Raw genomic sequence first — 253,940 nt, 5'->3', positions numbered from 1 at the left:
AGCCCAAGAATCTGGGAGGGTAAGAGGCGACGAACGGAGGGACTCGGGGCAGACTTGCGACGCCCTGGAGCGTGTGAGACACGGGGGTCCCACGCGCGGACAGGCGCACAGCGTCTAAAGCGTTAAGGCGCCGCGCCCCGCCCCAGCCCGGGGATTGGCGGCCCCGGGGGGCGTGGCCGGAGGGCGGGCCCGCGTTTGCCGCAGCTGCTGGTGGGCGGGGCCCGGGCGGGGAGCGGGAGGGGCGCGAAGCGGAGCCGGGCCCGCGCCGCGCGCCCCGCCGGGCGGGCTTCGGGCTGCGCCAGTGAGCCGGGCCGGTGGCGCCCGCATCGGAGACCCGGAGCTGGACCTTGAGGCAGCAAGTAAGTGAAGCAGGCCCACCGTGGCGCCCCTCCCAGCTCCGACCCGCCGCAGTGCACGCTGCACCGCGCGGCGCGTCAGACCGGACCAGAGCTGGGGAGGGGGCGCGTCCCGCTGCTGGGGTCCCAGGGGGGAGGGGAGCGGAGATGAGGCCGATGATGTCATGGATGCTTCGCCCGGCCTGGGGGGAGGTGGCGGCCAAAGGGGGTGCGGCCCGGATTATGTCACCTCTTCCCTCCGCGCCCCGCCCCCCGGGGCCACACGCGTTGGTGGGGAGCCAGGAAGGTGCGGACGGGATTTCTCCCCATAGGGACCCCTAGACACCTCCGTCGACGGCCTGTGGTAGGGATCTCTACCAGTTGGCCCTGCGGGCCGTGGGGTGCTGGTGAATGGCGACCCTCTCTCTTCCCCCCACCCAGCGGAGGCTCGTGTGTGCGCGCGTGTGTGCTCGGGGTGGGGGGGCGCTGTCGGCCCCCTCAGTCCTAAAGCACCGGCTTCATCAGAGCAAGGAGCTAGGCGATGGGCCCCTTCCTCCGCCAGTGCCCACAGTGCCAAGGGAAGATGGATCTCCCCTCACTCATTCCAACCAAGAAGTTCTGGAGATCTCTGCACCCCAAAAGCCCTTTAGTGCCCCCAGATCCCTTCCCTCCCTCAGTCCTTCCTGGAAGCTCTTCCTGATTTCCTGCCCCTATTCATTGCCTCTTTGCATTGCTCATAACTAGCATTCCCACATGCATTTGCCCTGCATTTATTTTCTTGGTGCCAGGGCCCAGAGACCCTCCAGGACTCTGCCATCTGTGCCCCTGGGAAACCTACAGGCCAGCCCTGGGGAGGCCTCAGAAGTCAAGTGCTTCAAAACCCCTCTCCCTCCAGGAGTGATCAGAGATGCCATTCTGGGAGGCAGCATTTGGATTGGTTCTAGAAGGCTGTGGGATGGGGAGAGAGCTGAGACCAGGTTATGTGTGGAGTGGAAAGCGGCTCAGGTCAGGGGAGATATAGGATGGGCATCAGGAGAGGACTCGGGGCCCCTGCTGCAAGCTCTGCTCTGGTTCTGGAGGCCAAGAGGAATACCAGGCATTTAATCCATAATACATTTACCTCTTAAAATGCCTGCAAGGTGGGTGTGAGAACCCCAGATGAAATAACCTGCATGAGGTTCTACTCCTAATCAGTGGAGCTGGGATTTACACTTGGAGATGATGCCACCAGAACTCTGTCTACTGCACTTGATCCTGCTCGTGGAAGGATTTGGGCAGAGCAGGGACAAGATCGGTTGCCCTTTAAAAAGAGAACCCTGGCAGCTGCTCAGGGGAGAGAGTCAGGAGAAGAAAGGCCAGTGAGGAGCCCTAGCAAGGGTGCAGGCAGGAGAGGCTGCTGAGATGTTTAGGAGGTAGAATAAGCTGGGCCTGGGGACTCTGAGACCCCAAGTGTTCCTAGCTTTGAGAGGGACATAGGTGGAAAGGGACTGGGTAGTCACTGTGGGTTGGAGAGACCTGCACGTGTAACCCCCAGGTAGAATCCATTTGGCCCTTTCATGACAGCTAATACTGTGTGTAATGTCCCAGGCACTGATAGCTGTGTTGGGCAGCAGGCTCTGATCCTAGGACATTGTGCTAATGCCAGAAGGCTGCCTTTGCAGACCATGCTCAGTTACCTGGGCCATTTCAGGACCCTGACCCACAGGCAAAGCTCAAACCCTTCCTCTTGGCTCAGTTCCTGCTTATTATGGAAACATATCCCCCTTCTCATCCTGCCAGCTCCCTGCTGGGATTTTTAGGAAAGAAGCTGCAGCAGCCCAAGCTTGGGAGAGGCAAGGGGCAGGGAATGCTATCAAGGGGTTAACTATGCAGGTTAGAATCATGGCAAGAAGCTCTTTGGGGAGTGAGACTCCAAGAAGAGTTTCTGTGGGTTGATAGTCAAGGATTCCCCCAGGTAGAACACAGGGAAAGGAGGAGCAGGACAATGGTCCTGGGACCTTATGTCCATCCAGGACTCTGGGCATCTGAGCTGAGCTGGGGACCACACACACTCTAGGGAAACAGTGGGGCAGAGTGGCATATGACCTGTGCCAACCTATGGTCAAATTCTCCTTTCCTGGATCTCAGAGAAGGTGGTACTGTATGTTTGTCCTGCACCTTACAGTTTACAAAGCACCTTCCCAAACATCCCCTGTCACTCACATGATCAACCTGATTACTGCTAAGGTTTGTTCCTGTCCACAGCCAGGCCTCTGGTGCAGCCCCTTGCAGCCCCCTTGCCTAGATCTTTCATCTCACTATTGGCACCTCCCTTTGGCATATCAACACACTCAGGTTTCTACCATGGTTAATTTTAAAATTAAAAAAGCCCTTGGATCTCACACCTCCTTAAATTACTGCCTTCTCTGGCCTCTTTTTAGCAGGAACTCTGCCTTTTCTTTTTCTGCACCCCTCTAGCCCTGTGGTCTGCCTTTGCTTTGCACCACTTTTCTGAAACCATTCTGACATAGACACCAGTGATGTCCCCACCTGCCAAATCCAGAGCACAATCTTCATTCCCAATTTTACCTGGCCTCTTTCTTTTCAACACTGGGAGCTGCCCCCACATTCTTTGGCCTTCAGGACCCGCCTTCTCCTGGCTTTCTTTCTGCTCCCAGACTGCCTCCCAGACATGTAGGACTCTGCTACCCTAGCTCAATGCTGGGTCCCGCCCACACCACCCTCAAATGCTGCTGATCCCGGTCTCTCTTCATCCAGTGCCTGAGAAGTATCTTCCTCAGGTGTACCCCAAAGCACCTATTTCCCCCAGGCAATCTTCCCTTGTCATGTTAAGGGTGTCAAACCCACCCTGGTGCCCCAGCCCAGACTCCTCCTTGTCCCCTGCTCCTGAACCCCATCTGTATGAGGTTTTGCTAGTTTTCCTCCCTAAACCCTGCCCAGGCCTTCCCACTGGTTCTGAGCCTCAGGCCATTCAGCCTTCATCCTCCCAGTCCCCAGCTCTCCCTACATTGCACCCCGGGGGTGGCAAGAGAAGGGGGTCGTGCTTAGGTGGGTGGGTGGGGTTGCAGGCTTGAGGCATAGCAGGCTGGAGTATGCTGGGGAGTGGTGGCAGAGCCAGAACTAGGGTGAGGCAAGAGAGGCACCTAAGGCACAAAATCTAAGGAGGCCCTTACTCTCAGGGTCTCACACCTGCTTATCCTACACTTCAGGTGTGCCCTGGGAGCCTCTCTTACTTCACCCTGGTCCCAGCCCTTGCATGTGGGGGACAGACTGGCCCAAGGGAGGAGGGTGGCAAAGTGCTGTTCTCCACACCTGTGGGGACAGACACTGAGAGAATGGAATTCTACAAAGATAGTGGCCTGGCTTGATGGTGAACTTTCCAGCAATCTAGGGCTGCAATTCCTGCTATGGTGGTCAGAAGACCGCAGAAGAACAGAAGTTTTGTTGGGCTTTCTGGGTCTGGGGCCTAGCATTAGAACTAGGCGTCTGGGTAGAAGATGGTCTGTGGAGCACTCAAGGGGCCACTGCGTGCCACGTGCACCCTTCACCTTGATAGGGAAAGAGGGCTCCCTGCCTGTCTGGGAAGGGAGTAGGGGTAAAGGCCTCTCCCATTTCTGGCCCACGTATTTGAGAGCCTTGCCTGAGGCAGGCACTGCCTGGGGCCCCTGCCCGGCTGGATTATGCACATCTCTGGGGCAGGTGTTCCCGGTGCGGACTTGAGACAAAGGAACGAGGAAGCAGGGCCTCCCTGAGCACAGGTAACCTGAGGTCTTGCTCCCCCTTCTCCTGTGGGCCAGCCTCGGGGGAGGGGGACACACACCCACCGAAGGGCTCAGGGGACTTCACGGTGAATTGAGCAGGGTCAAGGTCCACAGGGAGAGGGGAGGGGAGTAGTCCAGGAAGTCTTCCTGGTGGCAATGAATTCTTAGCGGGGTTCGCAGGCGCGGGATCCTCTGGTGAGCCAAATGGGTGCGGCGGCCCCGCCCCTCTCCCCGCCCACCTCCCCGCCCACCTGTGGGAAACGCAGGCCTCGAGGGAGGCTCTGCCAGCCCCTGCAGCTGGCGCCCCTGCGTCCTCTGCCCGGGCCTCAGCCAGCCCCGGGAACCCTGCGGAGTATTGGTCTCGGGGAAGGGCCCCTCTCCTGCCTGGGCCCCCAGTGCGTCTGAGTTGGGAGGGCTCCCTCGCCTCGCGCTGCAGCCGCGGCCCGGTCCGTCCGCTGGGGGCGGGACGTGCTGGAGGCTGTGCCCACCGGCGACCCAGATGCTGACCGCAGCGGCACCTCCCGCCCACCACCCCCCAAGACCCCTGTTTCCTCCAGTGCCCTCCGCCTCGGGGCGCCTGGCACGCGGCAGCCCCGCGAGGTAGGTCCTTCATTCCTCCCATTTCGCAGAGGAGAAAACTGCAGTCCGGGATGGCTCAGTCGGCCCGTCCAAAGTCGTGCAGCTGGTTCGGGCCGAGCCCCGACTGCGAGAGTGAGGCACATGGCCCCTGCAGACCAGGCCTCGGAGGGTCCAAGGCTTGAGGACCCGTCGGCCCCCCACCCCCTTGGAAAGGCAAGGAGAGAAGCCTGCGCTGGTAGTGAGCTTCCACTTCTGCCCTTGACTGCAACACCCTAGGTTAGGGGGCTGGGAAGGACCCCCACCCTAAATTTCTGGATAGGGATGTGTTTTTCTCCCCGCCCCACCCCCAACTCCTGAGGTTCCCTATTGGATTCAGGTCCTGCTCTCCCCTTTCAGACCCATCTCCCCAGCCCATGAGATTGAGATACAGGGCCCGGACCCAGGGTAAAGAACCCTTAAGTTCTGGCGGTTGCAGCAAAGAGTTAAGAGAGCCCTTAAGTCTGGGAGGCTCATGGACAAGGGGGGGTTGAGACAGAAGTTGAGTGGAATATTGAGCTGCGCAAAGCTGGGGCTGTGTGCATGGTGCCCCGGGGGCTGGGCTTTATCAAGTGGGCAACAGGCAGCCTCCCTTACCAGGCTCCCTCTTACCCTGGCCCTATTGCTCCACCTTAGATGCCTGGGAACTCTTTGTACCCACTGTAGGGAAGGGGACACTGGGGGGCAGGGTAGTGCTGGGGCTGACTTGGCTGGAGGGTGGGAGTAGGGGTGAGGTCTGACCTATCTCTGCCTTCCCATCTATGCCCACAGTGCCCCCCTGGCTTAGTCATGGCGAAGCTGGAGACACTACCTGTGCGTGCTGACCCAGGGCGGGATCCCCTCCTGGCCTTTGCCCCACGGCCTTCTGAGCTTGGACCCCCAGACCCCCGCCTGGCCATGGGCAGTGTGGGCAGTGGGGTGGCCCATGCCCAGGAGTTTGCCATGAAGAGCGTGGGCACCCGCACAGGGGGTGGGGGCAGCCAGGGCAGTTTCCCAGGCCCCCGAGGCAGTGGCAGTGGGGCCAGCAGGGAGAGGCCCAGCCGATACCCCTCAGAAGACAAGGCTCTCGCCAACTCCCTCTACCTCAATGGCGAGCTTCGAGCCAGTGACCACACGGATGTCTGCGGCAATGTGGTGGGCAGCAGTGGTGGCAGCAGCAGCAGTGGTGGCAGTGACAAGGCCCCTCCACAGTATCGAGAGCCCAGCCACCCACCTAAGCTCCTGGCCACCTCAGGCAAACTAGACCAGGTCAGTCCCCAGGGCCTGAGACCCTCATAGCCTTTTTCTGGGGGTGGGAAGCAGCCCAGAAAGGAGGGCAAAGTGGGCCTTCTTGGGGGCTGTGCTGGGGAGCCAAGGAGTGGGGCTCTGGAGCCAAGTCCAGTTGGCGGATCTAGGACAGAGACCTAGTTTGGGTGAGCCATGAAGTGGAGACCCAGATGAGGGACCTGAGGATGGAAATCCAATGGGTGGGTGGGAAGAGGCCGAGGCCAAGGTTCAGGCCTCCTCCTGATGCCCCCTCCCCCTCCTTGGCTTTCACGCAGTGCTCAGAGCCACTAGTTCGGCCGTCAGCCTTCAAGCCTGTTGTACCCAAGAATTTCCACTCCATGCAGAACTTGTGCCCCCCACAGACCAATGGGACCCCTGAGGGTCGACAGGGCCCTGGTGGCCTCAAGGGCGGACTGGACAAGTCTCGGACCATGACACCAGCAGGCGGGAGTGGGGGCGGCCTCTCAGACTCAGGCCGGAACTCACTCACAAGCCTGCCCACCTACAGCTCCAGCTACAGCCAGCACCTGGCGCCCCTCAGCGCCTCCACCAGCCACATCAACCGCATTGGCACTGCCAGCTATGGTAGTGGCAGTGGCGGCAGCAGCGGTGGGGGGTCGGGCTACCAGGACCTGGGGACCTCTGACAGTGGGCGGGCCTCCAGCAAGAGTGGGTCGTCGTCATCCATGGGGCGGCCAGGCCACCTGGGGTCTGGGGAGGGCGGAGGTGGAGGCCTGCCGTTTGCGGCTTGCTCACCGCCCTCGCCCAGTGCACTGATCCAGGAGCTGGAGGAACGGCTGTGGGAGAAGGAGCAGGAGGTGGCAGCTCTGCGGCGCAGCCTGGAGCAGAGTGAGGCGGCGGTGGCCCAGGTCCTGGAGGAGCGGCAGAAGGCCTGGGAGCGGGAGCTGGCTGAGCTGCGGCAGGGCTGCAGTGGGAAGCTGCAGCAGGTGGCCCGCCGCGCCCAGCGCGCCCAGCAAGGCCTGCAGCTGCAGGTGCTGCGGCTGCAGCAGGACAAGAAGCAGCTGCAGGAGGAGGCGGCCCGGCTGATGCGACAGCGGGAAGAGCTAGAGGACAAGGTGGCCGCCTGCCAGAAGGAGCAGGCTGACTTTCTGCCCCGGATGGAGGAAACCAAGTGGGAGGTGCGGGCTGGGGGCTGGGGCCTGGGGCCCTCTGTCTCCCTTCTGTCCCTCTGGAGAACCCCAGAGCAGTAGCCCCCACTAGCACAAGGGGGAATGAAAGGAGCAGGAGGGACAAGAATCAAGTAGGAGTGTCTGTGAGGACTGGAGGCTGTCCCTGGGCTATGTGTGGTTGGCCACGTCTGTCCTGAGTCCAGGCAGGGCACCCCTGTGTCACTGCTGCCCAGTCTGAGGGACTGAGCCCCAGCCCTGGTGCCAGACGTGGCGCGGGTTGGGGTGAGCAGGGCTCCGCCTTTACCCCCCGCTTCTCCTCTGCCTGCCCTGCCCAGGTGTGCCAGAAGGCCGGCGAGATTTCCCTCCTGAAGCAGCAGCTGAAGGACTCGCAGGCCGACGTGTCGCAGAAGCTGAGTGAGATCGTGGGGCTGCGCTCGCAGCTGCGGGAAGGCCGGGCCTCGCTGCGGGAGAAGGAGGAGCAGCTGCTCAGCCTGAGGGACTCCTTCGGCAGCAAGCAGGCCAGCCTGGAGCTGGGCGAGGGCGAGCTGCCCGCCACCTGCCTCAAGCCGGCGCTGACCCCGGTGGACCCCGCGGAGCCGCAGGACGCGTTGGCCACCTGCGAGAGCGACGAGGCCAAGATGCGCCGTCAGGCCGGGGTGGCCGCCGCCGCCTCCTTGGCTTCTGTGGACGGGGAGGCGGAGGCCGGCGGGGAGAGCGGGACGCGGGCCCTGCGGCGGGAGGTGGGGCGGCTGCAGGCCGAGCTGGCGGCCGAGCGGCGCGCCCGGGAGCGCCAGGGTGCCAGCTTCGCGGAGGAGCGCCGCGTGTGGCTGGAGGAGAAGGAGAAGGTCATCGAGTACCAGAAGCAGCTGCAGCTGAGTTATGTGGAGATGTACCAGCGCAACCAGCAGCTGGAGCGGAGGCTTCGGGAGCGCGGGGCGGCGGGGGGTGCGAGCACGCCGACCCCCCAACATGGCGAGGAGAAGAAAGCCTGGACCCCTTCGCGCCTCGAGCGCATTGAGTCCACAGAAATCTGATCCTCGACCTGGGCACGTGGCCTTCTGACAAATGCCCTGTCAAAAGGCCAGAGTCCCCAGTGTCCCCTCCCCTCCATCTCTCTCCCCCATATGCCCCATATCCCCAGACCAAAGAGGTTCTCAAAGCAGCTGTGACCAGGCTCCTCCCTGCGACTCCGTTTCCCCAGTGCTGTGCCCTCCCAGCTCCAAGGCTGCCCTTGTGGGCAGCCCACTGGGACCCTCCTAAAAGGAGGGAATGGGGGAGGGCAGAGTGAGTGGGGATGAGGGACCAGAGGAGTCACGCTCCCTTTCTTGGCACCCCCTTGGAGATGGAGACCGCAGGCCTTCAATGCCGTGAGGTGCCCCAGCCCCTCTGGGGGGGTCTGGGCTGCTACTGTCCGCCACCCTGTGTCCAGTGATGCTCTCTGTGCTCACCTCGTAGGCCGGGGAGCCTGAGGGGGCCTGCATGGTGTCTGCTGAAGCTGACCCTGGGCTCCTGGCTTCTCTCCTTTCTGCAGTGTTCTCTCTCCCTGGGCAGATTGGCAGGACAAGTGGGAGCAGATGGCCTGCCTGTGGTTGAGAGGGCTACCTGCCCAGCCCCTCCCCCCCAAGGTCTCTTGGGCTCAGGCCTCAGAGCCTGGCAAGGTCCTGCGTGTGTGTTGGGGGAGGGGAGGGCAGGGGCTAGAAGCTCAGCGCCCAGGGAAGATCTGTCCTCTTGTTCTTGGGTTACTTGGAGGCTTCTCGGCTCTACCCTCACCCTTCTGGCCAGAATCCTGCAGGGCAATAGCCCCATCTGCTTGGCTGACCCCACACCTAGGGCCTCTGTTCAGCTCTAACTACAGCTATTAAGTGCTACCTGCCTCTCAGGCACTCCCTTCACCCAATTTCTGAGGTCAGATGAGTGTCTGCGATGTCTTCCCCCACCTGATTCCCCCAGCTTCCTGCTTTCATGCTCAGCACATCATCTTCCTAGGCCGCCTCGTCCCCAAAGTCTCACCTTTTCTTCCAGTAGAAAATTCTGCTTGACCTTTGGTGCACTGCCCACTTCCCAGCTCCAGTGATTGGCCCAAGTCTGAGCCCGGGGCCCTTGTTTGGGGGGTGGGGAGGGTTGGATGTGATTGCCCTTGAAGAACATGGCTACCATGAGAGGAACACTGACCTCTTGGTTCCCAGGGCCCTGAGGTGGCCTAGCATTTGCCCAGGGTAGGCCTGGCACGGCCATCAGCAGGGGCTAGGTCAGCCAATGTCACTTCCTCTTGGGGCCCTCTCAGACTCCATCTCCCCAAGACAGGAAGGGAAAAGCAAATTTCTAATTCACCAGCAATAAAAATTGGAGGAGGCTTGGCCCTCAGCCCTGGTATTTCTCTCTTTTTCACTCTCTTCCTCCCATCCCCAACACTGAGTTTGGGGGACAGGGTGGAGAGAGCTGGCAACTACTGTGAGCAAGTCCCCCAGCCCCTGATTGGCCTCCTCCCATGACTGGTGACTGTTTAATGAGCTGTGCGTCCCCCACAAAAACAGGAGTGCCCCTCTTTGTGGCCTCTAACACTTTGCACAGCCCCTTCTGGGTGGTCCTCACCAGGTCTCTGAGCTGGGTGGGAAGCCATCCTGGCAACCACTGCCCACTCCACTCACCCCTCACTGCACCTGCCCCAGAACCTGGCCCTGGGCCACAGGGGCAGGGAGAAGAGAAGGCATTAGTAGGAAAAAAAAAAAAAAATAGAAAAAAATATGAACAGACTTAGCTTTGGGATGTCCAACCACAAAATAAATTATATATAAATATATATAAATATATATCTCTACCATATGTGATGGAAAGACTTTTCGTTTTCCTTTCCCAAAGAAATAAAATGGAGAAAGCCTCTTGAGTGGCATTCTTTGGCCTGCTTGTGTCTTTGCGGTGTGGGAGGCGAGGCCTGGGTGGAAGGATTGGTGGAGGGCAAAGCTGGAGTAAACATTTCCCAGAGGAGGCACGAGACTAGAGGTGCTCACTGGGCTGTGCTAGGAGGTTGGCTCAAAGCCCAGGCTCTTCCACATTACCCAGGAGGAGTCGTGGTTCCACATTTCTGCCCAATGGTGCTTTCTCTTTGGCTCAGTCTGTCATCAGAAGGGCTTCACACTGGTTCTAGCTCAGAATCTGGACACTAGGCCACTAGCCAGAAAACGGGTAATGCAGGAGAGCTAGATGCAGCCTGCGGTCACCTGAGCCACCTTACAGTAATTGGCAGATATTTGAGGGCAGAATGCACAGAAGTGAAGGCTGAGAATGGGTTTGTAATTAATGGTGAGGCCCCCATAGACAGAAGGGACCCAAGCGTGCTGCACAGCAGAGAGCTGCCCTTTATGACAATTCCTTCTGTCATCGTCACAAAGCCCCACAATTAAGAATGCATTCTGGGCCGGGCGCGGTGGCTCACGCCTGTAATCCTAGCACTCTGGGAGGCCGAGGCGGGTGGATTGCTCAAGGTCAGGAGTTCGAGACCAGCCTGAGCAAGAGCGAGACCCCGTCTCTAATAAAAATAGAAAGAAACTATATGGACAACTAAAATATATATAGAAAAAATTAGCCGGGCATGGTGGCACATGCCTGTAGTCCCAGCTACTCGGGAGGCTGAGGCAGTAGGATTGCTTAAGCCCAGGAGTTTGAGGTTGCTGTGAGCTAGGCTGACGCCACGGCACTCACTCTAGCCAGGGCAACAAAGCAAGACTCTGTCTCAAAAAAAAAAAAAAAAAAAAAAAAAGAATGCATTCTGCTATAAGTAACACAACAGGACCTCAAGGAGTTTATTTTTCCTCACCTGACAAGAAGTCTGCACTTCAGTGTCATAGGAATCAGTTCATCAAGGACCTAGATTTTTCATTGTCCCACTGTCCCATCCTTACCTTGTTCCCTCCTTACCACAAGGTGGCTGCCACAGCTCTGTACAGGGATTGAGGCTGCAACACTTTATCATGATAATGAAAGCTTTCCCAGAACCCTGCCAGCACACTTCCCTTTAAATTTCCTTGTCCTGAACTGAATCACATGCTCCTCCCACTTCAAGGGAGACTGGGAAATTGAGTATTTGGCAAAGAGGGACAGGATTGTTATGGCTGCCTAGGAGCAAAGATGGTTCATCCCTTGGGGATGGACTCTCTGCTCTCTCTGGGTTCTGCCAGCAAGGACAGAGTCATAATCAACAACTAGCAGTGTTTGCCCTGGTCTGGCCTGTGTGAGAGAATCCTCCCTAAGCAGTGGTCTGGGTCCCCAAATGTTCACACTCAGGCAAACAGTGCTCTCCACAGAGTTGGGATGCCAGGCTTGCCCCTCCTTGCAGGGACATGTTCTTCCCTACGCTGACTTTGTCTCCCCAACAAGATGGTGCTCTGGAGGGAGCATGATTTCTGAGGTCTCCTTTACAGCCCTTGGGAAGTATAGACCAGTAGCCAAGGCGCTGACAAGGTATGAAGACCCTGATCAGCAGTCTTCATATCACGGTATGAAGACCCTGATAGGTAGAGCTCGGAAGAGTCTCTTCGTTGCCTAGGTGCCCATACCGACCCAGGTGTGAGCTCCCCTACTTAGGGAGGTGGAGGATCACCCTGGCTCATCTGCCATAGCTCTGGCCTCCTCAAGCTCCAGATTCTCACATCCATTTCTCCTAACAGGCTCGTCTACCCATCACATCACTAACTCGTCTCCTGAGAGCACTTTACAGATGCATCTCTATTATAAGTGCATTATTACCATCACTGTACCGGCTTAGAGGGTTTATGTGACTTCCATAATGTCATAAAACCCTGAGTGGCGGTCCTGGATTCAAACTGGTTTCTAAGCTACTCAATTACTTCCAGAGCGATCCATCCAAGCAGGTGTTTTTCCCTCCGCAGGTCCTAGACTCCCCCTGTTTCCCCATCAACATCCTGCAGTAGAAAACGTCCTTGGAAAACGCTGACACAGTCTTTTGAACCTCTGCAGCACCCGTTACTCGCACAGCACTCGGAAGTAGTGGGCAGTTGGCCGGAAGTGGGGTTTTGAGGCCCCGGCGTACTTGAACGGGTGTTCGTGCTGCCTCAGCCCCCAGGATAACGGGTTTGGTGTTGCGGCGCTCGCCTTCGCCCGGCTCAGGTGAGTGAAGGAGGTCGCGGCGGACGCTCCCTGCGCTCATGGCGACCTGGGCCTTGGCCTGTGCCTCCCGCCCTCCTGGCCGGACCAGGGCCGGCGCACACCGAGGCCCTGTTCAGTGATTCCTGGCAGGGGTTGTGGGCGCCTCTCGCGGAACTGGCTCTAGGGAGAACCTCGGCAACTCTCGCCACTCCGGAGTTCCGTGATCTTGGGCAAGAGACTTATCTTAACCTTGATTTTTTTTTTCCTCTGTGAAATGGGGATCGTAACAGTATTTTCCCACAGGGCTGTTGTGAGAATGTAGTGAGAGATTCAGTCGCGCCTCTTATAACGTTTTTATGTGCAAGCAAATGGCTTGGAGATTCCGATTCTGTAGGTCTTGGGTGGGGCCTGAGATTCTGTGAGGCTGATACCGCTGGCCCACAGACCACATTTCGAGTAGCAGGGCCCCCCAGTATTTTGCTTAGTACTTGGGACGCGGTGAATCTTCAGGAACTATCAATAGGATGCAATGTATACTCCCCCCCCCCCCCCACTTTTAGCAGACGGTTTCTGGTTGCACAAGCCTGATTAAGGGTATTATTGATGCCCCTCTTCTTTTTTCCCTCACCAGGGACAAGAAATAATAGCTCTTTCTCTTTCTGTGCACATCATGACACAGCTTTTCTGTCCTGACTCAGGACAAGGGACTCAGGTACCCTGACACCATCTACTTTCATCGGTCACCTCAGGTGATGATGCTTCATTGCGCACTCACTGTAGACTCTTGAACAGTGCTCCATCCTGTGGAGCCCATAGCTAAGTGCATTACCAACTATGGCTTGTTTTGTGCTCTAGTCATTTGTTACTACCGGAATCTGCATTGATGTTTTCCACATTTTGGGCACACTTTTTGAGTAGTAAGAACAGCTGCCTTTCTATAGCTGGGTTCTGCAGCACATTGCTCTGAATGGCCTTGGGCAAGCCCTTGGATGATTTGCTGCTGCCTAGTAGACCAAAACAAAATCTGAAGACTCTGTGCTGCATAATACAGCCGAGAAAGTGAAGCCTTTGGCAGTTATGCAGGTCTAATATTTATTTGTCAGTATGATTTTGTTCCCCGTTCATTAGTTTATTTTTCTAGTCCCTAACTAGGCCTCATCATTCATTCATCATGTGAAAAACTCAACTTAGATATAAAATAATTCTGAAATTCCTTCATCACTTGTCTGAAATGGTATACTGTACAGACTTGCATATTGGAAAAACAGATAAAACCAATTGTTTGTTGAGCTAACGTTCACCAAACACGATAGGTACTCAGACCATTTATTTGGGAATTTTCTCTCATGACTATGTGGGTGCACCTACTTCTCTTTATCTGCCTGGATTTTGTCATTCCTCCAGAAGTCCCATTGAGATGGGCTGAGTGTCAGCTCCCTGTTATACGGAAAGATTTTCTAAAAACAGGGTCTTATGAAACTTTTTAAAAGCAGTGGCTCTAACAGAATTATCTGTGGGGCTTGGTCGGACTATATGTACCCATATCCTTCTTGCCATTCTGATAGAGGAATAGCAGAGTCTTAGAAGGAGAGGGGAGGGCTATGTAAGCTGAAACAGTTTGACAAATGATTATAATGTACTGTTTTCTCTCCTATAAGCATGGAAACTAGAACAAGGAGGCAGGGATGGGTTGCTAAACTTAATTTTGGTTTGGCTTAGATTTGTGGGTGATACGTATCTTGACCTAAACACCTTTGCACTAGTGCTTTACCTTCATATTACTGGTAGACTCTACTCTTGTAGGCTCTGCTTCTGTGTGGAAACAGCAGCACAGAAGAGAAGAGTGTAGCACAGTTAACATCCTCATTAATAGCTAAGGGTCCTTAAACAAAACAAAAAACCCCCCAGAAAACAGCTAAAGGTCCTTATTGTCAGTCTCTAAGCCCTTGCTAGGGGCTTTAAAGCTTTGTAGATTCTCAACAGGAGACCTCAGCATCTAGAGAAAGTTAGTTTTTTGCTTTTTTAATTTTCAAGGTTGTTCAACAAATTATTTGATGAGTTAAGAATGGGGTTTGGAGTATCCATTTATTTGTGGCAATTTTATTGGGACATAGGAAAAGGATTAGTACTGAGGGATGAGAACTGGTAAATTGTATATGCTGAGGGTGTCATATACTTAATCTACAGTTAGCGTAGCTGCCTTTCTCTGCCTGGCTCCCCTCCTCTAACTTCTGGACTGTAGTTTAAAATGAAGCTGTTCGGCCTTGCTCAGACCTGTACCTGAAAGGTAGAAAGGTAAGGTTCTTTGCTCCTGTGAAATCACATCATTCAGGGTGGTTTGGGCAGTGCCTTTCAGAACTGCTAGGATCCGGGGGTCTCTGAGGCTGCACTCTGATTCATTAGGACCCCTAAAGAGATGAGGAGGAGGGTATACTCCGGGCCTTAAACTAGGAAAGGAGCTTTCTGAAATGATATCAGATGTCTTTGAACCTTTAGTGAAGGAGTCAGGAGTTAACTGAGCATCTCATGGTGTGGTCTTCTAGCTTTCTTATGATTCTTTGGAAGTCCTTGAGTAAGGAGGATCTAACCCTCTCAGGTGTGTTTTCTCCTTCTGGTCAGTACATCCGTACCTTCTCTTCTTTGCAATGCCTTTTCTCCCTTTACTCCCTTTCTCCCACTTTACTGCTTCTGTATCTTCCTTGTTTTTCTTTCCTTCTCCATAATACTCAAGACCCAGCTGCTGAAGTGGTTCTATTTCAGACCTGCACATGTAGATGTAGTGTCTATAGAGTTACTCTAATAATTTGCATAGTAAAAAGTAAGTAGCCACTGTTTGCCATTTGCAGTTTGGCTTTTCATACCTCTAAGATTCATTATTTTGTCTATTACTGAGTATCCCAAATCTGAAAATCTATAAAGTCCAAAATGCTCCACAATCTGAAAATCTAAAGTCCAAAATGCTCCACAGTCTGAAACTTTTTGAGCACTGATACAATGCTTAAAGGAAATGCTCATTGGAGCATTTCAGATTTTAGATTTTTAGATTTGGGATATTCAACTTGTCAGTATAATGCAAGTATTCCAAAATCTGAAAAAATTCAGAATCTGAAACACTCTGGTCTCAAGCATTTTGGATAAGGGATATTCAACCATAGTGATAGCTAGAATCTAGACAGAGATGGGAGGGGCTTTTGAGCTTACTTAGTTCTAACCCTTCAGCTCCCTGGCACCTGGAAACGCTAGAAGACCATAGATTGTTTATACACTACCCTCCACCCCCAACTTGTGTTTCCTGACTCCTATTGTCTCTCTAGTATACCAATAATGTGAGCTTGGGAGTCAGATGGTCTTTTGATGTTGAGCCCCACCCAATCCCTGGGTACATAACCTTTTGCAGATTTTTTAATCTTGTGAAGTCTCTTTCTCATCAATAATAATAAACTTACCTTACAGAAAGGTTGTAAGTATTGAAACTAATGCAGCTAAAACAGCTCTTAAAAGGCTCTGAGCCTTGGCACGGAGGAGGCCCTAAGACAATTGTGGGTCTTGTTATTTCCATCTTGGAATTTAGCCTGTATTTTTAGAAATCAAAAAGAGTCATATCAGTTGAAAACACTGGATCTACACCAAACATTGATGTTCTAAGAAATGGTTCTTGTGTTCATTTCTGGACCATGTACAGTAATTTCATTAAGTACTCCTAGGTAGAAGTAATTGAAGTAATTTTAACTTTTTAGTGTGCTTTTAAAATTACATCATTTATAGAGAGATACATATTAAGTCAATTTGTATACTCTTCTGTATTAACAGTTTTAATTCAATAAAAAGGGGGAAAAAGTTAATTTATCAAAGACATAACAGAAAGTCTTCCCACAAAGAAGCTATGTAGTTAATTTCCCCTTTTTTTTTAAGACAGTCTTGCTCTGTTGCCCAGGGTAGAGTGCTGCGGCACCATTATAGCTCACTGCAACCTCAAACTCCTGGGCTTAAGTGATCCTCCTGCCTCAGCCTCCCAGAGTGCTAGGATTACAGGTGTGTGCTACTGCGCCTGGCATAATTTCCTTTTATTTAAGTGTATTTTAGGTGATGGAATTCGTTTATGTACTATTTTTTCTACTGAATATTTGAGTATACTTTTCTTTTTTTTTTTTTTTTTTTGAGACAGAGTCTCACTTTGTTGCCCAGGCTAGAGTGAGTGCCGTGGCGTCAGCCTAGCTCACAGCAACCTCAAACTCCTGGGCTCAAGCAATCCTCCTGCCTCAGCCTCCCGAGTAGCTGAGACTACAGGCATGTGCCACCATGCCCGGCTAATTTTTTCTATATATATATTTTTAGTTGTCCATATAATTTTTTTCTATTTTTAGTAGAGACAGGGTCTCGCTCTTGCTCAGGCTGGTCTCGAACTCCTGACCTTGAGCGATCCACCCGCCTCGGCCTCCCAGAGTGCTAGGATTACAGGCGTGAGCCACCGCGCCCGGCCTTGAGTGTACTTTTCTATGAGTTGGTGCTTGCCACACATTTATCCTATAAACCAGCCACCCCCTATTGAATGGACATTTGGGTGGTTTTCAGTTTTTTGCTTTAGTATAACACAGCTATTTTGTAAAAAATAGGGTTTTTAAAAAGCCGTTTCTTAGGATCTAGTTCCCAAGATGAAATAAAGACTACAGATTTGAACAGTTTATAGCTTTAGTTGCACATTATGTTGAACTAAATTTAGATTCCAAGTTCTAAAGCAGGTCTTCTTAAAAGCTCTGTTCTGTCAACTGGGGAGTTTTGTTACCTGCTTTCTCTTTTGTTCCCATCTTGCCTGTGCTGTGATGTTAATTGAGATTCCTAGTGTATTTTGATGCATATAGATCTTCAATGACTGTCATCTAAATATTAAAGAAAAAATATTTCACAGCTATTTTCATAATGTTTTTCTAATTTTTAAAAAGTTGACCAGCTGTGTTCATAGAAATAAACTAATAGTCTATAGCAGAGATCGGCAAACTTTTTATGTAATTGGCCAGATAGTAAATATTTTAGGCTTTGCAGACCACACAGACTGCCACAATTACTCAGTGCTGCTCTGGTTTTGGGAAAACGGACATAGATAATATGTAACAAATGGCCTAGCTGTCTTCTGGTAAAACTTTACTTACAGAAAGAGATGAAGGGCTATATTTGGGCCCCAGGACATAGTTTGCTGACCCTGGTCTATAACATCTGAATCCATAGTTTGAAACTTGGTGGGGAATATGGTCTACAGGCCACAGTTAAAAACCAAGTGTACAAAGATTTAGTGTGAAAGAATTCTGCTCTGGTTTACAAAGAAATTAGAACATATATTCCTGCCACCCAGAGAAGCCTGTGTAGCTGGGTTACTAGGAAAGAGCTACTGGCCTGCCCTGCGGTCCTCTTGTTCTTATGCTATGGGCTGTGGAAGGGGAGGTTGACAGTTGAATTGGGCAGGCATTTTACGAGAGTCATTTTGGCACCTTGGAACCCTTATGGAATTTTCTACAGCAACAGCCCTGTCTAGTCCATCGATTGGCAGCTCAAGTCCCCTTGGATCTTGCTTGTCAGGCTTTGACATGTAAGTAGAAAGAATAAGCATTAAAGAAAGCCAGAGTATAGCAATGTCAATTTCATAGCCTCTTATGATTTCTATCATGGAAGAAAAATGGGGATTGTACTGCTCACAGGCAGAATAAGGAAGTAATCAACACTCGACTCCCTGGAAGCATTGCTAACCCGCTGCCTCCAGATGAAAGCCGTGCTGCTCCTCTGGCATGTCAGCAGGGCAGTCATGTGAATTGGTGTTCCCTGAACGCTGAGCCCAACTTTGAGATGCTCTTTTCTTCCCACCCATGAATTGACAGTGAGCAGTCCCTTAGCCTTCTGCTCTCCTGCACCAAAAGGAGTTTTTGAGTATACTTCCCAGTTATACAACTTCTCTGCAACTGCTCTGCAATAGTGATTCAAATTCTGTTATAAGCCTCCTGGAGAGGAGAATAGGCATCTTCTAAAAGGTACAGGAACAGCATTAGAATGACAGAATTCCATAATTACAAGTTTTGTACTTTAAGAACAGGGACAGTTATTGTGGGTATCAGTGATTAAATCTTATACCAAATTGCACTTTTTTTTTTTGAGAGGGGGTCTCACTGTGTTGCCCAGGCTGGCCTCGAACTCCTGGCCTCAAGCTATCTTCCCCTCTCAGCCTCCTGAGTGGCTGGGACTATAGGTGCGTGCCACCACACTTGGCCTAAATCCCACTTTTTTTGTGTGCTGTTAGTATGGCAGCTTTTATGGACTTTCTTATTCTCCAAGTGGAACCTTTATGTGTTGATATCAAAGAGATGGAATGAGTTGCTAATTTTTGTTTCCAGCTTTCTTTCTGGAGATCTGCCTTCCTCCTTCCTATTGAATGTTAGCAGAGCAACCCTCTCTTAATGAAGGAAGTCTGGATTGAGCAGCAATCTGGGAACTGCTCGATGATACTCTGGGTTTGGGGTTTTCATGTGCCTTTGCAAGGCACAAGAAGTTTATCCTTGGTATATATGCTGTCTTGTGATTTGGGCATTCACTAGCATTGGACTTCAGTGGACAGTAGTGTAGTTTTAATCTGTTTCTTATAATGTGTAAATTTTGATATTATGATAGGTAGAAGCCACTCATTCTTCATCTACCCTTTTTTCAGTATCTGGCACCAATTCTGGCCCAGTCATTTGTGATCCATGGCTCTTGTGATATGCCGAAGATTTCCAGGCAGTTTCTGTGGAACGCCTCCCCGTCCAGCTCTAATCAAGCACCATATAAACAAGAAATTGCCTGGTCAAACCTGTGAGAACTGTGTTCTGACTGCCAAAAAGATCCGTACTGACACCAGAATGGCAGCCACTCTCAAGTTGTTAAAACCTTTAGGATATCGAACACTTTACAATCCTTTTGCCTTCAGTGCAGCCCAAAGTGTGGTGTATTGGAATGTGAGAAGCAGCACACAGCGTGGGGGACAGGACCCTCCAGAACTCAGTAGTACCTGCCATTCTGCCAAAAAAGTTAAGAACGTTTGTAGCACGTCCTTTTCTCGGAGGACCCTCACAACCAGCAGTGCCCTCCTGAGTTTGGAATTCAACAAGCCCTCTACTTCTAAAGCCAGCACCTTGCAGTGGGGCTCACCCAGAGCCATGAGAGTTGAAGAAGAGGACATAGAAGTTTTTGATACCCTTGAAGACCCCCGAGTTTTCCTACAGCTCAGACCAGAGTACCAGCTTCACAGTTATCACAGATCTGAGACTTGTCAGCCCCTTTCTATTTCAGAAGGTGAACTAATTTTGCACAAAGTCACAGTTTATGAAAATAATCTCCAGCCTCAAACCATTGCTGATTATTTCTGTAAGCTGAGCTCTCTGCCTGCAGAACAGCGTCCTGTTTTGCTCTCCCGTACCAGCTTTGCTCTGCTCTGCCAGCTGAGTGTGAAAAACATACAGTTCTTTGATACCCCAGATCTGATCAATATTTTGAAAGCCTTTGTCGGTTTAGGAATCCCTCACTCCCATTCAATGCTAGCTGTGTATGAAACCAAATTTTGCCATCAGGTATGGGAGATGAGTCTGGATCAGCTTCTACTGGTAGCTGATCTTTGGCGGTACTTAGGCCGTAGAGTACCTCGGTTTTTAAAAATATTTTTTAGTTATCTTAATTTGCACTGGAAAGATCTATCCTTGTCCCAACTGGTTCACTTAATTTATATTATAGGTGAAAATCGTCAGGTCCCCGAGGACCTAATGCAAAAACTGGAATCACTGATCCTTAAGTATATAGATTCGATCAATTTAGAGGAAGTTGGTACAATCTGTTTGGGGTTCTTTAAATCAAGTAGTAGTCTCTCTGAATTTGTCATGCGAAAAATTGGAGACTTAGCTTGTGCTGATATGCAGCATCTGAGTAGTCATGCCTTAGTGAATATTCTTAAAATGTTCCGTTTCACTCATGTGGATCACATAAATTTCATGAAGCAGTTTGGAGAGATTGCTCCGCAGCGCATTCCTTCCCTGGGAGTTCAGGGCATCATGCACCTGACTCTTGCCTGCTCATCCTTACGCATTCTGGATGAAGGAGTAATGAATGCTGTGGCTGCTTCGTTGCCTCCTAGAGTAGCACACTGTCGAAGTAAAGATGTTGCCAAGATTCTGTGGTCATTTGGAAGTCTGAATTATGTGCCACCTAATGCAGAAGAATTTTATTCCAGCCTGATAAATGAGATGCACAGAAAGATGCCTGAATTCAGCCGATACCCAGAACACCTCCTCACCTGCCTTCTGGGCCTGGCATTTTCTGAGTACTTTCCAATAGAGTTAATCGATTTTGCTCTGAGTCCAGGGTTTGTCAGGTTAGCTCAGGAAAGAAGCAAGTTTGAACTCACTAAGGAACTATATACTCTTGATGGTACAGTTGGCATTGAGTGTCCAGATTACAGAGGTAATCGTCTTTGTTCTCAACTGCAGCAAGAGGGGTCTGAAATGCTGTGGGATTTAGCAAGGAAGGATATGAACTCAAAGCCTGAATTCCTAGAAATTCTCTTTTTACTTGAAATGATGTTGGGTGGGCCCCAGTACATCAAGTACCATATGATTTTGCCTCATACCCGATCTTCTGACTTAGAGGTTCAGCTTGATGTTAACATGAAGCCATTACCATTTAACAGAGAAGCTATACCAGGTGAAAACATAGCCAAATTAAGACTTAAGCATGAGGGGGTCAGCCTTACAGATGATTTGATCAATCAGTTACTAAAAGGGAAAACAAGAGGACATTTCCAGGGGGAAATTGAGTCAGAGACTGGGCAACAACCCATGGAATTAGAGAATAAGGCAGGCAGACCCGTGGGGGACTCTCTTTGTAATGTGGCAGATTGGTCGGGGCCCATGGAGATGGCTGGCCTGTGCCCCCCAGGCAGCGTGCAGACCCCAGCAGTGAAGTTGGCCATTCAAATGACAAATAAGAACCAATATTGCTATGGTTCCAGGAATCTGCTTGGACTGCATAATATGAAGAGACGGCAGCTGGTTCGGCTTGGCTATCGTGTGGTAGAGTTAGCCCACTGGGAATGGCTCCCACTACTGAAACGAACTCGCTTAGAAAAACTGGCGTTCCTCCATGAGAAAGTATTCACCTCTGCTCTCTGAAGGGCCTTCAGGGGCATTTCTACTCAAAAGCTGTAGGAGTAGACTGTTACTAGGTGTTGCGAAACAATTATAAAAGCCAGAATGTAAGTTTGGTAATAAAATCATCTGTGTAAGAGACTTAGTTGTGCTCTTGGCTATGGCAGATTAGAGCTAGTGTATGTTACTGTGAATTAATTGTAATCTTGTTGGGTTGTACAAGTTGCCACTAATTTGTGTGCATATTACTTCTAGTAAATAATAAACATCTTAAAATGTCCTGTAGTCAAGTAAGTCCTATTGCATTTTTCTTTGTTTACCAGCCTTATGTCACAGTTATTTTGAGTTTTTAGAATAAAAGTGTAGTCAGACATTGTATAAAGCCAATTTTTTTAAAGTGGTTTTCATATACCTTGTTTTAAAATAAGAATCCCAGGCCGGGCGTGGTGGCTCACGCCTGTAATCCTAGCACTCTGGGAGGCCGAGGTGGGCGGATCGTTTGATCTCAGGAGTTCGAGACCAGCCTGAGCAAGAGCGAGACCCCATCTCTACTAAAAATAGAAAGAAATTATATGGACAGCTAAAAATATATATAGAAAAAATTAGCCGGGCATGGTGGTGCATGCCTGTAGTCCCAGCTACTTGGGAGGCTGAGACAGGAGGATCTCTTGAGCTCAGGAGTTTGAGGTTGCTGTGAGCTAGGCTGACGCCACGGCACTCACTCTAGCCTGGGCAACAGAGTGAGACTCTGTCTCAAAAAAAATAAAATAAAAAAAAAAATAAAATAAAATAAGAATCTCCTATGGCTTCACTTATATTTTAGGATTTTCCCTCTGTGTGTCTTCACGGAGGGAAGTCCTCCTCCTTGTTCAGATTTGGTTGATTGTCCTTAGTTGGTTTTCCTGATTTAAAGAACCATTTCAGAAGTAGTGAACTTACTATTTTTCTCTTAGTCTCCCCTCTTCCACATTTCTATTCCTCTCCCATAAACTCCCTCCAATCCCCCCTCCATATTTTTTTCTTAAAATTGGACATAGAAGAATCAAGTTATCTAAGAGCCTGCTGGGCCAGTGGTTTACAAGTTTGACAATTAGGCAGAATGCTTTTCATGGCAAGTAGCTCAGACAAGAAGGAAACATGTTACCTGTCATATTAGGAAGTCCAGGGGGCTTCAGGTTTGGTCAATTCAGGTTTGTATTATATTACAGCCATAAATATAAGGAAATTGTATATACGTAAGTAACATAATACAAGTAACTTGTAAACACTTGAGATCTGTGACAATATCTTTTAAAGGGGATTCCCTCCCACCATTATTCAGTTCTTTTCTCAAAGGTCACTTCTTCAGAGAGGACTTTCCCATCTGTGCTAACCCAAACATTGCCTGATGGCCTTTGGTCATGCTCTGTCACTTTCACCAGTTTCATTTCCCTTGCTGAACTCAACAGTATCAGGAATTATTCTTTGTTTTCTTATTGCTTTCCCCATTGGAAGGTAACCTTTTGAATTAACTTTGTCTAATTATTTATCTCTAGTGCCTAGAATGGGTCCTGGCCCGTAGATGGATGATAATGTTTAGTGAGTACAGCCTGGGAATGTTGAGCAGTTGGGCAGCACTGGAGAGTTGGAGGTGGAAGGAAGGTAGAGGGCAGGACTGGAGAGGTAGAGTGTATTTAGACCACCTTATGGCCTTGCTAAAGGAGCCTAAGTGTAATGGGGCTTGGTGTCTCCAAAGGTTCTAAGTCAGGGAATAATTATGTTTAGCAAGGTAGTGAAAGATCGAGATAGAACTAGATTGTGGGTGTGGTGCATGTAGTATGAGTCAGGGAAATATTTCACAGACGCTTGCAAGAGCTCAGGTGAGATATAATGAGGGCCCAAACTAAGGAAATGGAAGTTTTGAATTCCAGAGATGTTCAGAAGAGGAAATGACAAGTCTTGCAAGTTGATTGAATTGGGGAATGATGATTTTGATGCCTAGATTGATAAGAACTCAGCATTAAAATAGGGACCAAAGCAGGAAAGATGTTTGGGTGGAAGATGTGATGAGTCCGCCCTGGTCATGCTGAGATGTTGGGCGTTCAGGCAAAAGGTTCAGAGAGCTTTAGGCTGGGATCTCACATGGGGATGAGGACAGGTGTTAGAACCACAAGTGAGTGAAATTGCCTGGGACAGGTCAGAGGGGAGTTTGTGCAGGTAGGGAGAAGGGAGGATAACCAAGAATAGAATACCAGCATTTAAAAGCATAGGGACAAAAGTGGTAAAGACAGAAAAAGAACAGATAATCAGACATAGGAAAAAATGGTAGCATAGACGTGTCAGGGGTCCCCAAGACCAAACTTGCTGGAAGGATTCACAGAACTCAAAAAAGCTGTTATACTCACAGTTATAGTTTATTAACTATACAGATTAAAATTAGCAAAGGAAAACGGCACATAGGGTAGAGTGCAGGAGAGACCAGGCACAAACTTTCAGTTGTCCTCTTCTGGTGGAGTTGGGTGGACAGCTCTTAATTCTCCCAGCAACAATGTGTAACAACACATACAGATACTGCCAGTCAGGAAGGCTTACCAAAGCTTTGGTGCAGAATTTTTATTCGAGGTCAGTCATAGGCATGGAGTGCTGCATGGCTAATCTTAGTTATTCAGTCGCTAGCCACTCTAGAGGTCAAGCAGATACAGGATGGCTCAAGGCCCCCACCATGAATCACATTTATACTATCTGGCATGGCTCAAGGACCCAGGTGTATATGGACAATCTTATCAGGCAAGATGTTCCAAGGGCTTAGAGGTTATCTCCCAGCAGCTGGTGAAGGGCCAGTTTCTTTGGAATATGCAAACCTGTTGAAAGCTAACCCATTTCTGTATAGAAGCCAAGGGGAAAGGAAAGTATTTCAGAAAGAGGAGGGGTTGTACGTTAGTTGCTGGGAAGAGAGCAATTAAGGCAAGGACTGAAAGATCTCCAGTGAATTTGGCAACTTGAATATCATTCATGACCTTAGCAATAGCAGTTTGAATTGAATTAGTAGGGCACAAGCCAGATTGCAGACGTGCTGAATAAATGAGAGTTAAGGAATAGATTGCAAATGTTCAGACAATTCTTTGAGAACAGTGGAAGTGAAGAGAAGAGGAAACCTGAGCAGGAGTTAGAGTGGGACTATGGTTGCCGACTAAAATACAGGATGCCCAGTTAAATTTGAATTTCAAATAAGCAATGAATAATTTTTTATTGTTATAGTCATAAAATTCACCATTTTAAATAAAGTGTATAATTCAGTGATATTTAACACATTGACAGTGTGCAGCCATAACCACTATCCAGGTTCTAGAACATTTTCTTTACCTCAAAAGGAAACTCCATACCTGTTAAGCAGTCGCTCCCCATTTCCCTCTCCCTCAGCCCCTGGCAACTACTGATCTGCTTTCTGTCTCTGTGGATTTGTCTATACTGGATATTTCATGTAAGTGGAACTATATAATATGTGGTCTTTGTGTCTGGTTTCTTTTACCTAGCATATGTTTTTGAGGTTCATGTTACAGCATGTATCAGTACTTTATTCTATTTTATGGGTAAACAATATCCCATCATATGGATGTACCTCATCTTGTTTATCCATTCATCAGTTGATGGACATTGGGTTGTTTCTACCTTTTGGCTATTGTGAATAGTGCTGCTGTGAATATTCATGTATAAGTTTTTGTTTGAACACCTGTTTTCAGTACTTTTAATACATACCTGGGAGTGAAATTTTTGGGTAATGTGGTAATTCTGTGGTTTGTGTTTGTTTTGAAACAGAGTATTGCTCTGTTGCCCTGGGTAGAGTGCAGTGGCATTATCACAGCTCACTGCCACCTCACACTCCTGGGCTCAAGCTATCCTCCTGCCTCAGCGTCCCAAGTAACTGGGACTACAGGTGTGCACCACTACGCCTAGCTAATTTTTCTGTTTTTTGTAGAGATGGGGTCTTACTCTTGCTCAGGCTGGTCTCGAACTCCTAAGCTCAAGCAATTCTCCTGCCTCAGCCTCCCAGAATGCTAGGATTATAGGCATGAGCCACCACGCCCAGCCTCTATGTTTAACTTATTGAGGAACTGTCAAACTTATAGAGGAAATGTCAAATGGCTGCACCATTTTACATTCCTACCAGCAATATACTAGGGTTTCGGTTTTTCCATGTCTTTGCTAATACTCGTTATTTTTATTTTATTTTTTGGAGCATATTTTTCATTTATCAAAAATATTTAATGTATAAAAGTATAGAAAGCCAGTGAAAATAGCTTGACATGTCACCATGATACATATGAGAGATGAGGAGGGTATATTAGGGAGCTCTTTGAAATTTTTACTACAAAACAGTGGCACGTGGTTTCACCACTAGATGGGAATCTTAGGGGAACATTTCATTCCTGAACCTCTAAGAGTCCTGGTGTGGGTCCAGTGGAGGCAGGAGGTGGCAGTGGAGACATGCACTGGGGCTCCTGGAAGATGCCATTTTCTGTGGCACCATCTGAGGTTGATGTTCTCTGCAGTATCTCCCTCTTCTGTATTTGGCCAGAGAATTCCGATTCTCTCTCCTTCTCTGTCATTGGTTCCAAATGGGCACTGACCTCCTCATCTCCAAGACCATTATAGAACTCTTTGTATGCCAAGGAAGAGTCTGATTCTGAGCTACAGGAGAAGCTGTTACTGTCAGAGCCTATTATTTCACCCTCATGGGAACTGTCCACATCACTCAGGGAAACAGTTTTGTTGACCTGTTTCTTCATAGGTTTTTTCTTCTGTATCTTTCTGGCTTTTCCTTTCTTCTTTTTAAAGCTCTTCGATGTCCACTCATCATCCTGCTGGACATCTCAGAGTCAGAGGAGGACACAGGCTGACACACAGGCAAGTGGCTCCTTCTCCTCAGGGTCATTGCATTTACACTTTGCCAGGTACAAGGGCTTCTTGCATGGTTGTTGAGAAGATTCAAAGGAAGGTAAATACCAAGTGTCCAGAACAATTTCTGACACATAGTAGATGTTCAATAGGTATGAGTTCCACTGTTCCACGTCTCTTTATGATGTGATTTCCTGAGGGAGCCCCAGCAGCAGGGAGAACTGGTCTCTGCCCAGGGCTCTGCCCACTATCATCCCCAGGCTCCAGGGGCTGCTCTTCCCCCTTATTTTTTTTTATTATGGCCATCCTAGTAGGTGTGAAGTGGTATCTTATTGTGGTTTTGATTTGCACTTTGCTAGTAGTGACTAATGATTAACATTGTTTCATGTGCTTGTTAGCCATTTGTATATCTTCTTTGGAGAAATGTCTGTTCAAGTCCTTGGCCATTTTTTAAATTAGGTTATCTGTCTTTATGTTGCTGAGTTGTTTAAGAGTTCTTACATATTCTAGATGTTAATCTTTTATCAGATACAGTATATATAATTTACAGATAGTTTCTCCCATTCAGTGGGTTGTCTTTTCACTTTCTGTTTTTAATTTTGATAAAGTCCAGTTTACTTTTTTTCCTTTTGTTGCTTGTACTTTTGATGTCATATCTAAGAAACCATTGCCAAATCCAAGGTCATGAAGATTTACCCTTATGTTTTCTTCTATGAGTTTTATAGTTTTAGCCCTTATATTTAGGTCTCTGATCCACATTGAATTAATTTTTGTATATGGCATGAGGGAAGAGTCCAACTTCATTCTTTTATGTGTGGATATCTAGTTGTCCCAGCACCATTTGTTGAAGGGAATTTTCTTTCCCCATTAAATGGTCTTGGCACCCATGTCGAAAATCAATTGACCATAGATGTGTGGTTCTATTTCTGGATTCTCAGTTCTATTCCATTGATCTGTATGTTTGTTCTTATGCATATAACACATTCTTTTGATTGTCATAGCTATGTGGTCAGTTTTGAAATGGGGAAGTTTGAATCTTCCAACTTAACTATTTTTCAAGATTGCTTTGGCTATTCAGGGTCCTTGTGATTCTCTATGAATTTTAGGATCAGTATGTCCAGTTCTGCAAGAAAAGCCATTGGGATTTTGATAGGGACTGTATTGAATCTGTAGTTTGCTTTGGGGAATATTGCTATTTTTACAGTATTAGGTCTTCTAATCCATAAACATGGGACATGTTCCCACTCATTTACATCTTTAACTTTTTTCAGCAGTGTTTTGTAGTTTTCAGTGTATAAGTCTTATACCTTCTTAAAGTTATTCCTAAGTATTTTATTCTTTTTTATACTGTTATAAATGGAGTTTTTAAAATTTGTTTTATGAGTTGTCCATTGTGAATGTATAGAAACACAATTGATTTAATCTGTTATTTTGCTTAACTCATTTTTTAGCTCTAATAGTTTTTGTTATGTAGATTCTTTAGGATTTTCTATATATAGGCTCATGTCATCTGAGAACAGAGATAATTTTACATCTTCCTTTCCACTTTGGATTTCTTTTAATTTTTTTCCTTTCTTAGTTATAAAGTTGAATACTATGGCTAGAACTAGTTCCCATAGAATTTTGCTGACACTAGTTTTAAGGTGTTGAGTAAATGGTATTAGAAAGCTTTGTAGAGCTCCTTGTTTTGAGACTGTGTCTCTTAGAAGAAAACTGCCTATTGGTGCATTGTGATGAGGCTGTGCATTTCTTTTTTCTTTTTTGAGACAGAGTCTCACTCTGTTACCCTGGATAGAGTGCAGTGATATCATCACAGCTCACCACAACCTCAAACTCCTGGGCTCAAGCGATCCTCCTGCCTCAGCCTTCTGAGTAACTGAGACTCAGGCTTGCCACCATGTCCGGCTAATTTTTTTTTTTTTTTTTTTTGGTAGAGGCCAAGTTTTTCTATTTTTGGTAGAGATGGGGTCTTGTTCTTGCTCAGGCTGTGATCCTCCCACCTTGGCCTCCCAGAGTGCTAGGATTATGCAGGTATGAACCACCATGCCTGGCCTAGAGCCTGTGAATTTCTTAAGAGTAAAATCTATGTCTCCTTGTGCCTAGCACAGTGCCTTGCATATGTTTAGCCCTTGAAGGGTGACTTGGCTCCATGTGGTATAAAACTGCCAGCTTCTTTGGGCCCACACCTGCATTCTGGTCTTTCTGCATACCTCTCACGGGTGGGTAGCTGTGTGGGATAGGCTGGGACGGCTGTCTTTCATTTTAACCAGCTCTAAGAAAAATGAACATAAGTCAGACTTTTTTCATGGATGGACAGGTAACTCAATTTAGAAATTACAGGAAGTATTGTGCTGCTTTAAAAGCCGAAGTGCCCAATTTATAAAATTGCTCAGTGCATTGGTATTCCACCTACTCTTTGAGGTTAAATGCTTTTCTCTTATTTGACAGGTAATCTTTTCCTCTTTTTTTTTTTTTTTTCTTCTGTAACCTGTTTGAGCCTAGTCTTTAAAATATGTGTATCTGCCAGAATTACTTTCCATTACATTTTTGTGAGACTCAAAGTCAGGTTGCTTAACTCAGCTATGGTAACTTCTTTGTACGCTGAAGGAAGATGGATGCTCAAGTGTTCAGGAAGTGTTGTGGTCACCTTACACTCTTCTAAATTATCCCTCCACACTTCCCCACCCCCAGGTTCTGAACCTCAATAACAAAAACAAAAGGTTTGCTTAGTTGCTTCAAGCTCCAAGGATGCACAGACAGCAACCTTCTGGACAGGGCGACCAGCTCGTCCCAGTTTGCGCAGGACTCTCCTGGTTTTAGCATTGAAAGTGCCACAGTCCAGGAAACACCTCAGCCCTGGGTAGACCATGATAGATGGCCACTCTATTTCTACCTCCCTTCTTGGCCCTGCCTTTGTTCTTTCCCTTCTTGAGGCCAAGTACTGCCAGGCAGAGGAGAAAGATTTGTCTTTAGCTAGACATCTGGACTTTATAGGGACTGTCAGCTGCAAGAAGTACTCTGAGCATGTATCTAGATCCTCAGTCCTCTCTGATATCATCATGAGACCTCAGGAATCTATTCCAGGTGTTTAACTACTTACATCAGCTTTAAACACGTAAGAAGAAAAAAAAACAACTTATCCCACCAGTCTAGTACATTGCATATTTAAATTTCTGCGTGTCCACCATTACCTCCCAAACTATTTATGTATGCATATTCCTAGATGTAGATTTTAAACAAATGTGTGATCACAATACAAGTTTTGTGTTCTTTATGTACACTTTTGCATTTTTCTACATAGTTATATTTATCATTTAAGTGACATGAATGCCAAGAATAAACATGTGTCACTCAAGTTTGTTTCTTACAATGTGGGCATAACTGGAGTCTTCAGTCAAGAGGCTTAGATCTGGGTGAAGAACTTCAAGACCTTTATGGTAATAGAGTATTTGGATTTGTAAAATAAAAAACATTTTAAAGGGATTCTTATGTGAATAGACTTATATATCTTGATGATGGTAGTGATTACACATAGAATGAAATTGCATAGAACTAATTTTTTTTTTTTTTTTTTGAGACAGAGTGTTGCTTATGTTGCCCAGGCTAGAGTGAGTGCCGTGGCGTCAGCCTAGCTCACAGCAACCTCAAACGCCTGGGCTTAAGCAATCCTACTGCCTCAGTCTCTCGAGTAGCTGGGACTACAGGCATGCGCCACCATGCCCAGCTGATTTTTTTTTTTCTATATATATTTTAGTTGGCCAGATAATTTCTTTCTATTTTTAGTAGAGACGAGGTCTCGCTCATTGCTCAGGCTGGTCTCGAACTCCTGACCTTGAGCGATCCACCCGCCTCGGCCTCCCAGAGTGCTAGGATTACAGGCGTGAGCCACCGCGCCCAGCCTAGAACTAATTATTAATAGATAGGCGAGCACAACTGAGTGCATGTAAAACTGGTGAAATCTGAATAAGATCAGATTGTTACCATCGTCAATTTCCTGGTTATGAAGTTGCGTTAGAGCTATGCAAGATATTACCATTTTGAGAAACTGGGTAAAGGGTATGTGGGATCTCTCTGTATTGTTTCTTACAACTACGCATGAATCTGTAATTATCTTAAAATTAAAAAGTTTAAATCTTTTAAGAATAAACACCTTCTTAGAAAGTAGCTTTAAAGTCCTTGTGAGATGCTCAGTAACACATTATACATAGTTCATTTTCCTCTTTCCTCTTTATAAAGAATAGCCCCCCCCTTCAAATAAAACTTAAAAGAAGAAAATGTTAAGGAAAAAACGGACTACCAGTTTATTTCCAAGTAGTTTATACCTTGGTACTCATCTTTGATGTCTTAGGAAGCCATTTGCAAAGATAGTCCTTCATGTAGTACAGAAAAGATAGTGGGAACACATCAGCCAAAGGAAAGGAAAACCCCTTGAAGGGTGAATTGCCTCTAAGTGGTTCAGAATTGCTGTTGTCATCTAGGAAGTTAATGGCAGACTTTTCATTAGTGTCATTTCTCTCCCTGGCTATAAGCCTTCTATGGCTTTCTTCTGACCAGTAGCTTTCAAACTTTTTTTTTTTTTTTTTAACACTACAACCCTCAGTAAGAAATGCCTTTTATAGCAAAACCTTGAATAAATGAATGAATGAATGAATGCATATATACATATGTATGTAACTGAAACAAAAGTTTCACAAAACAGTGCTCACCTTATCTGTGGTGCATGCTGACATTTTCTTTCTATTCTACTTAATTTTTAAAAATAGTGGTTATGGCTCAGTAATTTGAGTTCTCAATTCTTTGTTTTTTTGTTTTTGGAGACAGAGTCTTGCTCTGTCACCCTGGGTAGAGTGCAGTGGTGTCATCGTAGCTCACTGCAACCTCAAACTCCTGCTCAAGTGATCCTCTTTTGCTGGGGCTACAGGTGTGTGCCACCATGCTCTGCTAATTTTTTCTATTTTTAGTATAGATGGAGTCTTACTCTTGCTCAGGTGGTCTCGAAATCCTGAGCTCAAGCTGTCCTCCCACCTCAGCCTCCCGGAGTGCTAGGATTACAGGCATGAGCTACCACACCCGGCCACAAATTGTTTTAAAGTTGAACACTATGAAAAGTTAAAATAAACTAGATATAAACATTTCAACATGGAAGACCTTAATATAATACTGCTTAATGGAAAAGCAAGTTGCAGGATGATATACACAGCAATTATTAAAGTACATTAAAATATATAAAACTACTATATCTTGTTTATGGGTACATACATACTTATACTGATTCCAATGGTAGGCAACTTTAGATAGAGCTCACCTCTTGTCAAAAAGGGAGAGGAAATAAAAGGGGTGATGTTTTTGTTTATATCTTTTAGATTTTACTTTTAACATTGAAATCAGAAGCAAACATGGGAAAATGTTAACATTTGCTAAACCTAGGTGGTGGGTAGAAGAGTGTCTACTGTTTTATATTCTTTTTTTATCTGTAATATTTTGTAATAAAAATAATTCTTTAATGAAAATGGACTTCTGTGCTATCTACTTATAAACCTGTATTGTTGTCTTACGATGCCATTATTATCTGGCTCCAAGCTACTTCTCTGACCCATAGGACACTTTAGCTGTGATCCGAGTTTCCCAGTTTATACTCAGACCTAAGTCTTTTTTGTACTTAGATGCCACATTTGGGGAAGGAGGCTATAGTTTGTAAATATTTCCTGGACAGTGTTTGCAATGAGTTCAGGTTACATAGCCATTTCTTCAGCAGGGGTAGGGAGACAGTCTTCCTGGGCTATGGGCTAGGCTGTTTGCGTTTTTATGTGGTGAGCCATTTTTTTTTTTCTGGATTAATCATTAAGGCAGGAGGCACTTGACCTTAAAATCAGGGTGTTGGAACTAAAGAGATCGTAAGATCATGCTAGTTATAGACCTTGATAGCACCCAGGATTTTATAGAATCCTATGTTGGGCATCATTATTTCCCAAAGAGACAGATACCATCATTTGTAAGATGTTTTAGAAAGGGTCTGCTGCTCTTGTCCTGTAATGGACACTTTACTTATTTCAATTTTGTCCGTGACCCTTTCTATTCTAAATCCTCTGCTCTTTCTCTGAGCTTAGCCACTTTTGACCCTTACATTCCCGTGGGGAGTTGATGGGCCTTGCTTCCACTGGGTCCCTAGAACAGCTCACCTGGCAGTCTTTGCCAACTTGTTGAGCCTGCAGTAGAAATCTTTGCAATTTTTCAGTGACTAATTTTTTTCCCAACATCATATGTAGGATATAAGGAAAGTGAGTACAGACTGTGAGAGTATGTGTGTATGTTTTAAAGTTTTTGTTATCCTGTTTCTCTTCTCCTAGGAATCAACTTCTGAAAGTTAAAATTGAATTTTAACTTTTCTAATACCATTTTTTTTTTTTAAATTTAAGGCTGTTTCTGATGCTTGGAAGCTATCTTTTCATCCACAAAGATGGTAATAAATCTTTGCCTCCCACGGTTCAGACCAAGAATTCACTGCAACAAGGTAAACAAGACAAATATATACACACATACTTAAAAATATACAATATGTATTCATGTATTTAGTCATTTTCTGCCTTGGGTATGTGGACTTGATGCAGGTTTACTGTACTTTTACCCTCATTATTTTAGATTTCACCAGATGGTATTTAGGTAAGCATGGGTCAGGCTCACCTCTGGAATCACACAGCACCATTATGAGGTGAGCTGTGAGTCATTTTGTGTAGAGTTTTCTTCATTGTGCTCTTCCTTCCTTGGTGATAAGTTTCAGGCTAGTCACAGTCATAGCAAAGATAGAAATTCTCTCCTCCTAGTTCTTGCTAGAAATAATGGCTTGCATTTTTTATATGGGTGCCTTGTTATTTGTTATTTGGATTAAGCTTCCTCCCCTTTTGTGCAAAGGAGGGTATCTATCCACAGCACAGAGGAGGGAACAAGGAAACACCATGGGAAAAACTGAACCCCTTCCCTAATTTGGAGTTTCCGCACCCAGCATTCTATTTCAAGTTTCCAGATTGTTAGGCTGACTTCTTTGGACAAAGATATCTTAACAATTTCCATTGGTTATAACAATTTCCACTGATTAGTGTTAGAAATATTAAGGGGGGAAGAAGTTACTTCTGTCCCCTAGCACTGCAGTCCCCAAGCCCCGGGCCATGGACCGGTAGTGGTTGGTGGCCTGTTAGCGACAGGCTACAGAGCTCCGACCCTCTCCTTCCTCCACCTCCATGGAAAAATTGTCTTCCATGAAACTGGTCCCTGGTGCCAAAAAGGTTGGGGACCACTGCCACATTTAGTGTTCTAAATTTCAGTTTTTTGTGCATACATTTTTTTTTGAACCAAGTTTCATCATTCATAAGTTTGCAAGAAGCTTGTTTATTATGCCTTCCCATGAAACTGTCATAATAGGTAGGGTCCAAAAACAAAATTGAGAACTTTAATGAACATTTTTATTTTCCCCTAAGTCTGCATGTTTTCTTCTGAAATAAAAAACCACTAGTATATACCCCTTTTCACAAAGATATTATTTTGAAGGGATTTTTGGTTTGATTGGGCAGGGTTTTGTTGCTCATATTTTTAATGTTGGGCAGTACTTAGGGACACAGTTACCCTCAGCCTTTGACTTGATCTTGGGTGCCTGCAAAAAAAAAAAAAAAAAACCTATGACAATTTAGTTTAATAGAGGAACTTTTAAATGAGGAACTTCAGATTTTCTTTAAAGAGTTTTCTTAAAAGCGACAAGTTCTTGAAAAGTAGTTATCTTCATTTGGATCAATGTGTCTCACATTTGTTATTAAATCTAGATATCAGCTGATGGTTATGAAGTAGAAAATCTCATCTCTGAAGACCTCACAAAGAGAAGTCATGGTTTTAGGACAGAGTATTTCATTAAGCCACCAGTCTATGTGACAGTTTCCTTTCCCTTTAATGTGGAAATCTGTAGGATTAACCTAGACCTCACAGCTGGGGGAGGCCAGAACATCACTGGCCTGGAAATGTACACATCTGCCTCATGCAGCAGAGCATCTTGGAGCACACCCGAGTGCCGGAACCCAGGCCCAGCCGAGCCATCTGTCCCGGACAAGGAGTCGTTCACCTTGGTAGGCAAAGTCTTACTGAAAAACCAGAGCCAAGTGGTGTTCAGCCACAGGGGCTTCAAGGCCAGGCCACCTTTTGGCCCAGTGGAAGTCACACTTCCCTCCCCTGCTGTTGTGACTCAAGAGCTTTGGAATAAAGGGGCTCTTTCCCTTAGCCATGTGGCCCACCTCAAGATTTGTATCACGCACGTGACAGGCAGCGGTATTCCTTGCATCAAGCGGTTGGAAGTGTGGGGTCAGCCGGCCAAGACCTGCTCTCAGGAGGTGATAGACAGCGTTCTCCTGGTTGCCTCAGAGAGCCTGCCCCAGGACTTGGCTCTGCAGGCCCCGGCCTTGCCCATGGAAAGTGACTGTGACCCTGGGGACCAGTCTGAAGGTCAGCAGGCCCCCACCAGCCTGCAGGAGCTGGCTGAGGTAATTCAGGATGTGCCTGAGGAGTTCCTGGATCCCATCACCCTGGAGATCATGCCCTGTCCCATGCTGCTGCCCTCAGGCAAGGTCATCGACCAGAGCACGCTGGAGAAGTGTAACCGCAGTGAAGCTGCGTGGGGCCGAGTGCCCAGCGACCCTTTCACGGGGGTTGCCTTTACTCCACAGTCCCAGCCCCTGCCTCACCCCTCCCTGAAAGCTCGGATCGACCACTTCCTGCTCCAGCACACCATCCCTGGCTGCCACTTGCTTGGGAGAGCACAGACTACACTGGCAGTGACTCCTTCTTCCATTGCACTGCCCTCTCGGAAAAGGAAGATGGACCAGGCTGAACAAGCCCCAGACAGGAGCCTGGGTATAAATGCTTCCTGTTTTTCTACCACAAGCCCTCTGGTCTTGCCCACTACCTCAGAGCACACTGCTAAGAAAATGAAAGCCACCAGTGAGCTTGGCCTGACACACATGGACTGCTCAACAGGTAATTCACCATCCTATGTCCCTGGACCATTGTCATCCCTACTCTTCCCGGCTGGCACTGGAACTATTGCCCTTTGCTTTATGCTTTGCCAGCTTAGATTCCTCAGGCTGTGCCCAGGCTTCTTCCTTCTCATTCCTCATCATGGGCCCCCTCAGCTTTGTCTTGGAGGCCTTGGAGGGGCTAGACGTGCTCACATCCATTCCAGGGCTTCAGTCTGCATGTTTGTTCCTCTCTCCAGGGTTAGTGCCACTGGCAGTTTGGCCTTCCTCGGGTTCCCTTTATATGCCCTGGCCGGGTCAACACTTCTTCCTGGGCTTGAAGCCTCTGGTCAGAGCTGCTGGGAGGAGAGACACCAGTCCCTCAAAGCAGACCAAGCCTTCTGGTACCTCACATAAGGTTACCGGTGTGTCAGTGGGCTTCTCTGGGGATTGTTTCTAACCTTCACAGAGGTGCATTGATGTAAGTACATTGAAGTCTTCACCTCACCATGAGCTGCCAGGAGCTCACAGAAAAGTACTGAAGTACTAGGTTGTAGGCCCTCGTTTCAGGAGAGAGTTGCTGAAAAGAAAATCCACACTGAAGGAAGTACAGTTAGTAAAAGTGTGGACAAATGATAACATTCTTTAGTAAGAGACCTGGGCTTCCTGCCTCTTCCCTGCATTGGCAGTGATTTCTGGGGCCAATGATGCTGCCCTCTCCCAACAAGAGCAGCCCTGGTTTACCTGGTGACCTTTGCAGCTGGATGTGTTCAGCATGAATGTTTCAACGTACATCTGATGTTGGCTCTTAGGCCGAGATAGATCTGTTTTATGGTGTTAAAGAAATACTAGTTACGGCTGGGTACAGTGGCTCACGCCTGTAATCCTAGCACTTTTAAGAGGCTGATGGGGGAGGATTGCTTGAGCCCAGGAGTTCGAGACCAGCCTGGTCAACATAGTGAGACCCTGTCTCTACGAGAAAAAGAAAAAATTAGAAAAATTAGCTGGGTGTGGTGGCATGCCCAGGAATTTGAGTTTGTAGTGAGCTGTGATAACACCACTTCACTCTAGCCCAGGCAACAGTGGGAGACTCTTGTCTCAAAAAAAAAAAAAAAATTATTAGTTATCTATTGTTATGTAACAAATTACCTCAAAACTTATTGGCTCAAAGCAACAAACATTCATTATCTCTTAACTTCTGTGGGTCAGGACTCCAGACCTGGCTTGGCTGGGTCCTCTGCTTCGGAGTCTCTCTAGGCTGCTGTCAAAGTGTTGGCTGGGGCTGTGGTCACCTCCAAGCTTGACTGGGAAAGAATCTACTTGCAGGCTCACTCACACAATTGTTCAGGATTCAGTTCCTGGCTGAATTGTTGGACGAGGTCCTCACTTCTTTGTTGGCTCTTGGTTGGAGGCTGCCCTCAATTCCTTGCCCTGTGGGCCTCTCCATGGGGCAGTGCACTCTGTGGTAGCTGTGCATTCCAGAGAAAGTAGGCAAACAAGATGGAAATCGTGGTCTTGTATAATCTGACCTTGAAAGTGACATCTCTCACTTTGCTGTATTCTATTTGTTAGGAGCAAGTCACTAAGTCCAGCCCAGGCTCAAGGGGAGAGATACCCAAGGGCTTGGATATCAGGAGGTGGGGTCCACTGGAGAAATTTCAGAAACTGTCCTACACCATTGATTCCTTTTTTATTGAGTGTTTTCATCCAGGATTGGTGATCAAATTTTTTATTTTTTATTTTTTTTAGAGAAAAGTTCTTTCTGTGTGGCCCAGGCTGGACTCAAACTCCAGAGGTCAAGTGATCCTCCTGCCTCAGCCTCCCCTGTAGCTGGGACTACAGGCATGCACCACCACACCCAGCTGCATCCTTAGATCTTTTAATGTGATAAAGTACATTAATAGGTTTTCCAATATTGAACCATTCTTATACTCCATTTGGTTGTGATTCTTTTAATGTCCTGCTTGGTTCTGTTTGCTAGTATTTTATTTAGGATTTTTATATTCATTAAGAAATTAGACTATAGCTATGTATGAATTTGTATATTATCTTTGGTCAGATTTTGGTATCAGTGATTTTTTTTTTTCCTCCATAAAAAGAATGTAGAAATTTTCCTTTTCTATACTCTGGAACAATTTTTTTTTTTTTTTTTTTTTTTTTTTTTTGAGACAGAGTCTCACTCTGTTGCCCAGGCTAGAGTGAGTGCCGTGGCATCAGCCTAGCTCACAGCAACCTCAAACTCCTGAGGTCAAGCGATCCTCCTGCCTCAGCCTCCCGAGTAGCTGGGACTACAGGCATGCACCACCATGCCCGGCTAATTTTTTCTATATATAGTTTTAGCTGTCCATATAATTTCTTTCTATTTTTAGTAGAGATGGGGTCTCGCTCTTGCTCAGGCTGGTCTTGAACTCCTGAGCTCAAACGATCCGCCCACCTCGGCCTCCCAGAGTGCTAGGATTACAGGCGTGAGCCACCGCGCCCGGCCTGGAACAATTTTTTAAAAAATATTTATTTATTTATATTTTTTGTAGAGACAGGTCTCATTATGTTGCCCAGGCTGGTTCTGAACTCCTGGCCTCAAGCGATCCTCCAACCTCAGCTTCCCAAAGTGCTGGGATTACAAATGCAAGCCACTGGCCTAACCTTGGAACAATTTAATAGTATTAGAATAATCTACTCGTATACGTATTTGGCAGAATTCCCCAGTGATTATCAGTGCCTGGTGCTTTTAGAGGGTAGCTCTTTGACAACTTTTTCTTTTTCCTTGTGGAAATTAGTATGTTTAGATTTGATTATTCTTTTGATTTCCTGTTTTTCTCTAAAAGGCTATGCAAATAGTGTGCTTAATGGTTAGAGTTCTGTGTATTTGATTTTGAGAGTAAATTCTAGTTAACATGACCCCCAGAAACTTTTGGAAGCATCTGAGGTGTCATGGGGTGAGACAAGGTAAAAGGTCTTTAGACCTCAGTGTCTGTTTGTAGAGGTCTCAGTGGTGTTGGCCTTGACAGACTTGGTGACACAGGACCACGCTGACTAGTGCTCCTTCAAGGCCCTAAGCTAATGTCCTGTGTCCCACAAACTGTAGATAAAATGTGGTACTCTCCTCTTTGGGGGCAGTCTTGCAAATTTTGCTACCAGGCAAGTCCCTGGGGCCTTTCTTGGGCAGCTGTCCCCCTACCTCTTTTGCCTTCACCCTCATTCCTTAGCTTGGCTCTCTGTTGACCAATGGTCTCCTGGGATCTTGGGGTGGTGAGCAGGAGGTCTCAGGCATTCCACGTGGTCACAGCTGCTGTACTCCCCTTCACAGGAGAGAGAAGACACCAACACCTAGAGAGTGCAGGCAAGCAGCCCTGCAGGGTGGGGGGCCCCCAGGAAGAAGGGGTTGGGGAAGGAGAAGACTAAGGCTGCCTGGGAGGGAAGGGGCGGGCAGGGAGCAGGAGTCCAGAGCTGGCATTTGTTCGCCCCAGACATTTCCTGGGCCAGCAAGGAGGCCTTTAGAAAGAAGCATGCAGTTCGGCAGTTGAGCCACAAGGTGGCCCGCGCCTGCCCAGCCATTTGTGTAGGAGAAAAGCCAGAGCCCAGGAAACCTGAGGCTCGTGGGATGGGTGGGAACAGGCAGGGTTCCCAGGGCTTTAACTCCTGGTGTTCTTTCACCATGGTCCACTAGTAGACATTAGGAAGGAGTTTCTTTACATTTATGTGTATCTAAAGTTGGAAGTGCTATTTTTGTAGTCCTCAAAGGACTTGCAGCTTGTTCTTGCCAAACCCGTCTCTGGATGTTGTGGTGTGCACATCTCTTGACAGATCCAGTGTCCCACGAGCAGAAGCTGTCACAAAGCTTGGAAATTGCCTTGACGTCCACCCTTGGCTCCATGCCCTCCTTTACAGCTCGGCTGACCAGGGGGCAGCTGCAGCACCTTGGCGCAAGAGGGAGCAGCACTTCCTGGAGGCCTGGCACTGGCTCGGGTAACATGGGCCCCGTCTGTCTCCTTGGAGCCTTTGAACGGGTGGTGTGTTCTCTGTGCAAGATGCTGGGCCGTGTCTTCCGGGGCTCTGTGGACCTGCGTGGCCAGGCTTCTCCCCCATTCCAACACCCAGTCTGGGGAGAGAACCTGTTCTCTTGCTTTTTCCACAGAGTTAAGGGGCTTATGGTGAACTTGAACTCTTCAAAAGAAAGGCTTTTCTATAGTCAATCCTTAGTAATTATGTGGACTAGGGTTTGGCTGTCCTCTGCTGTGTGTGTGTTTTTTTAAGATCTAATGTTAGTAATTCTCTCCTGAGGACTTTTGTTTCTCCTTTTTTCTTTGTTTTCCAAAGCTAGTCTTCCGTCTGACATTTGGGGCACTTTATGTAACTGTGAAGGGAGGTTTGGGGTTGAGCACATCGTCTTCCTCCTTTCCTGTAAACATTTAATCAGTGTCTTGGGAAAGAACAGCAGTAGCTTACTGGGCCAGTTTTTGCCTAAAGGGAACATGGGAGCACTTTGTGTGACGGACTCCGTCAGGATGCAAAGCGAGAGGAACTGACTGCAGTGCATTTCTGACAACCTGAGACCTGGTGGGGCTGATGCCAAGGCCTGCGCTTGATTCCTCAGGCCTACGCAGAGCCAGTGCCTTCCGTTGTCTGCATCCCAGGCCATCTTCCCCTTCTGCCTCTCCTTCCCCACTTCCCTGTCCCTCTCCTGCCCTCTCTCATTATCCTGACCTATCTTGTCAAAGAATCCACTTCTAACGTGGAAGTCACCCTTGGTTTCCCTTCAGCATCCTCACTCTGACGTTCTGTTCATTGTCAAGTCCTGTCCGTACTCCTCTGAAATAGATCTCAGGTTAGTCCTCTCTGCCTCCTTCCTGTGGCTACTGCCCTGGTCCCAGCTCCTGCCCTGTGTCCCCCGGACTCCTGTAGTAGCCCCTGCTGATCTTTGTATCGCCACCCTTGCCTTACTGTAGCCCGTCATTCTCACCGGATTCAGAGAGATCTTCTTATACTGTCTGTTGATCATGGTGCCTTATTTCTTAAAATGTTCCATAGCATCCCATTGAACTTAGAATAAAATCTAAATTCTGGCTGAGTATGGTGGCTCACACCTGTAATCCCAGCACTTTGGGAGGCCAGAGGGAAGGATTGCTCGAGGCCAGGAGTTTGACCCCAGCCTGGGCAACATAGTAAGGCCCCTTCTCTACAGATAATTTTAAAAAATTAGCCAGGTGTGGTGGTGTGTACCTCTCTTCTCAGCTACCAGCTACGCAGGAAGCTGAGGCAAGAGGATCGATTGAGCCCAGGAGTTCGAGGCTGCAGTGAGCTATGATTGCACCACTGCACTCCAGCCTGGGTGACAGAGGGGAGACCCTGTCCTTAAAAATATAAATAACTAAAATAAAATCTAAACTCCTGCTGCCTCTGAGGTCCTGCATGCTGTAGCCCCCCATCCACCCTACCCTGTGATCTCTTCTGAAGCCACATGCTTTCTTTAATGGACCAGCTCTTTGTCCTTGCTGTCCCTTTTCCTCTGCATGGTTTGCCCCTTTTCATTCTTACAGCTTTTCCCACAGGAGGCCATGCTTGCCCACCCTGTCCACAGTCAGGTCCTTTTTCATTCTCTCTCTTAATCACCTCAATTTGCAATTTTATATTTGGGTTTCCAGTCTGCCTAGGGCACAATAGTCTTTTCCTCCCTGGGGCTCTAGGTCTCTGGGACACTTTCATGGGACTTTTGGTCAGTGCTGGAGAGAATTGGGGCCCTTGCATGCTTCCTGGTGTGGTGCCAGGAGTGATTTTTAAGATTCTCATGGAAACTAAGATATTAAGACTCTCAGGGTGCACCCGTGGGTCGAGCAGATCTCTGAGACCCCTAGCATGAAGCCTGCGTAGAAGGGGCACTCAGTAAATAGCAGTCTCTGCTTCTGCTGCCTTCCCTCCTTCCTGTCCTCCCTTCCTCCTTCCCTTTCTTGTAGCCGTTCACCTATGAGGAAAGGGATCAACTCGTTGGGTAATTCCTGGCTTGTGTGCACACAAGAGACACCTCGGACTTTCAGGTTGCTTAATGTTTGGCTCAAAGCAATCACCCAAGGCCAGGCCACTCTCGTTCTGGGCTACAGCCCTCAGGGGCGTAGAGGCAGGGAGCACCGTCTAGACCACACTGCAGTTCCTGCTCCCTTGTGAGGACTTGGGGTGCTCAGCATAGGGCGCCCCTGCCAAGCAGCTGGCTCCGGAGCTGAGTTTCATTTCTTTGGTACCTGGGCCCTTTGTGTAGATGTCAGATCTTCATCACATGTTTTTTGTTTGTTTACTTTTTCCGTACTGGCAGGATCAACCAGGTATATTTATCCCATTATTGACTGAGCACCAGGCATGTGAGGTGCTGCGCTAGGCCCAGAGAATAAACACATGAGAAGCACAGACATAGACCTGACCCTCCAGGGGTTTCCAAAGCCTGGGGGTGGAAACAGGCGTGTGATCCCATGGTGTGAGAAGGGCTGACAGGCTCTGAAACACAGAAAAGGGGCAGGCGTGACAGCTTCCTGGAGGGGGCTGAGCCCGGTGTCTGGATGAAGGCATTCTAGGCAGAGGGAGCAGTGCCCAGAGGCAGGAGGCCAATGTCACAGAGCATGTGTAGAAAGGAGGTGATTGGGGTTGCAGGACCCTAAAGGCTGAGGCTACGTGTGAAGGGAGGGAGGCTGGCTGGGCCGTGCAGGGGGTCTTGACCATCCCAGAAGATGGAGAACCCTTAAGATGTGTAAAATAGAGGCATGAGGTGTCAGGCTACATAGATGGGTCATTGGAGAAAATTTAGGACAGCTTGAGGGGACAAGTCTGGAGGAAAGTGACCAGAGAGGACGAGATGCACTGAGTGGCCTGGATTGTGGCAATGGAAATGGACAAACAGGAGGGGCTTCAATAAGCATTTCTGAAACACATCGGTTTGAGGTGCCTTTTGGGGTCCCTGGAATAGTGGTGGCCAGGAACGAAGAAGTGGACCACATGAGGCGGGCCCAGCCCTGCCGCTCTACAGAGTGGTATGGATTTGGTGAGAAAGAGCCATGGATACGGCCTATGGGATGGGGGTGCAGGAGCTGCCCTGTGGCCCTCACCCAGGGAGACCCTGCGGGACTTGAGAAGGACAGAGACCTGCCTGGGGCCAGGGCAGCACAGGAAGGGGACTGGGGACAGGAGCATGAGGGGCTCAGGCTGCGGGGCTCAAGGGAAGCAGGTGCCAGGGGCAGGAGGCTGGTGCACTGCAGACAGACCTCAGCCCCGCCCACCTGCCCCAACCCAGGTCCAACGGACCATTTGCTGCTGTTTCCTTTCTTGTCACATCTCACCGTCCTGCAGTTTACCTTGTCAGAGCTGTGCTTGCTCTGGCCTTGGCAGCCTGTCTGAGGGGAAGGGAGCCTGGCTGGGAGACCAGGAGGAGGGCCCAGTCCTGCCTGCTGCCCTGAGAAGCCAGCTCTTCTGGTGCACTCATGGGAGTGCTGGGATTCGGTCAAAGACCACAGAGAGAAGCCTCCGAAGTTCCTAGGCCTCCTGCCACCCTCCCTCCCACATCAGCCAGAGGCGGGCTAGGGAGGGGTGAAGCTGCAGGGGCACACGAGGGACGGCCCTGCCTCTCCAGAGAGCCGGGACGAGGAGCAGCCTCCCTAACCCTGGCCTGTTTTCCTCCCTGATTTACCAGAGCAGCCTGGGAGCGCCCCGGTCCCCGAGTGTGCCTCCTGCAAAAGAGCGTTTTCCCCCTACTTGAAAAAGGAGCCCGTGTACCAGCTTCCCTGCGGCCACCTCCTGTGCCGACCCTGCCTGGGTGAGAAGCAGCGCTCCCTGCCCATGACGTGCACGGCCTGCCAGCAGCCGGTCGCCAGCCAGGACGTGCTGCGGGTCCACTTCTGAGTGAGCAGCCCCGACTGGACAAGACCCGTGGCTGGAAAGAGCAGCGGGGGAGCGGAGCGAGGTCACAGCTCCCCTGAGGTCTGGCCAGGTCGCAGGCACAGAGCTGCCTTTTCTTTCCCAGGGGGCTTCCCTTTGTCACCTCACAGTGCAGCACAGGCCCAGAGTGGGGATGGGGGAGGGGCCCTCCATTCCTGCTCAGGTGGCACTAGGATAACAAAGCCATAGGGTGGGGTGGGAGGCAAGGAGGAGATGTCCCTGCCCTCCTGTGCCTCCCTGCCACTGCCCCCACCAGAGCCCAGGATCTGCTGGAGCCAGCCCCGAGTGGGCAGGGGACCCTGCTGAGGCCCCCACAATGTCTGCACCCCCCCCTGCAGCAGGGGGTGTGCGTGGAGCACAGTACGGGGTGCCTGCGCCTCAGGCCCTCCAGACTGCGGAGCGGGGGCTCCGTGCGGTGCATGACGCAGCGCACACTGGCGGCCACTCCAAGCCTTAATAAAGTGATGGTTGACGTCTGCTGCGGGCTTCCTTCTTGTGGAGCGCCTGTCTGTGTCATCATGCTTCTGTCCCCTCCCACACCCACACAAGCAGAACTCACAGGGCAGCCGGGAGCAGTCACTGCGTCACTGCAGCCTGCCAGGCTGTAATTCCCGTCAGAGGCCTGAACAGACAAAAACTCGCATTTTCAGATCCATCCAGTGCTTGAGGCCCAGACTCCCTGAGGGATGAGCCCAGGTGGGTGTGTGGGGGGTGGGGACTGAGTGCCACCCTCTGGCCAGGCGCCAGCACCACTCAGCGCCTGACACTGCTCTCTGAGGGGGACAGTACCTTTTCTGCGTGTGGCCCATTTCAGGAAAAACACTTGTTTATGGGCTGTGGGGTTTTTATTAAATCCAAAATTTAGCTTCGTGGAGTCCCAATGGGAAAGTTGTGCCCCTACAACTGTTTACTACATCAGCTAGATTCCAATCACCAGAATGTCAGTGAGCAAACACACGGCGCTGTTCCCTGTTCCCTTCTCAGCACACCTGGGAAGGGGCAGTCTAGAGACTCTCTCTACTGTGCTTGCTCCTTAGCTTAATCAGTCGCAGGCACCTGTGACAGGCCGTGGTTACACATTCCTGGTCCCTTCAGGACACCCAGGGCTCCCGTCCAGACCCAAGAATTCAGAGGTCTGGGCTTGGGGTCAGGCTACAGTTCCCAGGGGATCCGGCCACAAAAATGGCTGCAGAGACGTGGTCACACCCTTCCCTCCACTTCCCAGGGGTGTTGACCTTGACACAGCCCTCCCGTGAGACTTCAGGGACTGCACGGATGGTCTTCCTGCCCTGCTGGTGACGCGCCTGTGTGCCCTTTCCTTTAGCCGTCTGTGCCAGCCCCGAGTCTTGCCTGACCCGCCCTGTGCGCCTGTGGTCTTAGAAAAGCCCCAGTATGTCGCTGAAGCTCTTCTTTGTGTGGGGGGATATGTTGTTCCCTGTCATGGCCTTAGGGTAACAGCCTCGTTCCCCGCCCCCCAACAGGCCTCTCTAACTGCCGGGGGAAGCTTTCTCTCTGGGGGACATCCTGTCACCCAAACCCAGCGAGCGCTCTGCCAGCGTGTGGCCTGCGTGGGCACAGGGTGCACACACGAGTGCAAAGCTGCCCGCCCCGGCGGCTGTGCAGGAGCTGCTGCCCACGCCTCCTGCGGGGCCGGGGGATCTGCATGTCTAGCCGCTCCTGCTGCCCAGGAAAACCAGGCCTGGGAGCCACCTGGGCAGCCAGGACCTGTCCTAGGTCTGGTGGAGCCTGGACACCCGCAGCCTGGGAGATGTGTCCACTTTTATCTCATTTTAAAGACTGTCCCAAAAGCACATGGTCTTTTCACCACCCTGGCCAGAAACGTGCTAAGCACCACTGGGCTCTGTTTCCGTCCCCGAAAAGTGGGAATAAAATGTCTCTTGCTGTCAGCTTCTCTGAGGGCAGTTTATTTCTCATGAGAGCCTGGGGCCGGGCACAAAGCAGCTTCCCAGTCACCAAGCAGAGTTGACCTGCGCGGACTGGGAAGACTCAGGGCCCCAAAGCCTTGCCGTGTCCCCGCTGCCCTCCAGAGACTCTGCACACCCTCGCCTGCACAGGTCTTTGGGACACATTTCTCTTCCCCTTCCTGTGTCATTTACTCGATGGAGGACGAGGGTCCTCTGGGCCATGCAGCACCGGGGCCCTCAGCGGGCAGGAGCCAGGGCCACAGCACCCGCAGCTTTGGGAGGCAAAGGGGCCCAGGGGGCTGCGGTCTCCAAACGTCCACTCCCGAGGTGCAAAGGTGAGACCTGCCGTCTGCTGTGTGGAGCCCAGGCTCTGGCCCTGGCCACTGTGTCCCACTGGCAGGGGCTGGGTGAGGCCAGCTGCTGTCGCCCTCCTAAGCAGGCGGAAGGGAAGTGCGGTCAGAATCAGTGGTGGAGGTAGAAGAAGTAGAAGAACCAGACTGCCAGGAAGAAGAGGAGCAGCTTCTCATTGCTCAGCCCGCACCGCAGCTCCCTGCAGCTGGGCGGCTGGGCCCTGCGGCACCTGGGTGCTGGGGCTGAGCAGGTCTTCCCAGCCCCACACCTGGCCTGCCTCCTCCTGTAGGTGTCCAGCGTGAGGCCACTCAGTGGCTGGGCGCTTTTCCATCCCCCAGGAGACGGGGTCCTCTGACGCTGCGGTTGCTGTAAGTAGGTCTGCAGACAAAGGGACCTGCCCCAGGAGGAAATTGGCTGCTGGGCTGCAAGGCTGTGCTTGGCCTCCCACCAGTGTTATTGTGACACTGGCCGGCTGCCATTGTGATAGCCACCGGGGAGGGGCTGCTGCTTCGGGCTGGCCCCTCCCACGGAGTCCCCGCAGGCCTTTTGTGAGCAGAGCCAGCTCCGCAGCTGACCCCGTACCTTGTCCTCTCCCCCCTTCCTGCGCCTCGCCTGGCCTCCCAGCCTGCGTGCGTGGCAGGACCTTTCCCTCCAGCGCGGGGTGGGAGGGGCAGTGTCCGGTTTGGGAATTAGCCGGAGCTGCACTGTCCAATGTGGGAGCCGCTAGCCTCATGTGGTCATTCAAATTAATTGACAGTTAAGAACATTTAAAACTCAGTTCCTTTGTCACACCAGCCACATTTCAAGTGCCTGATAGTCACATGTGGCTGGTGGCTACTGGGTTTGGAGCATAATCCCAAAAGACAATCCTGAACATCAAATTCCTGAACATTTGGGGTTATGGTCTTTATCATTGTGTCAGGGTCATGATCAGCGCTAGGGAAGAGACAGCTGCCCAGACATTGTGGTGTTTTCTCTTTCAATACTTTTCCATAAGGAAAAAAATGTATCTAGGTATATATAGTATGTGGTCTGTTGCCGGTTATTTCTCTTAAAATCACTTAATGGACATTTGTCCTTGCTATTAGGTACTATTCTTATTATAAACCTAATTTGGAAGGACAAGTCTGAATAACCAGGAAATCCCTGTGAAAGGACAAAACTCTCGGTTTGGGAGTGGGGAGAGCTAAGCCATGAATACACAGATCAACGGACCAGAATTAAAAACGCAGACATAGGCCCCTGTGGAAGCTTCGTGTACCCCGAAGGCAGCATCACAAACAAGTGGGGGCACACGGGCCTTTCAACAGGTGGTGTAGGGGTCCCGGGAGAATGAAACCGTGTGAAAACTAGAGGAAAATGGAAAACGACAGGATCTCTGTAAAGCCTGGGAGTGAGGAAAACTTTCCTGATTCAAAATCCAGATATGGGAACAGAAAAGATTGATAAATCTGAATACATTAAAAAAAAATCTTTCACATGATTAAAAAAATCCATTAGCAAAGTAAAAACAAATTACAAGCTGAGAAAATACATTTGCAACCTGTATTAAATGGTTAATATTCATAATATATAGTTTCTAAAAATAAGAGATTCACAAAGAAATGCTTCCAAACATGGAAAATATGTTCAACCTTGCTCATAATACGATGACATAAAAAAGGACCATGACATACTATTTCTTGCTTAGCGGACTGGCAAAAATCTCAATGTTTCACTACAGTCAGGTGGTGGGGCCGTGGATTAACGGGACTGTCACACCCTGCTGGTGGGAATACAAGGGGCACGAGCTCTGTGGAGGGGAATGTGGCAATATCTAGCCAAGTCACATATGCATGCCCGTGGTCCTCAAACTTTCTGCCACCAGGGACTGGTTTCAGGGGAGACAATGTTTCCACGGACTGGGGGTGAGGGGGTGGAGTGCCCTGAGGGGGGCTGTGGAGCTCAGGTGGTAACACACAGCCTGTTTCCTAATAGGCCACAGATCGGTACCGGGCTGAGGCTGGGAGTCTGGACAACACAGATGTACCCCATGTCTAGGAATCTAGTTGGGGGACCCCTGGGGACATGGGAAAGGATTTCCGGCCCCACCAGCACGCAGCTCAGGCACCCGGGGCTGATCCTTGTGGGCTGAGGAGCCACACTGCCCTCCATGGAGGGGCCGGCTACAGCCAGCCTGTGGGCCCACAAACAGGTGATTTACACACACGACTGTGCATGTGTGACCATGAGATTATGGAGACCCTGAAGGCCGTCCAGGCATGTTCAAAACCTTTGCAAAGTCTCCTTGCAGTTTCTATGTATTGAGCACAATGTCCCAGGCATGGTGCTAAGTGCTTTACATGTATTATCTCATTTAATCCCCCAACTCTTGTAGTTCGGAGGAAACCAAGGCTCAGTTCCACCAAGAGCCGCCCTGGCTGACTGCGTGGGGTAGTTGGGTGTCCGTGGTTGGGTGGTCTCCTGTTGCAGAGCCTGGGCACCGGCAGCACTGATCTGGCCGGAGACCACCCGGCCACACGGACCTCTCACTGGGGTCCGAACCCACCATGCAGTCCAGAAGCAGAGGCACAGCACAGTCTAATTATGGAATCACAACGTCATGACCAGGCTGTGGCAGAACTTCTGAAAATTCAGTATCACACCTCTGGGCTTAAAAATAGAAGATACTCCCCCAATAAAGGCTCAGCAGAGTTAGCCTCATGTAAATGGATAAATCTCCTGTGAATGGTGGGAACGTGAATGGAAAAGTACCCGTCCCCGTGCAGTTCCTGCAAGAGGCGGGTGTGGGTAGGAGCAGGTGCAGAGGGGCTCTAGAGTGGCCCTCGGCAGGCCAAGGGCAGTGGGTGCCAAGATCCTGCTTCGGAGACCCCAGCATGTGATGTGTGTGACCAAAAGAGATCCAGTTTGAAAGAGGAACTGGGTGATTGGGAAGCCGTGTGTGATTTTTAACCAAATGAATGAGTCCTGCGTGGTCCTGGCGGGGTGGGAAGGCTCGAGACACAGACAGGGACAGTCCCGGGAAGATGTCCGGAAGCAGAGGGGAGTGGGGAAGAAGGGTGAGCCAGGGCCGCTGGCGTCCCCTCTAACCTGGTAGAGAGAATGTGGCTTGAAAAGCGAGGGGGCCGAGAATGGAGGGTGGGGACAGAGGCACAGGCTGGCCTCCCCCTCGCAATCCCCCTCCCATGATTGATTCCCTTCCCTTGGGTCAAGGGCCCAGACATCAGCTGTGACTCAGCGGATGACATGCAACCCCACGGCTCAGTAATGAGGAAACTGTAATTAGCCTCAGAAACTAGGAGCCTCCAGAGAGAGCCCCTCACACCTGCCTGCCTCCCTCCCACCCACAGGATGAGATTGGGGGGGGGGGGTCTGGCCCCTGGGACTGAGGAGGGGACAGGGGAGGGTGAACAACAGGGGAAATGAGATGCGGCCCGCATTGCGCATGTGATGGCCTCAGTGAGTCGGCCTCTGTAATGAGACGGCCCAAAACCTAGAAGTTTCCTCTGCAGAGGAGCCCGGGGCAGGCGTGGGCATGGCCTGGCTGAACCTGCTGGAGCTTGGTCTGTGGAAAACCTGCAAAGCTGACCCTGTGGCCCAGCCAGAGAGTGAATCTCAGCTGCCACAACCAGAATGTCACTTCACACTGAGGTGTCCCTCAGCAATCCTTCCTGAAGGTCCAGTGGCTGCTCCCACATGGCTCTCCCAGCTGCTCTCCCACCTTTCAACCGTCCTTGGGAACATCCGTTCCAGCACTTGGTCTTCCCCTTCTCTCCTGGCTTCAGGGCACTGTGGGTGTGTCCAGCTACTGGTTGCCAGTTATTGGGGGCACCTCCCCAGCAACAGGTGACCTGTTTCTTGTCTTGGCCCTGGACAGGCCTGTGGCTGCTTTGACCACTATAGCCTGGCAGAACTGGGCCTGAGTGATTTCTGAGATGGTCATGAAATGTCGGTGTCCCATGGCAGCTGGGGGTGGAGCGACTGAGTTGCAGAAGCCACGTGCTTACTGAGCATGGGGTTCTGCCAGGCTCTCATCTGCTGCCACAGGATTTCAAGGCATGAGGTTTTTAAGTCCCAGACAAGAAAGGCCCTGGCCCTGGCCCCATGGCCTAGAGAGCATGCTCTGGCTCTCTGTAGGGTGGGACCAGAGGGTATCTACAGCCTAAGGGCTGTGGGCTAGAACACCTTGCCTAACTTTCCCACAACTGTTTCTGGGCTGGAGCAGTCCTCCTTCCTGGTGTGCAAAGCCTGGGCCTGAGCAGTGGGAAGGGAAGCAGACCTTGAACCTGCAGGCTGGGGTGCCCACACGTGTGCCTGTGAGGTCCCTCGGGACAGGGAGAGAATAAGGCTATAGGGAGAAACCATCTCTCCCAAGCTGCCAAGTTCTGCTACAGAACTCCAAAGGGTAAGAGAATTCCAAATCTAAACCTGGCCTTCAGGTCATTGTGAACATGTATTTGCCAAGGCAGGAAGGCAGAACATGTTTTATTTAACATTTTATTAGCCTGACTTACGACTTTTAAGTAATTGATCATATTTTACCCCAGAATCCACAAAAGGTTGGAGTGATACTTTTTATTATGGAAAATTTTGCACACATACAAAGTGCACATTAGTATAATGAATTCTCTTGTCACCCGGTTTCAACAATTCTGAAACTCATGGTCTTGTTTCTTCTGCATTACTCTTAACCAATTTGCCCCTCTCATATTATTTTGAAGCAAGTTAGAGCGTCACTAGCTAACAAATTTAGAGCACGGTGGTGGAACCTCTTCCTATTCTATCAGAATGGCACATCACAGCCTGAGAGAACCCATCAAAGAGTCACAGACGCAGGAGCAGTGATCCCTCTCAGGGGTGCTCTGGAATCAGAATGCTAGTTTGGGATCCTGATTCTGCTCCTTGCTGGCCGTGGCACTCTAGAGAAGTTGCTGAACCCCTGCTGGGCTCAAGTGATCCTTCTGCCTCAGACTCCTGAGTAGCTGGGACTGCAGGTGTGTATCACCATGACTGGCTCAACGATATTGTTATAATGTATGTGCTGAGAACTCGCTGTCAGCATGCAGTAAATGTTAGCTACTCTACTCCCCATTTATATGCTTTTCCTGTTCAGTGTAGGAACTGGATGGTATTAACAATAGCATAATAAATGATCAGAAAGCAATTCCTTATTAAAACATTTCAAGGAATTCAGCTTGCTTTGGAGGAATATAAAGATATGGATTAACCTCAGATATGGTTTAGTGAAGCTACTAAAAGAATAGAAATAAAATTTAAAGATGATCCATTAGAGGACAGGAAAGAAGGAAAGAGAAGTGAAAGGGTATCATAGTAAATAGAAAACAGAAGGTAAATGTTTGCAAATCAGCCCAAGTAGATCAGCAATCACTTTAAATGTTACCAGATTAAGCTCACCCTGTTAAAACAGGATCTCTTAGGTTGGATAAAAAGTAAAATCCTGCTACAGTCTGTTTTAACAGACTAAAGCAGACTGACACTGAAAGGTAGATATAAAAGGATGAAGAAAAAGAAAGCTAATGTAGGCAATTAATATCAGGCAAATAGAATTTTAGGCAAAATTACTAACAGTATAAAAATCAAGGATAAAGAAGTTTTGTTTAATGATAAAAGGAATAGTCTATCAAGACCATATAACAATCAGAAACCTACATGCACTTAACAACATATCTTCAAAGCAGGAGAAGTACACAAATCCACAACCATAGTGAGAGGCATTAGCAGACCTCTCCTAAGACTTACGGTTAAGTAAGTACACATTTTGGAAGGCAGAAAAGATAGGAACCCTTCAAATCAGTTTCACACACCTAATTCTTGAATAATATGATTATTTTTCAAGGATTCATGTAATATTACCAAATGTGACCACTTACTAGCCCACAGTACTATCCTCAAAAAATTCCAAAGAATCGGTAGAACAGAGGCCACATTATCCAGCTACAACAACATTAAAAATCAATAATAAAATAACTTCCGTATTAATGGAAAATGAAAGAAACAGCAAAAACAAAAATCCAGTGGCATTCTTCTAAATAATTAGAAGAGAAAGGATAAATTATCGTGGAAATTAGGAAATACTTGGAACCAAATGACAATGAGAAAACTACAAATTAAAATTCATAGAAAAGGTGCGGTGGGGTGTACCTATAGTCCCAGCTACTCAGCAGGCTCACGGGAGAGAATTACTTGAGCCCAGGAGTTGAAGACTGTTGTGTGTCATGATCGTGCCTGTGAATAGCCACTGTACTCCAGAGTCTCTAAATAAATAAATAAACAAAATTCATGGAACAAAGGAAGGCTTATAGCCTTAAAACACATATGTTATAAAAGGAGAGAGACTGAACACTAATGAACCAGCCATGCAACTCAAAAAGTCAGAAATGTGCAGGGTCAACTCAAAGAAAGCAGACAAAATGAATATCAAAGATAAGGTATAAGTTAATGAAACAAACAAACTGTGCAGATTCAACACAACCAGATGTCAGTTCTTCAAAAAATTGATTAAAAGGCACTAGGAGAGAGGGCCTTGTGGCACTGCCTGGGCTGGGCATATCCTTAGGGGATGGGGGCAACTGTGTGGCTTTCAGGACTAAGGAGAGGCAGTAGAGCCAGACCTGCAGGCCTCTTGGATGTATCTGGGCGTTGTCCAGTGGGGAGCCATGTACAGGTTTTGCACAGGGAAGTAGTGTGGTCAGTCTGGGGGGCAGAAAGGGAAGGGCTCTGGAGATGGCCTGGCCACAGCTGAGACAAGGTGTGTGAAGTAAGCCAAGGAGCCAGGAGACCAGGTACAGGTTGGTGGGTTGGTGGGTGAGGGGCAGGGAAGGTACAGGAATTGGGGACTGACAGGTTCCTTGCCCAGTAGCTCTGCTCCTGCTTAGCTGTGTGACCCTGGGCAAGCCACTGAGTCTCTCTGTGCTACAGGGTCCTCACATGGGAAGTGACCTGTACAAGTCTGCAACCCCTCCCAGCCTGGCCCCGGGACACATACCCCCCAGTTACTGACCTGCAGCCACTCCCTCCTCTTCTGTACTAACTGGACCCCATTGTGTCATGGGGCTGCGAGCACACCTGGGGACGGGCCTTGCTTGGCTGGCCTAACCCAAACAGGGCAAAGGACTGGGAGTGGGTGCCCACAGCCAGGTTCTTGCCCAGCCTCAAGGGACTTCGGGGTGGGTTTGCTGGGCAGGTTTCTCCTCCCTGAGAAAGGAGAGGCTCCTAGGAGGGAACCCATTTTGTGGCTGCACCCGTTGCCATGAGGAAAGACAGCCAGACTTTCCTCATGGAGGGTGCCAGAAGGGAGCAAGGAAGCCCTGGGTGACATCCCTGAAGTCTAAGCCAGGGCTCTAACCACCAATCTCCAAACCCGAGTCTGAGCAAGTTATTAATGTCCCGGTGGTTTAGTCACCGCTGGGGTCTTAAGGCAGCAGAGTGGTGAATAGTCCTGACGCTGGAGCCTGCGTTTAAGTCCCAGGTCTGCTGTTTATTACCCGGGTCCTTGGGCAAGTTACTCAGCCTTTCTGTCCCTCAGTTTCCTGTCTGCAAAGGGGGGGAGGGTATAAAAATACTTCTTCCTTCATAGGCTTTTATGCCATTCAAATAGAAAAATATATGTAAAGGCTTAGAATAGTGCTGGTACCTACTCGGTGCCGGGGCGTCTGTCTTACTGCCTTGGTCCAACTTGAGTCCTGTGTACACAACACACACACACACACACACACACACACACACCCTGGGATCCTGCTCTTTCACATCTTTGCACAGCTGTTTATCCCCCACCAGGTGTGCCCTTCCCCGTCCCCTCGTTCCCTCTTCCCGGGTACTTCGGTCTTCAGTCCCCAAACCACAAGCACCGAATACACGGGGGCGGGGGGACATTCCCTGCGGGGCGGCGCGCCCTTCCCTGTCGTCCCAAGGGCCTCTCCGCCGTGCGCCCGTCCGCCCGCGCGCCCCGGGTTGGCGGGGTGACGCTGGGGTCCCGGGGCGGAGGTGGGAACCCCAAGCGACGGCCAGGGGGAGGCTCCCCGCGCTCCCCGCGCTCCCGACCCCCGGCCGCCCCGCCTCTGCGCACTTTCCTCCGAAGGGCGCGCGGCTCGGCTCCGCTGGGGCCGGGTGTGTGCGGTTGAGGGTCTGGCGGGGCCGCCGCCTCCGCCCGCGGAGCCCGGCCGGGCAGGGCTGAGCGGGGCCGCCTCCCGCCGCAGCCTCCCTCCGCCGCCACCCCGCGAGCGCGGCGCCTCGCCTGCCCCGCCCGGCTAATGGCACTAAGTGATTCTGGGCGCGGCGCTCCGGGGTGACGCCGACCCGCGGGGCCCGGCGGCCGCCTGAGCCGCGCTCATGCCGCGCTTAGCAGTCTGAGCACAGCGCGCCCCATCAGGGGCCCGCAGGCGAGGGGGCCGTGCGCCCCGCGCTGCGCCGCCCTATCTGTGCTCCACCACCGCCACCTCCTCCCCGTCGGGTTCCTGAGGCCCACGAAATTTCCTGTTTTTCACTGCTGATTCTGCCACCCACGGATGTTTCTTGCATCTTGGTCTGTCTGCTTGGGGTGGTGGTGTGGACAAGCCTAACTCTTCCCTAACCCAGCAGAGGGAACATCTGTCGGCCCCCAGGGCAGGAGGCATTGTCCCCAGCCAGGCAGCAGGCCCTGTCACCTGGGACCTGCAGCTGGACCGGGAGATGGGTGAATCCACCCATTTTGCTGCTGTACAAGGTTTTTTTTGTTTGTTTGTTTTTGTTTTTTGAGCCAGAGTCTCGCTCTGTCGCCTGGGCTAGAGTGAGTGCCGTGGGGTCATGATAGCTCACTGCAACCCTGGCCTCAAGTGATCCTCCTGTCTGAGCCTCCTGAGTAGCTGGTACTACAGGCGGACTACAGGCCTCTGATTGTATTCTATTTAGTGCTTCGACCCAGCTGAGACGTGTTTTAGAGTTAGGTGTGGGTCTGAAAATAAGCAAAGGCCCCCCCGCCCCACCCCAACTGATTTTCACTTAGTCCTGCTGTGGATCCATTTCAGTTCCATACCTTTGGCCTCAAGCCCAGCACTTTTTTCATAGATTTGTTACCTCTGCTCAATCTACTCTCTTTGACTCAATTCAATAAGCCAGTCCTCGGGTTCCTACAACAACCTTTTTTTTTCTTCTTGAGACAGGGTCTTGCTATATTGCCAGGCTGGTATCCAACTCCAGCAATCTCTTCTCCTCAGCAGTAGCTAGGTGCAGGCGTGCACCACCACACCTGGCTAATTACAACAACTTGCTCGCTTTTGTTCACCCCTTCATGGTTTACAAAGTGTTTGTGTTGTCTACAAGATCGAGGGTCCTCAAAAAACCATTGGAAAACAGGGGAGAGGAGAGAAAGCCGGACTTGCAGCTGGCAGGAGAATCTGTTTGAAAATGAGGCCGACGTCTAACAGCAGCAGAGATGCTGTATGGTACATTTACCAGGAGAATAAGAACACGGGTGGGACGGGCAGAGGCAGATGCTCTGCTAAGATTACTTAACTGTTGCCTATTCTCGGAAAAGGCAGTCTAAGGGCAAGGAAGTACTTGAAAGAACATTCTGAGATTTGGGGTTGAATCTGGAGGCTTGCAACATTTTGTTATGTAAGGATTGTTAAGGCACTTAACCCTTGATAGCACCCTCACCTGATTCCCTTAAGACCTCAGTGAGGTAGGAAGTAGGGTTAGTACATCAAGTAACCGTGGGAACAGGTGTGACTTGCCCAAGGTCACGCAGCAACTCCCTGAAGAGCTGAGGCTAGTACCCAGGGAATCCCTCCCTCCCTTCTTTCCACAATTTATCGAAAACCCACTGTGTGGCAAAAACCCCACCAGGAGTGAGGCTACACTACTGAACAAGATGGAGTCCTTTCTGCCCTGGGGTTTCATTCTAGAGCATGCACAGCCATAAACACAAAAAGACAAAAAATGAACTGCAAATTGTAGCAGGTGCTATGAAACCCACGACACAGACCCAGTTAGGAGAAAACCGAGGTAAGAGTGAGGGACGCTCCAGGCAGAGCAGTCAGAGAAGGCTCCTCTCAAGAGACGCCATTTAAGCCAGTGGAGTGAATTCTGGGGAGGGGTGAAGGTAGCCACAGCTTCTAGGGCAGGAAACAGCAGGTTTTCTGATTCCGGAACAGGAGTGGAAAGAAGCAGGTAAGAGTTGACATAGATTTTAGAGGAAGGACAAACCAAGGGTGAGGGAAACAGAAGGACCAGGGTGAGTGTCAGGTTCTGGGAGGAGCAGCGGGTGCCACTGCAGAGTTGAGGAAGCCTGGGGGGAGCAGGGCCGCAGGTGGGACTCACAGTTGAGTTTTGACCACGTTAGGTTTGAGAGACCTATTTGGTGTCCAAGATGAGGTGCCATTGAGCAGGTGTAACTACAAGTGTGGCACTTGGGAGAGGCCTAGGATAGAGATATGAAGTTGAGAATTATCAGTTTTTAGAAAGTGTATAAAATCATGGGGTTAGATCACCAAGGAAGAGGACACAGGATTGAGTTCTGGGATGCCCTGACATTTAGAAGTCAATGTCAAGGAGGAGGATCCAGGAAAGGAGACTGAGAAAGAACAGCCAGTGAAATGGAGGAAAACCCAGGAGGGTGTTGTGTCAATAGAGCCAAACAAAGAATGTTTTAAAAAAGGACAAGTGTTCAAACATGTCAAATGCTGCTAGTGGATTAAGTAAAATGAGGACATAGACATGACCACCAAATTTGGCAATACAGAGGTAGTTTATGACCTTGATAATAGGAGTTTTGGGGACAGGTTTGGGCAGTGAAGAGCAATGTTGACTTTTGGATAAAAATGGCAGATGGGCCAGAAATGAGAAACCAAGATGACCACTGACTCCAGGGAACACAAAAAGTTGTGCAGAGATGATCATAATACATGACTTAGCACAGAAGGGCATAACTGCAGTCTAACTTGTAATGCCGATCTAACCATCATGACATCATCATCCCAAGGAAACAGTGGATGTGGGGGTACATGCGGGGGAGGGGGAGGGGCTGGCGAAAGCCCTAACTCCTCCCTCTTAAAGTGATGTAGGAATCAAGACCATGGGCAGAGGCGTAGGAGGTGTAAGGACGGAGAAGGTGGGAAACATAGCTTGGGAAAGGGAACCCACAGAGGGGTGTGGGGTGCCTGGGGGTCCATGAGACCTTGGGGTGACATATTTGAAATGCAGCCGGTCAGCGCAGTGAAGACACTGCCCCACGGCCACGTGAGCTTACCAGGGCGGTGCCTTTGGACCAGGTTTGTTTCCAGGCCATGAATAGGATGACAATGTTCCTCCTGGGCTAATCCAGGTAGCTGCTGTCTCTGAAAAATCTCTTCGGCGCTTCATAAGAATAGCGGCATTACTAGTAGATGCAACACTACTGTTAGTTAACTTTACAATGGGCAGGCGCCTCTGTATAGTGAACTATTGCAGTCCTCACAGCCCTGTGAGGTGGGTGCTCTTATCTTCCCGACTTTACACTGGGGGACAGTGGGGCACGGAGAAGTCCGCTGAGCTGTCCAAGCCACGAGCTTCCAAGCAACACAGGCCACTGGGCTCCGGCGTCACTGCCCTGACAGCTGCCCAGCACTGCCTCTCACAGCGTCCTCACAGCCCCTGAGGGCTCATTCCTGAAAAGCCTGGTTTTATGTGCTGAGTGTGGGAGCCCCCTCCAGGGCTGCTGGACCCTCACTGTACTGGGTAGGGAGGGGGCCACTGTGTCCCCTGGAGCTTCCATGCAGCACCCAGGTGTACCCTGGAGAAGAGACCAAAAGCTGCAGGGGCTGTGCACAGCCTGAGGGGCCTGGGGGTGTGGGGCGGGCAGCCTGAGTCCAAGACCAGAGGGGCACTCCAGTGGCCCAGGGGAGAGGGCATGTGGCCTCTTTAGACCTGCCAGCCTGGGATCAGGCACCAAAAGCTGTTTTCTCAGGCTGGGTCCATTTAGCCCGGCCTTTCCCCAGGCCCGGAGCCACGGGCCCCACTCCCACTCCCACTCCAGGCCTGAGCTGTGGTCCCCACAGACTAGGGTCCTGGAGGAGGTAGAAAGTGAGGCAGGCAGTTGTCCGGTCCCACAGGGCTCTCCCACCTGTGACCCATACTGGGCCTGGAGCTCTCAATCCTCCACAGCAGCTCCCCCAACCCCATGGTCCTGCCTGGGAGGGAGGTGATGGGGGCCATGCCAAGAAGCTGTCCCCAAGGCCCCCAGTCTCAGGGCCTGAGTCCCTGTGCCCTCCTGTACCCTGATTCATGGGTGTGGGGGGAGGCACGTCCTGAGAGTCCCCCAGAAGCCTGCACACCCACCCTGTGAGAACGGTCCCCTCTGATTCTGGGTCTGTCCCTTACTCCACGCCTGCAGCTGCCTTGCCCACAAGGCGGCAATTACCTTTCTTAGTGCAGCCAGTACAGAGTCCTCTGTCCTCCCCACCCTGGGGGTGTGCTGTTCTTGGTCACTTGTCTTGTCACAGGGCTGACACTCCTGGTCAGGTCCCCACATACACGGCTGTCTGCTGACACCCCTGGGCCAGGGCCTCACCTGCTCCTAACACACCAGTCCCTCAGGTTCCTGTCGCCCACCCACCGCCATCCCCAGGCCCTTCCAGGCAGCCAGAAAGCTCAGAGACGTTCTCCAGGCCACCCCCAGTCTGCCCCTCTCCCCGATTCCAGAGCGAGGCTGTCACAGTTGTGGCAGCTCCTGTCACATCCCAGCCAATGACATCCGGGAGGTCTGCACCCCTCCTCCACTGTCCCCTGCATAGACAGGCCCACGTGTGTCCCCAGACGCCTGAATCACTGCTGACGGCTTGGGACCTGGGGGCCATGGGCTCCTCAGGAGCGGCTGGGGAGGGGCCTGACGGCCACGTCTCGCCTCCAAGGGAACACCTGCGGACATAAATAGGCAGCCAGCGAAGGCAGCAGCACAGAGCCACCGAGCAGCGCTGTACGCAGTGCCCACCTGCGTGCACCAGGATGCCTGACACCACGCTGCCCGCCTGCTTCCTCGGCCTGCTGGCCTTCTCCTCCGCTTGCTACTTCCAGAATTGCCCGAGGGGCGGCAAGAGAGCCATGCCCGACATGGAGCTGAGACAGGTACTACCCACCATGGCCCATCTCAGGGCAGCCAGCATGGGCATTGCTCTAGGACTGGCATCCTGGGACAGGGGCTAGGAAAGAGGGAAGGCTCCCGAGAAAGCAGCCTTTAGTGGAAGTGCAGGGGAGGAAGGAGGCATGGCGTGGCTGGACAGAGGGGCCAACAGGGTGGGTCAGAGGGACCAGGTTGCTGGGCAGGCTCGGAGGGGCTGAAGGGGCTCCTGGACACTGTCCCCATCCAGACAGGGGATGCAGAAAGTGAGAGAGAGTTCTGTAACTTGGCTTGGGTCTAGATCAGGGAGAGGGGGTGCTGAGGCCTCCTCTGTGCCCATGGGGTCCTGTCATCTAGACGGGCTAGAATGTCAGAGGCTCTGTCCCACCAGCATTTGAGGCCTTCCCATCCAGCCCCAGCCTCTCCCAGCCACAGGCACCGGTCTCCCCTAACCGCCCCCCCCCCACAGAAGGCCATTGCTTTGAGCTCTTCTGAGTGGGGGGTGCTACCCAGGCATTCTGTCAGGAAGTTCTGCTGGGTACCTATCCCTATTCTTTTTTTTTTTTTTTTTGAGACAGAGTCTCATTCTGTCACCCCAGGTAATTGTCTCACTGCAACCTCAAACTCCTGGGGCTCATGTGATCCTCCTGCCTCAGCCTCCCTAGTGGCTGAGACTACAGGCTCAAGACATGATGCCCAGCTAATATTTTCTATATTTGGTAGAGACAGGGTCTCGGTCTTGCTTAGGCTGACATTGAACTCAACCTCAAGTGATCCTTTATGCCTCAGCCTCCCAGAGTGCTAGGATGACGGGTGTGAGCCGCAGCCCTGCCCGCCCCTATTCTCTTGTGCCGGGTGTTTATTCCATTTGGAGCAGAGCTGAAGGAAATCCAATCAGCATGTGTGATTCTGTCCAGGCTCAATTCTGAGCTGTTGAGCCAACGAGAGTGGCCAGGTGGGCAACCCCTGCAGCCTACCTTCCCTCTGCTTGGCTCCCTGGAGGCCTGAGGCACCTAGGTGTCCATGCCCCTCTCTTGGGCTCAGGCCCCTGCACCCACCTGGTAGGTCATAGGCAGGTGAGCAGGGGGTCTAGGCCCAAATTGAGGCCCACTCACTGGGGCTGGCGGAGGGCCAGGGACAAGGCAAGAGAGGGATCAGGAAATGGGAGGAAGGGCCTGGATGTACTGGGGTTGCCAGGGGCCCTCTGCTGGGGGGAGCAGGGTGGGGTGGATGAACTAGGTACCAAGCAGGAGTGACAGGGGCAGGAGGAAGGTCTGGACTAGGGGAGGGTGGTGGGCAGCCCAGAAGTGGATACCAGTGATGGTCCCAGAGCTGAGGAGGAGGGTCCCCAAGCTGAGCCCATGGGAGACCCTTCCGACAGCCCAGGGCGAGGATGCAGAGGGCTATTACTGACAGTTGGTCCTCAGTCCCCTGAAAACATAAGGACTTGAGTAGATTTTGACTTCCGGCCTTGACCGCAGTCGAGGCCCAGACAGCGCCCCTGCAGCGCCTGTGTCCCGCCGCACTCGCCAGCCCGGACCCCAGCATCCCTGCCCCGCACACCCCGCCCGGCCTCGCGGGGTCCCCCTAACCCCCTCCCCGGGCTGCCCCGTCCTCCCGCTCACCCCGCCCGTCCCCGCAGTGCCTCCCCTGCGGCCCCGGGGGCAAAGGGCGCTGCTTCGGGCCCAGCATCTGCTGCGCGGACGAGCTGGGCTGCTTCGTGGGCACGGCCGAGGCGCTGCGCTGCCAGGAGGAGAACTACCTGCCGTCGCCCTGCCAGTCCGGCCTGAAGCCCTGCGGGAGCGGGGGCCGCTGCGCCGCCGCCGGCTTCTGCTGCGACGACGGTGAGCGGCGGGGCTGGGACTGGCCTGGGTTGGGGTCCTGGGGTCGGGGAGGGGCCCGGGCGGGGCAGGAAGGCGGGGGCAGTGGGGAGCCCGGAGCTGCGCCCACCCCAGGCACCCGCGTTCACACCGTCCTCCCGGCAGAGAGCTGCGTGGCCGAGCCCGAGTGCCGCGAGGGCCCTCACCGCCGCGCCCGCGCCAGCGACGGGAGCAACGCCACGCAGCTGGACGTCCCCGCCGGGGCCTTGCTGATGCGACTGGTGCAACTGGCTCGGGCGCCCGAGCTCGCCGAGCCCGCGCAGCCGGGCGGCTACTGAGCCCCCCCCCCCTCAGCCCTCTCGACCCCCCCCCCCCCCCGCCCCTGCAGGACGGAAAATAAACCTCTGTAAATGCACTGCCTGGTGTCTGTCTGCGTCTCTGGAGGAGGGAGGGGAAAGGAAGAGTTGGGGCGCGGACCCCCATCCCCTATCCCACCCTGGCCAGCCTCTGCACCCGAAGTCGTGGGCAGGTCCGCCCCAGAGAAGGACAAATGCTGTAGGGGAATCGATCTTGGATCACCAGCGCTGTCGCTAGACCCAGAGAAAGGGCGACCCGGGGTGGAGGGTGGGGCGGGCGAGGGGAAAGACCAGAGGCCTAAAGTGGCCTTGGAGGGAGCTGGTTGGTCTTCTCTGGCAGAAGAGTAGAAGTAAAGGCCGAGAGAGGAAAGACAGTCTTGTTGATAGACCGACAGCAAGGGATTGAGACAGAGCAGAACGATGGCGAGACACACAGACGTTGAGAGTGACAGAGAGAAGAGTGAGAGACAAAGGCAGAGGAGACAAGGCAAAGGGTAACCATTCTGTCCCCATTTTTATCCCAGGAGACTGAGACACAAACAGTTCAGGGACCCACCCAGGTCCTGGGATTCCCACTCCAATATCTATTTCCTCCAAGACTGTGCTTGTGTGTGTTGTGGTGGTGGGGACGACATCACCCCAGACCCAGTAGAGACAGTGCCACCTGCTATCTGACCAGGTGCACCCACCACTAGGACCGCTCAGCCAGAGTAGCGGACAGACCCCTCTGGGAAACCAGCTATGTGCCCCTGACAGATACAGCCACACACAACCATACACACTTAGGAACACGGACAAGAAAATAATTGTTAGCAACATGTCCCTGACCTTGACCACAACCATAGATAGAGACCCTGAGACCCACATTCAGAACCACAGGCACACTCAGAGGAACATAGACACAACAGACACAGCAGGCACTTGTACACACAGGCACACATGCGTGTGTGCACCCACCAGCAATCGGCCTCTGCTCCTACATCTCTCTCTGTCCCCTTTGCCCCTTTCTCTCCTTTACCCCTCAACTCCTGTGTTCTCCCTCCCCTCCAGCTCCTTGGCTTCCACCACTGCGGGCTTCCTTGTCATGGAGCGCCTGTCTGTGTCATCATGCTTCTGTCCCCTCCCACACCCACACAAGCAGAACTCACAGGGCAGCCGGGAGCAGTCACTGCGTCACTGCAGCCTGCCAGGCTGTAATTCCCGTCAGAGGCCTGAACAGACAAAAACTCGCGTTTTCAGATCCATCCAGTGCTTGAGGCCCAGACTTCCTGAGGGATGAGCCCAGGTGGGTGTGTGGGGGGTGGGGGCTGAGTGCCACCCTCTGGCCAGGCGCCAGCACCACTCAGCGCCTGACACTGCTCTCTGAGGGGGACAGTACCTTTTCTGTGTGTGGCCCATTTCAGGAAAAACACTTGTTTATGGGCTGTGGGGTTTTTTTTTTTAAATCCAAAATTTAGCTTCATGGAGTCCCAATGGGAAAGTTGTGCCCCTACAACTGTTGACTACATCAGCTAGATTCCAATCACCAGAAGAATGTCAGTGAGCAAACACACGGCGCTGTTCCCTGTTCCCTTCTCAGCACACCTGGGAAGGGGCAGCCTAGAGACGCTCTCTACTGTGCTTGCTCCTTAGCTTAATCAGTCGCAGGCACCTGTGACAGGCCGTGGTTACACATTCCTGGTCCCTTCAGGACACCCAGGGCTCCCGTCCAGAACCAAGAATTCAGAGGTCTGGGCTTGGGATCAGGCTACAGTTCCCAGGGGATCCGGCCACAAAGGTGGCTGCAGAGACGTGGTCACACCCTTCCCTCCACTTCCCAGGGGTGTTGACCTTGACACAGCCCTCCCGTGAGGCTGCAGGGACTGCACGGATGGCCTGTCCTGCCCTGCTGGTGATGCGCCTGTGTGCCCTTTCCTTTAGCCGTCTGTGCCAGCCCCGAGTCTTGCCTGACCCTCCCTGTGCGCCTGTGGTCTTAGAAAAGCCCCAGCATGTCGCCAAAGCTCTTCTTTGTGTGGGGGGAAATGTCGTTCCCTGTCATGGCCTTAGGGTAACAGCCTCGTTCCCCGCCCCCCAACAGGCCTCTCTAACTGCCGGGGGAACCTTTCTCTCTGGGGGACATCCTGTCACCCAAACCCAGCGAGCGCTCTGCCAGCGTGTGGCCTGCGTGGGCACAGGGTGCACACACGAGTGCAAAGCTGCCCGCCCCGGCGGCTGTGCAGGAGCTGCTGCCCACGCCTCCTGCGGGGCCGGGGGATCTGCATGTCTAGCCGCTCCTGCTGCCCAGGAAAACCAGGCCTGGGAGCCACCCGGGCAGCCAGGACCTGTCCTAGGTCTGGTGGAGCCTGGACACCCGCAGCCTGGGAGATGTGTCCACTTTTATCTCATTTTAAAGACTGTCCCAAAAGCACATGGTCTTTTCACCACCCTGGCCAGAAACATGCTAAGCACCGCTGGGCTCTGTTTCCGTCCCCGAAAAGTGGGAATAAAATGTCTCTTGCTGTCAGCTTCTCTGAGGGCAGTTTATTTCTCATGAGAGCCTGGGGCCGGGCACAAAGCAGCTTCCCAGTCACCAAGCAGAGTTGACCTGCGCGGACTGGGAAGACTCAGGGCCCCAAAGCCTTGCCGTGTCCCCGCTGCCCTCCAGAGACTCTGCACACCCTCGCCTGCACAGGTCTTTGGGACACATTTCTCTTCCCCTTCCTGTGTCATTTACTCGATGGAGGACGAGGGTCCTCTGGGCCATGCAGCACCGGGGCCCTCAGCGGGCAGGAGCCGGGGCCACAGCACCCGCAGCTTTGGGAGGCGAAGGGGCCCAGGGGGCTGCGGTCTCCAAACGTCCACTCCCGAGGTGCAAAGGTGAGACCTGCCGTCTGCTGTGTGGAGCCCAGGCTCTGGCCCTGGCCACTGTGTCCCACTGGCAGGGGCTGGGTGAGGCCAGCTGCTGTCGCCCTCCTGAGCAGGCGGAAGGGAAGTGCGGTCAGAATCAGTGGTGGAGGTAGAAGAAGTAGAAGAACCAGACTGCCAGGAAGAAGAGAAGCAGCTTCTCATTGCTCAGCCCGCACCGCAGCTCCCTGGTGCTGGGCGGCTGGGCCCTGCGGCACCTGGGTGCTGGGGCTGAGCAGGTCTTCCCAGCCCCACACCTGGCCTGCCTCCTCCTGTAGGTGTCCAGCGTGAGGCCACTCAGTGGCTGGGCGCTTTTCCATCCCCCAGGAGACGGGGTCCTCTGACGCTGCGGTTGCTGTAAGTAGGTCTGCAGACAAAGGGACCTGCCCCAGGAGGAAATTGGCTGCTGGGCTGCAAGGCTGTGCTTGGCCTCCCACCTGTGTTATTGTGACACTGGCCGGCTGCCATTGTGATGGCCACCGGGGAGGGGCTGCTGCTTCGGGCTGGCCCCTCCCACGGAGTCCCCGAGGGCCTTCTGTGAGCAGAGCCAGCTCCGCAGCTGACCCCTTACCTTGTCCTCTCCCCCCTCCCTGCGCCTCGCCTGGCCTCCCAGCCCGTGTGCGTGACAGGACCTTTCCCTCCAGCGCGGGGTGGGAGGGGCAGTGTCCGGTTTGGGAATTAGCCGGAGCTGCACTGTCCAGTGTGGGAGCCACTAGCCTCATGTGGTCATTCAAATTAATTGACAGTTAAGAACATTTAAAACTCAGTTCCTGTGTCACACCAGCCACATTTCAAGTGCTTGATAGTCACATGTGGCTGGTGGCTACTGGGTTTGGGCCATAATCCCTAAAAACACAATCTTGCTTAGCAGATTGGCAAAAATTTCAATGTTTGACCACAGTCTGGTGGTGAGGCCATAGCTTAACTGGGCTGTCATATCCTGCGGTGGGAATACAAGGGGCACGAGCTCTGTGGAGGGGAATGTGGCAATATCTAGCCACGTCACATATGCTTGATTCCATGTCCAGGAATCTAGTTGGGGGACCCCTGGGGACATGGGAAAGGATTTCCGGCCCCACCAGCACGCAGCTCAGGCACCCGGGGCTGATCCTTGTGGGCTGAGGAGCCACACTGCCCTCCATGGAGGGGCCGGCTACAGCCAGCCTTGTGGGCCCACAAACAGGTGATTTACACACACGACTGTGCATGTGTGACCATGAGATTATGGAGACCCTGAAGGCCGTCCAGGCATGTTCAAAACCTTTGCAAAGTCTCTTTGCAGTTTCTGTGTGTTGAGCACAATGTCCCAGGCATGGTGCTAAGTGCTTTACATGTATTATCTCATTTAATCCGCCAACTCTTGTAGTTCGGAGGAAACCAAGGCTCAGTTCCACCAAGAGCCGCCCTGGCTGACTGCGTGGGGTAGTTGGGTGTCCGTGGTTGGGTGATCTCCTGTTGCAGAGCCTGGGCACCGGCGGCACTGATCTGGCCGGAGACCACCCGGCCACACGGACCTCTCACTGGGGTCCGAACTCACCATGCAGTCCAGAAGCAGAGGCACAGCACAGTCTAATTATGGAATCACAACGTCATGACCAGGCTGTGGCAGAACTTCTGAAAATTCAGCATCACACCTCTGGGCTTAAAAATAGAAGATACTCCCCCAATAAAGGCTCAGCAGAGTTAGCCTCATGTAAATGGATAAATCTCCTGTGAATGGTGGGAACGTGAATGGAAAAGTACCCGTCCCCGTGCAGTTCCTGCAAGAGGCGGGTGTGGGTAGGAGCAGGCGCAGAGGGGCTCTAGAGTGGCCCTCGGCAGGCCAAGGGCAGTGGGTGCCAAGATCCTGCTTCGGAGACCCCAGCGTGTGATGTGTGTGGCCAAAGGAGATCCAGTTTGAAAGAGGAACTGGGTGACTGGGAAGCTGTGTATGATTTTTAACCAAATGAATGAGTCCTGCGTGGTCCTGGCGGGGTGGGAAGGCTCGAGACACAGACAGGGACAGTCCCGGGAAGATGTCCGGAAGCAGAGGGGAGTGTGGAAGAAGGGTGGGCCAGGGCCGCTGGCGTCCCCTCTAACCTGGTAGAGAGAACGTGGCTTGAAAAGCGAGGGGGCCGAGAATGGAGGGTGGGGACAGAGGCACAGGCTGGCCTCCCCCTCGCAATTCCCCTCCCATTATTGATTCCCTTCCCTTGGGCCGAGGGCCCAGACATCAGCTCTGACTCAGCGGATGACATGCAACCCCACGGCTCAGTAATGAGGAAACTGTAATTAGCCTCAGAAACCAGGAGCCTCCAGAGAGAGCCCCTCACACCTGCCTGCCTCCCTCCCACCCACAGGATGAGATTGGGGGGGGGGGGTCTGGCCCCTGGGACTGAGGAGGGGACAGGGGAGGGTGAACAACAGGGGAAATGAGATGCGGCCCCGCATTGCGCATGTGATGGCCTCAGTGAGTCGGCCTCTGTAATGAGATGAGGAATAGCGGTAAACGGCCCAAAACCTAGAAGCTTCCTCTGCAGAGGAGCCCGGGGCAGGCGTGGGCATGGCCTGGCTGAACCTGCTGGAGCTTGGTCTGTGGAAAACCTGCAAAGCTGACCCTGTGGCCCAGCCAGAGAGTGAATCTCAGCTGCCACAACCAGAATGTCACTTCACACTGTGGTGTCCCTCAGCAACCCTTCCTGAAGGTCCAGTGGCTGCTCCCTCACCGCTCTCCCAGCTGCTTTCCCGCCTTTCAACCGTCCTTGGGAACATCCGTTCCAGCGCTTGGTCTTTCCCTTCCCTCCTGGCTTTAGGCCACCAGATGAGATGGGGAGGGGGTCTGGGGACAATTACTGGCTGCCAGTTGTTGGGGACGCCTCCCCAGCCACAGGGGGACTATTTCTTGTCTTGTCCCTGGATGGGCCTATGGCTGCTTTCACTACTAGAGCCTGGCAGAACTGGGCCTGAGTGACTTTTGAGACAGTCATGAAATGCCTCTCCTGTCACTTCTGCCTTGTTTTCTGGAACATTCACCCTTGAAGCCCTGAGGCACCGTGCAAAGCTTCAAGAGTGAATCCAACTATCCCTAAGCCACTGAGTGGTGAGAAGCCCAAGCTACAGAGAGAGGCCACTGGAAGGCAGGCTCTGCAGACACAGGGCCCAGCTGAGTCCAGCCTTTGGGCCACCCCAGCCCAGGTGCCCAGGCCCGTGAGTGAAGAAGTCTCCAGATTTCAGCCCCTCGACATTCACTCTTCCAGTGGAGGCCCCAGCTGTCGTGGTTGAGTAGATCAAAGATGTCTTTGCTGTGCCCTCTTTGCACTCCTGACCTTCGGAATCTATGTGCATGACAACACAGTGGTGGTTTTGTGCCGCTGCACTTTGGAATCGTTTGTCACACAGCAGCAGGAACTGGAACAACCACAGACAACAGGATAGTCAGATAAGGAGCAGGGACTAGGAAGGAATCCTACCTTACAGGTACAACTTAGTATAAAGAGACATTAGACGTGGTCTAGCTCAAACTTAAATATGTATAACAATTATCTGGCAATCTTTATTCTTATCCCTTTTACTCTTTGCTGCATAGATCAACAGAGAACAAATACATTGTGAGCTACAGGGGGAAACTAAATAGACCAGTGTCTTTAAGATGCAAAGACTAATTCAGTAGGTATAGAGCAGGACCTGAGATTCTGAATTTTTAACTGACTCTCGCGCAGTGCTGGTGTTACTGGGTCCTAAGAAAACTATAAAAACAAGTGGCAGGGGCTGAGGGAAGGAGGAAATGAGCCAGAATCCTCCCCAGCAGAGAGGGGAGGGGAAAGACTGACACTGTCCTTGTGCTGCTCATCGGTGGCCCTTCCCCACTGCCTGGCCGAGGCTGGCGGCACAGGCACAGGAACGCCAGGCTGCAGGGTGGCCCCACACTCACTCAGTCGGTCAATTACTAAAGTTAGTTGTGGGAGCAGGGGAGATGGGACTCTGGCTCTGATTTTAGAAGCATTCTCCATAGATTAGCCCTACAGCATCCGTTTCCTCCTCGTAAACATCACCCGGGTTTTCTAGAAGGCATTCCCCTTTCTCCACTGGCCCTGGGCTGAGGGAGCTTTATTCAGACACCTGAGGGATGGGTCCGTGCTCTGTGAAAGGGCCACATATGCAAAGTGACCTGAAAATGAAGAAGCAGCTGAGAAACCAAAGAATGAGGCAGACAAACCCAGTTTGTTGGTAAAGGGTGATTGCTTTGGAGAACTTACAGAAGGAAGTGTGGTCTTGGGTAGCAGCAAGACACATAGATCTCCGTGCCTGTGACCCCCAGAGGCAGGGCTTCCATACACAGGGAAAGGGTGTTCATGCTCTGTGTGTGACAACTAAAGGCAACGTCCAGAACAGACAAGAATGTGTGTGATAGCATCAAGGTTGCTTTGACGTAAAGGCAGGATTTATAGGGAGTACGTGTTCTTACACCAAAGACAGTAAATAAATGAGAATTCAGGAGGCGTTCACAGGACTGGGGTTAATCAGAAGTCAACATAGAAGGGTGGACACGGTGGCTCGGGCCTGTGATCCCACCACTTTGGCAGTCTAAGCCAGGAGGATCACTTCAGGCCAGGATCTCAAGACCAGTAAGTAAATATACTTAGACCTCATCTCCAGAAAAAAATTAATACTTTGGCCGGACGTGGTGGCTCACACCTATAATCCTACCACTCTGGTAGTCTGTGGCAGGAGGATCTCCGGAGCTCAGGAGTTCCAAGACCAGCCTGACCAAGAGTGAGACCCCCCCCCCTTGTCTACTTAAAATAGAAAATTATTAATAGCTGGTCCTGTTGGCATACACTTGTAGTTCCAGCTACTCGGGAGGCTGAGGCAGGAGGATTGCTTGAACCCAGGAGTGAAAGGTTGCAGTGAGCTGTGATGACACCATTGCACTCTTGCCTGGGTGACAGAGTGAGACCCTGTCTCAAAACAACAACATCAACAACAAAAAAGAAGTCAACACGGATTAGCGTCCAAATAGCCAGCCCCTCCCTGCAATACCAATCTGAGTGGCGGCATCAGGCTGAAGTTATTCTACAGTAGAGCCTGTGGATGCGGCTCCCAGATTCTCTTTCCTACCGAGTGCATCCGTCTCAGATGTGGTGAGTGTGGGTTGTTAATGGTTTACAGCTGGCCTTTCTCCAGACACTTGCCCTCAGCCAGCAGGAGCCAGCTCAGTAAGAGAGAGTCCTTCTCCCCCACACCCTTGCCCAATGACTAATACACAAATATAAAAAAATCCACCCTCCTACCCAAGGTAGGGCAGCTCTGCAGGGCCAGGACCACTCACACTCGGAGCTCCCTGTGGAGTCTGGCTGAAGTTCCACCCCAGCAGAGACCACATCTTTACCTACAGGCTTTTTTGTTTTTTCCCCTGCCCCCCACCCCAGTCTTGCTCTGTGGCATGGGCTAGAGTGCAGTGGTGTCATCACAGCTCACTGCAACCTCAAAGTCCTGGGCTTAAGCCATCCTCCTGCCTCAGCCTTCCCTAGCTGGGACTACAGGCGGACTACATATCTGCACCACCATACCCAGCTAATTTTTCTATTTTTAGTAGAGATGGGTCCTGAGCGAGCCCTCCCACCTGGGTGATCCTCCCACCTGGGCCCTCCCAGAGTGCTAGGATTACAGGCAAGAGCCACGGGCATAGAGCCTGCACAGGCTTTTAATGTAGAAAAACTCTGTTGAAAAAATATTTTTCCCTCGTTTATTTTGCCTTTTATTTAGGTCATTTTTGCAGGTAAGAATTTGTATGAGGTCTTTACACATTTCTGATTTCTTTTAAATTTAATGTAACCCCTCCTAGAGATTCAATAAATATTCAAGTCTAGCTGCCTCTCCAACTGATTGTATTCTATTTATTGCTTCGATCCAGCTGAGACGTGTTTTGGAATTAGGTGTGGGTCTGAAAATGAGTGAAGGCTTTTCTCTCCTTTTTCACTTAGTCCTGCTGTGGATCCATTTCAGTTCCATACCTGTTGGCCTCAAGCCCAGCACTTTTTTCATAGGTTTGTTATCTCTGCTCAACCTACTCTCTTTGGGTCAACTCAATAAGCAGTTCTTGGGCTCCTACAACAACTTTTTTTCTTTCCTGAGACAGGGTCTTGCTATATTGCCCAGGCTGGTATTCAACTCCAGCAATCTCCTCTCTTCAGCCTCCCCAGTAGCTAGGTGCAGGCACGCACCACCACACCTGGCTAATTACAACAGCTTGCTCGCTTTTGTTCACCCCTTCATGGTTTACAAAGTGTTTGTGTTGTCTACAAGATCGAGGGTCCTCAAAAAACCATTGGAAAACAGGGGAGAGGAGAGAAAGCCGGACTTGCAGCTGGCAGGAGAATCTGTTTGAAAATGAGGCCGACGTCTAACAGCAGCAGAGATGCTATATGGTACATTTACCAGGAGAATAAGAACACGGGTGGGACGGGCAGAGGCAGATGCTCTGCTAAGATTACTTAACTGTTGCCTATTCTCGGAAAAGGCAGTCTAAGGGCAAGGAAGTACTTGAAAGAACATTCTGAGATTCGGGGTTGAATCTGGAGGCTTGCAACATTTTGTTATGTAAGGATTGTTAAGATGCTTAACCCTTGATAGCACCCTCACCTGATTCCCTTAAGACCTCAGTGAGGTAGAAAGTAGGGTTAGTACATCAAGTAACCGTGGGAACAGGTGTGACTTGCCCAAGGTCACGCAGCAACTCCCTGAAGAGCTGAGGCTAGTACCCAGGGAATCCCTCCCTCCCTTCTTTCCACAATTTATCGAAAACCCACTGTGTGGCAAAAACCCCACCAGGAGTGGGGCTACACTACTGAACAAGATGGAGTCCTTCCTGCCCTGGGGTTTCATTCTAGAACATGCACGGCCATAAACACAAAAAGACAAAAAATGAACTGCAAATTGTAGCAGGTGCTATGAAACCCACGACACAGACCCAGTTAGGAGATAACCGAGGTAGGAGTGAGGGACGCTCCAGGCAGAGCAGTCAGAGAAGGCTCCTCTCAAGAGACGCCATTTAAGCCAGTGGAGTGAATTCTGGGGAGGGGTGAAGGTAGCCACGGCTTCTAGGGCAGGAAACAGCAGGTTTTCCGATCCCAGAGCAGGAGTGGAAAGAAGCAGGTACCAGTTGAGATACATTTTAGAGGAAGAAATAACCAAGGGTGAGGTAGTCTTCTGAAGAGCTTTAGAGATTTTTTCAGAGAGAGCAACTAAAAGACAGAAAGGAAGCTACACAAAGTGAAAATGCGTTCCAGAGAGAGTGGAAGACATCAGTCTCCTGGAGTGGAAAAGGACGCCAAAGCCCGAGCACAGCTGCCTTTTATAAGCTCACAAGTTTGTCCCGCCTTTCTCCTGGCAGGATTGGTTGTCGTTTCCGGCCTTTTGGGGTGATTGTCAGGTTGTGGTTATATAACAGGTTACATAACAGGTTGGTTATGTTGTAATTACCGTTTCCCTTTGTGCGCATGCGTGCCCCCCATTGGTCACAAGACTCCACCCATGTTATGCTAATTTGATGGTAATGAGCTCTAGGTTAGTTAAAGGTTTCTAGGAACTTTTTTCACTATTTGTGTTCTCACGAGGGAACAGTTCCTAGCCGCAGTTTGGTTCCTACTACAATTCGGTTCCAGCTGTCCACAGTTAGCCACTTCCTGGCCACCTGTTTATCCTCCACCAGACCTAACATTACCTCCCATCCCGCTCTCTCTTCGCCTCTCTGTTGTCTGCACCCTGTCCTTGGGCTTTCTTGCTCCAGGTCTTGGGGCTCCACGAGGCTGCATCGCCTTTGGGATCCCATGCAGACTTTGAGGCCAGGAGGGCACGCGGGCGGAGGGACGTCCCTCTCACCCTCACGCCAGCACCCAGACTGGAGGCCTCATGACTCAAGCAGCTCAGCCTCACCTAACCTTGGGCAGAGTCCGGGCACATGCCAAGGCCAGGCTCTCTTCCAGCTTCCTTAGAGCTCCCCTTGGCTTTCCTTGGCTCCCACCCTGACCTGGTTCCCGTGGCCTCTGCCAGTGGGAGTGCCCAGCACGACTCAGTCTAGCCAGGTGGGGGCAGGGCCATGCAGAATTCTATCCCTGCCATGGCTTCTGCCTCTGGCCTGTGTAGCCTATGCAGGGCCAGCCCCCATGGGAGCAGGGCTGGAGCAGGACCAGACCTAATGGGAACTTATTAACCCTTCCACACAGAGGGAGGTGGTAAGGGGCAGGTGGCTTGGCTGCATGGGATCTGGTGCTGGTGTCTGGACTTAGGGGCAGTTTCTGAATGAGGTCCACGCCTCTCCTCTTCCCAAGTACAGACTCAGAGACTCCTTTTCCCTCCCCTTGTCTTCAGAACACAGTCAGGGTGCCACCTCTGGGAAGGGTGAGTAACATCTGCTCACCCCCAGTTTGCCCAAATGTCCACCTCCCTGGACATTCTACTCTTTCTCCCTCTCCTTGCTCCCTTGACCCAGCTACACAGCCATGTAGAGGGGAAAGCCCACAAGTCACAGAAAGCTCTGTCCTTTCTGCCCAGTGTCTCCAGGGCACAGGGGCTGTGGCCAGCAGGTGGCCGTAGCCAGGGCAGAGCGTCCAGGGCTCCGGTCTGTTGTTTTACAAAAACGGAAAGGTCGACAGCATCTCTTTTTTAAAAAAATGCTTGATGAGTCTTGCCAAAGGCTTATTACTTTAATATTTTTAAAATAGCTTTTTGTTTTATCAGTCTACGTTACTGGGTTTTTGTCTTTTGTGTAATTGATTTCTGTTCTTTCTTATTTCTTTTTTTCCCTCCTGTATTTTTGAGTTTTTTCTATTGACCTTTTACCAGCTTCTTGAGTTAAATACTCTAAATAATAAAATAAAACAAAATAAAATAAAAAACAAAACTTTCTTGTTTTATGTTACTTATCTAAAGCTACAGATTTCCCTCCATCTCTTGCTTTTGTTCTTTGACACTCAGTGTTACCCTCTTCTGTTCTAAGGATTTGGTAATTCCTTGATGTTTATCTTGTAAACTCAATAATTATTTTGTGATAGGTGTTTATAGTGCAGACATGTGAGAATTTTCTTTTGCCATCCTTTTGTTATCATTAATTTTATGCATTGAGGTTAGAGAACATAATCTCTATAATGTTGATTTTTTGCAAACCGCCTTGTTTTGTGGCAAGTACATGGTTGGCTCTTATGCATGTTTCCTATGTGCTGTCCCCAAAATACATTCTCTACTTGTTGGGTGGAATATCTTCTATACATGTATTCCTTCATAGGTATTATGGTGTTACTAAACTTTTCTTTATCACTCCTCATTTTGTCTGTCTGATCTGTTTGAGGGGGTATATCAAAGCTCTCCAATTAAATTGTTGGTTTATCCTTTTTTTCCTCATTGTTCTACCATTTGTTGCTTTAATATTTTGAAGTAGATTGTTAGATATGTATAGGTTCATGACCATTATATGTTTTTGAGACATTGTTCTTTGTGACCTGTATATAATAATCATGTTGTCCCTAAATGAAATTTAATATAATCAAATCCCCTTGATTATATTTTGTCCATTATCAGAATTTGCCTCCTGTCTTTGATTTGCTTCATATTTTCCTGATATAGCTTGTTCCATTCTTTGTTTGGGTCTTCCTCTGTTTGCTTTACCATTTTAAGGTGTAATTTGCATACACTAAAATTCACTTCTTGTGGTGTACAGTTCTGTGAGTTTTCACAAACAAACTCAGTTCAGAGTTTGGTGACTCCGCCCTGCTCGCCATTCCTGTAATGGCTGCTCCCTGGATGGCTGTGTCACGTGGAACCACTTAGCCTAATATCCTGAGCTCCAGGAAGGGAAAACTTTCAAGTCAGATAGAATAAACCTTTACATTAACACTGAAATAGAGAAGAGATCTAATGTAAAAAAAAGTTTATATTAATTAACATCCCCATGGTGAGAAGTACTATATTAAATACAAACCCATTATGTTGTAAGTTAAAAGAAAACATATTCAGTTCAGTAACCAACACCAACCACAGTCAAGATGTAGACAGTGCCAGCTCCCCTCCCCCAAATTACTCTTTGCCCTTTTGTAATCTACCCTTCTCTGCCCTCCACCAGCCCATGGTAACCACTGATCTGCTGTCTCTATTGTTTTCATCTGTTGCCTAGGCTGGTGTGCCTTGAACTCCTGGGCACAAGTGATCCTCCTGGGCACACGTGATCCTCCTACCTCAGCCTCCTGAGTACCTGGAAGTACAGGAGTATAGCACCACTCCTTGCTAATTTTCTTTTATTGAAAAAAATTTTGTTTTTCATGGAGAGAAGGTCTTGCTAGGTTTTCCAGGCTAGTCTTGAACTCCTGGCCTCAAGTAATCCTTCCACCTCCGCCTCCCAAAATGCTGGGATTATAGGCATGATTCACTGGGCCTGGCTGCATTTTCTTTTCTCTCTCTCTCTCTCTCTCTCTCTTTCTTTTTTTTTTTTTAAAGACCATGTCTTGCTCTGTTCCCTAGGCTGGAGTGCAGTGGCACAATCATAGCTTACTGCAACCTCGAACTCCTGGGCTCCAGCCAGCCTCCCAAATAGCTGGGACTATAGGCACAAGCCACCACACCTGGCTCATTTTTTAAAAATTTTTTTGGAGAGATAAGGTCTTGCTACGTTGCCCAAGCTTGTCTCAAACTCCTGGCTGCAGATGATCCTCCCTCTTTGGCCTTCCAGAGTGCTGGGATTACAGCCAGGAACCACTGTGACCAGCTGGACTGGGTATTTTCTGATTTGTTGATGTGAAACACCTGTTTTCAGGAAAATCAGTGTGCTTGGAAAATTATCTGCTTCCTTAAAGCTTCAGTTTGACTATGTGGCACTTAGCATGAGTAACCCCATTTTGGTTTGGTCTGTTGGGCCCTAGCACAGGAGCTCAGTCAAAACAATCTGGCCTCCCGCAACTTTTTTTTTTTTTTTTTTTTTTGAGACAGGGTCTCGCTTTGTCACCCAGCTAGAGTGCAGTGGCACATTCATATCTCACTGCAACCTCAAACTCCTGGGCTCAAGTGACCCTCCTGGCTCAGCCTCCCAAGCAGCTGGGACTACAGGCACATATTATCATGCCAAGCTAATTTAAAAAAGTTTTTTTAGAGATGGGGTCTCACTGTGTTGTCCAGATTTGTCTCAGACTCCTGAGCTCAAGCGATCCTCCCACCTTGGACTCCCAAAGTGCCAGGATTACAGGTATGAGCCATGGCACCCTGCCCCATAAATTTTATTTAACACATTTCATCTGTAAACTTTCCCGTATGTGTCTCAAAATATATTGACTTTACTTAATATAACGACAGACTGTAATTACACACAGACACAAAGTGAAAACTCAATAATACGTGACTACCATCAAATATCAGTTATTCTTCAAGTTTCCCCAAGTCTTCCACAAATACATTCTTTACAATTCATGGAGATATAAGTTTGTGAGGGTTTTTTAAGGCACAGAAGAGAACATTGGTCCTGGTGGTACTTCTACTCTTTCATTTTCCTAAAGTTGTTATAGAGAATGGCTTCCAATCTCCGTTCATTTCATTCATTATAAGTAGGTATAATCATCAGGTGACTTCACTGTGTGTGTGTTACATAGTGTGTCCTTACCTGATTATTTCCATATTAACATAATGGTATTTTATAATAAATTATTAATACTTTCCTTTCCCAGGTGCAACACGGTAAGACCCCATCTCTACAAAAAAATGAAAAAAAATAGCCAGGTTTGGTGGCCTGTGCCTGTAGTGCCAGCTACTCAGGAGGCTGAGGCAGGAGGATCCTTTGAGCCCAGGAGTTTGAGGCTGTGGTGAGCTGTGACGGTGCCACTGGACTCCAGCCTGGACGATAGAGTGAGGGCCTGTCTCAGAAAAAAAAAAAAATGTAAAAAACCCCACTTTTCTGTGTGTTATATTCCTGCTCAGACTAATTTTATATGTTTTGAAACTGTGTGTGGAAGGCACGTTATCTAGGAATCTCACTTCAGGGTAGCAACGTGGCTCACAAAGTGCTGCACAAAAGGGGAGTTGGAACCGCCGTCCCGCACGGTGCCCCAGGCGATTTGGAGGTTCAAAGGCGTCATTTCTAGGACCAAAGGCCAGGGCCTGAGCTACAAAGAAGAATGACGACGGTCAGTAACTCTCCTGCTTCTCCTGCTCAGCTCATCCATAGTGCCCAACCTGACGTCACCTCTGGGACACACAGAGGAAAAGAGATGTCACTTGGCCCTCTGTTTTGAGGCTGCAAAGGAAACACTGTTGTCCCTCAGATCTTAGGGAAAGAATGGCGCAGTGAGTGGGGCCTGAGGGGTGAGGGGACCCGGAAGTCTGTCCCAAGGTTGGGAAGCCTGGGCTGACACCCCTCTGCCTTGTGGGAGCCACTGGGGTTGGGAGTGAGTGCAGGGCACACAGGGGAGGCCGAGGCCCCATTGGGAGGTGGAGACCCACTGCCAGCGTGGCAGGGGGAGCCCAGTGTGGACAAGCACCATTTGTAGCTGTGAGCAGATCTGAGTTGAAGGTGGGGGTCCCTGCAGTGGCCAGTGAGCAGATGTTTCCCCTTTCCCTCCATGTGGTTTCGAGGGGCCACGGAATTTTGACCATTTCCCCTAAATACCCATCTCTGGGTAGCACAGGCGTCATCAGAGTCCATTTGAACAGGACTCCATTCTCACCTCTCTGAGTCATCCTGTGTTCCTGTCTCTGACGAATCCCCCTCCTGTTCGTTCCCAGATGTGGGGTCAGAGGAGCAACATCGTGGCACAGCCCCAGCCAAAACGATTCTGGTGTGCTGTTGAAAGACCCATCTCTATTCTCTTTCATACCTCTCGGTAATACCAGTGCTTTTTCACTAATAAAAAACCCAACTTTTTATTCAAGTACAATCATCTGTCTTTCTGTGTCTGCAGGGTACTGGTTCCAGGACCCCCCAGGGATACCAAGATCTGAGGACCTTATATCACGTGGTTCATCATTTGCATATAACCTACGCATATCTCCCCCTGCCCCCCATACTTTAAATCACCTCTAGATTTTACCTGCGATACCTACTGCAAGATACACGCTGTGTGAATAGTTGTGGTACTGTATTGTTTAAGAGATAGCGACAGGAAACAAAGTCTGTACATGCTCAGGAGAGACACAATTTTTTGAAAATATTTTTTATCCCAGATTGATTGAATCCCCAGATGCGGAACCCACGGATAGGAAGGGCCGACTGCTTAACATGGAAACAAAAGTGAACAAACCACATATGCACAGTTAAATGAACGTTCACGAATTGAACACATCTGTCTCACCAGCCTCAGGCCAAGAAACAGAATGTGAGTGGCACCCTAACCCTAACCCTAACCGCTAGCCCCAGAGATCAGTTTTGCCTGTTTTTTTTTTTTTTAACTGGAGAGAAGAAAACCGTTTTTTCTTTTTCTTTTTTTAAATTTCAGAATATTACCTGGGCACACAGGTTTTGGTTACATAACGTGCTTTTGTACAGTTTGAGTCAAAGTTATAAGTGTGCCCTTCACCGAGTGAGCCTGCATTGTATCCGTTAGGTGTGAATTTTCCCCTCCTCCCTCCCCCTCCCACCTGCTTCATTTCCCTGGAGTTTTACTTCTATATGTGCACACGAATGTAGATCGGTTAGTTCCAGTTTAGTAGTGAGTACATGCGGTGTCTGTTTTTCCATTCTTGTGATACTTCACTTAGAAGAATGGGACAAGAAAAGCTTGAAGGCCACTTCCGTATATTTTTCTGTTGTCCCTGTCCATGAGCCCCACATGTTGCTGGGAGCATTCTCTCTGCCCCACCCTGCTGCTCCTATGTATGAGGAAGCCACAGGAAGGACAGGTTTGATTCCTGCCAGGGATTGGATGATGTGCTCCTGTTTTCTTGGGAGTAGCAGTGTGGGCGTGGCCTCCTGAAATGGATGGCCCAGTGACATGGGTAGCTGAAGGGGGCATGTTCTGGTTACCTGATACCCAAAGGGTCTGGATGCAGGGGTACATGACAGGCATAGGTTGAGGGCTTCTCTCTGTTTGTGTCCTTTGCACTCTGTGGTCATTTCTGTGGTCATGGGCTCTCAGGACTACTTGCTCTCCTATAGGGTCCCCAGCCCTGACGTCCTGCACAGATAGGAGTAAGGCTGCTGGGTCAGAGCCAGCCCTGGGGACAAAAGGCCAGGGTCATGCTGGCACTCAAGCCCAGCCTCCCCAGCTTGGGCACCTCCTCTGAGTGCCAGTGGCCTCCTGGGCCTGCCTGAGAGTCCAGGTCCTTGGAAACGTGCTGGCCCTTCAGCTGCCTCCCAACAGCCACTCCCCGCAGGCCAGCTCTGTTTCCATGAGTCAGGGAGACATGCAGTCTTCACGAACCACTTCTCCTTGGTCTGGCTCCTGCCAACCCTTGAGTCCGTCTGCTGCCCCCACCCTCGTGGTTTTGACTTTGGGAAGTGTTCCTCCTAAGTGCAGCCTGCAGTGGCCCCTACTGGGAGCAGGAAGCTGGGGCTGTTTCCACCTCCTTGGAGCGGTCCCTGTTGTGGCCCTCCTTCCTTCACCCCCAACAGGATGGTGGCAGCCAGACGACACCCCCTCTGCCCCCTCTGAGAGCCAGTCGGGTCACTTCTTTCCTTGGCTGGCTGTGAATTACAGCACTGAGTTGCCAAAAGCCAGAGACACAGGCTCAACTGGGCGCGATCTTCCACTCCCCCACCCGGTCCCCTCCCATTTCTGACACTTAGACGGCAGTCGAGGTAGAGGGAATAAATCTGCTTTATTTTCATTATTTCTGGGGTGGCAATGGGGGAGCGAGGGGTACACTCCGAGGGTGTCCGGAGCCATCCGGGTTCAAGGCTGGGAGAAGGCAGCGTCTGGGTTGCAGTCGAGGTCATACTTACAGCCGTCTAGAAGGAGAGGTGCAGTCAGGGGGCCACCCCGGCCGCGCCCCGGCCTGCCCCATCCGGGCCTGCCCCATCCCCACCCCTCGGCCGGCCTCGCCCGGCTCACCCGGGCTGCAGCAGAAGCCGGCGGCGGCGCAGCGGCCCCCGCTCCCGCAGGGCTTCAGGCCGGACTGGCAGGGCGACGGCAGGTAGTTCTCCTCCTGGCAGCGCAGCGCCTCGGCCGTGCCCACGAAGCAGCCCAGCTCGTCCGCGCAGCAGATGCTGGGCCCGAAGCAGCGCCCTTTGCCCCCGGGGCCGCAGGGGAGGCACTGCGGGGACGGGCGGGGTGAGCGGGAGGACGGGGCAGCCCGGGGAGGGGGTTAGGGGGACCCCGCGAGGCCGGGCGGGGTGTGCGGGGCAGGGATGCTGGGGTCCGGGCTGGCGAGTGCGGCGGGACACAGGCGCTGCAGGGGGCGCTGTCTGGGCCTGGACTGCGGTCAAGGCCGGGAGTCAAAAAATCTACTGAAGTCCTTGGGCCTCTAGGCCAAGGCTGGCAGCCGGGGAAGGGAACGCCTCTGTGGCTGTGGGTGCCTCCCGGGTCCCTCAGCCCGAGCGCAGCAGGACCAGGGCTGGGGCGCTCACCTTGCGCACTTCGAGGTCCAGCGCCGCCCTCTTGCCTCCCAGCGGGCAGTTCTGGATGTAGCAGGCGGAGGTCAGCGCCAGGAGGCCGAGAAGGCAGCAGGCGAGGCTGGGGCCGGCCATGGTGCGGGCGCGCTGGGTCTGAGCTTGGTGGCTGGTGGCCGTCTCTGCCGTGGCGGTCTCTACCGTCCGGCCTTTTTATGCCTGGGCACCACGCTGGCCGAGCTCTGTCTAAGAGGTTTGTCGCATGCCTGGTCACAGAGGGTTGCTGTGGGTCAGGCCATGTGCGCACAAGGCATGCCCCCTCATTTGCAGGGCTTGGCCTGGGGTCAAGGCCACCGCGTGGGCTAATGATCTGGGCACATGGTTGAGTGCCATGTGGAATGGAACAGGCTGTGGTGGCCTGGACCACAGGGTAGGACAGGGAGAATTTGGGAGGGGGTGGGTGCAGCCCAACTAAGACTTGAGGGAGGCTAGGAAAAGTGGGCACTCCAGGCAGGAAGATGCTCCGACTGGACTCTCTGCCCACCCTCCTGGGCCACCACACATATCCACTCTTGTCCCCTCTGTCAGGAAGGTTTCCTCTTCCTGAGCCCCAATTTCCAGAAAACCTCCCCAACCTCCAACTTACAGCAACGCTCACTTCCCTTTACCTGGGACTCAGATGGGACAAGATCCCATCTTTCTTTAACCTGTAACTGGATGGTCAACCTTTCCTTCAAGCAGGAGGCAGGCAACAAAGCGCAGTGGGATTGCCAATATCTGCGCTTCTGTCACGAATGTAAGTAACAGATAACTTCCTATCATGCGGCAGCTGTTGCAGATGTCTCTGAACGTTGCTTACACGCAGTATCACTGCGGAATTACTGCAGTTATTCGGCAGCCATTAGATCTTGCTACCTGTTAAGAAGCACATATTACAACAACATCAAAATGCGTCTTAACATTTTGATACCTGAATATAAATATAATTGGTTTCTTTTGTAATATGATGTCTTCTTTTCTGCATTTTGTGGCTTTTTATGCATTTTTAATATATCTCAAAATGAAAATCAGTTTTTATAGACAGACAGACAGACAGACTGCCCCAGGGGAAGAGGTGCTGGTCAATGTCGTGAACAAGGAAGGCCGTGCACTGTCTAGATCTCCCGTTACCAAAGCACTTGCCTCCCAGCTTCTGGGACTGTGGTCTGCAGGTGGCCCTCGGCTGGCAGCCCCTCCAGGGCCTGATGTAGCTGCAGAAAGCCTGTGGCCCACATCCCAGGTGGCCCACATCCAGTGACTGGGCCATTTGGCCCACACGCAGGACAGCTCTGCAGGAGCATTTCAGCCCCGGAGCTCCCCATGGGGTCCGCTGAGATCTGCGTGGCAGCTCTCCCTCTGCCTGCTTCTGTTTCTACCCCCTCCCTTCCAAAGGTGTGTGTGGTCCCCAGGGTCCTCTGTAACAAACATCCTGTTTGGTAAACTCTAAACAGCTCCCCAGGGAACTGCACCTGCGGTAGCATAGAAGAAACAGAACCAGTGTCAGACAGCCCAGCCGCAGCAGGGCCAGTCCCCTGGTGCCCCCTGCACCCCCGGAGAGGAGAATGGGACAGCTCCAGACCCTCCTGCGCTCTTGTTGACCCTCTGCAAGGGGCTGATGGAGCCCATCTGACTGGAAGTCACTGACCCTGAGTCACCAGCATGAGCTGTCCAGCACTGAGGAGCTGGGGCAGGCCGACCTGGCTTACAGATCAGCAGCAGCTCTTGTCTTCCCAATATTAGCTCATTGGCATTCCTGGCCTAGAAGGCCAAGGCCTTCACCCCAGCGGCAGCCCCAGAGAGGCCTCCCGCCTGTCTGTGGGCACAGTGACCTCACCCCAGCTAACACATGCACATAAATTACCATAGCACCGGGTGCCCCATCTGGCCCACGTTCCTTCATAGGTTGAACAGCTCCTCATCCGAAGATGCGAAGATGCCCTGGGTCCTGTTACAGGTGCTTGGAGACACCAGTGAATGAAACAGACAAAAATCCCTGCCCTCCTGGGGCTTATGTTAATGTGATCGCAGGAGGAGAGGTGCTGAACAATAAACGGATTTCAGTAGGTAAGCACACAAATATAAACAGTAAAGAGACTGCAGTACCGGTAAGTATATTGCAGCAGATTAGCGGGTGCTGTGGAGAAACAGGGCCAGGGTCAGCACAGACGTCTTTGTGAAGATGAGGAGAGAAGCCATGTGGTTGGTTATCTGAGGGGCATTCGTTTTCTACTGCCGTCTGACGAGTTGCCACAAATTTAGCAGCTTACAACAGCCCTTCGTTTCTTATTTTGTTTATTTTTTAAACAATGTAGCTAAATTTACTAATCTTATCCTCTACATTGTTGAGGGCCCTGTCACTAGCTTGATGAGTCTGCCCCCTGCTGGAGAAAAGGGGAAGTGCAGGGCAGATCTTGGCCTCCAGCAATTCATTGCCAATTTCCCTGTGGTGTTTGGCAGGTAATCCCTCTCAGTCCATGGTATCAATCTGAGGCCATTCTCTAGTTTCGCTGAAAATAATAATAATGTTATAACAATAGCATCTAACAGGTATTGAGCGCTTACTGGTGTTCCAGGCACTGAGTTTAATTTTACATGCGTTTCTCATTTGATTGCCACGATAATCTTTTAGGTAGATACCAGTATTATTTATCCCTATTTTACTTTTGAGAAAATTGAGGCACAGAGGGACGAAAAAATCCTCCCAAAGACATTCCGATAGTAAGAGAAGAGGCTGGGATTCAAATATGAGCAGGCTGCTCCAGGCTTGTAACTATTGACACAAAGCTATGTGGCCTCTCACAGAGCTTTCTCTATTTTTCGATTTGTTTATATGGATTTCTGGATAGAAGCAGTGAGTGAAGCAATCATGCAAACATGCTCCCATCTATCTCTCTCGGAGATTTCTGTACAAGGTCTTATTTTATTTATTTATTTGAGACAGGGTCTCGCTGTCACCCAGGCTGGAGTGTAGTGGCATCATCATAGCTCACTGCAGCCTTGAACTCTGGGCTCAAGTGATTCCCCGCCTTGGCCTCTCAAAGTGTTGGGATTACAGGCATGAACCACTGCCCCCCTGCTGCAATATTGCTTTTGACTTCCTATCTGGGAAGGAAAAAAGAGTTCCAAGCTTGACTCTTCCTGCTAGAATTGTCCTTATTTCAGCAGTCAGCTGGGCTTATTTCCTAGGTGTCATTTCAACTCTATACTTGTAAGAGTTGGGGATATAACCAAGGTGTAAGTTCAGGAGGGAACTTCCCCCTAAAATTTCAGGGATTATTGGATACCACTCACTGAGTTCCAAGCAGAAAATGTTGAATGTACTAGAAAAATACGGGGATTGACTTGAGGTCTAGGGTGGTTTCCTTGCTGAACAGATCAATGAGGCACTCAGCACCCTTTAATCTGGCATGTTCTTCTCTTTTCCTAGCCACTTGGACAGGCAGTTTGCCTTCATCACCTGGCCCAAGAGATGGGCAACTGTGCAGTTTTGCACAACCTAATCCTTAAGAACTTGACCAGCCATTGCCAGGACATTATCCTGCTTGTCTTGGAGAACTGCAAGGGGCAAGAATCCCAAGTGTCTTGTAAAACATCTAAGCTTGATTGGGGAGATTATCCTCAGAGAAAAACTGCCCACTCAGCAAAGTTCCCTTGAGTAAAACACAAAATTATTTTTGTGCCTTGGTCTCCCCGGCTCCACCCCGTCTACCCCACTGTGCACAAAGCATGGTGGGCCTCCTCAGATCTTGATGAAAGCATTTACATTTGGGTGTTCTGCTCCAAATGCATTTAGTGGGTAGCCCCCAAATCTACCACCCACAAGCAGGGTCTTGAGCAAGAGAAGATTCCCCGGGTGGTCCAGACTGCAGCATGGTTCTGGCAAGTCTGGCTGGCCCTTCCAACCCTGCAGAGCTCACAGTGGCTGTGGCAGATCCAAACTCTGTTTGAAACTAGAGGCAAGGATCTGAAAGAGACCCTGATTTTCTTGAGTGAGGCCATGCCTATGAGGTGACCTAACCAGGCTTCTGCAGAGATGGGACAGTCTACTGTGGGATCTCACATGCCCCTGCCACCTGGACTGGTGGAATCTGATAGCCCATCTGTGCCCCTAGCAGCACTCTTTGACCCAACAGCAGGTACAGATGGCACTGGGCTTGAGCTAACCCTGAAGGTGCCTATACACTACCTGTTCATTCCTATACCCATGGGATGGTTGTGGGCAGAGAATAAAAATGCTGAAACCTGGCTTACTGGTGGCTTTGGATGACATACTGGCACTAGCAGTGAGCACTCAGTTACTAGCCCCATGTGGGACACCTGAGGACAGCAGCGAAGGGAAATCAGCCCAAAGACAGAGCTTCAAGGTGTCACATTGTGTCCTCCATCTGAACAGATGGATAGGTTTTTTTTTTTTCTTTTTTGGAGACAGAGCCTCGCTCTGTTGCCCAGGCTACAGTGCCATGGTATCAGCCTAGCTCACAGCAACCTCAAACTCCTGGGCTCAAGCAATCCTCCTGCCTCAGCCTCCCGAGTAGCTGGGACTACAGGTATGCGCCACCATGCCTGGCTAATTTTTTCTATATATTTTTAGTTGTCCAGCTAATTTCTATTTTTAGTAGAGACAGAGTCTCGCTTTTGCTCAGGCTGGTCTCGAACTCCTGACCTCGAGCTATCTTCCCGCCTCGGCCTCCCAGAGTGCTAGGATTACAGGCATGAGCCACCGCGCCTGGCCATGGCTTGTGTTTTGATGGATCCTGGTGCAGAGGACTTGGAAAGAAAACTGGAAGCTGGAGACAAGGAGGTTCAGGAAGGAGTATGTTATATAAAGCTGGACTTCTAACACAGGCCCAGTGTCCCACACGAAAGCTCACCAAATGCTTCCACTGCAGGGGACCAGGTGGCCCACTCTTCACCACGATGAAGCCTAAGGCTGTGAAAGACATTGTCAAACCATGGCCCACTGGCCGGGCACGGTGGCTCATGCCTGTAATCCTAGCACTCTGGGAGGCCGAGGCGGGTGGATCGCTCAAGGTCAGGAGTTCGAGACTAGCCTGAGCAAGAGTGAGACCCCGTCTCTACTAAAAATAGAAAGAAATTATATGGACAACTAAAAAATATATATATATACAAAAAATTAGCCAGGCATGGTGGCGTATGCCTGTAGTCCCAGCTACTCGGGAGGCTGAGGCAGTAGGATCGCTTAAGCCCAGGAGTTTGAGGTTGCTGTGAGCTAGGCTGACGCCACGGCACTCACTCTAGCCTGGGCAACAAAGCGAGACTCTGTCTCAAAAAAAAAAAAAAAAAAAACCATGGCCCACAATGTGCCCCTCAGCTCTCACTCTAGATGCCACGCTGAGCATCTGAAAGCAGGGACTGCACTGTGCTCTGGCCAGAATCAGTGCCAGGGAAGGGAAGAGCCACTACCAGGCTGAGGCGGCCATGGCCCTCAGGAGTGCTGGGGACAAGGCACAAGGCACCCCGGCCTGCACCTCGACACCCGCTTTCTCACCTGGAGCAGGTGTTGCCCATATTCCCTAAAGGTTCTCAATTCTTGGGGGTTCCCCAGGCCCTGCCTACAAGGCAGGAGTCGTGGAAAGCTGGATTCTGTTTGTTTTCCTCTGGTGGTAGCTGGAGTCCATATGAATGGCAGCAAAGAGAGAGCAGCTCTGGCTCAGTGAAACATGTCTTCACCCTCATCTCACGTGCTGCTCCAGGGCCTGCATCTGAACTGGGGCTGTGGGTCTACACGATCACTTACTCAACCTTGTGAATGTCAATCACAAGTATTCCCAGCACCCACAGCGCTTGGTCCAGGTGCCTGCCAAGCCACACTGACCGTAAAGCCTTGGTCAGCCGGGCCTCCTCTGCCAACAGCAATCTGGAGGGTGGTCCAAGAACTCTGGCAGTGTCAGGGCAGATGTGGGTCACTAAGGCCATGGATGGAGAGCCACCAGAATAAATGGGCTCTCCTCTTTGTCTTCCGGGTCTTGGATACACCAGACCCCGGCCAGCAGAGCCCAGGATTGAGCAGAAGCAGGCCCCTGGCCAGTGGTTAGCCTGTGGCTCAGGTGTGGACTGGGTGATACCTGCTCCAAGTCAGGTCCCTAAAGCCCCAGATCAGGGATGGGCAAACTTCTTTGCAAGTCACATGGTCCCTGCTGCAACTACTCATCTTTGCCACTGTAGTGTAAAAGCAGTCAATGAACAGGTGTCATTGTGTTCTGACAAAACTTTATTTACAAAACAGGCAGCAGGCCACATCTGGCCCGTGGACTGTAATCTGCCAGTTATTGTCAGTGATGATACTTAGGAGATGACCTGGCTGCCCCACTGGGGCTGTGGCCCAGTCTGATCTGTGAGGTGGAAGCCACTCTAGGGCCTCGTGCTATGCTGAGGCTGTACACGGAGGTAGAACAGGGCACTGTGTTCCGGAGTTTCTGACCAAGTGGTGAGTGCAGCGGCCAGAATGTGAGGGCCATGCTGGAAACGGCTAAGCCAACTGCTTTATTCCAGATCAGGCCCGGTTCTCCTACTCCCCATACACACACGGTCACCGGAAGGGCACTGTCCTTACTGGGACCCTAGGAGCCCTTGTGCTGTGGTCTGACCACCAGCCCCTCTCTGGTGACGGCCCAGTTGTAGCTCTTTGGGGAGTCCAGCGCTTCTTCCACCCGCGCCTCCAGGTTCTCTCGGGTGATGAAGTTTTTCGCCTCTTCCTATTGGGAGAGAAAAGGCCAGCTGAGTGGGAGGTTCATGGCACGTGCCAGCCGGCCCAGGCAGCCTAGGTCCTCTCAGTGCTTCACGACCTTCCGGTGGAGTAACATCTGGCAGCCTTGTCATATTCCTCCTTCTTAGACAATCACCCATCGGACACCTCAGCCAGAACCTCAAGCACCAGCTATGTCCTGCTAGATGGAATCAGTCCCTCAGTGTTACCTGGTCCCCTCTGAATCTTTCTCAAACTCATCCCTCCTCCTCTATTATTAATACTTTAACTCAAGTCTCATCCATTCTCACTGGATTACTCCTAACTGGTTTCCCTGCACTAAGTCTTACACCTGCCAATCCCAGCCTAGAGTATTTACCCCTTCAATGACTTTATCACCTGTAAGGCAAAATACAACTGCTTTATGGGCAGAGGGGTCCCTCCCACGGACATGGCTTCCAACTGACAGGCACTTGAACACTTCCCAATTTCTATGCTCACCTCCGGGTCTCTCCCCCGACAGGCACTCTCCTTGTCTCCCAAATTCTCACCTGCTAACTCTAAGCGTCTGTACTTGGCCAGCGCCCCACTTTGCGGTGCCCAGAATCCCCGCAGCCGCACAGGCCGAGCTCCGGCTCAAGCCCCACCCTCGGGGGACGCTGCCCACCTGCAGCTGCAGCACTTCTTGTTCCTTGAGCTCCACCCAGGCCTGCGCCTCTCGGGCCTTGCGGGCTTGCTCCTCGGCCTGTTGCTGCTCCCGCTCGCGCGCCTCGCGCTGCAGCCTCTCTATCCTGCGAGGGGCAAGAGGCCGAGGCTGAGCGGGGCCCCGGCCTCTCCCAGGCAGGCCAGGCAGTGCCGTCCCGCCTCCCGCCCCACGCACCGCAGCTCGTGCAGCCGCCGATTCTCCGCCTCGTTCCAGGCCATCAGCTCCCGGTGCTCGGCGGCGTCCTCCAGGGCCTTGCGCTCCGCCAGGACCCCGGCTCGGGCCTCGTGCACCTTCTTCCGCACCTCGGACACGAACTCCAGCCTGGGCGGAGAGCGCTTCTAGTCGGCACCCTCTCCGCCCGTCCCCGCACTCCCCTGCCGGCGCGGACGGCCACCTCCCCCTCCGCCACACACCTGAGGGCGCGCACGGTTTGGCGGTACTGCTGGTAACGCTGCGTCACCACGAAGAACTCCGCAGGGTCCACCAAGGGCGGCGTCTTCACGCGCCCGACCTTAGACTTGGCCTGCGGGTCGTGGCGGGTCTTCCGGCCCCGCGCGGGCAGCAGCAGCAAGGCTGGGGGACGGCACCGGGGCCGCGCGCCCAAGCTGCTCAGCGCGCGCAGCATGGCCGACTCCGTTCGCTGCGGCCCGCGCCGCCAGGACTGCGTCGTGCTCCGGAAGTGGCCGCTAGGCACCATGGGACTTGTAGTTCTCGGACGCCGCCCCCGCCCCAGTCCCCATCCCGCGGTGTGGCCTCTGGAGCTGCTGACTGCGCGGGACCCGGCCGACATCTGTAATAGGCCCCCGACCCCGGGCCCTGGGCCCTCCTGCGTCCCTCCAACCCCCACGCGGGGAAGGGTCTCAGCATGGGTGATAGATGCAGGGATGAAGGCGAGAACTCGAGGCAACAGCTTCAGGGGCCTTACACTTTTATTGGAGGGCAGCGGAGTCTGCGGAGGGAGGGAGCAGTTCTGCCTGGCGACATTCTGATCCCCTGACCGCTGAGCCAAGACCTTCCCGGCCCCCTCCCCTCCAGTCCCCACCCAGCCCCCTGAAGCAGGGGCTCCCCCCGCCACCCCCACCCCGCGAGCCTGAGGACACAGACAGCGTGGGGGTCTCCAGCTCCCTCGGCATGCGGCTTTGTCCACCCTAAACAAGCCTGACCCATAAAGACCTGAGCTCACGCCCACTTAAATTGGGCAGTAAGGCTTTGCCTTATAGGAACTTACCTTTTCTCCTCTAGTTATATATGGTGCTTCCCTGATGCACTTTTAATGTTCCATTTGCAGAATAGTAACAAACCATTTCCCCCGCACCTGTCTTTTGCTATGGTCTTGGGGGAGCTCTGCAGTCACCGAGTCCTTCCTAGTGCACATCAGTAACCACCTGGTCCTCCGGGGCCTGCTGCCTATTTGTGAGGTTTCACCCCTCACCTCTTTCCACTGGCCAGGGGCTGGCCCACTTTGAGACACATTGGCTGTCAAGATGCCTATGGGACCCTATGGTTACCATTATCTTTTTAATGGAGATTTCTAGTACATTATCTCCTACCCCACTAGTGACTTCGATCTTTTACTTTAACCTAAGTATTTTATAAATTGTCTAGAATTCTGAGAAATAGGAAGGCTAGCAGATGGCACCCTGCTGTGTGTGTAGGGGCACAGAGACAGCTGGGGTGCTGTGGCATGGGTCATCCCAGTGGTGTCTCATTCTCCCCCTCACAGCCCCCAGCCCTTAGCCACCTTAGCCATTGGAACCAGTGACTAGTCTTGAATGGTGGGGGCCCCTCACCCCACTTACCCCAGTATCCGTACCAGGTGCTGCTTCCTGCGGTGGGAACCACTGGGCCATGGTCCTGCCCTCCCAGGGCACTCTGTCCTTGGGGGAAGTCAGGGCATCACTTGGGAGGCTACGGGCAGTCTGGGCTGGGCTGCCTGCTGCAGTGCCCAGAACCTGTCTTCAGAAGGGAACCAAGGCTACAGGCTGCCCTCCTTACCCCCACTTCAGGCTCAGGGTAAGTGGAAGAACCCAGCCAGCACCTTCTTCCTCCTACTCAGGCTGGGGAGACCCATCACCCACCTGGGGGCCTAAGGGCACTTTCAGGGTCTTGGGGTGAGCTGGAGAATTGCTTTCTTCCAGGGTACCAGCCATGGGACCAGTGCTGAGCCTTTGAGGGTTCAGGGCGGGTGGCAGCAGCAGCAGCACCGGGCCTAGCCTGGAGCTGGCCGTGGCAGGGCTGCTCTCCTGGATGGTGGACAGCACTCAAGGAGTCTGACACTCCCACATACACCCTTCCTGTTCCTCCAGGCCCACCTGGGGGGCCCATCTCAGGGACAGCTTTAATGTCTTCTAATGCCCTTCCCTCTTTGCCACTGCCCCTCATCCTAGGTATCTAGACCCTGAGGGATCCTGGCCCAGCCCAAGGAAAGACGCTCCATGGGACCAGCCTTCTCCCAGAGCCCTGGGACACAAAGGCTACCCCACCTTGCCAGCTCCGAGGCCCTCCCTGTTGGCCAGGTGCACCCTTCTTCCTTTGGGGAGTTTCAGAAGTGGAAGATTGCAGAGAGGAACAGAGACTTGAGGCCAATGGGTGGTGGGTGGATGGGTGGTCAGGGGAGTTCTGCATGAGACAGGCTGCAGTGTGGGGCATCTGGAGTACCAGGTGCTGGTGAACCAGAGTGGCCTGCCCTCTCTTCCACTGTGGCTGGGGATGTGGAACGGATGTGTGGTGGCGAGGGGAGCAGGTGCTTCTGCCTCTTGTCCCTCTCCTGCCAGAAGCAGCAAGCACAGTGATAGATGGTGGAGTTGTTGGGGAGAGGAGGGTAAGGGGGCTTTTCTGGGCATGGTTCAGCGGAGGAGGAACAGTGCAGCATGCACCCAGGAGGGAGCTCGATCCCAAGCCCTAGCCCTTAGGGGGGGCAGCCTCCCTACTCACAGAGCGAGAACTGTGGAGGAAGTGGCTTCTTCAGGCAGCTGCAGGACCCTGGCCCGACAGCTCCACCCACACCCCCACCCCACTCCTGGCCCACAGACTGCAGGAACCTCTGGGGAGAGGGGAGGTGGAGCAGCTTACTATCCAACCCCTTCCCACAGTATCCACTCCATCAATGTACACTAGGCAGCTGCTGGCCCTGAGGTCACCAGACTGTTGTTGTTCCTCCCACCAATCTTCCCAAGGGCCTCCAGTCACAGCATTCCTGCTCCACGCAGGCCCAGGTCCTGGCCTCATCTTCCCACTTCCCAGGCTGGATTCAGTTCCTGCTCTTGAAGCCTAAGCCCTCAGAGGCCCCCCTGACTTCCACACAGCTCAGGGCTTTCCTCAGTGGGAAAGTGGGGGCCTAAGAGTGGGGAGCCCAGCAGCTTTTCAGAGGTGTGGGGGACGCTGTGACCACCCTCCCCGAGGGCTTCCATTTGCTCACCTGTAAAACGGGTCGGGAGGAACGATTCGCATCCACACCCCTGGCACCAGGGCTGGGTCAGTCCGATGCAGGGGGGTTTGGGTGGGGCAGTACCTACCCAGGAGTGGTGTCTCCTCTCCAAGCAGCAGACCCCATGCTGAGGGGGCAGTGCAGCCACTCTAGGGCTATCAGCAGGGGGTAATTTTGTCCCCATCCTCTCCTGAGCCCAGGAGCATTCGTGGATTTGGACAGCTAGCCTGGGTTGCTTGAAATGTGCTCTTGTGTCCCGGTCTACGTCAGCAGCTCAGCTTTCACCACCAGCCACCAGCCTCCAGGGATCAGAGGCCTGAGCAGAGGGTTAATAGCCAATCTCTACATTTGGGCTGAACAGCAAACGAGGGCCAGGGTCAGGCTTGGCATGGTGGTGACCAGAGTCATTAGGAAAGCAAGTGCACCAAATCCTGTGTTGAAGATGGGGAGGGGGAGGCATAACGGGCCCCAGTCAGGCCTGGGCACCAGGGTTCAGCTGCCGAGGCAGGATGGGTGCACTATCAGCTTACATATTTATTACCGGAAATTATTATTAGCAGGAACCAGAAACAAATGTGTGAATTTAGGTTCACTTGCATTGTTTTGGGAAATATACACACTTTGTTAACTGGGTGATTTTTAGGAAAACGTTAGCTTCGTGGTTTAGTGAAGATGACTCTTAGTTCAATAAACTAGCTTAGTTCTGGTTTGGGTTTACAGGATGTTTTATTCGAAGTCCCTGGTGTTTACTTTAAAAGAGGAATGAGGTCTGTTTTTTTTTTTTTAATGCATTTTGGTTTTTCCTGAAAAATCCAAACCAGAACTAAGCTTCCCAGGGAAAACTCTTGTCCCCTTCTGGTAACACACTTGCCTTTTCAGAAATGTTACCTGTCCTTTCCAGACTGCCAACTCTGGAATTCATCCTGGTATCCCTGCCATTAGGACACAGAAAGCCTTTTTTCACCACCGAGCTCCACCCAGTGCTGGGTCCTGAGGATATGGAGTTGGTCCAGCTGGGAGTTGCTTGGGGTTCGTTGGGAAAGCAGAGGTTTAGAGTTGAACGGACACTCGAGTGCTGCAGGAGCACAGAGGGGCACAGGCCCTGAGCAGGTGGCCCGGGGTGAAGGATAAGGAACAGCTGGAGTTGTGGAAGCAGGGATGGTAGCAGTGGGGTGCCCCGGTAAGGAACAAAACGGAGAAGGGCCAAGAGGAGCTGCTGGGGGGTCTGTGGGGCTGGAGGAAAGGATGGTGGGCCCCGGGGCATGGGAGACAGGTGCCTCTGGGCCACCCCATGGGGTCACTCTGCAGGAAGCACGATACATGACCCCAGGACTGGGGGACTCGGGGCTGGAGAGCTAAGGGTCCACGGACAGGCCCCGAGTACCACCCTTTGAGGAAGGAGATAGTGGAGGAGCAGAATGAGGGTCAGCACAGAGTCCCTACACCACAGAGAGGAGACAGTAGATCCCTGGGGCTTAGCACCAGGCCACCTTGGCCAGCAGAAGTGAAAAAAAGGACTATGTGGGAATGAAGTGAGGAGGAGGGAATAGTGAGAAACTTTTTCAAGTCTGTCATAAAGGGGGAAGAACTTGGGCTGGGGGGAAATGCTCTTTATTTAATGAAAGAGACTTGAGTATTTGGGAAGGAGGGTGATGAAGGAAACTGAAATCCAGGAAGGAGTCGACTGGATGAAGTGAGGTCCCAAGTGTAGCAGGACCCAGAGCTTTGGGTGTGGCGGGCACGGCTGTCCCTCTTCCCCCTGGGAGAAACACTCGTCCCTACTCCAACCCCCCCAGGTCGCAGCTGGTCGGCTGCAGGTGGGCACTGGATGAGTGGCAGCCCTGCCCTTCCCACACCATTGTGGTGTGTGCCCCAGTACGCTCTCCTTCTGGCCTACGCTAGCTCCTGTCGGGTTTATGTCTCCCAACCGAGCAAACCCCGAGTAGAAAGTAAGAAAGGAGTGAAGAGGGAGGGTTGAAGGGACAAGGATACACCTGTAAGCTGAGGAGACAAGGGGAGCAAAGAGCTGAGCCAGCTCCTCTCCCCGCCATGCCCCTGCACTCAGGGAGACTCAGTGAGGACACAGGAGCAGGGCTGGCTGGGACCACACCACCAAAGATGTGCTGGGAATGAAAGGAAGGTCTCCGTGAGGCCTTCTACCAGACCTAAGAGCCGGTAGACAGCAGGCGCCTGGGGACTGTGGCCTCTCGAGGCCAGCTGAGCGAACAGCAACAGCAGGGCCAGGAGTAGCCCAGGAGCCCCAGCCCCGTATGGCTGCCCCAGCCCACACAAAGGGAGAGACATTTCCTTAGGGAGTCAAAGCTTTTATTACCTGATAGTCCCTAGTGTGGTGCCAGAGATATCGCTCTGGTCCCGTCGCTCCCCACGATGGTGGTGGTGGGGGCAGGGGTGGGGTGGAGGGAGGGGTATTTACAGCGCATGTGGTACAGGGACAACCACGTTCCTCAAGAGCTCTGAGAACTTTGTGCTTTGTTTCTTGGTTGGTGCTGAGCTACCTGGAATGGATTTTGTGTGTATCTTTTTTAGGAAAAGATGTATTAACCAAAGAACAATCTAGCCCAATTTCCAGGCGGATGATTTCACGATATCAATCCAAACATCACACTATTTAATTCCCCAATAAAACATTGGAAAAAGGACTATCAGTGCTAACACATTTACATATAAAATCTCCACCTAATAGGTAATAGAAGCCTATGTACCAATTTCTAAAACAGTTATAAGATATATACACAATTTGGGGTATATTAACAAAACAGAATATTACAAAATATTAAAGGCAATCCTCCTGGTCCACGGGCCCTCGTCTTACTTGAAGTTGGCATAATCTGAGAATGCGTCGATATATTCCTGCACCACCTTGTAGCAGAACTCATACTGTTCCTGGAGAGTGAAAGGGGGGAAAGCCAGGGTTACTGAAAAGAATGCTGTCCCATAGTTCCTAACAGACCCATGTTTTTTGAAAATGGAAAACTGAGAGGAACGTTTCTGGACTTCCACCCGAGCCCTGATCTGTCTGCCAGAGTTCTGACACCATTCCTCCTCTGCGCTGCGTGCAGAGGGCCTTCCACAGGCAGAGCTGACAAGGAGCGTCCTAGGCCTTGCAGAGGTGAGACGTGAGTTTGCTGGGCTGGGAGATGGTGTGGCCTACACTTATCATGGCTGCCAGGCTAGGATGTGCCCTGGCTCTCAAAGCCTCATATTCTCCCAAACCTCCTAACATCCACTTTTCTTTCCCTCTCAAACTTTTCTAGCACCATGGGATTCAGGGAAACCTCTGTGGATGTCCAGCTTAAGAGACTCTTAACAGGGAGCCCAAGCATAACAAAGGCAGGTACCCCTGGGTCATCCCCACCCAGCACCCATGGAGAAATGCAGACAAGCCCTGTGGGGTACTCAGGCACCCTCATTCCTGCTGCCATCCTGCCTCCCAAGGTGCTTCCTGTCTGGGGCACCTTGGGGAAGGGTGGGTCTGTGGTTAGGTGGTCTTTTGACTACTGGGCGGGCCCCTCTGAAGACCCTTCTCCCTGGGCTGGCCCTGACAGAGAAGGGCTGTAGATGGTGTGGGGACATGGACAAATACATGAGCAGCATACCAGTGTCTGGACCATGTGTGGCCTCTGCAGCCTCAGGCTCTTAACGGTCTGGAAGACATCCAAAATCCCCTCCGCTTTCACACGCTCCAGGACGGTGCTCAGGGCACAGAAGGTCCCCGTCCTTCCTGCCCCGGCGCTGCAACAGAGCAGATACGCTTACCACACCTGCGATGGCCCTCTGTGCCGAGGGGGTGAGTGACAGTGACAAAGAGCAGACAAAGGCTCAGGTTGGTGCTCCAGGGAGGGTCTGTAATCCAAAGGGACTCTTGGGGTGGGGATGGGGCAGGACGTCCATGCTCACCTCTGCCCCGTGGACCCACCCAGCCTGGAGGAGCCCGTGAGAGCACAGCTCTGGGGAGGCGTGCACCCCGTGCCCTTCCTGCACAGCCCCACGTGCCTGTGGAGGGACTTGCCCATGGGACCACGGGGATGACCCTCACACGCTACCAGCACTGAGTCTTTGCTGTCTGCCTACAAATGTGCCTGGGATGCCCTGACCTCTGCTTGCTGAGGTTGGAACTGGTTCTAGTCCTGTCTTTTCCTTCCTTTGACAAACCCTGCCCGCCCCTCTGCACCAGTGTGTCTGCTGATTCTCTGCCATGCCTCTCATTTTCTTCCTAAATCCAAGGAATCCAGACGCTGTTCTGTTCAACATCATCAGCTGATGCACTCGCTAGACACCTACTGAGTGCCCGCTCTGAGGCAGGGACTGTGGGCTTCTAGGCAAGGTGCTCAGGGAAGGCTGGGGGAAGCCCTAGGCTGTCTGGGAAAGCAGCAGCCCAGGCCCGCACAGGACTGCGCCTGGGGGGCGGAAGGACTCGCAGCTAGATCCTAGATCTGATGACGGAAGGAAGGAGAGTGGTGGGGGCGAGGTCAGAGCCCTCGGGAGGTCAGCCCCTGCTGCGCCCCCTGCCTGCGCTGGGCAGGGAGCCCTCACATCATGTTGGGCCTCATTAGCCATTGTTAGGGTTCTAAGTAAAGGAGTGTATTTCTCCTAATACGCGATCTTGAACGACATGCCCTAAACAAAATTTACCTTTTCCCCAAACAAGTCTCCTTACCATCTTTCTTCTGTGGTCACAGCAACCATTATCAGCAACCCAGGCTCAAACCTGGGAGGCCTCCTGACCCCTCTCCTCTTTCACCCTATGTTCTTAGTCTTGTTCATTTTTCCTTGAACCGTTTTTAAAATAATTGCCCTTTTCTCTTTTCCTGCTACTTAAGAAGGCCAGGCCCTCACCCCATACAGCCTGTCTGGTGGCTCCACTGTCGTCTCACCTGCTGCTTTCCTGCACCCTATGTCCACTCCAAATACTTCCTTGCCCAGTATCTGACATTATTAGTCCCCAGCACTTCTTGTGCCAAGTTCAAACTCCAAGGTCCTCTCCTGTCATCTGGCCCAGTCTTGATCAAGCTTGACTGCCATGTGCTCACCAACATCCTGCTCTTGTCTGCCTTTCCCCTTGGTCTAACACACACTCACTGCTGCCCTGTCTGCCTGTCCTTGCTTCCCTGTCCCCCGCCAGGCTGGGGCGAGCTGTACCTGCAGTGCACGGTGATGGGGTGGTTCCCTGACTGCTGCTGCTGCTTCTGCACGGCCGCGATGATGCTGATCATGCCCTTGCCGTCACTGGGGATGCCCACTTCAGGCCAGCCATGGAAGTGGAATTGCCGGATCTGTCGGCTCTTGTTCTCCTTTGGAGGAAGGGGGATCAGGAAGGCAGGGGCAGCCCTGCTCTCCCTGTGGGAGAGGTCTACCCACCACCCACCTTACCCTGGTGTTGGTGACCAGGAGGTCTCGGACGGTGTAACTCTCACATTCCTCCTCCTTCTTCAGCTCCACGGTGATGTCTCCATAGGACACCAGTCCATCAGACGGCCAGTACTGCGCACACTTCTCCTGGAGGATAAATGGGAGGGGTGAGGGGCTCGGATACCATGTGTGGCAGAAGCAGCACTGCCCCAGGAGCAGCCTGGCCCCTCTCTCAGCATAGCCACTCTTACTCTGACACACTCCATCCCCAAGGTATTGAAAACTCGGAGGGTAGTTACATTCCTTCACATTCCAATTAACCTTCGATCCTTACCAGAGAACATTTGCAACACTGACAGGGTCTGTAAAGAACTCTGACTATGGCTCACAAGGTATCCAACACTCAGTGGCTGGAGGAAGGAGGTGGGGGGAGGAGGAAGAAGGGGAGGAGGGAAAGTCTCTGTTCCATTCCACGGCCCTCTCGCCTTGGGGTGTTTCCACATTTTATAGCTGCTTCCATCTGTCAGACTGCTAATCCAGAAAAACCAAACCCACTCAAGTTCCCACCCAGCCATGGTGCTTCACCACAGCCTGGTCCACAGTACCCTTTGGTCCCTTTCCCTTCCTCTCTTTAATCTGTAATGGTACCTTAGAGTTGTTAGCACCTGTCTTTCTGTCCTTGCTAGTGAGCAGGAGATAGTTTACTGTCTGTCTTGCTTGCACCTGGCTCAACTCCCTCTATAGCTCCCGTGGGGAAGGGGTATATCCCTTTTCATCGTTGTATTCCCAGCACCTTGCAAAATGCCTGGCGTACAGTAAGCTCTCTGTAAGTATCTGGTAAAAGAATTTGTTCAATGTCTGCAGAACAAGCCAAGGCATAAATATGTAAATAAAACAAAATTGTTATATTGTCCATTTCTTTAGAGCATTTTGGGATAAGATCTCAGATTCTTTGCTTTTGGCAATTTATAAGTTCTCAACCATACATGTACTATATATGTTCATTATAAGAGATTTGGAAAAAATTAAGAAAAGTAGGAAAAAAATTGCTAATAGTCTCACAGTCCAAATAAAATCACTATTGAAAGTCTATTTTAGACCAGGCATGGTGGCTCACGCCTATAATCCCAGCACATTGGGAGCCTGAGGCAGGAGGATCGCTTGAGGGCAGCAGTTTGAGACCAGCCTGGGCAACATAGCAAGACCTTGACTCTACAAAAAATTAAAAAATTAGTCAGGCATGGTGGAGTGCGCCTATGGTCCCAGGTACTGGGGAGGCTGAGACGAGAGGATCTCTTGAGCCCAGGAGTTCAAGGCTGCAGTGAGCTATGGTCCTGTCACTGAACTCCAGCCTGAGTGACACAGTGAGACACTATCTCAAAAACAAAAACAATACACACACACACACACACACACACACAAAACAAAAGCAAGCTCAAGAACTGGGGTTTAATCTCAGATTTGCCTTCAGATTATGAACTCTGGATAATGGCATCCTAAAGAAGCTGAAACAGAGCAGCTTTTCTGAATTTTTCTTCTGCTGTCTTTGTTTACCCTCCTTCCCCCAGACAGCACTAAGTCTCTTGTGTGGTCTGACACTGACAATGGTGATGAGGATGCACAGCTTTGTGGGCAAGTGACTGATGCAATCATGTTCAACTGATGCTTCGGAGAAGCAGAACGCAGTGCGGCTTTGGGTTTGGCTGACCCAGTACAGGGGCTGCTGGCATGGCTCTGCCCAACAGCTACAGCTGTTGAGAGAACCCAGGCCTTATCAAGCTTAAGATGGAGCAGAAGGAGAAAATGGGGAGAAGAGAATTTCAAGTTTTAATTCCTTTGAGATATTAATTTATATAGGTACAGAGTTTATATTTTGGGATCAGATATTTTCTGTGGGAGTTTGATACTGCAGGTGAGGAGTGGTAGTGTCACTTTGTATAAATGTAGGCACCCTTCAATGTATCATTTAGGCTTACTGTGTTACCATCTCTGGGAGCTACACTTGACAACATGAATGGGAAATGGAGCAGAAAGTGAAATTTTGTCTTGGGGGCCAGTGAGGCCTCATAAAGAATATCACTAAGCCAGGTGTGGTGGTGTGCGCCTGTAGTCCCAGCTACTTGGGAGGCTGAGGCAGAAGTATCACTTGAGCCCAGGAGTTTGAGGCTGCAGTGAGCTATGATCACAGATATGAACAGCTACTATACTCCAGCCTAGGTAATATAATAAGACTCCATCTCTTAAAAAAAGAAAAAATAAAAAAGAATTTCACTAATATCTTTTTCTGATCCATTCAGAAGCTTCTGAGGACAAGAGCTTCTGCCCGTTTCACTGGCCCTGGGAAGACAGAGGCATAAGGCAGTAGGTAGAGGGGAATATGCCTCACCCAACTGATGGCAGGCTTGGCCAACGGGCTGGAGAATGTGTGTGCACATGACCCTTCTCCCCCTGCTACCCATATGCAATGCTCCTGCCCCTCCTGCCCTTTAGTCTTCAAGGATGGAAGAGCCTGAGTCTGACAGATGGAGTCAGAGGTGTTCACTGGGCCACGTTTAATCATAGGGCAATGGACCGAGAGATGATCCTTGTGCTCACTGTTCCAGTTCCTCTAATGCTCTTCAGTCCCGCCCATCACAGATCTGGGGATTTGGACTGGGGTGGGGGGGAAGGACCACATGCAGGGCCCTGGTCTAATCTGCATGTTCCATCGTGGCTGGTGAGAGAGGGCTAGCAGACATGCACCATGCTCCTGAGAACAGAGGCACATTTCCCAACTGGCCTTTGTTACTGGGTGTATGCTTCCCTGAGCATAAAGCTGAGCACCTTAACCAAACCTCCTACCTCATCAGTATTGTTGTTAATGATAAAGACCTACAAGTATGTCTGTCGATTAGGTACAAGACTCAAGTCTGGGAGAATAGCTAATGACTTAAATGGCTGAAACTGAAAAAAGTCTTGACAATAAAACATCAGGGTAACCAAGTATATGTCAAGCCTTGTATCAAAGTTAAAATAAACTGTACAAGTACAGAATGGAGAACTAATGACTTAGGATAACAAACGTAAAAGATATTCTGTATTTTAATTTTTAATTAACTACAAATTCAGTGAGTCATGAGTAGGTGCCATGCTTAATTAACACCCCCCTCACTCTCTTGGTGGCAGCCCGTCACCACCAGCCTTGCTGTCACAGCCTTCCTCTCTGCTTCTGGCTTGCTCATTTCTAATACGTCCTCCTCACTGCTGCCAGAGGGAGTTTTAAAAACACACAAATCAGATAAGGGCTTTTTAACTGCTCTATGAAGTCAAAAAAACTCTTCACTATGGCTTAGAAGGAACTTTCTCACTAGACCTTGCTAGATTCTCCTGGCTCATTCTCTTGATTATCTGATCCCTGTTAAGTAATGCTCCAGGCACAACAAACCACCTGTTTACTATAATGTGCAACCTCAACAGAAAGACTTTTAAAAGAATAAGCACTGGGCTGGGCGTGGTGGCTCATGCCTGTGAGGCAGGAGGACTGCTTAAGGCCAGGAACTCGAGACTACCATGGGCAACACAGCAAGACCCTGTCTCTACAAAAAAATTACAAAACTTAGCCAGGCATTGTGGCATGTGCCTGTAATCCCAGCTACTTGGGAGGATGAGGCAGGAGATCACTTGAGCCTAGGAGCTGGAGGTTGCAGTGAGCTATGATTGCACCACTGCACTCCAGCCTGGCCGATACAGTGAGACTCTGTCTCTAAAAAAAATAAAAAAATAAAAAAAAAGAATAAGCACTGTCAGAATGTCACAACACAGACTGGGCTACCCAGTAATAATGGGGGGTGAGGGGGATATCCCTGAGATTGAATGTCCTTGGTAGAGGCTACAAGATTCTGATTCACGAAGTGTTAAGAAGCTTCCTATACTGGGTGGGAGCTGACCTAGGGGGCCTCTAAAGTCCCTTTTTAGTCAGAGTTCCCAGATAATGCAACTTTTTAATTGGACTTGTGGGCTTTTTCCTAAAATATTTCTTGTTACTGAATATTAAATTGTAAATTTGTTTTTTTGATTTCTTAAATTCTATTGCTTTCTTTCGTGTAGTTAGCAAAGATGCGATTCTCCTCAGGGACACTCACACGGACTACACCTCAGAGCCTTGGTCTGGCTCTGCACCCCTCGTTTTGCTAGCACTGCCCTACCTGGGGAGGTAGAGAGGAGAGGGTGTGCACAAAGGCTAGGCTAGGGGGGAACTGTGCTCAGGAGAAAAGTGAAAGGGTGTGAACTGTCTGGGAATCAAATGGAGGCTCAGACCATATTGCTTTTCCAGTCCTGGGAGAAGCTAATGACTGCTCAGACACCAACTGGCTGGGCAACAGTGCCTGGAAATGGCCCTTTGGACAGTGTAAGTCAAAGAAAAGGTCCAAACATACCTTCTAGCCTCTACCACCTCCTCATTCACATACACACACCACCGCCCCCCCCCACACCCCTAGACACACCCCTTTTCATTCTGTCTGTCCCCCACAGCCCAGGACCTTTTTGAGCTCACCTGGCCTCTCTCCTCCAGTTCTGTTAGCATCACAATAGAGCAGGATTTCCACTCCCAGATCATTCGCCAGAAGTCCTCAATTGTGTGGAGAAGAGGGCCCTGGCTGGCGATGTAGGAGTCCTTCTGCCGGTAGCCCTATATAGGACATATCAATTGCAGGGATGAGATGGTTTAATCAGGAAGGGGTTGGTGGAGAAGATAGGCCTGTCTGGGAATCAGTGAGACAAGCCACTAGGAAGGAATGGGAGCCGCTTGAATGCGAACCCATCCCAGGCAGAGCTCCCCGTCTAACAAGCTGGTCCATTTCTGTCAGGGCTAGGGAAGGAGAATGGAGCAAGGATGGAGAGAGCAGGAATGGGAAAGATCAGAACTCAGTCAGTTTTTCAGCCTCTTGGCTGTGGTCTGTGCTGGGAATCTTTTCCCTCCAGGTATCACACTGGTGCATGCCCTTGGTTTCCCCCCATCTGCTCTTTGGGGCTGGACAGATCTAGTGTGCAGGGTGGGTGGGTGGATATTAGTTCAGTAACTGTTGACTGTCTCAAAGATGATCCTGTCAAGCAGGTATGTGAGGGAGGCAATGAAAGCCCCAGGGCTGAATCTCCACGGGGTGCTGGGAGCTCCAGGGAAAAACCCACCACTTACATCAATGAAGGATGCATTCACGTAGTCTGTGTTCTCCTCGCCCCGTTTAACTGGAATGATCACTCTGTTGAATTCATCTGCAAGGACAGTGGCTTGTGGCTCACCAACATAACTTGTCCTCTCCCTCTCCTTCCATTGCTCCTGCCCCAGGCCCTGGGCACATACAATCCCAGCTGGGCAAGGACATGCCTGTTTCTAGCCCAGGAGGGAGAAAGCCTTTGGCCTTTATAGTCTTTTATTTCCAGAAGCCACTTAAAAACTGGGAGCAATAAGAGGCCAATGCCATGATTCTTGTCTGCAAGCCAGTCATTAACTAGTACCTGAGAAGTACAAGGGGTGGAGGGAGTTGAAGGACGGGGTAATAAGGCTTTGGGGTGGGGAGAAGGCTCTTACATGGAATGATCTGTAAAACCCGGTTCTTCTTCATGTTGGCTGGAAGGTTTCCAGTCCTCATCTTGTCATTCTGGATTTTGATCGATGTTAATTTCTGAATTAGGAAAGGAAGGGGAAACGTCACTGATCCCAGTAACTGAACATGACAAGATTATGCCTGTCACTGGGCCTGCACCTTCAGGCCACTTTGGCTCCAACCTCCATTTCCACATGTTCTTGTTGGAATATTGTTTCTTCTACCTTTTTTTTTTTTTTTTTTTTGAGACAGAGTCTCACTCTGTTGCCCGGGCTAGAGTGAGTGCCGTGGCGTCAGCCTAGCTCACAGCAACCTCAAACTCCTGGGCTTAAGCGATCCTACTGCCTCAGCCTCCCGAGTAGCTGGGACTACAGGCATGCGCCACCATGCCCGGCTAATTTTTTGTATATATATATTTTAGTTGTCCATATAATTTCTTTCTATTTTTAGTAGAGACGGGGTCTCGCTCTTGCTCAGGCTGGTCTCGAACTCCTGACCTTGAGCGATCCACCCGCCTCGGCCTCCCAGAGTGCTAGGATTACAGGCGTGAGCCACCGCGCCCGGCCGTTTCTTCTACCTTTAAGCTCAGTGAACAAGCCAAGAAGAGAGGTATTTGGGAAATACTTCCTTCCAGGCTCCTATGGACCCTCCTGGGATTCCCCTGGCCTGGAACTTTGTGATCCTAGGGCAAGGGTCCCAGTACCACAGGAGGGAGTGTACCTGCACTGCTGTCTGACAGCCCCAGAGGCAGTCTTAGACTCTTCAAAAAAAAACTTACTCAGATGTACATCCTCCCTTCCCCTGATTCTGAGGTTCCTTCTTGATCCGTGCTACTCTAAGTGTAGCCCACACATCAGCACTGGCCTCATCTTCTTAGAAATGCAGGCCCTAACTCAGACCTGCTCAATCAGAACCTACATTTTGACAGGATCTCAAGGAAATCTGTGTATATGCTATAGTCTGACAAGGACTGCTCTAAGGAAAGTGGTCCTCCCCACCCCAACCCAGAATTTCTTGCTTCTGGGAGCACTTTTATTGATGAGAGCATGACTTAGGCCTTAGGTGTGTTGAGAGCCATTTCTAATGGCACATAGCAGCAGTCAGCAATCTAAGGTCCACAGGCCAAATCCAGCCTGCTGCCTATAAATAAAGTTTTACTGAAACAGCCATGCTCATTTGTCTATGGCTGCTTCTATGCTACAAAGGCAACATTAAGCAGTTGGGACAGGGATCATATAGTCTGCAAAGCCTAAAATATTTATTATCTGGCCCTTACACAAAACCGTTGCTCTTGCTGTACATTATAATCACCTGGGGGACTGCGGGGGTCACCTAAAAAAAAAATCATTGCCTATTTCTTTTTTCCCCCTAAACACAACTCAAGTGATTCTAACATGCAGGACAGGTTGAGAATGACGAGTATGAGGAGAGGGTCAGCTCCTTAACCAATGGCATGCCTCACAAGGGAATTTACCACCTGCTGGTAAATGCACAAGAAGTCAAACATCCCACATTGCCTGGGATCCTTCATTTGAAGGTTGCCCAGCTCCAACTCACCTTAAACTCCTCCTCTAATCCATTATTGCTGGTCCCTGGGATTTTGTTGTAAATTTTCTGCAGGTGGGTTTCTAGAGAGGTCACTTCCAGTTCTGTATCCCCATAGAGATAATGCTCCAGAAGGGCTTGGTAAATGAAGACATACTGCATCTGAAACACGGACGAGCCCAGCTCTCAGTCACACACAGCATGGTCCTTGTGCCAGGTCACCCCCTTTAGCCCCTACTTCTCTCCAGTCCACTTCTCCTTTGATCCTAGCTGGGATAAACTGATTCCCTCTTACTGCCCCAATTCAGTGAAGCAGGACTTGAAATGCATGAGTCCCTCTCCGGGGTGCTTAGCTTGACAGGGAGGGTCCCAGTATACCTTGGGGATGTTGGAAACCTGCAGAGGAGGACAAATCCAACTCCTGCTTATTTTGAGAGTGCAGACTCAACAGTCTGAAGGGGCTGTCAGAAACTGGAGACGCACAAAATCTGTGATAATCTGGTCCCAGCCTCCCACTGGCCTCCCTCCTGGTGCTGTGCCCTCACCACGGACCCCATCGCACTGTTGCTCCCAGTCGCGGCTGAGCTGTGTCATGACTCTGTGGGCACTGGCTCTCTCAGTTGCCTGTTCCCTTAAGGTCCAGTGAACATGGTATCTGCCTTCCTGACTCCTCCAGGCACAAAGCCACAATCTCCTCTGTGCTGTTTCTTTAAATATATGATTTATAAGGGCCCTTCATAACACCACATGATCATCCTTTACAGTAACCTGGGAGACTGAGTGAATCCTCTGTGTAGACAGATGTTTTGGTCCTGGAATTCCCCCGCCCTCGCTTGACCCACAGATCACTCACATCTGTTTGCACCATCTGACAGCGCTGTGCCCGGATCCGGCTTACAAAGCCATATACGTCCACCTTCCGCTCCATATGCATCATGTCCAGCATGGCATCAATGACGACAAAGGTGCCTGTACGTCCTACACCCGCACTGCAGCCAGAGAGCAGAGGTGTTACCAGGACGGCCAGCATGCCTTGCGGGGCAGATGGGGAGGGGCAGCACAGGGGGGATGCTCTTTCTCCAGGCTCTAAATTCTAATTCTGAGTGGGGCAGAGCTGGGGCTCTCCTGGAGTCAAGAACCTCACTGTGAACTCCTGACCTCCAGCTATGAGAACTGGGCACCTGGATACTCAGAAGGGTCTGAAGGCTTCAACTATACATGGCCAGCACTTGACCCACACTGTTGGCTTCACAGCAGGGTCTCTCCTCTCCCAGTCTTGGAGGACTGCCCTTCCCTCTTTTCTCAAGTCATATTCTCCACCCAGCACTAGAACTTGAGGAGTCTCTCTGACTGCTGCCCTGGGGCCCCAACAGCTCATCTGCTCTGTGCCAGACCCCTCAGCCAGGGCCCCTGTGCTATTCCTCTGTTCTGGCTATGGGGGCAGAATGTGGGGAGCCAAGGGGTCAGGCCACACTGACCTGCAGTGGACCACGATGGCCCCTGCATACTGAGGGTTACAGGCCTTCACCTTCTTGAGGAACTTGAGCATGCCGATGGGGGTGAAAGGCACCCCAAAGTCTGGCCAGCTGGTAAAGTGGAACTGAGTGATGAGGCGCTGTGGCTTTCTGTTCGTCACGTCGCCCACCTGTGGAGTGAGATCCTGTGTGTTGCCCTGATACTCAGGGGTAGGTAACACCAGGGCAGGGAGGTGACAGTGTGGCTGCTAGTGACAATGGGGAAGTGAGAGGGTACCCAGGGAAGTGTTAACCGTGGACAGAGAATCTTCCCAGTAACCCCATGCATTAGGCAGGGCTATTACTATTATTCTTGGCCTGCAAATGTGGAAAGTGAAACTCAGAGAACTTAAATGACCTGGTCAAGGTCTCAGAACTAGTAAATAGCAGGGTCACAGCTAAAATGCAGGGCTCCTGAGTCTTAGTAAATCCCTTTTCATAGCACCATGCTGCCCCTCGGCTGAAGGTGACCTTTGCTCAGGCTTCCAGGGCTGCTCTGGAGGGCCAGGAGCCGGCTCACCACATCCTTCATGTTGGGAGCCTTTGGAGTAGAAAAGGAGGGTAGGTGAGACAAGCACCTAGGAGACTATTCCACCTCCTTATGCTCCCTTTCCATAGCACTTGGTCATATCTAAGATGATCACACTCTATCTCAAATGGTATTTTTTCTGCTAGTCATGAAAATGCTGCTCCCTTAGCTTTGACAGAGAAGTTCCCTGGAGCGCAGATCTCTGGTTTCAGAATCCAAACGCACTGCACAATCAGTAATTCCTGACCACCCTGAGAGTAAGACGGGGGAAGACCCCAGCCTGTTCTCTCTCTCTTAGTGGTCAGCAAATCCTACACAAGAACTGAGAAAGGAGGTAGGAGACAGTACCTGCTGGATACAGAACTTCCGTACTGTGTAGTCCACCAGGACAGTCACATCCTCTACGGAAACACGGATATTGCCATAAGTCCAGCAGCCCTGGTCTGGCCAGTACTGGGCGCACTTACACTGGAAAGAAACAGACATGCATTCCCTGACCTCAGACCGCCCACCCCTGGTAGATGCAAAGGGCATAAAAGGAAGAGACTACAAAGCCCAGACTAAATGGCCTCTTCCTTCATCTCAGTCAGCTGTAGACTTATTTATTCAAATTGTCCTTTTCTCAAGTTCTCAGCTTCCATCCTATTTAGCACAATCTCCTAACTTACACGTGGCCCCAGCTCCACTTGCTCCTCTTTGGCTCAGGGTGAATCTGAAGCCATTTTACCTATAAAATCTGCACTTCCATGATATCTGAGGTCATGCTCTAGGGACAAGTCTGTCTGAACCCCTTAAACCAGCAGTCTGCTATGAGGGGGCCACCAGGATGGACTGATAGTCTGTAAACCTGCCATGAGAGGCCTGAGGCCTTCTCTGTTGCCTGGGCCTTGGACAGCTTCCAAGAGCCAGAGGTCTGGAAGGAGGAAACTTAACCTAAAGCCCAGCCCAAGCATTATTCTTCCTAGGCAATACGCCAGGATGGTGATCAAGGTGACTCAAGGGCCATCCTCAAGAAAGACTGTCATGAATGGGGATTCCTCTCTGGGACTACATCCAGGACCCAGGATTGGCACTGGCTGTGGCCCAGTGATGGGGCTGGCTGGGCCAGGCACAGACTTGGTAGTCTCAAAAGGAAAAGGACCAGCCAGAAGGCTGCCTGCAGGATCAGGCCAAGGCCTCCCATTCCCTTCCCATCCCCTATGTAGGGGTCTCACTTCATACAGCTTCCTCTGCTGACTCTAGGATATACCAAGCCTTAGGAGGTAGGACAAGAAGCCAGGGGAATGAAAACTAGAGAAGCCAGGGGAGAAAACCCTCTCTGTGGCTTTTCTTTAGCTAATGGCACAAGTCTTTCTTTCAGGTTATTTTGGAACCAGGGTGAGTTATTTGACTACCAAAAACAGGGAACGTGCTCTAGGCACACCCTAGGTTCATCTGAGGCTTCCAGGCCATAGGGAAGTCTGGTAGATAAATCAGCCTCTGTCTGTCTGGAAGAACTGCTGGCAGAGCAGCCACCAAAGGTAGACAGCCAGGCTCAAGCTCAGAGCTCCAGCCAAGCAGTCCCTTTGCTGGTCACACCTGTACCAGGGGCCCTCCTACTAATTTCTCCACTTACCTCCTTTCTCTCCTTCAGGTTGGTCACCATGACAATGGTGGCTGTGTTTTGTTCCCAGATCATCCTCCAGAAATCATTCACTGTTTCTTCTTTTGGTCCTAAAAGCCAATAGCAAAGATGAAGAGATTACACACCAAGGAGAAGAAAAATGCTGGGAAATTGGGAACATTCATTCCTGACTTTTGGCAGCCTATGCCCGTATGTCCTGAACTAAATATCCAACCCATCCATCCACCCACCTAACTGAACATTTCCCATATTTCCACCATGTACTTGCTAGGAACTTCACCAGGATAGGGTGAGGGTAGAGAAAGTTGTCAAAATATAAACAGAATATGAACAACATCTCCCAAGGATATAGCTGACGATAAAAATCATGACTGGTCACTGAATACCTACATATGGGCCTGACAATGAGCTAAGTGCTCCATATGGCATCTACTGCTTCGTATCATGCTCTGTGTGGGTTGTCATCAGCCCCAGAAAGGCTGGATGACTTGCTCAGGCTGGAAGTCAAAATTTACCTCCCACACAGCCTTTTTCAGAAAGCCACTAGAAAATTCTAAACAAAAATGAGAAAGTAAACAAAGCAAGGGAAAGAAATGAGATCTAAGAGCAGAGAGACTAATAGAATTCCCAGGGTATTGGTGAAGGAAAATCTTAGGATGATAACTTTGCCAGAGGCTAGAGGTCAATCAATCTATAACAGAACTGAAGAAAGAAGGTTCTAGAAGGATCCCAAGATAAAAAATGAAACTTGTAAGAATTAAACCTCAGGTATCTGAGGGTACTGAGAGAAGATATATACATCTAGCAAAGAGTTTAGGGGGAAAATTAGTAGTATGTATATAAAAAACTAAATAATTAGGAAAAAAGGGCAACCATTAACTCTTGGAAAAGAGGGGGAGGAAAACTACAAAAAAAGTCATAATACTATGTGTTTCAGCTGTGAATGATATTTGTATACTCACAATAATATAAATAACAAATACTACCTTAACCCAAAATTGTGATTTGACTCTACTGGGAGAATAGGGAAGAGGACATGTGTGTGCATGTCTGTCTGACTGAGGGGAGGTGCCTTGTAAGGGGATTAGATGGCTGTCAGTGGATAAAAATAGTTATCTCAGGGCAATTAGTCTAAAAAAGTGAAAATGAAAAGGAGAACTTTGTAGTATAAGTCTTGTAGTCCCTTCTGCTTTTCTTAAACTTTGTATTCCCTTTGGTAAAAATAAAAATATAATAATATTAAAAAGAAAAACAGGCCGGGCGTGGTGGCTCACGCCTGTAATCCTAGCACTCTGGGAGGCCGAGGTGGGCGGATCGTTTGAGCTCAGGAGTTCGAGACCAGCCTGAGCAAGAGCGAGACCCCATCTCTACTAAAAATAGAAAGAAATTATATGGACAGCTAAAACTATATATAGAAAAAATTAGCCGGGCATGGTGGTGCATGCCTGTAGTCCCAGCTACTCGGGAGGCTGAGACAGGAGGATCGCTTGAGCTCAGGAGTTTGAGGTTGCTGTGAGCTAGGCTGACGCCATGGCACTCACTCTAGCCTGGGCAACAGAGTGAGACTCTGTCTCAAAAAAAAAAAAAAAAAAAAAAAAGAAAAACAAACAACAGTAACAGTTGTATACATGCCAGAAAGATGTACAGAGGGGGAAGTGCTTCACTGCCACACAAGGTCAGGGCAATCTCCAAGGGGAGGTGACATTTGAACCCTATCTTACGGTAGATCAGGTGGCTGGGAGTTTAGAAAGGGGGCACAGGGAGAAGGGGCACTCCAGCAGACAGGAGGGGGGCTAGCAGCTTAGAAAGAGCACCAGAGATCCAGGGACTGCAAGGAGTTCAGCGAGGACTTTGTGCAGGGTACACAGAGTAGCAGTAGATGGGGCTGGAAAGATAGGTGAGATACCAGAACCTAAAGGGCCAGGCTAAGGCAGAGGGATCAGTCAGCAGGCGACTGCAACAGAGCTGGGAGGAAAGACGGGATAAGGCCGTATGTCAGAGAAGAAAGAACAAGAGGACTAGTCATATCTAGAGCAGGGGACAGGTAAGATATCTGGACAATCCGGAATCTGGCTCACTGATTTAGGTGCATTACATTTCAGTCATCATGACAGCCAGAGAATAAAGGAGGAAAAGCAATTTTGAAGTTGAGTAAGAGTAATATTTTAGTTTCTGATGTTGAATCTGAAGAGTCTTGGGATGTGCAGGTGGAGGGGTGCAAAACTCCTCTGAAAACGTGGCTCAGGAGCTCAAAGGACAGCAGCCAGCCAAACAGAGGTGGGTATAGATGTGGTCTTGCAAAGAGAATACAGAGGGGAAGGAGAAAAAGGGGCCAAAGAATGCTGGGGATCCTCAGCATTATTCCAGTTCAGACAGAATAAAAAGCCAGGGAAGGAGACGAAGGAGGACAGATGGAGAGACAGGAGAACCGAGAGAAAACGGAGCCATGAAAGATGGAGATAGCGTTCCAACGAAGTGGTCATCTACAAATTTGGGGAGAAATTAAACTATACTTAAAAGGCAGAAAGAGAACGAAAGCCAGAAGAGAAACATTTAGAAAGTGAGAAAAATCAAGAGAACTCAATGTCAGCAAATAACAAAGGAGAGGTTCAAGAGGATGGGAGTCAGAGAAAAGGGCCATCAGGAAGTCACAGGTGACTTTCATTCAATCAGTATTTAGCACCAACAACATAGCAAACAAAGACAGGAAGAAACTGCATGTGGTTGACCATGGCAAAATCATCACTGAGTAGGTAGCATCTGAGCTTGGCCTTGGAAGGTGGCCTCAATTGACAGGTGCCTGCAGAGGGAAGGGCGGGGCCCAACTAGGGTTAGGCAATGGCCAGGCCCCCGTGGGAGACTGCAAAGGCAAGGAGGATGTGAGGCTTTCTCCAACTACCTTAATTGACCTGTATCTCTAATTTAGCTTATTTCATTATTTTTTCTGTCACAGTACTTCCCAACAGAACTTTCTGTGATGATGGAAATGTTTTATATCTGTACTAATATGGTAGCCCCTAGAAAGATGTGGCTATTGAACATTAAAATACGACTACTACAATCAGGAAACTTAAATTTTATTTAACTTTAATTAGAAACTTAATTTTAAATAGCTACCCGTGGCTATTGTAATGAACAGCATAGTCACTTACCAAATAATGTACTTATTTGCTATAAACTTTGCTCTACCAACTAAAGGCTCCAAGAAGGCAGGGACCATATCTTTTTTTATTCCTCTCCATATTGCCATTACTTAGGCCAGTGCCTGGCGCATAACAGATGGTCAATAAATGTTTGCTGAGTGATTGAATAAATCAGCTTTGGAGGACAACAATAACATCAATTACTTTTTAATGCTGCAAACATCAAGGTATTTTTGCTAGGAACCCAAGAGTGAACACACTTTTTGTTAGAACAGCAGGCTATGGAAATGTATGTAGAACATGTAAAAGACCATGGCATTGTCCCCACTCTAGGGTTCCTATACCACCCACCTGCGAATAATGGTGGCACTCAAGCCCATGAGTTGGGGAAGAAGAATCAGCCTGGACCTTGTGAGGTCGCTAATCCTCTCTGGAGACTAATTCTAAATTCAAACTTTGAGCAGCCTGACTAGCACCTAAGGTTAATTGGCCCCAATCTGGCAGGGGTCGGGTGGTGGTGTGTGTGTGTAAGTTAACTGGCCCAAATAAGAACGGGGGTGTGGGGGTAAGGGTGTGTGTGTGTATGTCTTTTTAAATACACATATACAAAAGAATTTCTTTTAAAGGACCCCTGGATACTAAGTCACTAAGATGAAGCCTCTTAGTTATAAACCTATAAGGTGGATAATATTTTTTTCAGGTGGTAAAAATTACAGAAAAGCTAATGCATTCTGATTAATCCATTTAGCATTTGAAAGAAAAAACCCAAACCCACTATGGGCTCATGGTTAAGCCTAAAGTAAAAAGTTGTCATTACTTTACCTTGTGCAGCAATGAATTTGTTCTTTTCTTGGTAGCCCTGGAGTAGGGGGAGAAAAAGAAAGTGAAAATCAAAAATGGGTGTTAATGAAATTCTCCAGTCTGACTGCCAACCAGTTAACAAAGCCTCCCTTGTGAAAAAGTGCAGGCACTTAACAAAGATTTCTAGTCTAGAAATTCCCAAGGGATTAGCTTTGGAGCTAGGAATTGAAGACTACAAAACTCAAATGGCCTAGTCGTCTTCTCAAAGTGAATTATTAATAAATACTGACATAAGAATATCCAAATACCAACTCCTAGACTAGACCATGTTTCTGATGCTGTATCAGCCGCTAACAATGTAGGTTTCAGTAGGTAAGAACCCTCCAGGCAGAGGCATATGTGGTGATTCCAGGGATGAAGCCAGGTCCTCTCTGGGAAGGACGAAAGGTTATTTTCTCGAGGATGCTTCACCCAGGTGCAAACACTTTCTGGGAATAGCCTGTGGGTATGGTGGAACAGCTCCCAGCGTTTGACAAAAGGCTTCTCCAGAGGCAGTGGGAGACAAGAAGCAGAGGAGCCTGCGGGTGCCAGTCAACAGATAAGGAGCCTTTGAAAAACTAACATCTGGCAGTAACTTTCTTTCTCAGTCTTTACCGCTCTAGTTATCTGTCTTTCCAACCCGTTTAAATGTAATGTTCACTTGAGAAGTCCTAGGTAAGTGAAAATCATTTGATTTAAGGATTGTGAATCACCCTCTGCCCCACTCAGACAGCAATGAGATGTGCAACATGAGAGGCAGCTTCATCTATGGGATGTCACATCACACCAAGATGACAATGTGACATACAGAGCTGCAAGGCAGTGACCAAATAAAGGCAGGAGCCTAAATTTGAGAAGCAATTTCTTATTTTAGTTCAAACAAGGGCATGGAAGGGTGGCTTCCCAACATATAATAGAAAGAGAAAGCTTTAGGCCTCAGAGATGGACCTGTTCAGAGTCAGCAACAGAAAACTTAAAATTTTTATTGCGAAGAGGAATTTAAGTTTTAGCAAATGTTTTTAAGTCACTAGAAGATGGAAACTGAGACAGCCTTAATGCAGGATGCTGAATTCTGCTTATAGTACTAAACTTGTAATTAAAACTGAGAAGCTCTTAAGAGTACGTTAAGTACATCATATTCCTGCTCCATGAAAAGTCACTGCTAAATTCTCATCAAAGCATGTGGGCCCTGAACAGCCTGAAAGCTGTTGGAAGCTCTTGGAAGGCTCAGCCCCAAAGTGCTTCCTGCTCCATCTTTACCAGGAGTGGGCCACACGCCCTCATGAAAGCACGCCTATTTAGTGAGGTGGTGTCACTGCTTAACCAGTACAGTGTAACAAGATCTTCCTTGTGTTATAGTTCCAGGGAAAGATGAAATGTGGTTCCCTGGCTCCTAAGATGTCTCTGGATTCTGAAAGCTGAATCCCAGCTGGCTGTAGGTGGTAGCTACCTTCCTACCAGTAAAAAGAAACACTTCTAAAAACCCCAGGCCGGGCGCGGTGGCTCACATCTGTAATCTTAGCACTCTGGGAGGCTGAGGCCATAGGATAGCTTGAGCTCAGGAGTTTGAGACCAGCCTGAAAGAACGAGACCCCGTCTCTATTTAAAAAAAAAAAAAAAAGACCCTATATGCTCTTAGCTCTTAGACATCTAACAATAAGTTGAGGAAAGTGGTTCTTCCTAAGACTTTAGGCTGGAAGGCCACCTGCCATCTGTGTCACTGCCACTGTTCCGTCTCCTGTGACCATTAGGTTAGCTAACATTTGTGTTCTTCAAACTACAGACTCCATTTCCCTCTGCCTGTCACCACCGCTCCATGGTGCCTGTTACCACTTCCCTTCAAGATCTATGTGTGATCTTGGTTCTTTGTACAAAAAGGGCTTGGTAAGTGGTTGCTAGAGGTGGGAATGGGAAGAAACTGTATAGAGACATGAAGGTTCTTGTTGGGGTAAGCAACGTGTTCTAAAACTAAAGGAGCAATAGCTCAAGAGTACAAGGTTCCTTTTCTGAGGGAATGAAATGTTCTAAAATTGGTGATGGTTGCACATATCTATAAATATACTAAAAACCACCAAATTGTAAACTTTGGGTGAAATGTATGGTACGTGAATTTTATCTCAATAAGGTTGTTAGAAAATGTCCTAAAACAATTATGGTGATGGCTCCATAACTCAGTACATTTACTATAAATCGTTGAATCCTACATTTAAAATGGGTGAATTTTGGCCGGGCGCGGTGGCTCACGCCTGTAATCCTAGCACTCTGGGAGGCCGAGGTGGGCGGATCGTTTGAGCTCAGGAGTTCGAGACCAGCCTGAGCAAGAGCGAGACCCCATCTCTACTAAAAATAGAAAGAAATTATATGGACAGCTAAAAATATATATAGAAAAAATTAGCCGGGCATGGTGGCGCATGCCTGTAGTCCCAGCTACTCGGGAGGCTGAGACAGGAGGATCCCTTGAGCTCAGGAGTTTGAGGTTGCTGTGAGCTAGGCTGACGCCACGGCACTCACTCTAGCCTGGGCAACAAAGTGAGACTCTGTCTCAAAAAAAAAAAAAAAAAAAAAAAAAAATGGGTGAATTTTATGTTATATAAATTATACCTCAATAAAGTTAGGGGAAAAAAGCCTAAGTGTAACTAGCAGTTCGCAAGAGGCTCAACAAATGGCCTCTGAATTTGCTTCAGCAAAGGACACTGTTTGCCCTGCACACCAAGGTCCAAAGAATACCTGCTCCCTCCTTCCCACTGGATCTTCAACATGCACTTAACCCTGTTGGTCACCAAACCCTTCCTCCACACTGTACTCTCTGCTCTTTCAGATGTTTTCCTCTCTTGGTCTCCTTCTGTCTCACCCATGGGCACTTCCTGTTCAGTGTGTCTGGCAGTGGCTGTGGGGCTCTTGGCCTATTCTTCTCTAATGACTCCAAGTCCATGGCTTTGGCATATCTCCTCTGAGCTCCAGATCAATATGACCAGCTGTATGCTGGGTTCAACCACGTGGATCTCACCCTATACTCTCTCACATATACAATCAATCACGAATTCCTGCTTAATTCTACCTCCAAAGTGGTTTTTACTTTGTTGCATCCTCTTCAACAGGCCTTCATCGTCTATGACCTGCTATTGTAATAGCCCCCAACTGGCCCTCCTAAATATATGTTGCACACGATGACCTGAGTGATCAGTATGCAAATTTGGCCACGATACTCCTCGCCTTTAACACCTTTTGATGGTACCGCTAGAGAATTAATCAAAACCCCTTAGCTGAAATGAAAGCTGTCAGGCACTATAAGGTGGCTCACTCAGCACTCACTCCCACCCCCTTCTAAACTTGACTTTCTTACTACAGAGGCTGAGAAACTAAAAGCTAAATTTCCTAGACTCCTTTGCCGCTCAGTTCTTCACAAGATCTAGCTTCTTCCTAGTACATGCTTCCACATAAGACTTGGGGTAGAAGTGAGAAATGTGAGATGGCAACTGTGCTAGAAACCTAGTCTTTGGGCAGGCATGGTAGCAGAAGTATCCAGTTCTTTGGTAGCACCTGTTAGGTTTCACTGTGACAGTCATATAATGTAGTTGCATACATCTATAGCTGCTCTGTTCCCTGCTAAGCAGCACCTAGGCTTGGTCCACTGCCTCTTCCACAGGCTTTATAAGCTACCCAGCATCTTATAATAAACCCCTTTCTGCTTAAAAGAGTGGAAAAAAGTAGACTCCGGTCTGCAACCAAGAACTCCAATGGACACACATGACATTCAACGCCTTCCAAGATCAAGTCTCATCTCCCACCTTATAACCTAAGACTGATGTTTCTAGTCTGTGATTTTGCTCATGCTTCTCCTTTGCTTTGAAGTTTTTACCCATCTTTCTTGTCCTGAACTCTGACTCACCCTTCAATACTGAGCTCTACTGGATCACCAGGTTGGGATGAATGTTTTTTCTCTGAACTCCACAGAAGCTGGCTACCTCCTTTGCACATGCAGCACATTACAAGAAATGATCTACCTATCTCTGTGTTATACCAGGGACCACATCTTATCTTTGTAACCTTTAAGCCTACTCACAGTGTGGGGCACACAGCAGGTATTCAAAAAGTGTTGGCTGAGTTTAACAAACTGTGAAGTCTAAGTCCTCTTTAATCCCTGCCTCCTAACTCACAGTTAACCACAGTTTTTTTCCTGCTTTTCTATACTCACTGAGTTCATAAGGCTGTCAATTTAACTCTTTTCACCTAAACTCTCATTCCAGCTATTATATTAATAACTCTCTAATAACCATCAAGGCATTGTAAGATCCACTTCTGTGAGCTCCCATTAAGCATGGTCAAGGGAGAAGGCCTATTTCTTTCCACTGTGCTATTACCACAAATAGACCTCCTTCTTACCTGCTTACTAGCCTTAACATTCAACTAATTTTTGACTGTTTTCACCTTCAATGTGGGAAGGGGGCGGGGCGCAGTGGCTCGAGCCTGTAATCCTAGCACTTTGGGAGGCCGAGGCAGGAGGAGCACTTAAGGCCAAGAGTTCGAGACCAGCCTGAACAACATATCAAGACCATGATTCTACAAAAACTACAAAAATTTGCCAGGTGCGATAGCACACGCCTGTAGTCCCAGCTACTCGGGAAGCTGAGGGAGGAGGATCGCTTGAGCCCAGGAGTTTGAGGCTGTAGTAAGCTATGACGATGCCACTGCACTCCATCCCAGGCAACAAAGCAAGACCCTGTCTCAAAAAAACAAAACAAAATAAAACAAAACAAATAACATAGGAAGGGGCTAAATTGGTTACAGTGTCAGATGATGCTGGTTACTAACTCAAAAGCCATTCCTCCCCTTTCTTCCTTGCCCTCAGAACCATAATTTTGTGTGGACATTAATCTTTCATTAGCTTGGAAGGTGACCATTCCCCAGCCTCAGAGGGATAAATCATGATAGTAATTCTCAATGACCTTGCCAGTGGCTGGAGAGCGGATATGAGCATGTAATTCAGTCCTAGTCTGTTGGCCCTAAAGGACAGTGTGTTGGAGAGGCTCCTGTGAAAGGTCTTGCTTCCTAATAAAGACAAAAGCATAGACAGAAATGTGCTGTGTTTACAAGGAATGCTTCGGACTGCTGCAGCCATCCTGTGACCATGAGACATTGCTGACAGGCTGACGACATCTGAATAGAAAGACAGAAGCACCTGGGTTCTTAAGGATGTCACTGAGCCATGGAATTAGGCAACCTTAAAACTGGTCTGCAGCTGCATCCATATTATATGAGAAAAATAAATGTTATCATCTAGAAAACTTTTAGTTGAGTATTTTCTTACCTGCAGCTGGACACATTCTACCTGATATTACTACACTCTTGCATAATATTAAAGTTAACCTGTTCCACCCAATCTTTTCATCATGATCTTTGATGTAAGTCCTAGGAATTCCAGCTGACTATAAGCCTTTCTCCATTTTCCTCAGGTACTGCAGCAATTATTTGTCTAATCAGGGTCCTTTTCCTTCCAACTACAAACGTGACTGTCACTGTTCAACACATATACAGGAATTTCAACAAATCCACTCTAGTGAGAATGTCTGGACATGAGGCATTTCTGAAGTCCATCTTATAGCCTATTTTTTGGCCACAACCTCCTGTTCTTCCATCTTTCACCTTTTCGTACACTGCTCTTTCAACCTTCTAAGAGCTCCAATTCCTTGATCCCATCACCTTTTCCTAGTATACTGGTTCACTCTTAACACTTCTATTCTCCACTGACCCCGAAGCCCTTGGCTGACTACTTGAAGCAGCAACTGATCTTCCCTCGCTCTTTTGTCCAAGTCCCGCATGCTTTCTGCATTTATTACCAATTCCAGGGTACAGCTGGAGAAAATCACGCAACTGAGGCCTCACCAACCAGTGACTTCCCGTGGTAGGCAGACAGGCCCTCTGTGCAGCTAGACACGCCCTATTCTTTCCCTCTTCAGTACCCTTTGTCAGGGATCTCAGAAGCTGTTCCAAACTTTCACTACTCTCACGTCACAGTCTCACCTCCTCCTTTCAGCAGATAACCATGACTTTACTTCATGGAGAAAACAGATGAGTTCCTTCAATTTGCTTTACCAACACCTACAAATCATCTCTATCTCTTCTATCCCCTCCTTTACCATTAATCTCAGGAAAAAAATGCCCCTTCTTACATTCAGACTAACCTCTCCATCAGTGTTTCTTTTTTTGTTTTTGGTAAAATATAACATAAAATTTATAATTTTAGACTTTTTTTTTCTTTTTTTTTTGGAGACAGGGTCTCTGTCACCTGGGCTAGAGTGCAGTGGTGTCACCATAGCTCAATAAAACCTCAAACACCTGGTTCAAATGATCCTCCTGCAGCCTCCTGAGTAGCTAGGACTACAGGCATGCACCATGACACCCGACTAATTTTTCTATTTTTAGTAGAGACAGGGTCTCACTCTTGCTCAGGCTGGTCTTGAATTCCTGGCCTCAAGCGATCCTTTTGCCTCGCCTCACAGAGTGCTAGGATTACAGGCGTGAGCCACTGTGCCTGGCCAATTTTAAGTATACAGTTCTATAGCATTAGGTACATTCTCACTGTTGTGCAACCATTACCACCATCCATCTCCAGAACTTTTTCATCTTCCCCAACTGAAACTCTGCACCTAATAAACACTAACTCTTCATATTCCTCCTGGTTCCAGGCAACCACTATTCTACTGTCTGTCTCTATGAATTTGACTACTCTATATATGCATATATATTCTATATTCTATGTGTAGAATCATATAATATTTGTCTTTTTGTGAATGGTTTATTTCACTTAGCATAATGTCTTCAAGGTTCATCCATGTTGTGCAATGTGTCAGAACTTCCTTCCTTTTAAAGGCTGAATAATATTCCATTGTATGTATATGCCACATTTTATTTCTCCGTTCATCTGTCAATGGACACTTGGGTTGCTTCGACCTTTTGTGAGTAATGCTGCTAATAAAAATGTGTGTGCAAATTCTAACAGTATTCTTCTTATACATCCCCCATTAGGAGCCAGGCTTGCTTTTGCTAGCTTTCTCTGTTTTCTGTTCAAACTCACTCACTCTACAAGCTCCTTCCCCCATAACCTATAAAACATACTCAAGTCTTTCAGACCACCTCTATAAACATTCTCCAAATCACCGCCACCCCCAAAAAAATCCCCCTCCCAGTGTCAGCTCTTCCCTCAGCCCTTGGTTCACAGTAGACATGACCTGTTCATTTATGTGTGTGTGCGTGTATTTCCTGTCTCCCATCATCCTTCATGCTCAGACAGGATTTTTTTTTTTTTTTTTTGAGACAGCGTCTCACTCTGTTGCCTGGGCTAGAGTGCAGTGGTATCATCATAGCTCACTATAACCTCAAACTCCTAGGCTCAACAGATCCTCCTGCTTCGACCTCCCAAGTAGCTGGGACTGCAGGCACATTCCACCATGCCTGGCTAATTTTTGTATTTTTTTTTAATAGAGACAGGGTCTCACTATGTTGCAGGCTGGTCTTGAACTCTTGGCTTCAAGCTATCCTCCTGCCTTGGCATCCCAAAGTGCTAGAATTACAAGCATGAGCCACTATGCCCAGCCTTTTTTTTTCTTTGAGATGAGGTCTTGCTGTACCATCCAGGCTGGGCTTGAACTCTTAGCTCAAGTGATCTTTCTGCCATAGCCTCCCAAGGAGCTGGGATCACAGACATGAGCCATTGCACCTGGCTTATTTTTACTATTGAGTGCAAGGCTTGCTTTTGTTTATAGTTATTTGAATCAGCTCAGAAAAGGATTCACTGACTCTTATAGAAAAATACTTATTTAGATTCAGATTTCTACATGGGAAACCTTTGGGAATGATGACAGGGTAAAAATCAGACTCCTCAAGGAAAACATGAAATGACAAATATTCCCCCTAATGCACAGCTGGGAAGCAGCCAACAGATGGTAGTCAATGGTCATTCAGGGGGAATAATGAGAAAAGCAACAGTTTCTTACGTTGATGAATGAAGCATTGATGTAATCAGAATCTGGAACCCCTTCAACTGGTGTCAGGTGGACTCTAGAGTGATCATCTAGAGAAAAAACCTAAGAATTAATATTTCAATAAAATCCAATTTTATTTCTCACTCTTCCGGATGTAACCAGGATAGCTGAGACATCTGTGCCTATGTGTACAGAGACACACATGTATAAAGATTATCATACTCTAACACTATTTGTAACAGCAAAGATTTGGAATACCTCAGCTATCATTAGGAGACTAGTTAAATAGATATATTCACAATATGGAATACTAAGCAGCTGATAAAAAGGAAAGTGTTTCTTGACAGATGAACTGACAATACTCTTAAAAGAAAAAAGTCAGAACAACATATATATATTTAAAAAAATATGTAATATATTCACCCCCTACCCATACACGTGTACACAAATAAGATGACAAAAGTATCTGTACATGCCTAGTGTAGTGATCTCTACAATTTTTTTAGTACTATATCCCACCAATAAAAATTTGAGTGGCATCTCTGATATATGTTCATTTACTGGTAAATTATGTACATGTACTAATGTATTATGCACCCCAAAATATGAAATTTTTTAAAGGATGAAGAAAAAAAGCAAATATAAAAATAAAGGGAAGTACAAACATCTTCCTCTGACATCCCACTAAATTATGCATATCCCATTCTGGAGACTGCTGGCCTAGAAAAATGTCTGTAGGTTATAGATCAACTGATCAGCAATGGCTAACTCGGGAAAAAGGTTATAAGGAGAACTCTGTATTGGAATTTCTTTCAATGAGCTCTACAAAAAACTACCACTACCACCACAACCTGCTTCCTGACTCGTCCTAGTGAAGCTGTTCTCTCTGGTCTACTAGAAACCTTAGGCCTGGCACAAAAATCCTGGTCAACCACTTAATTGACTCTGTGAGCATGTGGAGTCACCCTGGGAACTATAAAGACCCTTTCAGCCCAAAGGTTTAACCCTACTGTTATTACCAACCACAAGATTCTTTCTATCCTCAGAAAATCTGGCTAGAGATGTAGTTTCGGGTTACGTCCCAAGAAACACTACAAACACTCACAAGGCAAGATGTTTACATATCGATTTTTTTCCTTGTTTTCCTCCTTGGAGGCAGCTTCACAGGTGGCCTGGATAGGACAAGCAGGGAGAGCCTGAAAGATTAAAAGAAATCAGAAGAGTTATTAGCAGGGATAGACACCAAACATGCAAACTGCTGCACCAAACCCTGACCTGGCAGCAAATTCTACCTTTTCTTGGGGGGATAAACATGGGCCCAGGTGAATACTTGCAGCCTAACATAGAGAATGGACTTCTCCCCTCAATAGCCACAAGCTCCTTAGAGTTCAACAACAAGAATCCCAGGAGGCAGAATGCCTTTCCTATGACTATAATTGCAGCCTGCTGTTTTTATGATTACTATGTGGTTAGGGACCTGTTACAATGCTGGGTCAAAATGGACCACCCATGTAAATCAGCATGGGGACATAAATGAAGGAATGGGCCATCTATCTTCATGCTAACCACCCCACAAAGATGACGTACATCTCAGAGTGAACCAGACAGGAGGGCTCTGCATGGTCAGTTGAATTTGGTTCTCTCTAGGGGGTCTGACAAGGGGACATGGCATCCCAGCCTCTAGCATCATATGGCAAAAAAGCAAGGACTGGTGGGTGAATAGGAGAGCATTCAAATGGATGCAACAGTTAGGAAGAAGATTTGGGTGAAGTGATATTAAATCTGCAGCACATTGGAACAAAAGTAAATTAGTGCAGGGAGGTATGTGGACAAGCATAAAATGGTTTGACATGAGATAGTCTGGGTTGTATGAACTGGGGCAAATCTGTTATCTCATGTGTGGCACAGAATAAACATTCAACAAATGCATTTTATGAGAGTAGGAAGCTAAGTTTTTTTATTTGAGCTGTTCTCCTTTTACATGTTCCATATATTCAAAACTAAGAAAGTCAAAAGGAAAACATTTTAAAATTCCAACACTTATTCCAAATAACTGATTTGGAAATATGTTTTATGAGCCTTAAAAATATTTATACTTTTTGACCTAGCAACTCCACTTCCGAGAATCTACCCTAAGGAAATAAAAATCTCTATGTTCAAATTAATTACTTCATCATTATGTAGAATGACCCAAAACTGAGAACAACCTTAGTATTCAGCAGTAGGGTAACAGTTAAGTAAATTATAGTTTATGTATTACTTTTCACTCATTCTCTCAACAAATACATACTGTGTACCTATTAGATACTGGGCTAGGTATAGTGCAAAGAGTGATGACTCAAACATATACATGGTTCCTGCCCTCACGGACAACACAAACTTGTGAGTGAAAAGCAGACATTAAACAAATAAAACAAATAAATACATAATTATGGATCACAATAAATGCAATGAAAGAACACATTGTTACTAGAGATGAAGTATCAGAAAGGGGCCAAATTTAGATGAAGGGTAGGTCTCTATGAGGAAAGATGAGTGTGGAAGACAGTATTCCAGGCACAGATAACAGCATCTGTGATAATCCAGAGGCAGGAGAAGGCTTGGCTGTGTACGAAACCACAAGGTTAGTGAGGGTGCCATGCAGAAGGTGAGGTTGGTGGGGATGGCAGAAGGAAGTGGGAGGAGATGAGCTTGACAAGGTCAGATCACCCATTTCCATGTAGGTCCTTGAAAAGAGAGATTGGATTTAGTTTTAAGTGCATGAGGAAACCACTGAAGTTTTTTTTTTGAGGCAGAGTCTCTCTCTGTTGCCCTGGTTGGAGTACAGTGGCATCATCGTAGCTCACTGCAACCTCCAACTCCTAGGCTCAAGTGATCCTCCTGCCTCAGCCTCCCAAGTAGCTGGGACTACAGGCACGCAACACCATGCCTGGCTGATTTTTTCCTGTTTTTCAGTAGAGATGGGGTCTTGCTCTTCCTTGGGCTGGTCTTGAACTCCTGAGCTCAAGCCATCCTCCTGCCTCAGCCTCCCGGAGTGCTATGGTTACAGGCATGAGGCACCACGCCTGGCTGGAAACCACTGAAGTTTTAAATGTGAGATCCGTTTTACATATTAAAGAATCACTCAGGTTACTACGTAGAAAATGGACTGGAGGGAGGCAAGAACAGAAGCATGAGTGGAAACATGAAAAGATGGTGGTACAAGGAAATGGATGTATTTGAGATATACTCTGGAATAAGAATCACTAAATTTGGAGACGAAATGAAGGGAAGGTGGATTGGGGAGAGAAAGAGACAGGAATGAAGAATGACTCTCGGGTTTCTGGCTTTGATAGTTGAAAAAAAAAAATCCCCAAAAGATTAAATAAAGGAAATGCCAGCCCAAAGCGAACTAATATTGCCAGATGGAAGCAAGAGCTTTAAGAAGAGAACAAATATATTTCCTGGGAACCAGCATAAAGTGCTAGGAGAAATTAAAGGGAAAGACTCAAAGACAAGGGGAATCAGGGTCTTACAGTCCATCTGTCCTCACCTACTCAAGAGATTTTCCTTTCAGAGTTAAAACTCTGGGGTTCTGCATGTGATTTCACTGAGAGAGGCAATTCCCTTTGACACTATGCTGTGAATACATAAAGGGGAGAAAGAGTTTCCTGGGCTGGGTTCTTGCACATGGAACAGAGATCATCCTTAAGAATGGAATTTCCCAATTCACCCACAGTTTGCCTTCTCTTCCCTCACATAGGATACATTTCCACAGGTTGCCCCCAACTCCAGTACAGGGCAGGATGAGACACCAGGTTTTTAAGTCCTCGTGACTAATCCAGAGGCACGACTTTTCCTGTACATCCTTTCTCTAAAATGATGTAGAATAGAGGTAATGAAAAGACAACTGAAAACAGTCTTCAACACAGCAAGGTTAGGAATGACAATGACTGCCACCTAACAGAACTATCAGCATGCCTAGCTCCCCCAGTCATAATAAAGAAAAACTAGGTTTCTGGGTGAGGCAAAGTTCTTAAAAGGAAAGTTAGAAACAGAGCCATTGTTTTACAAGAGAAAAGAAGGGGCTTGCCCTGAGGAACACAGGGCTAGATGCAGAAGTTCAGAATGAAGAGCCTAAGTCCAACATGAAAACAAGGGGAACCCTGGTGTTTAGTTTCTACTCTGAAAAACAGCTCACAGAGCTAGAAAGGAGCAGCTGGGCCAGAAGCCTAAAAGATGTTAAACTCTCTAGGAACACTAGGTGGCATCAAAGACCATTTCATCTCTTACTCAAGTCTTAACAAGAATTCCTTTTTTAAAACACATCAGTTTTTAGACAGTATCTTTCATATTTGTTCACACTTATTTAAAAAAAAGTATCCGTCATTCAATTTAACTTAGAAGTTCTCTTTGGGCCCCTCTCCTCATATCCTCTTCCTTCCCTTCTCACAGGTAAACTTGTATCCCATATATTTGTATTCTTAAAGAATATATTATTATTGCTAAGTCTATTTTTTGATAAAAATGGAATTGTGACCAAGTGGCAACTTGCTTTTTTTTGCTCAATATTATGTTCTTAAGATTAGGTTGTTCACTCACTTCATTTGAGATTGTATCAAAATTTACTTATCCATTCTACTACTGATGAATATTTGGGTTGTTTACAGCTAATGCTTCTGCTCCGAGCACAAATTTATGTGTGTTTCTCCTGCACACGTTCAAGAATTTCAAGTATGAGTATCTAACCTTCCCAGATAAGACCAAATTGTTTTTCAAAGCAGTTGTATCAATTCATACTTCCCCCAGCGATGTACAGTGTTCCGGTTGTTCTGTATCCTCATCGATATTTGATATTGTCAGGCTTTACATGTATTAAATGTAGTTTTAATTTACATTTCTCTGATTATCAATGAGGTTCATCATCTTCCCACAGTTGTCTGGTCAAAAGGCTGTCCTCTACTGTGAAGTACCTAAGTCGAGTGTTTTCCCCATTGTTCTACCGGATTGCTTGTTTATTTTTTTATTAATTTGCATTCACATATTCTGGATACTTGTCCTTTATCAGTTATCCATGCTACAAATATCTTTTACCAAGTATGTGGCCTACCCTTGCATTTTCTTTACAGTTATCTATTTATGAACAGAATCTTTGCATTTTTCTATAGTCAAATTCATCAATGTACGTCTTAAGAAATCCTTTCCTACTATGAAATCGTAAGTATATTTTACTACATTATTATCTCTACATTTTATCATTTTGTCCTTTAAATTTCAGTGTTTACAACAATTGGAATTGATTTGTGTTTGGTATGAGACAAACATTCAATCTGATTTATTCCCACAGGGTTACCCAATGGTCCCAAGCACTGTTTATCGTAAAGACCATCCTTTCCCCACCCAAACTGCAACAGCAATTCTGTCATAAATAGGTTTCCACTTACACATGGATCTGCTTCTGAGCTCTCTATTTTATCCCACTGGTCAATGTGTCTATCCCAGAGTCAATACAAAACTGTCTTAATTACTAAAATTTTATAATCTCTTTATATCTGGTAAGGCAGGTCTCCTCACCTTGTTCTTCTTCTTCAGGAATGTCTTGGCTATTCTTGATCTTTTCTCCTCCATATAAATTTTAGAATCAGCTTGTCAAGTTCCACAAAAAACCTGTTGGGATTTTTATTGGAATTGCATTGAATCTATATATCAGTTTGGGGAGAATTGACATCTTTACAATACTGACTGAGCCTCCTAATCCATTGATCCTCTCTCTTCACTAATTTAAACTGTTTTCCTTTAAAGTGTTCAAGCATTTGTATAATTTTCTCAAAATATTTTGTTACATTATCCTTAGGTACTTTATATTTTATATATATTTTATATAAATGGCATCTTTTAAAAGGTATTATTAGACTTTCCATTTGTGGCCTATCTATAGAAATGCGTTAATTTTTATGTTTTTGTAACTAGCAACCTTGCTAAAATAACTTTTTAATTCTAATAATTTATCTGATGAGTCCTTGGATTTTTCTAAAGACAATATTCTCCTCCATGAAAAATTCATTTTTTGTCTCTTCCTTTGCAATCCTGTCATTTTTTTCCTTGACTCACTGTGCTGCCTAGATCTCCAGTACAGGACTGAATCTCATTCACTTTTAATGCTTGAATCCCCTTTCAATACTCTCACCTAATAGTCACCAGTGCTTGAAACACTGCAGAGATGGGAAATTTACTACTTTCCAAGGTAATTCTCGGACGAGTTCTGTTTAAAAGGAACCAACATCCAGATACACAATTTCTTTTGCATTTCCCTTGTACTAAGTAGTGTGAAACACAGATGTCAGCTGGTACCTTCTCTGCTCCTTGCAAAGCCTGAACCCCCAACTTTCTGGACTGTGGAATTTCAAAGCCCTTGCCACAGTTCCTGCTAAATCCCATAAGACTTTGGCTCTGATTCATTTATTTTGAGACAATTCATCAATGCAGAGGTTCTTTCACCTCTGCCTCAATTCAGATGCCACACTCAGTCCCATCACCAGATTACACATACACACACACTTCTTCACTGGGCTTAACTGTGTTATTAAAGATGTGAGGTCCTGAGGAAGGAGGTCACACCTTACAATGCACAGATTCTGACTGTCTCACTGGCTCCACCTTTTCCTCTTTTTTCTCTCTCCTATTCCCTTCCTCTCAGGAGCTAACCAATTTTTTTATTTTTAAACCTTGATCATGCTTTAGGGACCTCAATGAGTGGCTTTTCCAAGTGTTTCATTTAAATAAAATTCAATGACTCCTCCAAAGACAAATGCTGGTAAGTAAAAAAGTTCCAGCTTGTAACTAGGATGAAAGCCATAGCCTGGAACTTCTGATCATGGTGGGCATTCATAGACATGCTACAGGGTCTCCTTTCAGCCAAAGTCAAACATCTGAGAACAGTTGTCATATCCTATGCCTACTGTTCCTTCAGCTGTCACCCCCATGGTCCAGTTTCTCTCCAGAACATTCCATTTGGTGATATCCCTTTTCACAGTGAACTGACCACAAGACTCCTGGCACAGTTCAAACTAGGGATAGTAGCTTCTTTATTCTAGATGCTACATATCCATTACAGCACATTAAGGTCCATTAGCTTGTTTTCCATATTAAAAAGAAAACTCTGCTTTAAAAAATATTATTTAAAAAAATGCTTGTTGTAAAACAAAGTCAAATAATTCAGCTTTAGAAAGCGGGAGTTTCCTATCTCTCCTATCTTCCACCCAACTCCCCTCCAGCCCTGCTTCACTGGAAGCCACTGTTGACAGTTCACAGTATTCTTCCAGACTTAAAAAAAAAGTATTAACACACCCAAACACACACAGATATACATAGATATTTTTAAAAATAAAAATGTGATTATACCATGTCCTCTGCTATGTGTTTTCTCACATAACAATATGACTGGGAGATCCATGTAAACACATTACTTTTAATGACAGTATAGGATTTCATAATGGATAGAAGAAATCATTTAGCTATTCTACTTGATAGATATTTGCTTTTCATTTCCTTTGCTATTATAAATAATGCTATAATGAAAACCCTTATACAAATACACACCTGTGCATGAGGGTTTTTCTGTTACATAGAGTCCCAGAAGCTAGGTCAGATAGCATAAGCATTTAAATTTTGATTAATATTGCCAAATCATCCTTCCAATGCTATACTAATTTAAACTCCCCCCACTTGTGTATAAGAGTATCCGTTTCCCATATTTTTGCCCACATTTAATATCAATCTTTTAAAATTTTCAAATCTGGTAGGTCCAAAATAATGGTTAGCTTTAATATATACTTCCCTGATTACTATATACATCGATCTTCTTTTCTATGTTTATAAACCATTTGTATTTCTTCTGTAAATTGCCAATTTTTCTACTGAATTGTTTACCCTTTCCTCATAGGTTTGTAGAAGCTCTTTAAATCGTATGGAAAACTCTTGTTTACCTGTGGCAAATAGGTTCTCCTCATTGGTCACTTTTTAATGGCGTTGTTTGTCATAGAGATGTTTAACATTTTAATATATTTATTATCTACCAATCTTTTCCATTCTGGTGTGTGACTCTTATAGTTAGTTTAGAAAGGCCTTCCCCATATGATGACTATAAAAATATTACTCTATGATAGCAGACACAAATTGTTGTGTTTTCCCTATGTGATATTTCTCCTCTTCCCTTCCAGGGCTGATTGATCCAAGCATAGTCATACCTGACTCACACTTGGGCCAATCAGATTCTCTTTCTCAGGATTTTGAAAACTAGGTGCTTCCCTGGGAGGGTCCAAGAGCCACCACGGTAGTACCTGCTCTGCCCAAGGCCTGGAACTCCAACTCATCTTTTGATTCTGCCAGCTCCTCCAGTGTCTTCCTAAATTGATAGTTCTCTTTGTTTTTTGCTTGAGTTGAGTTGACTTCTCTTGTTTTTAACTTTGGACCTTAAATGACTTAGCAGTTAGTATCTGAGTGGGTTGTAGCTGAGAAACTGTTGGGGGAAATGTGGGTGATGTGAGCTTGTTACTGGGTTCAGATGGAAGGAAAGAGACTGTCAACCAATTTCCAGGATGGGAAAAAGCAAGCCACTCACAGTTCACAGCTATACAACTCTACTTCATTTAATACTTACTATTACCTGGCATGTATTCTAGCTAGTGGTAAAGGTGTGGGAGCGTCCCAATTAAAAGGAGATGAGAAATGTTGAAACCAAGAAGTAAGATTACTTCTGACATTAAGTAACAAACAAGAAAAAGCCCAGCTCCAACATCAAATGTTCACCTCCAAATGACAGCATAAGACTCAGGGCTTTTCTATGACTATAAATGTATTTTGCTAAACCAACTGTTACAATTTCAGGATTTTGCTGGCTACTGAATTTTAATGCCAACAGAATTCACCATCTTTCCTGAGGTGTTCAGGCTTTAAGTGAGACAACTGAAATAATTATGAAGGAAACAGAGTACTTGGAGAAAGGTAACTTCCAAAAATCTCTATTATGCTCTCTACTGCATCTTGCTTTCATGATGAAAACTGCCCCACAGCCCAGGTCTCACTGCTTATGGATAATCAGGATATAAGCATAACATAATCTGGAGAGTAAAATACATAAATAAAGTAGAAAAGCAAAGAGCTAATAAATACTTAGAAGAAATTATGGGAATACACTCAGTTCTGTAATTAAAAATTATAAGAATAGTCATTGATATAGATTTGGGGGATGTCAAACCGAAGAGGAGAGAGGATAACTTTTGGATGAGGCCAAATTTCTAGTTGGTATGGTCAAATGAACTTGTGCAGGTAGCATAACAGCTCAGGCACTGGCCACAGTTCTAAGGCTGGGTTAGGGTGGCCAGTGGAAACCTGGACTGAATGCTGGATTCAGCGAGGTGATAATGAAAAGCCAGAAAATCTCAGCACAAGTAGAGGAGATCAGAGTGGTACATGGGCTCTAAAGGTTCAACCTTTCTACTGATACCTTCAGTATGTCCTTGAGGGAATCCACAACATGTGCTTTGCTGGAGGGTGTGCACCGTTGAGGAAAGTGCTGGAATCTTTCAGAAGTGCTTTCCTGGCAGTCCTCTCCACACTGATATGCTAGTAAAGGGCCTGGCTTCAAAATGGGTTCTTGATCTTAGAGGGTTGGAAGGTGTGTCAGAGGCCACTGGCATTAGGATTCAGAAGTTTCTGGTTGTGAGTAATTCACTGTAAAGCTCCCAATAACGAAAATGGAAGGTAGCTAGCCCAGGTCAGTTTAGGCAGCCTACTAAAGACCACATGCTAGAGAAATAGCCCCTCTCATCCAAGTCCTAGGCCTGGATCATTTCATAGACCCAGAACCCTTTAAAAAGGGAGAGGAAAGTCACCGCCAAGGAAAAACTCTGCCACGGCACATCAACACTCATATATAACCATGAACCTCCCTCTTCATCTTTCCCTAAGAATCTATAGTTATGTACCATGGTAACCGTGAACTAGGTAAAGGGAAATGCATCTTTTGGGGTCTACTGGGTTCCAGCCTTGAGCTAACTAATTCCCGGGATCCCAGAATGTGACCATGATATGCTAATTAGAATGGAGCCTTTGCAGGCCAGGTGATGGAAGGAGTTTTGGCCCCAACTGGCTTCACGTTAGAAGCTACCTATTAAGTGGCAGAATAGCCCACACTGATTCCCTAACCCATTAGATAGGGACCATTACAGAAGGAGCAAATGCAAGCTCCCAGAGCAGTGATCTCTCTTTACCGAAAGTCTAAGTCCCTCGGTGAACTGCATGATCTTAAGTGCTACAGAAAACTTTAAAAGCTGTAGGATCATGATGAGATAATCCATTTACATCTCTGAGTTTAGTGATAGCATAGAGTGAGTGTTCAGCAACTACTAGTATTAGCTATTCTGTTGTTTCATGTTACCTCTCCACACAAGCCACCAAACAGACGAGCATGAAAGACTGACCGTCTTTACGAATGTCAGTGGCCTATGGTAAACTGAATCAGTTGGAGCTGTAGATTTATAGTTGCTTCTCCCAGATGTACTCTCCTTCCTACAGATTAACACGTAACTCCTGGTTATGCTATTAATAGGAGCAAGTGTATGTTGTTTTTAAGTTGTGCAGACTACCTAAGGCAGTTACCCTTTCTCAAGACAGGAGCAGCCTCAGTGATAAATAATCTTGACCTTTCTGTGCTGTGATCTGGTTCATGAGGATTTTGTCTGTTTCACAGGACATCACCCTGACAACTATACCGATAACACCAAGCTGACAGAAATTAAAGAGCAGGAAGTTATGTTATCTTAGATATACATGCTAAGATGTACACAATACAGTGGCCTGCCACCTCAGCCAAGTTTTCTAAAGGTCAAAGACCTTCAGCATGACGGATCTCTCCTCCAACATAAAAGACAATTTGCTGGTCCTTGCCCCAACACCCCTCCCCTGCTTAGGATGAGGAGCGATGCTTCTAGGCCATTTTGGGTTTTGGGTATAGCATACCAGCAGTCAGCCCCCAATCCTTTTGGCACCAGGAGCCAGTTTCATGGAAGACAATTTTTCCATGGACTGAGGGGACGGCTGAGTGTGCTGAGGGTGAGGTGGGGGAGGTGATGTGGAGCTGGCCCACTTCCTAACAGGCCACTGACTGGTACTGGGCCGCGGCCCGGGGTTTGGGGACAATAGGCATATACCATATGCTTGTATCCTGCTCTGACCCATTTATTGAGTGATCTGAAAAGAGAAGGCTCTCCAGATGATCTAGGCCATGGAGATACTGGCTCTGGTAGATTCTATGGGGCTCAAAAGTGCTTGTGGTAAGGCTAAAAAAGGAGGATCATAAAGAAAAACCCTAGGACATGGGGACAAGACCATGCTCCCAGCTTAATATTGGGCTCTAGAGTAGAGACGGTAAGCCTAACCATAAGGCACTAGGTATGCAAATGACTTCAGATCCTCCTCATAAACCAGGTATTATGTGATCCAATTAAGCCAAAAATTTGGACATGCCAAGCAGAATTCCACCATCAACTGGAAGTGATGTGCACAGGATGCCTGCCATACAACCCACTCCCTCAATAGACACTCCTGACTGCCTGCTGACATCAACAGTTGACTGAAGGAAGAAAAAAGTCCACCCTGGCATACAAATGGCTCAATGAGACATGCTGGCCCATGCTGGAAGTAGACTGCTGCGGGGTAACCTACTTAACCAATGGCTCTGAATGAGTATAAACTGGAGCAAGATAGGAAATATTTATGTGTCATGTGAATCCTTACCGGACAGCACTCGTTGCTAAGAACACAGGAGATGATGGTCAGCTCTTTGCTACCCCACTGCTGGCCCAATGAGCTCATAAGCATCGATAGCAGAGCAAATGGCTCTCATCACAATATCTACCTGAATTTACCCACCGTGTCTCCAGGACACTACCACTATCCAGGGATTTACTGGAAGGCCTTTATCATGTGATTTCAGGGAATTTTATCTCCAAACAAAACTCATGGCAATGGGATCACACACTTCATCACCCAGAAGCAGTTGGTACTGCAGATTATGAAACAGTACAATGTCTATCACAGACCCAGGTATAGTGCTGAGGATGGGGTGCTGTCTTGTGGTGTATGATAAATGTTCTCTATCAATAATAAACATTAAATGGTGCTGTTTTTCCAAAAGTCAGAAAAAAGGGTCCAAACTATTCCATTAAACTTTTGCCTGGTAACTGGTCTCCTGCTTCAACTCTTTCTGTCCCCTTCCATTTATTCTCTATATAGTAGTGATTTTCTCACTCTCCACTTCCCTAAGCCCTTCACTAGTGGAGTAGGTATGAGTGGTGATCTACCCACCCCGTAACCATTCCTCCTTTCCCAGAGCTCTTATTCTGTAGGGCTGTCCACCCATGCCCTACATGATCCAGGGATAATAATCTGGATTGTTCTCAGCTAGCCATAGTAACCCTATTTCTCCTTTGCTTGTGACTGGCTTAAGAAAGAGCATGTGACAAGGGAAGTCTCCAGGGAAAATTTCCCAGTCTTCTGGGAAAATTTTCCTGATAAAAGGAAGAAGTGGTCATCCTTTGCCCACTGGACCTTGTTAGAGCTCATGTGATGCCTAGAACTGGGGAAGCCATTGTGGCACCATGAGAGGAACCAGACTACAAGACAAGCTGACACATGGCTTAGTGGAAAGGTATGAAGGAAAGTGATAGTTTAGCAATGATGAATGAACCAACTCTGGAACTGCTCCTCTGCATTCTTAATTCCATTCCCCTCTCCCTAATCATTACCACTTTAGGTCAATCTACCAGCACTTCTGATCTTAACAACTTCTGCAGACCCTAACTATTCCCTGCAACTATTCTGATCTCTCCATAGGCTACTCTCCACACAGAAGCCAGAGTCATCTTTCCAAAATACAGATCTGGTTGGTCCATAGCTTTCTACTTCTCTCATGGAAAGCTACAAGATTGATGGTCTGGCCAGCCTTCTTTGTTTCACCTCTTTCTATTCCCCCGAATCTCTGCCCTTTAGCCATACACATCCCTTCTTTAATTTTTTGAATGTGCCCTTCCCTTACCCACCCTCACTCCTGACAATTTGCTCCTGCTATTTCCAGTGTCTAGAATGTTCCTCACTCCCCTTTCCCAGCCACCCTTATCTATGATTAGGTATCAATTAAAACAACATTTATTCAAAGAATCTCTTCTGACCTGGGATTAGAACTGGTGGTTTACAAACATGTTCCACTTCCTTGTGGGAATTATTAAAAATACAAATCTAAATACTCAAGATGAGACCTGTGTTCTGCAGTCTGCCATGGTCCTCATTTCCAGACTGTGCTACTTTAGACACTCTGAAACCCCTGCTCTATACTCTAAATGGCCATTTCTTAATATGGGCTCCTACAACTATGCACTAGTCCTTTATATCCTGTATTGCTGCTTGGATTTATGTTGTTATTTTTGTTCTTGTTTGTAGGGTTTCCCTACTGGACAGTGAGTTCCTTGAGAGTAGGGATTGGATCTATTTTTGCTCCCTACCATAACCTTGGCAGCTAGACTACTACCTGGCACGTATTAGATGCTTAAACAAAAGAAGTAACAGATGTGATGATGAATAGACAGATGGATGGATGGGTAGATTAGGAAACTGAGGCAAATCTTTTTTCATTTTCTATCCATAATCATACAAGAAGAGAATCCAATAAATTTGGTAAAAACTTCTCACCTCTTAAGCATTAGAAACCTGTTTTCTACCCCATGACTCAAAAGGCCTGACCTTAGGTCTGCCTTCCTCTCAACTGATACGCCACTTTCAACAAAGAACTCACATTAAATTCCTCTCTGAAGAGCTTATTGTCATCAGCCATTCTCCGGTTAATCTCCTCTTCCAGCTTGTCCACAGGCAGGGGTGGGTACTTCCTGTTGGTGCTTGGGGATCTGGCCAGAAGTGGCACACTTTGGGGCTCTGCAGTGCAGAAGAGGGGAAGAGGTCAGTCAGGTGCCCTGGGCGCCCAGCCCCTTTTCTGGTGACAATTGGAGATTGTATCTCATGGATCAAGCCTCCAAGATCTAGGGCTGTTTTCTTCAAGATTTTCCCCCTGCCTTTTTTATAGTCTTGTTTTTTTTTTTAAAGGATGAAGAAACCCCTAATTTCTTGATTTCCCTCCTTGTGAGGGTTCCCCATGCCATTAAGAGGTGCCTTACCCACATCCTCAGCGCGGCCATTGGATAAGCGGAAAGAATTGGAATGGCTCCCAGCTTGCTTGTATTTCTTAAACCTAATGAGAAAATGTTCATAGTGAAAAACGAAGCATAGAGGAGCAAGAGGCAAGTCATTGGCTGTGTATTCCTACTTATCAACACAGCCTTTCTAAATCTCCTTCATCAAATAATCAGGCTCTTTCAGAGACAGGTCACACACATCCTGAGGCAGCTCTATGCCCTGGTGACTGAGTACCCTGGGCTGCTCTTGCTTACCCTCAGCACACTAGAATTCAACCCAGGTAACACCAATAGTATATTCTGGCTGGCACGGCTCCTCTACGCAGCCCTAGTTCCAAGACCCACTAGAGAGCACAGCTGTACCAGGTGGAGAAAGGATGAGTGAGTGGAATGCAGTAGGGGAGATAGGAAGATCTATATCAAACAAAAAATCCTGGTATTTCATCAGTGCAGCCTGGGAGCCCCCAGGGAGAAGTCCAGAGCTTCAGACTGGGTGGGCACAGGTCTGGCCACAAGTCTCCTGCAGAATAATGGGGAGACAAGCCAAATTGTAGGGGGCACACAAGGTTCCCTTCTCTATTCCTGCAGAACAAGAGGGAGCACAGAACAGGTTAAGCCAAAGATAAGTTGGGAGAGCTAAACCCAGTTAGTCAGGGCAGTAGCTTTAGCAGCAAGACAAAAAATGCACCACCCCCTTCTCTCCCTTGGGTTCCCCTTCCTTGCTTCTGCTCGCCATTTGAGTGGTAATGTCTAGAGGACCCTGAAAGAAGGTCAGAAAGAGGAATCCTGTAACTCACATGGTTCAGCACAGCACACCAGGGCCAGGGGTCCCAGAGGGGCTTGGGGACAAAGCCCCAACTAGAAATAAAGTAGGCTTTTGTTGAGCATGTAATCTCACTGAGGCCCTTTTAGGGGTTGCTCAAACAGGGCTAGATCTGAAGATCCTGAAACACCTGTCACTAATAAAACAAACTGTGGCTTCTTACCCCAACCTCCAAACCACCATTTGGGCTTTAGATTGAACTGCAGCTGGGGGACTAGGCTTGGACAGATGGAAAAGGGGAGGATCCAGGGCTTAAGAAAGACTATGTAGAGCTTTTAAACCATTTCTAAGTAGAATTTTAATCTTAGCACTATCATGAGTCATTCCCCCTCTATCCTATTCATTGTTCTTATCCTACTATCTACTGGACTGTGTGGGCTTACTGAGACACTAGGGTATTGAAACAGAGTCTAAGCAGAAGGATCAACATGCTCACCTTAACATGTACAGAACTATGATAATAAACACAATCACTAGCAGAGAAGACAGGGCCACCATCACTGCAATAATTGGCGTCTCATCTGAAATCAAGAGAACAGAATAAGTCATTAATTACCACATAGTGCAATGGAGGGCTCAAGTCAGCTGCTCAGGGAAGCACCCTGATGAGGAAGAAGGGCTCATTCAGTACTTCTGCAGATGGCAGGACATCGAAACACAGACAGAAGAGAGTGTGTGTACCTCCCACTGCCACCCCAGGGCTACCGGCGTGGGGGGCAGCACAGGGCCCAGGGTGACATGCCTATTCCATCTCTGACATACATTTATTTACTGTCTCCCTGCATTAGAATAAAAGCTCTTTGAAGGCAGAGACTTTGTTTCATTCATTGCTGTAATCTTTGAGCACAAAACAGTACTTAGCACATAAAAAGCACTCAAATATCTGGAGGCACAAACACATCCAATCCTAATGGTAGGTTGGGTGTGCAAGGCAAATACCGTACTCTCTCCTAGCCTCAATGGGCTCCATCTAAAGGAAGATGGGAAAGGAAGGGAAAAAGACAATTTTCCTGTCATAAACCCAAATGGCTTCCTGGCACAGAGAATATTGTTCCTGATTAAGACAAGCAAACATCAGACCCTTAGGCACCATGTATCAAAAACGGCTGGAAGCTTCTATACATACCCTGCTCTCCCAGCCACCTCTTGCCAGGATCTTAACTATACCAACATGCAGCTTGGAGATCTCCCTCCATTCCACAGGGCCTGGCTTCCTTTCACCCAGTGCTTGGCCGCATTTCTCATTCAGCCGACTGGGTGCCAACTCATCCTCGTCCACTCTCACTCCCCACCATGAACTACACAACCAGTGTGAGTTTGTACCTATCTTCACCATTTTCCTACCCACTAAAAGAGGGGACACATTCCTCCCACGTAAAGGCCAATCCCATCACGTGTGCTCTGGATTATATCCATTTCTGTCATCTCAAAGATTTCCTGACCTCATTCACCCTCCTCCAGCTACCACCAGTCCCGTGTTATTCTTCTCAGCTGACTTCTCACGACAGTTGTCTAATTTGTTTTCTCGAATTCCTCACCTCTGGGTTCTCCTTAATCTATCTGCTCTGACTCTCACCCTCAGTGCTCTGTTTAAACTGCTCAGCCAGGACACCAACAAATGGAATATTGTCAAACCCAATGTACACATTCCCACCTTCATCTGATTCAACCTCGTAGCAACATTCACTCAAAAAATATTTATGGATCAGCAATTGTATGCCAGACACTGGAAATGGAGAAGCGATCAAGCAGACAAGTGATAGAAAGCTTACGTTCTGTGAGGGAGAAGGAGGACACTGTTCACAAACAAGCCAATACTTAAATTCAGACAGGGACAAGTGCTATGAATGAAAAAAAGCAGGGTAAGGAGATAGAAAGTGACGGGGTTGGGGGGCAGTGATAAAGCGGTTTGGGAAAGTCTCTGAGGAGGCTGTATCTAAGCAGAGCTCTAAATAATGTGAAGAAGTGAACCAAGCAAAGACTTGGGAATTGCAAGCATAATAACCCATAGGAGCTTGATGGGTTTGAGGACTAGTACAAAGGCCAATGTGATAGGAGATGCCAGAGAGGTAGGTGGGCAGGAACTAGCAGATGTAGGGCTTTGTAGTTCATGGTACTGAGTGTGGCTTTAATTCTGAGTGTGATGAGAAACACCATGTGATTGGAGGGCTTCTGAACAGAGGAGAGACATAACCGGATTTACATTCTTTTAAAAGATCAGCTGAACTGACTCATAAGCAGTAGCCATGAAGTGGGAGGTAATCAGGCAGAATGTGGTGTCATAGAAGCCTGGAGCAGAGTTTTTCAAGGAGGGAGTAATCAACTCAAATACTGCCTACAGATTCAGTAGGAAGAGGCAGAAGTAAAACCAGATTTGACAAGATGGCAGCTATTGGTGACCTTTTCAAGGGTGGTTTGAGTAGTGGGTGAGAAAGCCTAAATGGAGTGAAATAAAGATAGAGGAGAAAGTGAGATACTGACTCCTTTTATGAGGACTGTTACCATAAAGAGATGCAGAGGAAAGGAGTGGCAGCTGGAGGGAGGTATGAGGTGGATGGTTGTTTTTTGTTTGTTTCAAAGAGATGGGAGATATTATACCATGCTTTTTTGTTGATGGCAAGTTTTGAACATACTGTGGTAAGCAGCTCTCGTCTTAAAATGAGCATTCAAACTGGTTAATCACTGCTTCCTTTTTTTTTTTTTTTTTTTTTTTTGCAGTGATGCAGTGAAGTAAGCTATCCTTCAAAAACTCCCTCCTCTTTGAAGCACTTTCCTTTCTTGCTTTCTACTACAGAGCAGCCTTCTGATTTTCTCTGAATCTTGGCTGCTCCATCTCAGTGTTCCTTGCTAGTTGTTCCTCTTCCAACACCAGATCTCTAAATATGGGCATTCCTCAGGGTTCTGTCCTTGGTACTCTTCTCTATGTTCTATCTAGTTGACCTGATCAGATAGATGGCCATAAGTACAAATGATATGCTAGCAATTCCCACATTTGCATTGCTTGGTCAGACCTCTCTTCTGAGCTCCAGACTCTCAACTGCCTGTGTGCCACCTCCACTTCAAATTTCACAGGCAACACAAATGTTCTGTGTCTAAAACCTTTTCCTTGGCATTCAGTAGCTAGCACTCTCATCCACCCTGTTGCTCAAGTAAGAAATGTGGAAATCCTTTGTTTCTTCCTCATGCTTATCTTTTACATCCAACCCAGTTGCAAGTAATATATTTTAAGGATATACCTAAAACCTGAAATCTGTCTGTCTTTTCCCATTCTCTACTGTCACCAGTGTAGTTCCAACCTCCATCCTATCTTACCTGGCCTCTGGCCCCTGCCAATCCATTTCCACAAAGCAGACAAGGTGATCTCTAGGAAAGCAAATCAGATCATGTCCTTCTCTTATGTAAAACCTTCCAGTGATTTCCCACACCTGCAGAATGAAATCGAATCTCCTTACCGTGTCCTCGCACAACCTCCCCAATTTAGCCCCTACCTACCTTCTATCTCCTGCGCTCTTTCCTTGCTCTCTAAACTTCAGCCACAGGCATCCTTCCATGCTGAGTTCCTTTATCCTTAGGCCTTTGAACATGTTATTACTTCTGCTTCATATAGCCTCCCTCCATTCTTTGCCTGGCTAACTCCCACTCACCCAGTTCTCATTTTTAAAAATGTGTTACTTTTCCAAGAGGTCTTCTTTGACTTTCTAATACTAAATTAAGATCATACGTCTCCATTTCCTCATCTCTAAAATAAGTTATTCTGAAGATTAAATGGGATCATCCATGTAGAGTTCTTGGCACAGTAACTAGCACACATTGTGTACTCCCCGTCAATGTTAGCTATTATTTTCTATATTATTCTCACAGAGCAAGCACCCTGTTATTTCCCTTGATAATACCTAGCACATGTTGCAACTATATATTTATTTGACTATAGTTGATTAATGAGTGTCCCTCCTTTATACAATAGACTCCACAAGGGTAAGGATTACATATCTGCTTTGTTTCTCACTATATACCTAAAACCTAGCACAGAGTTTAACACACAGTAAGCACTAAACAAATAATGGATTATGTTGAGTGAATGAACAAAAGAATTAGTGATTTATCACTAAATATGTTTTTGTTAAATTCTAATCACAGAGGGAAGTATATCAGGTATTATAAGAAGGTAATTAGAGACATCTGACTTAAGACAGTGGGCTGAATCCATAAATTTACTTCTTCCTTTTCCCCAAAGCACATGGAAATGATATAAGAAATATAAAAATACTAATGAATCAACAACATATCTGAAAGGCAGCAAAGGGTGGCATCTATAGACCAGAAATTTTGAGAGATTTCTGGAAGACAAAACAGAAGGGACTCAGCTTCTGGAGAGGTCAATCAGCCCAGGAAGCTCCAGTTGAAAACTAAGTACTAGTTTTACCAGTTTGGGCCTCAAGCTCAGAGTCAGCTGGGACTGAGGATGAAAGTGAACGTTGGGATATCAGGATGGTATTTAAACAAAGGCCTGCCAACCCAGGGCCAGTACACCCACAGGCTAAATGACAAGCTGGGGTTTTCCATCCAGAATCAGCTAGAAAAACAGAGTGGGGAGTTTGTCACACAGAGTGGTGAGGGTTGTGTTTTTTTTTTGGAAATGATAAGCTGCATATATATATTTTCTCAAATTCACACTAATGACATTTTGGGTTAGATAATTCTCTGTTGTGTGGGTCTGTCGTGTGCACTATAAGATGTTTAACAATATCCTTGGCCTCTAGCTACTAGATGTCAGTAGCAAACCCCCAATTGTGGTGATCAAAAGCATCTCCAAACATTGCTAAATGCCCTGTGGGGGGAAAATTACCCCTAGTTGAGAACCACTGGTCTATAACCCCCCAACTGGATTATTTTAAAGCAAATCTGAGACATATCATTTCAACTGTAACTACTTCAATATGTATCACTAAGAGATAAGGATTCTTTTTTTTTTTTTTTTTGTTGAGACAGAGTCTCACTTTGTTGCCCAGGCTAGAATGAGTGCCGTGGCGTCAGCTTAGCTCACAGCAACCTCAGACTCCTCGGCTTAAGCGATCCTACTGCCTCAGCCTCCCGAGTAGCTGGGACTACAGGCATGCGCCACTATGCCCGGCTAATTTTTTCTATATAAATTTTTAGTTGTCCATATAATGTCTTTCTATTTTTAGTAGAGACGGGGTCTCGCTCTTGCTCAGGCTGGTCTCGAACTCCTGACCTTGAGCGATCCACCCGCCTCGGCCTCCCAGAGTGCTAGGATTACAGGCATGAGCCACCGCGCCCGGCCTAAGGATTCTTAATATAACCATAATACCATTATCCCATTTTAAAAGAAACACCAATTCCTTAATATCATCTAATATTTTTTCAGTTACTATTTAAAGTCCCCTGATTGCCTTATAAATGCCTTTTCTGGTTCCGTTAGAATTGGCACTAGAGTGAGTTTACACATTATACATGATTGCTAGATGTATTAGGTCCACAGAAGGTTTCCTAGTGGGCCCTGAAACCAGAAAAAGAACATGGTAGTGTCTGAGATAACTCTAGGCAGCCACAAGAGAGAAAGAAGGGAAAAAGAAAAAGAAAGGAGGATAACTGTGTCCTGTCCCAAATTCCTGGACCATCACTGAACTGCTGGTTTAGGATATATGTCCCTGTTTTTCCTCCTGAGGGGACACCTACAGTGTACACATTCCAGGCCACTCAATGCTCCAGGGCAAAGGGCAACCAGAGCCCTACAGGTGACCTTAATAAATAGCAAGGAGAACAATAGTAGCCCTGGGAAACAGAAGCAACACAAAAATAGAATAAATCTTTAAAAATACATTGTTAATTTGTGCAAGAGGATACTACAGTGATCTTTTTTTGAAAAGGAGTTGTCTGAGTATTAAGAAAGAGTTCTTAGGAAGTAACAAGATTAGAGGGAAAAGTCTCATTAGAAAGACTGAACAGGAGAACAGACATAACTGAAAACCAAATTAGTAATATGAAAGAGCAAATCATGGGAGCTCCCAGAACATAGAATAAGAGATGAAATTATGAGAGAGAGAAAAGAAACAAGCTTGATAGATCTAGGAGATCTAATATCTATTCAGTAGTACATCCCAAATAAGAAACCAGTAAGGAAGGAGGGAAAGAAATAACACAAGAAAGTTCCCTGAGTTATCAGGCCAAAAGAAACCACCTAGTTTGAGGAGTGATATGGGAAAAAGATGTTTAATTAGATGCATCCTGAAAAAATTCTGAAATTTTGGGTTGAAATCAACCAACCAGCCACAGGCCACTTAAAAAAATGTTCAGTGGAACAGGCCGGGCGTGGTGGCACACGCCTGTAATCCTAGCACTCTGGGAGGCCGAGGCGGGTGGATCGCTCAAGGTCAGGAGTTCGAGACCAGCCTGAGCCAGAGCGAGACCCCGTCTCTACTAAAAATAGAAAGAAATCATCTGGCCAACTAAAATATATATAGAAAAAAATTAGCCGGGCATGGTGGCACATGCCTGTAGTCCCAGCTACTCGGGAGGCTGAGGCAGTAGGATCGCTTAAGCCCAGGAGTTTGAGGTTGCTGTGAGCTAGGCTGACGCCACGGCACTCACTCTAGCCTGGGCAACAAAGCAAGACTCTGTCTCAAAAAAAAAAAAAAAAAAAAAAAATGTTCAGTGGAAGAAAGAAAGACTCCCTACAGAGAAACAATCAGATTCACTTACGATTGCTCATCTAAAACATCATTGCCAGAAATCAATGGTGCACTGTCTACAAAGTTCTTAGGATTTTGAACTTAGAGTTATCTAGCCAAATTTTCATATCATCATGAGGTCAAAAGAAAGCCATTTCCAGAGTATGGGGCTTTAGGGTCTGACAGACCTGGGAGTTCAAATTTCTACTATCCTACTCACTAATAGCGTGACAATCTCTTAGAATCATTCAAGAAATGGAAAGGTAATAGCACTTTCCACCTCTCAGAGTTAATGGGACGTTTAAAAGTCACACTTGCAAAGTGCCTGATATGAATGGAAAAGGATTGGCCTTGGCATCCAGAAGCTCACACACCAGCAGAGAACCTCAGACCAGCTTCCTAGGCTCAGGCAGGTCTTTGTCTAGAATAGGGGCTGGCAAACTACAGTCCAAATCTGGCTCACTGCCTGTTTTTGTACATAAAATTCTACTGGAACACAGCCATGTTCATTAATTTACATATTGTCTATGGCTGCTTTTGCATTATAAAGGCAGAGTGGAGTAGATGCCAGAGAGAGCTCGTAGTCATACAAACTGAAAGTATTTATTATCTGGCCCTTGATAGAAAAACTTTGCCAACCCCTAATCTAGAATGTAATTACCACCTCTCCTCTTACACGATTCTAGCTCAAATATCACCTTTTTTTGGGTAAATCCTTCTCTGATTACTCCCTTTAATGAAACCAATTGCTACTTCCATAACACTATGTACCTACTCTGGTACAACCCTTACCACATTGGATTAAGGTCATTGTTATATATCCACTAAATGATAAATTTTGAAGCCATGATTCAAGGCCACCACACCCCATATTCCTAAGCTCAATATTTATTCTTTCATTCCATAAATAGTATATACTGAGTGACTACTTGTACCAGGCAGGTCCTGAGGATGCAGCATCTTTGCTCATATGAAGCTTATGCTCTAGCGGAGACAGGACAATAAATAAGAAATGTATAACACAGGTAGTGGTAAGTGCCATGAAGAAAAATAAGACTGAAAAAGAGAATGGGGGCCGGGCACGGTGGCTCACGCCTGTAATCCTAGCACTCTGGGAGGCCGAGGCAGGTGAATCGTTTGAGCTCAGGAGTTCGAGACCACCCTGAGCAAGAGCAAGACCCCCGTCTCCACTAAAAACAGAAAGAAATTATATAGACAATTAAAATATATACAGAAAAAATTAGCCAGGCATGGTGGTGCATGCCTGTAGTCCCAGCTACTCGGGAGGCTGAGGCAGAAGGATCGCTTGAGCCCAGGAGTTTGAGGTTGCTGTGAGCTAGGCTGACGCCACAGCACTCTAGCCTGGGCAACAGAGTGAGACTCTGTCTCAAAAAAAAAAAATAAAATAAAATAAAAAAATAAATTAAAAAAAAAAAAGAGAATGGGGGGTTCTATTTAAGATGAGGTGGCCAGGAAAGATCCTGCATGAATGAATTAACGGAGTATCAGAAAGGGCAAGGAAGAGTGCAGTATTGTTTATGACCACTAGGAGAGGTGACAACTACAAGCAATAGGGAAAGGAGGGAGATAGCTACCCAGATAACTTATAAATTAATAAAAATTATCAGTTAATATTTAAACATGTATTTAAATAGTAATGTAAGGCAGGAACAGAGCAAAGCACAAAATCCCATATCATGTAATTATCCTAACAACCCTAAGGTAGATACACCATTATTAAATCTATTTTACAGATAAGGAAACTAACCAAAGATTAAATAACTTGCCTATGATTACACAGCTGCAAATTTAAAGCAAGAAAACAAAGTAAGACTATTGTCCAGACTATCCATAAATTATAGGACCAACAACACTTTTACTCTTACAAGCTTTCAGGCCAGAACAGTCCACCACCATGAAAGCCAGATTTTACCTCTTGACATCAAAATTACACCCATGTTTTTTACATGGTCAGAAGGCAATACAGATAGCAAAGATGTCCCCAGGTCTCTGTGAGGGAAGGAGACTCAGATTTATTAAGGAAATGAGAGAGAACTTACAGTTCCCCATATCAAATCTTAGACTTGGAGATAAGCTCAGGATCAAGTCACCCTCCTAGGGTTCCTCCCAAACTGTATAGATTCATTGCGTTCTCATGCTCAGGACTATCTTAGTCTGGGTCCTCTGAAGAGCTGGGCTCACACAGCGCAGGCTGGTACAAGCAAGGCAGGCACACTGGTCCATTCCACACTGCCTACCCATTCCGCACCAACTTCCATACTAGCAAAGTTTTGCCTCCTAGACTCAGCCTGTGGGCAGGCATTTCAAGACACTAAAATGGGGTTCTAGGACAACAGATGTCCAAGAAAACAAAGGGTCATATCAACCTAAGGGCTCATATGTAAATACGCAAGTAATCTAAGGACTCGAGACACACTCCTGTCAACTACAAAAATAATGAAGTAAATGCCATACACCCATAACCTCAGTTCCTCACACTCACGTATTTATCTCTTCTCCACATTTTAGGCAGTAGTGTCTATCAGCTCTCAAAGGCAGAGTTGTAATGTTGTTTTAAGTGCTTCCAACTGGCTCTAAAAACAGCAAAAGTCATCAAGTTGCCTCTAGGGCACAAACCACTGGGCTGAGCCCAACCACTGTTGTCTTGGGCCAAATTACCATTCAGAAACTTTACTGTCTTTTTTTTTTTTTTTAAGAGACAGGGTCTCACTCTGTCCCCAGGCTGGAGTGGAGTGATCATAGCTCACTGCAGCTCCAAACTCTTGGTCTCAAGTGATCCTTCCACCTCAGCATCCCAAATCATTGGGATTATAGGCGCAGGTTACCAGGCCAGGCTTAGAAACCTTAATTTCTATTACCCACCTATCTTCTCTAAGGCTTCCGGAATTATCTTTCTAAAACCCACTCCCCACCTCACATACATCAACTGTGCACAGTTCTTGAAACATACAACTTGCTCTTTCATACCTCTTTGCTCTTGCCCTATCTGGTGTGTCCTCCTTCCCCAATTTACTATTTTAATTTAAACTGCCCAAAGTTCATCTCTGTGCCTCCCTCCCATTCCCCCAGGTGCAATAAGTCTTCTGAGCTCTTTTGGCACTTTGTGTGGTATACCCAGCAGCATGTACTGAGTGGACTTTGATACCTGGCGTTCACATGTTTCCTGAGATAGGAAGCATTTTTTTTTTCCTGGAATATTTGGCATCTGACAGGCACTGAACGAATGCTGAATGTATTATTAAAGGTGTTAAGGAAAGCCACCAAAAATGGAGTTCACAATAATGCCGCTTACTAAGATAATCCAAAAATACCTCTCTAAACAAGAATGTCAGCCTTTTCTAGACTCGACTCTAGCAAAGTATTGAAGGAGAAAGCCATAGGGAGCAGATCTAGATGATCTGAAATGAGAGCTGAGAAACATTAAGGAGTCTCTGGGGTTCAGCCGAATACTTATCCTGACTGGTTCTAGAACTCTAGTCTCAAGGACTCCTTCTTTACAAATATACTATTTTCTGATTTTTAAAAAGGCGGTTATATAAATGATTACATCTAAAATATTTTTAAAGTATGATTAGAATCAGCTTTATCCTGTGTTCTTGCTCTTTAATAAATAAATACCAGTTATAAGGTCTTCACATGAAAATCCCATTATCAAAAAAAAAAGGTGGCCGGGCGCGGTGGTTCACGCCTGTAATCCTAACACTCTGGGAGGCCGAGACGGGTAGATCGTTCGAGGTCAGGGGTTCGAGACCAGCCTGAGCAAGAGTGAGACCCCGTCTCTACTAAAAAATAGAAAGAAATTATCTGGCCAACTAAAATATATATATATATAAAAAAAAAAATTAGCCGGGCATGGTGGCACATGCCTGTAGTCCCAGCTACTTGGGAGGCTGAGGCAGTAGGATCGCTTAAGCCCAGGAGTTTGAGGTTGCTGTGAGCTAGGCTGATGCCACGGCACTCACTCTAGCCCAGGCAACAAAGCAAGACTCTGTCTCAAAAAAAAAAAAAAAAAAGGGAACCAAATTGTACTATTACAATAAAAAAGTAGGAAAGTAGGATGAGATGGGTTTATGCAGAATTTTGCTTAAAAGGTACAGAGGCCGGACACAGTAGCTTACACTTGTAATCTTAGCACTCTGTGAGTCTGAGGCAGGAGGACTGCTTGAGGTCAGGAGTTCAAGACCAGCCTGACCAAGAGTGAGACCCCCATTCCTACGAAAAATAGAAAAAATTAGCCGAGGCATGGTGGGGCATGCCTGTAGTCTCAGCTATTCGGGAAACTGAGGGAGGAGGATTGCTTGAGACCAGGAGTTTGAGGTTGCAGTGAGCTATGACGACACCACTGCACTGTAGCCCAGGCAACAAAGGGAGACCCTGTCTCCAAAAAAAGAAAAAACAAACAACACAAGAAAATAACCAGTTTCTTGGACTTCAAAAGAGGAAGAAGAGTTGCCTGCGTCTCCCTCCCTCTCTTGTTTTATTCCTTCCTGCTTTGACAATTGAAACACCAACCACAGGTGCTCAAAAGCACCCCAAAGGCTAGTGCATAAAAACTTGTAACCCTTAATTCATCTGCATAAGACATAATTTGCTTATCAAACACATTATAATACACATATTTCCAAACAGTTGACTCATGTCTCAAAAAGCATTTGGTTTTAAAATTAGAATGTGATATCCAAATTTATAATACTTCTAAAGATCTGCTCTGGTAAAATTGTTATTACATTATGTGGCTTTAGAATATGTATGCCTCTTGAGTTCCCTGTTTGGCCAAGGGAATTATACAAAATTATCTTCTGACTTAAAAATGAGATTTATTATATTAATAAACTTTTCATATGTCACTATTAGCAATAATCTAGATAATTAAGGTAATTTTATTTTTTAATTATAACATGGAAACTACTTAACTATCAGCTAGGTAAAAGAGGTATAATATCTGGGATAAGAAAAGGGCTGAATATTATTAAAACATACACTAACTAGTGGAAAGAATCAACAGATCTTAAAGCCTACCACTTTGACTTTTGATTTTATTGTAGGACTGGTTAAAAGAGCAGTTTAGGGAGCAAATATAAGTATCTATTGCAATATAAACCTATTAAGTTCTACACATTTGATAGTGATAGTAAGTGAATCTGTATAGCAAGGACACTGCATTAATCCTATGTTTGGTTGCTGAGTTTAGGAAAGTAAGAGAAATCTGTACACAGCATGGTAACACCTCACTATTGCTCACCAAATATAGTGGCAGATGGACATTACAGAGTACTTTTCTGACTCAAATGCTCCCTAATTGGTGGGACTTCATAAACTTCTAAATGTTCCATTACTTAATTACACAGGGAAATTTGTACATAAATAATGGAGTCAGAAAAAGAATCTCAAAAAGTCTGATTTGATAAAATAGAAAACCATGATTAAAAAAACTGCTTCGTACAGTAACATTTTCCAAACTGAAATGTAACGATCATTTCTTAGAATACTGGATGATCTCTTTCTCTCATGCTCTTTGATGGCAGCCTTACTGTTGTCTTAGGCGAAACGTGCCATATTTCTACACATGAGTATCCATGTCTTCCTGCTCTCTGATGACCAGGAATTCAGCAGTCTAGCTGAAACCACAGACACAGCGTCTGAGGCCATAATGACTTTACACTAGAGGGCTGAAAATCCATGAAAGCCAATATAAAGCCACAAAGGGTCAACATTTTACAGACTAGGAGAAAGACAACACAAAGCCAGAATGTTTAAATGTTAACTATGGCCTAGAAAGCAGAAATAACTTATGGTATAAAAATTATAGCCTGGTATCACCAAAGGCAGTATTAACAAGGTGACATGACAAAGTAAGATACAATTATTTTATTGCTTGTTAAAATATATCATAGCTGTTAGAATCGATAATCTATATTTAAAAACATATTAAATACAGTACTTATTTCTATTGCTTTTCTGTATGAGGTTAATATGGAATCAAGGGAAAGTAAACAAACAACACAGCCACAGATGCACAAGGTTACCACAGACTGTGAGCAGAGGAAACACAGATGAATACCATACACTGTGTAAAAGAGACAACAGATATAAGGTGAGCGGCTCACCTCTTCTGTCCTTCGAGTCAGAATTACCTGTGTAATAAGTGAAAAATAGAAACATTCACTCAGGTTAAAGAAAAACATTACTATTCAATTTAGGGTAAAACTGAGCAAGCTCCCGTTTTGTAAAGGGATACTTTCCTCTATGTATATACAATGCTGGACCTAGAATGTATCCTCTAACAGCTGGGAAACAAGATTGTCCAGATCCACTAAACTTTAGTCAGTGGTCTGGCTTTCCTCCTGAGTACACAAACAATGCAGCATCAATATTCATTAAAAAGTACAAGAATGCAAAGAGAAATAACACATGATATTAGAAGACTTTATGGCTTTTGGTCCATTAAAATGCAGGAGGACAAGGCTAAGTAAGGATTTAAAAGACCTAAACGATAAGAGGTAATAAAATCTAACTGGTACATACCAAACTCTATACACTAACAGAGAAAAACCTTCTTTTCAAAGGCCCATGGGATATTTACAAGCCCTTATAAATTTCCATTAGTAGAAACAGTACAATATTCTTTTATCACATTGCAATAAAATTAGAAATTAACAAAGTAAGAAAACTCTTGAAAACATTGAAACCAAAACTGCAAAGTACCTAAAATAATAACAATGACGAAAACACCTTTGTGTAGAACCTGCCATCTCCCCCGACCCCACCCCGTATCAGTCTCTCTTCCTCTTCTTGCCTTTGGTACAGAACCCCTGTTTTTTAGTTGAGCATAAAACCGTATAGCTAGAGGCTACATTTCTGAGGCTCCTTTGTGCTAGGTGTAGTCATGAGATGAATTCCAGCCAATGGGATGCGAACAAAAGCAATGTGGGTAATTTCCAGGTCACATCCTTTGGAAAAGAAGTTGTCCCCATTCCTTTTGTTCTTCCTTCTCAGGGGCTGGAAGTAGAGAGTTTAAGATGGTCATTATAAAATATTCCTACAAAAGTCAATAGCCTTCATATTCCCAACAGCAACCAATAAGACATAAAAAAAAAAATTCCATTTATACTAACAAAAACAAAAGATTTAAAAAAAAAAGCAGGGCCTTTGCAAATGGAATGAATGTACTGCATTCTTGAATAGGAAGACAACATCTTAAAGATGTCATTCTCTCTGTTACTTAATATGTTTAACATAAGCAATAAAAAATTGTTTTCCAGCTAGAGAAGCTGATTCTAATGTTTATAAGGAAAAATGATCAAGAATTGCTAGCAAAATTCTGAAAAATAATATTAACAAAGAACGACTTGCTTTACCAGACATAAATATTTTACAAAGTTATAGTTATTAGAACAGTATGGTTTTGTACATGGACAGAGAAAAAGATCAACAGAAACTACAATGAGTCCAGGGGTGGTGGCTTACATCTGCAATCCTTAGCACTTTGGGAGTCCAAGGTGGGAGGATCCCTTGAGCCCAAGAATTCAAGAACAGCCTGGGCAATATAGCGAGACCCTGTCTCAACAGAACAATAAAAAAATTAGCCAAGCATGGTGGCAAGTGCCTATAGTCCTACCTACTTGGGAGGAGGCTGAAGCAGGAGGATCGCTTGAGCCCAGGAGCTCAAGGTTACAGTGAGCTATGATCACATCACTGCACTTCAGCATGGGCAACAGAGTGAGACTCTATCTCTTAAAAATAAAAAAATAAATAAATAAATAAAATAGAATGAATGCCCCCAAATGCTCAAATAAGTACCTAAATAAATATCTGAATTCAGTATATAATAAAGGTGGCATTTCAGATCAGTGAGGAAAAAACAGATTACTCATTAAAGGGTACTGGGACAACTAGTTAGCTATTTGGGGAACAACAGATCCATCGCTTACACTTTGCATAAGAATAAATTCCAGATGGATCAAAAATTTAAGTATGCATACATATACACACACACAAGAAGGAAACTATAATATAAATGTCCTGAAGAAAACTATTTTATAATTTTGGAGTAAGGAAAGCCTTCCTAAATATGACCCAATACCTAGAAAACATTTAGTTAAAACAAACTGATAAATATTTAAATTTTTAGTATTAAAAATTGCTAATGGTGGCCGGGCGCGGTGGCTCACGCCTGTAATCCTAGCACTCTGGGAGGCCGAGGTGGGCGGATCGTTTGAGCTCAGGAGTTCGAGACCAGCCTGAGCAAGAGCGAGACCCCATCTCTACTAAAAATAGAAAGAAATTATATGGACAGCTAAAAATATATATAGAAAAAATTAGCCGGGCATAGTGGTGCATGCCTGTAATCCCAGCTACTCGGGAGGCTGAGACAGGAGGATCGCTTGAGCTCAGGAGTTTGAGGTTGCTGTGAGCTAGGCTAACGCCACGGCACTCACTCTAGCCTGGGCAACAGAGAGAGACTCTGTCTCAAAAAAAAAAAAAAAAAAAATTGCTAATGGTATCTTCTGCAATGCACAAAAGCTAGATATACCATCCAGGGAAAAATATTTGCAATTTTACCATAGGCAAAAGGCTCATTTCCTGAACGTACATAAAAAGCTTCTACAAATGAGTCAGGAAAACCTGACAGTCTATTAAGAAAAATGGGTAAAAGATATCAACAGAGAGTGCTCAGAAAAAGAAATTTAAATGATCTTTTAAATTATGTAAAGTTGCTCAACCTCACTCAGAGAAACGCAAATTAAGGTTACACTAATATGCCATTTTTCACCACTTTGGCAGAGATGCAGAAGTTTAATAATTCACTGCACTGAAGAGAGTTTAGAAAAACAGGCACTTTGACATATTGCTAATAGGAATATATTTCCCAATAGAGGGAAATGTGGCAATATCCATCAGTTTTTAAATGCACACTTAAAATAGTTTATCCTACTAATATTCTCATACATCTGAAATGACAAACTGTATTGTTCCTAAGAGTACTCTGAAAACAACCTTAACGTCCATTCATAGGGGAGACTGGCTAAATATATTCAGGTATATCCATACAATGAAGCAGCTCTTAACTAAAATACACAAGTATGATGATAAGGTCAACTGGAAAAAGCAATGTGCAGAAATTAACTCAATATATTTATTATTTGTATTATAAATGGAATAAGAAATATATACGCATTTGCTTATTTTTAAGAGGAAAAAGAGACTCAAAGCAAAAATTAGCAAGAAAGAAAAATTAAGAAGATTAAAGAATTAATTCAGGATATGTTTATATCCAAATAATGGGGTTTTAGAAGAAGAGAACAAAGGAAGTGGAAGAGGGAGGAAAGTTTCAAAGAAATGCAAGAAAATTTTCAGAGTTTAAGTTCCAAGGCTCCAAAGGGCCCATCAAGTATCCTACCCATAATAATGAATGAAAAAGACCCACATCAAGACACATGTCTGTGAAATTTCAGGATCCTAATGATAAAGAGAAGATCCTAAAAAATACACAAAGAATTATGAATTAAGATAGCAGTAGAATCCAAGCCTGGTAAGTAGAAGTCAGTCAGGGCAATACTTTAAAAATTCTGGGGAAAAATATTTCCTCAAATTCTATATATATCCCTAAAGACATCTTCAGACATGTAGGTCTAATGCAATTTACCTCCCACAGACCCCTTTTCTCGGGAAGCTTTTGGAGCATGTTTTCTACCAAATGATGAAAGAAGACAAAAAAGAAGAAAACGTGAAAGCCAGGAAGCAGCAGCAAAGGGAATTCCCAGAATGACAGAGAAGGGAAATCCCAGGCTTTTACCAGTACTAGCCCTGGAGATTAATAAGCCTAGATTGGAATAAGACAAAGGAGGGCTCAGGATGAATTTCTCTAGGTAAAAAAGAAATAACAGATTATCTAATAGGTCTGACTTTGTAGAAAACTATGTTGACAGGCTCTGGAGAGTGTGGGAGGAACTGACTAGCAATAACTAGAAAACTAAACAAAAAACAAGGCGATTATTAAATTCAGGAAAAAACTGCACAAGAAAGAAAAAATAATCAAATTATATCTATAATTCAGCAATGAATATTTCATAGCCATAATATAAAACATCAAATACTGATGTAAGCAAAAATTATAACTATTACAAGAGAATTGATGAGATTGTGGTGATTGTGCTGTATGGTTTAAGACTGTGACATCCTCATGGGCCATAATGGTTTGTGTTTTACTAATATTGAATAAAAACTACCAGAGAAATATAGTCTCAGTCTCCTCTGACATGAAATGTGTTAAGTGTACAATAACTGGATTCTTAGCTGTTGCATAATTTGGACCTAACGTAGTTTATGGAAAACTAAATTCTCTACCAGCAGTGTGGAAAGACTACAAAAGTAAGAAATAGGCCTAATTTGCTAGCCTTAAGATCTAAAGAAAATCATTTAATCTCCATATATAGTGTTAAATTATGCCACTGTTTAGAGGAGATAATTATCCATGGTCACATCACAGAATTGTTTTTTTTTTTTTTTATCATTCATTTATATAAAAGAGTATTTTAATTCTTATCTTTAGAAACTAAAAAGACTATACATGATTTGGAATTGAGACTGTACCAAACAACGGCCAAAGAAGAATCGTCCATTCTACACCTTCTCTTTTGTCTGGTCACTCAGAAATATAATGTTATCAGCTATGATCGTTGTTGCTTGTCGCCTCACATTATTTTTATCCATGTATTCACCATAGTCTACTTTCCCTTCCAAATAAATTCGAGCCCCCTTTTTCACATACTGATATGCCACATCTCTGAGGCCTGGCCGGAACACTGATATTCTGTGCCATGTTGTCTTTTGACTGACATCACCCATTTGGTATTCTTCACCATCCCCTGATCGCCACATCTCATTTGTTGCTAGAGAAAATATCGTGACTGGATTTTTTCCTTCCACCTGTTTCATCACAGGGTCCTGACCCACTCGCCCAAGTAACTGCACACGATTCAGGGATCTTTCAAGAACCAAACTGCTAGCTATTTCAGACTCATGTCTTACAAACTGATGAAGTACCTGCAATACAGGTCTTCGAAACATGGCTTCTCTTTTCTTTTCTTACTCTAGCCTTTACACTCTTCTCAAAGGTGGCGCTCCCACCCAAGCTCGTAGTGGAACTGGAAGGAAACCGTGCAGTCCTTCGCACGAGTGAGAAGGGAAGGCCACAGAATTGTGAAATGAAAGACAGTACAGAATGGAACATGGGCTGTGAAATTAGTCAGGCCTGGGTTACAGTCTCACCTTTTCCATCTGCTCATTCAGTTTGTAAAAGTTAATCTGCCTTTCCTCCCTGAGCAGTGGCCATAACCCACAGCAAGAAATATACTTTATGTCATTACTCAATATCTGTATCTGCATTTGTGTATAAAAAAATAAAAGTTTTACAAAATTATGTATGTAACATGAAAAAACTAGAATAGAAATGGAATTGGACCATCCATTAAAACAAAAAAACACTAGGGGTGGCCCACTAAACTGATTTCATGAATTGGGTCATAACCTGCATTTTGAAAAACACTCTAGAAATTACAGTCTCATCATTGTAAAACTCCTTCAACTGTAAAACATAAAATAGAACTTATCTCATAGGATTATTGTATAAAACCCTTAGTACAATGTCTAGCATATAGTAATAATTATGACAAAACTATATTAACTTTAGGTTGGGTGTGGAGGCTCACCCCTATAATCCTAGCACCCTGGGAGGCCAAGGCGGGAGGATCGCTTCAGCTCAGGAGTTGGAAACTAGACCGAGCAACAGCAAGACCCCATCTCTACTAAAAATTGAAAAATTAGCCAGGTATTGTGGTGGGCACCTGCAGTCCCAGCTACTCGGGAGGCTGAGACATAAGGATCACTTGAGCCCGGGAATTTGAGGTTGCAGTGAGCTAGGATCATGCCACTGCACTCTACCCAGCGGGGACAGAGTGAGACTGTCTCAAAAACAAAAACAAACAAACAAAAAAACCCAAACAACTGTATTAACTTTAAAGTACAAAGCAAGTATCAGACCCCTACCTCATCAAGAATAGTGAGATGCCATACATATTAAATGTACCTCCATTCTTTTCCCATGGATTGTTCAGGAAAAAAATAAATACGTTTACCTCTATATATTTTATTCATAATTATCAGAGCTATAATTGCAACAATAATGACAGGTAACACTTAAAAATAGTGCTTACCATGTACAGGCACCATTGCAAGTATTTCACCCATATTGACTCATTTAATCCTAATAGCTCTTCTATGAGGTAAGAACTATTACTGTCATTCATTTCTGTTTTACAAACAAACTGAGGTACAAACAGATTAAACTTGTCTTATGGTCATACAGCTAGCTTATGGCAGAGTTGAAATTCAAACTCAGGTAGTGTGGGTCTGCAGACTATGCTCTTAAATGCAAATGCTATATTGCCTGTATAGTAGAAAATATGGTATTAAAGCAGGCAGGTGAAGGGTCTGGGAATGCAAGGTCTAGCTAAAAGATGTCATCTATGGTAACCAAATGAGATTCAATTCAGCCCTCCATGAGCTAGATGTGATTCCACCTAGGGGTGCTCACCATCTAACAGGAAAGAAATTTGAGCCAAAGGGATGGGATCAAAGAAGAGGGAACTGTGATTTTTGTTAGAAAAGGAATGACAGTTACACAGCAATCAGGGAACAATTATTTACTTTACTCCTCACTGATGCCCTTTAAGGGACCCTTCTAATCCTCTTTTACAGACCAGTGGCCTGAGGTTCAAAGAGGTCAGAAATTTGCCTTTCCCCACCTGGTCTCAGAGCTAGGTCTCTGACTTTATCCTTGGGACTACTTCTGCTTCAACCCAGTGACTCTGATCCAAGGAGACGAGAGGGCTGGGCTGAGGCCCTGAACAACTGGTACCGCAACATAACCATTTCCTTAGCCCTTCTTTCTAACTCCATCCTGGCCTCTGGCCTCCCACTCCATATCTAATTGTCACAGACATCCATATCTATTCTTCTCTCTCCCATGGGCTCCATGGATCCCTTCCTTTCAAGGCTAATCCTATTACTCAGTTTTGTATCCTTTCATTTTCAGTCTCTTCCGTCATCCATTAGCTCCCCTCTTTCTCTTGTCTTTTCAACCTTCTTCTCTACCTTTAAACACACTTAAACCTTCCCAATCTAACCAGAGTCCCACCCAGCAGAATGATATCCTCTAGAATCCTTCTGCTTTCTTCTGAACTCTATGCTAACCAGATATTCCTAAGAATTCTATATCAATCACTTTGCTTGAGCAATTTTACTTATTTCAAGAAGTTTTATGGCTAGAAAACACAAAGATAATAAAAGGGTGAATGAACTCAAAGAGCAAAAGAACAAATAGAAACTATCTCTAGTACCTGAAGGCGGGAAGGTTTCTGGAGTGGTTGCTGCAGTGCTGGAATTCCCCTCCCAGGGTTCTGTTCTGGCATCTGTGAACTGGTTATCTGGAAGCCACGTTCCATTTGGTGAAATTGTAGTGCCTATAGAATTGGTGCTTGCTGTTCTCGTGGTACCATTGTCAGAGTCTGAAGAATTGACAGTGGTTACATAGGTGGGTCCCAGAGTTAGATCTGGGCTGAATGTTGGTGCCACAGAAAGAGAAGTTACTGAAGAAGTTGGATTTGAAGTTTTGGTCTCTTCTTTAACTGATTCTGCTGTTGATGCTTTAGTTGATCTTGTTATTCCTACAGAAGGTGCAACTACAAACACCAAAAAAAACAGAGGGGAAACATATGAAGAACGTGAAGCTGAAAAGTTGTAAGACACAAAGCAGCATGCCTTAATAAACTCTCAAACACCTGGAGACCAAGCAAAGACCAGACATACGCACATGTGCAAGCAAGCACGCACACACACAGCAATTCATTTTTATCTAATGCTGGACTGTTCTACCTCCTTCAAAGGACTACCAACTAAGGGAAGAAGAGACAGAATTTTTTTACTAAGCTCCTCAGAATAAATATATAGAGTCTTAATTCTCAACAATTTCTTTTACTTTTTAGGAAAGAACACATAATCTCTGATTTATTTGAATAAATAATCTCCAAGTAGTAAGTATATGGTATATAAAACAATGCTGAGCATTCAATACAATTCAGAGAATTCCAAAGACACCTATTGCCATCCTTTTGAGTAAAATTTTAATATTCTTTCAATACTACCTAGATCTTCAAATTAGGGTCATTAAATGTGAAAGCAAAATTCAATTCTAAATACCAGTCTTATCAAATGACAATTTACCTGTGGTAGTATTGTTGGCACTGACATGTATCAGACCACTGCCAAGCAGAACAAGAATGAACCAGGAATCCATGCTTACCTGGAAAATAGGAAGCCATGTTAGATGAGGTCCTATATTATCATAACTACTCACCTTTGGGTTTCCAAGCTATTAAAATGTGCACACAGACCAATGATTTTTTGGGAGCCTTATATGTATGTTTCCCCAGGAGTCCAACTATTAATTGAATCTTTATACAGATTGAGTACCCTTATCTGAAATGCCTGGAACCAGAAATGTTTCAAATTTCACATTTTATTTGAATTTTGGAATATTTGCATTGTACTTACCAGTTGAGCACCCCTAATCTGAAAATCTGAAATCTCCTTTGAGTGTCATGTCAGTGTTCAAAAAGTTTCGAATTTTGGAGCATTTCAGATTTTGGATTTTCAGATTAGGGATGTTCAAACCTGCACATATATGTCATATTAAGACATATTGTTTATGCATTTAAAAATGCTTTTATAGCAGTGATTCTCAACCTTGGCTGTACTTTAGAATCACCTGAAAAACTTTAAAAAAAATTCCCAGATGCCAGACTGCATCTCTATGGGTGAGAGCTAGGTAGCAGCTCCTTTTAAAGCTCCCACATTGACTGCTAAGTACAGCTTTGCAGTCTTCAAAGTGAGAAGTATGGAAAAGGTAGGCTGACTGCACTCACGTACTGCCCTTTGAGGTAGACATTACATAGCTGTTCTCAACCTTTATTCTACCTCAAACCACATAAGAGGACAGTGGCACATTCCCACAGTAATAGTGGGTCATTCATCTATTTAGATTTTTGTGCCCTACACCGAGCTAGGTATTAGAGAAACAACTGGGATGAAATATACTCACAAGCCCCATCTTCATGGGATTCACAGTCTAGAAGTGATTCAATATGGTAGTGACTCTCCAAGGGAAGCATGCCTCCTGAAGGAGTATATGAAAATCTCTGGAGGAGGGGTAGGAAGGGAGGGAGATGTAGGTGGTTCATATATACCCCAGCAGTTTGCCCCTGGTATCAGCAGCCATGCCTAGCAGGGAAATGGGTTCAGCGGGTGGCCTTCTCTAGGGGCAGCCACATGAGATTTTGACCACTTCTCCATTCTTCCTAGGCTGTGATCATTAAACCAGTAATATATTATTAGAATTTTTAAATGCTTAAAAACACATTTTAAAAGAGAATAAATGAGTATTTCTGTGAGCTTGGGATAAGGAAGAAGGACTTTCTAAGCATAATGGGCAACATAAATCACAAAGGTAAAAATGGAATATCTGATAGTAGAAAAAATAAAAGCTACTAAATATAAAAGAAACCCATCATAAACAATGGTCATGGGTAGGAAGGCTAAATATTGTCAGTTCTTCCCAAATTGGTCTACATAGTCAATACAATCACAATCAAAATCCCAGGTAAGTTATTTTGTGGATATCAAAAAACTGATTCTAAAATTTACGTGAAGAAGCAAAAGACTCAGAAGAGTCAACTCAATACTGAAGGAGAACAAGAGTCAGAGACTGACACCACCTGACTTCAAGACTTATAGTACAGTAATTAAGACAATGTGGTATTGGCAAAAGAACAAATAGATCAATGGAACAGAATAGAAACCAGAAATAGACTCACATTAATATTAGTCAATTGATCTTTTGCAAAAGAGCAAAGGCAATTCAATGGAGCAAAGATAGTCTTTTCAACAAATGGTACTGGAACAACTGGACATCTACATGCAAAAAAATTAATCTAGATCAGACCTTGTGCCTTTCACAAAAATTAACTATAAATGGATCATAGACTTAAATGTCAAACACAAAACTATGAAACTACTAGAAGATAACATAGGAGAAAATCTAGATGGCCTTGCATATGGTAGTAACTTCTTAGACACAATGCCAAAAGCACAATCCATGAAAAACATAATTGATAGGCTAGACTTCATTAAAATCAAAAACTGCTCTGCAAAAGACAATGGCAAGAGAATAAGGCTCTGAAATCTCCAGTGGGGACACGGTTGGTGGGCAATGTGCACTGGTTGTTAAATCACTCACACTTGCCTGCCCATCTCAAAGCCCACTTTGTATGCCTCCTCTCATTTAATTCTCACCAACCCTGCTATGCTGACTTTGTGCACCTCCCGGGAAGGGCAGAATCTCTCTTGAATTGCGGAAACCTTGAATATCAAATCCATTAACAATTGATTACATATGCTGACATGCGTTTCAGGGGTAAATTATTTGAAATATATATCCTGTATCCAAGATGAAGGAACCATTCATAGGCATAATTAATACCTGCTAGAGAGGGACTCTTTTGGCTTCTGGACAAAGAGCAGCACTCCTTGCTCAGATCCACAGTGCCTGTCAAGGAACCCTGAGGCTCTGAGAGCCATGCTACTCTCACCTGAGGACAAGGAGAGTAGGAAGAAAATTGGGCTCCAGTATGAAAAAAAACATGCCCATTCCTCAGTTAGGTATGGACAAGTAAGTACATTCTAGCCAAGGAAATATAAACCATATAGCAATATGAGATGTTTAGGAAGGTAGTTTAAAAGGGAGAAGACTGGTCTTTTTCCTTGTCTTCCCTCCTATAATCTGGAATTCAGATGTGATAATTAGAGCCCCAGCAGCCATTTTGGACTCCGAGGTAACTTTGAGGATAGAACAGAGCTAGAAGGAGATTGGGTTCTCTGATGACACCATCAAACTGCCACACAAGCCCTGCTTACACCCTCATATTTTGTATACATGAGAAAGAAACCTATTTCATTTTCTGATATATGCAACAAACCTCAATCCTGATATAGTTATTCATAAGGAATAAGACCAACTCCTCACATTATGATGTGTGATGATCCAGGAATGGGAATGATGAGGGTGCTGTGCATACATTTACTAAAGAAAATATGGTACAAGGAATCAACATTATGAAGTCCTCACTTCATAATGAGAGCTCAGATAATCTGCACATTGCCAGAATTTAGACTTTGGTGATGATAGTTTCCATTAAGAGTCTTTCTATTCAAAGTTAAGAATTCCACATTTAATATATTATTATTGATAAGATATGATCAAATGTCAGGTAAGTATTATCTCAACACTCGCACATTTTATCTAAGTTAAATCTCACAGCAACTCTTCAAGTTAGATACTCTTTTTACTCCCATTTTGCAGATAAAGAAATTGAGAGATGGCTACAAAGCTGGTAAATTGCGGAGATACAATTCAAATGAAGGACTACCTAGCTTTTCTCCACATATCTCATCACTATTTGATCCTTCAAAGCTTACTAATGAAGAAATAGGTTAAATCTTCCCAATTCCAACAAAAACTAACTGATAATTATTTCCATTTTACAGATTTCTAAACAAAGGGGCAGCAGTTTCTTTTTAATGTGCTCAGGTTAATCAATCACTGATTTTTCAGATATCCAATACCTATGTTCAAGTATTAGTCTTGATTTTAAGTAAATTCAATTCTTTGGCAGAAATAAAGCTCTTTGTGGGAAAGATAACGTGTTTAACTCTCAGCCTTAGTAAGGGTGTCTTCCAGGTGTGGGAGGAACAATGAGAATGTTAAACTCTGTCCTGGGGCCTTCTCCTCCAGCTATTCAAGTTATCTGACTTCAGAAAAAGGTACCTAGAAAGAGAGTTTTAGTCACTTTAGCTAATTGTTCACTCAATCAACATTATATTATTTATTATTAAGAATAAAAACTAATTTTACAACTACAATCCTTGGCTGCCTGCTATGTACTAGGCACTTGTAATGGGCATTTTATAATACTTTAACCATTTAATCCTCACAGCCACCTCATGAGTTAGGTACTGTTTTTCCATTTTACAGATAAAGAAACCAAAGATCACAGAGGTTAAGGAATTTGCTCAAGGCCATATATCTAATAAATGGTTACTGGTATTCAAACTCAGGGCTTTTAAAACTCCAAAGCTCAGGTTCTTCCTTTCATGCTTCACCAGATACTGGTGGTACATAGGCGGATTACACATGGACGTTGTTATCAAGGAATTCACTAACCAGTAATGAGGCACAAATAAACTATTTATTCAAATTCTGAATTATCTACCACCTGTCATTAAAAAAAAAAAAAAAAAGGTTAGCCAATTAACACTAAGGTGAGGTGGGGAAACTGCATACCAGAGAAGGAATTTTCAAAGGAGGTAATGCTTAAACTGAACTTTTGTAAGAATAAAGTAGTTAGCCAAGAGAAGGGTCAGAGTCTTTCAAGCAGAGAGTACCTGGAAACTTAAAAGGCCCATCTGGTCCCAGGAATGACAAAGAGTTGGCTAAGAGCATCAAGCAGGACCTCAATAAATATCTGTTAAATGAGTGTGAAAATGGCAGACATAAAAGACTTAGGAGGTTGAGGAGGGGTGGGGGGGAATACATGCAATGAAGCTGAGGATGGCCACAATAAAATTTTGACTCAACCACTGAACACACTGGGAAACCACCAACGGTTTTAGCACAGGGAAGTAGAACGGAACAATCTGGATTTTAGAAAGAGTTGACAGAGGGTGGAGGATCAATTGGTGGGACTGTAAGGAGGGTCACTGACAGAAGCCCTTAGAAGTAATCTAGCCAACAAACCAGACAGACCTCAAAGCAGGGCAAGACTATCTAAAGAAGGATGAGAAGAGAATTTATAGGGGTAGAATTGAAGACTTAATGAGATGCTGGAGGTAAGGAAGGCCCAAGTGTCTGACTTTAATAAATCATAATTCTATAGACAGGAGGATGGCCCATTCTGGGGCATACAATGGGGCAGGTGATGAGTTTAGTTGTGAACATGGAGAATGTGCAGGACTACAGTGCACATTGTGCCTGCAATGGGTGGTGTGAGAAGGGGCAGAATGGCAGGCAACAACAGAGCAGCTGCCATGGAAGTCAGGCAGAAAGCCAAAGAAGAGAAGAAGACAGCTGTAAGAATGGCAAAAGCAGCAATGAGTGAGCCAGGCAGGAGACATCCGACAAGCACAGGAGGCAGGAGTAGGTGGGTGTTGATGAGTAGAAAACTGATACATACCACCAACGGAGGGTGGAGTGGGAACAGCACTCTGAAGAGCTGCCAGTGAGAGAAATCAGCTTGAAAAAACTACTGATGAGCTTCTAAAGAAGTCCTAGAACACCAGAAATCAACTTACATTATAGGTCTTCTCTTGAGAAAGGCAATGTGATAGAGAAGTCCAAAACAAAGAAAAGAGACCTTCCCCAACATCAGTGGGACTGAGGCACTGGAGAGTAGCTCACTTCCACAGTTTAATATAGAGAATGAAGCTGGACCACTAGGGCTGTGAAATACACAGATTCTTAAGTCCTACTGCCTTTAAGTTACACCTAAGGCAAGATTCACCTGGGGCCCTTGAGAGAGGCCCTGGAGGCAGGAAAGTCAGATTACTACAATAAACAAACACACAAAATAGAGTTTGGTATAAATTTATATTGCAGATTAAGGAAGAGAACAATATGGAAAAGTATTTGTTCTGCTTAATTCATACCTTGGAACAAACTACTAGATACATGAAACCAGAGTATAATACAAATTATCTGCATAAAGTAAAAAATAAAAACCAGCTGCCGGGCACGGTGGCTCATGCCTGTAATCCTAGCACTCTGGGAGGCCGAGACGGGCGGATCGCTGGAGCTCAGGAGTTCGAGACCAGCCTGAGCAAGAAGGAGACCCCGTCTCTACTAAAAATAGACAGAAATTATCTGGCCAACTAAAAGTATATATAGAAAAAATTAGCCGGGCGTGGTGGCACATGCCTGTAGTCCCAGCTACTCGGAAGGCTGAGGCAGTAGGATCACTTGAGCCCAGGAGTTTGAGGTTGCTGTGAGCTAGGCTGATGCCACGGCACTCACTCTAGCCCGGGCAACAGAGCAAGACTCTGTCTCAAAAAAAATAAATAAGTAAATTAATTAATTAAATAAAATAAAAACCAGGGACAATTTTGAAAAAAAATATAATGGAACAATCTATCTACCCAATGTTAAGGCTTACTATATAGCTACCATAATTAAGACAGTGTGGTATTAGCAGAGGTATAGGCACAAAGATCAAGGGAATAAAATACAGAATCAGAAACAGACTTACACAAATATGCCAAAAAAATTTTTGACAAAGGTGCAAAAACAATTCAGTCGATAGCCTTTTCATCAAATGATGCTTGGAAAAATGGATATCCACGTGCAAAAGACTAAAATTGGACCCTTGCCTTACACCATATACAAAAATTAACTTAAAATGAGTAAAGACCTAAAACTATAAAACTCACAGAAGAAAACATGGGGCAAGAGCTGGGTGCAGTGACATATGCCTGTAGTCTCAGCTACTCAGGAGGCTGAGGTGGGAGGATTGCATTAGTCCAGGAGTTCAAGTCCAGCCTTGGCAATACAGCAAGATCCTGTCTCTTAAAAAAAGAAACAAAACAGCATACAGCAAAAACCCTCATGCCATTGGATTTAGCAATGATTTCGTAGATATAACACCAAACGCACAGGCAACAAAACATAGTAAGTTGGACTTCAGCAAAACTAAAAACTTCTGTGAATCAAGGACACTATCAACACAATGAAAAGGCAACCCAAGGATGGGAGAAAAAGTGTGCAAATCACATATCTGACAAAGGACTGAAATCCAGAATATATAAAGAGTTCCTACAACCCAACAACAAAAACAACCTGAATAAAAGATGGGCAAAGGGTACTCCAACCTGCAGTCCAGTGGCTAGGATTCTGTGCTTTCACCACTATGGCCCAGGTTTGATTCCTGGTCAGGGAACCAGTCCCTCATCAATCCTGTAGAGATTTAAATCCTTTAACTTGGTGGGGGAAGGGAGTTAAAAGGGACGACAAAGGACATGCATAAACAGACATTTCTCCAAATAAGATATACAAATGGCCATGAAAAGGGCACATGAGAAGACGCTCAACACCATTAATCATTAGGGAAATGCAAATCAAAACCATAATAAGATACCACTTCACACCCACCAGGATGGCTATCATTAAATATCAAAAAACCAAAATAAAACAAAATCCAGAAAATAACAAGTGTTGGTTAAGATGTGAAAAAACTGGAACCCTGTGCACTGCTGGTGGGAATGTAAAATGGTACAACAGCTATAGAAATCAGTATGGCAATTCCTCAAAAACTAAATATAGTGTTACCATATGATCCAGAAATTCTACTTCTGGAAATAGATCCAAACGAACTGAAAGCTGGGACTCAAACAAATATTTGTACACCAATGTTCGCGGCAACATTATTCACGATGGCTAAGGGTTGACGGCAACCAAGTGTCCACTGACAGATGGATAAATAAAAGGTAGTACATACATACAATGGAATGTTACTCAGCCTTAAAAGGGAAGGAAATTCTGCCACATGCTGCCACATGGATGTACCTTGAAGATATCATACTAAGGGAAATAAGAGTCATAAAATGAAATTATTATATGATTCCATCTATATGAAGGATGTAGTCAAATTCATAGAGATGGAAAGTATTATAGAATGATGGCTGCCACAGGCTGGGGGGAAGGAGGAATGGGGAGTTAGTGCTTAATGAGTATGGAGTTTTAGCTGGGGAAGATGAAAAAGCTCAGGAGATGGATGGCGGTAATGGTTGTACAACATTGTAAATATACTTAATGCCACAGAACTGTATACTTAAAAATAGTTACACATACATAATATAAAATTTACTATTTTAACTGTAATTTTTAAAAAGATAAGCCACAGCCTGGGAGAAAATCTTGCAAAAAAATATATCTTAGAAAGCATTGATATCCAGATATATACAACTCTCAAAGCTCAACAATAAGAAAATAAGCATCCCAATAAAATAAAGGGCGAAAGATCTACACCGACATTTTCATCAAAGATGATGTATGGAAGGCAAATAAGCACCTGAAGGAAGCTGCAAATCATTAATCATCAGGAAGATGCAAAGTAAAACAAAATACCATCATTACACCCACTAAAATGGCTAAAATTAAAAGATCGATCATACCAAATGATGTCAAGGATATAGAGAAAGCAGAACCCCTATACATTGCTGGTGTAAATATAAAAATATAACATGGTACAACTACTTTGGAAAATGACTTGGCAGTTTCTTCAACAGTTGAACATACCTCCGCTACAACAGGATCCAGGCATTCCATTCCTGGATATTTACTCACAAGAACAGGAAATGTATATCCACACCAAAGCCTGTACTTTAATGTTCACAGAATCTTTACTTGTAGTAGCCAAAAACTAGAAACAACCCAAACATCCATCAATAGATGAGTGGATAAACAAATTTTGGCATATGCACATAATGGAATACAACTCAGCAATTTTAAAAATGAATGACCGAAGTATACAACAACATGGATGAATCTCAAAATAATTATGCTAAGTAAAGGAAGTAAAAGAGTATATACTTGTTTTCAAACAGATTTTATTATTCAGGTATGGTAAGGCCAACAGATCAGGAGATGGCTGGCACTGAAAAAATAGTTACTCACAGTTCCCAAGATGAGGAAGCACCAGGGTCACTGATGATGCAGAGGGAACAGGGAGAAAACATGGGCAAGACCTTTTACTGTGGTTTCAGTGGAAAGGAATAGGCAGGGCAGGGTGAGCAGGCTCAGGATTGGCTACTTTGATTAACTTCAGTGGGTTCTGTGGCATAGGGGTTGTCCCTAGTTGCTCTAAGTGGTCTCTAAGGTGAACAGTGGCCCAGAACATGAGAGCCCTGTGAGAGTCCTAGATAAAAGAGGTGGTTGGGGTATAGGTGAGTTATTTACTATCTCCAGGAATTGGCTAACTCTGTCAAAGCATCAGAAACACATGGTTAATACAATACTACATGATTTCACTTGTATAAAACTCTAACAAAAATACAAACCAATTTATAGTGACAGAAAATAGATCAATGGTTGCCTAGAAATGAAGGAGTAGACAAGGGCAAAACGGAGAGGTTCCAAAAGGGCATAAGAAAACTTTGGGGGGGAGGGGATGGGAGTATGCATACACAATGAGTGCATTGCACACTGTTTGGGGAATGGTAACACTTGAAGGTGCTGACTCGGGAAGGGGGGGTGGGAGGGGAGGGAAAAAAAATAAAATAAAATAAATAAATAAAAAAAGAAGAAATGGTGAAAATAATTCTCCAGTCCTCACAAAGGAAAAAAAAAAAAGAAAAAGAAAAAGAAAACTTTGGGAAGTGATATGTTCATACTCTGTTGATTGTGGTGATAGTGTCACTGCTGTATACACAGGTCAAAACTTAATAAATTTTAGACTTTAAAATGTGTACAGCTTATATTGTATGTCAATTACAAAGCTGTTAAGAATTATAGGAAAAATCAACAGAGAAATACAAAAAATATAATAATAAAAGTTAAACAAAGCCAAAGGATAGTTCTTTGAGAATTAACAAAACAGGTAAAAAGAGAAGGCAAAATTAATATTAGAATTTGAAAAGTGGAAATAACTACAGACATAGCAGATGAAAAACTGAGACTATTATCAAAACTTATAGGCAAATGATTTTGAAAATTTCAAGGAAACACACAAATCCCTCCCAAAAAAGAGAACTTAAAACTAACCCAGGAAGAATAAAAAACCTGAATATTCTTATAATTAAAGAGGTTGAACCAGAAGTTAAAAATTTTCCCACATAAAAAACACTGGGCTCAGATGGTATTAAGGGTGAGAAAAAAGAAGGAACAATTCCCAGCTCATTCTACGAGGAGAGAAAAACTTGGCCCTAAAATTGGACAAAAATATTTTAAGAAAGAAAATTATAGGCCCAGTTTCACACAATAACATAGATTTAAAAATTCTAAGCAAAATATTAACAAATTGAATCTAGTACATAAAAAAGATAAATCATGATCAATTTGAATTTATACGATATAAAAGTATGTTTTAATATAAAAATCTATAAATATAATTCACCCTTATTAGAGAAAGATCATACAATCATTAAAATAGATGTAGAAAATGAACTGGATAAAAATACATGAATTCAAGATTTTTTTAAAAATCCTATTAATTAGGAATAGAAGAAAACTTCCTTACCCTGATAAAAAGTTACTATTCTAAAACAACACCACCACTATGCAATTATCTTCAACAGAGAAAAACTGAAAGCATTCCTTTGAAAATCAGGAATAAGACAAGATGACCTACTATCACTTGTATCTAATATTGTATGAGATCCTTGCCTTTGCAATAAGAAAAGAAATTAGAATCATAAAAATTAAAAGGGATACTATTATTTGCAAAAAATATGATTGTTTACATAGAAAACCCCACAAGAATCTACAGGTAAATTATTAGAAATAATAGGGTGGGTCTGTTAAGGTGACTAGATATAGGATTTTTATACCCTAGCAAAAATAGCCACTGATGTGCACTCAGAAAGGATTTGTTAGGTTAAGAGAGAACTAATTATGTGTAAATGCTGATCAGAAGAAATCAGATGGGAAGGAAGGGGAGGTACATAAGAAAGGTAGGAACAGGCAGAAAAACACTAGAAAATAGAGCAGCAATCTGACATCTTCAAGAAATCTCCATGAAGTATGCAACAAGGTCAAAGGCTAAGACAGAGGAGGATATAATGGGAAACTGTTTTTGAAGTGATAAGACTAATACTGCTGCTGCACAAAATGACAGGAAGTGTTGACACTGGGCAGCCCTAACGACCCAGGTGAGATGAGACCCATTTTTCCAGGATTCTATTTTATTTTATTTTATTCTATTTTATTTTTGAGACAAAGTCTTGCTGTGTTGCCGGGGCAAGAGTGCCAGAGCATCAGTCTAGCTCAAACTCCTGGGCTCAAGCGATCCTCTTGCCTCAGCCTCCCAAGTAGCTGGGACTACAGACATGTGCCACCATGCCTGGCTAATTTTCTTTTTCTATATATTTTTAGTTGTCCAGCTAATTTTTCTATTTTTAAGTAGAGACAGGGTCTCGCTCTTGCTCAGGCTGGTCTCCAACTCCTGAGCTCAAACAATCCTCCTGCCTCGGCCTCCCAGAGTGCCAGGAATATAGGCATGAGCTACCGCGCCCAGCCTTTTCCAGGATTCTTTTATGAAAAAATGCTCTAAGCAGTAATGGTTTGGAGAACATACAGAATTAAGGTTTTGCTGGGTGAATGTAACAAAACTATCAACAATAGGGCTAAGTACTGGCAAGAGAATGGCTGAACTGCTGAACCACAGAGTTTAGCATTGACAGGGATGCAAGGTAGATACTAGAGACGATTAGAAAAAACAAGAGATTTAAGTGGCTAAAAACACAGAAATTGTTGGAAAATATTTTATAGTAGGAACAATACAGTATGTAAACTGGAAGGCCCCAAGAGACTAATTTCACCAGAATTGTTTGGAACCTATTGTGATGGACTATAGTTCTTGAAAAATCAACAAATATGGCTACCTCTATGTACAGCTTCCTTGAGATGTATGGATCTAAGTAAAAGGCAAACGCCAGTAAAATGCAAATCCTTTACTACCTACCCTCCACCCCCAGATTTTGCCACAAGCAGCTTCCTAAATATCCCTGCAAATTTCCATGCTTCCTTTCCTTCTCTACTGTAGGTAAAACTTGGAAAAACTATTTCAGTACTGACTAGCTTCTTTTAAAAAGTTAATTAGGAGTATCTGGGTTATTTGAAGCATTCATCAACCTCCTATCCAAATGAATTGTCAGAAAGTATCTATAGGCAAATTTTAAATATAAATAACTCTAATAAGAATACTTCTTAAACTTTGGCCTAATAATGTGGCAAAAATTAGGCAGCAAGTCATCGTATCTATCAAATACTAGCAGACACTAACTTCTGTAGCTATGACACTAATCAATACTGAAATCTCTTATCTTCCAGGAGGACGGTTCATGTATTTAGCGTTTGCAAAGAGTTCCTGCTGAGCTAAACATAGTCCAGTGTGCACTCTACTAAAGAGTCCATGAGACAAGCATGGGGGAGGGTGGCTAGTTTAATTCTTTCACAATGCCTGTGGAGAGTCTGGCAGTGATGAAAGCCTAGAAAACTCATGAAAGGCCCTTTTATAACCAGGGTGAATGTGGAGCACAAAAGCAAAGTCAGATGACCTACTTAAAGCTTTGCTTTTACTGTTGGAATTCATTCTCATTCCAGATTAGTCTCTTTCTAGAAAAAAGAAAACCTTACATAATAGTCGGAAAATTAAGATACAGGAAGTATAACTCTGCTAAGCTCCAACCTTACCCTCTGAAATAGCTGAAGTCCTCAGGTCTGTGGGCAAAGACAGAAAATATTCAATAAGGCTCCAAGAGGTATGCTTGCGTACCTCATTGTAACAAGGTGTTCTCTGACTCTTGGGCTTTTAGGAAATTTAAGATCTATAACCCATAGATCACAGACCAGAAGTTTGGGCTAGTAATATATTATGAGAAGAAATAGTTTCTTAAATTCTTCCTAGAACTCACATAAAGCAAATGGAAGTAAAACTTGGACTGTAAGGTAATGACAGTCCAAGTTCCTTCAAAGTAGAGAACCACTCATTTGTTTGTTCATTCAACTAAGCTCCTTGTTTTGTGCCAGGCTGGGGAGGCAAGAGAAAGCAGCTCCTGTCCTCAAGGAGCTCACATCTCCAGTGTTTTCTCAAATCCCTTTTGCATGTTAACCAAAATGTTTCATGTTAATCAATAAAACTCTTTTATCCAGGAAGCAGATGAACGTGGCTTTTCTTCATTTTGATTCATTTACTCTTTCCTTTAAATAGAGAAATAAGATGGAAAATTCTTATTTCACCATCTCTTCTATAATTAAAAAATTATCTAATCTGTTCTCATTCTGCTAAATCAACAATTACAGAATACCTACTATAGGTGTCAAACTGTGCAGATGACACTTGTGAGAATCACAAAGAAATTCAACAGTCTCCTAATGTGCTCCCTTTCTTCTTTTCCGTCTTACTTCCATGTTTGCCCTCTCTTTCCTTCCTTCCTCCCCAAAGTTTTGCTTTGAAGGAAGAATTAGGTAACTAGTCCAAGACCACAGAGCTAAATCCAGAACCTAGATTCACTGGCACCCAATTCACTGATTTTTCTGAAGGGAAATGGAAAAAAAAAATCGGGAAGGGAAAGAAAATGTCTCAGAGCTCATTATTATAGTTCTAAATCAATCTCAACTCTTCTCTCCCCCCACATACTTTTTTGATAGTCATCTAGTCTCACACTGGCAATTGTTGCTGCCTGGCAGTTTCTGCTCCAAGTTCTCTCTTATCATACAGTTTTCATCTTAAACAAAATCTGCCCCAGTTAGTTATGGTAAAACCATTCTCATCCCCTCCCTACTCCAAATGTTTATTATGATAGCAGCCTATTCATTGCTTCCACAGAACTTAATAAAAATTGTACATATATTTACCAATCAATTATAATTAAGACTCTGTGCTCCATATAGACCAAAGACCAGGTCTGCTCAGCTCACAGGACCTACCCAACATCTAGCTAAGTGCTCCACACATACAGGTATGTTAGGTAATGAACTGAAGTTAATCAGCCTCTGTAGGGACTACAGTGCTGCTTTAAAACATCTCAATCCCTGAAATTGGATTAAAATGATTCAAGACCTTTAGGCAAGGCTCAAAACAAATGCAAACCCTCTGTAGAAAAAGACAGCATCCTAGGTCTTAAATTATTTCTACAAACAATTTTAAAACTATAGTGTCTAGTCTATAAAAAGACAACACGAGGATTAGTAAAAAAGAAAGAACAGTCCCACAGCATTAAGAATTTCAGCCAACACATCTATTATGTACCTGTAATAATTAAAAATAAAAAAAATTTTTTTAAAAAAGTAATGGCATAGAATCTAAAAAAAAAAAAAGATCAAATATGAATTCTAAGCCAAGTGTGGTGGCACGTGCTTATAGTCCCAGCTACTTAAGAGGCTGAGACAGGAGGATGACGTGAGCCCAGGAGTTTGAGGCTGCAGTGTACTATGATTGCACCACTGCATTTCAGCCTGGGTGACAGAGTGAGAAGAGACGGAAAGGGAAAGGGAAGAAGAAATCATAATTCTAGAACTGAGAAAATACAGAAACTGAAATAAAGATCTCAGTGGATGGATTTAAGAACAAATAAAATACAGCTGAAGAGAGAATTAGTGAACTGGAAGATAGGTCAAAAGGAAGTATCTAGAATAAAACTAAGAGGCAAAAAGATAAAAAAATACAGAAGAGAAGGTAAGAGGCATAAAGGACTCAGTGAGATGATCTAATCTATGTGTAATTTCAGTTGTAGATAAGAGGGTGGAGAGAATGGGACAGAAGAAATATTTGAAGAAACAATGGCTGAAAATTCTCCAAAACTGACAAAAGATATCAAACAACAGATTCAAGAAGTCCTAAGAACTCTTAAGCAGATAAATAAAAAGGAAACCTGGGTCTAGATACAACATAGTAAGACTTCTGAAAACCAAAGAATTATGGAAAAAAAATTTTTTTTTGTTTAAGCAGCCAGAATAAAAGGGGCGGGGGGGGAGACACTTGGTAGACTGTTTGCAAAGATGGCTACAAAAACTCCTACCCCATACACATGCCTTTTATAGTGAGACACTGCCACTCCTCCTATCAGGAGGTAAAGTTTATTTCCCTATCCCTTTAAATTGGTCTTGTGACTTGCTTAAACCAATAAAGTGCAGAAGTAATGGTGTGACTTCCAAGTTGATACCTTAAGTGGCCTTGCTGCTGTCATTTGGCTCTCTGGGAATACTGCTGTCATAATGTTAGAAACCTTGGCTCACCTCCTTATATGAAGAGAAAGGATCAACCAATAACTGACACCAACAGCCTGACTTGCACTTGAGACAATCTGAGCCCCAGATAAACCACTAGCTGACTAAAAAACTGCATGGATGACTACAGTCAAGACCAGCAGAGGAACCAAACAGCTAACTCAGCACAGATTCATGTTCACAGAATTGTGAACCAATTAAGTGGTTGTTCCTTCAAAATAACTAAATTTGGGGATGTTTTCCTATGCAGCTATATAAAGTGGATACAGAAATATTTCTTCAAGGAAAAACAATTGGACTAACAGCTGATCATAAGACTTAAGGATTGTTAACTTTACATCATAGTATTTAAGTTGCAGGTATCAAGAAGAAAAGTAAATAAACATCATCCAAGTACTTACAGCCTCTTCTAGAGAAAAGGATAGTATGTTTTCAGTGGTATGCAGCATTGTTCTATCATGTTAGGCAGAAGAATGGCCTCATCTTTACTTGGAAATTAAGTATGGTTTAACCTCAAGCAGAATAAAAATTAATTACAGGAGACTGAACTTATAGAGGACTGAAAAAAAATTTAATGACTTTTTTTGCTTGAAACATTGCTGATTTTTTTTTGTGCTTTTCTTTTCCAGAAGTAAAGAAAACTTTTTTTCTTCTTTTGAGCTATTTATAGCTTACAACAAATTGGTAAAGGACATTTTTGTGAGCAAAATTTGAAGCAATTATTTTTCTACTTGTTTTCTCCAGAGATTGGAAACTATTTGTGAGCATTCTTATTTTATAGCAATATAGTTATTTACATAAGTCCAATGAGAATCTTTCTTTTATAACAGGCCACAAGTGGAGACACTAGTTGTTTTACCAAGGCTTTGACTGGAATGGCATATTTTCAGATTATGCCCAGACTGCTTTGAGGAATTAAGGTTAACTTCATAGAGCTGATAAAAACCTCTTTGGAAAAACAGGCCCGGTACCTTGTCTATGACATTTCCTGATCTGTGGTAAGTAAAGAATGTCACTTTCTGACACGTCCCTCAAGTTACTTTGGGACCTCAAGAAAAGAGGAATTTACCGAATTTATACAGGTTTATCTGCAGACACAGATAAATCCTTGGCTTGACTCAAGAAGCTTAAAAGTCTAACCTGAGATTCCTTATGAAAAAGTTCCAGCAAGGCCAATTCTTGTTACAGTTTATGCAAACAATCAGGCTAAATATAATGAGACTAAAATTTATTCTGCAAATAAATTAGTCCTACCATGATTTGTCTTTGGTAGAAATGGGAAACTGGAGAGAGAAAATTATGTTTCAGAAAAAAACTATAGGCTACTTGTTATTAGATTCCAGTTTTGTCCATTGTTTTTGAGTTTTTGTTACTTGCCTACAATTTGGACTAAATCCTGAATTCTTTCCTGGCTACAAGTCTCCAAAATAACATTTTTAAATTTTTCTTCCATTTTTCTGATTTGGACTTAATGAAATTGCCACTACCTTTCATTTCCTGAGGCTCTGCAAGCATATTTCTATTCTGGCTACAAGTCTCCAAAATAACATTTTTAAATTTTTCTTTCATTTTTCTAATTTGGACTTAATGAAATTGCCACTACCTTTCATTTCCTGAAGCCCTGCAAGCATACTTTGTGACATACAAACCTCAGGTGAGAAAAACCTGTCAGATTACCACTGCTTACCTTCTACTTTAACTAAAGATGCTTAGAGTTTAACATCTAGACACCCCAACTTGACGCCCTCCAGACAGCAAGAAAACTGGTTCATAAACTGTTCCAAATATTAACCTTTGTCTTTCTTCTGTTTGAAATCTTGTCTGCAATGCCATATCCTGAAATGAGACATCGCTGTTTAATGGGACTGGCCTATTTCCAGAAATGGAAGACTGGTTCAAGAGGATCCTTTGCCACTGTTTTTTTTTCTGTTTTTTTTGTTTTTTTGAGACACAGTCTCGCTCTGTCGCCCAGGCTAGACTGCCATGGCATCAGCCTAGCTCTTACCAACCTCAAACGATCCTCCTGCCTCAGCCTCCTGAGTAGCTGGGACTACAGACATGCGCCACCACACCCCACTAATTTTTTTATTTTTAGTAGAGACGAGGTCTCGTTCTAGCTCAGGGTGGTCTCCAACTCCTGAGCTCAAGCAATCCACCCGCCTTGGCCTCTCAGAGTGCTAGGATTATAGGCATGAGCCACTGTGCCCGGCCTACACAATTATATTCATTAAAACTCTCTGATAATGGTGCAGGTACAGATTTATAAAGTCTGTACATGTAAGTATTGAGTACATGATAAAGAACTCTTTAAAGTCAATAGAAAATTAATGGATTATTTAATAAATAGTACTAGGAAAACTGCTGAACTATTCAGCACAAAGTAAATTAGCTCCTCATTTCATGCAATATCTCAAAAATAAATTCCAAATGGTTTAAAGTTCTAAGTATATAAATAACAAGAAATAACATAATACCATGTAAATAAATATAAATAAACTATAAAAAAATTTGAAGAAAACATTTGGAAATATTTGTTCTTGCGGTGAGATAGCCCTTTCTAAATATTAAAACTAAATATTTAATAGCTTCAGGTATATAAAATGCTTAAACTCCTATATGTCAACAAAACATCAAAAACTAAAATTAAATAAGAAACCAGAAAAAAAAATCAGAAACTAGAAAAAACATCTGCAAAATGTTACAGGCAAAAGGTTAAATAACATTATTAAATAAAGTGTTTCCAAATCAGTTAAGTACCAACACACTCGTGGAAGGATGGATAAAAGTCATGAACAGGCAATTCATAAAAGTAAAATAATTATGATAAATAAATGGAAAAAATTCATCTTTACTAACAATAAGGAAAGCAAATTAAAGCAACCTGGTAATTACCTCTCAAATTCACACATATTTATAAAAGTGGTAATATTTAAATGTTCATAAACTATGGGGAAATGAACCTCAAAGTATACTGCTATAATTGTAATCTCTGTGACATTTGTCTAAACTACTCATTTGAGATATGGTCTATAATGCTACGTGCCAATACTAATTTTGCTTTTTACATATATGATCTCCCCAACAAAACCAGAAACCTCAGGGCAGTGACTTTCTTAACTTTCTTGTTTTTTCAACATAAAAATCAAAACCTACACATAAGAGGCATCCAATGCTGTTGTAACGATAGGGAAAATTATAAAACCTCTGAACCAGAGAAGAGTAAATAAAAAGTACACCTCATGATATGCTGAAATAAAAACTTAAAAAAAAAAGTACACCTTTACCCCACAACTCCCTAATCTAATTTCTAGATTATCCTCGCCATCTAGTTCCACCATTCCTATCTCAGGCTGCCAACCATCACTCAGGAGTACCACACTCCTCAGTGCTGTGCAGAAAACATCCTTCCTTTGTCAGTTTCCTGTGTCAGTTTCTAGCACAGTCAGTTTCTACCCAAGTCTGGGTAGATGGTTATAGTGACAAGAAGGTACCACCTCTCTCTCCTTTACAGAGCCTCTCTTCTCATGTTTTAAACTAGAAGAGATCCCCTCATCCTTTCTAAGGTTACTGCCTATGTCCTTGATCCTATCTGGGATCTTTCCCTCAAAATTATGCATTTCCCTCTGGTACTTTCAATTTCTCCCGCTCTAACCCTCGTTTCCCTGTTTACAAATAGGCACAGATGTTCCAAACAGATATTTAAAAATACAGACAAAAATAAACTCACCATTTAACCCCACAGGCCCCTCTTTTCCCTTCTTTCCTCATACCACTAAACTTGTGTAAGATATACTCTGCTTTCATTAACTCACTGTCCACCTCTCCTTAATGACCTCATTATGCTCTTAATTCCTTCACTCTCAATAACTCTACAATAACTTTCTGATCAAATACAACTTTTTCCCTCAGTTTTTGTCTCGTCTTGCATTTGACATGTTATAGCTATCTTTTTCTCTCAAAAGTTTCTCAGTTCCTGGTTCTCTTGACACAATGACTACTCAATTTTAGTTCCAAAAGCTTTTCTTCCTCTACCATTCACACATCAAAATCTCAACTATACCTTATTTGGGGCCAGGCATTGGGTTAAATGTTAGGGATGCAAGGAATAAAAAGACAAAGCTCTTATTCTCAAGTTCACGTGCTCCTTTTCCAGTTCAGTCTTTCATTCAACAAACTGTCATCAAAAAGTTAGGCACTGTGCTAGGTGCTAGGCTTAGAATGCAAGTTAAGACCAGTCCCTGTCTTCAAGTTCACAGCAAAGGCAATAAGTAAACAAGGCCCACATGTGTTCCAGGTGCCATGACAGAATAGTCAATTCCATTTGTTTCGGGGGGCTAAGGAAGGAGTGTCTACAATGTTGTCTTCCTGATGCATATCCATTCTGCCCTAGAAAGACAGAAACCCACCTCCACCGTCTCACTTCTGAACATACACCACCATTCTCCAAGTGCTATGGAATGTCTCACTATCACCTTAAACTCTAAACCATATTGATCACCTTCTCTTTAAATCCAATTTATTCTCTATACTTCCTTATTTCTGTTAGGGATTCTACCACTGTCTCAGTCTCTTAGATACCAAATTATGTACTACTCTTTCAAGATGTCTCTCTTCCTAGGTTGCCTCTGCTCTTTCTATAATAGTACTGGTACAACCACCAATCCATTTCATGCCTCTATCACTTCCTACTCAGTGTTATACAAACAAGGCTAATCATCAGAACCATAGGATGGGAGAGGGAGAGCTTTTAAAAAACAGCGTCCTAGGTCTCTTATTTGAAGATTTTGGTTTGGGATGTCTTGTTCAGAATCTGTATTTCCCTACACTAATCTGTGTCCAGACCTTCTACTGAGTTCTAGTGCAGCTAACAGCCCTCCAACTACACCCCCAGGAGTCTTCCTACAAGTGTTATATTCATCCTGCTCAAAGTTTTCAATGGTTTCCCACTGAATAAATAATACATTTGAAAATATTTGGGCTGTATAAGAAGCCCTGGAGAATTTGTTTGCTGTTATGGGTTGAACTGTGTCTCCCCAAAAAGATATCGTGAAGTCCTAACCCCTATTACCTCAGAATGTGACCTTATTTGGAAATAGGGTCATAAGGAAGACATAATTAAGATGATGTCATACCAGAGTACTGTGGGCCCCTAATACCAATATGACTGGTGTCCTTAGAGAAGATGGTCATGTGAAAACAGACATAGGGAGAGAGCCATTTGAAGACAGAAGACTTGTGTGATCATTTACAAGCCAAGGAACACAGGGGCTACCAGAAGCTAGGAAGAGATGCATGGAACGGATTCTCCCTCAGAAGGAATCAACCTTGCCAACACCTTGATTTTGGACTTAGGGCCTCCAGAACTGTGAGACAATACACTTCTGTTGTCTTTAGCCATCTAGTTTATTGTACTTTGTTATGGCAGCCCTAGGAAACCAATACAGATCCCCAAACTACACTTACAATCTCATCTTTCACTGTTAAACTCTCTGTTAAAGTTAAACTAATATAAAATTCTTACACTATTGAGATTTTTTTCATTCATAAGCATTTCTACTTCCAGAATCCTCCTTTTTTCACCTACTACAAGATCATACCATACTTGTATTTTACTTTGTCTTGATGCTTCCCATCCATCCTGTCTCTTCTCAACAATAGCCCTACCAACGACTACTTGCACTATAATTTACCATGTGCTACAATGCATGAAGCCTCTTGCAAGTGTCTATATTCATTTTGCTAGGGCTGCCATAACAAAGTGTCACAGACTGGGTGGGTTAAAGAACAGAAATGTATTTTCTCACAGTTCTGGAGGCTGGATGTCTCAGATCAAAGTGTCAGCAGGTATGGTTTCTTCTGAGGCCTCTCATCCCTGCAAGATGGCACCTTCTCACTGCGTCCTCTCCTCACGCAGTTGTATCTCTGTATGTGTGTGTTTCTGGTCCGTGTACAAATTTCCGTTTCTTATAAGGACACCAGTCATATTGGATTACAGCCACCCTAAAGACCTCATCTTAACTTTATCAACTCTTTAAAGATCTTATCTCCAAAAATACTTTATGGTCATTCTTTATGTCAGTACATAAAATCCTATCTCACTCTCATTAATGACTATACAGTGTTCAAAAGAAGGGATGTACATCAAGCAAATAAAAGTGAATGTGTGTGAATACACAGCAGGGGCTAAACAAAGCTGAAGAAATAACAAGAACAAAGAATAAAGAGGGCTAATGTGATGGTCAACTATTAACCCTCATACAGGAAAAGAAAGAGTTGGGGTAAGAATTTTATGTAAACAGTTAACACACTGACTGGAGAGACCTAAAGCAGCTGATCTGGGAGCAGGTACTCCCTCTGCCTTCTTCAACGTTTAGCAGCCAGCTCTTGACCACTTAACTCTGCAAGCTGACAAGCTCTGCTCTTGTGCTCAAATCTCTTATACAACCTTTCTACTCTTTCATTCTTAAACATGAAAGAACAAGCAAGGATCACTAGGCCAAGGTAAACAAGCAAGAAAAGAAAATGGCTGGCGAAAATAGGGATAATTCCAGGAAAAAAGGTCACAAAAACAACGCAATTTTTTTTAAAGAGATGGAGTCTCACTCTGTTGTCCAGGCTAGAGTACAGTGGCGTGATCATAACTCACTGTAGCCTCACACTTCTGGGCTCAACTGATCCTCCTGCTTCAGCCTCCCAAATAGCTAGGACTACAGGCATGCACCACAATGCCTAGCTTTTTTATTTTTATTTTTTGTAGATACAGGTCCCATTATGTTGCCCAGGCTGGTGTCAAACTTCTGGCCTCAAGCAATCCTCCCACCTGGACCCCTAAAGTGCTGGAATTACAGGAGTGAGCCACCACACTCAGACTGATTCTGATTCACGATCAGGTTGAGAACCATCATGTAAAAGGATGATAATTATAATGTTTTTAGTCATAAAAAATAAACTACTGTTATAGCTTGGAAACAAAATGAAATGGGAAAGAATCTGACCTTAGCTTTATTCTGTGAGGACACTAACTTGGCTGACAAAAAGCCCCCTCACAGTTCTGGTTTTATTTCTCTTACCTTAGTTATTTGAACTGCATCATCCATCACCACTCATTGGAATTCCATAAATATCTCTTTTTAAGTTGTGTCACCTACAACCAAAGGAAAAATACCTTTAGAAATATAAAACAGCCCTATTTTAAAACCATGGATTGTTCTGGGGAGAGGAGTATACCCTAATGAGATGTTTCATGGAAGTGTACTTAAAACTCTAGAAGCGTTAGAAGAAATGTGCGCACAATCTTAAATAGTTCAGATCACTGAAGAGTTCATGAGAAATGAATTCAGCAAGAGATTAGATCTTTCCAGTAGGAACAAGATGGAACACTCTTCCATGTCCCACAACTTGCACTATGCCACTTACTGCAGAAGTGTTTATGTACCATTTGGCCCCTTCATAGGGGACATTTGGCAATGTCTTAGATAGTTTTGATCACCACAGCTAAGAACAGGGGGCTGCTGCTGGCCTGGGATACTGCCAAACATTTTACAAATCACAGGACAGGCCTCTATAACAAGCAATTATCAGGCCCCAAATGTCAACAGGGCCAAGGCTGAAAAACTCTGCACTGGTCAAAGACCCACCCTCAGCCACTGACTGAGCAACGTGGTAGTACAAGGGCCAAGCCATTCCCACCCACTTTATTCTGAGACATTGATTTTTTTTTTTTTTTTAAGTTTAGCTTACTCCTGAACTATCAGAGTAAGGCTTAAAGGAAGAAGAAAACCAGCAAATTTTAAAATGCATTAAATAAAGGCCCAGGCAGACATGGCCCAAATTCCTTATTAGGCACAAGTAATAATGATCATTATTCAAATCTTTAATAACTGCCTAATTTCCATTTTCTGGGTGCTTTTTCTGCTTGGATATTTCAAACAATCAACTTGGTCACATCTTGGAAGATGACAATACAGTGGCTGATTACCCATCACAGATAAACAGAGCACATCAAAAAGCAGCAGCTCAACAAGGATCAGGATAAAAAGAATAACAGCTACTCTTTATTAAGTACTTATTGTGTGTCAGGCACTGTGTCAAACTGTATAATGTATATTACTTAACATTACCTTCAAAATAATCACAGGAATAGACACTTCACTTTGAAGATTTTACAGATGAGAAAACTATGGCACAGAGCAGTTAAATAATTTGTCCACAAACAACTGGTAGGTGGCAAGACTGAAACTTAAACCCGGGCATATATGACTCCAAAATCTCTGCTCTCACTTGTTGGCTGAATAAAGCCTATAACCCATGCGTGTCAACAGTCACCTGAGGAAAAGGGCCTTCTCCAAAAGGAGCTGAATGGAAAGTTTCAAAGCCCCCTGTTTGAAATGTATCATAATTGTCATATATTTCTAAGTATGATGTGTAATGTACACAGCCAGTGAGTCTTTCCAATTACTGTTTGACTAAATGAAAGAATAAAACAAATGGGAAAAGCCAATTTGATGATATGGCAAACCCTCCCACCCCAAAGATGGGAAACACAACCTTGTGGCAAATTAGAGACACTGCTATGGTTCCATTTCCTACTCTTAACAGAGCCACTGACAGGAAGCCCCATGCTTACTATAGTAACAACTAGTCTTGCTACTCACCAAGTTTCTGTCTTTTGCTTCCTCAGGAAGCAGATAGGAAAATCAGGCTCCTGATCTACTTTTTACAGACGAGCTGCCACTTAAAAATAGAATTTAAGAAATGAATATATAGCCAGCCACAGTAGCCCATGCCTGTACTTGGGTGGCTGAGGTAGGAAGATTACTTGAGCCCAGGAGATGGAGGCCAGTAATTTTATACTTTGGGTGACACTGTGTATTAAACGTAACCTTCAAAGGACACAGTCTTATCTTTCTTTAATCTAGTAATATAGTGGTCTAGAAAATCTATTAAAACTCTCCAGCTATTAAAATCTAGAAATGCTGAATAAACACTAATATCCTTTGAAAAGCTTAGCTAAGTTCTCAAGAAAGCAGGTAACCAGCCTGGGCAATGTGGCAAGACCTCGTCTCTAACTAGCTTACTAAATAAATGAAAGTAAGTAAGTAGGGAAAACCACCAGTGGCATGAAACAAAAAGTGAACCAAAAGTCAGAGCCAGAATTACGAGCTGACCTCTATATTGGCTCCAGGAATATTTGTTAAAACATTTGAATAACATTTGTGTTTAACAATTATTATGAGATAAAAAGCATCAAAACCATAAGAACTAAAACACTCTAGAAAATTAGAGAGCAGAACCAAATGGAACTTCTAGAAATAAAAAGTAGTTGCTGAAATCTAGAGAGAATTAGTAAGCTGGAAAATATATTTGAAGAATTTATCCAGAATGCTACAGAGAGAAATAAAGAAACATTTGCTGATTTTGAAAATTAACTCAGAGCCAAAACTTATAAATGGCTGAATTCAAAAAACAAGACTTCTTTGCATTCTCTATTCCTGTAATCAAAATAAGCTCCTTTTGACAAACTAGGAATTATAAGACAGCTTTGTCAACCTGAAAAGAACCACCTATAAAAAACTTAAAGCTAATGTCATACTTAATGGTGAAATACTGAATTCTCCCCTCTAAAACTGGGAACAACATGAGGACACCGACTTCTCATCACTTTTGTTTAACACTGTATTGAAGGTCCTGCTCAGTGCAAAAAGGCACAAAAAAGAAATAAAGAGGCATTCAGATTGGAAAAGAAGTATTAAAACTGTACTTATAGAGAATAGGATCTTGTAGATAGAAAATGTTAAGATATCTAACAAAAAAGTCAGAACTAATAAGTTTATCAAAGTAGCAGAATATAAGAATATAAACACAGAAATATCAATTATATCGATATATATCAACAATGTACAGTTGGCAATTGAAATTTTTAAAAATATCATTTATAATAGGATCCAAAAAAAAAACCCCCAAATTACATAGGGATAAATTTAACAACAGATATACAAACTTGTATGCTGAAAATTACAAAACACTGTAGAACTTAAAGATTTAAATAAATGAAGAGATATAATTTGTTAATGGATCAAAAGACTCAATATTGTTAAGATGTCAATTTGTCCCAAACTGATCTACAAATTCAACACAAGCCCAATAAAATTCTCGGCAGATGTTTTTCAGTAGAAATTGACAGGCTACTTCTAAAATTTACACGGAAATGCAAAGAACTTAGAATAGCCAAAACTATTTTGATAAAGAAAGTTGGAAGGCCATCTGACAGTGAATAAGACAGTATGTTACAGGTATAAAGGCAGACATATAAATCAAAAGAATAGACTAGAGAGTCCAGAAATAGAACCACACATATATGAGCAATTGGTTTTCTATAATACAAAGATGCCAAGGCAATTCAATGGGAACAGTCTTTTCCACAAATAGTACTAAACTGTAATACTCAAATGGAAAAAAATAAACTTTGATCCTTAACCTCATGCAATACACAAAAATTAACTTAAAAGGCTATTGGAGATAAACGCAAAAGCTAAAAGTATAAGAACACATAAGAGAAACTCTTTGCAATCTTGAAATAGTGTATTAGTTTGATATTACTGAAGAACAAATTATTACAAAGTTAGAAGTCAGATGCCCGGGCACAACATGGCTTCTCTCACAAGGATAAACTCAAGATGTATGCTAGACTGTGCTCTCATCTCAATTTTGAGATTCTCTTCCAAGTTCACACCATTGTGGCAGAATTCGGTTCCTTGCAGTTTTGGGTCCCTATTTTTTTTTTTTTTTGCTACTTCTCAGCCATGGGCCATTCCCCTAGAGCCCACCTGCAATACTCGACATGTGGCCCCCTCTATCTTCAAAACCAGCAATAGAAAATCTCACTTTTGTCAAATCCTTCTCATATTTCAAATCTTCTGACTTCTCCTAACTCTGACTCCTCAATCTGTAATTATAGGCTTCCTATGATTAGATCAGGCTTGTCCTCACAATCTCCCTTTTAATTAACTTGAAGTCAACACACTGGCGACTTAATTACATCTGTAAAGCCCCCTTTGCCAGGTAATGTAACATGATCATTGCAGTAAAATCCCATCATATTCACAAGACCTGGCAACACTTATGGGAAGGAAATTATACAAAGATGTAGGTCACTGGGGGTCATTTTAGAATTCTGCCCACCACAGACAGACAAAGATCTCTTAGACTGGATACAAAAAACTTGAACCATTAGTAATAATTTAGACTTTGTCAAAATTACTTTTTGCTCTTTGAGAGATACCACTGGGGAAAAGAGAAAAGGCAAGCCACAGGCTGAAGGAGAATATCTGTAATACATATAAATGATTAATGAATTGTATCCAGAATATATAAAGAACCTTTACAACTCAAACATATGATAATATTAACAAGTAAAAATAATCCAACAAAAAATAGGCAAAAGATTCAAGGAGACACTTTACAAAAGCAAACATACAAATGGCCAATGGGTACATAAACATCATTAGTGATTGGGAAAATGTAAATTAAAACCACAGTGAGACACCACTATACACCCTTTACAATGGTTAAAAATTAAAAGGCTGGCAATACCAAGTATTGGTGAGTACCTGGAAGAACTGTCACTCCTGCACATTGCTGATGAGAATGCAGAGTATAAAACTCTGGAAAACAGTTTGGCCAGGTTCTTATATGTTAGCAGCTTTATTCATAAGGGAACCAAACTATAAATAACTTAAATGCTTATCAACATAAGGAAGATAAATCATAGGATAGTCATAGAATGGAATACTACTCAGAAAAAAGAAAAAAAGGGAATTAGCTACTAATACGCCTAACAACATGGATGACTATTAAAAATCTGCTGAGAGAAAGAATCCAGACAAGAGTACATACTATACGATTTTAGTCATATAACACTCTAGAAAAGACAAATGTAATCTAGTCACTGAATGCAGATAAATAGTTATGTAAAGCTCAAGAAGGGAGTAGAAGGGAATGACTGGGAAGGATACAGGGAACTTTTGAGGGTTAAGGAAATACTATATATCTTGATTGTGGGGGGATGGTTACTCAGGCATATAAATTTGACAAAACTTACCCAATTGTATGTGGAAAATGAGCACATTTTATTGTAAGAAGATCATGCCTTGATAAAGCTCATTTTATATTTGATATCCTGAAGATATATGTGCAATCCAATTTTATTGTGCTGAACACAATCATTCATAATAAACCTTATACACAATGCAAAAGATGGAATGAAACAGAAGCTAATAGCTAATGAACTGCTGTTAAAAAGCCCATGTATCAATGTAATGTACCACATTAATAGAATAAAAGGGAAAAAAACACATGATCGCCTCAGTGCAAAAAAAGCATTTGACAAAATCAAATACCCTTTCATAAAAAAAAAAAAACAAAAAAAAAACACTCAACAAATTAGGAAGAGAAGGGAATTTCCTCAACATGATAAAGGACATTATGAAAAAACCACAGCTTTACTCAATAGGGGATTGAATACAGCTCCTCCCACTGCCCCAAGATCAGGAACAAGATAAGGTTCCTGCTTTTGCCACTTATATTCAACACTGTACTAGCAGTTCTAGCCACAGCAACTAGGCAAGAAAATAAAAGGCATCCAAAGCGGAAAGAAAAAAAAAAAACTATTTCTGTTCACAGATAACATGATCTGATACATAGAAAATCCTAAAGAATCCACAAAAAACTATTAGAGCTAATAAACAAATTCAGTAAAATTGCAAGATACAACATCAACCCACAAAAATAAGTTTTGTTTCTATGCACTATTATTTACCAATTCCAAAACTGAAGTTAAGAAAACAATCTTGCTTAAAAGAGCACCACAGAATAAAATACTGAGGAGTAAATTTAACCAAGGAAGTGTAAGACCTGTGTACTGAAAACTACAAAACACTGCTGAAAGAAATTAAACACATAAATAAACGGAAAAATATCCTACGTTCATGGATTGAAACACTTAATATTGTTAAGATGACAATACTCTCCAAAACAATCTACAGATTTAATGTAATTCCTATCAAAATCCTAACAACCTTCTTTTTAATGCAGAAATAGAAAAGCTGATCCTAAAATTTACATTGAATTGCAAGGGACCCTGAATAGCCAAAACAATCTTGAAAAAGAATAAGTTGGAGAACCCACACTTCCCGATCTCAAAACTTACTACGACATAACAGTAATCAAAACAGTATGGTAATGACATAAGAAGAGATATATATAGATCAATGGAATAGTAGTGAGAGTCCAGAAATAAACCCATGCATCTATGGTCAACTAATTTTGGACAAGAGTGCTAAGACCATTCAACAGGGAAAGGATAAATTCTTCAATAAATAGTGCTGGGACAGTTGGACATCCACATGCCAAAGAATGAATCCTTGCCTCATACCAAATATAAAAATTAACTCAAAGTGGATTAAAAATTTAAATATAAAAGCTAAAACTATAAGATTTTTAGAAGAAAACATGGGGCTAAATCTTTTTGACCCTGAATTTAGAAATGGATTCTTAGATATGACACTAAAAAGCGTAAGCAACAAAAGGAAAAATGAATAAATTGGACTTCATCAAAATTTTAAAAATTTTTGTATCAAAGGACACTGAAAAAGTGAAAAGACAACCTATGGAATGTAAGAAATATTTGCAAATCATGTATCTTATAAGGGTTTAGTAATCAGAATATATAATATCAACTCTTACAATTCAACAACAAACAAGACACCACCACCACCACTCCCCCCAATTAAAAAATAGGCAAAGGACTTTTCTCCAAAGAAGATATACAAAAAACACAGGAAAAGATATTCAACATCTTTAGGTCTCATGCCAATTCACTCCCACTAAGATGGCAATAAATAAATAAACAAATAAATAAACAACGTGTTGTCAAGGATGTGGAGATAACTTGTACACTGCTAGTGGGAATGTAAAATGGTGTAGCTGCTGTGGAAAACAGTTTGATGGTTCCTCAAAAAGTTAAAAATAGAATTACTATATGATCCACCAATTCCACTCCTAAGTTTATACCCAGAAATATTGAAAACAGGTATTCAAACAAAAACTTGTACATGAATGTTCATAGCAGCATTATTCACCTATAGCCAATAGGTGGAAACAACCTAAATGCCCATCATTGGATGAAAGGATAAACAAAATGTGGTATTATATACAATAGAATATTATTCGGCCTTAAAAAGGAATGAAGTACTGATATTTACCATAAACATGGATGAACCTTGAAAACATATGCTAAGAAGCCAATATGCAAAAAACATGGCACTAAATAGAATGCAAAAAAGGACACTTGTTTACTGTATGAGTGCTCAAACAAGAAGGCTGCAGTTTTGCTTGACCTCTGCTGGCAATATACATGTTGGGCAATTCAAATTTTTCACCCTCTGCACATGTCCATGAATGACCATGAAAGCACTATTACTAATTTTGGAGTTACAAACAAATGTTAACAAGTAGGTGAATTTGCAAATATAAAATCTGTGAACAATGAGGATCGACTGTACTTCTTTCATCCCTGAATAATTCAATATCAGGGACGCTGCACAAGCTTGGCATCCATATGGTTTGGTTAGGAAAGAAAAGACTGAGTACGTTTGAGGGGACTGATCAATTAATATATTAAGAACAATGGAGCCCAGTTTGTCAGAGAAGGGAGTTACAAATATAAAAAGGGAGAAAAATAAAATGATCTCTGAGGTGCTGAGGTACCAGTGGGTACTCCCAGAATTACATATACACACACAGAGAAAAATAAAGATACAGGTGTATGTTTAAGTGTGTATATGTGCTTACACATGTATATACATGCATATATGCCCTAGCTCTGTCCACTGAGAGGGCCTAAGAACAGTGATGTCCCAGGAGAACACATCTAGTGTCCAGACCTGGTTTCCACATACATTCTCCAATAAAAGGAACCAGGGCTCCTAGATGAAATGACTAATTTCAGAGCTGGGACAGGAAAAGTTTAAGAAAAGCTTGGATCATCTTGTTGTGACAGAAAGTAAGGAGGGAAGTGATCAAAGAATGATAGGACATGCCAAAAGAATACAGAAGCCAGCTTGACAACATTTCCACTGGCCAAATCTGGGAAAAATCCAGCACCTAAGTAACAAAGTATATTAATATGTAATAACTTACTGAATAAAATAGGAATCTATAAGTCTGCATTGATGTAAGTTAAATAAATGGGGCCAAAAAGTTTTTCCTTACAAAGGAATGTCAATGAATGAATATGGAAGGGATGATGCTCATTTGGCAACCATCATAGTAATAATCCAGCAAAAAAGTATCAATGGATGCTAAACCCAGTAGGTGAGAGTTTGATAAGGAATGAGATATTTATATGGTCTCAAAGTACTCCTCTTCATAAAATACTGATTACAAAAGGAAAAAAAGAAAAATTTATGGTAGAAAAACTGGCAGACTCAACCTTAATCAAGTATTCAAGATTAACATCACAAGAAATGGAACACATGGATATTGTGTAGCACCTCACAATAGAATACAAAATATTCCTGACAAAATGCATAATTTGAATCTAAACATGAGGAAATATCAGGCCCACACTGAGGGACATTCGTCAAAATAATTAGCCTACGATCTTTGAAAGCATAAAGGTGATCAAGTCAAACACAGACATGACAACTAAATGCAATGTGTGATTCTAAACTGGATCCTTCTGCTATACAGGACATTTTGGGGGCAACTAGTAAAACATAAATGGGGCCTGAGGATTAGCCAGTACTACTGTACTGGTGTTAAACTCCTGATTTTAATAGGCATATTGTGGTTATATAGGACAATGTCCAAACAAAGATACACACTGAAGTTCAACCTGAGAAAGCAAAAAAAAAAAGAAGATAGACACTAAAGTATTCAGGGCCAATGGATGGGGCATCAGGTGAGAACTTACTCTCAAATGGTTCAGGGTGTAAAAAGGCTCTTTGTACTATTTTTGCAGTTTTTCTGTAAATTTAAAATTATTTCAAAAATAAAGAGAACAAAATGCAGATACAACAAAAAAGCACGTACCAATGTCCCAGTATTAATTTTACTAGCTTTTCTAATAGTTTATCTCATTTCACAGATCTCCTCAATAGAACTTTATGATATTGGAAATGTTCTACGTATGCACTGCTCAATACAGTAGCACACATGGCTAATGACTATCATATTGGACAGTGTCAGTTAAGAGTATAGCAGTTTGGCCATAAAAGATTAAAGAGCTTTTTCATTAAAAATTAGTTTTAATACTAATTAGATTTTAACACGAATTAAGTTACTTTAGTTTTTCTATATTTGCTAATGGACCATTGGCTCTGTATATTTTTCAAAACTCCTATCTTCTAATTTCTTAATGAAATCCGAATACCTATTAGAAGCACTATCAATCTTTAGTTTGAGAGCAGTTATTTTCTTTAAACTGACTTCCCTTCTAGTGTACCATTCCTACTGATTCACACCCATGTCTTCTCTACTTTTTGAAATATGCCTTCCTAAAATCTGGGGGACATGTACATATCTATCCAATATTCTCACCCCTGCTCTTATGAAGTTAGATCCCATAGTCACTTTCTCCCATGTTTCTCATAATTCACACTGTACTTTTTTACTCCCTCTCATACTCATCTTCCCCCAGTCAGAGCTGCTACAGTGTATAAACTGGTGCTACAAGTTTATTTCTGGCCATGCTCAGCATGATATCCTCCTGATCAGATCAGCTTATTTCAGGGCAAACATATTATTCCTTTTCCACATGAACTATACTTAGCTATTGCTTAGAAAATCATTTCAATATTTCAAGCCAAGAACTAAAAGTCAAAAGGCTAGTTTAATGACATCATCTATATAGACCACAGGAAAAGAATAACAGCATGCTTCATGTATACCATCAGAACAGGCATTTCAAATTCTACAACTTCTGATACGAATAGAAATGCAAAGTAGAATTCTCATCCTTCGTGATTCACCTTGGTAATCTGCCTTGAGAGAATGCAGAGTGACTCACCTACTAGGTTCTCTATTGTTCATTCAGAATAAGAAAAAAGAAACTGGTTTGTATACAAAAGGCCATGATGTTAACACCTATGTCAAACATTTTTAGAAACACTTAACAAAGCTAGGAAAATCTGGAATCCTATCAAAAGTAAAACTATTTTAAGGAAGAGTTTGATTTATAAGATTCCTCCACCCCTTGCTTCTATTAATAAATATTTAAAACCACAAAAATGAAATTAAAAAGCAACTCAAAATCTCTAACATCAAAATTATTTATGAGATCTTAATGGAACCAACAAAGTTCCATCTTCATTTGAAAAATCAAGCTCTAGACTTCAAAGTAAACATGGCATCAATGCAAGCAGTGGCCACTATATTACATTACATTATATTATATATTACAAAAGCTGGCTGAGTGTGGTGGCTTATGCCTGTAATCCCAGCACTTTGGGAGACCAAAGCAAGAGGATCACTTGAGGCAAGGAGTTTGAGACCACCCTAGGCAACATACAAGAGCCCGTCTCTACAAAAAATAAGAAAAATTAGCCAGGTGTAGCGGTGCACCCCTGTAGTCCCAGCTACTCGAGAGGCTGAGGCAGGAGGATCACTTGAGCCCAGGAGTTCAAGGTTGCAGTGAGCTATGATCACACCACTGCACTCCAGCCTGGGCAACAAAGTGAGAGTCTCAAAAAAAAAAAAAAAATAATAATAATAATAAAATAGGCCGGGCGCGGTGGCTCACGCCTGTAATCCTAGCACTCTGGGAGGCCGAGGCGGGTGGATTGCTCAAGGTCAGGAGTTCGAGACCAGCCTGAGCGAGACCCCGTCTCTACTAAAAATAGAAAGACATTATATGGACACCTAAAAATCTATACAGAAAAAATTAGCCGGGCATAGTGGCGCATGCCTGTAGTCCCAGCTACTCGGGAGGCTGAGGCAGTAGGATCGCTTGAGCCCAGGAGTTTGAGGTTGCTGTGAGCTAGGCTGACGCCACGGCACTCACTCTAGCCTGGGCAACAAAGTGAGACTCTGTCTCAACAAAAAAAAAAAAAAAAAAAAAAAAAAAAAAATAATAATAATAAAATAAAAAAGAATATACAAAAACCAGGACTCGGGGAATCTGATGGGGCTATACAATCCTAAACTACATGTGTTCTGTCTTCTGAAAAAGAGCAACACATATAGTGTATCAGTGGCAGGAAAGGGACATGACTTATACCCTCTTTTCTCTATCTCAGCTTAGGGATACAGAAAATTTAGGAACCAGAAAACCAAGCAATTCAAAAATTCAAGAAAACATTTTTTTCTTTTTAAAAAATGATAAATGTAATACCTGCTTTCAGTAAAAATCCCAAACAATACTAACGTGTATTTATTTATTTATTTTTTGAGACAGAGTCTCACTGTGTTGCCCGGGCTAGAGTGCCGTGGCATCAGCCTAGCTCACAGCAACCTCAAACTCCTGAGCTCAAGCGATCCTCCTGTCTCAGCCTCCCGAGTAGCTGGCACTACAGGCATGCGCCACCATGCCCGGCTAATTTTTTCTATATATATTTTTAGCTGTCCATATAATTTCTATTTTTAGTAGAGACGGGGTCTCACTCTTGCTCAGGCTGTCTCGAACTCCTGAGCTCAAACAATCCACCCACCTTGGCCTCCCAGAGTGCTAGGATTACAGGCGTGAGCCATCACGCGCCGCATAAGGTGTTATTTATTATAGTATGAAGTGAAAGTTTCCCATGTTTTCATTTGCCTTCCCTGCTTCAGTATTAGATCAGTAGGTTACAGTTAATGACATCTGTATTTATTTGGTAAGTTGTCTTTTTCTGTCGTTTGCCCATTTACCTAATAGGGTATTAGCCTGTTTCTTTTTAGCTGTAGGTAAAAAGGATCCTTACTTTATACTAGGATGACAGTAACCTTTCCTTGACAACTAGTTACAAATTTTTCCCCCCAATTTGCAGTTTATCTTTTAGTTTTGCTTATCGTATCTAAAAAGATATGCAGTCAAATTTTAAGTAACTTTTTCCTTCTTGGTTTCTGGCTTTAGTGTAATGCTTTACACTGAACAGGAGTGAGCAAACCATCTGTTTTTATCAGGCCTGCAAGCAAAGAATGATTTTCACATTTTTAAATGGTTGGGGGAAAAAAAGAATTTAGTGATGTGAAAATTATATGAAATTCAAATTTCAATGTCCATAAATAATAAAGAACGCAGCTGAACTTACTCATTCACATACTGTCTGCGGCTAGCTTCAATGCTACAACGGCAGGGTAGGGTGACTACTTGTGTATGTGACCACTCCACTGCTACTCAGTACACCATAAATCACTATGATAAAGTTATAACTCAACAGTGTTTTTAGGGCCAAACGTGCATATTGCCATATTGTGACATTTTATTTTCTATTACCAGTGCATAACTATCATGTCAAAACAAAAAAAAAGTATGCTGCAAATGTCACGCTTTTAAGAGCACAGTGGAGGGTGTGGATTATTTTGTTATCAAGTCAGATGGGAAAGCATTTTATACGAAATGATTCTACAGTCATCCTTCAGTATCTGCGCGAGGTTTGGTTCTAGGACCAATGTTGGATACCAAAATACGTGCATATTCAAGTCCCACAGTTGGCCTGCACAGGTTTTGAATTCAGTGAAAGCTGCATTTTTTATTCAAGTTTGATTGTGGATGCAGAACCCGCTGATACAGAGGGCCAATTGTATTTATTGAAAAAAATTTGCACTTAAGTAGACCAGCACAGTTCAAATCCATGTTATTCAAGGGTCAACTGTATATCTGCGCTAAAATAATTCAATATACATCAATACTACCAAACTATACACTGATCACAATATTCCCAAGTCAAAGGAAAGCAATAGCCAGAAAAATTAGAAAATTTAAAGTGGGGTATCTCATTACAGCAGAGAGAGAGAGCGAGAGCGAGAGCGAGACAGGAGGGAAGGAAGAAGGCAGGGAAAGGAAGAAAAAGAGAGGGAGGCAGGGAAGTTTCTAAGTGGCTCATTTATTAGCAAAGCAAGAAAAGTAATTTTCTAATGGTGAGTTAATTAAGTCATGTTTGCAGCAGCTGAAGAAATGTATCCAGAGAAAACAAACTTGTTTAAGACTATCAGCCTTTCAGCAAGACCAGCTGCTCTAAAAGTTGAGAATATTGGGAATAAGATCAAGAATCTATTTTTTTAAAAGGCAACTGATTTCAAATAGATTTCCATCTCTTTTGATGAGCTGACAGATGTTACCAATACTGTTCAGCTGTTCTTTATTCAAGGTGTCAACACCAAATTAAAATGAATGAAGAATCAGCTTCTATGAATGGTCTGTGTAGGACAAATGCAGGTGAGAAGCTGAGAAAATAATAATTCAGTACAACCTGAAGTGGAATCTGTTAAGGTAAAAATCTGGTAAAAATATGTGTGGAGTAGAAAAAGGCTTAGTTGAATAATTTACAAAGCTTGTGAAGATGTAAAGGTAGTGGCTGGGCATGGTAGCTCATGCCTGTAATCCTAGCATTCTGGGAGGCCAAGGTGGGAGGATCGCTTATGCTCAGCAGTTCAAGACCAGCCTGAGCAAGAGTGAGACCCTGTCACTACCAAAAAAAAAAAAAAAAAAAATTAGCCAAGCACGGTGGCACACACCTGTAGTCTCAGCTACTTGGGAGGCTGAGGCAGGAGGATCGCTTGAGCCCAGGAGTTTGAGGTTGCAGTGAGCTATGATGATGCCACTGCATTCTACCCGGGGTGACAGAGCAAGACTCTGTCTAAAAAAAAAAAAAAAAAATTCATCAACAGGTATTCTGTGGAAAATATATGAATTTATCATGTATTATTCAACCAAGCATGTCAATGGCGAACTCCATCCACTGTCATGGGCTTAACCATTGTCAGAAATAGAAATTGAATAACTTGACTTGCCTGATCACACAGAAGTTTGATGACGTAGCATCAATAAAGTTTTGTCATGATTTTTTTTCCTTTTTAGCTTGGAGCTGAGATTGAAAATTTTCAGAACAGTAAGACTGCTTTCAGCCACTATTATAAAACAATGAATGGTTTTGAAAATTAGCTTTTGCTGTAGATTTTATAATATTTAATAAATTCAACCTAGAATTACAAGACTTACATGTGAAACAAACTGTGGTTAAGTCATTTCGGCAACCAACTATTGAATCACAAGCAATGTCAAGCTGCTTTATACATTTCCCATGCTGTCAAAAGTTAAAACAAGCACTGAGAACTCTATTTCCCAACAAATTTTCAGTGGATATATTTTCTTAGTTCAAAGTACAGCTCCAGAAGAATTTTTAGGGCCTCAATACAAAAACAAAGGAAATTTCCATATTTCAAAATCTATTTTATTTATTTATTTTTTCACCTTAAGTCTGCTGGGGTCAAAATCTATTTAACAGGACAATTGTGGAGCTTCCACCTAACCTTCAATTGGAAGTAATTAACCTACAATGTAATGATATACTAAAGGATAAATATTATAAGAAAAATCTAATATAATTCTATTAATGCTTCCCAAGCAATTAATATGCTCAATTAAAATCAAATGCTTGTTGGCTGATATCAACATTTGGCAGTGCCTCTGTGTGAAGACATTTCAAAGATGAAATCTGTAAAATCTCATTATAGATTAACATGAATAGATGAATACTTGCAATCGCTTTTTATTACATTTTTTTCTTTTTTGAGACAGGGTCTATGTTGACCAAACTGGTCTTGAACTCCTGGGCTCAAGCAATCTTTCTGCCTCAGCCTCCCAAGTGTTTTGGATTATAGGTGTGTGCCACCACTCCTGGCTCCCTTGCAATCAATTTTGAGGATTTATTCATTGAATAGGAAACACTAGCTCTGAACCCCAATTAAGCAAAATGCTATTACTCCAAAAAAGATCTATATTCTTCTCATTTGTATACCTATATTATGAAAAGTTGTATTCAATTATTATTTTGAATTCCATCAGTAAGAAATTTGTGGAAATATGTTTTCTCTCTTGTTATATCAGTACTTACACATTATATCCTTGATTTTACTTCTTGGCCTGCAAAGTCTAAAATATTTACTATCTAGCCCTTTACAGAAAGGCCAGATGACTCCTGTTTTGGAGAAAGGTTTTTTTCAGCCTAAGCATATAAAAGTATCTCCTCTATTTCCTTCTGGCATTGGTACAAACTTACCCAACACAAATGGCTGGGTGGTTACATGAAAAAGTACACTAAATCAGGTAACTAAAAAAATACATATGTAACTTAAATATCTGATTTTTACTTAAAAAAATATGTGTACTCATCTGCCCATATTTTGGTAGAAAGTCAAGGCCTCTTCTTTGAGTACAGAGCTGCTGATTAATGTCACATGTTCTTTCTTACATAGATCATATTCATAATACACATTTGTGATTTCAAATTTCAATTTCTTTAAAGTGGAACAAGAACCCAGACAACTGTGAGACAACTGAGTGTATAACCTTTAATAAGAATTTTATGATTCCCCCTGACAATCTTTTAAAATGTTCATGCCTGTAACTAAGACACTAATTTGGGGGAAGAAGGGATTTGTATTTATCTAATCTGTTCAAGATCTTCAACTTAATTTTTCTAAAAACAACTATTTTTGCACTTTTATTTCACTAGTGTCTTAGTCTGTTTTATGTTGCTCTAAGGGGAGTTGGTAATTTATAAAGAAAAGAGGTTTATTTGCTCACAGATCTGCAGGCTGTACAAGAAGGCTGGTGCCAATATCTGTTTCTTGTGAGGGCCTCAGGAAGCTTTTACTCATGGCAGAAGGCAAAGGGGGAGCAGGTTTCACATGGGGAGAGGAAGGAACAAGGTGGGGGGGGGGGTGCCAGACTCTTTCAAAAAACTAGCTTTCCAGTGAACTCTTCACCAAGGGGACAGCACCAAGTCATTCATGAGGGATCTGCCTTCATGACCCAAACACCTTCCACCAGGCCCCACTTCCAACACTGGTAATCAAATTTCAGTATGAGATACGAGGAGGACAAATATCCAAACTATATCAGTTTATATAATAATTAGATTTAAAAGTTACAGTAATAAATGTAAGTGGCATAATCAGATTTGGAACAAACATACTGACCCCTGTAAGTGTAAGATTCAACTAGTAAGAGCTGAAAGCAATGTATACTAGAGACTAGCCTACAAGCCATGAGTGTTCAGCTTTCCTTAGGAATCATTCAGTACATTCTAGAGGAAGAATAGAGTGTGGTTATTTCAATAATTTGGTCTGTATACTCTATATACTCTGATGATTAAGTATAGTCTAAATCAGGAATCTTTATGTATTTTTTTTCCTCAGACAGCCCACTGTTGCAGGACCATTTATTAATAATCAATCCTTTTCTCCCTGATATTTAAATGCCATTTTCATCATATTCTAAATTCCCATACATATACAGGTCTGTTGCTGGACTTTCTATCCCTCTCTAGTTAACTTATTTGTCTATTCGAACACAGATGCTAAACTGTTCTAAATACCTTTAAACTTCTGATATATTTTACTATCTGGAGGGTCAAGTGTCACATATCCTTCCCCTTTCTACTACCTATCAATCATTATTTTTCAAAATTTTCTCAAATTGAACATATTCTTCTAAATAAACTGTGCAATTTACCAAGTTCTCAAAAAGGTTTACCCCATTTGATTTGCATAAATATTAGAATAATTTGGGAAACACTGACATCTGTACAGTATCTTTACATTTTATGTTTTTAAGAAAATCCTTCAGTAAAGCTTTATAGTTTTTTTCATATTTCTTATTAATTTGTGCTCTCCCTTCTCTATCTCTGTATCATTTAAAAAATTTTTAAATTCTGCTAGTGTAGGACTTGTAAAGAATTAAGTTTTGTAAGAATAGGTCATCCTGGCTGGGCTCGGTGGCTCATGCCTGTAATCCTAGCACTCTGGGAGGCCGAGGCAGGAGAATCGCTTGAGCTCAGGATGGATTTCAAGACCAGCCTGAGCAAAAACGAGACCCTGTCTCTACTAAAAATAGAAAAAATTAGCCAGGAATGGTGGCACACACCTGTAGTCCCAGCTACTCGGGAGGCTAAGGCAGGAGGATTGCTTGATCCCAGGGGTTGGAGGTTGCTATGAGCTAGGCTGACTCCATGGCACTGTAGCCCACTCTAGCCCAGGTGACATAGCCAGACTCCGTCTCAACCAAAAAAAAAAAAAAGAATAGGTCATCCTTACCTCTTAACCTTTCTCCACCCACACCCTGCCAAAACAGAAAGCTACTGAGGAAAAAGTGTTTTATTCATCTTTGTAACACCTAGCATGTAGTGATCAATGTTCACCAAATTGATAGATACCTTGCTAAGTCATGGAAACCCAATATTAAATCTTTAAAAGGGGCCGGGCGCGGTGGCTCACTCCTGTAATCCTAGCACTCTGGGAGGCTGAGGCGGGTGGATCGCTCAAGGTCAGGAGTTCGAGACCAGCCTGAGCAAGAGCGAGACCCCCGTCTCTACTAAAAATAGACAGAAATTATCTGGCCAACTAAAATATATTTAGAAAAAAAATTAGCCGGGCATGGTGGCGCATGCCTGTAGTCCCAGCTACTCGGGAGGCTGAGGCAGTAAGATCGCTTATGCCCAGGAGTTTGAGGTTGCTGTGAGCTAGGCTGACGCCACGGCACTCACTCTAGCCCGGGCAACAAAGCAAGACTGTCCAAAAAAAAAAAAAAAAAATCTTTAAAAGGGATAGGAAAATAGATGGTTTATTCATCTGAGGTAAGGAGGAGCTTCCTAACTCCTCTACCACCTTTGTTAACCTAAAAAAGGGTACATATGTCACACATACCTTCCTTCCTTTAAAGGTCTTTCACAAATGACTTCAGTACAAACCTTCTCTGAATTTATTTTTCAGCCTTTACAACCTCATCAATAATTCTATTTCTTCCATATAAATGGAATAGCCAACATTTGCTAAGTATTCCCTGTAAGTTAGGCATGTTACACAACTTAGCTCATTTACTCCACACCACAACCCCATGAAATAGATGCTGTTACAGGTTGAGTATCCCTTATCTAAAAGCTTGGGACCAAAAGTGGTTTCAATTTCAGATTTTTTTTTGGATTTTGGAATATTTGCATTATACTTACTTACCAATTGAGCATCCCTAACCCAAAAATCCAAAATATGAACGGCTCCAATGAGCATTTCCTTTTAGCATCATATTGACATTCAAAAAGTTTCAGACTTTGGATTTTCAGATTAGGGATGCTTAAACTGTATTATCCCTCATTTTGCACATGAAGAAACTGAGACACAGAAAGGTTAAGCAATTTGCCCAAGGTTACATACCTAACAAGTAGCACAGATGGGATTTGAACCCAGGCAGTCTAGTTTCAGAATCCACAAAATATTTTAAAGAACACATTATTTCATATTTTCATTTCATTAGTAGATTGGCTTTCATTAGTCAGCTGAAACCCTTCATTGAAACCTTTAATTGTGCTCACTGTGCTAAATAAAGCTCAGCACATCTATAACTCTTAACACTTTGAACTCTTAAAGTTAAAAACAAAACAAAAAATCCTCAAATTGTAATTAGAAATGTTTTAAATATTCTAAAAAAGGACTAAAGATGAATTATTCTATATTTTGTTGGTCCTTCTGTTTAAATTAAACATAAACCCCTTTAAATCACTGCAGTTTTGTTTAGCAACCTGTTAATACTTAACTGAATCACTTAAATCTATTGAACAACGTTCCTAACCTCCCTCTAGGATGACTTGGAATCATTTGGCATCAATCTTCCCAAAATGTATTATTAAAGAATCTCATGCTTTTAAAGGAAAGAATCAGACCAGTGCTGGCAACTGCCAAGAATGAGTTTACTGCCTGGTTTCCATGACTGCATCAATCTGAGACCAGCATAAGAAAGAAGACGTATCCTTGGAAACCAACTCTTTGCTTCCTTCAATTAAAAAAGGGAGAAAAAAAGAGAGAGAAAGCTTCAGAATAATTTAACTTGTGTTGAATGTGCCCATTGCACATGATAATCATAGGCAAAAGTCCTGTCCCAATCAATGTTGTCAGAAAAGGTATGTGATACTTAGTAGAAAATCTCAAATTGGTTTCACTGAGAGTATCTTATGATCTGTATATAATATTTTGGTTTCAATCTTTAAAAGAATCACAATAGAAGCTGTACCAATAATAACTTTATGAATAATATCTAACTGGGAACAATATTTATTGCCATTTAGTATCTTTACTGTTCAACTGAGTGCTAACACCTGAATTCTCCACATGTGTCCTGTATGTTCTAGAAGTATCCTTTGTTTCAAGTGTTGCATATTGTAAAATTTCAAAATGGAAGATTTTTCCAAATTAGGGAGAAGATTCAATACATTTATGAAAATACACTTCATAAGTTATAGGTCCATTCATCTCAACTACATTTCTAAGGCAATGAAGTTGCAAGTGAGTTTAAATAAAACGTATTAAGTACAGCCTCCCAGGTTTTCTTAAACAAGGACTCATACCACCCCTTCTTCCCTGGAGCTATAAATATACACTTCCTGTCATCAATAGCAACGGCTGAAGCAACCTCTCTGTTCAAAAGAACTAAAAATACATTATTGTACATATCCTCCCTTCTGCTACCCACCCACCATTACAAGAGGAACTGACAGAGGGAAATGCAAAGCTGTGTAAAGTTCAGCTGAGAGCAGTGCAGAGACTGTAATTTTCCTTAAAAAAAATAAAATAAAATAGGCTAGCTCCAAATGAATGATGTCTAGAAGGTATTAATCAGGGTAAGAGTGAATTTTTCAAATTTTGGAGAAGCTGTTCTTGATCTCAAGTTATATTTTGTATATCATTAACTGTTATTTGGGGACTGGTATTATTTAATTAAGACATGGTAATGGAAATTTGTGCATAAGGCTGCAAAGTGAGGACTGTCTGTATATAAAAATGGCTCATGGTTTTTGAGGGGGTACTCAAGCCAGCTCATTCAGTGGGGCTGGGGCCAAGAAGATAGCCCTCGTGGTCAGGAGACTGTTACCTACAGGGGAGTAGAGTAATAGGATAATAACAGCCAGATCTATCTATCTTTCCTTTCTATTTTCCCTTCCTTCCTTCCTTCCTTTATTTAAAGACAGGGTCTCACTCTGTCACCTAGGCTGGAGTGTAGAGGCATCATTGCAGCTCAGTGCAAATTTAAACTCCCGAGCTCAAGTGATCCTCCCACCTTAGCCTTCTGAGTAGCATGGATTACAAGCAAGCACCACAAGGTCCAGCTAATTTTTTTTTTTTTTTTGCCTTTTGCAAATGGCCTTAAGCAATCCTCTCACCTCAGCCTCCCAAACTACTGGGATTTTAGGTTTAAGCCACCACACCTGGCTGAAAGCCAGATTTTTTTCGAAGTCAAAGAAGAGAGATACAAATACAGAAAAGGAAAAGACTAGAAAAAACCCTATGGTGTTTAGAATTAGGAGTATCAGAAGGAAATCATGGCTTTCAATATTTATAGGCCAACATAGACGTTTGTGTATATTTATATACATATGTATATATAGACATGCACACATATCTGTATAATCTTTCCTGATATTTTATACATATGTATATATAGACATGCACACATATCTGCATAATCTTTCCTGATATTTTGTAATTGACGATTTGGCATCCTGAAAGCATCAACCAAACCAATGGCCAACATTGTTTTCACACTCACACCATCCCTGTGTTTCTGAGGGTATGCAAAAGTCATGTTACAAACCCTCCAACCACAGACATCAACATCTGTGTTTTGCTTTCTGCCCAACAGGGGACGTCCCCACCTAACAATTTCCTACCATTACAGTAAAAAAGATCTCACCCATACCTTCCTCTGGCTCCTTCTGCCTCCTGACCCCCCCCCCCCCCCCGGAGCTTCCCCATGTGGTCCTGCAAAGTATGTTGTGCCTCCTGCTTCTGCAGAACTGTGAACAATAAACTTTCAACGGTATTGATCTCTCCGTGTCATCATTCGTACCTATAAATTAAATCCTAGTAAAATTTAAAACAATATCCTAGTTCTACCCTCGGATAGAGTCTAAGAGCAATGACACCTCAGCAGCAAGGAACACATCTAGTACCCAGATCTTATTTTTTAAACGTATTCACTAATAAAAGGAACCAGAGTTCCTTGATAAAATGGTTGATTCCAGGATTGAGGCTCCAAAAGTATAAGATGAGCATGGAAAATCTTGTTGTGCCAAAAAAGTAAAAAAAAAAAAAAATAATAGTAATTTTAAAAAAGTGATCAAAGAATGATGGGAACATGAAGAAAAGCACAGGGGAGCCAGCTTGAAAGAGTTCCCACTGGCCAAATGTAGGACACTTCTAACATCAAAATAAATGAAAAATGAATAAAATAGGAATCAATGAGTCCATGCCGATATGCTTAAAAGATTTTTAAAAAACAGGGAGAGAAAGCTTTTCCTTACAGTGAAATGCTACATGATGAATTCAGAACAAATGGTGAAATTTTTTAAATTTACCATCTGGCAACCACTATATTAACATTTAATAACTGATTTGGGTATAAATCATCCATGGATGCTAAAACTAGTAGATAAACATTTGAAGAGAAATGGGCTATTTATATAGTTTCAAAGTATCATCTTACAAAATGCATATTATTAACTAATTAAATACAAAATACTTTTGAACTGACTTTACAGGAACTTGTCAGACAACATCGCAACCAAATTATAAAATTGAACATAACCAGTAATGGGACAAATTGACTTGTGCCTCCTGATATGATGCAGTGAGAAGAACACAATACCATGTCTGTGGTATACCTAAATCTACTCATGAGGAAACATCAGACTAACCCAAACCAAGAAACATTCTACAAAGTAACTGACCTACTCTTCAAAAATGTCAAGATCACTGGAAACAAGCAAAAGACTGAGGAACTCTTTTAGGTCGAAAGAGACTGAAGAGACGTGACAACCAAATGTAAGGCATAATCTTGAACGGTCCCTGAATGAGAAACAAAAGAAGAAAGGGAAGAGGTTTTTCTGTTTTTGTTCTCTTGAGGGGGTTTTGCGGGTTTTTGTAGTGATTGTTTTGTTTTTGCTACAAAGGATATAATTGTGAAATCAGTGAAATTTGAGTGGGGTCTGTGAATTAGATGGTAGTATTATATCAATATTTATTTCCTGATTTTTAATGGGTGTGCTATACCAGGAGAGTGCACTTGTGTTTAGGAAATACACACTGACTTAGGGATAATGGAGCATTATGTCTGCAACTTATTTCTCAAATGATTCAGAAAAATTGTATAGATGCATGAATAAAGTGAGAAAGAGAAGGCAATTTGGTAAAATATTAAGAACTGCGGAATGTGGGTGAAAGGTATACTAGGCCAAACAGCCAGTAAACACTAACAATTTCCAAAGCACTGAAAGCATATAAATTTTAACCACAATTCAAAGTTAATCTATAAACCCATTACAAAAAGACAACTAGAAAAATCCCATATTTGAAAATTAAAAGACATAATTATAAATACCCATGGATCAAAGAAGAAAACCACAATGGATATCAGAAAATAGTCTGATCTATTATTGAAAAAATCTAACCAAAGTATCAGTAATCTGACTCCAACATGTAAGATAAAAAAGATACCATACAGCATGACCAAGTTGTGCTCAATGTTAAAAACTAAAAGGTTAATGAAAGGTGGTTGCCAGGGGCTTAGGGGGAGGGAGAAAAGGGAGGTTACTGTTTAATGGGTACAAGGTTTCAGTCTGGGATGATGAAAAAGTTCTGAAGACGGATGATGGTGATGGGAGCACAACTATATGAACATACATTGACCTGTACACTTAAAAATAATTAAAATGCTAAATTTTATGTTATGTATATTTCATCACAATAAAAAATAGGTAAAATGATAAGTTTAAAAGAAAATAGCATTTTCTCAAAAATTACTGCTTACTATAACACATATTGACAATTTTTTAAAAAATCATATAAATATGCAGAAAAAGCATGAGGTATAATTCAACATCCATTCATTAAAAGAAAATCTTAATAGACAGGAATGGAGAGGGGGAACTTTCTTAATCTGATAAATGTTGTCTACAGCCAAATTGCCCTAAAAAATCATAGAGATGGATTTAACAGACTTCTGTCATATCGATAGCATTGCATGGAATATAAAACCTTGCACATTTCTTTTAAAATTCTGTCAGAATTATTTAAAATATAAAAGAGAGAAAAATAAGTTATCTCCTCTATGTTCATAAATATTGTTTTGATGTCAAGAACAGGAAAATGTTTCTTCTAAGTTACCGTTTGAAAAAATGTCTTAAGATCAACAATTTTAAAATCAAAATCATCATTGTGGGCAGGAAGTTAATATTTAACAGTTTTCTTTAAATAGCACAATTCTGTTTGCTAGAGTTGTCTTTTCCAAGAGTTGTCCTGTTGGACTTGCCCGGAAATTATGCTGTTTGAAAGTAGGCATTTCATAGGCACATTACTGACATCTTTCTTTAGCTATGATGAATAAGTAGGTATACTTGAACTCTGTCCTTTTTTCAGACTGAACTCATTCAAATCATGTTCTATTGAATTGTAGAGAAGCATGGAACCTGGTCTATTCATTCATTTGTGCACTGAAGCAACTGAACCTCTTTTCTGCAGTCCCGGCTGTAGCTGCTCCATGAAGAGCTTGAGTGGCCACCCAATCAAGGGAGTATTGTTTGTATGTGTGTATGTATGTATGTATTTATTTATTTTTAAATTTCTTCTACTTTTTACAGAGACACGGTCTCAGTATGTTGCCCAGGCTGGTCTCGAACTCCTGGCCTCAAGCAATCCTCCCATTTCAGCCTCCCAAAGCACTGGGATTACAGGCGTGAGCCACTGCACCAGCCAAGGGAGCGTTGTCTTTAGATTCTATTTCCAAAGTAAGTTGGATTTGTCATTAATCAGCAACTGTACTCATAATTTCTAAGTTTCTTTTTCTCTTAACAAATTCAATTATGAGAAATGATATGTAGAAAATTATCTTTCATTTGGGTACTGTAACAGACTCTGCTTAGAATGAGCAATGCTGTGACAAGATCTACAAGAAAATCACTAGTTTCTCAAATTTGAGAGATATAGATCCCTTTTAAAGGATAAGAAAATTCTTACATACTTCCAATACTAAGTTAAATTTTTTATAATGAATACATATAAACATAAAACTATGCTGTCATAACTGTGACAGAACCAAAACAAATTTACAAATTAGATATAAAAGATAAAAAACTAATAAAATTCAAATTAACAATATTGATAATAGACTTAATGCTGAAGTTAAATCACCCCTCACAACATGAGTACAGTACTAACTACAACAACAGTTTTGTTTTTTTTAAGTTTAACATGCCTAAACACATATGCCACCACTTTCCCATTTCAAACAACTGCAAAGCCTTTATTCCTAGAGTATGCCCAATGCTACTTGGCCTTCCACTAGTCCTAAAAACCATTTATTTATTACTTACAAATTAAGTATATGGCTAACGATCCAAAATATACACACAAACATAAGCACTAAAATCATGTCACAATACTCAATTATAAGGTGAGTAGCCACCTATATGCTTATATGTCAGATTATCAAAAATTAAAAAACCAGGCTGGGCATAGTGGCTCATGCCTGTAATACCAGCACTTTGGGAGGCCAAGGCAGGAGGATCTCTTAAGGCCAGAAGTTTGAAAATAGCCTGGGCAACACAGCAAGACCCTGTCTCTATAAAAAATAAAAAGAAATTAGCCAGGTGTGATGGTATGTGTCTGTAGTCCCAGCTACTGGGAAGGCTGAGACAGGAGGATCACTTGAGCCCAGGAGTTTGAGGTTACAATGAACTACAGTGGGGCCACCGCACCCCAACCTGGGCAACAGAGCGAGACCCTGTCTCTATTAAAAAAAGGGGAAAAAAATATCACACAATACCTCTTTTGAGAGGAAAATGCCTCAAACCATAGCACCCAGGAAAGACTATGTTTTTCACAATTTTATAACGGTTATTGCTTGCAAGGCAAGTGAAATCTCTTGGCACTTCCTTGCTTTGGCTAGTGTAACTTGAGAGCTCAGTATATAGTCTTCTTCAAGTAAAAGCATAGGATCTAATGGGCTACACTCATTGTACTAACAGTCTCACACTATGTATTCCTATTAGACCCTTACTTTCCCTTTACTCTGACTTCTTTACAAATATATTTATATATTTACATTTTATTTGTTCTTACTGAGTAGGCAATCAAGTACATGTTATAAAATTCAAAGAATACAAAAGAGAATACACTGAATAGAAGACCTTCTTTCCACCAGCCATCCAGTTACCCTCCCCCAGAGGTAATTATTATTATCACCAGTTTCTTCTGTATCTTTCTTTTTTATTATTAATTATTATTACTTTTTTTTTTTTAAGAGACAGGGTCTCACTCTTGCTCAGGCTGGTCTCAAACTCCTGACCTCAAGCGATCCTCCCGCCTTAGCCTAGGGTTATACGGCTGAGCCACTGTGCCCGCCCTTTTCTGCATCTTTCTAGAGAGCTCCTAAACACACACACACACATTATAGTCTTATATGAATTTCAGTAAATTACTTCAAGTTTTCCTTAGAAGGAGCTAGACCGTAAGTACTTCCTTCACTGGTTCTAATATTTTATGTAGAAACTGCAGTGTTTTAGAATTAGATAATTTTAGGGACAGAAGGATCTTAAACAATCAAGTCCTTTATCACTTTACAGATGAAGAAACTAATCAAAGAGACCTGCCTAAAGTCACATGGCTAATTAGCAGTATTGCTAGAAACAGCTGAGTTCTGCTAACTCCAAACCCCTTGGTCATCCAAGGTATACTTAAAATTTCGTTACATTTTCCACAATCATCAGTTCTTTAATTTCTCTCTCTCTTTTTTTCCTTTTTCCAAGACAGGACTCACTCTGTTGCCCAGGCTAGAGTGCAGTGGAGTCATCATAGCTCACTGCAACCTCAAATAGCAATCCTCCTGCTTCAGTCTCCCAAAGTGCTAAGATTACAGGCGCGAGCCACTGCGCCCAGTCCTAATTTACTTTAAATGTATAAAGCTGGAAGCAGGAAGTCTCCTTTTGTAACGGACCTTTTCTCATGGGGATGAACCCATGGTTATTTGTGATTAAGTTGCTTAGTCACCATCAAACCAAGCACAGATACATTATCACTAACATTCTTGGTAATTTCCAAGAAATATAGCTGAAATTTAGTGTAGACATAGCCCTTCAGTCATCAAAAGAAAAAGAAATGTTGTTATATTATAGACCCTTACATTTTGGTTTTAATCAATATATGTTCATCAGTAAACACGTTTCCCTATTTACTGTGTGCCTGGCACTACATTCAATGTTCAACACAAATGCAAGGAGTTCCTACTAGGATTAATAAGACATGCTCCTTACCTCAATAAACTACCAGGAAATTAGACATGAAAATGAGTAATTAAAATACATAGTGCTCAATACTATAGCTGTTATGCTAATCTGAAAAGGAGAAAACAATCTTCTTTTAAGATTAGTTAAGGAGCCTTCACTAAGTAGGTGATATTTCAGCTGGGTCTAAAAGAATAAGTAGTAGTATAGTTAAAACTTAAACGTTTTTGTTTAATGAATTCAGTTTCAAAAAGAAAGATAAACTGAATCTTATACCTAAAATCTTTAATAGTCCTTTCACAGTTGAAGTGAAAACCACAAACTGGTGGCATGGTGTGTTTAAAAAAAAATTGAATTCAAAGCTTTAGACAGGCCATGGAACCTCTAGAGGGCACAGGACCCAATACATCTATTTCTCTCATTCACATTGCCTGCCTGGCCTCCAAAGACATATTTCAGTTCACAACCTCTGGCTCCGTTAATGCCAAAAATAAGGGGAATAGGAGGAAAGGAGAGAAGAAAAAGGCATCTTAAAAGCCTTCCGAGTTTTGAGGGCATTACAGAGGCTGAAAGTTTCTTTAAGTGTATTTTCCAATTTTGAAATCAGAAAATAAAACCTACAAAACTAAAACATGAACACAGAACCGAGGCCGGGCGCGGTGGCTCACGCCTGTAATCCTAGCACTCTGGGAGGCCGAGGTGGGCGGATCGTTTGAGCTCAGGAGTTCGAGACCAGCCTGAGCAAGAGCGAGACCCCATCTCTACTAAAAATAGAAAGAAATTATATGGACAGCTAAAAATATATATAGAAAAAAATTAGCCGGGCATGGTGGTGCATGCCTGTAGTCTCAGCTACTCGGGAGGCTGAGACAGGAGGATCACTTGAGCCCAGGAGTTTGAGGTTGCTGTGAGCTAGGCTGACGCCACGGCACTCACTCTAGCCTGGGCAACAGAGTGAGACTCTGTCTCAAAAAAAAAAAAAAAAAAAAAAACACAGAACCAAACATTTCTGTATAAATAAACTTCATATAAGATTATTCTGCTTTTTGATTATATAACTATTATGACCTATGGCAATCTACTGATTAGATTTGGGAATACCAAAAATAATTAACTTCTTCCTTTGGCCATGCCATTATCTCTACTATATTATGAGAAAGCTTTCTTGAAAGAGGTGTTATTGTTATTTTAGTTACTTAAATGAGACTATTTCGAATCCTTGTTAATTTTAGTTCTAGTAGAATACTATACATTTAATGTTATATATATTAGTTACATAGTAGATACAGTCTACTATATTCCTATATATCTTATATATCAAAATAATCTTTTATAGTCAACATGTCCACAATAAGTAAGATAGAAATCTAGAATAGAGATAAATAACCCTGGGAAGCAGTGTACCATGGTTTCATATCCTCTTTAGTCATTGGGTTAGAAGGTCAAGATCCTACGTTGTCCTTCAAAAGGGAGGGTGAAAGATATCACAAGCAACATGGAGATTTTCATGACCCATGCATAAGCAACAATAAATGGTCATCTAACAAGAAAAACAGGTCCACATATCATTTTGGGGATGAAAATATAGCTAAGGATTAAATGATAATTAAATGTGATATGCATTAATATGATATATCATATAAATATACATGTTTATATAGTATGATATATAATACATTAGATACAGCTAAGACGAAATATTCCTAATCTAAACTGTCACCAAAATGTAACAAATCCCCAGCTCTCCAAAATATTCAATTGGTGTGCATAACTCCATCTCCCAGCCACACTATTGGACTCCCCAAAGGGACACATGGTGCTCTTGTTGGAGTCATGTAGCTGATTATGCTTTCTGCTTAGGTCGGTCATGTTGCTTCATTTAAAAGGAATACTAGTTTATCTCACAAAGCTATCAATTGTAATCCAGAAGTGTAAGGTCTTAAATATAGCTCTATTGGAGTAAATCCCTCGTTCCTACTATAAACCAGGCTCTGCACTAGAGCTGGAGATACAAAGGAAAACTATAAAATAAACAAGCTCCATAGTCCCCAGGAGAGTATGCAACAAAACTCAGCAGAAGATAGTTCAGGGAGCAAAAGCTACATAGTTTATCACATTTACTTAATTTTTCTCTCTCTCTGCCTTCTCTCATCCCTTCCACATTTTTCCCTGTTAAAACCAGGAAGGTAAAAAGTTATCCCATGATAATTCAAACAGAACTACACTGTATCCCAAATCAACTACTGGGGGGAAAGATAGAGATAATCAAGACATTATAATATTTTCTAACATTTATCGAAAACTTACTATGTGCTAAAAACAGTGCTAGGTGCTTGACATGCACTATCTAGTCCTTAAAACAAACATTTGCATAAGAGTACTACTGTGGAACCCATTTACCAACTGAAAAAACTGAGTCTAAGAAGGGTTAAGTATTAATATCTTGCCCAAGTTCACAAAGAATGGCAGGCATGGGATATGAACCCTAGTCCATCCCCCAAAATTAAAATAACTGTAGGGCCTGACAAGGCATATATGAATGAAACACAAAATTCAATTTGGTCTAGGGGGAAAAAAAACTAATTAAAGGGTTAACTTAGGAAAAAAAAGTATATAGAGCTGGAAAACAAACCCCAGACATGGATTTCCCCTCTGATGTCACATTCAGGACTTTTAACATAAGGAAGGGCACCTCTTGCGTAGAATTAGCCTGGAAACACAGAGCCCTTAGTTCCCTTTTCCCAGTCTTGAACCTCTGACCAATAAATAACTGTATTATGGTCCTGTATTTTTAATTGGATAAACCATGGTTCTCTGAGATGGTAAAACCATCCTCCTTAACTGAGTAAATGACATTACAACCCTGGAAAGAAAAAACGTGAGCAATAAAACACGGTATATCAAACCCATGGTACTATTAATACTTTTCAGTTAAGTTTAGGATACATACTTTTTAAATGGTAATTCTGATCCAGCTAATGAAAAGCACTGAAGTCTTAAGAGAACCTGCTTTACTACATTTACAACTTTAATTTCGTACTATCACAAACCGCCCAAGTGCTTAAGGAGATTCTGTTTGTTAAGGTGGTAACTCTTACCTGTCAAGGACTGACTGTGCTTGACAGATTGATTATATAAATGTATTTTAAACATCTAAGGAAATTTAATTCACTAAGTAAGGGGTGTGAAGGAATTGAATCTGTTAAACTTATATTAACATTAATTACAGAACGAGTGAAAGTTATTGTTCTTATTTCTACACAAAATTACTATACTTATAAGTAAAATAACAAATACAGCAACAAAAGGAAAACTAGGTTTTTAATTTGCCACTTTAATAACTTAAGTATTAATTTGAAACCCAAGTAATTTTAAGTAGTCCTTTCTGTGCACAAAAGTCCCCCTCCCACATTAAACTGAGCTGTTCTATTAACTACTACCGGCTCTACAAAAGCCCTCTTTGAAGTAGTACCTTTGAAAACTTACTAAGTGCAACTGAGTGAGTATGAATGGTTTAAGTAATCTCTCTCAGTAACACTGCAGAAACTGAACTTAACTCCACCGAACCCCCCCACCCAGAGGTAAAAACAGCACATCTCAATCTGCTGTAACACTCACCCTTTTAAAAAACAAAACTTTAATGCCCTCCTTTATTTTTTTTTATTTTTTTTTAGACAGAGTCTTGCTCTGTTGCACTCGGTAGATTGCAGTGGCGTCATGCTAGTTCACTGCAACCTCAAACTCCTGGGCTCAACTGATCCTCTCACCTCAGCCTTCCAAGCAACTGGGACTACAGGTGTGCGCCACAATGCCCTGATAATTTTTCTGTTTTTAGTAGAGATGGGGGTATCACTCATGCTCAGGCTGGTCTCGAACTCCTAAACTCAAGCAATCCTCCTGCCTCCACCTAACAGAATGCTAGGATTATAGGCGTGAGCCACCGCACCCGACCACATGCCCTCCTTTATTGTTACTTGAAATATCAAACTTAAGTAACTCTTACGTTGTATAGACATGTAATATTTCTGGAAGGTTTCACAAGTATTGTTCTTATAATAATACCTGTAGATGCCTCTGGAAAGGGAACTTGGAGGGGGGGGATACGACAATTACCTTTTGCTATATATACATTTTAGCATTATTTATATATTTTAACATGTACATGTATTAATAATACAAATACATAATTTTAAATGAAGCAAAATTTTAAAAGATAAATAACTAAAAAACATACCAAAACTATGCCTTTTCTTTTTTTGAAAATATTTTTTCAAACTCCTCCCCACCACAGCCACTCATATTGAGAATTAGTGCCTTAGAGGTTCACAACTGCTGCCAACAGCACTACTGCTCACTGGGGATGAAGTACAGGAAGGAAAAGGATCTTCTATGACTTCCACTGACTAGGAGCAAGATCCTAGGTGAGACGTAGTCACCTTGGGCTTCTTCCATTTCTCATTTGTGCTTGAGGGTTTTAGACTTGAGGACCATTCTAGCTAACGCTCCAGACTGGGGAAAGAGAGAAACACCAGCTGGAAATCACTGTGAACTCAGCCCCTGTTAACAAAGTGGGCAGGCCTAGTAGGTAGTAAGAGGCATTAGGGGGCAGAGGTCACACGGACGGCAGAGGCACTGACTCAGGGACATTCATATCACTGGAGGCATGGAAAGGGTGACCAGGAGAGCAGAAGCAACCCTATTAAAGCTCAGCTCCCCCCCGCCCCAGTTTCTTTAAGAACAGTGGAAGTCCTAGAATTATCCCACACTACTCTGGCAACAGTGCTGCTGATACATCAATGGAAGATATTCTTTTTATTAATGAGTAGTATCAATGCATTTACAATATTGTATTAAGCCACCTGTCAACCAATGTTTGAAAACTAATTGCTGGTTAAGCTATTTGTCAATCAATATTTGAGAACTACTTGCACAATTCACAGCAGCTGGGTTTCAACTTCTTCCCACACACAAAAGCTCAGTTCACCAACTAACAATCATCTCTTCCTAAAAGCCAGAAATCTGGAACCCTACTAACACTTCTGTTGTTTAAATCATACTTGTCCACATTTCTCCATCACCACTCTCCCTATCCTAAACCAGTCCAGAACACCATCATCACTGGCCAGATTTGCTCTAACAATCACCAAATAAATCTCTGTTCTCTGCCCAGTCCATTCTCCACAGTAGTGACAATCAAACCTTTTGACTGCACCTCCACCAATAAATAGAGTACACAACCCAACATATGTTCACTTATAAATATGACACAAGTAGTAATACATATTGATACTATAAAATACTTATTTTCAAATGAAATAATGATCACAATGGTATTTCTATCATTAAAGTATTAATATAAAACTCATTTTAAAATATTTTAGTGTGATCCATGATCAAACATTTCTCAATAGGTTTGAAAAATCTCATTTTAATATTTTATCATACAGCAGTTAGAGAGTCTGATTTCAAGTCAATATTTGGTTTTAATGGATATCAAAGCCAAAAAGAAACAAGAATCCAAAAGGAACAAGCACTACGGCTGTGCTTACTAAATTGTGAGATTCATTTTTCCAATCCCCATTATACATTTTCCTTTAAATATGTCTAGCAAATGTCCATCTTCCCTGATGCAATTACTCTTGAAAACCAATCAGAATATGGTACTTTCTTATATTTCTAACAAATTGGTTTGAAATCCACTAAAATTCTTAGAGTGTTTTCTTAACTTTTTACTATTGAATTTTTTTTTTTTTTTTTTTTTTGAGACAGAGTCTCGCCCTGTTGCCTGGGCTAGAGTGAGTGCCCTGGTGTCAGTCTTACTCACAGCAACCTCAAACTCCTGGGCTCAAGCAATCCCACTGCCTCAGCCTCCCGAGTAGCTGGGACTACAGGCATGTGCCACCATGCCCAGCTAATTTTTTCTATATATATTTCTAGTTGGCCAGATAATTTCTTTCTATTTTTTAGTAGAGATGGGGTCTCACTCTTGCTCAGGCTGGTCTTGAACTCTTGAGCTCAAACAATCCGCCCGCCTCAGCCTCCCAGAGTGCTAGGATTACAGGCATGAGCCACCACGCCCGGCCTACTATCGAATTTTGAAACATAAACAACAGTAGAGAGAACACTATGATAAACCTTTACGCACTTATGATCAGGCTTCAGTAATTATCAACATATGGCAATTCTTATCTGTAATCCTCCAAACACACTATTTTAAAGCAAATTCCAGACATCATATCATTTCATCCATAAATACTTCAGTACTTACCTCTAAGAGAAAGGAGTATTTCTTTAATATAACCATAATACTATAATCATACCTAACAAAAATTTAAGTTGTTTAAAAATCATCTCATATGCAAGTGGTATTCAAATTACTCCCAATGGGTTCATAAATAACTTTTTACAATTGGTTTGCATAAAACAGGAACTAAACAAGGTCTACACATTACATTTAGTTAATATGTCGCATGTCTTTTTTGAATCTGTAATTGTTCCTCCACTCTTTTCTTGCCATTTATTTGAAGCAAATGTCCTATAATATTTCCCACATTCTGAATTTGCCAATTATGAATATATCCTATAAACTGGTAGTCTGATCTAGAAATTTAATCAGAGTCATATTTGATTCAATTTGTTTTAAGGGAGTAGCAAGAATATTTCATGAATGATGTTATGTTCTTATTGTATCACATAGAAGGAACATATGGTTTGTTTGTCCCAATATTAGAGATGTTATGATTGATAAGAAGACTGTCAGCCTGATCCCTGTATTATAAGTTTCCTAATGGTTTTAACAGTTACTGGTAGTCAATGCTGACTACTACTATAATTTCATTATATCAACTGGAAATTCTTTTTAGAAATACATTTCGAGATTTTTATCAGTTCAAAAAATATTTCCAGGTTTTTCATGTCTAAAACTATGAGGATGTTTACAGATGCAAGAAAATTACAATGAGACCACAAGTCATTAGGGAAATGCAAATCAAACCACAATGCATTATCAATTCACACCCGCTAGGCCTGCTAAAGTTAAAAAACAAACAAAAACAAGTGTTGACAAGGATGTAGAGAAATTGGTATTCTCATACACTACTGCTGGGATTATAAAATGGTGCAGACCCTCTGGAAAGCAGGTTAGCAGTTCCTCAAAAAGTTAAACACAGAGTTACCAAATGACTCAGCAATTCCACTCCTAGGTATATACCCAAGAAAAATGAAAACAGATGTCCACAAAAAACTTAGACATGAAAATGCATAGCAGCATTATTCACAAAGGCCAAAAAGTAGAAACAGCCCAAATGTCCATCCACTGATGAATGGATTAAAAAAAAGTGGTATATCCATATAATGGAATATTTTATTATTCAGCCATAAAAAGAAATGCTGTACTAATTGATAGTACAACATGGATGAACTCCAAAAACATTATGCTAAGAAGCCAGTTACTTTCTCATTCACTATTAAAATAATACCTTTATTTAAAGAGACAGATTAAGGATATTAATTTTTCAAATGGGCTGGGTGAGGTGGCTCATGTTTGTAATCATCCTAGCACTTTGGGAGGCTGAGGCAGGAGGATCACTGGAGACCAGGAGTTTGAGGTTTCGGCGAGCTATGATAACGCCACCACACTCTAGCCTGGGCAATAGAAAAAAAAAATTTTTTTTTTCAAATGATATCTGCTAGATACAGGTTGAATATCCCTTATCTGAAATGCTTGGGACTACAAGTGTTTTGGATTTCAGAATTTTTCAGATTTTGGAATATTTGCATTATACTTACTTACTGGTTGAGCATCTCTGATTGGAAAATCCAAAATCTGATATGCTCTAATGAGCATTTCCTTTATGCATCATGTCAACAGTCAGGTTTCAGATCTTAGAGCATTTCACATTTCGGATTAGGGATACTCAAACTATAGATACTTATTGTAACAAAAAAAGTTGGCATTTTGTAAAAAGAAAAATAAAGAAGTTATTAACAACTCTATTACAAGATAAGCAATGAATAATAACCTGACTCAATAGCTTGCCCATAACCAGGCACAGTGCCACAATGCACCTGTAGTCCTAGCTACTACCCAGGAGGCCAAGGTGGAAGGACAGCTTGAGTCCAGGAGTTCTAGGCCACAGTGCACTATGGTCAAGGCTGTGACTATCCACTGTACTCCAGCCTGGGCAACATAGCAAGACCCTGTACCTAACTTTTTTTTTAAAAAAGCTTATTCATGGCCGGGCGCGGTGGCTCACGCCTGTAATCCTAGCACTCTGGGAGGCCGAGGTGGGCGGATCGTTTGAGCTCAGGAGTTCGAGACCAGCCTGAGCAAGAGCGAGACCCCACCTCTACTAAAAATAGAAAGAAATTATATGGACAGCTAAAAATATATATAGAAAAAATTAGCCGGGCATGGTGGCGCATGCCTGTAGTCCCAGCTACTCGGGAGGCTGAGACAGAAGGATCACTTGAGCTCAGGAGTTTGAGGTTGCTGTGAGCTAGGCTGATGCCACGGCACTCACTCTAGCCTGGGCAACAGAGTGAGACTCTGTCTCAAAAAAAAAAAAAAAGCTTATTCATGAAGAGGCAATGAAAGAATTTCATTCTTTTAAAGTAGCTGTTCCATGAGTAGTTTACATTTAGTCAATCATTCCGTATAGCAATGTTCTTAAAGCAATCATTTTTAATACCATTAAGAATGTCTCCTCCAGTACAACTTTCCTCCAGTAGCTCAAAAACGTGATTTTTCTTAGAAATGATTATTAAGAGAATCTAGTAATATGAGACACGCTAGAAGCTTCTCTACTTTTGTAACTGTATAGCAAACCTCCCACACAAAATTTGTTCTAATATTGTTTGTTCACATATTCAGCAACATTTTCTATGCATCTTCCAACAGTATCTGATAAAGGAATGAATTTTGGTTTCTTGACATATTATTTTCCATTATATCAGTCTATTTTTTCTTTAGGCAGGCCTTTTGGGGGTGGGGCAGGAAGAACCTGCCAAGAGTATGTGCCTTTTGTCTAAGAACGATAAACCTCAAAATATAAACTTTAATCATTAAGGTTAGTAAAATTTTGTAAAGCATTTGACTGAATGGCCTACAACTTTAAACATCAGTGAAAAAAAAAATGTAGAGGTTCTCTTTATGTTCCAGATGCTTAGTTTTCAAATGTCCTGGGACTAGTGACAACCTCATATTTTAGTATTTAATATTTCTAGGTTCTACATACGCTTAAAGCAAGATTCCTATTAATGACAGAGGATGTATATCTGTGTTTCATGTAAGTTGATACTATCCAATTTAGTAAGAGCTGATTTACTTAATCTGATATTTAATCTATTACTTAATAGCTCACCAAGAGTTCATAATAGGAGTTGGGCAAGTGTCAGCTCTATGATGTTGTTTGTTTGCTTGTGCTTGTTTTATTAGTATGCTCTTCAATCATTGGTTTCTTTGCAGGTCCGTTTTATAAAGGTTAGTTTAATGAAAACTGGATAATATAAACTGTTAACAATATGTTGCAATACACTGAACGCAAATATATGATTATAGCTTTGTTCACTGCAGAACTCCCGCTCTTCATTCAGGACACCCAAAGTTCTGTAGTTAACACACTTGACCTATAGACCCAAGAAGATGCCAGTGACAATCCCTAAATTAAATATCTTAATTTTTTTGTTTTAGATAAAAACAATAAGAAGTTCTAAATTTTCTTCTAGCATCCCAGGGAATTGTCTTATCTACCTCACTTTGAAAATTACTGACAAGGTGGCTCGGCCTGTAATCCCAGCTCTTTGGGAAGTCAAGATGGGAGGATTGCTTGAGACCAAGAGTTTGAGAACAGCCTGGGCACCATAGCGAGACCTCATCTCTACAAAAATTTAAAAATTAGCCAGTGATGGGGGCATGTGTCTGTAGTCCTAGCTACTTGGGAAGCTGAGGCAGGAGGAAAACTTGAGCCCAGGAGTTCCAAGTTACAAGGAGCTATGATCATGCTGCTGCGCTCTAGCCTGGACAACAGAGCAAGACCCGGTCTCTGGGGCGGTGGGGGAGGGGAACAAACAAACATCTACTGCTCTAGATTGTAGCCACAGTGAGCTTTTTACAACTGCAAATCAGATCAGTTCACGCTCCTGCTTAAAATCCTTCAAAGACTTAGCTCTGCCTTCAGTATAAAATCCAAAACCTTCGCATGGCATATAGGGCCCTCAACTCTGGCCCCTGCCTCTCTCTAATCCAGTGGTTCTCAGCCCTGGCTACATGTTAGAATCACCTGGAGAGTTATATATACATTCATAAGTCACTTAAGGGATACGTTCTGAGAAATGCATCTTTAGGTGATTTCATTACTGTGCAAATATCATAGAGTATACTTACACAAACCTAAATGGTACTATACACCTAGGCTATATGGTCTAAGCCTGTGATTCCCAAGCCCTGGGCCACTAGTCTGCGGCCTGTTAGGAAACCACCTGAGCTCTGCCCCACCCATGGAAAAATTGTCTTCCATGAAACTAGTCCCTGGTGCCAAAAAGGTTGGGAACCGCTGGTCTAGGCTATCTGGTATAACCTGTTGGTCCTACTCTACAAACCTGTACAGCATGTTACTGTACTGAATACTGTAGGACTGTAGGCCCCAATCCCCAGGCTACAGACTAGTACCGGTTGGTGGCCTGCTAGGAACTGGGCCACACAGCAGGGGGTGAGTGTCTAGTAAGCAAAGCTTCACCTGTATTAATAGCCGCATCGCTGCATGAGCTCCATCTCCTGTCAGATCAGCGGAGGCATTAGATTCTCATAGGAGTGGGAACCCTACTGTAAACTTTGTGTGCGAGGGATCTAAGTTGTGTGCTCCTTTTCAGAATCTAATGCCTGATATAAGATGATATAAGGTGGACCTGAAGCGGTGACGCTAGTGCTGGAGAGCAGCTGCAAATACAGATTATCATTAGCAGAGAGGTTTGACTGCACAATAAATGTAATATGCTTGGATCATCCCAAAACCATCCCAACCCCCCATCCCCACCCCTACTCCTGGTCTGTGGAAAAACTGTCTTCCATAAAACCAGTTTGGGGACCGCTGCTGTAGAAAACTGTAATACAATGAGAAGTATTTGTATATCTAAACCTATCTAACTATAGAATGAAAATATGGTATTATAATCTTAAGGGACCAAGTATCATAACCTTCTGGAACCGCTGTTGTATATGCGGTCCATCTTTGACTGAAACATCATTATGCTGTGCATGGACTGCATACTCATTCTCAGGCCCCACCCAAAGCCCATTAAATCAAAATGCCTGGTTGAGGGGCATTTGCATCTCTGATTTTTTAAGCTCCCCAAGTGAATCTAAAGTGCAGCCAAGGGAGAGAATGATTACTCTAATGTCACTGCAAGTCACCTGTCCCTTCCTGCTCACCATGGTCAGCCAGTTTCAGGTGCTCACCAACCTCTCAATTAGGCCTTGTTATGCCAAGTGTGATCCACCCACCAACAGCATCTGCCTCATCAGGGAGCTGGTTAGTAATACAGAATCCCAAGTCCCACCCCAGACCTACTGATTCAGGACTTGGCATTTTAACAAGATTCCCAGATGGTTCATGTGCACATTCAAGTTAGAGAAGCACTGCCCTGAGCTACCAAATCCCTTCCCAGCTCAGGGCCTTTACAAATGTTGTTTAACTGCTGAACTTCTCTGGCACTCCCAAGACACCCTATTCTTCCCCTTTGATCACATCCATCACAGCTGTAATTACCATAAGGTGATTAATGTCTGTCTACTGCATCAACCCATAAGTGCCATGAGGACAGACATCACATCCATGTTACTCTGAGGTGTCCCCAGCTCTTGTCACAATGCCTAGTGTTTTCAAATGAACAGCCATCAAGTTTTTTATTTCATACCATTATGATCCCCTTCTGAATTCCCACACTATTTCTGTCTCATCAACCAAAACTTTATTCAACCACAAGTTGACTTTAGCTACATAACTCTTGGATATGGTATATATTACAGCACTGTACTATTTAGAAAATCTAAAAGAGCTATTGGTCTCTTTTTCTAAACAAATGTAAATTAAAACTAATTCAAGGTACCATTACATTTCTTTGTAAAGTACTGGATAGTTTGTCAGGAAACAGGGCCACATAAATTGCTGATGGTATTGTAAACTAGTTAAACCTTTCTAGATTGCAATTCGGCACTGAAACCGTATCTTCCACCTCTGTGAGACCACTTTGGGAGTAAGAGTCCAAGGAAATAATTCCAAAGAAAGAAGTATTTGAATAAGGGTGCTCAGGTTTATAAAAGTAGCTTTTATAATAAGTTAAAAAAAAAAGGAATGAATAAAAAGATTACACAAACTATGGCTGCTGATGCACGAAATACTACACTGTGATTTAAAAATAACAAATAAATGAGTAGATATAAAATATTTTATGCTATTCAAGAATATAAAAAGCATATTTCTGCATGTACTGATTGCAACTATAAAAACTACATCTGTACACTAACACAAATGGATGTGAAGTTAGAGTAAAATAAATAGAATTTTACATTTAATGGATTGTCTTTTTCACAGAGAGTATATTAAAATAAATTTTAATGTTGGGTTATTTGTGGGTTTGCTGCTCAGTTTTATTAAATTAGTGTTATATTATTGCTATGTTTGTTGCACTCAGACTCACTAAAAAATTGCTCTTTAACATTGGCATTTGGAAATATTTATTAGCTATTGCACTGGAAATAAAAAGACAAGATTCTATATTTGGCCAGCTTCCCACTCATAACTCAAACTTCACCTGTACCTCATTTTTTCCAAGTGAAGATGGAGAAACATAATGCAATAAGGTTTATAAATTCACACCAAGTGCCTCCCAGAAAGGTGCTGGGCAAATACAAATATCAGAGCTGCAAAAAACAAACAAACAAACAAAGAAATAAAAAACCCACCACCATCACCCACACTGATCATCTTGCACAAGTTCCTAAGTTACTTTTTTTTTTTTCTTTTTTTTGAGACAGAGTCTCACTCTGTTGCCCAGGCTACATACGTCAGCCTAGCTCACAGCAACCTCAAACTCCTGGGCTCAAACAATCCTTCTGCCTCAGCCTCCCAAGTAGCTGGGACTACAGGCATGTGCCACCATGCCCGGCTAACTTTTTTTTCTATATATTTTTAGTTGTCCAGCTAATTTCTTTCTATTTTTAGCAGAGATGGGGTCTTGCTCTTGCTCAGGCTGGTCTTGAACTCCTGAACTCAAACGATTCTCCTGCCTTGGCCTCCCAGAGTGCTAGGATTACAGGCATGAGCCACCACGCTCAGCCACACAAAGTTACTTTAACCCTTCTGAGTTTCAATGTTTCCCTCCATAAATTGAAAGAAATAGGGTAGAATCACATGAGGTGGGGGGAGGGTAGGTGGAGCAAAAGTAGGCATATGGTAGCTGAGAAAGCAGCCCAGGTGATCCTGTTGGATACTCTGATGAAGATTCCTTGAGTCACACATTTTGGGGAAAGAGGATAAATTGGTACAGCCTCCTCGAAGGGGTGGTAATTTGGCTACATGTCTAAAAATCAAAAATGCACACACATCCTTTGACCCAGTAATTCCACTTCTTAAAGTATATTGTTCAGATAATTTCACAAATGACCACATAACAAAGTATGTACAAGGACATTCATTGTATTGCTGTAATAGAAAAACCTGGAAATAAATGTTATTTAACCCAAAGACTAGTTACAAATTACAGTACAGCCATACAATGAAATAAGTAAAAGAATGTCAATACAAAGAATCAAATAACTCAATATGTACTGAAATAAAGTGATTTCCTAAATATGTTAAGTAAAAAAGAGTAAGGTGTAACTGGTATGTACCATGGTGGGAGGAGTATGGTTGGGCAGGCATATGCTTACAGAGGAACAGTGTCCATGTAAGGCCACATGAACTACAAATGTCAGCCATCTCTGGGGAGGAGGTTAGGGAGACAGGAGACTTAGGGTCAACATAGGAGGAAGACTTATTTTTCTCTATATACTCTTTTGTATTGCTGGAATTCTTCTCTCATATACATTAATTATCTTTTCCCAAAACTGAGCAGGATTCTTTCTGCACCTTCTTCTGGGTCTAAGAAGCTGTGATTCTACCTCTGTGGGGCATGGTCACCGCCTTCTAAATTGCAGGGGCATTTACATTTGGCCTCACGCCCCCAAAAGACCTTTCCAAAGCCCAGTCAGTCCAACTCCCTGACCTGCTTTAAATCCTCCAGTAGCTCTCCACTGTCCTAAGTCATGTAGCCCTCCAAGCTGACGTGGATCTCATCTCCCACCCCTACCCAATCCAGCTGTGTTTAACTGCTTCCCTGCTCCCCAAGGACAATGGGTTCCTTCCACCTCCAAGTCTGCTTGTGCTGCTCCCTCTTTCCTATGTGTGCAGTCCACCACACACAAACTCCTATGCATCCTTCATGACCCAAAAAGCCCCTCCCAGGAAAGCTTTCCCAGACCACCCAGGAAGGGAGTGCTCCTCGCACAGCCTGGCAGAGGCTCTGGAAATAGACTGCCAGGATTCAAATCCTGACTATTCCTTCATCTGCCCACTGTATGGCCATAGTTTCTGACCCTGTAGAGTAGGAATAAGTCCCCACATGACTGTTAAAAAGATTAAATGAAGCGAATTCATGGAAAGCATTTATTACATAGCTTGTCACAAGGCAAATAAAAGATAATGGGTATTATTACTATCTCATAGCACCTGTGATGTATTTATATTCACCTGTCCTGTATTAAGACTGTGAGCTCCTCAAAGGTAACGATGTGACTTCCTCACTTTTATTTTGTACCCCAAGCAATTTGCCTGGCAAATTGAAGGCATGTGAATGTACTTAAGTCAGAGTGTTGGCTTTTCTGTATTTCACCCAGATAATAAGTGGCTGAAAGGTACCCAGAGAACAACCCCCTGAATCCCCCCATGCCTTACAATGCACATATCAGCCAGGCCACTTTAGGGCAGGCAAAAGTAAAAAGAGATTGAGGGACTTTTAGTCTTTCAAGCGACAGTAGCAGATTGGAGGCCAGTGGGACACAGGACCTCCCAGTTCCTGCCTGCTGACTACTTATGGGGGCCAGGTGGGATGGAGATAGGGAGAGAGGGAATCAGAGGTACTAAAAGTTCTGGGCCTGAACTCCAAGCAAGCCTTCAGGAAACAAAAAATTATCTTGGGAAGTGGATACATGGAAGTAAACAGAGTCAAGGCATAAGGCAGAAGAGATGGGAAAGGACCTACAAGACAACTAACTGGGAGGAAGAATTTTCCCAGCATGGGAGATGGAAAGGTGAACAAGATACAGCTCCTGCCCTCAAGAAGCTTCTCAAATGAGACGAGCTTTAAAGGAAGAGGTGGAGCGTGGCAAGTAAAGATGGGGAGAAAAGAGGACCACAAAAGCAAAAAAAAAAAAATCCCAACATATGAGGGGGCAGTCAAGCAGCTCTGAATAACTAGGAAGGGGGATGAAGGGAAGGCGAGTTGAAGGATTAGGCTAAAAGAAAAACAGTAAGTTGAGGCAAGACTGTCAAGGGCCTTGCATGACCTGATAAGGCAATTTGGGCTTCATTCATCCCATGAGAAAAGGAAATCAAGGGAGTTTTAAGTAAACAAGTGACAGCATCGGATCTGTGTTTTTTAAAGGAGTGGCCAAGCAGGAAGATGTTCGCCCTTTCCTAGTCAGTCCTTTCGCCCACCATCTTCTGGTTTCTCCAGCTGCCTCAACAGCTTGCAGGTGGCAAGTGAAGCCATCTCCGGGGAGATGTGACTGAGGGTTCTAGAGCCAGAATCCCTATCCTGGGCAAAGCTGCCTGAAGGCATTCACCCTGCCTAAGAAGGTTTTGAACATTCCTCTTTTCCTGTCTTACAAATTTCATCACTAATCTCAAAACAAACAAACAAAACACCCAAATCCTCAACATTGGACTCAGCTCTACTTTTACTATTTATACCTTCATAAAATACAATTAGGAACTCATTTTTCAAAAAAATATATATTATCTTTATTTACCGAAAGTAAAAAGGGAGGAGATCTACCACATTCCCAATTGACTCATGTTGCATTCTGGGCAGCTCTGAGCCCTTATTTCCCTTCTCAGCCTCAACTTGAGTTGGGAGTGGGCGGCAAAGAAAAGGGCCCAGGAGATGGGCCGGGGTGGGGGGGAAAGGGGGAGAAAAGTTGGTCATTGCAAGAGCAAATTTTCTCATGCCAATTTTCCTCTTTCCTCCCATTAAATGGACATGAGCGAATTCTGTTCTCGCTGTTCTAAGTTTCTTCTTTCAGAATGAACTATGGCAGCGCCCTGGCCTGGTCTCAGGAGGACGCACGCAAAGTTCCCGGGCAGTCGAGAGGGGTCAGCGCCGGGTCCGGCACGTTTCCGGGGACCCCCTCCCCCCTGCGGACCGCGCAAGGATGCAGGATCCCACTGCAGAAGCCTGATGGGTTCTACCCGGAAAGGGGGGTTCTGGGCCCCGACCGAGGGCCCCTCCCACCCGCGCCTGGGAGCCGCCCCACCTCCGGAGCCCACCCGGGCGGTGGCGGCCGCGAACACTCACCGAGTCCGGCGCTGGGCGGGACCGCTGGGGACGAGGACAGCAGCTCCGCCTCGGTTCCGCGGCGGCGTCTCGGCCCGCCACTCTCCCTCAGGGCCGCCGCCCGGCCCGCGGCCCAGAGCCCCGCGGCGGCGGCGGCGGCCTCGCCTCCATGGCGAGGGGAAGCGGCTGAGGGGCGACTGGGCGGGCAGCGGTGATGGCGGCAGTGGCCCGGGGTCCGAGCTCGATCGCGCGCGCGCGTCTCTGTCAGCGCCGCACTCGCCGCAGCCTCGCTCCCGACCCGGCCTTGGCTGTAAGGCGCGTGCTCATTGGCCATTCAGAGGCAGGCGCTGGTTGGCCGACACCGAACGGGCGTCTCCGGCGCTGGCGGGCCCCGCCCTTGCGCGCCTCCGAGCGCTCACTCTGGCCTGGGGTGCAGAGCGGGGTCTCACGGTCTCCGGGATAGCCTGGGGAGGGTTGGCCCCCGCCTCCGGCTTCTCCGGGAAGCTGCACCCCGACAGCACCAGCGGCCGGTGCGCCAGTGCTTTCTGCCTCTCTACAGTCCCAGGCCCCCTGGACTTGGGCCTTCTACCCAGTTTATAGATGCGGAAACTGAGGCCAGGCACAAGCCACACCAATGTCTGGCCACCAGGGCTCCCTGAAACTCGAAAGCCATCTTTCCACCCAACTCCAAACGTGATCCAGTGGGCCTTTTTTTCCTCCCCCCTCCTCGCCCCCAATGGCTGCAAGGTATTTAAAAGACGATGGATCTCACTGGGGAGAGAGGAACCTGCCAAGTCCCTAGAACGGGCCTGGCTTCGTGGGCGCTGCCTCACGTCGTTAGCCCACACCATCCCCACCCGAGCTCCAGCGAAATCTCCCCCGCTTTCCAGATGCACATACTGGGGCCTGGCTCGCCACGGAACTGGGTAGAAGCACGACACGTGGTGTTCCGCGGTGGGGGTACCTTTTGCGATAGGCCTGTTGGGGGTTGGGGGAGGAGAGGCTCAAAGCGCAGAGAGGACCTGGAGTGCGTCCCCGAGGTCCCCCACGCACCGCGTTCAGTGCGTGGCGCCCCGAAGCCATCTGTCTGTGCATCGGGCGGCAGCGGGTTCCCGGGCGGAGCACCCCGGGTGCTGCAGGACCTGGGCGTCTGTGGCTGAAAGCAGATTGCACAGTCGTGATGAGTGGCGAGTGAGTCACTTCTCCGGGTTATGGCCCCCAGAGAGGTCCCTCGGACGCTCCGGGACCCGCGCAGCGCAAGCGGCTGGGCGACTGCAGGCTGAAGACAGATTGCACAGCCCTGCGCGAACAGAGCTGGAGGAGGGTGGCAAGGGGGGACACGGTTCATCTCAGCTCCGGAGTCTGTGGTACCTGGGATAGGTGGCGAGACTCTCCTCCAGGCCGGACAGCCCCTGAGTCCTCGTCACCCACCCCGGGCCGCGCAGAGTCCCACATTCAGTGCGCACGGGGGGAAGGGCCTGTGGCTGGCAGCAACGCTTCATGGCTGGGAACATTTCCGCGCGGGAGAAGGAACCCACGTCAGCTGCGGTTTCCACAGGGTTGGTGCCCCTACCCTCTCCAGTCCCCACCACTGCCTGCTATCGGGTCGCCAATTTAGGACTCTATGCACTCCCCCTGACCCCTGCCCCCCGGATTTGTGGACATGCAGACCAGAGCCACAGCCTGGGAATAGCGGGTGCGGCGGGCCTCCTTCAGGCTGTCCCCCTCCCCAGTAGGGAAGTCTCTCCTAGAGTGGGAGTTGTGACTCTCTGTCTCTCTCCCTCTCCTCAGCAGGGCCAGCCCAGAGGTGTTGTGAAATGGCCCAAGTCAAGGCGCTTCTGACCAATAGCCACTCCAGCCCAAAGATCCAGAAGCCACATGTCCAATCTCTTAACTGTCAGATCCCGGGGAAGCCAGTGAGGGCGGGTCCTTCCACACGCCAACATTCACGTTTCTGGGGGAAGTCCAATCTCAATCTATGGAACGAATGGAAAAGTGAAAAGCTAGAACTCATCGTGTGAAAAACCCCTGAAAAATAATGACTGTGAGTGCAGGAGATACTCAAGTAGCTGGGACGGCAGCCTTGTGCCCCAGGACCAAATTCCACCAGCTTACTTTTGCCTTATCTATATCTAACCTACACTGTTAATTTTTAATGTAGCCTTTGGTTGATTTGTGGTTTGTTTATATTACCATAAAAGGGTTTGACATACTATTTACATTTTCTAATATAATTAAAATAAATAGCTATTAAAATAAGTGTTCATCTTGGACACCATCCGAAGGACCCCTACCAGATCTGACCACACTTGGAAAGACACTGCTTTGGGGTGTAGTAGTCAGAGAGCCCCAGGTTTCCAGTCCCGCCATGTGCTGGGTGACCTGAGTCTCCCTCTGCTTCTCTTCCTGGAACCTCCCAGGGCTGTGCTTAGAATTAGATACTTACAGCTTGGCAAGTAACCCATTCTCAAGAAATCTCAGTACCTTATCTCGCCATGAGGCAGCTGTACTGTGGTCAGAGCATTTGTGGTGTGTGTGCAGGGGTGACAGAACTTCAGACTGAGAGGCAGGGTCTTAGGTGACCCACCCTGGAGACCCTGGGAAGGAGGCTTCAGCTGGGCAACCATACAGACCCTGTTTCCACTGGGAGAGGACAGTCTCTTCCTCAGGTGCCTGCCTGTGGAGACCTGCCCAGACCCCCATCCTATTTGAGCCTGGGGATGTCCAGAGCACCCCCGCCCCACCATCATTATCACAAAATAAAGGAGAGAAGAACTGAGAGGAGGGGGCAGGCTTCCTGTGCCCAGGCCTGCCCTAATAGGGGGCTGCAGCTCTCCTGCTCCCAGTCCTGCTTGAGTCCCAGCCCATAGGAATGTACACCTACAGGTAGGGACTTGTCAGCCACCCCACAGGTGCCCCAACAGTCATAGGATTCATGAACAAAGGACTGGACCAGGAGAGCTGGAGGATGGGGATAAAGGATTCCTGTTTCTTAAGGCAAATCACCTCCCCTCTTGGGGCCTCCTTTCCCCATCTAGTAAATGGAACAATGAGTCATGCTCTCAACAAATACTTATTGAGTGCAGACCATGAGCTGGACACAGCATGGAGTAAGACAGAAGAGGCCTCTGCTCTCAGGAGCTTACATTCTGGATGGAGAGACAGACAATAAACAAACAAACGAACAAGAAAATTTCCTAAATGCCATACTGAAAGGAAAGCAAGGCAGTAAGATAGAAAGTTGAAGTAAATGAGAGCCAAGTGCCTTTCCAGGCCACTGTTCAATCCCAAGGGTCATTTGCTGGAGCTTTGTACCTAAAAGAGACTGGACATGCAGCCCCCTTACCCTGAGGTGTCTTAAAAGAGCCTCTGCCCTGACTCTCACTCATGGCCTACCACTGATACCCTAAACCAGTAGAAGAAATATTTCCAGATCTTCTGCCCCCAGCCCCACAATCCTGGTCCTAGCCCCAATCCTAGCCCCGTGCATTGGACAAGACTCGGCTTCACCCAGCATTGTAGGCGCATGCCTGCTATACAAATTGCTCAGGGTAGAAAGCATTTTACACTAATTTCAACTGAACACTCAAGGATTTGAAAAAAGAAAGTCCTATTTCTGATTTTCAAATATCACTATGGTCTATACATTTGTCAAAACCCAGAAAATGTACAATTAAGATCTGTGCATTTCATTGTATGTAGATTTTGCCTGAAAAGAAAAAAAATGCAAACCAATAATAAATTCTAATTAATGAAATGCATTCTGAAGTATTTAGTATTTGTAAGTCTGCAACTTTGAAATGCATGAAAGATAAACTAACGGATAGAAGAATGGATAGATGAACAGATATGTGATAAAGCAAGTATAGTAAAATGTTAATCGTAGAATCCAGGTGGTCGTTATGGTAGTTATACAGGTGTTCACTGTAAAACTCTTTGAACTTGGCTGTATGTTTGAAAGTTTTCATAATAAAATGTTGGAGGAAAAATCAGTGATTAACTTTATTAAAAAGCACACAAACTGCTTCTCTACATGCACATAAATTTTATAAAGTTGTACTCACTGTGTAAGTCTGTCATCATTGTTAAAGTTGTTTCTAACATATTTCTAAAACTTCATGTGTACAGTGTTTCATGTCTGCACAGCAAATATGCTGTATGTTACTTTGGAGATGTGGGTTTTTTATTGTACACATTCTGAAAGCACTGGCCAAGGCTCCCCTTCCAGACAGGGGAGACTAGGTTGTTTGGTAGCAACTCTTTTTCACTAAGAACTAAAAAAGCTAGAGAAAACAATTTTGAGAAGCATCAAAGAGCTAATAGGGCAGTGAGGAATTGTGGGGCCAAGACTGGGGAGGAAAAAAGCCCAGAATGATGAGCCCACTACTGGGGATTGTTTCCTTTCCTTAGAGGTGTCTGGTGGTTCCAAAAGGGAAAGCTGACAGGCTGTACCAGATTGTGATTCCAAAAACTAGCCATAACATTTCCAGAACCTTTCTACTCCCCTATCAAGAGGAGAGTCTATCGCCCCTTAAAATTGGTGGCATGGGGCTATGTGACTGCTGTGACAAACAGAATGTGGCAGGTGTGACACCATGTAACTGCCACAGCTAGCTTAGGAAAGCAGTACAGATTCTGCCTGGCTCCCTCTTGGGATGGTTGTCCTTGGGACCATGTTGTAGATGTTCTAGCTGACAGCCCCAGCGGAGGTCCTGGTCAAACACTAGCTTTGGCTGCCAGACCCGTGAGTAAGCAGGCCTGTGGACTTCAGCCCCCAGCTGTCGGGTCACCTCCAACCTCTGAGTCTTCCAGCTGACGCCCCAGACACTGTGGAGCAGACACAAACCATCCCTGTTGTGTCCTGTCCAAATTCTTGACCCACATAACAAATAGTGAGCATCATAAATGGTTGTTTTACAATTTGATTTCTATCCCCTTGGAGAACTTTCCACACTTACATTTACAAATCAGGTGGGGGCAAAAAAAAAAAAAAAAAAGACAAAATACTTTCTTTTACCCGAGTTTCTTGCTCTTTTTTAAAGCATGGTCAGCCCTTGGGAGTGTTACAGACGAAAGACCTGAAGCTCTAGTGAGGTCTGCCCTTCCTCTGGGCTTTGGATTCCTCTCTATCCTCCAGACAAAGGGGGTCAACTGAAGGAAAAGGCAATGCCCTCGGTACTGGGTGGGGTGCTGGGGCATGAAGCCAAGGTGCACTGGAGCGCAGACTGAAGGCTAGAGATGGGAGAGCGGAGGGCCCAGGAGGCGCTCCTATGGACTGGGGGTGAAGCCCCCACTGGGGGTAGGGTCAGGCCAGGGGTCTCCAGTTTGTAGTTCTTCTTTAGCAGAATGGAGATCTTCCATCCGCCTTTTCTCTTCAGTCCAGGGACCACTTGGGAATTGCTTACCGCAGTTCAGAGGGGCAGGGGTTCCAGAGGCCTCTCCTTCTATCCCTATGACTCCTGGCCACATGCCTCTCATTGGTCCTCTGGTCCTCACCGTAGGGGCCTTGTCTCAGGCTCCTTGGCTCACAGAGGGCCCGATGCCAGTGCCAGCTCACAGTTGGCCTGGGTTTTAAATCCCTGTTTGGTCACATATTTGCTATTACCAACCTCCCTGGTCCTCAATTTCCTCTTCTGTAAAGTGGGGTGATGTTACCTATCTCACAGGGCTGTCAAGAGGAACAAAAGAAATAACAATGGTAAAGTGATTAGCATGGCTTTTGTGTACGTGTGCACACATGTATGTAATGCTTTACACTATGGTGCTTGATGAGTTGGTGCTTAAGTTTTGTGCCATCGTTACCTATAATCTTTCTAGGGGCTGACAGCTGGAGAGAGCTTTCCTTGGTACTTTGAGGAGAGGGACAGGTCTCTTGCAAGTATGGCTGGAGAAACCCCTACCTCCAGTCCCAACACAGTCAAACACGTGGAGCTTGCTGTGGTGTTTGGATGGTTCTGTCATGAGCTTGTCTTTGCTTAGGCTGGACGGCAGAAGACAAGCGTTCTAAAGTGTTTCAACTTTATTTACAGCCAGACCCCCTGCTTCCCGCCCAGCTTCTCAGCTTTGCTCCGCGGGAGGAACTAGATCAACAGTGACCTTTCTGCCACGCCCAGGAACTGGGGGAAGAGCCCCTGCTGGAGAGATGTGCAGGGTGGACTCCTCACTTCTTCTGGGCTTGTGCCCTGGCCCGTTGAATCTTGTCAGCCGTGGCTCCATCTGTGGCTCCAGTACAGTGGGACAATACGAGGCTCAGCTCAGCCTCGTTCCGGTGCTCGATGGCGACGTCTGCAGCCTGAGCCACATCCCTGTGGTGTGAGCAGGAGGGGAGACGGTGTCGCTCGGGGGTACCCGGGGGCCCAAAGCCAGCCTCTCGTCAGCCCACCAGCTCAGCCACGCAGCACCCACCGGGCCCTCATCAACGCACCCAACGAGAAGCAAAGCCTTGACCTTCTGCTCGGGACCCACTCGGGAAGCATACTTCTTGGCCTCATATTTGTTGTGTTGTTTCATGCAGATCTCCACAAAAGGCTTAGCAAGAGAGGGAGAAAGTGGAGGGAGGAGATAATGCAGAGCCCTCCTGTCCTCTCTCTTATGAGCAAAAGCCCAGTGGATACATCATCTGTGTATATTTTATACACCCATCGGTATGCATAATCCTCCCGCCCCATGCACAGACAGTTGTGATCTCAACATTCTTAGGGCAGAAACAACCTAAACCAAAGCTCTGTTAGAGCCTTGAGACCAAATACTTCCTTGCTTCTGCTCCCCCTCCCACTGTCACCCCTCGCAACAGGCGTTTCCTGCCCCCGTCCTCTCAGGGCCTGTGTTTTCTCTTGTGGCTGCCATCCTCAAATCTGCCCTCCACATCTGTGAACCAACTGCCTGCCACAGAAAACAAAGCCCCTCAATATCTCTACTGCCTCACAGATGCGCCCTCCCTGTCCCCCTCCAACCCTGGCTCAAACATGACTTTCCCTCAGGCACATGGTGTCCCCTGTGGCCCTCTTTGGGGAAAGCAGCTCATTCGCCTTCCCCCTGTATCTGTAGGTAGACTTGGGCCCATCCTCCAGTGTTCCCAACACAGTGGATGGTGTCTGCCCGTGAATGTGTGTACACAGGAGGCACTTGCTAACTACGTGGGACAGCTGAACAGGTGCCTGAATGGGCCATCCGTCTGTCTCCCTACCTGGTCCTTGCCCCAGGACTACCCTCACTGAAGTGGGCTGGAGAGTAGACCCCTGCCTCACCAAGTAGCCGATGGGTGACTTCTTGCTCTTGGAAAACTTCTCTAGCTCCTCCCAGTCTTCCAAATCTGCCAGGGCAGTCAGCTTCAGCCACCAGAGCCTGTGGGAAAGCCGGGCTTGGAGGTGTTGCAGGAGAGGCAGGAAGTCCCGGGACCCACATGCAGCCTGGGCCCTCACCTACCTCTTGTCAGGGATGCGGAAGTCACGCGCCAGCTGCTCTGCACGCTTGTTGTGACCGCCGAGGATGAGGGTGGTGACTGTGTCATGTAGAGACAGGTCTAGGAACTGGCCCCCTAGCTCATCTTCTAGGCGCCGCTGCAGCCGCAGGAGCCGCATTTGGTCCTCTGTGGCCTGGGGACCGAGATAAGGCAAATCGGGGATGAGGGACAAGGAGAGAAGACTAGAAGTGGGGAAGAGGAGGCTCTTAGAAAAGGGTGGGCCAAACCTTGGCTGCAAACTCATTCTTGGCCTTGTAAAAGGCATCAGCGGCTGTCTGTAGAGCTGCTACTCGCCCCTCGATACGCTACAAGGATAAGAAGGGAGGCCTGTACTTACAGTGCAGGACCCTGGCCCTCCCAACCCAGGCTACGGCCTTCTCCTTGTCACTGTGCCCAGGGTTGCCAGGGTCAGCCTTCTCCACTAGGCGCACTGCTCTGGTGTCCTAGTGGATGGCTGGTTCCTCTGAGACCAACAGCCTCAGCCCATGGGCCCTGCCCGCCCCATGGACCTCAGACCTCTTCCGCAGCATAGCTGGCTCGGATGTGGAAGCTGCCCAACTCCTGGTGATTGTCATCCTGATTGTAAAGGTCCTTCAGTGTCTCCAGCTCCTGATGCTTACAGAACTGGGGCCACGGGCAGGCGATCGGTCAGCGAGGCCCACTCAAAGGCTTAGGAGGCTCCATCCCTAACCCTGCCCACCTCACACACCTGTCGGTACAAGCTCAGAGCCATGGGCTGGTTCCGAAGCGTCATGAAAAAATCTCCTCGGTTCAGCTCGTTCTTCAGGTGCAGCAACACCGTGAACACTGTGCAATGGAAAGGTCGGGAGGGGACTCCAGCCCAGCCCCCTGCTTGTCCTAGGGGGCCCAGCCTTGCCCTCACCTAAACCCTGCTCACCCAGGTCAGTGTCCCCACTCTCGATGGCCTTGCTCAGTGCCAGCTTGCTCCTCTTCATCTTTAGGAGAAGGGGTACCTGCTCCCCTGAGCGTGGCTCATACTCCAGCAGCTGCAGGGTGGGAGGGAAAGCACAGAGGGAAGGAACTGGCGTGGGGGCCTCGAACACCCACATCACAGTATCTGGGGAGGGCTGGGCGCCCACACCTTGATGGCCAGCTCCGTGCGGCCACAGCCATAGGCCCGTGCAGCAATGTCGGAGTAAGAGACGCCAGGCGTGTCTCCCAGCTTCTGGTTAATGGCTCGAGCAACATCCTCATCTGATACATCCTTCTGTTGCACCTGCAAGGAGGAAGGGTGTCACATACATCTGGATGTCATTCCTCACCTCTCACCCCCATAGGCGCTTGGTCAGGACCCACCTCTTCAGTCCTACACTTCCTATTTCCTCCACCTCACCAGGGCCTGGAATCCCATAAATGCCCTTCGACCCCATCCCAGATCCTTGCCTTGTAGCAGGCCCAATGGGCCAGGATCCTGCTGACACCCTGTACCTCAGGAAGGCGCAGGTACTCGCATATCTGGATGGCCAGAGGGTAAAGCCTCCGTAACACAAGCCTGGAAGGTGAGGGGGACAAAGGGTACAAGGAGTGAGAAGGAGTAGAAAGAGGGGGCAGAGTGGCCCCAGCCTGTGCCCTAGGCCTCCCAGATTACAAAGAGAAGGGTCAGGAGCAGTGGCTGTAAGACCCCACCAAAGACCCCGCCCACCCAAAGCCTCTTTACAGCACCCTGGGCTTGCCGTACCTGTCCAGCAGCACCTGGATGGTGAGCTGCTTATATCTGTATTTTCCTTGGTTAAGGATCCAGCTGGGGAATAAGCCCTGTTTGCCAAGGACCTGCAGACCACATCTGCAGCCCTGTCCCCCATCACCCCTGGCTGTAAGCACCCTTCCAACACGCATGGGGATACTGGCTATAGGTGAGGGGGATCCCAATGTGATAGTCCCGAACGGCATTGAGCACACGCAGGTCCTGACACATGCGCACGAAGCTGTCGGGTGGAAATCTGTCGAGGAAACACTTTCCAAAGGAGGCCGCCTGAGAAGAGCCAGAGGGCAACAGAGAGAGCTTCCCCAGCTGTCCATCCCACCCCCTTCCCAGCGCTGCCCAGCCCTGCCCTCCAGGCCGACCCTGAGCAGACTCTTCTGCATGTCTGGCTGGTGCTCGTGTCCCGCTGCCTCGATGCACTGCTGCACGGCCTGGGTCAGCTGCCCCAGCTCCTGGATCTCCCGCAGGTACTCATCCGCCTTCTGGCTCTCTTTCTGGGGGGAGAGGGGTCCAGGGACACTCTGTCATGACAGAGGATACCCCTACATCTGGCCCTTAGCTGCTCTGGGCTGTGGGTCAAATGGGCTGGTTTGGAGGGGCTGCACAGGCCAGATCCCAAACTCCTGCAGCCCACTCAATCCACCTGAGATGCCCAAGGACATCATCCCATATCAGCCCGTGATTACCCATGGGTGGCCTTTAGACCTCGTACTAGTAACTGACTTGTGCCTGGCTGGACAATGGGGACACCCTGCCCTTAACACCACATGGAAGACACTGTTTCCCTTCAGTCCACCTGAGCTGGCCCTCCCCAGCCCAGAGCAGTGTCCTGCCTGGACACCTTTCTTGACAGGTGGCACCCGGCTATGCCCACACACGCTCAGGAGGGGGTAGGAGAGGAGGGGAGCATCCTGAGGCCCAGGGAGAAGCCCAGAGCTCTACCTCATACTCCTTCTGGGCCTCCAACAGCAGTGCTCCGGGGGCCATTGAGGCAATTTTGAAGATCTCCTCACTGGCCACTGGGGGAAGGAATTAGTGAGTGGGGGAGGAGCAGGGATACCCTCAGCCCTGCCTCAACACCCTGATCCTGCTCTGGGGTGCTGGCCCAGGGCAGCTGGGTGCTCACATGGTGCCCTTGTGAGGGCCTCACCTGGAACCTCGTGTAAGAACTCATGGATGCTGCGGGAGAAGATGCGGACCCCGTCGAGCTCGGGCACCAGGAAGGAGTCCTCGTCCAGCACAAACCTGAGCTTGGTTAAGGCTTCCGAGAGCACTCAGAGATGGGCCGAGGCAGGTGGTCCCCCCTGCCCCACTTCTCACCCCACACAGGCAGCCCTCCAAGGATACTGGATGCTCTCAGGCGCGTCACCCACCACCATTAGCCGCCTCTCCCAGGCCACCACAACAGCCCTTTCCTTGCTGCGAGGACGGCTGCACCTGTGGGCAGCACCATACACACGTTTGGGACACACACAGGACACCAGGCCCATAGCCATGTCTCCCACATCACTGCTTACATGCCTTTGTCATGGGACAGCCCTGACCACATGTTGACAGGTCCACTTCCCTCTTACCCCTATGCTGTCATCTCCCGAGGGCAGCTGTGGCCCACAGAGGACAATGGTTTCCTTCAAGTATGCACTGACAGTCAGGGGTGCTCACCAGCAGGCTAGCCAGAGGTATGTCAAGGTCCTCCTGGCTTTGCCAGTAGACAGGATGAATCAAGGTGTCAGGGGAAAAAGCTATGGCCCATCCCCACTCCAGCATCATAACCCCATCCTCACCAGACCATCTGCTTTGGAGGTGCCCGGATGTTGCAATTGAATTCACACAGCTTCTCCTGAAAGGGTGCGGGGAATGTCATGGCCCTGTCCCAGCAGTCATCGGTCTGGTTGAAAAGCCCCTCCCCTCCCCTCAACAGACCTTCCCTGGACAAGGCATAGTACCCCAGTGTTGTCCCAGGATCACACCTTGAGTGATGCTGTCCCCATCCAGATGTAGCCTGTGTCTGTGAAGAGCGCCAGGTGTCGGTAGGTGAAGGAGACAGCCATCTGTAGGAAGCTGCTCACTCCTGGGGCCAGGCCAGGGGGTGTCTGGGGCAGAGCCGGGAGGACACCAGCTATGCTGGCTTCCCAGAGTCTTCCCACTGCCTTCCCCAACTCTTCCATGTCATTCCCACCCAGGGCCCTCACCACTGTGGAGCAGGCTGCATGGTCCAGGAGGTAAAGATCGGGCCCCACGGCCAGAAGAATCTGTGCCACTCGGTCCTGGCACAGTGTGGTCCAGCATGAAGGTGCACTTTGCAGACCTGTGATGAGAGAAGGGGACAACATCAAGATGACCAGAGCCCACAGCTTGTGCCTCTATTGGTCCCAGTCTGGAGGCACATCTATGGGTGCTGAATGGCTGTCTCAAGGCAGTCAGTGCTTACCTGGCACCTCTGGCATCCGGCGAAGTTTGAGGTCACCCACGTTGGCACTGAGGGTAAAGCGGTGAGCCCCTGTGAGGATGGCCACCCCAGAGCCGAACTCGGTGTGGAAGATCCGGGCGTCCAAAACCCGGTTCTGGAGTACCTCCTAGGGAGAAGGGCCATGGGCTGAGGTTGCCACAGGGTCACAAACTCTATCCCCCTTCCCTGGTCCCCTGAGGCCCCTACATTGCCCATGCTGAAGTGTCTCCGGAAGTCACCATGAAGCCCATAAACCAGTACTGCACCGTCTTCCTGCACACAGAGCAGCTCCTCCTCAGCTGACCAGCCCAGGGACACCACAGGCCCACTTTTCCACTACAGAGGAGAGAGAGGTTCCTGAGGCTATCGTCAGGATGAGGAAGCCGTGCCCACCTCCTAACCCCAGGGACACTCGGGGGTACTCACCAGCAGGCTGGCCAGAGGCATGCCAGAAGCAGAGTATATATCGAGCACTGGCCGCACACTGGCAGCTTTCTCCTTCCGCCAGGGGTTCCTCAGCAGCGCTGCATTGGGAAGACACCTTCTGTCCCAGCTCCCCAGGCCAATGCCATGTGAAGCAGGCCTCACAAAAGCCAGAATTAAAAGCCTCTCAGCAGGGTGAGTAGGGGTGGGGGAATGGCAGCAAAAACAACCTGACAGCAAGGGCCCCGAGAATCGACCTTGAGTTCATCCCAGGGTTCCAGAGCATATGGTGTTGAAGGGGTGACATACCAATGGGACCCCCATAGGGTGCAGCAGCCACCAGGCAGTCCCTGAGTTCCTCCTTCAGGTCCCAGTCCATGCTGTACAGTTCATATTTCCTGCCCACATAGAGATGGGCAAAGATCAGCCTCCACGTGACCCTCCACCCGGATGTAGTGATCCCCAGAGAAATCTCTAAAGCCTCCATGTGCCCCTCACAGGGCAGTAGAGGACCCCCTCCCCCCAGAGACAGGAAGGGGAGTGACGACTAGAAACAGGTAGGTGAACTGATCACATGCCTAGGGACAGCAGGTGAGGGAGCGGAGGGTGTTGGCAAAGAAGGATGCGGTTCCTGGGGCAAGTGTCCAAGAATGGCAAGAGCTCCTTAGACAGGCAGGCTGTGTGGCCGATATCCAAGGCACAAGCTGAGATAGCGGGTGGCTGACTTGGGCCAGCATTAACAGGAAAGAAGACCCTCAGAGAACGTCTCTTAGGGAAGGGAGCAGAGCCTTTCTCCTTTTTCTGGTTCTTAACAATGAATTAGGTTGTGGGCTTTACCCAGGGGTCCAGCTCAATGCTTATGGATGACGAGCTCAGTTTTAGAGGTACTGAATTAGCAGTGCCTGAGAAGAAATACAAGAGGAGCTTTTCAGTGAGATGGTGCGGGCAAGAGTCCTGGAGATGTCAACCTGTGAATGCCTGGATTACAGGGGGTAACCAAATCATAAGCAGGCACGAATGACTGCAAGCTGAGATGTGCGTGGATCACCAAGTGTGCACTGCATGTGAAGCTGGAGTAGGGAGCCTGGGGCGTGTCATCATTTGGCACCCGGAGGTGGGGAAAAGGGGACAGCAAAAGGGACAGAGAAAGAGTGGGCGCTATTTCAGGATGCCAAGAGAAGACAATGTTTAAGGAGGACTTTTCAGCTAGTATCATTTCAGGGGCCTCCTATCAATGATCAGGAAGATGCCCACCATTATCTACCATTTGACATCCTTCCTGGGATTCTAGCCAAAATAACTTTAAAAAAAAAATCAAGAGAGGTTTATATTTTGGAGAAGGAGCAAGATTACTATTTGTAAATAATGCAATTGTCTACTTAGAAAATCCAAAGCAGTCTAAGGAACAATGAATAAGAGATCTCAGTAGGGTGCTCAACAAAAATCAATCTATTTTCTATGCCAAGAAATACCATAGCAAGAATCAATCAGAAATATAACTTTTAAAAGATCCTAATCATGATAGCAATAAAGCTATAAAATATGCAAGAATAAATCTAATGAAAAATTTTACACAATCAAATCAGAGTTTCCTTAAGGATTCAGAAGACAAGGAGAAATATCCAAAATGATCTATAAATACACAGGAATTCCAGTAAAAATCCCCTCCAATTTTGGGGGGAGGAGGATGCAAAAACTGATTCTAAAGTTATCTAGAGGAAAAAAGATCATCTGAAAGAGAAAATACTGGAAAATATTTAAGAACATTTTAAAAATATGAGAACAGAAACACACCAGATATCAAAAACACTATATAGACTCAGGTTAATTAAAGCTATTGTTTTGGCACAGGAATAAGCAAATAGATCAATAGAAGAGAATAGAGTTCAGAAAAAGACCTGGGAATTGAACATACAACAAAGATAGCGTTTCAAACTGGTGCAAATTGACACCTGAAATGAGACAGTGGGCCATATGGGACGAAACACAATAAATGCTATTTCATTAATCTCTACAATAAAATATTTTCCAGATGGAATTCAAGTATTAAAAAAGTAAAGCCTTATCAGAAAAAAATCTTTGATATTTTTACAATCTCAAAGTAGAAATAATTTTTAAGCATGATCATGATAAAAAGTCCAAAAGTCACAAAGAAAAAGAGCAACAAGCCAGGCAGGGTAGCTTAGCCTGTAATCCCAGTGACTTGGGAGGCCACGGTGGGAGGATTATTTCAGACCAGGAGTTCAAGACTAGACTGGGCAATGTAGTGAGACCCCATCTCTAAAAACAAACAAACATAAAACTAGCCAGGCGAGTTGCTTCGGCCTGTGGTCCCAGCTACATGGGAGGATTGCTTGAGCCCAGGAGTTGGAGAGTTGGAGGCTGAAGTGCATTATTATGGCGCCACTGCACTACAGTCTGATCAACAAAGCCAGACACCAAAAGACTTATGATTATGAGAGGGGAAAAAAAGTAAAAACACTAACAAGTGGGTCTAAATAAAAATTAAAGGACTTCTGTATTTTTCTATTTAAAAAAGGGTAAAAATAATACACATTCATATTTACTTCTATTTGGAAAAAGAAACTCTGGAAAGATTAACAAGAATGCCACTAACAGTGGTTATTTGCAGGTGAGGGGTATGATCAGTTGAATGGTGGCAGGGATGGGAATGAGGCTTTGATTTTTTTAAACCACATTAATGGCTATTTATTAAGCAATTAACATAAAAAAACAAGGTAGGAAGACAAACTATCAAAAGGACAAAAATGTTTGTGAGACATGTGAAAAAGGAATACTTTTCTTAAATTAATTACAATAGTAACATTTTATTTAAGTAAATGTTAAGTAAGTTTTAGGTAAAATTTAATTTTTAAATTTTAATTTTCTGTTTCATCTTTAAACTATACTTTAATTAATTTTTTAAAATGAAAATAAAACTAAAAGAAAAGAAGTCGGGGGCTATATCATGCTATTTTATGTGAAAATATTTAAAAACTAAACATAAAAAACTTGAAAAAATATAGGCTAATATTTATATAATGTTGGAAAAGTCTTTCAGAGTATGACATAAAATCCATAAATTATCAAGAAGACTGATAGATTGTATAAAATTTAAAAATCTGTACAGTGAAAATTAATACATAAAATAAAAGCCAAGTGACCGCCATGAGAAAATACTTAGGAGATTTGTAACAAAGGGTTAATACAAAGAACATGTAAAGGGCTCCTTTGCAAATCAATACGAACAACACAATTGAGAAAGTCAAACGATATGAATAGACATACCTAACTACGAGGTAAATAGGAATTTAAAAATTATTTTCATGTTTCGGCCATCTGAATGGAAAAAATTAAAAGCAGCTAATAATATCTAGTATTGTTGAAGATGTGGAAAAATGAACACTTTCATACATTTTGGTGGAAGTATAAATTGGTTCAGCCCCATGGAAGAAAATGAAGCACTATCTATCCAAGTTGCAAATGTGTACATCCTTTGACTTAGCTCAAACCTGGGAAAACCTCTTCAAATGTCCATCAAAATGGGACTAGTTAAATAAACTATAGTATGCCCATTCTAGGGAATATTTTTGGCCACTGATAAGGTAACTCTGTGTATTAACACAAAATGACCTCTAAGGTATATTGTGAAGTTACATAAGTAAGCTGCAGTTCAATATAAATGATATGAACTCATTTATATATTTAAAATCAGAGCATATGTTTTTGATAAGAATATTTATATGTAACCACATTTGTGTGTAAATACATAGAAAAATGCTCAGAGACTTTCACACTAAGCCAGAGGCAGTGGTTACCTTTGGGGATGGTGGTGGACGAGGGAGCCACCCACTAGTAGGGGTACTATGCATTTTTATACTATTGGCATACTTTGTTTTACTGCACTTTGCTTTATTGAACTTCACAGATACTGCATTTTGTTACAAATTGAAGATTTGTGGCAACCGTGTGACAAGCAAGTCTATCAGTGCCATTCTTCTGACAGCAAGTGCTCACTTTGTATCTCTGTGTCACATCTTGGTAATTCATACAATATTTCAAACTATATCTGTTATGGTAATCTGTGATCAGCAATGCTACTATTGTAATTGTTTTGGGGCATCACAAACCGTGCCCATACAAGATGGTGGATACAATCAATAAATGTTGTGTGTGTTCTGACTGCTCCATCAATCAGCTGTTCTCCCCTTCTCTCTCCCTCTCCTCAGACCTCCCCATTCCCTGAGAGACACAGTATTGAAATTAGGCCAATTAATAATGCTATAATAGCTTCTAAGTGTTCAAGTAAAGGAAGAGTTGCAAGGCTCTCACTTTAAATCAAAAGCCAGAAATGATTAAGCTTAGTGAGGAAGGCATGTCGAAAGCCAAGATAGGCCATAAGCTAGGCCTCTTATGCCAAACAGTTAGCCACATTGTGAATGCAAAGGAAAAGTTCTTGAAGAAAATTAAAAGTGCTACTCCAGTGAACACACAAATGATACAAAAGCAAAACAGCCTTATTGCCAATATGGACAAAGTTTGAGTGGTCTGAATAGAAGATCAAACTGGCCAGAAAATTCCCTTAAGCCAAAGCCTAAGCCAGAGCAAGGCCCTCTCTTCAATTTCATGAAGCCTGAGAGAGGTGAGGAAGCTGCAAAGAAAAGCGGGAAGCTAGGAGAGGCTGGTTCATGAGATTTAAGGAAAGAAGCCATCTCTATAACATAAAAGTGCAAGGTCAAACAGCAAGTGCTGATGTAGAAGATCTAGCTAAGATCACTGATGAAGGTGGGCTACACTAAACAATAGGTTTTTGATGTAGATAAACCTCTTATTGGAAGGAGATGCCATCTAGGACTTTGATAGCTAGAGAGAAGTCAATGCCTGGCTTCAAAGCTACGAAGGACAGGCTATCTCTCTTGTTACGGGCTAGTGCAGCTGGCAACTTCAAGTTGAAGCTAATACTCCTTTACCATTCCAAAAATCCTAGGGCCCTTAAAAATTATGTTAAATCTACTCTTCTTGTGCTCTATGAATGGAACAACAAAGCTTGGAAGACAGCACATTTGTTTACAGTATAGTTTACCGAATATTTTAAGCCCACTGTTGAGATCTACCGCTCAGAAAAAAAACATTCCTTTCAAAATATTACTACTCATTGACAATGTACTTAGTCACCCAAGAGCTGTGATGGATATATACAAGGACATTAATGTTGTTTTTATGCCTGCTAACACAACGTCCATTCTGCATGCCCATGGATCAAGCAGTAATTTCAACTTTTAAGTATTATTATTTAAGGAATACATTTCATAAGGCTAATACTGCCATAGATAGTGATTTCTCTGATGGATTTGTGCAAAGTGAATTCAAAACTTTCTGGAAAGGATTCACCATTCTGGATGCCATGAAGAATACTGGAGGAGGTCAAGATAGCAACACTAACAGGTATTTGGAAGGAGCTGATTCTAATCCTCACGGATGACTCTGAGGGGTTCAAGACTTCAGTGGAGGAAGTTACTGCAGGTGTGGTGGAAATAGCAAGAGAACCAGAATTAGAAGTAAAGCCTGAAGATGTGACTAAATTGCTGCAATCTCATGATAAAACCTGAATGGATGAGGATTTGCTTCTTCTGGATGAGCAAAGAAAGTAGTTTCTTGAGATAGAATCTACTCCTGGTGAAGATGCTGTGAACCTTTCAACTATGTTGTTGAAATGACAACCAACGGTTCAGAATGTTACATAAACTTAGTTGATAAAGCAGCAGCCTGGTTTGAGAGGACTGACTCCAATTTTCAAAGAAGTTCTACTGTGGGTAAAATGCTATCAAATAGCATTGCATGCTACAGAGAAATCTTTCATGAAAGGAAGAGTCAATTGCTCTGGCAAACTTCATTGTTGTCTTTATTTTAGCAAGAAAATATTTTTAATTAAGGTATGTACATTTTTTAGACACAATGCAATTGCACACTTAATAGCATACAGTACAATGTAAACATAACTTTTACATGCACTAGGAAACAAAAAATGTGTGTGGCTCACTTTATTGCTGTATTATCTTTATTGCAGCGGTCTGAAACCAAACCTGCAATATCTTCAAAGAATGTGTATGCTTCGGCATTATTTGAATTCTTTACAACCCATATGCATTTCTTTTGACATATGGTAACTAAAATCATTGGGTGAAAAATAATATGATGGGAAAATCGATATTCATATTTTCAGAGCTAGCAGGCCAGTTATCAATTTATTGCCTTTCAGCTCCAAATTCACCCTTCAACACATGTTCTGTGTAATGGTCAGTATTTCTTTAAGCATTTCTCTTTGATAGCGAGCATGTTAAATTTTCTCAGTAGAGGGCGGCAGAGGTACACTGCACCAGGAAGGGGCTCCCTGCTACGTCCAGTGGTGGCTGCCAGCCAGCAGTGAGGGTGTGAGAACATCTGGTGGTGCTCTGTTCCAGTCATGCAACCAGGAGGCGTGGTTCCTCAGCAACCTCACAGTCCTGCCCTGATCACCTTCTCAGGCTCTCTGGACAGACACTGCATTCCAGGTCTTCTGCCCACACCAGGTCCCCACTTCCTCTGTACGCCAAGATGCCTGGTCACTGGCGGTACCCTGCCTGTGCCCTAGTGTTTCCACTGACTCCCTCTGCACACCTGCACACTCAGCCACTGGTGGTGGCTCACCATATGGATAGACCCTGTGTATTACAGGCCTCCTACCTGCCCCAGCACCCCCACTCACATTACATGCCCGACACCCTGGGCCAACAGTTGCAGCTTGCCTATGTCCCCCTACCCCCTGCACTCCAGGGGATGCTTCTCGCTTGCCTGATACTGTGGACCAGCTCTGGCCCCGGCAAACCAGCCAACTTCTCTGCCATCTAGTGGGCTGTAACTATTTTTTCCATGGAGGTCTGAACCCAAGGCCCCCCACTTCCAAGTTTGTCATTCCTTGGGTACTCTCCCATAGCCCCGGGCTATCATATAAAATTTTCCTCTATCGTATACTTTTATCATACTTTGATAATTCTTTAAACTTTCCCAGTTTAACCTCCTGACTGGAACTAGGCTGATACAGACTAGGTACAGGGAATGGTCCCAGGAGATGTACCCCTAAAGAGGGGATTTGGGAACTGGTGTTGAGCTCTGTGCCAATGGGAAAGGGATGCTAGTAACCCACTGTATGCAGTGGCATCACAAGTAATCAAGCCTGCAGTTCACTGTGATGAAGTGCCAATTGAAGAACATGCTTTGGGAGTGACTTCTATATTCCACTGTATGGCAGTACTGATGAATATAAGGACTGGACTGTGGGATGGATTATTTTGAGTGCACTTGAACATTTACAAAGAGAAAATGACAAGTTCAGGTCCATTAACTTTCAGTTCAAGTCATGGTCTGAGAAGCAGAAAGCTTCTATAACGGCTCTAAAAGTATCTTATTTCTTGTAGCCACATAGCTGCCATTGCTGAAAATCAAACCCAAAACTGTGTGGGTTGTTGAATTACAACAGCTGAATTTCACCAACATGGTATTTCTCATGTGAAAATTAGGTACCAATTAAGGTACTAATGGGGTCCCGAAACTTGGAAGGGGGATAGCTGGTTAGACCCAGATGAAACTTACAATTTTGGACTTCCAAGTCATTCTGAGCCTCCCTTACCAGTGGAAGTAGCTTGCCTTCCTGTCCCTGAGGAGACTAGCCTTCCTCTCCTTGAAAACCCTGTGATAACCTCACTGGATATAGATGTCTTGGCAGCCTCCCAATCCAAGGCTGCTCTAACACTGCTGAGTGCCTTATCTGCCAACAGCAGAGACAATATCTGGCCCCAATATGGCACCATTCCTGGGGGAACCATCCTGCAAGTTGACTACAATGGGCCTCTTCTATTATGGAAGGGGAAAGATTCATCCTCACTACAACAGACACATATTCCAAATGTGGATTTGCCTTTCTTGCCTGAAATGTGTTTTCCAGCACCCACCATCTGCGGATTTACAGAATGCTTTAACCACCATCGTGGCATTCTGCAAAGCACTTGAGGACCTCATTTCCTAGCAAAGGAAGTGCAGCAGTGGACTCAGGGCCATGGAATCAACTGGCCCTACCATGTACCCCATCACCCACAAGTGGCTGGCCCAAATTTACTGATGACTCAGTTACAGCACCAATTGGGAGACAACACCCTTAAAAGGGGAGGGTTCTATTTTATGGGATGCAGACTATGCTTTGATCAAAGACCATTATATGGTGTTATCTCCTCCATAGTCAGAATATATGGGACCTGGATTCAAGGAGCAGAAAAGGCTCCTCTCACTATTACACCTAGTAACCATCTTACAAAAGTGTTGCTTCCAGCCCTAGTAACTTTGACATCTCTTGGCTAGAAGAGCTTAGTCTCCAAGGGGAGAAGGTTTCCACCACGAGACACAACAATGGATCCACTGAATTGGAAGATAAGAGTGCCACCTTGCAATTTAGGGCTCCCTGTGCCACTGAATCAACAGTCATAAAAAAAATGGAGTTAATTTACTGGCTAAAGTGATTATTCTAATTACAAAGGGGAAATTGAGTTGCTGCTACATAATGGAGGCAAGGAGGACTATGTCTGAAATCCAGGGAATCCTCTGGGGGCACCCCAGTATTTCCATGCCCAACAGTGAAGCTTAGTAACAACTTCAGCAACCGAAGAAAGCAGAATGACTGAAGAATGAAGGCTTGGGTCACTTCCCTAGGTAAAGAACCCAGAACAGTAGCAGTTCTGGCAGAGGGCAAGGGAAATGTGGGATGAGCAGTTGAAAAAGGAAGCCATAGATATCAACTATGATCTTGTGACCAGTTATAGAAACGAAGACTGTAGTCACTGCATATTTTCTCTATGCTTGTTATACATATGTGTTATATGTATAGCCTAGCCATTACCTTCTCTCCTACTCATTTTTACTTTACATACAAATTATTGGAGGTTAACTTTACAGTTTAGTTTTTAGGAAACAGAATATTCAGTGGGAGAGTGACTCAGTTTGAGGAGTAATTAATACAGTGATGGCTATAATAACTGTTAAGCTTGTGTACCTCCTCATTTGGAGAAAGAATAGTTCTTTTCCTGTAAGGATAGCAATATCTTTGTTAAGCAGAAATACAGAGTGGTTTTGTTGTAAAGGAGTTCGAAAGTGTGCAAAAGGGTGCATGTGGAAGCTGAGTAGCCAAGGGATGGACATGCCAGTTAGCAATTTATTTCCTCTCAGCTCCAAATTCACCCTTCAATACATGCTCTGCAGTGGGCTGGACGTGAAGCTCACTGGTACCAGAGGGACAATGTAGGCGGAAGGGGCTCTCCTGCTGTTTCCAGGAGGTGCATGGTCAGTTAGCAGTGTGGGTTTGAGGCCACCACATGGTGCTCTGCCCCAACCATGTGCCCAGAACACACAATCCCTTGATGACCTCACAGCCTTGGCCCAAGTCAGTGTCCACCTTCCCCTGGCTCTCTCCATAGACATTGCATGCTCCAGGTCTGCTCACACTGCTATTCCCAATTGCTGGCAAACCCATGTACCTGGCCCACCAGCTGTGGCTCACCTGTGCCCCATGTGTGCCCAGGAGGGTTGCTTCCTGCTTGCCCAGTGACTGTGGGTCAGCTCTGGCCAATGCTCCAGGAAGTCAAGTTCTTATGAGGCCTGAGGTATGTCCCCTGCAGTGACAGGATGTCACTGAGAACAGTGTGGTCAGACCTGAGTTAAGTGGTCAGTGGGAAGATAGAAAATGGAAGCAAGTATAGATGGGGGTCTTCAGACCTTTGGCTGGTGGGTGGGTGGGGAGAGAAAGATGGGGTGAAGAGGAGGGAATTGTGAGATGAGGAAGTTCATCCTTTTGTTAGGATAGGAGATTTAAGTATACTTGAAATCTGATAGGATCCATTTGGGGGCAGGGATAGTAGAAAATAATGTACAACAGTGGTCTAAATTTTCCTTCAGCAAAGAAACACTTGGATGCTTGTTAAAATATAAACAAAATTTCCAAGATTCACGCCATAGATAAGAAAGTAGATCTGGCCTAGGAATCTGTAGGTAGCCAGCATCTCAGGTGACCTTTTTAAATTTCTTTTTTTTTTTTTTAACAGGCAGGATATCACTATCTTGCCCAGGCTGTCCTCGAACTCCTGGGCTCAAGCCATCCTCCCACCTCAGCCTCTGGAGCAGCTGGAACTACAGGCACCTGCCATCTTGCCCGGTTCCCACATAATTGATGGAGGGGTTCTGGACAACAGCTGGAAAAACACTATGGCTGAGGGGAGGTATGGAGGTTGGCACATGGTTTCTGAGAAGGCAGGGAGACAGGGACATGGCTACACATGGGCACATCTCCTCTGTGCTTCAGGAAAGGCAGTGGGCAGGTTGCTGGGGGAAGCTGAGGCCCTTCCATGCACTGGCTTCCAGTTCTCTGGGAAGCATGAGGTGACATCAGCTATTGGGAGGAAGGGGCAAGGACACTTCAATTTTCAGTATTTCTAAAACATTATAATTGTTCACAATTGTTTCTTTGTTTAATCTTTTAAAAGTACAGCCCTTGTGGTGAGAGTGTAGGCTGACTCCCCGTAACAGGACTGCGAGGGCCCAGTGGAGGTTGGTGGCTATGGATTGGTAGCAGCTCCCACCTGTCTGCTGTGGGAGCCTCACGGCAGTGCTCAGCAGCCTGGGCACAGGTGGAGAGATGGTGGGATGCTGACGCACTGGGAGGTGGTTCTGCACCAGGCAGGTACAACCGAAGTACAAAGGAACAAGGTTGTTAAAGAAAAGGTAAGACAGAAACTAAAGTGACTGACTATGGCTGTACTCCAAGCTGGAGAGGGAGGGAAACCTCTACAAAAAGGGGGTTCTGCATGTTGACACAAAGAGAACAGAGGGCTGCATGGATGGGATCCCAGAACAGGTGTATGGGGAGTATCAGAGTATCAGTGTGGCCAAACTTGTGGTCAGAGAAGGGGATGTCTGAATCTAACATTTCAGAAGTAGAGCAGCTCTAATGAGGTAGGATGAGGTGGGATCCAGGGATGGGGTGGCTGAGGTGGATAAAATCACTTGAGTAGGCTGGGCGCGGTGGCTCACGCCTGTAATCCTAGCACTCTGGGAGGCCAAGGGGGGAGGATTGCTCAAGGTCAGGAGTTTGAGACCAGCCTGAGCAAGAGTGAGACCCTGTCTCTACTAAAAAAAAAAATAGAAAGAAATTAGCTGAACAACTAAAAAAATATATATAAAAGAAAATTAGCAGGGCATGGTGGCAAGTGCCTGTAGTACCAGCTACTCGGGAGGCTGAGGCAGTAGGATCGCTTGAACCCAGGAATTTGAGGTTGCTGTGAGCTAGGCTGATGCCACGGCACTCTAGCCCGGGCAACAGGGTGAGACTCTGTCTCAAAAAAAAAAGTTTCAATATGTAAATGAGAATAGTACATAGTTTCACTTGTACAAATGATTGTTTGCTCTTGAAATAAGGCCCCAATGCAAAGTCTTTGTGATCTTTAGTTGCAATCAATAAAATATTTTTATTTTATTATTTTTTAGAGATGGGGTCTTGCTACATTGCCCTGGCTTGGAGTACAGTGGCTACTCATAGGCACAATCGTTACTCACTACAGCCTCCAACTTCTGGGCTCAAGCGATTCTCCCAAGTAGCTGGGACTATAGGTGTGTGCCACTGCACTCAGCCCAATAAAATATTTTTTTTTTTTTTTTTTTTTTTTTTTTGAGACAGAGTCTCACTCTGTTGCCCAGGCTAGAGTGAGTGCCGTGGCATCAGCCTAGCTCACAGCAACCTCAAACTCCTGAGCTCAAGCGATCCTCCTGTCTCAGCCTCCCGAGTAGCTGGGACTACAGGCATGCACCACCATGCCCGGCTAATTTTTTCTATATATATTTTTAGCTGTCCATATAATTTCTTTCTATTTTTAGTAGAGATGGGGTCTCGCTCTTGCTCAGGCTGGTCTCGAACTCCTGAGCTCAAACGATCCACCCACCTCGGCCTCCCAGAGTGCTAGGATTACAGGCGTGAGCCACCGCGCCCGGCCCCAATAAAATATTTGTTAAAAACTTTACTGGGCAAATATTACATAGCAAGCTCTATTCCTAATATTCATTGCAGATAAAGAGGTGCAATAAATAATATGTTCTCAGCCCTCGGTGAGCATGGTTAAGCAGAAGTAATGTATACAAATATTGCACTACTGGGCCATACAAAACAGACCCTAGCACTGGGCCCTAAGATTCTACTGGGGGAGAATCAGGGAAGGTTCCATAAAGAACCATTGAACTAAATCCTGAAGGATGAGCAAGAATTCTTCAGTGAGAGGCCAGGCGTCGTGGCTTCCACCTGTAACCCCAACACTTTGGGAGGCTAAATCAGGAAGACTGCTTGAGGCCAGGAGTTCCAGACCAGCCTGGGCAAGAAACATAAAGAGATCCTGTCTCTACAAAAAATCACTTGGGCTTGGTGTCTGCATCTGTAGTCCCAGCTACTCAGCAGGCTGAGGCAGGAGGCTCATTCCAGCTCAGGAGTTCAAGGGTGCAGTGAGCTATGATGGTGCCACTGCCACTCCACCCGCGCGAGACCCTGTCTCAAAAAAACAAAATCTTCAGTGAGATAAAGAAAGAAACGGCAGTGTCCACAAAAGGAACTTAAGACTGGTGCAAACATAGGGAGCCATTAAACACCAATTGTGTGTTGGGCCCCTGTACTTCTGCGCAGCTAGAACACAAGATTTGGGTAGGAGAGCAGTAAATGAGATTGGAAAGACAAGGAGCCAGAAAGGGTCTGCCTCATAGATAGATGTTCCACAGCCAGTTCGTACTTTATCCTAGGAAGTAGGGAAGCCATTGAAAAATACTAATCGAGGTAATGACGTGATCGGTCTACACTTTAGAAAGATCCGTGGTTTAGGACTCTACAACTCCCATGAGGGTTGCCCCAAGCCAGGGGTGCTCACTCCCGGTGCACCAGGATTCACTGACGACTTGCCCCCTTCTCCCAGCCTTGGTCAGCATCGTTACCCCGCCCGCCGTGCGATCCCGCCCCCCTCGGAGCGCCCCTGTGGTCTGACTTCAGCAGCACTTTCCGGCAGGAGACTGGGCACTCACTATCACTCGCGGGCGACCTCCCTCTGAGCATCCTTCCGGAGGCTCCAAAACCTGGGCTTCGGGGTAACCATCGTGCTTGCCTCAATTTCCTTCTCTGGAGTAAGGGAAGACCCGGCTCCCTGGCCATAGGCGGCTGTGCATTAACTGGCTGACACTCCGGGAAAGCGGGCACGGGGCGGACCCCAGCGCCAGTAGTGACGGGGACCAGCGCCGCCGGCTCCGCCTGTAGACTCGAGCCAGCGGGCTAGCAGGGTAAGCCGGGACGTGGGCGGCAGGGCGGGGCGGCTCACCGGTAAAAGGCAGAGTCCCCGAGCGGGTTCCAGTTCGCCGTGTAGCAGTCCATGGCTGGCGCAGGCAGCGGCCAGGCAGCGCTGCGGGGACACCCACCTAGCTCGGGCTCCAGGCCGGCACTTCCGCTTCCGCCCGTTCGGGTCACGTGGCGAGGCCGCCACCGCGGCCATCACCACTGTGGGCAGTCGCATTTGGCCGCCGCCGCGCCCCCCGCCCGTACCTGGGCTTCACGCCCCCCAGGTGGGCCCGGCCTGGGCTCCTGTCCCCCGCGGCAGCCACCCCCCTCGCTTTCGTGTCCCCTTGGGCGCTGGCGGTCGCTCAGGGCGGGACATGGGTGACCGGAAGTGGAAACTGTGAGCGTCGCGCCCGGGGCGCCAAGGCCTGAGGCGCCGTCGGGGCCACCGCGACGCACGCATGGAGAGCGCTGGGCGCCGGGCTGCGCACCGACGGCTAACCGGAACGCACGGGCTCTGCAGGGCGGGGGCTTTGCAGAACCGACTGGCCGTCCGGGGCGCGGGAACATGAGGCTTAGCCCGGATCCCGCTGCGGGCGAGGCGCGCGGTGCCCTGACCTGCCCTGGTCGCGGGTGAACGGCGCGGAGCCCTGGGACTCGGTAATGGGCGTGAGCGGGCGGGCGCGCGCGCATGCGCGAGACGGTGGCGGGCACGTGGCGGGGCGCAGGGCGGCGCCGCGCGGGAAGCGCCTCGGTGCCCTGGAGGCCGGCTAGCCGGGCGACCCCCTGCCTCTGGTCCAAGTATGACCAAGACCGGCGCCACCACGGGTACCCCTATGCCGCTGTCATCTCCTCCCTGTAGCTCTGAGCCATCCGGGAGGGGTTGGCTTATTTACCCCGGGGCGGGCCCTGGGGCTGACCTTCCCTAAGTCCCCGCCCTCGCGTGGCTTAGTGTCCTGTCCCTGCAGCCCGTCGTTGTCGGTGGCAGCATGGTCTTCTGTCTGGAAAACGAGGAGCCACGCCGCCCACTGCGAAGCGCCATGGTCCACTTCCAGGCCTCAGAAGTCCAGCAGCTGCTGCACAACAAATTCGTGGTCATCTTGGGGGACTCCAGTGAGTGCCCCCTCTAGGATGACGCTTCCTAGTCCCGCACCTTGCAGCCTAACCTGTTCTCTATGTCTGGATCCTGTGTCTCCATTTCAAAGCTCCTCTCTGTCTGTTCTAGTCCAATAGGCTTTCTCTTCTCTATATTTTCTCATACATCTGCCACAGGTGTCCTGACAGATGTAACCTGTGCATTTTTAGCCCATCCTCGCTCAGCATTTCTCTCCCTCACAGTCCCCCATAATTTCCCTTATAAGAGCTGTGGATTGTGATGTGTGTCTCCCCAGTGACTTGGTCGACTTAACTCCTGCCAGGTGATCTTGGGTCACTATATACTGCTAGCCAGGAGTCACACAGAAGGAACAGAGGCAGTGCCAAGACTTTTTAACCTCACCTTTTCTCCTGCCTCTAAGTCAACACTCCACAGAGCTGTTGTTGGGGAGCCCAGCCCTGGGAAGATGGGAGGCCTGCACTTGGGAGGATCTGGAGTGGTGCAAGGTCTGCTGCACCTTTGGGATCTCTGTCTCCCCACAGTCCAGCGGGCTGTGTACAAGGACCTGGTGCTCCTGCTCCAGAAAGACTCACTGCTCACAGCTGCCCAGCTGAAAGCCAAGGTGAGGGAAGCTTGGTGGCCATGCCATTGGTGGGCGGGTGCAGACCCTGGCCTGGCAGGGTCCTCCTCCCTGGCATGGATCTGACCAGAGGGGTGGGGGCCGGGTAGGGGGAGCTGAGCTTTGAACAGGACCAGCTGGTGGCTGGGGGCCAGCTGGGCGAGCTACACAACGGGACACAGTACCGCGAAGTCCGCCAGTTCTGCTCGGGTTCTGGCCACCACCTTGTGCGCTTCTACTTCCTCACCCGCGTTTACTCTGAGTACCTCGAGGACGTCTTGGAGGAGCTGACATATGGACCTGCCCCAGACTTGGTGATCATCAACTCCTGCCTCTGGGATCTCTCCAGGTTGGGTGAGGGAAAGGGAAATACTGGTTGGGAGTAGACCACCCCTGTGCCCTTGCCCACCCTGTGTGGTACCCAACAGGTATGGCCGCTGCCCAATGGAGAGCTACCGAGAGAACCTGGAGCGGGTATTCGTGCGCATGGACCAAGTGTTGCCAGACTCCTGCCTGCTGGTGTGGAACATGGCAATGCCGCTGGGGGAGCGTGTCACTGGGGGTTTTCTCCTGCCAGAGGCAAGTGACTGAGACCCCTTCGGGCAAGAGATGGGACAGCTGGCTGGTAGATAGGGGACCCTCCTTCCCAACCCTGCTTCATTCTGTGGCTCTTAGAGATTGCATTTTCTCACTCAGCTTCAGCCTCTGGCAGGCTCCCTGCGGCGGGATGTGGTTGAAGGGAACTTCTACAGTGCTACACTGGCTGGGGACCACTGCTTCGACGTCCTGGACCTCCACTTTCATTTCCGGCATGCAGTACAGCACCGTCATCGGGACGGTGTCCACTGGGACCAGCACGCACACCGCCACCTCTCACACTTGCTTCTGACCCATGTGGCTGATGCCTGGGGCGTGGAGCTGCCCAAGCGTGACTACTCCCCTGGTGAGCCCTGTCACAAGCTGGGAGGGTAGTGATGCAGAGAGAGCCCTCAGAGCACAGGGCTCAGAAATGGAACAGGACCAAACTACTCAAGGGGAGCAAGGGGCCCTTGAAGGACATGTGGCTCCTGAGTGCTTTTTCTTCATCCCCTGAGAAGGGTTAGATCACAGGCGCAATGTTCTAGTCTGAGTTCCATTGTTCTATGGTCTAGCCCTGTGGTCACCTCTTTGTACGTGAACTAGCTTATGTAAGCATTGATCACATAAGGCAGCTTGTTAAAAGACCTTTCCCTAACAGATGGACAGGAAAGAAATAGGGGTACCTCTAGCTAGGCACGGGTATGGGGGGTGGAAAGACAGAAATGGAGGAAGGGCAATTCAGGCAAGGGTGGCAGAAGCAAGGAATCCCATCCTTGGGGGGTGGGGTGCACAGTCAGCAGGAAGGTTATTGAGCAGAGACCCAGCATTGGGAAGGTCAGCCTCATGGGGATGGGCTCAACGGAAAACATGCTATAGGCGTCTTGGTTCAGCCTCATGGTCCCAGTGTGACTGGCTGCAGCTTGGTGCAGCTTTCTTCTGGCCCCATCTCTGGGTCATTGGTGGAGGCTTCTGAGGGTCCCACCCCTCCTGCTTGTTTTGAGGCACTGCTCCCCATCACATCCCAGCTATAGCACTCGCTGCTGCAGAACATCTGTTTCCTTGTCAGCCTCCCAGTTCCTGCATACTCGCAATGGAGGCATCGTGGCTGGTTGTCTTCCATGGCTGCTTCTCTCCTTCATCATGTCCCCAAGAGCAAGTTTCCTGGGCTCAAGGACTCACCTTTTTCAGCCCCATTGTCTAGCACAGTGGTCCCCAACCTTTTTTGAACCAAGGACCATTTTCATGGAAGACAATTTTTCCACAGACCTAGGGTAGAGGGGTAGATTTGGGATGATTCAAGTGCCTTATGTTTATTGTGCATTTCATTTCTATTATTATTACAATGTAACATATAGTGAAATAATTTATACAGCTCGCCATGGGTTGGGGACCCCTAGTCTAGCACAATTGCTCTGTATGTAGTACCGACAGAACAGTGTCTATGGAATTGGTGATATAAGTCATGTTAGATGGCTATTTGTCACAGCATTAGAGGGTGTGAGGGGCACAGAGAAGCCAGGAATATCACAGAGGCAGACCTCTAGGACTTGGCAGCCAGGAGTTGGAGCACCAGGTGAATAGGACTTTGATTACGTAATGGTCTGACTTTCTTGTTTTTTAGATGAGAGAATTGATCTCCAGCCAAGGAAGGGATGCTCTAAATGTAAGGCTAATTTGTGGTGGCTCAGGCCTTCCAAATCCAATTTGGAAGTCCAGAAGTTGGAGACATCAAAAGGAAGAGTTGATTTGGGGTGGGAGGATGGGTTGGTGAGTTTGGTTCAAGCAGATTTATTTGAGGTACTGTGAAAATATGGCATAGATTTGGAGTCACTGGTACCCAGCAGAGAGATGGAAGCCAAGGACATGAGCAGGAACTTTGAAGGAGAAAGCAGAACAGTGCTCACACTTTGGATTGGCAGGAAAGAGGGGCTAATGGTGGAAACAAAAGGACATGAGAGCAGAGGCCATTGGTGATGTCATGTGACTATTGGGAAGAAGTTTGTAATTTGTTAGTGAGTGGTTACATTTAGTAGGAAAAGTGTTGAGAGTGTGGAGTAGGGTTACAAGAGGCAGTAGGCAGTTGATGAGGGAATGGAAATTGGGCAAAATATTCCTTGTGGAAGTTTGGAAAGAAAAGAGGACTAGTTGGGGAAGGGAGAAACAGGATCTTTGTGTTTGGCTTATTTATTGGTCTGTGGGGAGAGCAAAAAGCTAAAGATACAGGAACTGGACAAACACAGGGAGCAAGCTCTGGAGGGAACATGAGGTCAGAACAAAGAAGACCTCCTCTTGAGAAGCAGAAAGAAGGAACACACCTTGGGCTTGGCCTGAAATGAGAGGAAGTGAGGAAGAGTGGGTAGAAGACACAGGGTGCCCCACCTGGTGTCCCTATTCTCCAACAGAAGGGAGGAGAGCCTTAGAAATGTGCATGGCCAGAGTTCAGGGCAGCCCGGCTCCCCAGGCCTGCCTGAAACAACCATCCCTTTCCTAGACCCGTGGATGGAGGACTGGCCAGAGACGGATCATCCGTTCCAGGGAAGCCATGGGCAGTCCCCCGACTTTGGGGAGCAGTTGGCTTTGCCCCCACCCCCACCCTCTCCTTTGCCCCCTCCCATGCCTCTTCCCTACCCTCTTCCTCAGCCTTCTCCACCTCCCCTCTTCCCACCCCTGCCCCAGGATGCCCCTTTTTTCCCAGGCCAACCCTTCCCACCCCAAGAATTCTTCAATCATAATCCAGCAGAGGACTTCTCAATGCCACCCCACTTAGGTAGGTACCTCTGCAGCCTCCCCTTGTACCTTCCCCAACCCAGTCTCCTGTGCCCAGGTGAGCTAAGAGGAGTTGGGTAGCCCTTTGTCCTCCCTCCTACCCCCCAGGATTAGGTTGGGTCACAGCCGTCCTTGAGTCTGGAATAGCATCTGTGTACTCCTTAATCAACCCATTAACTGTCACAATTTCCCAGCCTGGAGAAAGGGGAAGAGATATCTGTGTTTTGCATGTGGGAAAACTAAATCCCAGAGAAGCTCAGCTGGAAGACCAGAGCTGCCTGAAGGCAGAGCTGCACTCAGCCTGGCCAGAAGCCCACTCTGATAATGACTGGTTCTTTTGTAGGATGTGGCCCTGGAGTGAACTTTGTGCCTGGCCCCCTGCCGCCTCCAGTCTCTGGCTCTAATCCCCATGGTCAGCACCGGGGCCCGGTGGTCCACCGGGGGATGTCACGCTGTGTTCCCAGCGGCCCCTACCATGTGCCGAGGACGGGGGGGCCCTGCAGGCAGCGGCTCAGGCACTCAGACAGACTGGTCCACACATACAAACTGGACAGACGGCCTCCTGCCCATTCGGGGACATGGCCTGGGTAGGCTGGATCTTGGGCTGGGGCTGGATGTGCTGATGGCCAGGCAGGGCCTGCCTGGCATCGCAGGTGCTGGGCTAGGTATCTGCTATGCCTGGTATTGTTCTTGTCCATTGCTGTCACCAATAAAGGCATGGAAGAACAGAGTGACATATTCCTGTGTGAGGGAGTGGGTCTCCCAAACCATGATCTTAAGAGTTGGGGAGGTTGCCTTTGGGCTGTCTCCAGCATGGCCCTTTGACCCCGCACTATTTAGAAGTCATTGACTGTGCCCTTCTGCTGTCTCACATGCATTTCCACCCTTACCAGAATGTGTGTACTTAACAAAGATCCTGGAGGGGTCCCTTGTTTTTAGCACCTCTTTGGGATTGGGAAAAATCAAGGGCTGAGTTGAATTTTTCAGTATTTGATATGGAATTTCGGATCTGGCCAGTTCTTACCTGTACCTCCCAATCTCAGGCATTTATGTGTACATTCAATATCCGCCTATCACCTGGAGGTAGGAAGACACATACCTTATCTTGCATAATTCTTGGTACATAGTAGACACTCAAGTAGTTGGAATTAAACCAGAAGCTCCCAAACCCAAGTGGGAGACCAGATGGAAACCCATTACTTAATTGATGTGATGCGCAATGGAAGCAAGGTGAACACAGACCAGCTTCTCTGGTGGGGGGGGCGGGGGATGAGATGAGAAAGAGCGGAGGGCGGAGAAATCCAGGGTGGGTGCCGGGGCAGGGGTGGTGGCAGGGAGGCTGTTCTAAACTCCATACAGAAGTGACAAGCAGAGGAGGTGTAGGATCTCAGCTTCGACAAGTGGTCCCGACCCTAAGTTTGTGACCCTAGAAAGAGCACCAGCAGTGGAGTGTGGACTAAAATGTGAGGTGGGCTAAGGGATAGCGCATAGCAGTGGGCTGATGAGTGATGGAGGGGCAGAAAAATGAGGTAACATGAAGACCCCTTAAATAATCTTGAAGTAGAATTACTGCATTAGCTTTCCTTACTTATTAATGAAATTTTACCTTGTCAAAAGAGAGAACATCTCACACAAAAGAAAATGGAAATAGATCAGAAAAGTGTTGATCCTTGCAAGCCATGTAAACTAAATGCAAATGAAAGGAAGCTATTAAATTAACACTGGTGCTGAGGAAACTGAATTAATAAAACCCTGTAGAGCAGTCAAATGAGACTGTGTGCAAAGGCACCAGCACAGTGCCTGGAACGAACAAGTTTGGCTTTCTCTGGCATAAACAAAAAGTGGAAGGGGATATAAAAAAATGAAAGAGCTTTTCTGTTTGGGAGATAAGATTTTAGTTCATTTTCTTCACAAAAATTCATTTGTTTTCTTTACATTAACCAAAACCCAGCCCTGGAGCAGCCCTATTCTGCCGTCCCCAGTTTGACAATCACTTGTCATTCTGCCTTCCCTTTTCAAAGCCCTTTTCTCTGTGCAGGTACCTTTGTACCTCTGATTCTGGGGCTTCTTTGTATTGCTGGAGAAAACTGTATTCCTGGACTGATTTGCAGGAAAAAATAACATGAGCTACCCAGCCTTGCTGGGCCTCCTCTGTTGCCTGCCATCCTATTCTCCAAGAATCCTGTCACCTTCCCTACTGAGCCCTTCCAGCACTTTTCTACTAACTTCAAACTCCATCTCAGTTCTGCAACTCCCTGCAAGCAACCTTGAGACTGTTCAGTGTGCTCAATATCCCCTTCATTCTACCTCTGTATTTCTAATTTCCACCCCATTTTGCTATGTGGCTCATATTGCCCATGGTGAGCTTTCATAACTTTTACTTCAACATCCCAATACCTTGGTCCTTAAAACTTTCTTACATCTCTTTAAAATTTTTCGAAATAGCTTAATCTTAAATTTGAAATTTATAGGAATAGAATAAAGGAGATACAGCTGGGCTGGTGGCTCACACCTGTAATCCCAGCACTTTGGGAGGCTAAGTTGAGAGGATCACTTGAGCCCAGGAGTTTTAAGACCAGCCTGAGAAACACAGCAAGACCCTGTCTCTACAAAAAAATAATAATAAAAAAATGAGTGTGGAGTAGTGGCGCACACCTGTAGTCCCAACCACTTGGGAGGGTGAGGCAGGAGGATCACTTGAGCCCAGGAGTTTGAGGTCACAGTGAGCTATGATTATACCACTGCACTCCACCCTGGGCAACAGAGTGAGGCCCTTTCAATCAGTCAATCAATCAATTAACTTTCTCTTCGTATAAGCATGTAGTACAAAATGCTTCAAAAAATTTGACTCTTCTATTGCAGATTTTATTCAATCATGACTGGGAAACAAGAGTCTTAAAAATAGCTTTATAGGACTCATCACTTGCATTTGAATTGTTTCCTTGCCTTTGAGATGTGAAAATAATGATAATCTCATGTTGACCCAATATGTAGGCCCACTATTTGCTAGTTAAGCAGGAGAGAACTCAAACTTCATTGTCTCAAAAACCATTCATATTTGACTATTGACAAATCATTAAATAAGACAATCTTACATTGACTCTCCCCCATTCATGGAATCTTGGTTTTTAAAGAATGGATCCAGTATTCATTCCTTTGCTCTACTGAGATACTCCTGAAAGAAATAAAAGATTCATGAACACTTCAGTTGTGATGTCAGCCTTTATTTTCCAGAGAAAATAATTCTGTGAGGAAAACTAAAACTAGTGGATTTTTAAAAAACATTTTATCTGAACTGGAATTTTCCCAACAAAAGTAGATAACTTGCCTCTGTTACAGTTCCTTGTGTGCTCAGTTTAGTGTTTAGGTACATTGAAACATGTATGTTGGTGAAAGATAAATTCTGATTGCAAGGAAATGAATCTATTTCTTTTTAAAAACAAAAACCTGCTCTATTGAAATAGGATGGACAAACTGCACATTCTGAAAGCGTACAAGCTGATACATGTACATCTGTGAAAGCATCATCATAATCAAGATAATGAAATTTATCCTTCTATCTTTTTATAATTCCTCCTTCTTGCCCCTCCCCACACCCTCCTCACATCCCCTTGCTCCTGGCCCCGAGCAACCATTGATACTGATCTGCTTTCTGTTACTATAGATCAATTTGCATTTTCCAGAATTTTATATAGATGAAATCACTCAATAGGTACTCTTTTTTTCATCAGCTTCTTACTCAGCCTAATGAATGGGATTAATGGGACAACTAGAAATTAATCCATATTGTGTGTATAAATAGTCCATTCCTTTTTATAGCTGAGTAGTAGACCATTGTATGGATATACCAGTATTAATCCATTTACCTGTTGATGGACATGTGAGTTATTTTCAGATTTTGGATATTATAAATAAAGCTGCCATGAACATTATGGACAAGTCTTTATATGTACATATTTTTCACTTTTCTTTAGTAAATACCTAAGAATAAAATGGCTATATCATATAGTAGGTGTATATTTAACTTTTTAAGAAACTGCCAAACAATTTCCCAAAGTGGTTGTACAATTTTTCGTTCCCAGCAGCAGTGTATGAGAATTGCAGTTCCTGCACGTCCTCGCCAGCGCTTGGTATGGTCAGTCTTTTTAATATTAGCCGTTCCAGTAGGTTGGTAGTGGTATCTCATTATGGTTTTAATTTGTGTTTCTCTAATGACTAATGCATTTCCCTAATAATGTTGAACATCTTTTCATGTGCTTATTTTTGATCTATAGATCTTCTTTCGTTAAGTGCTGTTCACAGAGTTTGTTCTTCCTCTTCCTCTCTGTCCCCATTTTTACTTATTGGGCTTTGAGAGTTCTTTATTCTGGATACAAGTCCTTTATCAGATATATGATCTG

At 45.4% G+C, this 253,940-nt stretch overlaps 10 protein-coding genes and 1 pseudogene across 31 annotated transcripts; 5 read left to right on the top strand and 6 right to left on the bottom strand.

Moving 5' to 3' along the window:
* The first annotated feature begins 264 nt into the window (after positions 1 to 264).
* Positions 265 to 9,995, top strand: LZTS3 (leucine zipper tumor suppressor family member 3). 7 transcript variants are annotated; one of them, XM_069496598.1, is made up of 6 exons: positions 265 to 359; positions 4,726 to 4,951; positions 5,483 to 5,959; positions 6,253 to 6,846; positions 6,985 to 7,116; positions 7,443 to 9,995. In XM_069496598.1, exons 3-6 carry the CDS (start codon positions 5,501 to 5,503, stop codon positions 8,139 to 8,141), a joined length of 1,884 nt encoding a protein of 627 aa, XP_069352699.1. In that variant the 5' UTR covers positions 265 to 359; positions 4,726 to 4,951; positions 5,483 to 5,500; the 3' UTR covers positions 8,142 to 9,995. The 7 variants fall into 7 exon arrangements, with proteins under 7 accessions (XP_069352699.1, XP_069352694.1, XP_069352693.1 ...); XM_069496593.1 differs by having other exon boundaries at positions 4,726 to 4,888; positions 6,253 to 7,053; XM_069496592.1 differs by having other exon boundaries at positions 4,726 to 4,888; positions 6,253 to 7,116.
* Positions 9,996 to 12,151: 2,156 nt separating this feature from the next.
* Positions 12,152 to 43,416, top strand: UBOX5 (U-box domain containing 5). 3 transcript variants are annotated; one of them, XM_069495728.1, is made up of 6 exons: positions 12,152 to 12,231; positions 14,398 to 14,505; positions 32,654 to 32,748; positions 34,049 to 35,249; positions 39,032 to 39,193; positions 42,902 to 43,416. In XM_069495728.1, the coding sequence occupies exons 3-6, from the start codon at positions 32,695 to 32,697 to the stop codon at positions 43,021 to 43,023; spliced, it is 1,539 nt and encodes a 512-aa protein (XP_069351829.1). In that variant the 5' UTR covers positions 12,152 to 12,231; positions 14,398 to 14,505; positions 32,654 to 32,694; the 3' UTR covers positions 43,024 to 43,416. The 3 variants fall into 3 exon arrangements, with proteins under 3 accessions (XP_069351829.1, XP_069351827.1, XP_069351828.1); XM_069495726.1 differs by having other exon boundaries at positions 42,897 to 43,416; XM_069495727.1 differs by lacking the exon at positions 14,398 to 14,505 and having other exon boundaries at positions 42,897 to 43,416.
* FASTKD5 (FAST kinase domains 5) lies at positions 18,899 to 21,656 on the top strand. The gene has a single exon (XM_069495724.1). The coding sequence runs from the start codon at positions 18,936 to 18,938 to the stop codon at positions 21,384 to 21,386; it is 2,451 nt and encodes an 816-aa protein (XP_069351825.1). The 5' UTR covers positions 18,899 to 18,935; the 3' UTR covers positions 21,387 to 21,656.
* A 14,929-nt stretch (positions 43,417 to 58,345) lies between the features above and the next one.
* AVP (arginine vasopressin) lies at positions 58,346 to 60,742 on the top strand. Its single transcript, XM_069496023.1, has 3 exons — positions 58,346 to 58,515; positions 60,150 to 60,351; positions 60,493 to 60,742. The coding sequence occupies exons 1-3, from the start codon at positions 58,396 to 58,398 to the stop codon at positions 60,663 to 60,665; spliced, it is 495 nt and encodes a 164-aa protein (XP_069352124.1). The 5' UTR covers positions 58,346 to 58,395; the 3' UTR covers positions 60,666 to 60,742.
* A 17,632-nt stretch (positions 60,743 to 78,374) lies between these two features.
* Positions 78,375 to 79,304, bottom strand: OXT (oxytocin/neurophysin I prepropeptide). The gene is made up of 3 exons (XM_069496042.1): positions 79,084 to 79,304; positions 78,569 to 78,770; positions 78,375 to 78,465 (listed from the first exon to the last, which is right to left on the bottom strand). Exons 1-3 carry the CDS (start codon positions 79,201 to 79,203, stop codon positions 78,410 to 78,412), a joined length of 378 nt encoding a protein of 125 aa, XP_069352143.1. The 5' UTR covers positions 79,204 to 79,304; the 3' UTR covers positions 78,375 to 78,409.
* A 6,014-nt stretch (positions 79,305 to 85,318) lies between these two features.
* MRPS26 (mitochondrial ribosomal protein S26) lies at positions 85,319 to 87,156 on the bottom strand. Its single transcript, XM_069495924.1, has 4 exons — positions 86,930 to 87,156; positions 86,691 to 86,837; positions 86,478 to 86,601; positions 85,319 to 85,820 (listed from the first exon to the last, which is right to left on the bottom strand). Exons 1-4 carry the CDS (start codon positions 87,139 to 87,141, stop codon positions 85,686 to 85,688), a joined length of 618 nt encoding a protein of 205 aa, XP_069352025.1. The 5' UTR covers positions 87,142 to 87,156; the 3' UTR covers positions 85,319 to 85,685.
* Positions 87,157 to 88,141: 985 nt separating this feature from the next.
* LOC138400720 (progonadoliberin-2) lies at positions 88,142 to 90,127 on the bottom strand. Its single transcript, XM_069495769.1, is given in 5 exon segments — positions 88,142 to 88,159; positions 88,316 to 88,452; positions 88,595 to 88,696; positions 88,699 to 88,759; positions 90,032 to 90,127. Coding segments are annotated over 5 exon segments (414 nt in total).
* Positions 90,128 to 92,253: 2,126 nt separating this feature from the next.
* On the bottom strand, positions 92,254 to 219,348 carry PTPRA (protein tyrosine phosphatase receptor type A). 9 transcript variants are annotated; one of them, XM_069496510.1, is made up of 23 exons: positions 219,070 to 219,348; positions 176,008 to 176,081; positions 154,114 to 154,192; positions 153,231 to 153,572; positions 145,938 to 145,964; positions 133,557 to 133,641; positions 132,280 to 132,353; positions 131,904 to 132,040; positions 119,181 to 119,271; positions 118,088 to 118,164; positions 110,076 to 110,112; positions 106,102 to 106,199; positions 104,835 to 104,954; positions 103,922 to 104,088; positions 103,297 to 103,432; positions 102,456 to 102,605; positions 100,883 to 100,976; positions 100,490 to 100,566; positions 99,848 to 99,982; positions 95,335 to 95,460; positions 95,104 to 95,255; positions 93,561 to 93,696; positions 92,254 to 92,847 (listed from the first exon to the last, which is right to left on the bottom strand). In XM_069496510.1, exons 2-23 carry the CDS (start codon positions 176,032 to 176,034, stop codon positions 92,773 to 92,775), a joined length of 2,442 nt encoding a protein of 813 aa, XP_069352611.1. In that variant the 5' UTR covers positions 176,035 to 176,081; positions 219,070 to 219,348; the 3' UTR covers positions 92,254 to 92,772. The 9 variants fall into 9 exon arrangements, with proteins under 9 accessions (XP_069352611.1, XP_069352612.1, XP_069352614.1 ...); XM_069496511.1 differs by lacking the exon at positions 145,938 to 145,964; XM_069496513.1 differs by lacking the exon at positions 145,938 to 145,964 and having other exon boundaries at positions 95,104 to 95,246.
* LOC138400876 (single-stranded DNA-binding protein, mitochondrial pseudogene) lies at positions 150,338 to 151,014 on the bottom strand (annotated as a pseudogene). Its single transcript, XR_011236390.1, has one exon. The product of XR_011236390.1 is annotated as a single-stranded DNA-binding protein, mitochondrial pseudogene (transcript).
* A 4,645-nt stretch (positions 219,349 to 223,993) lies between the features above and the next one.
* VPS16 (VPS16 core subunit of CORVET and HOPS complexes) lies at positions 223,994 to 244,628 on the bottom strand. 2 transcript variants are annotated; one of them, XM_069496583.1, is made up of 24 exons: positions 244,527 to 244,628; positions 231,415 to 231,503; positions 231,109 to 231,206; positions 230,890 to 231,018; positions 230,665 to 230,809; positions 230,426 to 230,541; positions 230,204 to 230,326; positions 230,018 to 230,073; positions 229,581 to 229,670; positions 229,384 to 229,478; positions 229,176 to 229,252; positions 228,596 to 228,727; positions 228,376 to 228,503; positions 228,210 to 228,245; positions 227,915 to 228,023; positions 227,613 to 227,747; positions 227,409 to 227,517; positions 227,220 to 227,317; positions 227,027 to 227,134; positions 226,738 to 226,815; positions 226,474 to 226,643; positions 226,296 to 226,392; positions 225,473 to 225,576; positions 223,994 to 225,353 (listed from the first exon to the last, which is right to left on the bottom strand). In XM_069496583.1, exons 1-24 carry the CDS (start codon positions 244,577 to 244,579, stop codon positions 225,209 to 225,211), a joined length of 2,520 nt encoding a protein of 839 aa, XP_069352684.1. In that variant the 5' UTR covers positions 244,580 to 244,628; the 3' UTR covers positions 223,994 to 225,208. The 2 variants fall into 2 exon arrangements, with proteins under 2 accessions (XP_069352684.1, XP_069352685.1); XM_069496584.1 differs by lacking the exons at positions 228,376 to 228,503; positions 228,596 to 228,727; positions 229,176 to 229,252; positions 229,384 to 229,478.
* PCED1A (PC-esterase domain containing 1A) lies at positions 244,203 to 250,276 on the top strand. 4 transcript variants are annotated; one of them, XM_069496586.1, is made up of 9 exons: positions 244,699 to 245,140; positions 245,449 to 245,593; positions 246,119 to 246,198; positions 246,306 to 246,544; positions 246,624 to 246,774; positions 246,892 to 247,138; positions 248,396 to 248,437; positions 249,266 to 249,541; positions 249,884 to 250,262. In XM_069496586.1, exons 2-9 carry the CDS (start codon positions 245,470 to 245,472, stop codon positions 250,129 to 250,131), a joined length of 1,407 nt encoding a protein of 468 aa, XP_069352687.1. In that variant the 5' UTR covers positions 244,699 to 245,140; positions 245,449 to 245,469; the 3' UTR covers positions 250,132 to 250,262. The 4 variants fall into 4 exon arrangements, with proteins under 4 accessions (XP_069352690.1, XP_069352687.1, XP_069352689.1 ...); XM_069496587.1 differs by lacking the exon at positions 244,699 to 245,140 and adding an exon at positions 245,235 to 245,281; XM_069496589.1 differs by lacking the exons at positions 244,699 to 245,140; positions 248,396 to 248,437 and adding an exon at positions 244,203 to 244,488 and having other exon boundaries at positions 246,459 to 246,544; positions 249,884 to 250,276.
* Positions 250,277 to 253,940: the final 3,664 nt, after the last annotated feature.

This window comes from Eulemur rufifrons, chromosome 20, assembly GCF_041146395.1.
Source record: "Eulemur rufifrons isolate Redbay chromosome 20, OSU_ERuf_1, whole genome shotgun sequence".
NCBI lineage: Eukaryota > Metazoa > Chordata > Mammalia > Primates > Lemuridae > Eulemur > Eulemur rufifrons.
Note: the sequence above shows the minus strand (reverse complement) of the source record. Positions and strands in the feature narration are given on the sequence as shown.

Excerpts from the sequence above, each read along its gene's own strand:
- LZTS3 (XM_069496592.1), top strand. The coding sequence starts at position 4,817 with ATGGCCCCTGCAGACCAGGCCTCGGAGGGTCCAAGGCTTGAGGACCCG. Across the intron at positions 4,889-5,482 it reads CCCCCCACCCCCTTGGAAAG|TGCCCCCCTGGCTTAGTCAT; the intron begins GCAAGGAGAGAA and ends CTATGCCCACAG. Across the intron at positions 7,117-7,442 it reads TGGAGGAAACCAAGTGGGAG|GTGTGCCAGAAGGCCGGCGA; the intron begins GTGCGGGCTGGG and ends TGCCCTGCCCAG.
- FASTKD5 (XM_069495724.1), top strand. The coding sequence starts at position 18,936 with ATGGCTCTTGTGATATGCCGAAGATTTCCAGGCAGTTTCTGTGGAACG.
- UBOX5 (XM_069495727.1), top strand. The coding sequence starts at position 32,695 with ATGGTAATAAATCTTTGCCTCCCACGGTTCAGACCAAGAATTCACTGC. Across the intron at positions 32,749-34,048 it reads CAAGAATTCACTGCAACAAG|ATATCAGCTGATGGTTATGA; the intron begins GTAAACAAGACA and ends TATTAAATCTAG. Across the intron at positions 35,250-39,031 it reads ACACATGGACTGCTCAACAG|ATCCAGTGTCCCACGAGCAG; the intron begins GTAATTCACCAT and ends ATCTCTTGACAG.
- AVP (XM_069496023.1), top strand. The coding sequence starts at position 58,396 with ATGCCTGACACCACGCTGCCCGCCTGCTTCCTCGGCCTGCTGGCCTTC. Across the intron at positions 58,516-60,149 it reads CCGACATGGAGCTGAGACAG|TGCCTCCCCTGCGGCCCCGG; the intron begins GTACTACCCACC and ends CCGTCCCCGCAG. Across the intron at positions 60,352-60,492 it reads CGGCTTCTGCTGCGACGACG|AGAGCTGCGTGGCCGAGCCC; the intron begins GTGAGCGGCGGG and ends TCCTCCCGGCAG.
- OXT (XM_069496042.1), bottom strand. The coding sequence starts at position 79,203 with ATGGCCGGCCCCAGCCTCGCCTGCTGCCTTCTCGGCCTCCTGGCGCTG. Across the intron at positions 78,771-79,083 it reads TGGACCTCGAAGTGCGCAAG|TGCCTCCCCTGCGGCCCCGG; the intron begins GTGAGCGCCCCA and ends CCGTCCCCGCAG. Across the intron at positions 78,466-78,568 it reads CGGCTTCTGCTGCAGCCCGG|ACGGCTGTAAGTATGACCTC; the intron begins GTGAGCCGGGCG and ends CTCTCCTTCTAG.
- MRPS26 (XM_069495924.1), bottom strand. The coding sequence starts at position 87,141 with ATGCTGCGCGCGCTGAGCAGCTTGGGCGCGCGGCCCCGGTGCCGTCCC. Across the intron at positions 86,838-86,929 it reads CAAACCGTGCGCGCCCTCAG|GCTGGAGTTCGTGTCCGAGG; the intron begins GTGTGTGGCGGA and ends CTCTCCGCCCAG. Across the intron at positions 85,821-86,477 it reads AAGAAGTGCTGCAGCTGCAG|GAAGAGGCGAAAAACTTCAT; the intron begins GTGGGCAGCGTC and ends CTCTCCCAATAG.
- PTPRA (XM_069496510.1), bottom strand. The coding sequence starts at position 176,034 with ATGGATGATGCAGTTCAAATAACTAAG. Across the intron at positions 132,041-132,279 it reads TGGCCGCGCTGAGGATGTGG|AGCCCCAAAGTGTGCCACTT; the intron begins GTAAGGCACCTC and ends TCTGCACTGCAG. Across the intron at positions 95,461-99,847 it reads AACTGGAGGAGAGAGGCCAG|GAGAAGTGTGCGCAGTACTG; the intron begins GTGAGCTCAAAA and ends TTTATCCTCCAG.
- VPS16 (XM_069496583.1), bottom strand. The coding sequence starts at position 244,579 with ATGGACTGCTACACGGCGAACTGGAACCCGCTCGGGGACTCTGCCTTT. Across the intron at positions 231,207-231,414 it reads ACCCTATGGGGGTCCCATTG|CGCTGCTGAGGAACCCCTGG; the intron begins GTATGTCACCCC and ends TTCCCAATGCAG. Across the intron at positions 226,816-227,026 it reads CCAGCTATGCTGCGGAAGAG|CGTATCGAGGGGCGAGTAGC; the intron begins GTCTGAGGTCCA and ends TTATCCTTGTAG.
- PCED1A (XM_069496586.1), top strand. The coding sequence starts at position 245,470 with ATGGTCTTCTGTCTGGAAAACGAGGAGCCACGCCGCCCACTGCGAAGC. Across the intron at positions 246,199-246,305 it reads CTGCCCAGCTGAAAGCCAAG|GGGGAGCTGAGCTTTGAACA; the intron begins GTGAGGGAAGCT and ends GGGGCCGGGTAG. Across the intron at positions 246,545-246,623 it reads TGCCTCTGGGATCTCTCCAG|GTATGGCCGCTGCCCAATGG; the intron begins GTTGGGTGAGGG and ends GGTACCCAACAG.